This window comes from Bufo bufo, chromosome 1 (assembly GCF_905171765.1).
Source record: "Bufo bufo chromosome 1, aBufBuf1.1, whole genome shotgun sequence".
NCBI lineage: Eukaryota > Metazoa > Chordata > Amphibia > Anura > Bufonidae > Bufo > Bufo bufo.
Genome location: NC_053389.1, coordinates 652,614,958 through 652,903,315, shown reverse-complemented (window position 1 = coordinate 652,903,315; position 288,358 = coordinate 652,614,958). Strand labels below are relative to the sequence as shown.

At 43.6% G+C, this 288,358-nt stretch overlaps 2 protein-coding genes and 1 pseudogene across 4 annotated transcripts; all 3 read right to left on the bottom strand.

Annotated features, from left to right (window-relative positions):
* Positions 1-5,913: 5,913 nt before the first annotated feature.
* GNB5 (G protein subunit beta 5) lies at positions 5,914-50,409 on the bottom strand. Its single transcript, XM_040413961.1, has 11 exons — positions 50,234-50,409; positions 39,530-39,666; positions 38,070-38,111; positions 31,984-32,060; positions 31,661-31,793; positions 24,336-24,479; positions 22,104-22,195; positions 13,621-13,669; positions 11,809-11,905; positions 8,955-9,121; positions 5,914-7,131 (listed from the first exon to the last, which is right to left on the bottom strand). The coding sequence occupies exons 1-11, from the start codon at positions 50,343-50,345 to the stop codon at positions 7,120-7,122; spliced, it is 1,062 nt and encodes a 353-aa protein (XP_040269895.1). The 5' UTR covers positions 50,346-50,409; the 3' UTR covers positions 5,914-7,119.
* Positions 50,410-89,982: 39,573 nt separating this feature from the next.
* MYO5C (myosin VC) lies at positions 89,983-283,862 on the bottom strand. Of its 3 annotated transcripts, XM_040413958.1 has the most exons (41): positions 283,728-283,862; positions 233,838-233,948; positions 232,440-232,602; positions 224,723-224,867; positions 201,889-202,045; positions 199,768-199,911; positions 199,586-199,667; positions 199,388-199,495; positions 197,335-197,441; positions 196,182-196,447; positions 194,362-194,443; positions 190,192-190,332; positions 187,488-187,613; positions 185,366-185,449; positions 184,392-184,526; positions 177,517-177,614; positions 176,546-176,632; positions 176,269-176,380; positions 160,325-160,536; positions 154,819-154,984; positions 152,637-152,783; positions 151,559-151,723; positions 149,057-149,150; positions 148,869-148,932; positions 143,121-143,301; positions 119,980-120,073; positions 117,754-117,817; positions 117,476-117,556; positions 113,585-113,765; positions 112,451-112,544; positions 104,799-104,862; positions 102,966-103,059; positions 102,715-102,802; positions 102,524-102,622; positions 101,301-101,455; positions 99,900-99,989; positions 95,652-95,802; positions 95,290-95,572; positions 94,097-94,271; positions 92,157-92,237; positions 89,983-90,360 (listed from the first exon to the last, which is right to left on the bottom strand). In XM_040413958.1, the coding sequence occupies exons 1-41, from the start codon at positions 283,752-283,754 to the stop codon at positions 90,208-90,210; spliced, it is 5,151 nt and encodes a 1,716-aa protein (XP_040269892.1). In that variant the 5' UTR covers positions 283,755-283,862; the 3' UTR covers positions 89,983-90,207. The 3 variants fall into 3 exon arrangements, with proteins under 3 accessions (XP_040269892.1, XP_040269893.1, XP_040269894.1); XM_040413959.1 differs by lacking the exon at positions 283,728-283,862 and having other exon boundaries at positions 233,803-233,901; XM_040413960.1 differs by lacking the exons at positions 199,586-199,667; positions 199,768-199,911; positions 201,889-202,045; ... (2 more) ...; positions 233,838-233,948; positions 283,728-283,862 and having other exon boundaries at positions 197,335-197,421; positions 199,388-199,448.
* On the bottom strand, positions 275,593-275,692 carry LOC120987351 (annotated as a pseudogene).
* Positions 283,863-288,358: the final 4,496 nt, after the last annotated feature.

Sequence of the window (288,358 nt, the reverse complement as noted above, 5' to 3'; positions counted from 1 at the left end):
GAGTTGAACCCACAAATTTCAGTGGGACTTGCAGACCATCTTATGTGTTTTTTGGTCCTCCTTTGATAAAAATGACGTAGTAGTGAAAGCACAGAGGCTCCACTTCTGCCACTGGAGCAGGGACTGTGCACGAGCCACTGCACTTCTGGGCAGCAGGGCATGAACAGTCGCTGCTCCCATAGCAGAAGCAGAGCCACTGTGATGTCACTACTATTCAGATCAGGCGAGATGTCCAGCTCTATCAATCAAGCAGCAGGGGGAGCATCCTCAGCTTCGGGGACACCCCATCACAGGTGCAGAACCTGCCTGATGAGAGTCAAATCGATTTGCTCATCTCTAATTCTGATGTTAAAAAGCAACATAACTGTATGCCTGCTATTCTGCTGCAAGCGCCATATTAGATATCATGATTTTCGGGCCGATTATCAGGAAAAAGCATTAATTTGTTTGTATAATTGACCCGTATAATCAAGCAGCCTCTCAGCCAATGAATAAACAGATGTCCAATTTTCGACAGTACATTTTACTGTGTAATCAGGGATGTAGTTCGCATAAAGTGGTCATTGACCTGCAGCTCCTGATAGTAGTGGACATGTGTTAGACAACTGTTCACATGGTGCAGTACTGCATGGTAACCTTTGTTTTTGTGGCGCTGTTCTGGTGGGTTGGTGGGACCCAGTGCCATGGGTGGCATTGTCGGACAGCAGGGTTGCTGTTTGACTCCTGGGTCCCGCCGCCTACTAGGGCAGTGCCGCTTTGTCACTGCATTGTGCTGCACCTTTTTGTCAGAGTAGGTCCCACTCAAAGAGGCGACCTTGTCGTGGTGAGTGGGCTTATGCCTTTTGATCAAAATGTACACTAATGCCTCTGGTACAGCATGCAGTATAGGGGGTTGTACACTTTAAAATGGCGCTGAGAAGCGAGTTCAGATCAAAGCATAGCACTGTGGATGTGCGATACAGTTCTGTTTTTCTCCCCATGATAATAGTAATCAGGGATGTGCTGCCGATAATCAATAAAAGAGAACGGGGGTAGAATGACAGCAGTAGGAAAATCATTCCTTCCACATTCATTTTGCATCGGCCTATGTACAAGCAAGCACAGATATATGTGTTATCAGGCACCGGCACTCGCATTGCCTGAACATCAGGCACCGGCACTCGCATTGCCTGAACATCAGGCACCGGCACTCGCATTGCCTGAACATCAGGCACCGGCACTCGCATTGCCTGAACATCAGGCACCGGCACTCGCATTGCCTGAACATCAGGCACCGGCACTCGCATTGCCTGAACATCAGGCACCGGCACTCGCATTGCCTGAACATCAGGCACCGGCACTCGCATTGCCTGAACATTTGGCAGTGTAATAGGGTCCTAATTATACCTGTTTGAAAATGGGAGATAAACTTGAAAGGGTCTAAAGGCAGCTGATTAGCGATAATCTGCCGGTGTAAAGGTACTGCGGATAACCCGATGAAAGAGCAAAACGCTCGTTCATCGTAGTGTCTAAACAGTACTGTGCTGATTCTGTATGGGAATGAGAAATCGCATTAGTGATCACTGCTCCCCATTCTGTGAAAGAGACCACTGCATGATCAGCAGTCTCCTTCACTGACGACCAAGGAACGCTTCCTTCCTGACAATCATCTGCGCTATCTAGCAGTGTAAAGTGGCCTTAAAGAGGACCTTTTACATTACAATATTAGTACCTGGCACTGTAGGGCATTATCAGTAGATGTCATGGCTGTATATTTTTTTCAGATCGGCTGCTTTGTTGCCCCACTGTGACCCCCATTCTGGTTTCACACCATGTATGCTAACAGATAGCATTGGTACAGGAAGGAGGAGACGGACGGGTTTCTCAGGGGACATCTGTCCAATCACAGCGGAGAGCGTCACAGCCAGGGAGAAGGTGAGCTTTTTTCTCTCCTTGGCTGTGACGTTCTCCACTGTGATTAAACAGCTCACAGTCAGGGAGAAGGAGATGTCCCCTGAGAAAAGCAGGCATCTCCTCTTCCCTGTACTGATGCTATCTATTAGCATACTGGGCGTGAAACCAGAACGGGGGGCACAGCGGGGGGAGAGAGCAGCCGATCTGAAAAAAAAAATACAGCCATGACATCTACTAATAATGCCCTACAGTGCCAGGTACTAATATTGTAATGTCAGGACCGGTCAAAGGTCCTCGTTAAGCAAATGTGATTGTGTTAACCATAGTAGTGTTTTTTTTTAAGGAACCTGTTGTTTAGATGGGGTTGGCAGGTCTTCTGGAAAATGACTCAAACACTAGAAATTCAGATTCCATATTTTCTGCATTCCACAAATAGTCACATGTTGCTGGATAGGGTCAAGCTGCTGAATGAAAACGTCAAAACGTTATAGTAGGCATGCTATGATGAATTAAAGACAAATCCTGAAGAATTAATTTGTAAAATATTTATTTTGTACATCTCTACTGTAATCTTGTGTCACACACAATAAACACCAGACACAATATAGGAAAGTCAAAGATACGAGTTTTCAAATGTTATTTATACAGCAGTGCATCAGCTTAAAGTCACAAATAGTATCTACTCCTAGTGCAATACCGTTTTGGTGTTGTCTACAGTCTATAAAGGAACTATTATATTCAGGACATGGCTGTGTAATAATCTCACATCTGTGTGGTGACATACCGTATGTTTGATTATAGGCTATGCTATCATAGGAGGTTGTGTATGAGTCCTATTACACTAATAGAAAACAATAGCGACCAGACCTGAAATAATACATGAAATAATAGGATCAACAAATATTGCATAATATTGCATCAGATTTCAGGTTAAAAGATGTGATACCCAACGTATTTATCAGGTACAAACTTATTTTTTATGTTCTGCTAATAGCCTCGTTGATGAGAATAAAGGCCCATGAAAAAAAGGCATTGTCACAACGTCTACCCATAAAAAGATTTGACAGCTTAAAGGGCTACTTCCATCAGAAAGGGGTATAATTTTTAGTAGAAGGAAGTAGAATACATGGAGTGACTTCAAAAATTCTCTCCAGAAAAACAGCCACCCATTTTGTGTAAAAAAAGAAATAAAAATACATTTTATATATATATATATATATATTTATATATATATATATATATATATAAAAAAAAAAATATTTATTTATTTTTCACATATAAATTGTTAATATGGGATAAACACTGATAGAAGTGTCCCTTTAATCCAGTTTAGTGAAGTAAATGTCCTTCAAGAGAAATATGTCATCACTCTTTATGTCAATGTCCACAAGTTTCACCCCCTGTGAAGATTACTGCATTGTACTTTATATTTAGCAAGTGCAGATAATAGCGTTGTGAGATACCACACAGCACATTGTCCTTGTCATTCTGTTCCATACAGTACCTAATTTAAGCAGCAGATGCATATTTCAAGGGCAGTATACAGCTGATCTAGGATAACCTAACATTTCCACCATATGTATCATCCTGGAACACTGCACATCACATATTTCTATAGATCACCTATTATCAGAAATTGGTGCTTTACAAGTGACATGTATAACATACATAATATCCCACAAAAAAAGTGTTTTACAGTTTTTAGATGACACGGCCAGAGATGTGTAGAATCATCCTGGTATACACTCCGGGCAGGTAAGTAAGTGTTTGCTCAAGGTTGATCCATAAATACAGTAAATGGGTATTTTCAGTGCAAGGTTTGATCAATCCAGGGTTATCTGAAGGTGCATAATGGCATCTAGAAGGGTGGCTCATGTACTCATCATCTATGAGTAAAGAAGACTTTCTAATAGTGTCTTCACTAGTATTAGGAGTGTGTTTAATATTTTAATGCTATGTTATTTATTACTTATTATATTATTATACAGTGTTCACTTGGGGCATTTGGACTCCCTAAAAGAAGGAGAGGGTATTTCTCTCTCCAGGGAATAGCTCAGTGAAGGAATGTTTCCCCTTTGTGTACTAATCCAAGTATGCTTAGAAGACATAAGGGTGAGAATATGGCAGTAACATACACAAGATTGACAGACATGTAGAGTAAAGGTGCCCATACACCTTCAATATTTATTGGTTGATCTCTCATTGGCAATGATTAGTTGCTGCCAGACCCCTCTGGTGACGGCTTATCTCCCTGGAGAACACAAAGATCGCACCTTGATATTAAACGTGTCAGAGCCTTCTCTAACCTATCTATTGGGAGTGAGTCTGGAGGTCCACATAACCATTATATTATAGGCCAGTCTCATCGAAAATGGCAGATTCTACTGACAATAGTCTAATGTGTATGGAGGGCTTTAAGAGGAGAGCTGAGAAGAGTCTATGTATGTAGGCAGATGGGTAACTGGGTGACTAAAACACTTCTTAATGGCCTTCATAGACTTCCAATTGACTACAGTAGGAAAGTCAGCAGTAGGAAGGTTTAGTCTCATAAGGAAAAAGATTATAGTGCAGGACTTAAAGGGAACCTGTCACCATGAAAATGCAAAGTAATCTGCAGGCAGCATGTTATAGAGCAGGAGGAGCTCAACGGATTGAAATATAGTTTTATGGACAAAAATTCTGTAGAACCTGTATTTTATTCATTTAAATTCCCATTCATTCTGGGCTTTGAGGTCACAGAGGCGGTCCTATCAGTGACTGACAGCCTTCCCTCTATGACTGTGTATACAGAGAGAGCCGTCAGTCACTGATAGGACCGCCTCCTTGACTTCATAGCCCAGACTAATGGGATTTTAAATGAATAAATTCAACTTATACTGAATCTTTTCCCATAAAACTATATATCAATCTTCTCATCTCCTCCTGATCTATAACATGCTGCTGTCAGCTCAGACACCATATTCAACATGACAGATTCCCTTTAACTGTTTTTGTAAATCACTGTATTAGGGAATTTTACTGTTAACCTGCAGCAGGGTCTGGCCGAGGTCTGTGCCGCGGGTTGCTACAGTCTTCAGTGAGAGAGCCACCACCATAGGATCCTATAGAACTTGCTAAAGTGTGTGGCTTTAAGTGCAGACTTAGGTCCGACCGTGCTGCGCGTTAACAGCAACATTTCTAAAAGTCCTACTCTATACTCTTTATGAACTTGGAAGTACACTCTAAGAGAGCCTGAACAATCATGTACACACACATATGTTTTACAGTTTGGCTGAAGAGGCGCTGGTAGCCATGTTTGTACTGACCATTTGAGAATGAAGGCTACTTCTGCTTTCTGCCTGAGGATCTATAAGATATTGCTATTGGTTTCTGTATGGCAGGGATGCTCAAGCTGCGGCCCTCCAGCTGTTGTAAAACTACAACTCACAGCATGCCCTCCTGTAGGCTGATAGCTGTAGGCTGTCCGGGCATGCTGGGAGTTGTAGTTTTACAACAGCTGGAGGGCCGCAGGTTGGGCATCCCTGCTGTATGGGAACTAGTGAAGTGATGACACAGTTAACATACATACATCATGTAGTGCACTTGTCTTTTACTGTAGTCAGTTTTTCACAGGGCACCATACTCTTTATAGCAGTGAATGTATGTGGAACACAATATATATGTTATGCTAAGCTGTAATGGAAAGGGGTTCTGAGGCTTCAGCACTTCACTCAAATAAGGAATTAGAAGTTATAATGTACTGTATTTTATATACTACTTCTTTCATTTTTAGGTTCAGCGCTCAATGAACCTCTTAGTTGTATTATATATATGCATACAGGGTGTGATATTAACCAGTTGTGCTATCAATGAAATGTACTGCTCTTGCCATGAGTCCATGTGGCTAGGTGAAGCAGGATGATACCATGTCACGTATTCATGTATAGTCTCATTCATGCAGATATATGAATATAAGTAAATACAATAAAGGTTAGAAAATTCCAAGGTGTATATATATATATATATATATATATATATATATATCATGTTCATGTAATAGAAAAGAATATGCTACATAATGCTACATGCTTTCTAGGATAATTATTGTCACTCCGTTATATTGACTGGAACTGTGTGAAGAAGCAGAGAAGTGAATTTTCCAACGTATCAGCAAAAATTAAGGGCTTTGTCTTTCGTTTCCCACACACATTATGTAATTGGTGATCTATTTTAGTTTCTTTATATAAAATAAAAAGGGACAGAAAATCTATATTTGGACCATAGTGGTTCAGGAATTAGTCATTTCTGCCAGTAACTGAAAAGAGAACCAACTCCCTTCTAATTAGAGTACCCACAGTCTATTGAGTGACTGTCAAGGCAACTAACTAGATACAATGATATAATAGTTTATTCACTGCAAAAAAAGCAACACCCCTTAAAGGGGTTGTCCAGCATTCCCTGCAATTCTAAATTCCCCTCCTCTCCCTGCCATACCTGTGAAAGGAAGCATGCTTACCTGCTCCCTGCTGCTCGGTTCCAGCTCCCTGGATCAATGATGTCATCGCTGCACCCGTGTGTAAACAGTTTCCCAAGCGGCAGTCATTGGTTGTAGAGGCGCACATGACCCCATCCATTTAGGATAAAGTACAGTGAAGACAACTTGGACCCAGGGAACTGGAACCAAGTAGCAGGGAGCAGGTATGTATGCTTCCCTTCACAGGTCCAGCAGAGAGAGAGGGGAATTTAAAATGTAAGGGAATTCTGCACAACCCCTTTAAGGTAACAAACACAAACCATTTCATATAGGAAAACTGATCTAACATAGCCCAGTACTGACACAATGCAACCATCTGAGAAAGTAATGGAATAGGGTATCAAGTGGAGGATAGGAGCCCTCCATCAACAGCATCTCTTTGTGGTCTAAGGATGGGAAGAGTTCTCACAAACTGGTGTCTGTAAATGTCTTCAAGTGTAAATCTGGCTTTATACAGTGTCATTACCTAAATCAACTAATCCAGACAAGCCAAGAGAAATCACTGAGAAAGGTCTGACCTTTAAATACGTACATCGGATACCTTCACTTACTGCACAAGCGGCTGAAACTGGCCATTTTCGGTAGTACCTGTAAACTTTGAGGACAGTAATATGCTACAAAACAATGTGTACCCATAGCAGTGACCTGCATTATCTGTTCCAGTATAGTGAGACTGAAGAGTCTTTCAAGATTCGACCTTTTCATAGATTGGATTAAGCCCAGATCTGTGGGAAAGTGGAAAAATATGGAGAAATTATGAGAACAAGGCACAAGTAAAATATAATTAAATCCCCATCTCAATTTGTAAAAATTGACGGTTTCTTATAAGACGCTGTGATGCCCATTGCTGATAAACATGTACCACTACTCTACCAACACCTATAAATATATAGCTGAGAAGCTGCACAAACTAGTGAATAAATATTAAGGTTGACTAAAGTGTATTACCCATGGCTTCCAAACACCACCAAATCTGCAATCCCTGAATGCCGACACCATCCCGAAATGCCACACATCTGTCTTGTCAGGAATGATCCACCACAGATTACTTTTGCTAGGCAATGGAGGAAGAAGTTACCTGCAACCTGTCACTGTTTAGCCTCTGGAGGGTCATGTACTAATGTTCTATCCAAGTTTTTTGGCATAGAAAGATTGCAAGTTTTGTTGCAAGTGCTGTTTTGAGACAAAATATGCAGCTTTTTAGCTTTTGCTCACACCATCGACTCTTGTCCAAAAAGTAGAGTGTGGGCAGGAGGAGGCAGCCCACGGGCAGGATCTCTGCAGCCCAACTTAAAAACCTGTGTGCCATAAAACTAGTGCACATTACACCAGAAATCTACTCCAGTCCAGCAGAAGATGCAACTAATTTATTAAAAGGTGTGTGTCTCGTGTGGGTGCTGTGTGGTAGTGACTGTTGTGGACATACCGTATTTTTCGCCCCATAAGACGCACCATTTTACATCGCAGACTGCGATTTATCAGCGGGGAGGGAAAAGAGGCTGGATTTCGGGAACTTGCGGCAGGGCCCGGTGCAGTCACTGTACTCTTACACCGGGCCCCGCCGCTCACAGCAGTATTTCTAGTAATCACTACATCTTAATAAATTTAAGTAAAGTTGTGCTCTCCCCTGTATCAGCACCTCCTAACAAGCATCCGGAGCAGGCAGAGCGGCTGGCAGCGTTACGTCACTCACTGACGTTGCGCGCCTGCTCCTCCCACTTTATGAATGGAGCAGGCGCGCGACGTTAGTGAGTGACGTAACGCTGCCAGCCGCTCTGCCTGCTCCGGATGCTTGTTAGTAAGTGCTGATACAGGGGAGAGCGCAACTTTAGTTAAGTTTATTAAGAGGTTAAGGATTACTGTTACTAGAGTAGTGATTACTAGAAATACTGCTGTGAGCGGCGGGGGGACACTGTTATGGGGGATCTGTGGATGACACATATATAGCAGTGTCATCCACAGATCTCCCCCATAACAGTGTCAGTGTTATGGGGGGGATCTGTGGATGACACATATATAACAGTGTCATCCACAGATCCTCCACCCCATTATAGTGCCATCCACAGATCCCCCCCATAACAGCGCCATCCACAGATCCCCCCTATAACAGCGCCATCCACAGATCCCCTCCATAATCGTGCGTCATCCACAGATCCCCATAATAGTGTCATGCACAGTCCACCATTAGTTCAAAACCCACCAAAAGCACACCTTTTGTCCAAAAAATGTTTTTTTCTTATTTTCCTCCTCAAAAACTTAGGTGCGTCTTATGGGCCGGTGCGTCTTATAGGGCGAAAAATACGGTACTTAAGGCTGTTACTAATATGGGGACACTGTGGCAGTTTTATGAAGGACCTGTTGCTCTCTTTCATGGAGGCATTGTTCTTTTTTATATTAGGATACTGTGGCCATTATGTGATTGCTGTAGCTGTTAATGTTATGGGAGCACTGCGTCTGACAAAATGATGGGGGTTTTGTGGCATTTGAAAAATATTTATGCAAAGTGACTCCTAGCATATATTTTGTATGGACAGAAAAATGAACTTACTCTTAAAGTGTGATCCCATGATCCTGAGCTAAATGCTGTTCCATCTGGAGACACACGCAACGTGCTCACTCTGTTCTCATGACCAAATAAGATGGAGACTCTGCTTCCTTTTAGGACATCCCAAACATTGATTGTGTAGTCGTTATATCCAGCAAATAGCAGCCGACCTGAAACAAGCATATGAGTTATTAAAGGGGTTCTCCAAGAGTATAAAATGTCCACCCATGTGCCAGGCACCCCACATGGAATATACTTACCCTGGTCCCCGCTCTCGGCGCCCCTCCTGGTCCCCGCATCCGGTGTCGGGGGAGAGCAGCCAATGGCAGGCGGGGTAAGTATATTCCATGTGGGGTGCTCGGCACATGAGGGGACATTTTATACTCTTGGAGAACCCCTTTAAGTAGAAACCATTCTAATTATAAAGCCTTACCTACAAGTAGTCACACACTAATGAAAATTGCCCCATATGTGTTGCAATGAGGAACATACGAATGTAGACCTGGTGCTATAGACTATTACAATTACAATGGTTTCCGTCTACCTCACAGATATTAGGAATATCTTAACTACAGCCTAAGGCTACTTTCACAGCTCCCGGTCCAGAGAACAGCCTGCCGGAAATCTCTAGATCCAGCTTTGCTGGATGCGGACGGAATGTCCGCCAGCCCCATTAAGTATAATAGGGTCCGGCTGACATTTATACACATGCCCGCAGACAAGCGGTGACCCGGCCAGACACAAAGCGTTGCATGCTGTGGTTTGTGTCTGGCCGGAGTTTCACACCGGAGGTGTGAAAGTAGCCCTAAAAGAGTTGTCCAACTGGATACCATTTTTTAGATAATGGGGAGAGTAGGTTAAAAAAATATGCATCCCCTTACTGATCTAACACCACTGCTGAACTTACTGGGTCCCCTCTAGTCTGTACTTACTGGTCCCAGCTCAACATGCAGGAAATGCCTGGAGATGTCTGCTCAGCCAATCACTGGATGAGGCGGTTCACTTCTGCTGTCAAAGACTGGCTTAACAGGCCAATTTAACCCATTGTGCCCAAAATACAAAAATGTTATCTTACCAGACACCCTCTTTGAAGAGGTTGTGCCAATTTAGAAATGTATCCCCTATCTACAGAATAAGGGATAAGTATCTGATCGGTGGAGGAGTGGTTGCTGGGATTATGATTGTTAGGGGTCCCACAGTCCAACTGAACAGATACTTACCTATCACCTATCCTGTGGTGATAAGTATCTGATCTCCTATATGGTATCCTTACAGGTGCTGTACAACACAGACCCCTCTACAGAATACACAAATGAAGGATGCAGAGCAGATGCCATGAGAAGAGAGATTACCTGCCTGCAGCAGAGGAACCAGGAGGAACATTAAGATTAATGGCGTATAATGCATGTTACTTGATAAAGAGATGTCTGTCCAGTAACATACAGAGGAGCCCTCACAACAAAGATCAAAATGAGCCACCATAATAGTGCTAGTTTTTCCATCCAGAAAAGCATGGCTTGTTGTTTGATCCGCCTGCAAATTCTTTCCCTGACTCATGGGTCACTCCCTGAACCCCTATCTATATAGTTCCTCCGAAGAATGTGGTCCAGCACAGGTTCTTGACGCTCAATAGCAAAAGGGGTGAGACCAGCCAGGAATTACCTCTCCCCATACAAGAGCCTCATACCAGGCACGTGACCTGCTCCACAATACGTAAACTCCTGTAAACACCATCAATAGAAGGGACATCACATCTAGACATGACCAGACATAATTCTGAAGGCTACCGAGAGCCATTCATTTACATGCTGTGATTCATTATTACAGGAACGTGCTTATCCAAAGAGTCTTATTCCAGTAACTGAATGCTTTTCTCTTTACAAAGCATCGCACTGGAATTTTCCTGCCTTCCAGTTTAACTGTTGACAGCTGTTTTGGAGAGTGAAGGAGAAGTGCTGACTGGATGCAGTTGCTACTGAGCAATGAGCTCGCAGTACAAAAGCTGTATGTGAAATACCTAAAAAAAAACATGCATCCACACAGCAGTCTCTTGTCACAAAGGCAGTTTAATTGCTTCCAGCAAAATAAATGACATAATCTGCACATTCTAGGGGTATCCTTCTTGCTAACACCAATAAAAGCTTTTATATATGTTTGCTTTTACTGAATGGTATTATGTGCAGTGTCTGGAGGCTCAAGATACTAGAGTATAAATCAGAACAAACTACTAATGCCCCTAAAAGACCAATAATTATAAGCCCATAGGTAGTAGTAGTCTCTCAGCTTTCCCAGATTCCTGAATTGCAAATTTGCCTAGTTGTAAAGCGATACATCCAGGGCTAGATTAGGGTTGGTGTGGTCCTCATGCTACCTCTAAGCCTGACCTCCTATTATGTCGCATATAGCAGAGTTGGCCCTCGGAAGTCTATGCAAGTTGTGGAGGCATCAGAACCAGCAACTTCAAATGGGAGAGATAAGAGATGCCTGGCCAGCTCTCTGCCTCCTTGCCTAGATAGGATCATCGAATGGCCACTACGGAGAATGGGTGGTGGAGGCAAGTAGGTCACCAAGACTTATGTCTTTTGTGGCCTCCATATAACCAGCCCATACATCTCCCACGCTTGTAATTAGGCTGGATTACCAACCAAAGTCTGGTAAACTTAATTTCTTGTCATCCATGTTTCCTAGAAAGAGTCATAATTAAGAAATGGAGAGAACGGTGTGCTAATCGTTAATAATAAATAGTGTTTAATATGTAAGTAGGTAAGTGTTTAATATGTAGGTAGTGTTTAATATGTAAGTAGGTAATAATAAATAGTATGTAATATGTAAGTAGGTAAGAAAAAGGAGAACTTACCACTAAGGGAGAAGTCAACACTTGATGCTCCAAAAATGATGCTCTCTTTGGAATAGATGGCGACTTCTCTATCCGCTCGGAGATCAAACATACGACACTGTAGATAAAATACATATTGAGTCATTAGTTAATGTTAGCTCAACATTTTTTCAACCTTTAGCAATGTTAAAATGACTTAAAACTTGGGCTGGACTATGGTCAATCAAAAAGTAGCATATCCCCCTAAACAATCATCTGTAAATGCAGTAGGAAATTCACGAATATAATCTCTGGTCTACAGAACATTCCCGCTAATACTGAATACAGATATGTTTAGAGGTACTGAACTTTTATCATCCTAAAGGGATATACAGCTACACACTGTGAACAGGGGGCAGTTGGAAGAGCACTTTATTTGTGCTATACCAAGGGGGCAATTAATGAGTGGAAATAAGGACAAACTGTATTACAGCACCACAATAACCTTTTCATATCCCTGCCCCACTCTTATCAGCAGACATTCACTAGCTTCATGCCTCCTATGGGAACACTTTAATGCAATATGAAGTAAAAAACTATTTTCCTTATAGCATTTAATAAAATGACATTAGGAACTGAATAAGTCAAATACAGCACAAACCAGACAAGCAAAACAGTGTCCATCAATGCAATAAAATGTAAAATGTCTCCTTAATACCAGGTCTTCATTTTAAAATTGCTCCCTAAATATTTAGTTGTCTTTATTGCCATGTAAGCAGAAGGATCCAAAAACTATTTACTCTGCTTAACTGAGAATTATTTTACATAGGTGTGGTAATATGGCATAATGTCCCGCTAATTTGAGGGTCTAGCTAAGTCCCTATGGTCCTGACAAAGTCCTCTCGGCAAGTCAGATATACTGGATAGTCTCCTATTGTGGCATTAATCATTTTCATTACATTTGCAGTTCTTTGTAAAGCTGTAAGTAATTAGAAATTAGCAAGAGTATAGAAACTGGCAGTTGTTGCAATATAATATTTTTGATAGTTCATTATAGAGGTAATATACTGTACATGTTATGTGTCAAAGCATGAAGAGCTAGCCCTTTACTTAAATCAGATTTATAGGGAGTCTGTCACCAGAAACCTCCCTAGCCAACTATTTTCGTATAGCTGTGGTTCACCTGATTAAAACGCAGTTTTTCTTTTGCTGATCCGAGACTTACGGTAGTTCCCAAGTTATAATACTTTTTCCTAATATGTAAATTAGGCACCACCATTGTTCTCATTGAACCCAAGCTCCGCTTCTTTCTGTGGCCAGATCACAGGATCAAGGGAGGGGTTGGCCACAGAAAGGAGTGGAGATTGGGTGCAACAAGAGCAATGGTGATGCCTTCATTGCACCAAACACCCAATTTGCATATTAAGAAAAAGTATCATAACTCGGAACGAAGCCTCTGATCAACAAAAGAAAAGCAGCGTTTTAATCAGGTGAGCAGTGTTTCTATGCAAACAGTTTGGTAGGAAAGTCGCTGGTGACAGATTCCATCTAAAAGTATGTGTGTAGAAATTACAGGGTAGCTGCAAGCATAGGTGTCATATATGAGCGCATGCTCTGGAGGAGGGATCCGTGCAGTGATTTATAAAGCACTAGAAGGCCTGAAGTCATGTACAAACATAAGCAGACTTTAGAGCTCTGCATACATTAGCTTGCCTAAATATTTGTCTGAGGTTGCACACTAGCTGAGGCTGCCAATAAAGGCAGCAAATACACAAGCAATGTGCAAAAAAGTAGGAGCTGCACATCATATGGACCTGCGGTACCCACAGCATCCTATACAGTTATCACAGTTACCGTAGCATCATCTGAGCCAGAGGCAAACGCATCTCCGCTGGGATAATACCTAGAGAGAGAGAACGTGCCAGTGAGAACTTGTAAAAGTCAAGGTGGTTTTCATTAATTTATTAGCATACATCATGAGCACAATGCTACGATCATTATTCACATTGCATAAAAGCTCTGATGAAAGCACTGGATTAGGCCCCATGCACATAAATGTATTTTTGTTTTGCATTTTTTGAGAATCAGATGCGGAACCTTTCATTTACATGGGGCTTCAAAAAATGCAGACAACATACCATGTGCTGTCCGCGTCCGTATGTCCGCACCGTTGTCCTGCAAAAAAGATATACTTTTCTCCGTTTGCAGACAAGGATAGGACATTTCTATTGAAAGGAAAAAGAGAATGGCGGCATGCACACAGCCGGTATGCGTGTTTTGGGGATCCACAGTTTGTGGACCGCAAAACATATCTGGTCATGTGCATGAGGCTTAGCCTTAATGACCTAAGTAAGGGCAGTATGCATTTCCGACCAGCTGCTCCATCCATTTCAGGGGGGCTCCACGAGGTAATGGACCACCTCGACCTACTGCTGGGACCACCACCGATCTAATAGTTATCCCCCATCCTGTGGATAGGATAACTTTCTCTAACTGTAATACCCCTTTTAAACGAGATCACCCCTTTATATAAACATCTTCGTTACATTAGTATACTGTATATTTGTTGCACACACAGTGTATGGGTCCATTCACACGTCTGCAAAATGGGTCCGCATCCGTTCCGCAATTTTGCGGAACAGGTGCAGACCCATTCATTTTCAATGGGGCCAGAATGTGCTGTCTGCATTTGTGGATCCACACTTCTGTACCGCAAAAAAATAGAACATGTCCTATTCTTGACAAGAAAAGGCATTTTCTATGAGAGTGCCGGCGATGTGCGGTACTCAAAATGCGGAACGCACATTGCCGGTGTCCATGTTTTTAAAATCATGTTAAATAGCAGTCAGCATACACCTGCTATCATTTAAAGTGCCTCTGATTAACCCCAAATAAAGTTCAGCTGCTCTAGTTGGTCTTTCCTGAAATTTTCTTAGTCGCATCCCACAGCAAAAGCCATGGTCCACAGAGAGCTTCCAAAGCATCAGAGGGATTTCATTGTTAAAAGGTATCAGTCAGAAGAAGGGTACAAAAGAATGTATTAGATATACCATGAAACACAGTGAAGACAGTCATCATCAAGTGGAGAAAATATGGCACAACAGTGACATTACCAAGAACTGGATGTCCCTCCAAAATTGATGAAAAGATGAGAAGAAAACTGGTCTGGGAGGCTATCAAGAGGCCTACAGCAACATTAAAGGAACTGCAGAAATATCTGGCAAGTACTGGCTGTGTGGTACACGTGACAACAATCTCCCATATTCTTCATATGTCTGGGCTATGGGGTAGAGTGGCAAGACGAAAGCCTTTTCTTACGAAGAAAAACATCCGAGCCAGGCTACATTTTGCAAAAACACATCTGAAGTCTCCCAAAAGCATGTGGGAAAAGGTGTTATGGTCTGATGAAACCAAGGTTGAACTTTTTAGCCATAATTCCAAAAGATACGTTTGCCACAAAAACAACACTGCACATCACCAAAAGAACATCATACCCACAGTGAAGCATGGTGGTGGCAGCATCGTGCTTTGGGGCTGTTTTTCTTCAGCTGGAACTGGGGCCTTAGTTAAGCTAGAGGGAATTATGAACAGTTCCAAATACCAGTTAATATTGGCACAAAACCTTCAGGCTTCTGCTAGAAACTTCCTCTTTCAGCATGACAACGACCCAAAGCATACATTCAAATCAACAAAGGAATGGCTTCACCAGAAGAAGATTAAAGTTTTGGAATGGCCCAGCCAGAGCCCAGACCTGAATCCGATTGAATCTGTGGGGTGATCTGAAGAGGGCTGTGCACAGGAGATGCCCTCGCAATCTGACAGATTTGGAGTATTTTTGCAAAGAAGAGTGGGCAAATCTTGCCAAGTAAAAATGTGCCATGCTGATAGACTCATACCCAAAAAGACTGAGTGCTGTAATAAAATCAAAAGGTGCTTCAACAAAGTATTAGTTTAGGGGTGTGCACACTTATGCAACCATATTATTTTATTTTTATATTTTTTCTTCCCTCTACCTAAAAGATTTCAGTTTGTTTTTCAATTGAGTTGTACCGTTTATAGGTCACATTAAAGGTGGAAAAAGTTCTGAAATTAGTTATCTTTGTCAAATTTTTTTACATCACAGAAACCTGACATTTTAAGGCTACTTTCACACTAGCGTTCGGGGCTCCGCTTGTGAGCTCCATTTGAAGGGGCTCACAAGCGGCCCCGAACGCATCCGTACTGCCCTAATGCATTCTGAGTGGATGCGGATCCGCTCAGAATGCATCAGTCTGGCAGCGTTCAGCCTCCGCTCCGCTCAGCAAGCGGACACCCGAACGCTGCTTGCAGCGTTCGGGTGTCCCCCTGGCCGTGCGGAGGCAAACGGATCCGTCCAGACTTACAATGTAAGTCAATGGGGACGGATCCATTTGAATTTGACACAATATGGCTCAATCTTCAAACGGATCTGTCCCCCTATGACTTTCAATGTAAAGTCTGGACGGATCCGTCTGAACTACTTTCACACTTAGAATTTTTTCTAAACTATAATGCAGACGGATCCGTTCTGAACGGATCCAAACGTTTGCATTATAGGAGCGGATCCGTCTGTGCAGGGAGCAGATGGATCCGCTCTGAATGCAAGTGTGAAAGTAGCCTAACGGGTGTGTAGACTTTTTATTTCCACTGTATATACCATACTTCCATGAATTTATCAATAGGATCGAATTATTTAAAGGTGTTGAAACCTCTTTACCTGCTTCTCTATGAAATCGCTGCACCACCACTGAGGGGATGGCAGCAGAGAAGCTACTGAGCATGTTAGTCCACCTCGGAATGCAGGAGATGGTGGGCCAGAGGGACAAAAAGCAGCGGGGGCTTTGTGAGTATAATGATAAATGTAAGTGATTGCAATATTACAGCGATACGATAGGTTTATTGGGGAATTGTACAACTGAAAGGAAGCTCTAGTACCCTGCTGGGCCGCCTCCAGCTTGGATACAAGATGAGATACGGTTGGGTATGGAGGCATACAGGTTCTGTATCTTGCAGCACATTTGCCCACAGATGTTGCAGCTGGGCCTGTATATCCTAAACACTTGTAGGTTGCTGATGCTGGCATCCCATCTGGTCCCATAAATGCTCGATTGGTGATAGATCTGATGACCAGGCAGGCCAAGGAAGTGTTACAATCTGGGGGAGACATTCCTGGGAAACCGCTGCTGTGTGTGGGTGAGCAGTATCCGTCCGGAAATGCCATTTGGAAGCCCTGCCATGAGAGGAACACATGTGCCTGTAGCATGTCCTGCACGTATTGCAGAGCTGTTAGTGTCCCTTGTATCACTACTATGGGTGACCAACTGTCATATGAGATGACTCCCCAGATTATCACACCAGCAGTTGGGGCAATATGTCACTCCACAACTAAGGCAGCAATGAACCGCTCACCAGGAACCCTCCATACTCAAACTTGACCGACATCAAATTCCAAACAGAACCTGGATTCGTCACTAAAGATGATACTGTTACACTCCATTGTACTCCAGGTTTCTCATTCACAACACCACTGCAAACAAAGATGACAGTAGCTAGCTGTCAATGAGAGAACACATAATAGGCACTGTGACACCAAATTTTATTCACTAAGCACCTGTAATGGTCCGGGCAGAGATAGGGTTGTGTATTGAAGGTGCCACCTGTATTTGAATGGTGAATAATGAAACTGTGGAAGCTGCTTGTGTTTACTGACAGATCAAAAAAATCTACTGGTGCTATGTCTGGACTGACCGGAGCCTGTTCGTCATGTGTGTGTGCCTTCACATAACCACTGCTCCAAACACCTCTTAAAGAGGACCTTTCACCGATTCTTACCCTATGAACTAACTATACAGACATGTGGAGCGGCGCCCGGGGATCTCTCTGCACTTACTATTATCCCCGGGCGCCGCTCCGTTCTCCTACTATGTCCTCCGGTATCTCCGTTCCCTAAGTTATGGTAGGCGGAGTCTGCCCTAACGCTGGCCAATCGCATTGCAGAGCTCACAGCCTGGGAGAAAATAACCTCCCAGGCTGTGAGCTCTGCGCTGCGATTGGCCAGCGCTAGGGCAGACTCCGCCTACCATAACTTAGGGACTGGTATCTCCGCCTACTATAACTTAGTGAGCGGAGATACCGGAGGGCATAGCAGGAGAACGGAGCGGCGCCCGGGGATAATAGTAAGTGCAGTGAGATCCCCGGGCGCCGCTCTACATATCTGTATAGTTAGTTCATAGGATAAGAATCGGTGAAAGGTCCTCTTTAACAGCTAGGTCAGAACTGTCTAGCTAGTGGGAGATTCGTCAAAACAGCCATCCTCTCTCAAAGTCTGTCAACTGGGCCACATGTCTTCAAGTGTGTCATAGAGGCATGTCAAGCAGTCAACGATCTGTCAGAGGTACACTACCCAAAAGTAGCCTCTGAGGGACATTTTACAGGGAAGCAGGGGAACTAATTTTATGTTTGTGGCAAAACCAAGACATAACCCTGAGTTCTGCAGTAATCTGATGTTTGTATCTGGGTGTTTTTTTTTTTTTTGTCAATGAGTATACATAAAAACAACAATATTTTATTGCATACATATTGTTAATTTGAAATGCTTTATTCATTGCATAGTAATACTTTCAGAATTCTTTTAAAAGAGTTACAATTACTACGACTCATCATATTCTGGTTAGTGGAATAGCTATAGGGGTAACTATGGTAGCAGTTGAGACCAGGCTTCTAAGTCAGAGGACCTACAGGCCACCTCTGGATTAGGCAAAGTGTCCCTGAATCGTTTGGCACAATCATAGAGAGAACTGTGATTAGTACAGGGAGGAAACAGGAAACTACAGCCCAGATAAGGCTGGAGCCTGGAGAAGTGAATAACAATTGGACCCCAGGTATGCAGTATTAATCCTTTTAATGCCCCCCAACCAGAAATATTATCATTGGCCCTTGCCACCAGGGATCCTTATATTAAACTCTTCACTGTCCTGTTGGATGTTGTGTCGATAGACTGCTGGTGATCTATTTAGAAATTTAGGAAGGGTAGCAAGGGAGGGGACCCCAAGCTGAAGTTTTGCATAAGAGCCCGTGAGCCTTTAGCTATCCCTAATCCTGGGTAAAGCTACAATATAAATCTTATATATATATATACATAGTACATAAATACTATTATCATACCTTTACTTCAGAATTCTGACGTCAAAAAGTCGCAGTTTTGTAATGTGGGTGGAAAAGTGGGTGTGGTTAACTATGTAAAGGAGTTTCACTCCAGATTTATCATTGAGACTTTTAAAAAAAAAAAGTCACAAAAAAGTCAGACTCTCACTCCAGTAAGAGGATGGAGTAGGAAAACTGGAGTAGCTTCTCTAGACAAAAGTGTTAGGTCTAAGAATAAGACAAATTTATAAAGTAACATGAGACATTTGATAAATACGGCATAAAGTACTCCAATACAGACTCAAGCAAAACTGACTTTAAATTTTCTCCTCCTGAAAATACTGTATGTATTTCATCTAAAAGCCAGTATTTCCTGCATAGGAATGGGTCAGTCCCTGTTGATAGACACATTCCTCCACTGGGCCAGAAAATGAACGCATTGACCAGAAATGTGTCCCTGAATAAACTGGTCTGTAACAAGTAGTAGTAGTAGCGGGCAGGCACTCTATTTATGGGAGAAACAAATAGAAAGAGAGCTCATAGTACCAAAAATATATATAAATTTTATTGAAGCATGTTAAAAATGACAAAAAAGTAAATAGAAATAGTACATAAGATGCCATAAAACAAGGTGATGAGAGCGGAGAACAAAAAAGAGCGCCACCCTGGGGAGAAAAACACACGGATATGGAGATGGAAGGATATGGTAAAAATGATGTATAACATGGGAACAGAAAGTACTGGGTACAGTGCCCAACCCATGAAATAAATAAGAAGATAATCAAACCATAAGATGCCAGGTAGAGCAAGGTCATCTCATGCACCCCCAATGGCAGAATGCAAACACATGAAAGATGAAAGTATGTTGCATTAAGAAAAGCGAAGTGCAAGTGGACCGAAGAATCACACAGCCAGAGGGGGGCAGCAGGAGACCGGAGCTCACCTGAACAAACCGTGTGTAAAGAGACCCAGGGTGGCGCTACCCCAATGCGCGTTTCGGCGTGCCTTCGTCGTGCCTGCGTTTCGGCGTGCCTGACGAAGGCACGCCGAAACGCGCGTTGGGGTAGCGCCACCCTGGGTCTCTTTACACACGGTTTGTTCAGGTGAGCTCCGGTCTCCTGCTGCCCCCTTCTGGCTGTGTGATTCTTCGGTCCACTTGCACTTCGCTTTTCTTAATGCAACATACTTTCATCTTTCATGTGTTTGCATTCTGCCATTGGGGGTGCATGAGATGACCTTGCTCTACCTGGCATCTTATGGTTTGATTATCTTCTTATTTATTTCATGGGTTGGGCACTGTACCCAGTACTTTCTGTTCCCATGTTATACATCATTTTTACCATATCCTTCCATCTCCATATACGTGTGTTTTTCTCCCCAGGGTGGCGCTCTTTTTTGTTCTCCGCTCTCATCACCTTGTTTTATGGCATCTTATGTACTATTTCTATTTACTTTTTTGTCATTTTTAACATGCTTCAATAAAATTTATATATATTTTTGGTACTATGAGCTCTCTTTCTATTTGTTTCTGCTGTTTCACTCGGGAGCTTTTACCGAGTTATACTTTAGGTGTATCCCCTGTGGTTATACTGGGTGGGCACTGTTCCTTACCCGTTCTGGGGGATACCCTGGGTCATTTTTTGTTTATCTGACTCTATTTATGGGGTCATAGAAAAACCATTTAGTAAGGATATATTTCTTAAAAATATATATATTAATTCGATCAATATGCACAGACAGATAAAAATAACATATAAAATCCCACTAGCTAAATATCCTGCTAGTGAAAATTAATATAAGCAGTGCGGTGTTCTAGCAATACCTTGGCAGCAGTGTTTTAGCAACAAAGCAGCAATATTCTAGCAGTACATTAGCAACAGTGTCTTGGCAAAAGTAGCAGCAATATTTCAACAGTACATTAACAGCAGTGTCTAGGCAAAAATAGCAGCAATAATCCAGCAGTACTGTCTTGGCAAAAATGGCAGCAATATTTTGGCAATATTGGCAATAATAGCAGCAATAATGGTGAGAGGTGCAGTATAGTGCAGCACTAATCTAGCCGCAATGGGAATGGTAATAGGTGGCTGCGTTTCGAAACAGAGCCACAGCAGTTCCTCCGTGACTGCACTACTGCTGGGATATAGACAGTACTTGAATTGCGAGATGGTTCCTTTCTTACTTCACATACATATGAAAATTGGTTTACTCATAGTTTGTCTGTCTCCATGTGTGGCGTCCCACACAGTTTGAGAGAACAGACTTACCCGTATCCCGTTATGTTTAGAACCTCCGATCGCAGATGTCATCCACACTTGGCGTCCCACATGTTCTGGCAGCGTCTCCGTGTTTCTCCGGATTCCTCTGCTCACCCGCAGGTTGTTAATGGGTTCGCCTCCTCAGTGCGCTGCCGGCGTTCCACGTGTTGTAAACCGGGAATGGAGCCGGGTAGCTGTAAATATAACTATAATCTTCTTGGAGCGCTATCCCAGCAGTAGTGCAATCACCGAGGAACTGCTGTGGCTCTGTCTCGAAACGCCGCCACCTATTACCATTCCCATTGCGGCTAGATTAGTGCTGCACTATACTGCACCTCTCACCATTATTGCTGCTATTATTGCCAATATTGCCAAAATATTGCTGCCATTTTTGCCAAGACAGTACTGCTGGATTATTGCTGCTATTTTTGCCTAGACACTGCTGTTAATGTACTGTTGAAATATTGCTGCTACTTTTGCCAAGACACTGTTGCTAATGTACTGCTAGAATATTGCTGCTTTATTGCTAAAACACTGCTGCCAAGGTATTGCTAGAACACCGCACGCACTGCTTATATTAATTTTCACTAGCAGGATATTGAGCTAGTGGGATTTTATGTTATTTTTATCTGTCTGTGTATATTGATCGAATAAATATATTTTTTTAAGAAATATATCCTTACTAAATGGTTTTTCTATGACCCCATAAATAGAGTGCCTGCCCGCTACTACTACTACATACAAAATTTATTTGACAAGGGTGAGTCATTTCGGGCAAGAGCACCTGTTTCCAGTAGTATCAGGGGTGAGCCGCCTTCCATATTCATATATGGTCTGTAACAAGGCCTGAATATACAGTACATTGTATAACTTGTACATAGAGGGCATGCTGTGTACATTATAGATGCATTTTATACTGACCGGACACTGTTGATATCAGATTCATGAGTTTCAAATGACTGAATACACTGGCCAGTTCTCATGTCCCATACCATTGCTTTCTTGTCACAGCCCTAAACAGGAAGGGAAATCAAAGGATATACAGTATGTCAATTACCAGCTGAGGGACTATACTGTTCCCGTCACTATATGTTTTAGTTTTAGACTGGGTTCACAGACTGCCGGAGTTCACTGTATCTGTCATAGCCAAATACCACCATGCACTACTGCATCCCCATTCATTGTAATGGGATCTGGCCGCTTTCCGACATATATTCTGGCTTTTGGCCAGACAAAAAATGCTGCATGTAGTATTTCTGATTCGGCCAAAAGCTGGCATGTATGCAGGATAGAGTGAATTCCGGCAGTGTGTTCCTCCGCCAAAACAGACTGCTGGTGTTCAAAGTGCATATGTGAACCCAATAGATTCTAATCGTTCAGCTAACAAGAGTCCTAGATAAGCGGCTGCCAGACTCATCTGGTGTCACCTATGTTACAAACAGTAGGAACTGGACAGGCCATAATCCAGCCTTTCCCACCCTCCTTGGCCCTTATGCTGGGTTCACACTTGAGCGTTCTGAAAGGAGCGCTCTGTATGCACGATTGTACGGGCGTTTACAAGCGCGCATACAGAGACAAGTGAACACACATTGTCGCGCGTTCCCGAAAGTCTATGTACGGGAACGCGCGACAAACGCCCAAAAAAACGCTCATGTACTTGTTTGAGCGTCGGGCGTTTTACAGCGCGATCGTACGCGCTGTAAAACGCCCAGGTGAGAACCATTCCCATAGGGAAGCATTGGTTTCTCCTTGTTGAGCGTTTTACAGCGCGTAGGAACGCGCTGTAAAATGCTCAGGTCTGAACTGAGCCTTACAGCCTGAGATTGTTAGCATACAATATCAATGTGATCTGCCAAAAGAAATCTAACATCTATGGCTTCTCCAACACGACACCCATAGACATACAGTATAGTATTAAAAGTTTTACAGTATTGTGCATTTAATATCTTTGATCTGGTAGTTAATCCTAATCATAGCCTGATCTGTCTGGAAACATTAACCACTTATTTCAATGGCTCCGATAGATAATAATGCACACTCTACAGAATTAGGCTACATGCACACGGCAGTGTTTTTTTGCGACCTCCGTTCTGTTTTTTTTGCGGATCGGATGGTTTCCCATTCATTTCTATGGATCCGTTAAAAATGCATTTCTTGTCCGCGTCCGCTGTCCGTGTTTCACGAACGCAAATAAAATATGGCATGTCCTATTCTTGTCCGCAAAAAAACGGTTTGCGGACCCATAAAAGTCAATGGGTCCGCACAAAATGCGGATGACCAACGGAAGCCATCCGTATGTCATCCGCATCCATTTTTTTTTGCGGATGGTTGCTGGGAAACCTGTATATATAAAATTTCTAGAATTACAGCCTTCAGTTATTTTTTGCGGACCGCAAAAAAAACTGAAGACACACGGAAACACAATCTACAAAATTTGCGGACAAACAGAACGGATGTAAAAAATACAGGAACACGGATCCGCTATTTGCGGACCGCAAAAAACAACTGTCGTGTGCATGTAGCCTTAGAGAACTCTTATAAACTATTGATTTGCTAGCATTTTCAGGCAGAATTTAGGGCAGAGAGCGCAGGATTCCATATAGTCCATATAGTGCATTTTCACACAATAAGGCTACATGCACACAACCGTGCCGTTTTTTGAGGTCCACAAACCGCGGATCCGCAAAAAACGGAAGCTGCCTGTGTGCCTTCCGCAATTTGCGGAACAGAACAGACAGCCCATTGTAGACATGCCTATTCTTGTCTGCAAAACGGACAAGAATAGGACATGCTATATTTTTTTGGCGGGGCCTCGGAACAGAGCAATGGATGCGGACAGCACACGGAGTGCTGTCCGCATCTTTTGTGGCCCCATTGAAGTGAATGGGTCCGCACCCGAGCCGCAAAAACTGCAGCTCGGATGCGGACCCGGAAAACGGTCGTGTGCATAAGGCCTAAGGCCATCACCCTTATTAATTAGCAAAGCGTCTGCACATCTGCATTCCTCCCTCATTGACCACCATTTTTCACATATGTTCTAAGATGATGATGACTTTATTATAAGAAAATGTGCCTCCACATTCACTAGGAGGCTTATCTACTAAACCTGACAACACTGTGGTCTCATATTGTTTTTAATATTTCATTACTTACTCCAGACACAAAAGTATTTCCTGTCTCAGATGGTGCCAGATCCAGACACAAAACATCAGCACCATGTCCATGAAAACTCTGAAGCAGCTGACCACTCTCCACGTCCCAGAGGGCACATGTCCCATCTCCGCTGGCTGTCAGAATCTGAATATAGAGACAAGGAGGCCACAAGTCAGACAAGAATACACACACATTATCTGCACTTCATTTACCTTATGTATTAGGCCTCTTGCACACGACCGTTGTTGTGTTCCGTTCCGCAAAATGGGGTTCCGTGATCCGTTTCTGTTTTTGTTTCCGTGTGTCTTCCTTTATTTTTGGAGGACCACCAGACATGAAGGAATGTAAAAAAAAGTCTAAGACAGGTTTGCCATGCAAATGATCGGAAAAAAACGGACGCGGATGACAATCTTGTGTGCCTCTGCGTTTTTTAGCAGTCCCATTGACTTGAATGGGTCCGCAAACCGTTTTCCACGAAAATAATAGGACAGGTTATATTTTTTTGACGGACTGGAAACACAGATCACGGACGCGGATGGCAAACGGTGCATTAGCCGAGTTTTCAACGGACCAATGGGTTCACAGGAAATCACGAAAAATGGCGCAATGGACACGGAATAAAACAACGGTCGTGTGCATGAGGCCTTAGTATAATAGTAGCTGTGGAATTGGGATGACAGTATGACAGCTCTATTGTTCTCTTGATAGGCCTAGATAAAGATGCCCAGAAGAAACTAGCACGTCCCAGTGTAATACGTGATGCTCTAATTGAGTCACTACAGGGGGTACTTTCTGGTAGGAGTGATAGTCTGACTTAGAAAGTCAAGCCGTACTAAAAGTCCAAACATATATAAGTTAAAGAACCAAGACAGGAAGTAGAATCCATGGAGTGACTTCAAAAATTATTTCCAAAAAATGATATGCTCATTTTGTGTAAAAATAAATAAATAAATATATATATATATATATATATATATATATATATATATATATATATATTTCTACCTATGACACTGGCGGACCTGTTACATGTGCACTTGGCAGCTGAAGGTATCTGTGTTGGTCCCATGTTCATACTGTATGTGTCGCGGTGCTGAGAAAGATGAAGTTTTACCTGCACCTAGAGGCTCAGCTCTCTCTGCAAATGTAACGCCCTCTCCACCAGGCAGTATAAACATCATAACACCTGGCCCTGTCAATCATAGTGCAGAGGGTGCAGCAGTTGTAGAGAGAGGTAAACCTCTAGGTGTAACGGCAATGCCCCTAGCATCACGGGTGACGCTAGGGAGGCTCGTCCCCGCCTGGGGACCAGGAGTGGCTCAGGGAGCAGGGACCCAGTTAAGTATATTCCGTGTGAGGGGCCCGGCATATGGGGGAGCAGTTTATAGTTTTGGATAACCCCTTTAAAACTTTATTTTTCTCTGTAATGCGGCACATATGAACATGGGACCAACACAGATACCTTCAGCTGCCAAGTGCACATGTAACAGGTCAGCCAGTGTCATAGGTACAAATCTGCTGACAGATGCCTTTTAATATGTGATACAAAATTTTTATTTAGGTGTCCCTTTAAATGAGCCTCAGGACTATATGTAAGTGGGATGAATGTGCATTTCCTCACTTCAGGTAAAGAATCATATAAGCACAATAATTAGGAGGATTGTCTACATACTAGTTTAAAGGAAATGTGTCATTCTTCCATTTAAAACCAGATAGTGACATCTCCTTTTTTCTAATCTGTTTATATTTTCTGATTGTAAATTTATTTATTCTGTTTCCTGAACATGATTAAGGGTGACCATCTTGCCTGAGCCGTTCTTAACAGCCTTTAGAAAGCATTAAGAAAATTGCTTTATGGCAGCCCCTTCGCCATAGACACAATGGTCAGGAGGGGACCTCAGTGACTTCTATGGGAGAGTATTTTAGACATGCTCTGTGACCTGTGCAGAGGTCATTGTACACGGGAAGAATAGATAAGCGCTGACAATCACCTATTGTGAATAGTGGATCCTGTGTTATCTATACACAGAGGTGATATCATTACAGGCAGGGTTAGAATGACAGATAAGCAGGTAATTGCAGTAAACTGCAGGATTTTTATTTTTTATTTTTTTTCAAACATAGATATTGACATGGAAAATTAAATATAACAATTAAACATTCTTTAAAAATATGTTAAACATAAAAAACAACAGGGCATTTTCTAGGGGCCCTGTTAGTGTACTTTCACACTAGCGTTTTTCTTTTCCGGCACTGAGTTCCGTCCTAGGGGCTCTATACCAAAGAAGAACTGAACAGTTTTATCTCAATGTATTCTGAATGGAGAGAAATCCTTTCAGGATGCATCAGGATGTCTTCAGTTCAGTCTTTTTGACTTTTCAGGATGGAGATAATACTGCAGCATGCTGCGGTTTTATCTCCGTCCAAAATTCCGGAACACTTGCCGGAATGCCGGATCCGGCATTAATTTACATTAAAATATATTAGTGCCGGATCCGACATTAAAAATACCGCAATGCCGGATCCATCCTTCCGGTCTTCGCAGACCTTTAAAAATGTGAATTTTTTTAACTGATCCGTTTGTCCATATAACAAATGGACAGACGGATTCGTTCTTGCAATGCATTTGTGAGATGGATCTGAATCCGGATTTGTCTACAAATGTTGTCCGTTTGCATGCAGATTACAGGATCCGGCAGGCAGTCCGGCGATGGAACTGCTTGCCGGATCACTCTGCCGCAAGTGTGAAAGTAGCCTTACATGGGTCGACAGTTTCTTTGTTTATTGGCTGCACATCCCTGTTTACACGAAGGTGATTGGCTGCTGACAAACGACTTTATATGCGGTGCAAAAGATCCAGTCACCTGCCAAACGGGCATTGCGTTTATCAGTTGATCGGCTGCACCTTTATGTGGGCTAGCCACAGTGCGTTTGGAAAGCCTTCAGACCCTTTCAGCTTTTTCACATTTTGTCATGTTGTGCCCTTCTGCTAAAATAATAAAAGTGTTTTTTCCCATCAATCTGCACTCAATACCCGTAATGACAAACAGAATTTTAGAAACGTTTGCTAATTTATTAAAATGGAAAAACTTAAATTTCCTTTGGACATAAATACTGCAACCCTTTGCTATGATACTTGAAATGTAGCTCTGGGGGTCTCACACGCTTTCATATGAAACATTTATTCCTGAGAATAGACCCCCCAGCCGGTGTAAAATGGCCCTTAAAACTACAATTTCTTCATTCATATTCACTTAGTATTTTCTCCTGCTGTTTTGGGATGGTTGTTTTGCTTATTGCTTATTAAAGCATCACCCGTAGAGGGGTCTTTCTGCTGGGGGGGGGAAATGCTAACTGGTTCTCCATGCATTATGAGCTAATTTGTATTAATTTGTATTAATTGCTAATGTTATTAAGTGCATGGCATAGCTAGTAAAAAACAGCACAGACGTGTCAGCCTTCTTCTGCACAGTAACAAGAATGCACATGTTTCTATGACACATATCCATATCTCACTTCAATGCGGTGATGTCATCTCATATCTGCTGTCCTTTTACCACTCAAAGCTTTTCATATTTTCCAATAGAGAATTAGAGGATTTAATGTTCTTGTTCTACAAGTTCCTTAGATGCAATAGAAACCAGACACAAACATATATTTCTAATAACTAAGGTATAGCAGAAGAATTGTCCTGAGCTAGTATTTACTGAAACAGATGGTGCTGACAGGTCACCTTTAAAGAACATATGGGCAGCATGAACTACTGACAGATCCCCTTAGCAAAATGCTGGATCACTTTCTTAAATTGACCCAAGCCATTTTGATAAAATGTTATATTGAACAGCTCCAGTGGTGGATCTGCTCAATACACAATGCGAGCTGATGACTCCTAATGAGGTCCCGGCTCTCATTGCCTGCATGTATATGGGGGAGTCGGGAGGGAGTTGCAAATGATAGCCGTTGGCCAAATAATCTTTCAGCCGACAGCTACTGAATGTGTATGGTCAGCAGTTTAGTTGGAGCTGCAAAAAACTAGTGACAGACTCCCTTTTACTGATACAATTCTTGTTATCAGCATCTGCCTCTAGGGTATTCAGTGGGAACGGTATAAATCAGGGGTGCACGACCTGTGGCGTGTGGGCCGCTTGCAGCCCTCAGAGCCACATTTAGTTGCCCCCATTCTGTGATCAGCTATAATTCTGAGCTGACTGGCACTGGATTAAAGCTCCTGCACTCTACCCGCGCAGGTCTGGTCCCCCCTCTGTCAGTGATAGCCAGGCTCCCGAGGAGAAGATAGGTGCATGGTGCTCAGTGAGCGCTACGCAATGAACAGAACAGGCGGCTATACCGCTCCCTCTATTGGGCCCAGCGATCATGTGATCACTGGGTGACTCGGGGCAGGGCCTGATGAGCTCTGCCTTGTACAAAGTCCCCACAGTGGGCTGTTTTCCCCTGCAACTGGGGCACCTTTGTGTGTCAGTGTCCCCCAGAGGTCTTTCAATGCCCTCTTTTTTGGGGGACATGTTATGGGGCAAAAAAATATATATAAAAAAAATAAGTAAATACAATTGATAAAAAATAATAAAATTTAAATAAAATTTAAAAAAGTGCAAAAAGCATGTGTGTCCCCCAGAGGTCTTTAAATGACCTCTTGATAACATATTATGTGGAAAAAATATATAAAAAAATACGTTTAAAAGAATGCCAATTTTTTTTAAAATACAAATAAAAGAGCAAAACAACTCCAGTCAAAAACCGTCACCATTATCTCCCTGTCCATGTGAAACAATATATGGTATATACCTGTGATGGCTAACCTTCGGAAATCCAGCTGTGGTAAAACTACAACTCCCAAGATGCACACTTGCTTGGCTGTTCTCAGAACTCCATAGAAATGAATCGAGCATGCACAGCTGGAGAGCCGGCGGTATATTATCACTGGTATATTATACAAACCGGATTCCAAAAAAGTTGGGACACTAAACAAATTGTGAATAAAAACTGAATGCAATGATGTGGAGATGGCAAATGTCAATATTTTATTTGTAATAGAACGTAGATGACAGATCAAACGTTTAATCCGAGTAAATGTATCATTTTAAAGGAAAAATACGTTGATTCCAATTTTCACGATGTCAACAAATCCCCAAAAAGTTGGGACAAGTAGCAATAAGAGGCTGGAAAAAGTAAATTTGAGCATAACGAAGAGCTGGAAGACCAATTAACACTAATTAGGTCAATTGGCAACATGATTGGGTATAAAAAGAGCTTCTCAGAGTGGCAGTGTCTCTCAGAAGCCAAGATGGGTAGAAGATCACCAATTCCCACAATGTTGCGCAGAAAGATAGTGGAGCAATGTCAGAAAGGTGTTACCCAGCGAAAAATTGCAAAGACTTTGCATCTATCATCATCAACTGTGCATAACATCATCCGAAGATTCAGAGAATCTGGAACAATCTCTGTGTGTAAGGGTCAAGGCCGTAAAACCATACTGGATGCCCGTGATCTCCGGGCCCTTAAACGACACTGCACCACAAACAGGAATGCTACTGTAAAGGAAATCACAGAATGGGCTCAGGAATACTTCCAGAAACCATTGTCAGTGAACACAATCCACCATGCCATCCGCCGTTGCCAGCTGAAACTCTACAGTGCAAAGAAGAAGCCATTTCTAAGCAAGATCCACAAGCTCAGGCGTTTTCACTGGGCCAGGGATCATTTAAAATGGAGTGTGGCAAAATGGAAGACTGTTCTGTGGTCAGACGAGTCACGATTCGAAGTTCTTTTTGGAAATCTGGGACGCCATGTCATCCGGACCAAAGAGGACAAAAGGACAACCCAAGTTGTTATCAACGCTCAGTTCAGAAGCCTGCATCTCTGATGGTATGGGGTTGCATGAGTGCGTGTGGCATGGGCAGCTTCCATGTCTGGAAAGGCACCATCAATGCAGAAAAATATATTCAGGTTCTAGAACAACATATGCTCCCATCCAGACGTCATCTCTTTCAGGGAAGACCCTGCATTTTTCAACAAGATAATGCCAGACCACATTCTGCATCAATCACAACATCATGGCTGCGTAGGAGAAGGATCCGGGTACTGAAATGGCCAGTCTGCAGTCCAGATATTTCATCTATAGAGAACATTTGGCGCATCATAAAGAGGAAGGTGCAACAAAGAAGGCCCAAGACGATTGAACAGTTAGAGGCCTGTATTAGACAAGAATGGGAGAGCATTCCTATTTCTAAACTTGAGAAACTGGTCTCCTCGGTCCCCAGACGTCTGTTGAGTGTTGTAAGAAGAAGGGGAAATGCCACACAGTGGTGAAAATGGCCTTGTCCCAACTTTTTGGGGATTTGTTGACACCATGAAATTCTGATTCAACATATTTTTCCCTTAAAATGGTACATTTTCTCAGTTTAAACTTTTGTTCCGTGATTTATGTTCTATTCTGAATAAAATATTAGAAGTTGGCACCTCCACATCATTGCATTCAGTTTTTATTCACGATTTGTATAGTGTCCCAACTTTTTTGGAATCCGGTTTGTATATCAAAATGACTGACACAAAATAGGGCACTCATTTTATTTATTTAAAAAAATTACTTTTTGAAAATTTTTGCATTGTTTTTCCCAAATACAACTAAAACAGAAAAAAAAAAATCAAAATATATTAAAACGGCCTAGGTGTCACGTAACAGTTGTAAAAGTCACAAAAATTATTTTGGTAGTTCAACAAATAAAGTTACCACCATTAAACCACCATGTGCGCTAAATCAGAAAAAAAGTGTCTTGTCATTAAGGACTGGTCATTAAAGTGTTAACCAATGAGCGCTTTCCCCACTAGTAAAGGAAAGTGCTTATTGCGGCTGATATCTGGCTTGTATAATCGTGTCGCAGATCAGACGATAAACATGCAATCGCTTGTTTGTCAGCTGATTTTTATTTTTTATCAAAATGAAAGATGTATGATTATCATGTGTAATCAGGAATATGCTGCAGATAATAAGTAGAACGCAATGAGGGAGGAACGTGATAGTGATCATTCCTCCCCATTCACTTTGCATCAGCCTGTGGAATAGAGCGCCGAGTGGCATTTTTTATTTATTTTTTTGCAGCCCCTTGCAATAGTGCAATGTGACAATGCGGCTCCCAGACCAAAAAAGGTTGTGCACCCCTGGTATAAATACATTTGCAGTAAGCTCCCCCTAGTAGTGGCTGAAGACATCATTTTATCTCCCGTATAAATGGAAGTAAAGGATTTGGAATCAGAAAAAAAGAGCCCATTCTCTTGAATGAGTGTGCCCCCTATACAACATACTTTACCTGCATGTCTGAGTTAGTGAAGCTACAGGCGGACAAGTAGTTGGTGTGCATTGCCACTGACTTCTTCTTAGCAGCCATGTTTTCATTCTTATCAAATGTCAGGGGGTACACAGAGCATTTATTGTCCAATCCCCTGAAATCATGAAAATTCAGAATAAAGAAACAGTTGCAAGTTACAGAGGCTTTCCATACTGTATTTTAGAATCAACCCACATAAAAAAAATATATGTGAAATTACAGCAAAAGTGAAAATGTGTACAACTTTTATGTACAAATAGTCTGTAAATATAACTGTAAATATAGTCTAAATGTGCACAACTTACCCACAAGCAATGGCGCAACCAGAAGGAGCGTACGCACAGGCCATCACCCAGGTGCACGGCATAGTGACTGCGTGCTCCTAGAAAGTGGAAAAAAATATAACATAAAAGTTAAGTGAACGCATCTAAAAATATTTTTCTATAGGTCACAACAATAAAGAAATTCTAATCATAGAAAGTACATTGAAAATCATTAATGTTATGTGCTCTACATTGTAGAACCATAAACAGGAGTGTACTTATAGGGGTGCAAAGGTGGCAGATGGAGAAGGCCCTGGTGCCTGGCTCAAACGCCCTCCTGACAACAGTATTATAACTGGCATATGGTAGGTGGAGGGTCGGTTACACAGTCTGCATTGGGGTCCCGGAGTTATAACTCTGACTATGCTTAAAGGGGCTGGGATACTTATGACATATTTGCTACAGAACTGGCATATCAGCAAACCGAGAGCAAGCCATGCAAGTGCGGCCATCCCTCTATTCAGAATGGAACCAAGCCAGCACTTGGCTATTTTCAGAAGCCGCATTGCGGTGAATTGAGGGTAGCTGCGCATACAGTGGGGGAAATAATTATTTGACCCCTCACTGATTTTGTAAGTTTGTCCAATGACAAAGAAATGAAAAGTCTCAGAACAGTATCATTTCAATGGTAGGTTTATTGTAACAGTGGCAGATAGCACATCAAAAGGAAAATCGAAAAAATAACTTTAAATAAAAGATAGCAACTGATTTGCATTTCATTGAGTGAAATAAGTATTTGAACCCTCTAACAAAAAAAGACTTAATACTTGGTGGAAAAACCCTTGTTTGCAAGCACAGAGGTCAAACGTTTCTTGTAATTGATGACCAAGTTTGCGCACATTTTAGGAGGAATGTTGGTCCACTCCTCTTTGCAGATCATCTCTAAATCCCTAAGGTTTCGAGGCTGTCTCTGTGCAACTCTGAGCTTGAGCTCCCTCCATAGGTTTTCGATTGGATTAAGGTCCGGAGACTGACTAGGCCACTCCATGACCTTAATGTGCTTCTTCTTGAGCCACTCCTTTGTTGCCTTTGCTGTATGTTTTGGGTCATTGTCGTGCTGGAACACCCATCCACGACCCATTTTCAGTTTCCTGGCAGAGGGAAGGAGGTTGTCGCTCAGGATTTCACGATACATGGCTCCGTCCATTTTCCCGTTTATGCGAATAAGTTGTCCTGTGCCCTTAGCAGAAAAACACCCCCAAAGCAAAATGTTTCCACCCCCATGCTTGACGGTGGGGACGGTGTTTTGGGGGTCATAGGCAGCATTTTTCTTCCTCCAAACACAGCGAGTTGAGTTAATGCCAAAGAGCTCTATTTTGGTCTCATCAGACCACAGCACCTTCTCCCAGTCACTCTCTGAATCATTCAGGTGTTCATTGGCAAACTTCAGACGGGCCTGCACATGTGCCTTCCTGAGCAGGGGGACCTTGCGAGCCCTGCAGGATTTTAATCCATTGCGGTGTAATGTGTTTCCAATGGTTTTCTTGGTGACTGTGGTCCCTGCTAATTTGAGGTCATTAACTAACTCCTCCCGTGTAGTTCTAGGATGCTTTTTCACCTTTCTCAGAACCATTGACACCCCACGAGGTGAGATCTTGCGTGGAGCCCCAGAGCGAGGTCGATTGATGGTCATTTTGTGCTCCTTCCATTTTCGAACAATCGCACCAACAGTTGTCACCTTCTCTCCCAGCTTCTTGCTAATGGTTTTGTAGCCCATTCCAGCCTTGTGCAGGTCTACAATTTTGTCTCTGACATCCTTGGACAGCTCTTTGGTCTTTCCCATGTTGGAGAGTTTGGAGTCTGCTTGATTGATTGATTCTGTGGACAGGTGTCTTTTATACAGGTGACTAGTTAAGACAGGTGTCCTTAATGAGGGTGACTAATTGAGTAGAAGTGTCTAACCACTCTGTGGGAGCCAGAACTCTTAATGGTTGGTAGGGGTTCAAATACTTATTTCACTCAATGAAATGCAAATCAGTTGCTATCTTTTATTTAAAGTTTTTTTTTCGATTTTCCTTTTGATGTGCTATCTGCCACTGTTACAATAAACCTACCATTGAAATGATACTGTTCTGAGACTTTTCATTTCTTTGTCATTGGACAAACTTACAAAATCAGTGAGGGGTCAAATAATTATTTCCCCCACTGTATATGGCTTGCTCTCTGTTGATTTTGGGGCCGGATCCCAGAGGTGGGACCCATACCCACCTGACATTTATGGCATATACAATCCATGTGCCAGAAGTGTCTCAGATGCGAATTCCCTTTTAAAGGGGTATTCTGGTTGGTGTATTGTTATTACTTTGTAAGAGTTAGAAAAGTTCCCTATATAATTTTATTACAACTTTCACAGGTTGTCTTAAAACAGTGACCTTACCAATCCACCAAAATTATTGCTTTATTTCAGTCTCTACTGGTTAGGCCTTTTGCTCCTGTTGGGTTAGCATGCATGATACATTTCAAAGCGGCCCAATTCACTGTATGAGAAGCTTTGTGAACATACACTGACTGGTGCATGAGCAGTTATATATTGGTGCCCTACATTTCTATCCTGCTGAATGTGCACACACAGGTAATGCAGCCCAAGAAGAACATGCCATACAGTCTTGTATTGGGGAGAATCCATGCACAGGTCACTGCTGAAGCAAATCGCTGGTCTCAGCTATGTATGGGACGCCTCTGCTGCGGCCAGGGATTGGCTGCAGCGGTGACCTCTGTGTGCAGAATGTCACAGCTGAAGCCAAAAAAACAGAGCGCATCGGTGAGGACTGGAGCACATTGCAGGAAGTAGCAGAGGAGAAAACGAATGAGTATCCATTCATTTGAAATTTTAGGCCGTTTACAGGAGTTGCCTGAGTTTATATATAACTCGTACAACCCGCTCCAGAAAACTGCGCACATTACACCAGAAATCTAGTCTAGCTCATAGCTGGAGTAGATTTCATATCTTTGCATGCAGAGCAGAAAATGCAACACATCTATTTTATATTAAGAGATATGCTCCTCTTAAAGGGGTTGTGCATGAATGGGGGTGGGGGCATGTTAGGTAAACACCCAGCCCCACTTGGCCAAACCTGTAAAGGAAAGATGACTTACCTGTTTCCCGGCGCTGGCTCCCTGCTCCTACAATGCTCCGCTGGGCTCCCTTGATGTCAACATCCGGTTTGACATTGCCGCAGCCAATCACTGGCCGCGGCGGTGACCAGCTCCTCTTATATCATGACAAATGGCCACATAACACAAGGGAATCCGGTCTCTGCCACAGCCAGTGATTGGCTGCTGCAACCGGATGTTGACATCAAGGGAGCCCAGCGGAGCAGAAGGAGCGGAGAGCCAGTGCTGGGAAACAGGTAAGTCATCTTTCCTTTACAGGTCCAACCAAGTGGGGGGGTGGAGAGGTGTTTGCCAAACCGTCCCCCATTCTTGCACAACCCCTTTAATCAATTTGTTGGGTAAATTAAGGCCCGTGTACACAACATTAGCCTTAATAAATCTCCCCTTATCTGTGCAGGTTTTCACTGTGCATTTTGACTGCTAAGCCCATGTGAATATGCCTTAAGTCTGTCACTAAAGGAACCAGGATGAAGAGGTTAAATTCGGAGGTTACATTTACTATGTAATAGAATGGGATAAGCGTATACAGCTTTTGTGGCGAGACTATTATATGACTATTGAAATAAGACTTGTGAATGTGGAGTACACCATTGTTACATAACTTATATGCTTTTCATGTGGGTAATAAGATGTATATATGGATTATGTATACTTACATAGGCATTGTCCTGTGAGGTTTCCCAATGACATAATACACTGCATGTCCAAAAAAAAGTCACCACCTGGATTTAACTAAGCAAATAGTTATGACCCTCCTATTGGATAATTACTTCATGGGCGATTATCTTTCAGCTGGCAATAAGTTATTTAACCCCAACTGGTGCAATGAGTTGCTTCTCATTTCTTAAACAACCATGTCGAAAGACACATCTCGTGGTCGTGGAAAAGATGCTAGTCTGTTTGAGAAGGGTCAAATCATTGGCATGCATCAAGCAGAGAAAACATCTAAGGAGATTGCAGAAACTACTAAAATTGGGTTAAGATTAAGAACTGTCCAACGCATTATTAAAAACTGGAAGGATAGTGGGGACCCATCGTATTCGAGGAAGAAATGTGGTGGGAAAAAAATCCTGAATGATCGTGATCGGCGATCACTTAAACGTTTGGTGAAATCTAATCGAAGAAAACCAACAGTATAACTCGGGGCTATGTTTAATAGTGAAAGTAAGAGCATTTCCACACGCACAATGCGAAGTGAACTCAAGGGATTGGGACTGAACAGCTGTGTAGCTGTAATAAAACCACTAATCAGTGAGGCAAACCAGAAAAAAAGGCTTCAATTTGCTAGGGAGCATAATGATTGGACTCTGGAGCAATGGAAGAAGGTCATGTGGTCTGATGAGTCCAGATTTACCCTGTTCCAGAGTGATGGACACATCAGGGTAAGAAGAGAGGCAGATGAAGTGATGCACCCATCATGCCTAGTGCCTACTGTACAAGCCTGTGGGGGCAGTGCTATAATCTGGGGTTGCTGCAGTTGGTCAGGTCTAGGTTCAGCAACAGTATGTGCTCCAAGAATGAGGTCAGCTGACTACCTGAACATATTGAATGACCAGGTTATTCCATCAATGGATTTGTTCTTCCCTGATGGCACGGGCATATTCCAAGATGACAATGCCAGGATTCATCAGGCTCAAATTGTGAAAGAGTGGTTCAGGGAGCATGAGACATAATTTTCACACATGGATTGGCCACCACAGAGTCCAGACCTTAACTCCATTGAGAATCTTTTTTTTTTTTTGGTGCGACTTTTTTTTGGGACAGGCAGTGTAGATGGTGCCTTAAGTAATAGTCTGTTGTTTTTTTTTGGACCTTTACCAGCTCGTACTGTGCTTTAGATTGTATTCTACCAGCTCTCTATGTAGCTCTCACCCCCCTGAGTTTAATTGTGGTTATTAACTGTAGCTGAATACAGATCATTCCAGTGACCTCTCACAAAATGGCCATATATTAGAAAATAGAAAAGGAAAACCAGAAGTTGGACAAGCTTTCTTGGTGCCAGGTTCAGAATGACTCAATGTTCAGTCCATAAAATTTTGCATTTCAGCTGTATTGTTGACCTGTCCTCAGGGGTCTGACTCTTGGGACAACAACTGATCAGTGGTTTGAAGAGGGCAATTCTTTCTCGGCCAGTGACGCCATGCTCATTATCACATGGCTTATGTGCCGCTCCGTCCCACTGTAGTGAATTGACCTGGACTGCAATACCAAGCACAGCCACTATACAATGTACTTGGTATGCTGTATGGAAGCTGCAGCGCTCATCCAAGCACTATGACTCTTTGAAACATCTGATTGGCTGGAGAGCTGGATGTCGAAACCCCCAACAATCTGATATTGATCACCTATCCCAAGAATAGGTCATCAATAAAGATGAGTGAATCGATTTGTAAGAATTGATTTGTCTCATGAAGCTGAGTTTTGAACCTGACACGGCATGTCCCCAAAGCTGAGTATGCTTACCCTGCCGCTTGATTCATATGGTAGACATCCCGGCTGGCCCTGACAATCTCTCGCCTGCACTATTGCTCCAAGTAGTGGCACAAGCACAGAGGCTCTGCTTCCTAATACGGTTGAGCAGCAACTGCACATGCGCTGATACACTTCCAAATAGTGGCGCATGATTAGTCGCTGCACCAGACGCAAGGACTCTGTGCTTGCACTGCTACTCGGAGCAGCTAGTTTTCCTTTACACCAGTTTTGATAAATCTCCCCCATAGTGTCCAATTTAGATGTAATTGTAACTTATGTTAGTACTGCTATTTTTTTCTGTTCTGTTTTTTTCTGTTTTGGGGCAATAAAGCCATATTTGTTGTCACTTTAGAACTGGCTTCTAGGATATAATGGTAAAACCAGCACTTTGTTACATATAATGACAAGTAGACATGTTTTGCAATCAATTTATTTCAGCTTCCACTGCTTTACACAGGGTCATATGTGCAGATGTGACATACCTTGTTTGTAGTAAAAGCGTCCCACACAATCACTTTTCCATCCTATGTAAGAAAAAAGTAGATCAGCAAGTCTCATAAAGACCGGTAGATGTCTTATGGTCAGTGCAATAGAGGAAGCAGATTAACCAACATTACTAATATACAAGAGAATGAATGGTGATCTATCTACCTGCACCTCCCGAGGATACACACAGGTTCTGATTCTGGGAACTGACCTGATTGTCTGGAGTAGCACATTCCAGATAAGGCTACTTTCACATTAGCGTTTTTTGCGGATCCGTCATGGATCTGCAAAAACGCTTCCGTTACAATAATACAACCACATGCATCCGTCATGAACGGATCCAGTTGTATTATGTCTTATATAGCCATGACGGATCCGTCATGAACACCATTGAAAGTCAATGGGGGATCGATCTGTTTTCTATTGTCAGAGAAAACTGATCCGTCCCCATGGACTTACATTGCCATAACATTCTTAAAGGAAATGTGTCACCATCTCCATTTTTTTGTAAATGGTGGATCCTGTCTTATCCGTCATTCTAATCCTGTCCGTAATGATATCACCTCTGTGTATAGATAAGCAGGTAACTGCAGTAAAGTGATCTGTACAGACCAAGAAGTGGTGCCAATTATTGGGCTTAGTGACCAGTACGAAAACTGCAGGATTTTATCGTTTTTGAGTAAATATAGGTATTGACATAGAAAACTAAAAATAACATAATCAAAAATTCTTAATATGTATACATAAAAACTTAATTTGAACCATAGGTCATTTTCTGATGACACATTTCATTTAAGTACAATCTTTCTTCCTACATTGCTTCTTGACTTTCTATACATCTAATTCCTCTCACAAGAATCACAAAAGTAAAGCCTAAAACGTCTACTATTTTATAAATTTGACTTGGAGCTGCTTTATTTTTTGGCTCCTGAACTCTTCTCTTGAGTACATAGCTGAGATTCATAGAGGAAATTAGCTCGGGAGCTAGGTCCATGGTGATTGCCGCCGTGGCTACCATATTAAATAGGTTTTCTTTTATTACACTGAATTATCTATACAGTCTGGGAGTAAAAATCTAGAAAAATCCAGCACAGCATACAAGTCATACAAGACACTTGAATGACTGGAGATACGCCCTAAATACTTTACAATGTACAATGACACATTATTTAAACATGATAAAAAATATACTAATATAATGACTGTATGCTACAAGTCATAAAATACAATAGGTCTTTAATAAAATAGTATTATTGCTGTATTATGTTGTCTTGCAGTACCTGTTGCCCTGCTACATAATATAGGCGAGGACCCACATCTGTTAAAGTAGGGAAACCCACAGATGCGTCACACAAATGAATCATACTGTGGCTCCCTCAGATGGACAAACACAACATTTTGACAGTATTTTGAGTCAGGTTCACACCCTTCTTAAATACGATTTTGGGTGAGTTACCTGAGATGAGCTGACAATCCTCCTTTTGTCTTTACACCAGTCCATGCAGAGTACTTTGTTACCATGGCCTTTTAGTGTTCTCCTCGTTTTCATGACAAACTGGCCCAGAGAGTCTACACGTTCAGCCACTTGATGTACTACAGAGGAACAGTACAAGCCATTATTGAAAGGTGTAGGTGTAAGTACCAGTGTGGTACCACAGAGGTCTTCCATCAGTGATATTTTACTATGCGATCAACATCAACATTACACATGCAGAAGAAACAATCACCCATCTTTATGCGAGCATGAAAATATATATTGTAGCTGCTGCTTAATAAAAGTATATCAAAACAGTGTTTGCTAGGAAGAATCGATCCCATATTAGTGGCAAGCCTTGGTCCACCATTGACTTCCATAAAAAGAAGTAAAGCCCACAGATGTACAGTATGGAAGTACTACTCTGGTACAGCCATTGGCAGCATGAATTACATTCCCATTGCCAAAATGCAGCTCATTCTCATTGAAAGAACCAAATAACTCAGGTCACATATCCTATTTCACCCAAGCAGAGTCAAACTGGCCTTCTAGATTACCAGATGATCCTCTGGTGGGCCCAGTCTCTAAGTCATAGTAGGCCCTAAAGGTCCAGGAGAAAAATCCCATTTGGAGATGTCTTTGAAGCTAATCACTTTCCTCTTGGGTCTATTTCTTTGATTCTAAACCTGTTAGACTTTATTGATGATATGGGTGCTGGGCCCCAAGAATAATTTCTTCTGGTGGCCCCAAGGAACCCCAGTCGGACACTGCATCCAAAGAACACATAGGCAAGCAGTGCAAAACCAATATAAATGTCCTTTGCTCCTTAATAGCTCATTTTAGACCACTTCCCTCTCTAATTATGAGCCACTAAATGTATTAACTTTGTCTTTGCTTTTACAGTGGTAGAGGCCCCCCCTACCTGTAGGGCCACTGTGCCACCACAGAGGTAGCACATACTGAGGAACATTTACTAAAGTGTTTATGCCACTACTGTACCGTAAAAAAAAGTTGCAAATTAAGGTGCATGCTACTATTGCACAATAATTTGGACTTTTCACTGTCTATCCCTGCACCACTTTTATCATCCAGCCTGAGCGCCTTTGATAAATGACCCCCATTAAGGGAGATATTTAGTTGTTGGCATCGTCTATAAATTGGTGTGCGTGTTGACATGTAAAACATTTTCAAAACACTGAAGAAATCATAAATGGGAAGAAAGCCCATGATGTATGAGGTCAGTTACATGGAAAAATTTCACAAGATGTAAGAGTGTATCATGTGCTTTGATGGGGTAATATCAGCCAGTTATGTCTGGCACAAGGTCAACTAGATGACTTCAAGGTTCGTGACCAAATGAATGTATTATTTTGAATGTACAGGTCAAGAAGGATAATACAGCCTACCAATGCATATTGCAAATTTACGTCATGACATTGCCATCTCGGCTGCACTGAGGTCTGCTAAAGTGGAGTATACTGACATACTGTATTTGTGCACACATAGATTGATATATAATCTGCTATGTACCTGCAGGGCCGTCGCTACCATATAGGCAAGGGGGGCAATTGCCCCCGAGTCCTTAGGGGCCCCCAGTGCCGGGCCACAACTAACTATAACTTACAGCGCTGCGTTAAGCGGATGGTCCCGGAGTCCGGATTAATGGAAAGACTGAGGCGCCACCGGCGAGACACACTGCAGCGGTGCCCACGGCCGCTCTGGGTCCCTCTCTGCTGCCTGCCTCTTTAAGAGAGCAGTGGCTGCTGGAGCGTGCCGCCACTGCCGCACAGGCACGTCTTCACGTTTGTGACGTTGCCACTGCCAGCTCCGCCCCAGAGAAGAAGAAGGAGCGATCGAGCGTCAGCGACTGTCTGCCAGGGAAGCCTAGAGATGTGCTAGCCTGGAGAAATGTGCATTTGGGCAGGGGCAGGGGCATTTTGGGGGGATTAGGGGTTAGAATGATGTGGTGGAGAAATGTGCTATTGGGGAGGGGAGGGGGGGGGGGGATATGTGCTGCTGCCACTGGTCCATGGAAGGGGAGAAATGTGCCATGGGGGGGGGTTGGCACTTGTTACTGGCACATGGGGGGCATGGAGAGGCACTTGTTACTGGCACATGGGGGGCATGGAGAGGCACTTGATACTGGCACATGATTATGGGGCACTATGGGGGCTTCTACTGAGGCCACAAAGAAAAGGGTATTTTATATGGGGGGCTCTGTGTGGTACTAGTATTATCAGGGGTATTATCTGTTTCTGCAGTATAGTATTGGGAGCACAGTGGCACAGTATTGGGGGTAGTAGGATGATTTGTCCAGAAGATGAGAGGATGATGGAAAAGTAGTAAACTAAGATTTTTATTTTTTTGTCAAACTGCAGAGATGGAAAATGGCGACAAATTGGTGGTCTGGTCTGAAGGTCTGAAAGGAGAAGTTGAGGACAGAGAACATCTACATCAAAGGAGACGTCACTGGATGTAAGAGGTATGGGGCGCTGTATTTATGTAGTGATGGGGGGGACGTTAAAGTCAGCAAGTGTCGTGTGGGATTGGGCCCCTTATTGTTTTTCGCCCCAGGGCCACATTTCACCTGTGTACCTGTAATAATATCCCTAATGAAATGCAAAAAATATGACTTTGTTATAGTTAATGAAAACAAGGAAGCTAAACAACATAGTTCTGCGATGTGCTGAAAGGAAAGCAGTGTTTTGCTATGAGATAACACAAGGTGCCCTTTCCTCATTCCATACGAACGCTCTTCACACCCAGGTACAATAGTGTTCTGCTCATCCCTGTGTTACATAATTATGACATAAGCAATCTGTTCTAGCATGACATTGGATTTATCACTTAGTAACCCAACATTAGTCTCAAAATAGATGTGTGTTCAAAACACTGATTATTCTCAGGGAAGTGTTCGCTTTACTTCGGCACTGACAAGTCAAGTCATGCAGACTAGTAACCTACTGTACTACCAAGCTCTAGGTATGGATCTCATCTGCGGTGGTCTGGCTTTAACAGTCCCCTGATTCTCTCTGTATGCAGCTCTATGGTGTAACCATATCCTGTGGATACAGATGTAGCAGGGTTAACACACAAACTCTTAACTCAAATTTCTTAACTCATTGCGTTATCTTGAAACAAAAGCCATTGAAAAGCAATTGAAGGTGTTTGCTTAACGCATTTAGTTTAGATAACATGTCTCATAAAGCATGTGTGTTACCTATACTACATCTGTAGGTCATCAATATGCACTGGCTGCACAACCCCTTTAAATCATCATCTGCTAGCAGTGGATGGTCCTGTGTAGACAGAAATGATTCTTTATGGCGATGATTCTGTATGGAGATGATCGATCACAGTAACAATCCCTTATTCCCTACAGAAGGGATGACTGCTGAGTGTAACTGCATCTCTTAATGACAGGCAATTATCAAGAGCAATTGGTTCGTTCCCAATAATTGCCTGTTCAGTCTGGCCCATGTAAAAGTCCATATACAGACTGGCTAGAATCGACACTGGCAAATGGTGAGACTGATGACAGACATTTGGACACCATTCAGCTTTTTCGTTTATCTGCAAGGAACCAGACCAAACTTTGTAAGGGGAGACCTATGATAACAAAGACAGACAGTGGGTCTGGAGATCAAACTTCTCAAAACTGAAAATCTTAATGGGATTATTTCCTAATTTTTTAAGGATCTGTGAAATAAACCACGGTATCATCTTACATCCTTCCTGTGTTTCATCAGTAGATGTCTGAGAAATGACTCTGAAGTGTAGAGACAGATTGCAATATAAAAAAAAAAACAGCAATAAAAATCAGGGGACTAGAAAATGATATTTTTTTATACAACACATAATATTTCTGGCACATTGACATCATTTCTAGTGGAAAGTTGCAGATTAGCTGGCAGCTTCAACAGTATAATAGTTAAAGGGGTTCTGCACTTTGTTTAAACTGATGATCTATCCTCTGGATAGATCATCAGCATCTTACTGGCAGGGGTCCGACACCCGGGACCCCTGCTGATCAGCTGTTTGAGAAGGCAGCGGCACTCCAGCAGCGTTGCCGTCTTCTTACTGTTTACCGCTGGCCCAGTGACGTCACGACTAGTATTAACTGGCCTGGGCGCGGCTAAGCTCTGTTCACTTGAATGGAGCTTACCCCGCCCAGGCCAGTTGATGTTACAAGTCGTGACGTCACTCGGCCAGCGGTAAACAGTGAGAAGGCCGCAGTGCTGCCTTCTCAAACAGCTGCTCAGCGGGGGTCTCGGGTGTTGGACCCCCGCCGATCAGATGCAGAACCCCTTTAAGCTATGTGTAAACCTGGTCTCATAGTAAAGCTATACATCTGCTCACACAGTGGAAGGCAGCAACAAGACACTACACTACAAGATGATTGATTATGGGAGTGCCTGTGAGGAGTCCAAGAAAGCAGGTCCCTCATGAAAGAGGATACTGGCTGGCCTGCCTCTATACCTAGAAGTCATCTCAGACACCCGATGCATTGATAATATTAAACTTAGTAGTTTGTTAAATAATCGACCCACTTTTTTTATATGAACATAGGTTGGTTAAGATGTTGTATTCTGCCCATCTGTATGTAGCGCAGTCAGTCTACTGTACAATGTGCCACTTGTACATGGGGTGTAGGACAAGGGGCCCACCTTGCTCCAGCGCCCACCAAGGGATTCCCCTGTAGGCCAGTCCGAGCCTGGCTGGGTACATCCCCGTTCTCAGGATCATTCAAATGATGACACGTTTCCACTAGGTGGCCTTAGGGACCTATTACACCTGAAGATAATTGTGTTTGTATGAATGCTTGCTAGCGATGATCTGGCTCATTCATCAGGTAATTGGAATCTTTTATCAGGTTTAATCCTCGTTTGTTGGCGGCAGATCGTGCTGTGTAATCAAGATCTGCTGCCGGCAAACACTGATCCAGTATGGGGACGAATGATGGCATTAGCGATCACTCCATCCCATACTGAGGAGGAGATCGCTGCATGTAATAGCTAGCGAGCAGGCGATTTTCGTGAAGGAACGCTTCCTTCCCGACAATCGCCTGATTCATCTGCAGATGTAATAGTACATTTAGGGCTCATGCACACGACCATATGTATTTTGCGGTCCGCAAAACACGGATTCACAAAAAAAAAAGGATGACATCCGTGTGACGTCTGTGTTACATCCGTTTTTTTGCGGATCCATTGTAACAATGCCTATCCGTGACTGCAAAAGGGACAAGAATAGGACATGTTCTATTTTTTTGAGGAACGGACTTGCGGACATACGGATATGGAATGCACACGGATTTCTGCAACCCCATTGAAATGAATGTTTTCGCATACGGGCCGCAAAAACCCCAGAACGGACATGGACAAAAAGTGCGTTTGTGTGCATGAGCCATTATGCCGTGGTGTAACTAGAAGTGACTGTGCCCCAAATAAATTATCTTTCAGTCCTCCCGTTGGGCCCTTTCTGATTTCGGGCCCCGTAGCAGCCGCTTCCCCTGCTTCCACTATCGCTACGCCACTGGTCTTATGTATACAATTGTCTTCATGCACAGTTGGTTTATCATTGTTAAAAAAAAAGAACTCTAGCCAGAAGACAACATGCCCATTTCTGATATCTCCAGGACACATTAACCAGTAATAAACTACAAAAAAAATCCACAATTCACTACTGGAGACTTGTGCTGCATTAAAGGGGTTGTCTCACTTCAGCAAGTGGCATTTATCATGTAGAGAAAGTTAATACAAGTCACTTCCTAATGTACTTTTATTATCCATATTGCTTCCTTTGTTGACTGGATTTGTTTTTTCCATCACGTTATACACTGGTCGTTTCCATGGTTACGACCACCCTGCAATCCATCAGCGGTGGCCGTGCATGCACACTATAGGAAAAACTACAAGCCTATGTGCGCACCTACTGTGCCGGTTACCAGAGAGACCAGTGCTGTTTCCTATAGTGTGAAAGCACGGCCACCCCTGATAGATTGCAGGGTGGTTGTAACCATGGAAACGAGCATTGCATAATGTGATGGAAGGACGAATCCAGCCATCAAAGGGAAGCAATATGGACAATAACGATACTTTAGAAAGTGCTTCGTATTAACGTCCTCTACATAATAAATACTATTTGCTGAAGTATTTAACTTCCCTGGCAGTCAGGACTACTCTGTTAAAGGCAACATGGCATATTATGTCCACGACAGCCAGGAATACCTGGATGACACCTACTGACCATGACTCCTGCTGCACCAGGCACCAAGAAAATATCTTCTAGAGTCTGGTATTCATGGTATTCATTTCACATATGGATGTAAGATGAGGAAAGCAAGCATCAAATTTCATAGTTTTTTACTTGCATTATTTTTTTTTTATAATCTTAGCTGTGCACATGAACCTGCCGCTTGTGTGTGCTGCAGGGCATTGTATGTGAGCAAATCAGAGGCATTCTGTGATACCATGGGCCAGTCTGCCATTACATCGTCCCAGGGCAATCCTGATTCCTTATCTAACAGTTAGGTCGACTTGCTGGTAAAACATTCTGTGTAGAATTTATAAAGTTCAGATTGGTGGAGGTCGGACACTCGGGCACCCCTACCAATCAGCAGTGTTCTCGTCAGTGTTTACCTGCACGCCATCGGTGGTGTAGTGGCGGTGCAGTGTAATTACAAATGTTGGTCCCATTCAAGTTAATGGGAGAAGAAGGTGTAATTATACCGCTCCACAACTACAATACAGACAGCATGCAGGTAGCCACTGAAGAGAACAGAGCACCAGCCCCACAGCCCCTTCAAACAGCTGATCAATGGGGGTGCAGAGAGACAGTCCTGAGGACAGGTCATCAATATCACAAAACTGGAACATCCAGTTAAATCACTTATGGCTCCATAAAGTGGTTTTCCAGAACCAACAACTTGATGACCTACCATAAGTCATCATTATCAGATTGGTGAGGGGCCAACACATGACACACATACAGATCTGTAGCCTGCAAATGGTCACTACACAGTGTATGTGGCTGTGGTGTTTTGGCTCCATATGCTGGATACTTCTGGAACAGCGGCAGTCGCTAACACTTGATCTTCAGAGGTGTCTAATGATGGACCCCCACCAATATGATATTGATATTAATATGTTAGCCCCAAAAGACCTGTTTGAAAATGCCAAACAGTGTTTTTAGTGGCGTTTTTAGTTTTGTTTGTTTTTTTTGTTACATTTGAAGCTTGCATTTTTTCTGACCTTTTCCAAATACTATAGAGAGGCCTATGAAAAAAAAACAGAAAAAAAAACACAATTTCTAGACCATCCTGTGTTATGAAGAATTCAGCACAAGCCGCAAAAATCCAACAAATATGGCAAAACCAAACACTAGGTATATATGTTCTTTTCAGTAATTTGCTACAGACTAAAGTATTATCTGGCTGCAGCACAAAAACACTGCGTGTGAGCTCAGCCAAATGGTGTCCACAGCCGTTTTCACTTTTTAGCCGCTGGACCATTACCCAGAAGGACATATATGTGTATGCCAGCTACTTTTCCCATTGGATATTCTATACCCAGCTCTGATCCAGATTTAGGGCTTATGCATACGAATGTATTTTCTTTCCGTGTCCGTTCCGTTGTTTTTTTTTGCGCACCGTATGCGGAACCATTCATTTCAATGGGTCCGCAAAAAAAATGGAAGTTACTCCGTGTGCATTCCGTATGTCCGTATTTCCGTTCAGCAAAAAAATAGAACATGTCCTATTATTGTCCGCATTACTGTTCTATGAAGGGCCAGCTGTTCCGTTCCGCAAAATACGGAATGCACACGAATGTCATCTGTATTTTTTGCGGATCCATTTTTTGCGGACCGCATAATACATATGGTTGTGTGCATGAGCCCTTAGAGGGATATTTGGGGTGGAATAAATTTGGAGAATAAAATATATTTTATAGTTACTGTAATTCATGCAATTGTCCGTTTAGTATAGGACCTTGTCCAGTCTTGGTTTGGGAATTTCACATCACAAGTTACTCTTCCTCTATCTGGGTCATGCCGTTTTCTATCTCATATTTAGGCCCCTTGCAGACGAGTGAGACGGATTAGGTCCGGATGCGTTCAGTTAAGAATGCGCGATTTCACAAGCAAGTTCATTTAGTTTTGCCTGCGATTGCGTTCAGTTGTTCAGTTTTTATCGCGCGGGTGAAATTCGCATTGATGTGTTTTTCATGCGCGTGATAAAAAACGGAAGGTTTACAAACATCTCTTAGCAACCATCCGTGAAAAACGCATTGCATCTGCACTTGCTTGCGGATGCAATTTTTACGCAGCCCCATTCACTTCTATGGGGCCTGCGTTGCGTGAAAATCACAGAATATAGAGCATGCTGTGATTTTCACGCAACGCACAAGTGATGCGTGAAAAACAACGCTCATGTACACAGACCCATTACAATGAATGGGTCCGGATTCAGTGCGGATGCAGTGCGTTCGCATCACGCATTGCACCCGCGTGGAATACTCGCTCGTCTGAAAGGGTTTTTTTCTCAGACCTACGGCACTGTTATTGTCTGCATCGTGCTACATTTGTTATTGTTGCTGTGCACATGATATTCCTGACGTACATTTACATAGAGATGCTCACAGTGCCACAGTCAAAGCTTCTCCAAAAAGATAGGGTGAAAAGAACAGACTCGAGTTCTGAAGATAATATGAGTCACTATAATTAGCCCTAAGATATCCTATGTGTATGCTATTTTATAATTGAGGTGGTATCATTCCTGGCTTCATCTCACTGCTGGAGACAGCCCAGTAGTGCTCAGCTATTTCTGGTAGTCCAATAGAGAATGAATGGAGCGGCACAGTGCATGCTCAACCAGACACTCCATTCATTTCAAGGTACGGGCCCCTATTCTTGTGATTGATAGGGTTCGCCACAGTCAGACCCGTCTTTGGATAGGGGATAACTTGTTATAACCAGAATACCCCTTTAAAGTGAATCTGTCACAGATTTTTAGGCATCACTTATGGAACTGTGTGGGTGTTACTTAAAGTGGTTGTCTGGGTTCAGAGCTGAACCTGGACATACCCATAATTTCACCCAGGCAGCCCCCCTGATGTTAGCATCGGATCATTTCATGCTCCCATGCTCTCCCTTGCCCTGTGTTGGATCGCGCAGGGCACAGGCTCTTTTATTTACAATAACACACTGCCGGGCGGAGGCTTCCGCCCAGCAGTGTGTTCGGTGACGTCACCGGCTCTGATGGGCGGGCTTTAGCACTGCCCTAGACGTTTTACAGGCTAGAGCAGCGCTAAAGCCCGCCCATCAGTGCCAGTGACATCACCGGGCTCACTGCTGGGCAGAAGCCTCTGCCTGGCAGCCCTATGGAGAGCCCAGTTCGTCACCGGAACTCCAGAAAATGCCTTTGCCCTGCGCTATTTAGCGCAGGGCAAAAGAGAGCATCGGAGCATGAACTGCTCCGATGCTCAAGTCAGGGGGGCTGCCGGGGTGAAAATGGGGATATGTCCGGGTTCAGCTCTGAATCCGGACAACACCTCTCACACAGAACTGGTGCACATCTTTCCCTTATACCTCATGTCTGTGAAGGCTCCACTGCTGGTTTTGACTCCTAATTACTGATGGAAATCACTGACCAAACACTTGACGTGTGAATAAGGCCTAAGACTGGGTTCACACATAGGAGGAGATTTATCTACCCCATATGCCATGTAAAAAAGTTTCTACGCTGCCCAAGCTACTTTCAGAAAAAGGGGAATGGCATGCATGGGGCCATTGGCCCCTTCAGGTCCATCATAATTTACGCCAGTTTTCTGTTGTAAATGATAGCTGAAATCTATGCCTGTTATCAGCTGGTGTAGATTTCATTTTAGGTGCATGGACGGCTGGAAGATGCTCTTAATTTACTATGAGGTGTGTCCCTCGTCATAAGTTATGTGCATCCTTTAGTGGCACAGGCTGAAGCAGAAAACGCTGGTCTTGATAAATCTCCCCCAGGAATTTTTATGGTGTTTTTTTATGCATTTTTTCCTGAAAAAGACACCAGGTCCAAATATTAGATGAAAGGCTATGGGAATTATGAAACGCAGTACATACGTGCATTGTTTTTGTATTGCAGTGCGTTTTATGTTTCCATGCCATTGCTGTTTACATTGTAGCATGTTCTAACAATGTCCTTTTTTCAGGTGTTTTTCCCTCCACTTCTCTATAGAAAAAAAAAATGCATTTCACACACGTGTAAAGAAAAAAAAGCCATCAAAGACTCCTTTTTTAGGACATACGAGCAGTGCCCATCTCAGTGTAACCTAATATACAGTCCTAATTTATGATGTCATCACCTGGTGTGAATTACGTAGTGAAATCACATGTCCTGTATTGTAATTCTAAATATCCCCTGAGACATAGTAACGTCCGATTCATCAGCTCTGTACAGTACAGTGTGGACTGCATGACTAATGATTTGTATGAGAGCAATCCTGGGAAACATGTCAGACTGGGAATGATGCGATCCAGTGCATGGGATGACATGAATATAATACAAGGATCCGTTACAGGAAGCCTTAGTCTGCCTCTTAGTAAAGGGAGCCCTCCTCTGTCATGTCACCAGCCCTGATCACTTCCCAGCTGAGTCCCCGAGCAGATGTCACAATGGACAGACACAAACATACGTACGCTCTACATCATGCAGCTTGGCTCTCTCTTCCTCCAGCTTCCCTTTCAGGCTCTCTGCCTCGTTCTTCAGGGAGGCCAGGGTCTCGTTCTCTTGCAGTCCCTCGGTTGCCATCTTGAGATAAACAAGAGAGAGAAGGTTGCAGGAGAGGAGGGAGGTGGAAGTGGAGCAGTGTATAATGGGGATGGCTGCACTAGCAGGGATGCTGGAGACAAGACTTTTTTTTTGTAACAAGAATAGCTTTATTTGGTCGAATGCAAAAGGGCATTTTGTTATATTTTATTGCTATTTCTAGCTGAGGAAACAACGTCTCCATCAATATTAAATCACAATACACCATATATGATGAAGAATGCATTATTCCATGGGTACATACAAATATATTTCTGAAGGACAGTGTGATTGTGGATAATATATATATATATATATATATATATATATATACACAGTATACACATATACACAGTATCTTATACAGGTGAAACTCTAAAAATTTGAATATCGTGCAAAAGTCTATTTATTTCAGTAATGAAAATTAAAAGGAATTGCATTAATGCAGCTTAAAATTAGAATTTTGTGAAAAGGTTCAATATTCTAGGCTCAAAGTGTCACACTCTAGTCAGCTAATTAATCCATACCCCCTGAGCAAAGGGGACCTGAGATTGTGACTTTGGGGTTTAATAACCTATAAGCCATAATCATCCAAATTATACCAAATAAAGGCTTGAAATATCTCGCTTTGCATGTAATGAGTCTCATATGTTAGTTTCACCTTTTAAGTTGCATTACTGAAATAAATGAACTTTGCACGATATTCTAATTTTTTGAGTTTCACCTGTATATAATTATATATAAGTTATATATAAAATATTTTGGTTTTGTAATTTAAAAGGAATATACAGTGCCTTGCAAAAGTATTCACCCCCCTTGACTTTTTTTCGTGCTTTGGTGCCTCACAACCTGGAATTAACATGGATTGTTTGAGGATTTGCATCATTTCATTTACAGAACATGCCTGCAACTTTGAAGATGTTTTTTTATTTTAATTGTAAAGCAAACAACAAATAGGACAAAATAACAGAAAAAGTCAATGTGCATAACTATTCACCCCCTAAAGTCAGTACTTTGTAGAGCCACCTTTTGAGGCAATCACAGCTCCAAGTTGCTTTGGATAAGTCTCTATGAGCATGAGCAAGATGGAGGATGGCTCAAGCACAGTGGGTGAGAAACAATCATCTCCCATGCCTAAAGTATGCAAGACTGCAGCCAAAGACAAAAAGAATAAGGTGAGGACTAATAGTAAGCAGCTGTTGGTGGGCAATTCCATCATAAGAGGTGTGAAGTTTGAGGAGAATGGTGTTGTGAGATGTATCCCTGGTGCTACCGCTAGCAGGGATAGACGAAGGATCCTTAATATTGTTAGGCAAGCAAAGCAGGAAAGGGAAGTGGATGTTATTGTCCATCTTGGGACAAACGATCTGGCTTGCAATGAGGTTTCAAAGGTGAAAGAAGCTTTTCACACACTTGGAAAGGATATACGGGAGGTTGCATCAACTGTTTCATTCTCTGCAGTTTTGCCTGTGCATAACCTTCAGCATGACAGGAAGATGCGCATTAAGGAATTCAATGTATGGCTTGGTGAATGGTGTCTGAACCAAGGGTTTGGCTTTGTGTCTCATGTTAGCTCTTGTTGGAATGGAAAAGAACTGTACAAGAAAGATGGTTTGCATCTTTCTCTCAAGGGAACGAATGTCCTCGGTGAACAGTTCCAAGTATTTGCTAAGGAGCATTTAAACTAGGAAAGGGGGGCAAAAGAGTGATAATCCAGCAGTCCAACTGCCCCCAGGAACAATGCCAGAAGATGCCAGTAGCACAAAGGTTAAGAAATGAAAAGCTCAGATTCTTGTCTACAAATGCTCGCAGTTTAGGGAATAAGATCAATGAACTTGAGTCTATAATGGCATCTGAGAATTTACACTGCTCAAAAAAATAAAGGGAACACTTAAACAACACAATGTAACTCCAAGTCAATCACACTTCTGTGAAATCAAACTGTCCACTTAGGAAGCAACACTGAGTGACAATCAATTTCACATGCTGTTGTGCAAATGGGATAGACAACAGGTGGAAATTATAGGCAATTAGCAAGACACCCCCAATAAAGGAGTCGTTCTGCAGGTGGTGACCTGACCACTTCTCAGTTCCTATGCTTGCTGGCTGATGTTTTGGTCACTTTTGAATGCTGCCGGTGCTTTCACTCTAGTGGTAGCATGAGACGGAGTCTACAACCCACACAAGTAGCTCAGGTAGTGCAGCTTATCCAGGATGGCACATCAATGCGAGCTGTGGCAAGAAGGTTTGCTGTGTCTGTCAGCGTAGTGTCCAGAGCATGGAGGCGCTACCAGAAGACAGGCCAGTACATCAGGAGACGTGGAGGAGGCCGTAGGAGGGCAACAACCCAGCAGCAGGACCGCTACCTCCGCCTTTGTGCAAGGAGGAACAGGAGGAGCACTGCCAGAGCCCTGCAAAATGACCTCCAGCAGGCCACAAATGTGCATGTGTCTGCTCAAATGGTCAGAAACAGACTCCATGACGGTGATATGAGGGCCCGACGTCCACAGGTGGGGGTTGTGCTTACAGCCCAACACCGTGCAGGACGTTTGGCATTTGCCAGAAAACACCAAGATTGGCAAATTCGCCACTGGCGCCCTGTGCTCTTCACAGATGGAAGCAGGTTCACACTGAGCACATGTGACAGACGTGACAGAGTCTGGAGACGCCGTGGAGAACGTTCTGCTGCCTGCAACATCCTCCAGCATGACCGGTTTGGCATTGGGTCAGTAATGGTGTGGGGTGGCATTTCTTTGGAGGGCCGCACAGCCCTCCATGTGCTCGCCAGAGGTAGCCTGACTGCCATTAGGTACCGAGATGAGATCCTCAGACCCCTTCTGAGACCATATGCTGGTGCGGTTGGCCCTGGGTTCCTCCTAATGCAAGACAATGCTAGACCTCATGTGGCTGGAGTGTGTCAGCAGTTCTTGCAAGACGAAGGCATTGATGCTATGGACTGGCCCGCCCGTTCCCCAGACCTGAATCCAATTGAGCACATCTGGGACATCACGTCTCGCTCTATCCACCAACGTCACGTTGCACCACAGACTGTCCAGGAGTTGGCAGATGCTTTAGTCCAGGTCTGGGAGGAGATCCCTCAGGAGACTGTCCGCCACCTCATCATGAGCATGCACAGGCGTTGTAGGGAGGTCATACAGGCACGTGGAGGCCACACACACTACTGAGCCTCATTTTGACTTGTTTTAAGGACATTACATCAAAGTTGGATCAGCCTGTAGTGTGTTTTTCCACTTCAATTTTGAGGGTGACTCCAAATCCAGACCTCCATGGGTTACAAAATTTGATTTCCATATTTTTTTTTTTGTGTGAATTTGTTGTCAGCACATTCAACTATGTAAAGAACAAAGTATTTCAGAAGAATATTTAATTAATTCAGATCTAGGATGTGTTATTTTTGTGTTCCCTTTATTTTTTTGAGCAGTGTAGATTTAGTGGCTGTTACTGAGACATGATTCAATGGGAGTAATGACTGGGATATAACAATACCAGGGTTCTCTCTATACAGGAAAAACAGAGAAGGCAAGACGGGGGGAAGGGTGGCCCTGTATGTGAAAGATAGCATAAAATCTAATTTGATACAAGTTAGCGAGAACAATTTGAGTCAGTTTGGGTTACTTTGCAGCTTGACAATCATAAGGTAACTCGTGTAGGTGTGATATATAGACCACCTAGCCAAGTCAAAGAATTAGATGATCTACTAGTTGAGGAAATAGCTAAATTGACATTGAATGGGAAATTATCATTATGGGAGACTTCAATCTTCCTGATGTAAACTGGAAAACCAAAATAGCTAGTTCTGCCAGGAGTCCAGATATTCTAAATTCCCTACTGGGATTATCTCTACAGCAAGTAGTTGAGGAGCCAACCCGGAAGGAGGCCATTTTAGATTTAGTATTCACAAATGGGAATTTGGTATATGATATTACTGTAGGGTAAAGCTTGGGATCTAGTGATCACCAGTCAGTGTGGTTTACTATAAGTACAGTGACTGAGTCACACCACACAAAAACAAAAGTTTTAGATTTTAGAAAAACTGACTTTTCTAAAATTAGATTAGTGATATACGAGTCCCTATCAGATTGGAACAGTTTCATTGGAGTCCAGGAGAAATGGGACTACTTAAAAGTGGCACTATTGAAGGCAACAGAAAATTGCATTAGGCTTGTCAGTAAAAGCAAAAAAAGGAAGAGACCACTGTGGTACTCAGCAGAAGTGGCCAAAATCATTAAAAACAAAAAGATAGCATTTAGGAATTATAAAAAAAAAAAAAAAACGAGGATGACAGGCAAATTTATAAGATTAGACAGAGAGGCCAAACAAGTTATAAGAGCTTCTAAAGCACAGGCAGAGGAGAAATTAGCTCAGTCAGGGAAAAAAGGCGATAAGGCATTCTTCAGATACATAAATGAAAAAAGGAAACTAAAACAAGGAATTACCAAATTAAAAACAAAAGAAGTAAGGTATATGGAAGAAGATAAAGAACTACCTGACTGCCTCAATGAATACTTCTGTTCAGTTTTTACAAAGGAAAATGAAGGAAAAGGACCTCAGTTAGGAAAGAAGACTAATGAATCTTTTGATGCATGTGTCTTTACAGAGGAAGAGGTTCTAAGTCAGCTGTCTAAAATTAATACAAATAAGTCACAGGGGCCTGATGGGATACACCCAAAGCTATTAAAAGAGCTCAGCGGTGAACTAGCAAAACCATTAACAGATTTATTTAACCAATCACTGGCAACAGGAGTCGTCCTAGAAGATTGGAAATTAGCAAATGTTGTGCCCATTCACAAGAAAGGTAGTAGGGAGGAATCGGCCAACTATAGGCCATTAAGCCTGACATCAGTAGTGGGGAAATTAATGGAAACCATACTTAAGGAGAGGATTGTGGAACATCTAAAATCCCATGGATTGAAAGATAAAAAACAGCATGGGTTTACTTCAGGGAGATCATGTCAAACTAATCTTATTGATTTTTTTGATTGGGTGACTAAAATAATAGATGGAGGAGGTGCAGTAGACATCGCTTATCTAGACTTTAGTAAGGCTTTTGATACTGTCCCACATAGAAGGCTTATCAATAAATTGCAGTCTTTGGGCTTGGACTCCCATATTGTTGAATGGATTAGGCAGTGGCTGAGGGACAGGCAACAGAGGGTTGTAGTCAATGGAGTATATTCAGACCAAGGTCTTGTTACCAGTGGGGTACCTCAGGGATCTGTTCTGGGACCCGCATTGTTTAATATCTTTATCAGCGAAATTGCAGAAGGCCTCGATGGTAAGGCGTGTCTTTTTGCTGATGACACAAAGATTTGTAACAGGGTTGCTGTTCCTGGAGGGATACACCAAATGGAAAAGGATTTAGGAAAACTAGAGGAATGGTCAAAAATCTGGCAACTAAAATTTAATATTGATAAGTGCAAGATAATGCACCTGGGGCGTAAAAACCCAAGAGCAGAATATAAAAACAGTGATACAGTCCTAACCTCAGTATCTGAGGAAAGGGATTTAGGGGTCATTATTTCAGAAGACTTAAAGGTAGGCAGACAATGTCATAGAGCAGCAGGAAATGCTAGCAGAATGCTTGGGTGTATAGGGAGAGGCATTACCAGTAGAGAGGGAGGTGCTCATGCCGCTCTACAGAGGGATATTGATACTTTGGAGAGAGTTCAGAGAAGAGCTACTAAACTGGTACATGGATTGCAGGATAAAACTTACCAGGAAAGATTAAAGGACCTTAACATGTATAGCTTGGAAGAAAGATGAGACAGAGGGGATATGATAGAAACTTTTAAATACATAAAGGGAATCAACAAGGTAAAAGAGGAGAGAATATTTAAAAGAAGAAAAACTGCTACAAGAGGACATCGTTTTAAATTAGAGGGGCAAAGGTTTAAAAGTAATATCAGGAAGTATTACTTTACTGAGAGAGTAGTGGATGCATGGAATAGCCTTCCTGCAGAAGTGGTAGATGAAAATACAGTGAAGGAGTTTAAGCATGCATGGGATAGGCATAAGGCCATCCTTCATATAACATAGGGCCAAGGGCTATTCATAGTATTCAGTTTATTGGGCAGACTAGATGGGCCAAATGGTTCTTATCTGCCGACACATTCTATGTTTCTATGTTTCTATGAGCTTGCCACATCTTACCACTGGAATGTTTGCCCATTCCTCCTTGCAGAACTGCTCCAGCTCCTTCAAGTTGGATGGTTTGCACTTGTGAACAGCAATCTTTAAGTCTGACCACAGCTTTGCTATTGGATTGAGATCTGGGCTTTGACTAGGCCATTCCAACACATTTACATGTTTTCCCTTAAACCAGTCAAGTGTTGCTTTAGCAGTGTGTTTGGGGTCATTGTCCTGCTGGAAGGTGAAGCTCCGTCCTAGCCCCAAATCACGCACAGAGTGGTACAGGTTTTGCTCAATAATATCCCTGTATTTAGCACCATCCATCTTTCCCTCAACTCTGACCAGTTTCCCAGTCCCGGCTGCTGAAAAACAACCCCACAGCATGATGCTGCCACCACCATGTTTCACTGTGGGAATAGTGTTCCTTGGGTGATGTGATGTGTTGGGTTTGCACCAGACATAGCATTTTCTTTGATGGCCGAAAAGTTCAATTTTAGTCTCATCAGACCAGAGCACCTTCCTCCATACATTTTGGGAGTCTCCCACATGCCTTTCCGTAAACTCACAATGTGCCTTTTTGTTTTTAGCTGAAAGTAATGGCTTTCTTCGGGCCACTCTGCCATAAAGCCCAACTCTATGGAGCGTACGGCTTATTGTCAAACTTTGTACAGATACTCCAGTCTCTGCTGTGGAACTCTGCAGCTCCTCCAGGGTTACCTTAAGTCTCTGTCCTGCCTCTCTGATTAGTGCCCTCCTTGGGCGGCCGTCTCTTGGCAGGTTTGCTGTTGTACCATGTTCTTTCCATTTGGTTATGATAGATTTGATGGTGCTCCTGGAGATCATCAAAGATTTGGATATTTTTTTATAACCTAACCCTGACTTGTACTTCTCAACAACATTGTCCCTTACTTGTTTGGAGAGTTCCTTGGTCTTCATGGCAGTGTTTGGTTAGTGTTGCCTCTTGCTTAGGTGTTGCAGCCTCTAGGGCCTTTCAAAATAGTTGTGTATATGTAATGACAGATCATGTGACACTTAGATTGCACACAGGTGGACATCATTTCACTAATTATGTGACTTCTGAAGGTAATTGGTTGCACCAGAGCTTTTTATGGCCTTCCTAACAAAGGGGGTGAATACATACGCACATGCCAATTTTCTGTTTTCTATTTCTAAACAATATTTTTATTTATATATTTTTCTCATTTCACTTCACCAACTTAGACTATTGTGTTCTGATCCATCACATAAAATTCACATTAACAAAACATTGAACTTAAGGCTGTAATGTAACAAAACACGAAAAAAGGTCAAGGGGGGTGAATACTGTTGCAAGGCAATGTAAGTTATGATTTTATCACTAAATCATCCTTTGCGGCCTTACAATTTTCCAGAGCAGAGATCAGGAATTTATGGCACACATATGCTTTGAAAATGCAATAAATGTTTTAAGCGGACCTATCACCTCTCTTGACATGTCTGTTCCCCATGTAATAACAATTCTGGAGCAGATATTCTCATTATTCTCATGTGGCGTCATTCCTTTATTAGTCCTGCTAGAAGATGTGAATACTTTGTCAGCAGTCTGCAATAATGGTCCCTCTGGGTGTTACCAGTTGGGGGGGGGGGGGGGGGGGGGGGTCCCTGTGCAGTCTGATAATCGCAGCACTGATTGGATAATGTCAGATTCTGCCATGACACATAACTAACTGGTAACACCCATCTGGACCTTCACTGCAAACTTCACTGTAATTCACTCATACTTCTTAGCTGGAATAATAAAGGAAAGGCACATCACAGAGAAATAATAGACACTCCAGAATGATTATTATATGGAGAATGCAAGTAGTTACTAATACAGAAAATTCAGGAGAGGTCACAGATTCCCTTCAAGATGGGAATATGCCTTTAAGCAAAGTTCTTGTTTCAAGCAAATAAAAACGATATGAAAAAGTTGTCCAGTTGGATAGTAAAGGGAACCTGTCCCCATGAAAATGCAACGTAAGGTTCAGGCAGCGTGTTATAGAGCAAGAGGAGCTGAGCAGATTGGCATTTAGTTTTATGGGAAAAGATTCTGTAAAACTTGTATTTCATTCATTGGAATCCCTGCTCATTTTGGGCTGTGAAGTCACGGAGGCGGTCCTATCAGTGATTGACAGCCTTCCCTCTATGACTGTGTATACAGAGAGAGCTGTCAATCACTGATAGGACCGCCTCCTTGACGGCAAAGTCCAGACTAAATGGGAATTTAAATGAATGAAATACAAGTACAGAATCTTTTCCCATAAAACTATATACCAATCTGCTCAGCTCCTCCTGCTCTATAACCTGCTGCCTGCAGCTCAAACACTATGTTCAACATGCCCAGGTTCCCTTTGAAAAAAGTGTGATGGTATTGAACTCAAGGCTTAAAAAATATGAGACATATGACATATATGTGACAGGTGCTTTTTAAAGAACACTAAATGAGACTGTTCAATTGTGTTTGCAACATGGGAGGGGTTGTCTTTTCATGGGAGAGGGAGCAGTTGTCACATTTAGTATGTATATGGGTGTAATTGGTGTACAAGCATTGTCGCCATTACAAATACCTGATCAAAACTGAAAACAGCAGTGTAGGTGAGCCAAGGTGAATTGGGGAGTTGTGCATGTAAGTGCCTTTGGCAACTAATGGACGCACAATTTTGATTTGAACTTTACCTGCAAAATCATATGGCCATTAGCCACTGTGGGTGCGTGGGACACCAGCCATATTCGGCAGCCAAGGCAAGTTAACCCCAGCCTAATATTTTAAGGCGTAGCCTCGTGAAAAAGGTTAACTACACTGCTGCCGATTCTTCTTACCTTAAGGCCCCATTCAAACGACTGTATTTTTAGTCCACATTCGATCCGCATTCAATTTTTTGCGGATTGGATGCGGAGCCATTCATTTCAATGAGGCCGTTGACAAGAATAGGCATTGTTACAATGGGTCCACAAAAAAAAAAAAAAGGAGGCAACACGGACCCATTGCAAAATACATACGGTCGTGTGAAAGGTGACTACAGTGTAGGCAGAAGAAAACTCTGCCATACAAACAATGCCATTCGAAGTTTCAGCCAAGACGTCTGCTGAAAAACAAGGAGCTGACTGCAGAACATTGTATCTTGTTTTATTTGGTTGCATCAGATTCTTGGACATTAAAACAACACAATGTGTGACCTTTTCTTACAGACAAGCATCATACCAAGCTGCTCTTAATTTGAAATGTTGTAAGATTTTCTTATGTGTCTTTGAACCTCAACTAAAAAATTTGCATTGCACATAGATCCATGGATATGTACTTTTTTGCAACCATTTTCTTATTTCAATGCATTTAAAATACAAAACAGTGAAGCGATTTTGTAAAGTCTTGATTTAACGCTTCTGTATCATGTATCTCCAGGACAAAGCCGGTCTGTAGTCTCATCCTTGTCACGTGTTACCCCACCCTCTTTTCTTGATAACCCACTGACTGTAGCAAGGGCGGCTCCTTGCTTTCCAATAGCTCATCATGGATAACCCCATGGGAGTAACTATAGGGGAAGCAGGGGAAGCGGCTGCTTTGGGGCCCTGACCCAGAAGGGGCCTGTCCAGGAGGAGGAGGACTAAAAGATTTGTCAGGGCCCCCTCAACAGTATTACACCATGAAATTATATACAGTGACAGTATAGACAGTGTAGAAAAGGGATGGAACAGCTGCCGGGCCTGTTCTGAGAGAGTGATCTTTACTAGCCACAGGATTGGGGGCGGCATGAAAGGAAGGGGTTGCAAAAAAATTACAAAATTTGCTATGGGACCCAGTCATTTCTAACTACGCCACTGGATAACCCCCTTATGTTTCTGACAGCCCATTAGTAATTTTAAGCTATGATATTATAGATTGTACAGAGGGATAGAGACACCTCATCTCCATTGGAACTGTGAGGGTGATTTATCAAGCCTAATGTTTTCCTGATATCCCCTGTGCTGCCTATGACGAGGCGCAGGCCCCATCATAAATTAGACGCATTCTCCAACAGTCCATGTGCCTAAACTGGATCTCGGAGCTCCCATAGATTTCAGTCTTCATTTATGCCTCGTGTAATTAAAGATAAATGTGCCAGGCCTGCCGGCCCGCCGCACCCTCCTTTCAGAAAGTGGTGAGGGCAACATACAAATGCCACTTGCGACACAGGGTTTGTGACTTTTTTTTTGCTAGAAAACTTGCGAAGGGAGATTATAAATTTCCTCCAGTGCACAAAATGGTAGTATTTTTTAATCAAGACTATTAGGCTATTTTTACACTAGCGTTAGTGTGATCCGGCAGGCAGTTCCCTCGTCGGAGCTGCCTGCCGGATCCGCCGATCAGTGTGACAACTGACAGCACTTGTCATGCGGATGGACGGATCCGTCTTGCAGTCTTTTTCACAGTTTTCCCGGTCTGCGCATGCGCAAACCGGAAGGACGGATCCGTCCTTCAGTTGTTTTGAAATGCCGGATCTAATGCAAGTCAATGGGAATTAATGCTGGATCCGGCATTCCGGCGACTGATCAGGCATTTTCGACGGACAAAATACCGCAGCATGCTGCGGTATTATGTCTGGCCAAAACGCCTGACAGTGACTGAAGGCATACTGATGCAAACTGAACGGATTTCTATCCATTCAGAATGCATTGGTAAATGCCTGATCAGTTCTTTTCCGGCATAGAGCCCTTTTGACAGAACTCTATGCCGGAAAAGAATAACGCTAGTGTGAAAGTACCCTTAGTAAAGTTGTTTCAGTTTTTATTTCAGATGCATATGAGCAATAAAAAAAATAGTTTGCAACAATGTAGATAGCATTTAGGTACAGGCCTAGTACAAGTGTCATCAGATGTCACTTCACCGCCTCCATATGGCAGAAAGAAAGCAGAGGCTAGAAAATTAGATTTGGGATTCTGACCATAAAAAATGTATTAATAGGCAATGTTTTGAGAAACTACCTCTAATGCTCTCTTATATACGGTACATACAGTTTATGCATTCTGTAAAGTGATTGTAAAGATTGCTCCTATGTTAACATACCAACTCCACACATAGTGAACAGACGGTCAGAGGCGCAGCCTTTATGTAAATGGTCCGCAATGGTCTTTCCCTGTTGCATTTGGAACAGGGACCAATCAGTACAGTCTGGAAGGTTTGATCACACATCCTTCACGTTTCTGGTGAGCTAGGAGAAAGAGATACAGAGAGCATTAGACATGACTTCCTCCCTTCTATTTCCATAGCAGCTAATGGCTTGTAGACAATAGGACGCTGAGGCAAGATAAGCTGCTTGCACATAATCCCTGCTGATTTATCGGATAGATGCGCAGGGTAAGTGCACTGAATGTTTTCCCCCTGGGTGTACATGTGTAACATTTTACATAAGCAAATCTGCAAATGCATTATATGTATTCTTAAAAACTCAATGTAATAAATCCTTATTTTAACTGCTATGTACTGGACTGTGTCTTTAAGTACATTAAAGGTGTTATCCGGGAAATTATAATGTCATTATTATCACATCAGCGGGGAATCAGCGCACCCGCCAATAAGCTGTTTTAGGGAGTCGTCATTCTCACCGAAAATATGGTGAGCGATGCAGGCTCCCAGCAGGTTTCCAAGAACAGCGCTGTACATCGTATACTGGCAGTGCGTGGTATTGCAACTCAGTGTCATTGGTCTCTTCTTACAGCTGATCGCCGAGGGTCCTGGGTGTGGCACCCCTGTAAATCTAATATAGATGACCTATCCTGAGGATAAGTCATAAATATCTTTTCCTGGAAAACCTCTTTAATTTAGTCTCCATATTAATTGGGACCACCAAAATGAACAGAAAATACACCTAATAAACAATAGTAATATAGATATATCTTTACTGATATAATTTACTCATAACATGACTAGGAATTTATATTAAATGTAGCAGACATCCGTCCAGGACATAAGAGAGTGTCGCAGAACTGAGTGGTAGAGTAAGGCTACTTTCACATTTTTGCTGCATCCGACACTGATCAGCAAAAAATCTTCCGTTACTGATAATAAAACCATCTGCATCCGTTATGAACGGATCCGGTTGTATTATCTTTAACATAGCAAGGACAGATCCGTCATGAACTCCATTAAAAGTCAGTGGGGGACGGATCTGTTTTCTATTGTGTCAGAGAAAACGGATCCATCCCCATTAACCTGCATTGTGGGTCATGCCAGATCAGTTTTGCCCCGCATCCCATGATGGAAAGAAAAACACAACCAAACTGAATGAAATGCTTTTTGGAGCATTCCGTTCTGTTTAGTTACCTTTTGTCCCCATTGACAATGAATGGGGACAAAACGGAAGCGTTTTTTTCTCCGATATTGAGATCCTATGACGAATCTCGATACCGGAAAAGAGAAATGCTAGTGTGAAAATAGCCTAATGAGACAGTTCAGAACTGCATAACACATAGCACAAGCCTTAAAGTGTAACTGTCATTTTATTTTTGTAATGTGTAGGGGCAGTGATACTGACCATTTTTGTAATATACTTCAATTATTGAAATTGTAGGTATTAGAAAAATAGCTCTAAAGTGGCCCATTTTGAGCCTTAGCAATGCTTCTCATCTTCTGTTTACATAATACAGTCAATGTTAGCAAGTCTCCACAGTTATGTAAACTGAAGACAGAGCAGCGTTGCTAATGCTCAAAATGGGCCACTTTAGAGCTATTTTTCTAATAGAAATGTACAATTTCAATAATTAAAGTATATTACAAAAATGGCCACTATCACTGCCCCTACACATTACAAAAATAAAAAAAAGAATGACAGTTACACTTTAAGGATGGTCACAGTCAAAGTAGCAATGATGAAACTGAATGGAAAACCAAAACAGCAGTCATGAAGCTCAGTAGCAAATGGTAGCAATACCAACCCACTATGGAGCACCCTTAACCTGATGCCATTTTGTCCAGATGAGAATTACAACCAGCATACAGGAAAAGAGAAGTAGTACTGTGCAGTGTCCATACATGCAGAATAAGAGCAGATACTGAGAATTACATCCAGTATACAGGACACGAGAACTGGTACTGTGCGCTGTCCATATATACAGAATAAGAGCAGATACTGAGAATTATCTCCCAGTTTAGAGGAAAAGAGAAGTGGTACTGTGCAGTGGCCATATACATAATAAGAACAGATACTGAGAATTACACCCAATATACAGGACAATAGAAGTGGTACTGGGCAGTATTTATCTATAAGGGTGCTATGCAGTACCGGTGTATACAGAATAAATGCAGATACTGTGTATTACATCCAGTATATAGGGCATGAGGTACTGTGCCTATACATATAGATTTTTAAAATATATATATAGCAAAATATGGGTGCCAGCGTATACAACATTGACCTAGGAACCATAAGTAGCAGCATGGAATCCACGGCACTCCAGATAGTTTCAGTGAAAATCAGTGGTGTTTATTCACCCATGTCAATACAATGTTTTAATCCTCTCCAAGATCTTTCTCAAGTACAAATAATCTAAGTTAAGTGTGGCATTATAGAAATTGTGAAACACTAAAGAATGTCGCGTCCATCTATGCAAACATTTTTGTACAAAGCCTGGAGGAGCTGCACATCTATGTATCTCCCCACTTCCGGCATGTCTTGAGGTGGTGGAGATACATAGATGATGTGTTCTTGATATGGACAGACACAGTTGAAACACTGTTGGTGTTTCACAATTACCTAAACACAATTGATGAGGGCATAAAGTTCACGCTCACATATTCATAGACATCATTACATTAGTGATGATGCCCTGCATTCTAATCTGCATAGTAAACCTATGGATAAGAACACTTTGTTACGACATCGGAGCTGCCACCTGAGGAGGATGGTGAATTCATTGCTATTTAGATGAGGACAAGGAATCTGATGAGGCACTACTAGATAAGTGCAAATCTTTTATTGCTAGAAGATACCCGAGACATTTGGTAAAGATACATAGAGATCGGACAAAAAATATTAAAAGGGAAGATACATTATGCTCTAACAGATCTAGACAGGAGAATGTAAGTAGAATTCCCTTTGTGTCCACTTTAAATGAGTCCAGCCCTCAAATTGAGTCCATAATATGGAAACATTGGGGGTACTGAGAAGTGGACACCCAGAAATTACATCTTTTGAAAGGCCAACTACAAACCGGATTCCAAAAAAGTTGGGACACTAAACAAATTGTAAATAAAAACTGAATGCAATGATGTGGAGATGGCAAATGTCAATATTTTATTTGTAATAGAACGTAGATGACAGATCAAACGTTTAATCCGAGTAAATGTATCATTTTAAAGGAAAAATACGTTGATTCCAATTTTCACGGTGTCAACAAATCCCCAAAAAGTTGGGACAAGTAGCAATAAGAGGCTGGAAAAAGTAAATTTGAGCATAACGAAGAGCTGGAAGACCAATTAACACTAATTAGGTCAATTGGCAACATGATTGGGTATGAAAAGAGCTTCTCAGAGTGGCAGTGTCTCTTAGAAGCCAAGATGGGTAGAGGATCACCAATTCCCACAATGTTGCGCAGAAAGATAGTGGAGCAATATCAGAAAGGTGTTACCCAGCGAAAAATTGCAAAGACTTTGCATCTATCATCATCAACTGTGCATAACATCATCCGAAGATTCTGAGAATCTGGAACAATCTCTGTGCGTAAGGGTCAAGGCCGTAAAACCATACTGGATGCCCGTGATCTCCGGGCCCTTAAACGACACTGCACCACAAACAGGAATGCTACTGTAAAGGAAATCACAGAATGGGCTCAGGAATACTTCCAGAAACCATTGTCAGTGAACACAATCCACCGTGCCATCCGCCGTTGCCAGCTGAAACTCTACAGTGCAAAGAAGAAGCCATTTCTAAGCAAGATCCACAAGCTCAGGCGTTTTCACTGGGCCAGGGATCATTTAAAATGGAGTGTGGCAAAATGGAAGACTGTTCTGTGGTCAGACGAGTCACGATTCGAAGTTCTTTTTGGAAATCTGGGACGCCATGTCATCCGGACCAAAGAGGACAAGGACAACCCAAGTTGTTATCAACGCTCAGTTCAGAAGCCTGCATCTCTGATGGTATGGGGTTGCATGAGTGCGTGTGGCATGGGCAGCTTGCTGTCACGAGGGTGTCGAGGACCACGCCTGACTCCGTTATACCCGGGGTCAGGAAGTCGCAGCGGTTGGCTGCACGCTCTATTTAAGATAGGGCTGTTTTCCTTATGGTAGCTTTCTGGGTTTGCTTAGCAAACCCTTTTGGCTCACTCAGGGATCCGTAGCTCCTTCTCCTCAGCTGTTCCTTGTCCAGCACTCCCAGACCTCCTTATATTTCTCTCTCACACTTCTCTGGTTGCCAGAGATAGAGCTTCCTGCCTGGACATCTATTCTGACCTTCTGGAGCTGTGTTGCTGCGTTCGCTGGTAGTTGGTCCAGTACGCTACCCTCCAGATCCCTGTTGGACCTTTTTGGTTTATTGTGGTCGCCCACCTGGGTGTATGTGTTTGTATGTTTTGTCTGTCCTCTCCCTGGTGTTTCCCTCTTAGTGATAGTGGTGTGGACTAGCGATCCCACCGGCCTGTTCACTATCCAGGGCTCATATTAGGGAAAGCCAGGGTTTAGGCACGCGATCGCCGCACGGGTGTGGAACCCGTCTAGGGACGTCAGGGCAGTCAGGTGCCAGCCGCAAGGTGAGTTAGGGGTCACCACCTTTCCCTCTCCCTTGGGCAGGGCTTTCCCTGTTTTCCTCCCTGTGCGTGTCGTCGGTCATTACATTATCTCTGGCCATTATTTTGTGTAGGTAAAAAAAAAAAAAAAAAAAAAATTTTTTACCTACTTAGAATCCAGTATGGATCAAATTGCTGCTCTGTCCAAACAATTTCATGGCCTGTCTTTGGAGGTGGTAGGATTGAAGGCGTCGGTCCTCCAGCAACAGAAGCAATTACAACTGACTGCAAGCCCAGCGGTTGCTACTGGTAACCAGGTTGTTGCGGAACCCAAGGTCCCTCTCCCTGACAGATTTTCTGGGGGAAGGGACAAGTTTTTGACATTCCGTGAGGCCTGTAAGTTATATTTTAAACTGCGCCCTTACTCCTCTGGTAATGAAGATCAGCGGGTGGGGGTTGTTATTTCCCTGCTGCAGGGGGATCCGCAGTCCTGGGCGTTCTCTTTACCTACTGATTCCCAGGCTCTTCGGTCAGTGGATGAGTTTTTTGGGGCCTTGGGTCTCATATATGATGACCCTGACCGAGTCGCCCTGGCTGAATCAAGATTACGGAGACTCTTACAAGGAGAGCGGCCGGTAGAGGAGTATTGCTCTGAATTCCGTAGGTGGGCTACGGATACCCAATGGAACGACCCGGCTCTCAGGAGTCAGTTCTGCTCTGGGTTATCCGAAAGGGTTAAGGATGCGCTTGCATTATATGAGACCCCCTTTTCCCTTGATGCGGTTATGTCCCTTTCTATCCGAATAGATAGACGCCTTAGGGTCAGGTTGAAAAAACCGGAGCAATTGGTAACCCCTCCCAAGCAGCAGTTAGTCTGTACGGACTTAGACGAGCCTATGCAGCTAGGAGGAACTACTCGTCAGGTCCGTCCTCCTGAGGCTCGCCGTAGGCGTGGGGTTTGTTTTTTTTGTGGGGAGAGGGGTCATTTCATTAATGTCTGTCCTTCTTTCCTCAGAAACAAAAGACCGTCGGAAAAACTACTAACCCCAGGCTGTGTGGAGGATGTCAGCCGGGGGGTATACGTTTCCTCCATACGTACATCGCAATTTGTGTTGCCAGCGGTTATTATTTTTGGTGATAAGACGGAGACTATTTCTTTCTTTCTAGACAGTGGAGCAGGGGTAAATTTGATAGATGCCCATTTTGCCCGCACTTTGGGTTTGTCTCTCTGTACTTTACAGAGACCCATTCCCATATTCGCTATTGATTCTGCTCCCCTGTCTCAGAGAAACCTCACGCACATGGTTCATAATTTACACCTTCGGGTAGGGGACCACCATAACGAGATGCTTTCAGGTTATGTTCTGGAGGGGCTTCCCACTCCGGTAGTACTGGGTCTTCCCTGGTTGGTAGCGCACAATCCAGTGGTGGATTGGCAGGCCAGGGAGATATTGGAGTGGAGTGAGCAGTGCAGAGAAAATTGCTTAAATAGCAATTGCTTAGTCGCCTCCATAACTACCCTACCTACATTTATTTCGGACTTTGAGGATGTTTTTTCTGAAAAGGGTTGTCAGAAGTTACCACCTCATCGTCCTTATGATTGCCCGGTTAACCTTATTCCCGGCGCAAAATTACCCAAGACCAGGTTATATAATCTTTCGGGTCCAGAGAGACAAGCCATGAAAGATTATATCTCCGAGAGCTTGGCTAAGGGACACATCAGATCTCTTCTTCACCCGTGGCTGCAGGGTTTTTCTTCTTTAAAAAGAAAGATGGGGGCCTGCGTCCTTGCTTAGATTTTCGCGAATTAAATCAGATAACCATCCGAGACCCATACCCTCTTCCTCTCATTCCTGACCTGTTTAATCAGATTGCGGGTGCTAGGTGGTTCTCCAAACTTGATCTTAGGGGTGCCTACAATCTGATTCGTATTAAGGAGGGGGATGAGTGGAAGACAGCGTTTAACACCCCTGAGGGGCATTATGAAAATCTAGTTATGCCTTTCGGTCTGACCAATGCTCCTGCCGTCTTTCAACATTTCGTTAATGACATTTTTAGTCATCTAATCGGCAGGTTTGTGGTAATATACCTAGATGATATTTTAATTTATTCGTCCGATCTGAAAACACATGAGGTGCATGTCAGACAAGTACTGCAGGTCCTACGGACGAATGAATTATATGCTAAAATTGAAAAATGTGTCTTTGCCGTTCAGGAGATACAATTCCTGGGTTATTTTTTTATCTGCGTCAGGTTTCCGTATGGATCCTAGGAAGGTCCAGGCAATTTTAGATTGGGATCTTCCCGAGAACCTCAAAGCACTACAACGGTTCTTGGGCTTCGCGAATTTCTATACTGTAGGAAATTCATTAAAAATTATTCACTTATTGTAAAACCGCTTACTGACATGACTAGGAAGGGGACTGATTTTTCTAAATGGTCTGACGCCGCTAAAGTTGCTTTTTCCTCTCTAAAAGAGAGGTTTACCTCAGCACCTGTACTGGTCCAACCTGATGTCTCTCAGCCTTTTATTGTTGAAGTCGATGCGTCAGAGGTGGGAGTGGGGGCGGTGCTGTCTCAGGGTCCGTCTCCTGGCAAATGGCGTCCTTGTGCTTTCTTTTCTAAAAAACTATGTGCAGCAGAAAAGAACTACAATATTGGCAATAGGGAACTATTAGCTATTAAACTTGCGTTTGAGGAGTGGCGTCATTTCTTAGAGGGGGCAGTCCACCCCGTCACTGTAATTACGGACCACAAAAATCTTCTGTACCTCGAATCAGCTAAGCGTCTCACCCCTAGACAGGCTAGGTGGTCGCTATTTTTTACCAGGTTTAACTTTGTGATTACCTATCGTCCTGGGGCAAAGAACACCAAGGCTGATGCACTATCTCGTTGTTTCCCTGGAGGGGGTAATGTGAGTGATCCGGTACCCATTCTTCAAAGAGGAGTGGTTGTTTCTGCGGTACACTCTGTTTTGGAGGGGAAGATGTTAGAGGCCCAGGGGGACGCCCCAGTCTCTTGCCCCTCAGAGAAATTGTTTGTACCGTTGAACTTACGTTTCGAATTAATAAAGGAACATCATAATTCGGCACTTGCTGGGCACCCGGGTAGTAAAGCAACCTTGGAACTATTGTCTCGTCGTTTTTGGCGGCCAAGGTTGCGTCAGGATGTATTGGATTTTGTGTCTTCTTGTTCTACCTGTGCGCGCGCAAAAGTTTCACATACACGTCCTGCAGGGTCTCTATTACCACTCGTCATTCCCAATAGACCGTGGACACATCTGTCAATGGATTTTATCACTGACTTACCTTTGTCTGCGGGTAAAACAGTTATTTTGGTAGTAGTGGACAGGTTTAGCAAAATGGTACACTTCATTGCGTTACCCGCACTACCTAATGCTAAGACTCTTGCTCAGGTATTCGTCAGTGAAATCGTGAAGCTTCACGGGGTCCCCTCCGATGTTGTTTCGGATCGGGGTACCCAGTTTATTTCTAAATTTTGGAAAGCTTTTTGTTCTCGTTTGGGGGTACACTTGTCCTTTTCCTCTGCTTTCCATCCTCAGTCGAATGGACAGACTGAGCGTACCAACCAAAACCTTGAGACATATCTAAGATGTTTTGTGTCTGAAAACCAAGAGTTGTGGTCATCATATTTACCGTTAGCTGAGTTTGCCATAAATAATCGTCGTCAGGAATCCACTGGCAAGTCACCATTTCTTGGTGCATATGGTTTTCATCCCCAATTCTGTACTTTCAAAGAGGGGGGGTCTTCTGGGGTTCCCGAAGAGGAACGGTTTTCGTCATCTCTTTCATCGGTATGGCAGAAGGTGCAAGCTAACTTGAAAAATATGGGAGGTAAATACAAATGCATGGCTGATAAGAGACGGTCGCCAGGTCCGGACCTAGGAGTGAATGACTATGTGTGGTTGTCTACTAGGAATATTAAATTGAAGGTTCCCTCTTGGAAACTGGGTCCTAGGTTTATTGGCCCTTACAAAATTGTAGCCATCATCAACCCCGTGGCTTTTCGCCTGGAGTTACCTCAGACTTTTAAAATTCATAATGTTTTTCATAAGTCGTTACTCAAAAAATATGTTCCACCTCTAGAACCATCACCGCTGCCACCCCCTCCTGTTGTCGTGGATGGTAACCTAGAATTTCAGATATCCAAAATTGTTAATTCTCGTCGGGTCCGCCGCTCTCTTCAATATCTGGTGCATTGGAGAGGTTACGGTCCCGAGGAAAGAATGTGGGTTCCTGCGTCTGAGGTAAACGCCGACAGGTTAGTTCGGGTTTTTCATGCCTCTCATCCTGGGAGACCTGGTCCTGAGTGTCCGGAGGCCCCTCGTAGAGAGGGGGGTACTGTCACGAGGGTGTCGAGGACCACGCCTGACTCCGTTATACCCGGGGTCAGGAAGTCGCAGCGGTTGGCTGCACGCTCTATTTAAGATAGGGCTGTTTTCCTTATGGTAGCTTTCTGGGTTTGCTTAGCAAACCCTTTTGGCTCACTCAGGGATCCGTAGCTCCTTCTCCTCAGCTGTTCCTTGTCCAGCACTCCCAGACCTCCTTATATTTCTCTCTCACACTTCTCTGGTTGCCAGAGATAGAGCTTCCTGCCTGGACATCTATTCTGACCTTCTGGAGCTGTGTTGCTGCGTTCGCTGGTAGTTGGTCCAGTACGCTACCCTCCAGATCCCTGTTGGACCTTTTTGGTTTATTGTGGTCGCCCACCTGGGTGTATGTGTTTGTATGTTTTGTCTGTCCTCTCCCTGGTGTTTCCCTCTTAGTGATAGTGGTGTGGACTAGCGATCCCACCGGCCTGTTCACTATCCAGGTGTGGAACCCGTCTAGGGACGTCAGGGCAGTCAGGTGCCAGCCGCAAGGTGAGTTAGGGGTCACCACCTTTCCCTCTCCCTTGGGCAGGGCTTTCCCTGTTTTCTTCCCTGTGCGTGTCGTCGGTCATTACACTTGCATGTCTGGAAAGGCACCATCAATGTAGAAAAATATATTCAGGTTCTAGAACAACATATGCTCCCATCCAGACGTCATCTCTTTCAGGGAAGACCCTGCATTTTTCAACAAGATTATGCCAGACCACATTCTGCATCAATCACAACATCATGGCTGCGTAGGAGAAGGATCCGGGTACTGAAATGGCCAGTCTGCAGTCCAGATCTTTCACCTATAGAGAACATTTGGCGCATCATAAAGAGGAAGGTGCAACAAAGAAGGCCCAAGACGATTGAACAGTTAGAGGCCTGTATTAGACAAGAATAGGAGAGCATTCCTATTTCTAAACTTGAGAAACTGGTCTCCTCGGTCCCCAGACGTCTGTTCAGTGTTGTAAGAAGAAGGGAAGATGCCACACAGTGGTGAAAATGGCCTTGTCCCAACTTTTTGGGGATTTGTTGACACCATGAAATTCTGATTCAACATATTTTTCCCTTAAAATGGTACATTTTCTCAGTTTAAACTTTTGTTCCGTGATTTATGTTCTATTCTGAATAAAATATTAGAAGTTGGCACCTCCACATCATTGCATTCAGTTTTTATTCACGATTTGTATAGTGTCCCAACTTTTTTGGAATCCGGTTTGTATTATGTCCTATAGAAGATGCACTAGCATCAAGGATATATTGGTTATATCAAGTACAAACATTTTTGGGTCCACGTTACTTGTACTCATTTCCATGTCTCAGATGTGTGAATTGCAAACTGATGTAAAAAGGGTTACACTTCTTACATCCGACTACACGATAAACATTCCCTATTTGCCTTGGGTAGTATATTTGCCTTGGTGCCCATGCAGATATATTCATATGGGAGAGACTACATGTGATTTAAAGATGTAACTTAAAGGGTTTCTGTCACCACACTTTTCACTATTAAACAGGTTGACATTATACTGTACATGTGCAAATGTCACCTGAATTTAACTCTGCTATTCTTTTCTCTAATTGTGCCCCTGTCTTTGTGCAATTATAACTTTTATTATATGCTAATTAGCCTCTAGGAGCGGGGGGGGGGGGGGGGGTGTTGCACCTGCTTCTAGAGGCTCCGTTCGCTCACCTCTTTCCACTCCCTTCTACTCTTGATTGACAGTGCCAGGCCAGCGTTGGTCTCCTCCTGCCGGGCATGTCTGCCGAGGAGATCTCGCGCCTGCGCCGTCCCGTTCAGTATTCGGCCCAGGCACAGTCAGGGAAGGATGCTCGCCGGCTGCCAGCTTCCTCACTAAGATGTATTCAGCGCAGGCGCAGTGAGGAAGCTGGCGAGCATCCTTCCCTCACTGCGCCTGCACCGAATACTGAACGGGACGGCGCAGGCACGAGATTTCCCCGGCAGACAGGGCCGGCAGGAGGAGACCAACGCTGGCCTGGCCCTGTCAATCAAGAGTAGAAGGGAGTGGAAATGCAGTGACCAGGAACGGGTTCGCTGACGCCACTTTTAGTGCAGTGGCCGGGTCAGCTGGATAATATATCCTGTATTTGTCGTGATGCCAATTGCAGCGTGCACAGGGTACTATACCAAATTTGAGTGTAGTGATAGTAGGAGTAATAGAGGAATTTTGCAGAAGAAATGATGTCCAGACCTTTAGATTAAGTTCAAACGTTTCTTTACTTAAAATAACTTGCATCCAAGCATTATACAGCTTTGGTCTCTTGGTCCCAGCAGGTTTTGGCAATCATTGGCAGGAATGAGTACTTCTGCTTTAAATATGGAGCGTGCAGGATAAAACATCTGCTCGGTAGCTCTGTAACTGTGGCAGGATTAGCTTCTGCACTTATCTGCAACTTCTGCTGTGTGGGGACAGACTAGCTGAGGAGGAATAGGCTTATCCTAGGCACTAGACTTATCTCACAGATGGATTCTCAGGGGATGCTTTCTTCCTGGAACTCTGGAGTTTGCCTGTAGTTTCTGCTTTCCCCATCCAGCTGAGCTGAAGGTGCTCAGACTGGGTATATGGCCAAGTCTCAGCTGAGACTAGGTCCTTGCTGTCTTCCCTATGCAGGGGGTAACTAAATCTGGCTCTAACTGTTTTTTCCCTCCCTTTCTGCAGTAAGAGGAACTAGCCCACCTCTCCACATAGGGGGAACTAAGCTGGAATAATCCATTCCAGCCCAGATACATTAAACTGTAGCTTGTATCTGCCAATGGGTTGCTGCCACCTGCTGGAAGCCAGGCAAATTACATGAACAATTGCATTTAACATGGATTTATATGCACATTTGTGGAGGACATAATATAAATTATATCAGATGACAGTATAAAGGCTCTTAGAAGATAGCGGGGTAGAGGGGTGTAGTAACACAACTCTGGGGTGTTACAGAAAGAGGTGGGCGAACGGAGCCTCTAGTAGCAGAAGCAACGCCCCCCCCCCCCGCTCCTAGAGGCTAATTAGCATATAATAAAAGCTATAATTGCACAAAAACAGGGGCACACTGAAAAAAAAGAATAGTGGCGTTAAATTCAGGTTACATTTGCACATGTATAATGTCAGCCTGTTTAATAGTGAAAAGTGTGGTGACAGAAACCCTTTAATAACGATCGATCCTCTATTCATAGCAAATTTACAGATTTACCTGTTTCTAACCACTTAAGGGCAGTGGGACATTGAGACAGGACCTATTATTTATGGCCCTAGAATATGGACCAATACCAGAGGCGGTGACAAGGTATTATTGCTTAAAAAATGTGAGCTATTTTGGATATTTAAGTTGAATTCACTCAAACCAAATGGACTCAATGTTGATTTTAGAGTAACTATGGCCATGCGGCCGTCCCGATTCCATTATATGGCCCTGTTTACACAGCGCTGCGGATTATATGATCTGAGTAATATACCACTAATATTATATAATTTACTTATATGTTTCTTTCTCATTTTGTATTCTTCTAGTATTTGGGAGGAGGATTGAGGTCATCCACTTTATTAAACTTTTATACTACAATTCTAGGAATTGTGACGCGTCTGGACACCATAATCTTAATTGATGGATCGTACTGTATTCTGATACTACCTGAGAGAGGTGAATTGACTGGATTGCTATGTGAGCACCTCTGTATGAATCCTAACCCATAGGTTTACGCATGCACTGGGTCCCATGGGAGTGGGTACACAGAATGTGCGGGCCATACCTGTTGCTGACACTTCCCATTAATGGGGGTGACAAATTCAGGTTGGGGCGGACCCAGCGGAGAGAAACTAGCCAGACATATACAGATAACCATATGTGTACTGGTCTGTGATTTATAGTTTACATGGTCGCCAATGCTTTTGCTCTTTTTCAACATGGCGGCCGCCACTTCTGTTCAGCGGTGTGCACGTGCTTATTATCTAGAAGCTTCCAGTCTTCCATTCCCCAGCATAACGCATAATTTAGATTGGACATGACTAGTGGCGTTTGATACACAATGAGGCATTGGCGGGCTGATATGAATACATGTTATGATTCACATGTGGAATGGCGTCCTTTCTCTTCCCCTGGAGTGACTTTATTGAAGTATGTATTATGATTTTTCACCCTTTAGGACAGCACTAAGCATTTTATCGGACATTTTTACACATATGAATGGACAAGGAATGATGGACTTGATCATAGGATGAATCATGGACTTTGGAATTTGTTACAAATGCACTTTTTCACTCATCATGTAATTAATTGTTTGATGTTATAATTGATTTTTAGCTATATTATGCCACACAACTCAGATTCTTTGTACTTGAGAAGATTGAAATGTTGTACATGAATAAACACTACTGATTTTCGCTGAAACTGGAGTGCTGTGGATTCCCTGCTGCTATATACACTACTCACAAAAAGTTAGGGATATTTGGCTTTCAGGTGAAATTTATGGAAAACCTCAAAAGTTCACGCTACAGTGATATTATATAATGAAAGTAGGGTATTTAAGTAGAAGCAGCAATGGTGATTTCCTCATCTCAAACAATTTATTGAAACAAAAGCCAACAGTGGTGGGTATGCCTCCACAAAAATAACTTTTCATGTGGGCTTGAGCATCAATTACAGCTTGACAACGACGTCTCATGCTGTTCACAAGTCTACTAATTGTCTGCTGAGGCATGGCATCCTACACTTCTTGAAGGGCAGCCCTCAGGTCATTGAGGTTCTGGGTTACAGAGTTACTAGCCTCTACATGGCAACTCAGCTGATCCCATAGGTTTTCAATGAGATTCAGGTCTGGAGAAAGTGCAGGCCACTCCATTTGAGGTACCCCAATCTCCTGCAACCATTCACAAAGTTTAGGGCAATTCTGTCCACCTTCCCACACTGTAACACCACCACCACTAAAGGCTCGTCTGGTGACAACAGTGGCTGATGCATAGCGCTCTCCTTGATGTCTCCAACATCGTTGGCGGACATCATTTCTGCTCAGCGTGAATCGACTTTCATCAGTGAATAGCACTGAGGTCCACTGGTCGCTCGTCCAGTGTAGATGCTTCCTGGCCCATGCAAGACGATGATGCTTGTGGTCATGTACCCTTGCAGGTCGTCCTCCACGCAGACCACGCTGATGTAAATGGTTTCGAATGGTCTGACGTGACACTTTGGTGCCTCTCACCTCCCTTATATGTGCCTGGAGTTGTGTGGCATTTATCATCTGGTTCCGCAGGGTATTGTTCACATAAGTGTGCGATGTGGCCAAAGGATGTCCACTTCTCTGCCTTTCTGTGACTCTTCTAGTCTCTGTGTATCTCTGTTGCAACCTGCTGATGACACTCTAAGCTCAGAGGCCACTTCTGTCTGAGAACACCCTGCCTGAAGCCTCGCACTGACGAGGTACTGTTGATCAATTGTTAGGTGTTGTCTTGGTCTCATGATGTCAAAATGTGAACAGCATGATGAGGAGGACTGTTTAAATACCAATTATAATTGAACCAGGAAATTTATTGGGCAAATCATGGATCAAACATTAAGCTCCTTTTTAGAGAACAGCAAGTTGTGCAAAAGGTACTGAAACATTGAATAATGGTATATGTCCATTCAAACGTTTAGAGAAGATCACAGCACTGGCCAGTATACAGGACATGTGGTGCAGTGTTGATATATACAAAATAAGAGACAGGCAGACATGGTCAGGCACACAGAGACAGACAGACAGATACACGTTTATATACACACTGCTGCTTCTCCATGTACTCCTCTGTCAATCTGTGGAATTTTTTAGGTGGTTAAGGAACTTTTAGATGATCGATCATGTGACCTGCACAGGTGATCTCCAAAGGTCCTTTACCCTTCCTGCACACTTGTATGTGTAGGAATTATTGTACATTCTGGCTTTATGGCAGATTTTGCAGCAATTACAAAAAAAACTGTTATGTGCAATTATCTCCATGGACATACATGTGTGCAAGGCTGTAGGCTATAGTGCCACTCCCTGCAGTCCTAGCAGAGGCAAGAGGATCAGTTTGCCTCATGGGGTTTTCCCTATGGAGAAGGTGATAGAAAAAAAGCCTAAAAAAAAAAAGACATAGTTTTAACAAACAGTGGGAGATTTAACTAGTGTGAAGGAAAATTGGCTTAGTTGCCCATAGCAACCAATCAGATTCCACATTTTATTTTCTAAAAGAGCTCTGAAAAATGAAAGACAGAATCTCATTGGTTGCAATGAACAACTAAGCCATTTCCCTTTATACCAGTTTTGATAAATCTCCCCATTGAGTTTTAAAAAAAATTCAGACACCAAAAATTGAGCTATCACAGTATTACTGAATCTATATTAACTGATCACTCTGCTATCTCCAGCAGTAGCTGTGAGGCAACCTACCATTCCATTCATTCATGAGCATGGAAACCTGTTTTTAACATCAATGGGGGTCCTGTAGATAGGGGATAATTAGATCTTGGCACAACCCCTTTAACTGCGAATGCTCAAAAACAAAGCTGTATTAGACAGCCCGATTGTCAGTTTTAATTTTGCAAGGTGTGTCTAACTGTCCTCTGTGTCATTACACCGACTTCAGTGACAGCCATGCTGTCTAATAACATAGGCTTGACTTGACAGCTTATTCACATATTGCAGAGGAGCTATCTGTTAGGAGCAGCAATAATTCCTATGTAGGCACTTTGAATTTCTCATTAGATATTATTTAGGTTTTAAGTTGCCTGTAGGCAAATTGTAAATATTAGAACTACAATACCAGACAGAACCAATGAACTGGTGTGGTGCTGTTTCTGGAAGAAAGCAAATATTTTTTTTCTAATTTTGGATAACTGTTTCAACAATACATGCAAATGAAATATTGCATCAAGAACATCATGTCAACAGCCAAACATAGTGGTGGTATCACAGAGCTGCCTTTCAGCCTGGACAGCGTGTTCTTTTTACCCTCAGTTCACACCTGAGCGTTTTACAGCGCATTCCTACGCGCTGTAAAACGCTCAACAAGGAGAAACCAATGCTTCCCTATGGGAATGGTTCTCACCTGGGCGTTTTACAGCGCGTACGATCGCGCTGTAAAACGCCCGACGCTCAAACAAGTACATGAGCGTTTTTTCGGGCGTTTGTCGCGCGTTCCCGTACATAGACTTTAGGGAACGCGCGACAATGTGTGTTTGCTTGTCTCTGTATGCGCGATTGTAAACGCCCGTACAATCGCGCATACAGAGCGCTCCTTTCAGAACGCTCAGGTGTGAACCCAGCGTTAAGGAATGTATGGTCATGTGCTTGTCAATCACTAGCTGGAGCAATACTCACAGTTGAGCAAAATGTATTGTTCTGTTTTGTGGAGATGGCTAAAAATGACAACAGGAAGTGCTACAATATTGGTTGTCACTTTTGAATGAACTTACTTCTCAGAAACCGATTAAGACTGTTGCTTGAAATTGCTTCCACAATGATAGTTTGACTAAAAGGATCTAAATTAGATGTGTCACTTTTGCAAAAAATGGATGTAACAATAAAACATAATACCCCTGTAAGCAAACAAATCTATGCTTTTACTTCTGATTTACTACAACATGTTAAACTGATGACAGCGCTACCTAGGGGCTGGGGAGAGCAGCACAAACATACTTTTTGTGGAGCTTTTGTCACCAGGATGAGTGAGAATATGATATTTTATTCTGCCGGGCACTACCCTGCCATCCAAGTTTCACTGTGAAGTGATCTCTGCTTTGTACGGATCACAGCCCCTGCCCTCTACACTGAGTGACATCTGTAGCATCCAACCAGTCCACTATTCTCTTGGCGCAGGAGCAGAATAAAAGTTTGTATTTACACTACTCCTGATCATAAAAGCTCCACAAAAGGTATGTTTGTACTGCTCTCCTCAGCCTCTACCTAGTGCTGTCAGCAGTTTAGCATGGTCACACCTGCTGACAGACTCCCTTTAAGAAGAAAGTCCATATACAAAAGCTGAAGTACAGTATTCGGCAGAACAAGGATTCAAAAGAATTGAAAAGGAAATCTGCAATTAAATGTCTGAGGAGAAACTAAGCTTAAGTTCTAGATTGATTCAAGCTCAGCAGAGATGAAGCGATCCATCTTAAAATAAGAAGTTACTGCACGAAAACCTCCTGGTATAACAAACAACTCATTTTTCTTGCAAAACTGCTCTACAAAAATACATCATTAAATCTAACTTGTTGCTATTGACAACACTAAACTCTTTTAGCGTCAAATTTCAAAACTTTCTAGTAGAAAAATTGGTTTTGTTTCCCATAGCAATCAGTCAAAGATCACATTTTATATCTTACAAGGAATCTATCACCAGGAAATTCACTGTTAAACCAGGCACAATAGTCAGAAAAAGTACTTCATATGCTAATCCATATGCTACTAAGCAGTTAACTTCACCCTTGCTCCTCCTACAGAAGAAGCAGGAATGGCTTGGACCCATCCTTGGTGCACTTAACTACTCATTAGCATATGGATTAAAAGATCCTTTTCTGCAGAATGAAGCAATGGATCACTAAGTAAAAGGTATCATTACATTCAGTTGAGCTCACCCTACAAGGCATTGCGCCTGGTTTATCAGTGAATTTCCTGGTGACAGACACCCTTTAAACTACTCTGGAAATTAATCTCTGTGCTTTGATTGGGCACTTTCTATCTCATTCCAAAACCTTATACATATGGTTGTATTAGTCTTTTGTATCTTCACTGTACAGAAATTAAGATTATACAGTGCACACTCAGGATACAGTATTTTCTGACCCATTGTAAGTTGAAACTAGCTGTATTAGTTGCTAGTTGGCAGCCATTGCTGACTGTTATATGTAAGGACTTGTTTTAGGCCAGTTGCACACTAGCAGCGGCGATCCGGCAGGCTGTTCCAGCATTGCCGGAAGTTTGTTAAGCTCCGTCCGACACTAAGTTTAATGGGGACCGGAGGAGATCCGGCCGCATGCCGGCAAATACGTGGAGAAACGGCTAGAAGAAAAACCCTGTGTGCAGCGGTTTTCTTCGGGCCAATGCTCGGAACAACCTGATCGCCGCTGCTACTGTGCAACAAGCATTATCTGTCTTAGTTATCTGCTTATTATTCTTTCTTTCTTTATTCTATAAATCTTCATTTTCTGTCATCTTGGATGACATTTTAGGGCTTTGGAATCGATTACTCACGTTACAATGGTTTCAACATTGGTCGTCCTGGAACCAATTAATATTGTAACTTGAGGGACCACTGTACATGTCAAAGACAATCACAACTCTAGGTGGACTGTATGAGTAAATGGCAGTGTGCCATCTCTCACTTATGCCAGGTAGACCTTAAAAAAAAGGGCTGTGCCTGTTTTAGAGCTTAGGAAAATAACCATTCTTTATATGTAAGATGGGTTGAGAGAGATACTGTAGTAAATATTGGAACCCGAGGTTATGAAAATGAGCTACAATGGCAGCCAAGTCTCTCTCAAACTGGTCCAATTGTCTCACATACAAAAAACTGGTAACATTTAAGTGCCACATTACATCAGAGTTATTGTGCCTCCCTTCAGGTGTAGTAACTGGAAGCAACAGATCATTACATGGTCAGATTTACTGGACCTATGTATAAATGATTTACACCTTTTCTTAATCATTTTCTCAGAAGTTGCATTTTTAACTAACCTTACATAATGAACATTCCAGTGGTAGCATACTCGCTACAAGATGTGTAAAGAACAAGGAAAACTGGAAGCATTCCTAGTAATATAGCTATATTGTAATACTTACTGCGTTGAAGATCAGCTGTAGAAAAAAGCACTAGGAAGCTTACTGCAGATAGGAACAGGGTGACAGCCCTTACTGGTAATCTACTTAGCAAGGTATTAAAACTAGTGTCTTTGAGAATGATGGTTACTTGAAGACAATGTCAAATGCTTTATTCCTGTCTTCACAATCTGTAATTGTTAGACCAAGATAATGTAGAAGTGTGTTCAAAATGGCTTCCCACTAGAGAAGACAATCCATATATTTTATCAGTACATACACCATGTTTACAGCATGTACATGTGCCAGCCCTAGTAACTAAAGACTCATGTTCCAATAATCGCTTTAGCAAACTACTATGAACTAATCATTTACATTAAAAATCTATGATAAGTTTGTAGGTTTGAATAATAATACACAAATACCTTAAAAAGACATATTACTGCATAATAATCATACACACATGTAACCTCATTAACCTGTAATATGTGCAGTACCGCGTGGTTGCTGTTGTTTTACCTGTGTTGCGGTGGGACCCAGAGTGTAACAGCGGCTGCTGTGCGCTGCTGTTCCCCTGCTTACCGCCGCGGTCCTGGGCGCTGTGTTCAGCGGTGATCTGTTGCCAGTGCTTCCCCATTCATCTCTGCAGTCCTGGGCTCTGTCCTTGTAGGTACTGTTTGTTCTGGGATCCGCTTCAGTTTCCTTTAAGCCCTGGCCACAGCATGCTTGCTGTTTGTTCCCTGCAGTACTTCCTTAAGGGCCGATGCGCGTCACTTCCTATGCTTAATGGGTTAGATAATGTGACCTCGCTGACCAATCCTAGCCCTCCTGCACATATATAAGTGGCTCAGCCCTCTTCCCAGATGCCTGAGTATCAAGGTCCTTGTGTCCTTCTAAGGTTGCCGTTATCTCTGCTTGTTTTCCTGTATACCTGACCCGTGCTTGTGTTTCTGGACTCCGCTACCTGTTTAATCCCTGCCTGCTTGCCTTGACTCTCCTTTTGTCGATCCGGATTGCCTGACCTATACATGTGCCGCCTGCCCTGACCTACTGCTTGTTTGACTTCACCTCTGCCTCATCCTTCAGTCCTGCACTGTTGCTCCTGGTTATGACTCGGCCTGCTGACTATGTCTGTACCTCTGGTACCTTGCTCAGGTACCTCCTGGTCCGCCTGGACCAACTGCCTTGTGTGCCAACCCTCCTCAAGAGGTAGCGACCTGGTGTTGCCCTCGGGAAAGTCTATCCCCACTATCAGGGGAACTGTGAAGATCGAGGGGTTCACTTAGACAACGCCCTTAGAGGAGGTAGTACCACAAACAAGGGGACCCTGTCTGGGAAGGGTTTTCAATATATATAAACACACAGCCTAAATAGGCTTATAACCACTCTTGTCCCAGAAACTAAAACTTAACCTTTAATGCATTTGTTTAAAATACCGGTAGTTAGAAAATGTGAGCAAGCTTAAAGGGTTAAAACTATCTGATACTCTATGAGTGCTGTGATATAATAGGGTGCGTGCAAGAATACAGGCGGGGGTGTCTTCCTTAGGGGACACTCACTGTCCTGAATAGTGTATTAACAGTACATTGTTCCATATAGCCGCATGCTGCTATAGAGCGATTCTTGCGAGGCAACCACTGTCCTCACTTGGGTCATACACAACTAAGTACTATATTGCAGCTCATGCAATCGCTAGCACTAACAGCGGTATTCAGAAACTAAAACCTAGGGGGGCAGGTGTTAGGTTTTAGTTTCTGAATACCGCACGTCGCACTTGGAGAAATTTATGGGTGATCTTAACTCCAATGATCAGAACATTAAGCTGACGTGGCTCTATAGTGGCGAACGTGTCGACTTTTTGGATCTTGCGATTAGTGTGGAGAACGATGGCCTTCTGGGCTTTGATATACACCGAAAGCCCACGGCTACAAATTCACTATTGTTCTCCTCCTCCTCGCATTATCCACAGGTCGCTCGTGCCATACCCATTGGACAATTCTGCCGAGCGAGGAGAATTTGTTCCAGTGAAGTAAGTTTTGAGCGGGAGGCAGCAGATCTTTCTAGGAGACTCCGAGAGAGGGGCTATAGTCATAAAGTTATCAAAAAGGGCTATGATAGGGCCAAAACCTCCTCGCGGGATAGTCTGCTTAAACAATCCTCAGGCAAAAAAGCAAAAGAAAAAGACTTTGGCTTTCCCAGGTTTATTACCAACTTTAATGCCCAATGGAGACAAATACAGGATATTCTCCATAAACATTGGCAGGTCCTTCGCACAGATAAAGACCTGAAAAAGGTCATTTCTGATAGACCGCTGGTTACCTGGAAGAGAGCCAAAAACTTGAGAGACATAGTGACCAGGAGCCACTATGTAGCCCCTACAAAAGGGGGGATATTTGGAGATAAGGGTCCACAGTGGGGTTTTTTCCCCTGTGGTGACTGCACTGCATGTAAATATATGATTCGATCTGACAAATTTACTAACACTAACAGAGAGAGGGAGTACAAAATCGTGCATCACATCTCCTGTAAAACGGAGGCGGTGATCTATCGTGCCGAGTGCCCTTGTGGCCTGATTTATATTGGGATGACCACAAGGGCACTCAGGACAAGGGTTCTTGAACACATCCGTGATATCAAGGCGGCAGCCGAGATCACGGAGTATGATAAGCTCAGGAAGCTAAAACCAGTGGCAAAACATTTCAGGGAGGCACATGGCTGCAATCCTAGGGGCATTCTCTTTAAAGGGATAGATCGTGTACGTTTGGGGATAAGAGGGGGTAATAAAAAAAAAGCTTCCTCCTCCAAAAGGAGACAAAGTGGATGGTTCTGCTCAACACGGTGACCCCTCATGGATTAAATGAGGCTTTGAGTTTCAAATCCTTTATTTAGGGTAGCGCTGTTACTGAATTTTTTCAGTGATTTTAACTGTTTTTTATTCTATTTAGTTTTCGTGTGGTCATGGTATGAGGAGTGGAGGTGTGCGAGTAGAGGAGCAACTTCCATATAGGTCGGGGATTCTGGTGATGCAAAACTAAGAAGAAGATGTCAACATGAAGTGAATCATGATACACGCACTCGAAATGAGGGACACATGGGATTCTAAATATATATAGTCTGGGTATCTTTTCATCTATGTGGTTAGGGTTATGATTTTGATTATGTGTCATTTTGGATGATGATGTGCCTGACTGGGCTGGTATAACCACTATTGATGGTACCCGGCTGGACTTGGGCACATCTATTATCCCTGAGTATGAATTATTAGTTTTATATATATTTATTATTAGGGATTTTGGAGTTTTTACTCTGATAATATTGGTGCATAGGCTATGTCACTATAAGTTGTAATACAACTCGTATTGGAAGATTTGTCGATCACTATGATTTTTTGTATGAGTATAGATGTTTTTTTCACAATTATGGATTTGGAATAATTATATATATGTCCAGTGTTGCTGGGGTGTTACGGTGGGCCCGACTGCACTGGACCCACTATGTTTTGGTGGGCCCATTTGCACTTGGGTCCATCGATCATTCCCTGCGGTGCTTCACACTATTTATGAATTTATGAAAATGTCCCTTTTATGGGCTTGATAGGACACAATTTTTATCTAATGGAATCTACACCTCTATGGAATGAATTGTTGGATGGGTTACTTAAATCTGTCTTTGGTAATATTGGTATGAGAGCAACATCACTTTTGTTTTTGGAATATTATTGTTTTCCTCTACATATATATATGTACATAATTGATGTATATTTATCACGTCTTAGAGGAAATACATATTGTATCACATAATTATGCACATAATCTCTGTTGGTGATAGATTGTTGTAATCATGGTGTCATGGATATGTAAATTTATTGCTAAAAATCATGGGATTCAAATAGTGTGGAATCATGGTATTCTTCCTGTATACATCTATCATGTTAATTTGTTGTAATCTTGTATGAAATCATGGTACTGTGGAATTATAGTTTTTCTTGTTGGGAATCCGGGCACTTAATTGTCCATAGAATCATGTTATTGCTGATGTATTAATTTACTATTATACAGTACGACACCAAGGATCCCTTGTATAATTATGTGATCATGGATATGCGTATCCATGATCTAACTTTATAATATATGGTATGGAGTTTTTGTTCATTCCTCCTGATCCCTCCCGCTCTTCTCTTTTTTACCCCTCTTTTCTATCTTCTCTGCTATTAGTTCTGAATATTCAGCGGTCCTCTGTCATTTTTGAACCATATACACTCAATGTAGACTCTATTTAGGGCTAAAACCATTTCCCATATATTTGAAGAGGGTTTGACATTTCCAGAGTCCAATGGCATGTCTGCTGTATGAGCTGATGCAGCGCTTGGCCAGGATGCGCTGTGCGCCGGGTCACGTGGGGACGCCGCTGTGTTTCCTTGGGAGGCGGGCTGGAACGCATGTTTGCGTTCCACCCCTCCTCCTGATGAATGCGGCGCCTCCATGATGTCCACGGCGTGCATCATCGGGCACAAGCGCTCGGTTAACAGGTATCAGCCGAGTTATATCAATTACTTACATATGTGCAGCCACATGAGGGGTATAAAGGGGGAGCCATAGCCACACTCTCATTAACCTCCTGACGAAGCTGAGGCGAAACGCGCGTCGGGGTTCTTGCCTGCCCTGTGTTCGGTGTCTCAGCCCTTCATCATGTCTATGGGTATGTTCACGTTCCCAGTGGGTACTTCTGTGTAATAGCTTGTTATTTTGTAGTCTGCTATCCATGACCTGTTGTTTAGGGGTATATTCATTTGAAATTATTTAACGGATGGTATGTGATTATGTGCTCTAGAATACTACCATTTAGGGCCTCATCAGTACGCACTACTCTCTACTGGGCTGTGCAGTGAGGTGAATATCACAGTCACTTGTAGCAGGTATTTACCTGATATTTGCTGCTTGTGAATTACCTCACTGCATATTGCATGGACATGTATATCATCTATTTGGCGGGCTTTTGAGGCACCGACAGGGGGGACTACTGTATCCAGGTTGTTTTGCTGATTTTTCTCCATAGTAATTCTGTGAAAATGTCTTTAAATAATTTTTGATCAATTGATGATTTAATAAAATATTTATATTTTTATTGGGCATTCTATGGTTGTTTTTCTAGCAACATTTTTAGGTTTATATGATTGGTTCTGGTTGCCCTCATTTATGGTATCGTAGGGAGGCCTCTTCTTCTTTTTCGGTTCTATAAAACCTAGGGGGGCAGGTGTTAGGTTTTAGTTTCTGAATACCGCTGAACCCCCGCCTGTATTCTTGCAGGCACCCTTTTATATCGCAGCACAAAGCTTGCTCACATTTTCTAACTATTTTAAACAAATGCATTAAAGGTTACGTTTTAGTGTCTGGGACAAAAGTGGTTATAAGCCTATTTAGGCTGTGTGTTTATATACTTAGAGGAGGTAGGACATGTGCACTCCCGCTGGTTCGTGACACAGAGCCAAGTGGGCTTAGTCTGGCAGCAAGGGGGCTGTTGGACTTCTGTGTCACACCGCCTGTGGGCGGTGACCACCACATGAAGCTGCTCCAGATTAGAATAGGTACCCACTCAAAAGAGGCAACCTTAACGTGGTGAATGGGCTTATGCTTTTTTATCAAAATGTATACAAATGCCTTGTGTACAGTCAGAGATTATGGCATTGTATGAAATGAATTATGTGGAGAAGCAATATGAAGTGTGCTGAGAAGCAATAGATCAATGCATAGCATGTGGATGTGCAATTCTAACCCCTTTTTTGGAATTTTTAACCTCATTAACCTGTATGTTTTAGTCATAAGTGCAAAAGCATTACAAATAAGGCCTCATGCATATGACCGTGGTTTGGGTCTACATCTGAGCCGCATTTTTTGCAGGTTGGGTGCGGACCCATTCACTTCCATGGGCCGCAAAAGATGTGTTGTGTGGGACCACAAAAAAAAAAGAACATGTTCTATTCTTGTCCATATAACGGACAGGGATAGGACTGCTCTATTGTGGGCCAGACGTTCCGTTATGCAAAATGCAGAACGCACACGGCCGGTATCCGTGTTTTGTGGATCCGCAATTTGCAGACTGCAAAACGGACACGGTTGTGTGCATGAGGCCTAAGGCATGAAACATCAATTCTACAAGCATTTATGCAGGATAAACAATGACAATACAAGACATATAAAAACAGGTAATAAAACAATGTAAACAGGTACCAAACTGCTACTGAATACCATTTATTTATGTGAAATGATTTTCATTTGTAAACATTTGTCTTCACATTCATGATTTTCTTCATTTACACAATTTCATTTTCATGTGTAACAGAACCCAGTCTTCAAAGAGCTTCTCCGGTCAAATGCACATGGCTGGAGAACTATAGTATAACAGAAATAATGGTGCAGTTCCCTTTTAGTTGTTTATGCTCAAGCTAATGTCCATTAACTTCTTGTATATTGTCATGAACTGCCCAAGGAGACATCTACTTTGAGCTGTATGCCCCCTGCTGACTACAAAAGAAATTACATGCAACAGAGGCACAAAGAGTCCAAAGTAGATTGCACCATTCAGCAGCATAGGTATTATCTCTAAAATATAGCTCTACTGTCATATGCGTCCCACTTTCTTTACCTTAAGGGCATCTGTCAGCAGATTTGTATCTATGAAACTGGCGGACCTGTTACATGTGCACTTAGCAGCTAAAGGTATCTGTGTTGGTCCCCATGTTCATATGAACCCACATTTCTTAGAAAATTCTGTTTTAATAAATGCAAATGAGCCACTAGGAGCAACGGGAGCGTTGCCCTTACACCTAGAGGCTCAGCTCTCTCTGGAACTGCTGCGCCCTCTGCATTATGATTGACAGGACCAGACATGATGGGGTTTATAACGCCTGGCCCTGTCAAAGTGGAGAGGGCATTATTGTAGATGCAGAGAGCTGAGGCTCTAGGTGTAACAGCAACGCCCCAGTTGCTCCTAGAGGCTCATTTGCATATATTAAAACATAATTTTTCTCAGCAATGTGGACACATATGTACATGGGACCAACACAGATGCCTTCAGTTGCCAAATGCACATGCAACAGGTCCGCCAGTTTCATAGGTACAAATCTGACAGATGCCCTTCAAATGAGCTTTATATTGAGGCACATGTTAAAAGAGAGATAACAGATATAAAAACATTTGTGTCAAAATAAAATACCACTATAAAAATATGACAGTTTGTATACAATTGCTTTTCATTATCTATGAACAATATGAAGACAAAATCCATGAAAAATATACAAAGAAGGTAAAATAAGGCAGAGCTCTACATCCTACCTACATGATGGGAGTAAAATACTTTCTGTTCTTGTGTAGACATAGAAGCGGCCATAGACTTCCTCTTTTGCATTTTTAGACCTTGCTCACCCTATATACTAGCTGTGAATTACAGATTAAATAGATCAAATATATGGAGATCTTTAGGTCTTGTTTTGTCAGTAGGAAGAACAAAGGCCTCACAATGCCTACAACAGAACATGCAGTGTATTTTAACCTTTTCCTGAAAAGAGGATTTTCCATATTTGCGTTTTCTTTTTTCCTTCCTGCCCTTCCAGATTCATAACTTTTTAATTTTTCTGTTTACATAGTTGTATGAGGGTTTGTTTTTTTGCAGGACAAGTTGTACTTTCTAATGACTCAATTTAATATTGCATACAGTATAGTGGGAAGCTGAAAACAAATTCCAAATCTGTTTTAATACTGAAAAAAAAAAACTTTGGAAAATCATTTTTTGGGCATTTTTTTTTTTTCCATTACACTCCTGGGAAAAGCCGCCTCAGATGCCCCAATTTACCATGGCATGTGAGGGTTTAAATGTCTGTGATAGGCGTTATCACCAATCACAGACATTAGCTCCACTCCAGAAGCCCTCTTTAGACCTGACCAACGCTGGCCAGAAAGAGGTTAAAGGGAATATGTTGTCGGAAAATTACCTTTTAAACCAAGTATTTATTTTATTTTACACATTTTTTTCCCCCTATTATTTCTTTATTAAAAAGAGACTTCCTGTTCTGTAGAGATGACTTCTCTGCAGCGCTCTCATTATCATCACCCACAGGATTACAGTTAAAGATAACATATTTTTTTCTAGAAAACTCTCCTATGGAAGTTAATGAGTTGCCTCCAGTCTATTGTGTCTATGGTGGCTGCTGTAAAGCATATCTAATAACATAGCAAGATGGCTGCCCCCATAATCTTGCATAAAATAGAATAAACAATCAGAAAATAAAAATGTTCGAAAAAAAGAATGTGTCACTATCTCATTTTAATTGGCAGAAAAATTATAGGTGACACATTCCCTTTATGCACAAACATGAAAAATACACTTGTGTATTCCTCCATTGACAACCATTGATTCAAAGAACATTTAGAAACATACTGTACATAGCAAATATGTGAACAAAGTCATGCAATAAATAGCCATTAAAATTTTGTGACTAATTCCAAACATAAAACGCTAAAAATAAAATTCAACTTTTAGCTAAATAAACAGTGGCACAATACAAAACAATTCATAATTATGCTCAGTAATCAAAAACAAATCAGTTGTAAGCAAGAATTGCCTGGGGACTTTAATGATGGGATCTTCTTATCAATGTAAAATATAGACAGAAGAGAGTAAATATCACCTACTATAGCTACAGAGGCCCTAACATAAGTATTAAGCTAAATCATATTACTGGTTTCATTATAATCATATATTGTGCCTGTGAATAAAGCAGTAATATGTAGATTAGCTTTTTAAGCATAGAAATCCACCCTTCTCAATGTGGTAAGTGGTGTATATGATATGTACATGCTGGAACATAGCTCTAGGCCACAGCTCTGCCCTCAGCATGCTGATGTCTAGCTCTGTCAATCAAGGGGAGGGGGGAGTGTGCAGAGAACAGGGGTTTTACAAACGCAGTGCTCCAAGGACTTAGCCCTACCCCTGGTGCTCCAACCTGCTCATATGCATATAAATACAATGCAGATATCTTTGCATCTGTTTAGCATACAGACAAAAGAAAGGTATAGTTCTAATCAGTATAATGAGCCCTACCAGGCAGTATGCCTAGTTTAATAGGGTTGATCCTGGTGACAGAGCTTCTTTAAGAATATGCATGGCTCTAACATATATTGGCCACTCTATAGGCAAACAATGACATACGTTGCACATTCACTCCTACTGTAAAACAAGAGTATACCATGTTGTATACATTTTTTATGTTAGCCCTCTAAGATTATAAAAAAAGCATACCAGTCTGATAGAGGTCAAAATGACACTTTTTCAACACTGTCAAGTAAATGGAGCACTACAGGTACATTTGATGTATACGCAGTGTCGGACTGGAATACCTAGGGCCCACCAGTAAAATTTATTTTGGGGGCCCACTGTACAGATACATTCAAATATAATAAATAATCTAACAAGTTTTTTATATGAACATATGCTGGTTGAGGCGCTGTACATATATGTATGTAGTGCAGTAAATCTACTGTGTTATGTGCCACTTGTGCAGGGGGTAGGAGACTAGGGGCCCACCGGGGGATTCCCCTGTACCCCTGTGGGCCAGTCCGAGCCTGTGTATACACCAAGAGATTTCCTGGCATATACACCAAACGTAGGGCTTACCTGTAGGACACATGGAACCTATTGAAAACCTTTCACCTTTACTATTAAACCCTTGAAATGATGAGATAATTTTACAACTCCAACACTTCAAAATATCTAAGTTTAGAACAGTAGGCAGTTTAACTAGATATAGATTCCTGGGAGGGCCGTCCAAGTTCTGTACCTGCCCCTTATGCAGCCTTTTATATTCTCTTAAGAAAGCCAAGCTTGAGGCTGCTGGGAATCTGGATGGTTTCCAGTGCATGAGGAGATGGGCTGAATGGGAATGTCACTTGGAAGAGGTATTTACTATCCAACATTAGCTGTGGTCCACCTTCACGACTGCTTAGCATGGACTAGAAGAAAAAAGATAAAAAAAAAAAAAAAGTAATATAATAACAAGTTAAATCCTCTTATAAATAAATGAAATAGTTAAAGGCAACCTGTCAGCAGTTTTGACCCCCAAAGCACTATCACTGCTATACAGGGGTAGGAAGACCATATGTGCCATAAGTAATATAACACAGTCCTTACAAAAAGCACTTTGAACATCTCATGTGCAACATGCAAATTTATCTCCGAGTATCAGCTGGACATCTCTTCTGCAGGCAAGTGTCCTGCAATGTCAGTGGCAACCCCTCCTGTCTAGGCTTGATTAATGTTTCTGATGTCTACTGCATCATTCACTGTCCCCTGCAAAGAGATCTAAATGAGGTCTTATCTGCTGAAGAAAAGCCCAGTGGGTACTTGGAGATTAGACTGCATTCGGGGCAGGACTTCTTCAAAGTGCTCTTTTTAATGTATGCTTTTCTTCTGATGACACACATGGATATGGTCAGAAAGGTCTTCCATTAACCCATATAATGGTCCTAGTGGTTTGAGAGTCTAAACCCACCTAATCTACACAATCTGGACAGTGATACAGTTTCCCAAACATCGGATAGTACTGATGGGGTTTTAACCATTGGATTTTGTTTTATAATACATTTTTGGGGGGAAAAATGACAACCAATCAAGACGCCACTAAATTTAGACCTTCAATCTGTCACTTTTATAGCCACCTTTCTGTCATTCAGAGGATTGTATTTGCATAGACCTGACAAAAAGTTGTGACAAAATTTGGGGAATTGATAAGCTGTGTTCTTATGCCCGATATGGTCGCCTCAAAGGCTTGTAGTTGGCAAGTGCACCAGGCAAACTACAAACTGAAGGGTTTTCATGTGCCTAGTAAATTTATACACACTTTAGTTAAGTCATCAATAATTAAAAAGGATGATGGGAGACAACAGGCTTACTCTACTTTCCATGATGCAACACTTGGGTTGTCTCAATGTTTACTGCACCTGCACAACTGACCGCTCATGTGGAAGTCATAATACGTATGAAATACCCGTCATGTGTATGGCACTGCTGCTAAATGTTCATAAAAACCCTGTGAGGCCACAGGAGAGGAAAGATGCATTTAAAATATATTGGTGTGTAAAGTCAACAATCAAACGCTCTATTTGCCTTTGGGGGGTATATTTCTATTTGCTCCATCACTGACATCATGCAAGCAGAATAGCAGCGTCTCAAAGTGTTTAAACAATGCATTGCACACCTAATGTAAAGACCAGCTCTATCTCCATCCTGAAACCACTTTACACATGATATTAGGGTCTGGCATAATCATCTATTTCCTAATGATGTCATGTTACAATTGCTAAAAGATCGGGCATGTTGAAGTCCATGTCAAATCCTACCTTCCCTTACACATTTGCCACTGGGGAGGATAGTCTGGTGATCCTCCTACATACTAGATAGTTGGCCAGTTCGCCCAAAATTTAAACAGATTGCATATGGGGTCCACTGAGACAAGTCATTGGCTGCTGCAGAGCACACGCTACCATCCATGTGGGTGACCGGAAGTGGAATGCAGAAAGCCTGGGAGCCAGAACTGAGTGGCAGGCAGCAGGTAATGTGCTTCTCATTACAGGTTCCTTTAGGATGGAGGGGTTAAAAAAATCTAGAGCAACCCTTTTAACATTCTCATTCCATTTAAAGGTTAATGTTCAAATAGTCAAACATAGAAAAGGAGGTCCATGAGGTGAAAAAAGGAAACAATATACAATGCTAAACAACTTCTATGTCTACTGCTACTCGTATGACTTACCTGAACCCTACGAACAAATGAGGGTGTTACTCGCTTCTCAAAATCATCGATAGGAGTGTAGGAATTTAGTATCTTAACAATCTGAAATAAAAGAAGGAAGAAAACCATGAAATCAACAGCACCAAGAATGATAATAGTAATTAGCTATAGCACAAAAAATTGGGGTATGTATTATCCACTAATCACCAAACATTGGGGTCTGAAATTAAACACATAGGTGGTCATTTACTATCACATATACGCCAGTTATCTGGCGTATATCTGTCTCAGTGTCACGGTGCGGTTTACCGTGACGTGTATTGCCACGCAGGCTGGCTGCATGCCTTTTGCATACTGGCTGTGGATGATTCCCTGCAGGCTGGTTGCTTTTGGCTGCATGCTGGCTGCGGTATTAGTGTGAACCTGCCCGTGTGTCTATATTTCCGTTTCTGTGTCCTGTTTCGGTGTTCATGGTTGCCATGGGCAACGCCCGGTACTGCAGCCTTGTGCTGTGTTCTGGTTTCCTGACCTGTAAGGATTAATCCCCCTTAGTTGCTCTGTGGGTGTGTTCCTCACAGGTGCACTCGTTGGGCGGGTATTTCTCCCTGTGATCCGTGTGTTTCTGGGTCAGTCTTCCTGGTTCTGTTCTGTTCCTTGTTATGCTTTGTTTTGCCCCTTGCTGCTGATCCTTGGGGTTCTGTCTGCCATACTTTGGTGTGGTTCCACCTTGCTCTGCATTGTTGTTTTTCGTTTTGTTTGTAAGCCATGTTCTGTCCATAGCCTAGCAGAGTTAGTCTGCGTCTGTTTCTGTTATGCCTATTTCTGTTCTTGTTTGTGGCAGTTTACTCTGCTTCTGTTCATGTCTGTTTGTCTACCTACAGAAGTGGGTTCCTGGCTTCCTCGGAGGGGGAATCACCATCCGTGTGCAGCTCTGCCTGGGGCTGCTTAGCTTCCACTGCTTGCGGCGCAGGTAACTGCTTCTGGCTCTGTCCTGTCTATTCCTGGTTTCTGTCTTGCCCATATTTCTGTTTATGCCTGTATTACTGTAAATACCTTCGTAGGTATCTCTTGTTCCTCCTGACCAGTTGCTACTGTACGGGTGCGGCTCTGGAGTGGCACCTGGCAGCTACCCTAACGGCAAAGTCTATCCACACCATCAGGGGCTCTAGTGAAGTCCAGGTAGCTGCTTAGTCATGCCCCTTCAGGGTACATACCGTCAGTAGCACAGTGAGTTTTCACCCGCTGATCTGTAACAGTACTCTGCGGCACGTTTGTCATTGTCATGTGCTTCTGTTACCTTGCATTAAAGTTTCTGTGTTACGTAGCCTGTTTTGCCGTGTCCTGCCGTGCCTGACGTCTCGGGGGTTCCCTGCGGGATCCCCGACACATTACACGCAGACTGAGGCGCAAAGGTTATTTGTGCCGCAATCTGCTACTTTTCTCCGCTCCGGCCAGGTCTAAAAAAGGGGGCATGTCGTAGGAAAGGGGGCGGGCCAGGAGGCCTGTCTCATTTATCATTTTCTACGCCTCTTTTAGACGTAGAGAATGTTCTAAATCTACGCCAGCAGGGAAGCTCGAAGATTTAGACTGGCAGTGGATGTGACAAAGCCTCTACATATCTTTGGCGGAACCCACCTCCAGTGCAGGGGTTATTAAGACCGGTGTCTATAATGCTGGATCTGTATGCGTAGACCGGTAAAAATGTGAAAAAAATATCGAAACGGATCCATTTGTCCGTATGACAAATGGACAGACAGATCCGTACTTGCAATGCATTTGTAAGACGGATCAGGCTCCTGATCAGTCTTAAAATGCAATCAGTTGGCATACGTTTGGAACTTCCTGCCGTGTTCCTCTGCCGCAAGTGTGAAAGTAGCCTTGTCTTGGTATCAAATTTTTTGTACACAGGAGAATGGAAAAAAAAATCAATATAACTGTATATTAAATGACAGTAACATTACCTGGACTGTAGAAAGAGCGGTGCAGTGCTCATATATTTCTTTAGCGTCTTCATCTTTGATTTTCTTAACCTGTAATAACCATGCTGCTTGAGAAAGAGGTTCTAGGGTTTCCTTGGCTGCACTTCCCTGAAGATTCTTTCCTTGCAGCCATTCTTCCAGATAACTTATATTACATCTAGATAAATAAGAAAGGCATGGGTAATTGGGAAGTTTTGCAATAAAATGGGTTGCAATGGTGATGCAAATGCTGTGACCTAGCAGATCCAAAAGACTGCACTGTTAATGCACTCAAGATAAGACTATTGCAGCAAATCTCAAAAGCGCTGCACCTATGATGGTAATGCGAATGACAAATCAGAGTTATCATGATTTGTCCCTCTTGCATAGCAAAATATCAGCACTGCATAGTGTATGATAGTGTATTGCATGGTGCATGTACAATACAGACAACTTCTGTCATTGAAAGGCTACTTTCGCACTAGCGTTTTTTGCAGATCCGTTATGGATATGAACGGATCCTGTTTATTATGTCTTCTATAGCCATGACGGATCCGTCATGAACACCATTGAAAGTCAATGGGGGACGGATCCGTTTTCTATTGTGTCAGAGAAAACAAATCCGTCCCCATTGACTTACATTGTGTATCAGGACAGATCCGTCTTGCGCCGCACCAAATCGCAGACAGAAAAATGATGGATCTCAATAGCGGAATTGAAAATGCAGGTGTGAAAGTAGCCTTAGGTGGTCAATTAAAAATAGGGCTCCCAACCCAGACTGACCCCACTCCTACCCTAATGAGCAGCATAATGCATACACGGCTCTCCCTCTCTACAGGTGCTGAAATTGTTACCAAACCAGAGAAGAGGTTACCGGCACAAGAGCCTCGTTCTTTCTCACACTTTCCAAGGATCAGAAGGGAGAGGATAACTCAAAAATACAGTCACTGGTAAGAAGATTACATTCACTACAGATTACATCATGTACCTTTCTAACAGGTCAGAGAATAAAATTGTTTGGGGGAGTGCTACTTTAATTGGTATCTTAGTGGATATATTATCACTCTTTAAACCCTCTTTAAAATATATGTTATTCTGGATAACAAATCAAATTCAGCAAATCTTAAACCTGGGCTCATGTGATATGAGCTCATGTGCCTTTTGTTTATGGAATATACATTTGACATAACTCGTACCTTATCTGCATTCCTTTCCTACAAGAGCACATGTCCTTGCGCAGGAAAAGACTATTGAGGGTGACTGTGGAAATCAGGAAGAATAGTTGCTTTACTGTCTGTTTCTGAAGCTCAGGGTCCATGCCATGCTGACACATCGTGGTGTAAAAATAACTCAGCTGCTGCAGTATTGAAGTAATAGTATATGCATCTGTATCGTCTATACTGGACGACCGCTTGCGGAATCCTGTAGGCTTTGCCACTGATATCCCATGAAGACTTTCATATTCCAGCATTCCAGGTACTGGAACATAACATACCATAGTTTAGATACAGTACAATCTAACTATTTCTAGTACTAGTACATCTGCTTTTTTACTTACCAATCATTGGCTGGATATTATTCTCCATCACAGTAATAAACTGGTGGAAGATGCGAATAGCCAAGTCACTGATAATCTGCCTGTATTCTGATAAATCAAAGTTCTTCAGACAGTTCTTATTCTGAAGTGGCACATTATATTTCATGAACTCCTACAAGTAATACATGTTAAAAGGATAATTACTATATACATACATGTAAACATTATATTAATGCCTCATTATCACATAGTTAAAGGGGTCTTCCGGGATTTTAATATTGATGGTCCGACACCCAGCACCCCTGCCGATAAGCTGGATGAAGGGGAGGCTGCTCTCCGTGTGCTTGCAGCATTCCTTTCATTGTTTACCTGCTTGCCGTCGACAGTGCAGCAGTGAGCAGGTGTAATTACAAGCTTCTCTATTCACTTCAATGGGATGGCTCATTTTTTATTCAAGTGTAAAGGAACGAGCTGTCCCATAGAAATGAATGGGACGGCTTGTAGTTACATCTGCTCAACCTGCGCTGTTGACGGCGAGCAGGTGAACAAACAAGGGAAGGCTGAATTTGCACGAAGCGCAGCCCTCTCATTAACCAGCTGATCAGCGGGGTGCCGGGTGTTGGACACCTGCTGATCTGATATTAGTGACCTATCCTGAGGATAGGTCATAAATATTAAAATCCTGGTAAAACCCTTTAAACAGGACCTATCACTACAAAATCCAATGCACTCAGAAAAAAGCAGCATGTTACAGAGCAGGAAAAGCCGATCAGATTGATATATAGTTTTGGGAAAAGATTCAGTAAAACCTGTAATTTATACGAGAGGATGCTGAGAAGTTCCTGGCTTTGCCATTTTCCAGTTGGAATTGAAAGATGAATTTGGAGTCATATGAAAGCCTGATATCTTGTTATGTAAATGTGCAAATATCAGATGTCTACGATTGTTGTTATTAGTTTTTGTTTCTCCAGGGAAAGTCTGCAAAGGACATTCACACTGAGATGTCACAAACACTAGGGGAAAAGTGTCCTCAGTGTGAATGTCCTTTCCCTGGAGAAACAAAAACTTTATGACGGCCCGTAACGCCACAGACGTGAAACTTCCCTGTGCCTCTGCCATCTCAGGTTCTACCCGAAATAAAAAATAGTTACCGGTATAACAATTGTAGACATCTGATATTTGCACAGTTACATAGCAAGATATCAAGCTTTTATATGGCACCAAATTCATTTTTCAGTTCAATCCTGAAGGGGGCAAAGCCAGGAACTTCTCGGCATCCTCGTACATTTATATCTCTGCTCTCCTGTGACAGCTATCGCTCTATGCACACTTATACCCAATCACGGATAACCCCTTCTTCCTGTACAAATTGCAGGTTTTACAGAATCTTTTACCACAAGACTATATATCAATCCGCTCAGCCTCTCCTGCTCTGTAATATGGCGTTTCCAAATTGCATTGCATTTTGTGGTGACAGGTCCTCTTTAAGTTTACCTATGGAAGCTAAAAGAAAACACCATGGAAAAGCTACCCATTAAAATATTTAGTCTAGACAACCACAAGTAATTTCTAAATATGACCCCTAATGCGTTTCTTAGCAGCCCTCAGCTGTCATGTAGCTGCTGTGACGTCACAGCAGTCAAGGAACCATGCTGCTCGGACCGTAAGCGTAACGGAGCAGCGGTGTGGCTGCGGACACGTAAGTGGTGTTTTCATGTTCAGGAAGACAGGGGAGGATCCCAGGGGTTGTAGGCACAAAGTGGACATACCCTTTAGAACATATGTTTCAGGTGATTTTCGGCATAAGCTGTTGTGTGAATATTAGAGAGGCAGCACTATTTTGGACCATTATATGACTTAAAGCATGCATTTTTCATCAGGTTTCTCCTCTGCAAGCTCAATCTCTGATTAGAGAGTAGAGTGGAGAGACTAACTGCTATGTTTCCCTTAGACAGCACATGAAGAAGAGATGCTGTTCCACTATCTGTCTACAGCACACCCTCAGAAGCAGCATGAAGGACAGAGTAGGGATATAATTAGCAGTGTAAGGCCTCATGCACACGACCGTGGTGTGTTTTGCAGATCCGCAAAACACGGATGGCGTCCGTGCGCTTTCCGCAATTTGGGGAACGGCACGGGCAGCCTTCAATATAAATGCCTATTCTTGTCCGCAAAGCTCGGACCAGAATAGGACATGTTATATTCTTTTTAGCGGGGCCACGGAACGGAGCAACGGATGCGGACAGCATACTGAGTGCTGTCCGCATCTTTTGCGGCCCCATTGAAGTGAGCCGCCAAAACAACGGCCGTGTGCATGAGGCCTAACTATGAACCCAGCACTGGCGCTGCTTCAGCTGCTTCTGCCTACACCCTCCCCTCCCCAGAGACTTCAATGGACAGCAGCTGTAACCTGATTGCTTAGTGAGCTGCTAATACGTCTTGTTTTTCAAGACAGATTTTAGCAGTGAACTGAAAGTGACTTCTCAGCGCAGGAGGTTCCATTACTGATGTATGCAAAGTTTGTTGAAAGGACAGTACCTATTTAACGGAGTTGGAGAGGATTATATAAACAAAACTAATTCAACAGAGCAATTAATGGGCTGTTTCTAACATACATTATTTAGAGACATAAAAGCCTTCCCCTCCTAGTTGTATAAGCTGATAATGTGGAACATAAAGCAAAAAAAGGTTCTACATATCAAATTCAGGCTAAGTCATAGACTTGCTTGGAAATGTAAATATACAATAGTTTGAGTGGTTACGAGACACCACCAGGTTTAAATGGAACAAGGGAACCTGTCACCAGGTCTGCGGACAGTAAACTACTGCCATGCTGTTATGCAGCTGCGGTTTAGGGTCCCAAACTTGCCCATAGCAAACCCATCCATCCCCACAAAAGAAGGTAAATGAAATTCAAGGTTTCCCAGAGAAGTGTCTGGGACTCTTCGCTAGTGGCATCAAGTACATGCACACTACATCGTTTAAGCCAAGGATGGCTCACCTTACTTGACTGCTTGTTGTGTAGTGTATGCATCATCAGCACAGTGCACATGTGCCTAATGCTAATGTAGAAGAGTCCTGGACTCTTCCTGGTAAATTTGAATTCCATTTAATTTCTTGTGTGGGATGGATACTGGTAGTTTAGTGACCCCAAACAAGGCGATAGGTTCCCTTTAAGCATAAGAAGTATATTTGTCTTAAAGGGGTTGTCCGGGATCAGAGCTGAACCCAGACATATCCCCATTTTCACCCAGGCAGCCCCCCTGACTTGAGCTTTGGAGCAGCTCATGCGTTTTCTGGAGTTCCGCCCAGCAGTGTGCCCGTGACATCACCGGCACTGATGGGTGGGCTTTAGCGGTGCCCTAGCCTGTAAAATGGCTTCGGCAGCGCTAAAGCCAGCCCATCAGAGCTGGTGACGTCACCGAACACACTGCTGGGCAGAAGCCTCCGCCCGGCAGTGTCTTATTGGAAATAAAAGAGGCAACACACTGCAGGGCAAGGAAGCGCATCAGAGCATGGAATTCTCCGATGCTAATATCAGAGAGCTGCCTGGGTAAAATTATGGGTATGTCCGGGTTCAGAGCTGAACCCGGACAACCCCTTTAATTTATGCCTTTGATGGTTTAGAATGCACTCTTACAGTACAGTGCTAGCAAATTAGGTTCAACAAAACCCTTTCAGATTTTTCTACTGTGGATGCCAGTCTGTAGCATGCCAATAATATAACTTGTAAAATTATAAATATTCATTTTCGACAATTAATACTTTTATGAAGGAAAAAGAGATGGAGCAGCTTTATAGCAACATACTGGATCTGCATGCTCCTACCACAGTAATCAATAGCAGTCATGCAAATCTCAAAATTAGAGCAAGAATAGCCATCCTTTGGGTAAAATCAATACTGGGACCTGTTCGTTATGCTATGACTAATTAAGAATTCATTTCCAGAACTGGAAAATGTATTTTTTAATAAATACATTAAAATCTAGAGTGCACTTTCTTGATAGAAACCATAATGAAACAGTATTTTATTATGAACTCTCAAAAATCAGAAAAATAATTAGAAATTAACATTACAAACACCCTCAGTATAAAAAAGGAACAAGAAAACCCGTAAAACTGTTATGACGTCCCATGTGGCTCACACAGGTGTACACAAACCAACAGAAGGTTCAGTTGAGATGGGACCATTGAGCTGTACAATAAGACGAGTTCTTTTCTACCCACAAATACAGCATTTGCATAATTGAGGCATGAGGTGCAACTTACCTCTTCTCCACTGTACTGTTTCAAACAGTTGAGGAAATGATGGACATTCGACAACCAGAAAGACAACATTTCAAAATCATCTGCATGTTCCTAAACATAAGTATAAATGAGGAGGAAGGAAAAATATTAATCTATAAATTTCCACCTAGCAAATGCTGTTTGATAAAATAGTAGCAATAGAGGCATAGTGATAACACTGCTTTATCATTATGTTTTGTGTCATATCCTAAGGACCTCTGAAAGCACCATAGTTCTTGATAATACACATAAATTAGGTGGGACTTCATTGAGAGCTCCTTGTCCATATGCCCTCAGTTAGAGATGTTGTACATCAGGTTCCCACCTTTATTACTTGGTTAAGTAATATAGCAGACTACAATATACTGGTCAAAAGCACCATGGAACCTAAGTGAATAAAGTGTATTGACATCAGTGTGGACATTACCAAACAGGTCTTTCTATGTGATCATGATGGAACAGTATAGGCCATTAATATCTGATCAGCATGCCCACACCCCCACTGCTGTTCAGGAACAACACAGCTCTGCCCATTGTGTAATGGATGGAGTTAGTTACTGTAGCACTGCTCCGGTTCACTTCAATGGGAGCAGCACTGCAGTAACCAGCTCTGCTGCATAATGGATGGAGCTGGGTAGTTCTGGTGCTGAAGCTACTTTAGAACAACTGATCGGCAAGTGCGTGGGGTGTCGGACTCCCGCTAATCAGACACTGATGGTGTATCCCCAGGATAGATCATCCTAGGATAGACCATCAATATAAAAATGCTGGACAACACCTTTAAAAGGGTTTTCCAAGACTTTTATACTGATGACCTATCTTCTGGATAGGTCATCAGTATCTGATCAGTGGGGATCTGACGCCCAAGAACCAGGCCCATCAACTGTCTGAGAAAGCACCAATGCTAGCACTGCAGCCTTCTCTCTGCTCATCAAGCTCAGCACTGTCCATTTGATAAAGGCTGTGCTTGGTATCGCAGCTCAGCCCAATTCACTTCAATGGAGCTAAGCTAGGCCTAGGCCATATGACTAATGAACGTGATGTCACATGGCCTAGACTAAGCTGAGAGAAGACCTCTGTGCTGCAGTGAGCGCTGGTGCCTTGTCAAAGAGCTGATAAGTGGGGACCCTGGCAGTCCAACCCCCACCAATTAGAAAAGTCTCAGAAAATCCCTTTAAAGCTTATCTTGTCCATTCTCTTCCAGTCCCACATTGCTAAAAGACCCAGAAGAATCTTTAAGGTTCATATACAAGAAATATATATTTTTTTTTGTTAAACCCATATAAATCTTGTTTTATAAGTTAAAAAACCACAACAGCAAATTTACATTACCGGTAGAGACTTCTATACCATAACAACTTCAAGAAATGGTTCACATCTCACCTTTATAACCTGTTTAATGCCATTGATGGAGGCATTCATTAAAGACTTGATTCTGTCTGAGTCATTTATGTAATCGGTGTACCTAACACACATGAAGAGGATGTGAGCTGGGAGTCCTGGTATCATATTCACCACAACGCCTCTTGGCTTAATATCTGCCATATCAGAATACATAAATCCGTGAGTCTCAAGGAATACAAACACTGAAACATTCTACACTGATTTGCATCACCTTGACAAATACTGATAAATAACATTGTGTTCTTCTCAATTTATTATAGTAAAAGAGTGATCTCCAAAATTCCACCCAAAAAAATAAAAAAGGCATTACATGTGTCCACTCTCAGGCTGTATTAAGACGAGCAATTTAAAATTTATCCATATTCCACATGAGTTTTCAATATTGATAATAAAAAAATTTAAGGGAACCTTTTCTTTCACCCAAGGCAAAGGTTCAGTTGACTGACTCTGACCCTGTATCTAAATACCCTGGTCCAGATAGAAGTGGCACAGCAACCAGCATCGGGGGCAGATGAGCCAGTTGAGCTCCCTAGCTGTAGAACTTTGAAAAATTTAAGAGACCCAATGGCTGGGAATAGGAACAGGTAGAGAAATAATTGATTGCAACCTTCTCAACATGTCCTCTGCATCCTCGGAATGATTAGCTGCAGCTAGACAGCCTATTCATGATTTAAAGGGAGTCTGTCACCTAAATGCCATCAATATAACTAAGAGCACTGCCCCATAGAAGATTGCAGACACATCCCAAACATACCTGTGTGCACTTTGTGTCTGTATTCCATGTCCAGGAACAGCACTTTTATTCTGCTGGAAAACAGCTCCCAAGTGCCCAGCTGAAAGTGAAAGTAAAAACAGCTTTCACTCCTGACTCGATTTCAGCTATTTCTTCTGATATAGTGAATATAATGCTATGATTCTGGTATCGTTTGAAAGGTTGGAATGCCAGCTTTCACAAGGTCATATTTCTAGTGTCTACCAATCCCAAGATATGAGCAACTAAAGCAGCCCTCCCCTCTTCAGTCTGGTTTGCTTTGGGCACTTACACTTTCCAGCAGAACAAAAGTGCTTTTCCTGGACATGGAATACAGACACAAAGTGCACACAGGTATGTCTGGGATGTGTATGGGGCAGTGCTCTTAGTTATATTGGTGAAAAACATGTTTTCAGAAAAAAAATATTTCTGAAATAATAATCTTACATACCCAGAATTAGGTTGACAATAAGTTTAGATTCTTCTTCTGGAGAGAATTCCAGCATTCCCAAGTAATCCTTAAACACGCTGGGCACGTTAGTTTGGTTTTCTGTGAGATAATATATTTCTCATGTTAATATTAGCAATACAACCTTAGTATGATACACATATAAAACAGCTGGTGTTCTACAAAACATGTACCTGCGTCCATGGTTTTTGTGAGCGCTTTGATCTGATCTTGGAGTTTTTTAATAATTCTATCCTTTTTATCTACCTGTTCTTCGTAATCCTTGTGAAAAAAAAAAGAGAAGTGCACATGTACTGTAGTACTTTTAATACGATAGAGCAATTCTGCCTACAACAACGCACACAGCAGTCACTTCCACCCTAATGTGACAAATATAAACTGGCACATTTTTCATGTTAGAAATACAGAATTTATAGAAATATACCTCAATATACATTTCATTTTGATCTATCAAACTAATGTCGTCCTGGCCTTCCATCTCTTCGTTTTCCAGCTGTTCTGTATGTCTTTTTTTCAGTCTGAAAGTAACAGAAATATGCATAAATAACAGACACAATATATTAAGTTTATGGCAAAGACGGAAACAAGATGTCACTTTAAAGAAGGGTGAAACTACAGCCCCGAATAACAGAAACACTGAGATTTATTATAGACCTCAGCCAGGTATTTACAGCTATGAAGTCTGAGCCAAGGAGAAGTACAGGAAAATAAATCACTGGAAGCATTTATTACATCATGCACTTGGATTCAGCATTTCCCTAATTATGTCTGCCTGAAATCAGTACACAGAGCTGTAACTATATCAGAAGTATGAAAAGTCACCTTTGGCTTGATATATCACATCACTGAAGTGACAAGGTGACATCTGTCCAAAGCATTTTCTGTAAATAATTGTGATGCACTGTAGCTATAATATTGCGGACCAGAAAGCCTAAGGCCTCACGCACATGACTGTATTTTTGGTCAGCATCCGATATGCATTTTTTGCTAATTGGATGTGGACCCATTCATTTCTATGGGGGCCCAAAAGATGCGGAGAGCACATAGTCAGATGCACAATTTACACATACGGTAATGTACATAAAGCCTTACGCAATGGTGCCAGAAAAGTTATGACAATGTAGCTAGGACTAAACTTGGTAAGAAAATGGTAAGAGCTCAAAATTGCAGATGAACATTTTAATTTTATTTTACTCCATGTCACACATAACACCACTGTGATCACTTATAGCAGTGACGGCTAACCTCCGGCACTCCAGCTGTGGTGAAACTACGCCTCCCAGCCTCATTTCTATGCAGTTCTGAGAATAGCCAAGCAAGTGTGCATCTTGGGAGTTGTAGTTTTACCACAACTGGAGGGCCGGAGGTTAGCCATCACAGACTTATAACTTAGTACACTGGGAACAATTATCTCTGGCTCTCTGCTCTTGCGATGGATCACAGTGGTGTTATGTGTGACATGGAATTAAATATGCAAGACGTTCACCTTTAATTTGATGTGTAGACCCATATTTTCCTATGTGAATTGGATGTTTACCAACTGGATGCTAGCACCCAACCTAGTAGGAAAGTATATGAGATAGAAAGAGAGAAATACAAGAGAAGAACAAAGAGGCGCTCCAAAATAGGTGAAAGGATGGTGGACCCACTCTATTCACCCCGAAATGCAACATTTTACCCCAACACAATGAGGCCTGTCTCCAGCAGGGAGACATGTGCCAATGTCAGGTAGGCCACATTCACACGACCGTATCCTTTTTGCAGAACGGATGCAGAACAAAAATACGGTCGTGTGAATGGGGCTGTATATATAGAGAGACATGCAAATTACATGAAGTATTTGTATGTCTCTCTATATAGATCTCACATTGGCACATGTCTATTTGGAGTGCTGCCTTGTTCTTCTCTTGTATATTCATTGTCTCTTAACCCACGGGCTGGAGGGATTGCACCTACTGTACCACATAGGAATATTTGACCAGTGCTGCTGTTTTCTTTGTGATAGATAGACAGACAGACAGACAATCAGACAGAGATTGATCGATAGCAGACAGACTTGGTCAGAAATGCTTTATTCTGATTATGAAAGGGCACAGACATTAGCCAAAAAAACTGTAAATGCTTGCAAGTAATGAAATAAACAATGACAGCAAGATTTGTTATTTCATTACGGCAGAGTGATCATGAACAAGGAATGTGCCCAAGAAGAGTACAAGGTGTACACAGGAAAAGTACTGTGTTATTTCTATTGACTTACTTCGGAGGCATGTTTTCCTCATCCTGGTGATTATTTCTGTGGTTGAATATTTTTTCTCCGTTGTCTGCAGTGTTCAGTATAGTATGTCACATTATGTGGTATATGAGTAAAAGAATTAAAAAAAAAGCAATAAAACAGTTATGTAATAAAAGTAAAATCTTAGTTAACATGGCCTGTCATTATAATAACAGAAAATAACAATACTAAAACTAGTTATAATAATCTAATCCATAATGAAAATAATATACTACTTATATGAGATGCCTTTTTTCTTGGAAAAAAAAGTAGTTAAATGGGTTCTACAGGCCTGCACCTAAAAAACCTGTTTCAGCTAACCTATGGAAAGAAAACACTTTGAGCAGTACGTACATTTCCATTGCCCCACCGATTCTAAAGTCCCAGCTAGGATCACATGACCACCCAACTTGTTGCAGGCTCTTACTCTGACGTCGCAACCATATCTGTTCATTTTTCTTCCTGCATCTTGTAAATGAAACAGAACAGGAAGAAAGAGGAGCATATCCGGTCAGAACATTAGAGGAAGACAGTGGTGGATGGGAACTTAAAGTGGCCCTGGAAAAAATAAATAAAAGTGGCCTCATGTTGTAGACGGGTCCAAATTGACAGACGGCAGGACAACAGAAGTAGGTGGGACCAGCAATACCGTAGTGCCGGACAAAATACAGTCCTGATCAAAAGTTTAGGACCACTTGAAAAATGGCAAAAAATCATATTTAGCATGGCTGGATCTTAACAAGGTTCCAAGTAGAGCTTCAACATGCAACAAGAAGAAATGGGAGTGAGACAAAACATTTTTTGAGCATTCAATTTAATGAAAACAACGAATAAACTGAAACAGGCTGTTTTTCAGCTGATTAAAATTTTAGGACCACATGCCTTTAAAAGGCCAAATCTGTGCAAAGATATGGATTCATTGTCATTTTCTGTCAGATAGTCACACGTTGTGATGGCAAAGGCAAAAAAACTCTCCCTTTTTGAACGTGGTCAGGTTATTCGTTGTTTTCATTAAATTGAATGCTCAAAAAATGTTTTGTCTCACTCCCATTTCTTCTTGTTGCATGTTGAAGCTCTACTTGGAACCTTGTTAAGATCCAGCCATGCTAAATATGATTTTTTGCCATTTTTCAAGTGGTCTTAAACTTTTGATCAGGACTGTACTACCCCAGCAGAACCAGATATCACAATGTAGCACAAAATATTGCTGCCAGCCCCACAGTATGAATCTGTATCATTGTCCTGAGGATGGCAATATATATGAATTCAGGAGGGCACCTGTCACGGATATAGTAGGGGAGAACACCAAAAGACAATCAAGAAGGAAGGGGAAAGACACTAGGCCTCACCTCAGATGCCCTAAAGATAATGACAGGGCAGAGACCACCTGTTCCTTCCCTGGTGAAGGAACTAGCGTCTCACTGAGGCCTAGTAAACAACCGGGGGAGGGGGGGGGGGGGTAATACAAAACACGACAAGCGGAACACTTAACTTCAGAGGATGTAGGATGAACAGGAATTCAACACGAACCACACTCCAGCTCTTCCAAGACCAAATGAAGCTATCCCAAGCAAAGAGTGATGGGAAAAGTCAGACTAAATAGGGTGTGGTAGAGGTCACATGATCCACAGCTGAACAGGAGGTGTGGGCATACCAGCAACACACAGACAAAGTGAAACCAAAAGAGGCTGTCAGATGACTAATGCATAGATAATCTTTCAGACCTTCTGGGACCTGTCACAGATGTGACAGTACCCCCCCTTCTACGGGTGACCTCCGGGCACCCAGGACCGACCTTATCAGGATGAGCTCCGTGGAATGCTCTCACCAGACGACTAGCATTAACATCAGTCGCTGGAACCCACATCCTCTCCTCTGGTCTGTACCCTCTCCAATGAACGAGATACTGGAGGGATTACCGGAGAACTCGGGAGTCCACAATCCTGCTGATCTGAAATTCTAAATTGCTGTCCAACATGACAGGAGCGGGAGGCAAGGTGGACGGCTCAACAGGTTCGACACATTTCTTTAGCAACGATTTATGAAATACGTTATGGATTTTCAATGCCTGAGGAAGTTCAAGACGGAAGGCTACAGGGTTAACAATGGCAGTGATCTTATATGGACCAATAAATCTTGGGCCCAACTTCCAAGAAGGTACCTTAGGCTTAAAGTTTCTTGTAGACAACCACACAGAATCACCCACTGTCAGGTCCGGACCACTCATACGTCTCCTGTCAGCCACACGCTTATACCTGTTGCCCATCTTTTTCAGGTTATTTTGGATTTTCTGCCAAATAGAAGACAAAGAAGAGGACAATCGTTCCTCCTCAGGAATGCCGGAATTTTGAGCACCAGAAAATGTACCAAACTGTGGATGGAACCCATATGCCCCAAAAAACGGCGACTTATCAGTGGATTCCGGTCTACGGTTATTTATAGCAAACTCAGCCAACGACAAAAATGAAGACCACTCTTCCTGATTCTCTGAAACAAAACATCTCAAGTAAGTCTCCAGATTCTGAATAGTGCGCTCCGTCTGTCCGTTCAACTGAGGATAAAAAGCCGAAGAGAAGGACAATTGTACACCCAGACGAGTACAGAACGCTTTCCAGAATCTGGAAACAAACTGAGTCCCTCTATCGGACACCACATCAGAGGGAATGCCATGTAGTTTCACGATGTTGTCGACAAACACCTGTGCAAGAGTTTTAGCATTGGGTAGACTAGGTAATGCAATAAAGTGTGCCATTTTACTAAAACGATCTACAACCACCAGAATCACAGTTTTTCCCGAAGAATTCAGTAAATCCGTGATAAAATCCATGGACAAATGGGTCCAAGGTCTGGACGGGATGGGCAATGGAAGCAGAGATCCAGAAGGCAGAGTATGTGTCACCTTAGCACGTGCACAGGTACCACAGGCTGACACATAGTCCTCAACACACTTACGCAACCCCGGCCACCAAAATCTGCGAGAGATGAGATTGACAGTCGATCTGCTCCCAGGGTGCCCAGAAAGCACCGTACAGTGATGTTCCTCAAACACCTTGTGACGTAATTCGGAGGGAACAAACAACTTCCCCGGAGGACAAGAGTCCGGAGCATCCTCCTGTGCCTCCAACACCCTGGCCTCAAGATCAGGATAAAGAGCGGATATGACTACCCCTTCAGATAAAATGGGACTAGGGTCATTAGACTCACCCCCCCCCCCCCCCAGGAAAGCTATGCGACAAAGCATCCGCCTTGACATTCTTAACCCCAGGGCGGTAAGTGACGATGAAGTTAAATCTGGTGAAAAACAATGACCATCTGGCCTGCCTTGGGTTCAGTTGCTTAACCGACTCCAGGTAGGCCAGATTCTTGTGATCCGTGATTACTGTAATAGGGTGAATTGCTCCTTCCAACCAATGCCGCCATTCCTCGAACGCCAAGTTAATGGCCAGCAATTCCCTATTCCCCACATCATAATTCCTTTCAGCAGTAGAGAGTTTTTTAGAGAAAAATGCACATGGGCACCATTTACTAGGTGAAGGACCTTGCGACAAGATTGCTCCTACCCCTACCTCGGACGCGTCAAACTCAACAATAAATGGCTGAGTCACGTCCGGTTGCATCAGAATAGGGGCCGAAGCAAAACATTCTTTCACAGCAGAAAAGGCCTGTAATGCCGCATCAGACCAGACAGAAATATCCGCACCCTTCCTAGTCATGTCTGTTAAAGGTTTAACCACCGAAGAATAGTTCAAGATAAATTGACGGTAGTAGTTGGTAGACCCCAAAAACCGCATAAGCGCTTTCAGATTTTCGGGTCGATCCCAGTCCAACACGGCACGGACCTTCTCGGGATCCATACGATAACCTGAGGATGAGAGCAGGTAACCTAGAAATTGCACTTCCTGTACAGCAAATACACACTTTTCCATCTTAGCATACAACTTATTCTCTCTTAGGATCTGTAACACCTGTCTCACATGATCCTGATGAGTCTCTATATCAGGCGAATAAATTAGTATGTCATCAAGGTATACGACAAACCTCCCCACCAGATGATGAAAGATGTCATTGACAAAGTGTTGAAAAACCGCAAGAGCATTGGTTAACCCAAAGGGCATGACCAGGTTTTCAAAATGACCCTCAGGGGTATTAAATGCGGTCTTCCACTCATCCCCCTCCTTGATCCTTAGCAGATTATATGCCCCCCTCAGATCCAACTTAGAGAACACCTTGGCACCGACAATCTCACTGAACAAATACGGAATCAAAGGAAGGGGGTAAGGATCACGGACGGTAATACGATTGAGCTCACGGAAGTCCAGGCATGGTCTTAGGGTACCATCTTTTTTCTTTACAAAGAAAAACCCAGCAGCCACTGGGGACTTGGATGGTCTAATATGTCCCTTTGCCAAACTCTCGGTAATATACTCTCGCATGGCCTTTCTTTCGGGTTCCGAAAGATTATACAACCGAGATTTGGGCAATTTAGCTCCGGGAATAAGATTGACGGGACAGTCATACTCCCGATGCGGAGGCAACTCCTGATTACCACTCTCAGAGAAAACATCAGAAAATTCTGAAATGAACGAGGGTACAGTTTTAGTGGTCACCATAGAGAATCATACATTTGTCCATGCAAAAATCACTCCAATCGAGAATCTGTCTCGCTTGCCAGTCGATGTTAGGGTTATGTTTGCTTAACCATGGTAAGCCCAACACCAACGGAGCAGGCAGACCCTCCAATACATAACAGGAGATAGATTCCTGATGCAAATCACCCACTCTTAAATGAATGTCATTCACTACTTGCGACAGACATTTTTGGGTGAGAAGTGCTGAGTCAATTGCAAAGACAAATACTTTTCTCTAATGCATTAGTAGTCAACCCATGAATGCGTACAAACTCTCCATCAATCAAGTTAACTCCTGCCCCACTGTCGATAAATGCTTCGATTTTCACAGTTTTGGACTCTAGCGCCCCCTTGGCAGTCAGGAGAAAACGGGTACTACCAGTAAAAGACAAATGTAGGTTTTCTTGCTCCTCATCCACACCACCAATAGTAATTTGAGGATTAAAAGTTTTTTTTTTTTTGTTTACACCTTGATGCTGCAAGTACGGACAAATGTTCACAAAATGTCCCTTCTTGCCACAATAAAAGAAGACTCCTTTCACATGACCCAAGCTTTTGCCAGGAGTAGCTCCTCCTAACTGCATAGGCTCATCACAAGGCGCAATTACCAGTGTCTCTCCATCATAAGTGTCAAAGGAAGCAGTACCCTTATTGGACAGTACGTCCTGAAGATGAGGACCCCTAGATCTCTCCCTCAGGCGTCTATCTAGACGTACAGCAAGGGACATAGCTGCCTCCAATGACACAAGATTTTTATGAAAGGCCAACGCGTCCTGCAGTCTCTCAGAGAGACCCTGACAGAATTGGCTGCGGAGAGCAGGATCGTTCCACTCAGTATCGGTAGCCCATCTCCTAAATTCAGAGCAATAGGTCTCCGCGGAACGATCTCCCTTCCGCAAACTCCGTAACTTGGTCTCGGCCTGAGAGATCCGATCCGGGTCATTGTAGATGAGACCCAAGGCTCTGAAGAATTCATCTACCGACCAAGATTGGGCGTCCTCTTTAAGCAATTAAATAATCATACCCACATGTTGACACTCATCCCCAGAAGAGTATGGACGCAGCTTAAAGTATAATTTACATGACTCCCTGAACCGGATGAAATTGTCACTACCCCCAGAAAACCTGTCCGGGAGAGCCACCTTCGGTTCAGGACAGGCCTGGGACCCACCACCGGAACCATCAGCCTGTGGACTCTGAATCTGCAAGACAGTTGCGCGGAGGTCTGCTACCTCCAAAGTCAGATTCTGCATCTCTTTCGACCAGTGCAGACATAGTATCCATAGCTGCACAGATCAGAACAAAAATGGTGGTATGGGCTTGGGATAATGTCACGGATGTAGTAGGGGAGAACACCAAAAGACAATCAAGAAGGAAGGGGAAAGACACTAGGCCTCACCGCTAGGGAAGGAAAAGGGTCACCACCTATAAAACCCTGCTCCTGGCCCTAACTCCTATACGTATGGGCACCTCTCGATGGTAGAGATACCCATACAAGGGAACCTAGAAAACCCTGGTGACCCTCAGATGCCCTAAAGATAATGACAGGGCAGAGACCACCTGTTCCTTCCCTGGTGAAGGAACTAGCGTCTCACTGAGGCCTAGTAAACAACCGGGGGAAGGGCGGAACACTTCACTTCAGAGGATGAAGGATGAACAGGACTTCAACACGAACCACACTCCAGCTCTTCCAAGACCAAATGAAGCTATCCCAAGCAAGGAGTGATGGGAAAAGTCTGACTAAATAGGGTGTGGTAGAGGTCACATGATCCACACCTGAACAGGAGGTGTGGGCATACCAGCAACACACAGACAAAGTGAAACCAAAAGAGGCTGTCAGATCACTAATGCATAGATAATCTTTCAGACCTTCTGGGACCTGTCACAGACGTGACAGCACCTGCGGCCATTGGCCAGGTCCATAAGTGCATGATGCTCCTACATTAATTAATGCTGAGAGCATCAGATCTTTATGTACCTTGCTGACAGCCAAGAAGAGGGATTAAGTGCCCCCACTGGACATGGGCCCACTGGGAAATGTCCCTGTATGGACTATGGACAATCAACCCATGGAGGAAGATCCTGCAGCCAGCTAGATGGTTACACGATTCCAGCTGGGATTGCGTAATCGGCGGAGTAACTAAAGGGCAAGTAACTGCTCAAAGTGTCTTCTATTCACAGGTTAGCTGAAAGAGGCCTTTTAGTACAGGCACTGAGAACCCCTTTAACAATATACCTTATAGGGGTTATTCCCATCTTGGACACTGGGGGCATATCGCTAGGATACCTATATTTAGAATGGAACCTGCAAAGTGCTGGAGAGCACACAATGGATGTGCAGCCACCCTCCATTCATTTCTATGGGGTGCCGAAAATAGCCAAGCGCTGGCTTGGCTATTTCCATAAGCACTACATAATTGAATGGAGCTGTGGCCGCACTTGCGCAGTGCGGTTCCAAATAATTTCAATGGGTCTTTGAGCTCGCCTGGCAGCTATTTTTGGCAGTCCTATAGAAATGAATGGAGGGTGACAGCGCATGGGCAGGCTCAGTTCTAAGTATTGAGGTGGGACCTGCACCTATCAGACATTGGGGGCATGTCCTAGCGACATAACCCCGATGTCCAAGATGGGACAACTCCTTTAAGTATATTATCAAAATGTGATTTGAAGGGGGGTTTGTGAAACCCATATAAAGGCAGTATGCAGTCTGTTCCTGTGTGATTTCTTATTACTATATTATACTACTATATTATATTACACAATACGAACAATGCAAAATTCTGTCCTAAGGCTTGCTCATCTACTTTCCACATAACAGGAGTGTAGGAAGAGGTCCACTAGTGTAATAGACCTCTCACATACATCCCATTTCATTATAAGGTTAAAGTCAGTTAATACTTTGAACTTCCACATGCTTGCATCAGAATTTTGTAAAACATTTACTCTGGAAGACATGTAATAAAATGTAGCATGATTGATGTCATATTAGGAAAACCTTTTTTCCCATACCTGGCATTTTCATATTCTGTTCATAAAGGGAACCTTGAAGATCCATGTTTTGTTTCTCAAGATCAGAAATCTTAGCATTGAGCGATGTTATTATCTTGAAGGTAAAAAAAAAAAAAGGAAAGGTCATAAAAATCGTTTCATTAAATTTTGGTCTGTAAGTTCCACTGTTGGTTTTGGCGAAGGCAAAACACTGACAAACTAATGACCATGTAAAAACAGTGGCCATAGTCAGCATTTTATATCTGTATTCTATATGTAATAATAACTCTATGTTCACATAGTTTCTTTGCACTGATTTTAATGCGTTTTCCATGCCAAAATTCACAGCAAAAAAATGTGGCTGCTTTACAATTAGATAGAAATTATGTGATCTGTGCCTGCAATATGCCATCAGGCTGAGCAGTCTGACCGGAACAGAGAGACCTAGACATAAAGCAGGGCTCCAGGGAGCAGTGGTAGTAAAGCAAGGCCATGCTCCTTCACCTCCACAGCGGGACAAATCCCGTTCTGTTCATATTCTAGGACACGTTGCAGGCAGCAATTATAGCAAATTCCCAAAGAACCCATTAAGCACAGAAAGAACAGGGATTTTAAAGGGGTTTTCCAAGTTTTTAGGTCATCAATATCTGATCGGTGGGGGTCCAACACCTGGGACCACCGCCGATCAGCTGTTTGAGAAGGCAGCGGCACTTGCAGTAGTGCCGCAGCCTTCTCTCTGCTTACCAAGCACAGTGCTGCCTTCTCAAACGGCTGATCACTGGGTGTCCCACAGAACCATATAATACTCTGCTCAGCTCCTTCTAGTATATAGCATGATGCCCAATGATTGTACAGCATTTCCAAACTGACAGGTCCCCACTAAACCGCAGCTCTCCATAAAAGAATCTGCCTTTCCATATCTGGCAACTTCAGGAAGCATGAAATACAAGTAGTTAGATGGTGACAATTAGGGCTCGTTTCCTCCTTCCTGTAATATTTATAACTTCCCTAAATGAGCTCACTGAGTAATTTGTCAAAATTCAGACTTTCTTACCTCTATATACAGACATTACCTGTCTAACTGAAAGCCAACCACAGTTACATCATCAGACTACCACACAAAGAATTCTCATTATGTCATTATTGACTTCAAACCTTGTTCTCAGAAGTCAGCCTTGTAATCTCTTGTCTGAGGGCATCATTTCTTTCTCTCTCTTCCTTCAGTGATTTTTGGATATGTTTTATATCATCACTGAAATGATTCACTTTGAAATTCAGCAGCTCAATATCTTTTACATAAGCTTCCTTCTGGGTATGAAAGTGGTTTTCTAGTATTCTGTAAAATGAAAAAAAAAAGAATGCTATAAGTGGATAAAAAGGTCATACTTACTGCGCTAATCTCCGAGCACCCCCATTCACGTGTCTCAGCCTTCTGGTCCATAGGTAAAGACCAATCAGCCAACCACTGGCCACAGCAGTGACCCCACCTAAGCCAGTGATTGGCTAAGCCCTCATTTCCTGTTTGCTGAGAGGGATCGGTAAGCAGAGACTATTTGGGGATCCCATCATCTTCTGACTGGTAGTGGCGGAGGATCAGTAAGGTGAGTATGACATTCACTTTTATACATCATTCTGAACCTCTGTTAAAGAAACAATATCGGCCAGGCGACCCCTTTAACACCAATATTATATGATATAATTTATATAGCATATGTGAGTATTTGTGATGTGATTCATTAAAGAGATTTTACGGGTTTAAAATGTTCAGTTTATTGACTGAACATGTATGAGTTGTGAGGCAATTATATGGAAGACACTGGTCCACATTTATCATTACAATACGCCACTTTTTTTTGCAGTTTGTGACTTTTTCACCGGCACTTGTGCAAAGGGGGCATGGTGAGGGGGTAGAAGAACACTGAAATCTACACCGCAAGGGGCTGGCATAGATTTCAGTTCAGGCGCATGGACTGTCGGATGCTGTGCCTAATTATAAGGCGAGCACCTCGTTATAAATTAGGCGCAGCATCCTGCAGCTTACCAGGCTATAATAGCCCGCTGTATGCCGCCCGGCTATGATGGATCTTCTCCTGTGTATAGCAGACATGAGACTCCGTAGTAAATATTTTTTTTTTCTATTCGCTAAGCAGTTTGAATATGTTTTGGGCATTAGCAATAGATGCTGCATTAAATGAGCTCATCTTAGACCCTAGCCTTTGGCAAGGAAAGACTGCCGCAGGTCCCATGTGCTGTGGACATTTTCACTTCTAGAAGATGGTTATAAGGAGGAGCAGCAGGAATTGTATATGTATGGTTTTTGCTGCGTCAGATGCAGTGGGCATTATATGTTTGGCTGAATTAAAAAATAAGCTTCTAGCCACTTAGAAAGAAGAAATCAGCATGAATTTGTGACATGGCTCCTACAGTATAAGTTACACAAAATGTCCGAAGTTCTCACTAATTTGTGGACTGGAGCACAGCCCACCAACTACCAATTCATGTTAAAATGTACAAAGCAAGAAAGGAAAAAATGGCTGGCTCACAGTCAATTTGCATACACTTTATTAAATCAGTACATATATATATCATAAAAACAATATCCCCATTATAAAAATTATCAAAAACACATTCACGGTCCCTTTAAGTTTTTAAGATGCGGAGCTCTCGCATAAAACCTTTATAAATGATATATAAGATACGGCCTTGTGATTCTTATAATTCCTTGCATCGATATTTGTATCTTATTTATAAAATGACTTGATATTCACATAAGATGTATTTGATGTTCAATATCCTTGCGCTCCTGCGCTCAGGCTGGGACTTGTAGTACTAATAAACTATACATGGAATGTCCCGCTTTGTCCAATCAAATAACTTCAGTATAAGTAAACTTCATATATTAGCTCGTTATATTTATCTGTATTGGTGGTTGTTTTAGTGATCAGTTACACACGGAACCCACAGCACTGTGACCGTTTTGCTGGATCGCTGTCGGCCGTCCGCTCTGCTGTATGCCGGCTTGGATGATCTTCTCACTCATGTGCCCTTGTATTGCGGGGACGCTAAAACCCCCTTGAATATCCTCGTGTGGATTATTTTCAAATAATAGTTTGCGTCCTCAATTTCTCACAGGCCCTATCTACCAGACGTGTTTCGGAAAAAGATGTTCCTTCCTCAGTGGTAGCATGTAATATTTGCTTTTGGGACCTCTTTGCTTGATATTTATTTAAGCACATCAGTGCTGATGGTAATGATGGTAAAATCTGGATGTGTTTGTGTTTAGCAACAATGTTTCTGGTCTCTCAACAAGATCTACTTCGTACATTGTTGCATTTCGATCTGTATTATTACTATATATATATATATATATATATATATATATATACTACACATATCCGATAAACTTCATTACATCTCAAATAGAAAGCCATCTTAAATAGAAGACCATATTATCAATATAAATGGGGGGTCAGTTAACACAGAGTGTCGATGCCAGGCTGTTTACCAGCACATTGACACTCTTTACGTATTTCCCCTTACCCCCTAACATCTACCTTGATAAGGTTCAGCATAATTGAGATACTATTATGCTTATCTATTTTTATTAAATTTTTTTATGGCGGTAGTTTGATATTTTCATTTATATTGAGTTTTGTTATATGTGACGTAGTCATCCATTGGATATATACATTGCGCCTACATAGCATGGTATATGCTAAGATATAACAATGAATAATATGGTCTTCTATTTAAGATGGCTTTCCATTTGAGATGTAATGAAGTTTATCTGATATGTGTCGTATATATATATATATATATATATATATATATATATATATATAGTAATAATACAGATCGAAATGCAACAATGTACGATGTAGATCTTGTTGAGAGACCAGAAACATTGTTGCTAAACACAAACACATTCCGGTCCAGATTTTACCATCAGCACTGATGTGCTTAAATATCAAGCAAAGAGGTTCCTATAGCAAATATTACATGCTACCACTGAGGAAGGAACATCTTGTTCCGAAACACGTCTGGTAGATAGGGCCTGTGAGAAATTGAAGACGCAAACTATTATTTGAAAATAATCCACACAAGGATATTCAAGGTGGTTTTGGCGTTCCCGCGATAAAAGGGCACATGTGCGAGAAGATCATCCAAGCCGGCATACAGCAGAGCGGGCGGCCGACAACGATCCAGCAAAACGGTCACAGTGCTGTGAGTTCCGTGAGTAACTGATCACTAAAACCACCACCAATACAGATAAATATAACGAGCTAATATATAAAGTTTACTTATACTGAAGTTATTTGATTGGACATAACGGGACATTCCATGTATAGTTTATTAGTACTACAAGTCCCAGCCTGAGCGCAGGAGCGCAAGGATATTGAACATCAAATACATCTTATGTGAATATCAAGTCATTTTATAAATAAGATACAAATACCGATGCAAGGAATTATAAGAATCACAAGGCAGTATCTTATATATCATTTATAAAGGTTTTATGCGAGAGCTCCGCATCTTAAAAACTTAAAGGGACCGTGAATGTGTTTTTGATAATTTTTTATAATAGGGATATTGTTTTTATGATATATATATATATATATATATATATATGTGTGTACTGATTTAGTAAAGTGTATGCAAATTGACTGTGAGCCAGCCATTTTTTCCTTTCTTGCTACCTACAGTATAAGGCTGAGTTCACATCACCAATTAGCTTTCCGTCCTTCTGATCTGTCAGAAGAACAAAAAGAAAAAAGATCTGTTATCTTGAGCATCAGTTATGATCACTTCTGTCACAGATCAGTTATTTTAGAGGAGAGAAAAAAGTCCTGCATGCAGGACTTTTTTGTCCGTCTAAAATAATGGCTCTCAGGAGGGAAATGGCTAAAACAGATACCAAATGTGCATAACTGAGCATAATGGATGCTTAAAATACAGGATCCATTTTCTTCTTTGACTCATTGCCTGTGATGGAATACAATAAGTAAGGCCATAGTAATCAATGAGGACTTCTTCAAAATATCCTACCTAGTTGCTTTTTTCAAGCCTTCATATGCGAAATAAAGTTCTCCATCTTCATTTATATTGCCCAGATCTTCTTGAGCAAGTCTAAAAACAGCAAGCATGAACAGAAACACACATCATTATCTACACATTTAAAGAAAGCCCCAGCAGATCTTACCAGAAACTGTACTGGAATGTTAGTTCATGACAAGTAATATATTTCATCTATATGTAAGCTTCCAACGATAATAATATACATTTCTCCTAAAATGTTCGGCATCACATGGTACAGTTTTTGCTACCTGTTTTTAATATCTTCAATTTCAAAGCTGTCCAAAAGCTGTTTGGCCATTTCAGACATCTTCTCTGTAAAAATAACACACATTTAAAAGAGCACTTATTCAAATATGTTTGAAAACCGTGTAAAGAAATACATACGGTATACGAAGACCACTGCAGCGCTATAGTAAGATTAGTTACTGCTTCTTTTTCTATCTCTCACTGTATCAAATTGCTTCTGCAGATCTGCACTACATGGGCAGCAAAATCAAGCGGGGGGATGGGACTAGACATCTAATTTACAGGTTACATATCTGTACTCATATCGAGCACCTGCTCACCTATACTCAATCCAGACCATACAGTTTAAACCTGAACTTGCATCAAAAATGTTTCAATTAGATCAAGAAATGCATTAACTAGACAGAAAATGAGGATAGTAGGATGTTCTTCTCAACATGTTGGGAGGGTCTGTGCTAAGAGGTATAGTTCTGTAAGAACATTCACTGACCAAAAACTTCCCATTGGCCTACATTTATGTGAGTGGGCCTAGATTTAAAGTGCTGCAATTTGGAGCATCTAGGTTTAGAAAAAGTTTCTGTGCCTATTCAGAAAAGGGTGTGGCTCAAGGGAAAGGTGCTTTCTGCGGAAAGGTCGTGGTGAAAGATGCACCAAAATTGTGCATAATTTTGTCATAAACTTCTGTATCAAACTAAGCCAGCCAATAGCTGTTCTAGACAGCAGGTCTAAGTTTACGCTATCTACAGGGTTAGTAAATCTTTATTTTCCCACCAAAGACTTACTCTGTAAATTGAGCATTCGGTGGCAACTGAACAGACATAGATAGGGGCAACCAAAAAACGAGATGCATTTCAAAGGGTTATGTGCTTGAGCCGTACTACTGTATCTTCAAAATCCCAATAAGCAACAATAATATCTAAAAATGTATTTCAAATGGTTCTTAAAGGGAACCCTTCATCAACTTTAGGCCTCTTTCACACTACCGTTTTTTTTTTTCCGTTTTGCGGTCCGTATACGGAACCATTAATTTCAATGGGTCCGCAAAAAAAACGGAATGTGTTCCGTATGCATTCCGTTTCCGTATTTCCGTTCCGTGGAAAGATAGAACATGTCCTATGTTTGTCCGCAAATCACGGTCCGTGGCTCCATTCAAGTCAATGGGTCCGCAAAAAAAAACGGATTACATACGGAAATGCATCCGTATGTCTTCCGTTTCCGTTCCGTTTTTTCTGAACCATCTATTGAAAATGTTATGGCCAGCCCAATTTTTCCAATGTAATTACTGTATACTGTATATGCCATACGGAAAAACGGAATGGAACAACGGAACGGAAACACAACGGAACCAAAAAACGGAACAACGGATCAGTTAAAAACGGAACGCAAAACACTGAAATGGACATACTGTAGTGTGAAAGAGGCCTTATGCTGAACTCAGCCGCCCATGGTGATTTCAGTGGTCTGTCTGTCATGTGCCAATATTAGGTGGTTGCAGAGTACTTTGTACGATATAATCATTGCAGTCCATGCTGGAGAAGTGTCACGGACTGCCTGAGATGGGTCACGAGTATTCATGAGCTCATACTCTCCCCATCCATGATTGCTGGTTTTCTCTGAGGCAGAAAATGAAGGAGAAAACTGACGATCATCAGCAGGTGAGTGGAGATAGGGGAAATCATGAATAACCATGATTCTTCTCAGACATGGGCTGCGTTGATTATGCTGTAGGTTCTTGGCAACCACATTATGTTAGCACATGGGTGACAGACTGCTGAAAGGAACAGCTGTAAAAAAAAAGGCAGCGGCTTGTCTAACTTTCTAGGTTGTTTTCTAATGATGTGTATGGCAGTAATAACTGATCAGCTCCTGGATTAGTGTGAGGCTGGCCCGTTCATCATTCTGACAGTTATTTCCCACTACAAACACTTTTGGTAGCAGCTTCCTGATCCTCTTTCAACCAATTTTTGCAGTTGGGGGAGAGTCAGGATACCCAAATACATTAAATGGTCTGCTGGGCAAGTCAAAAGTCATCTAATGTGCATGGCCACCTAAATGTCTGAAATATTTTATCCATCCGTGCCTTTAGGGCACAATATATTTCTCAGTATAGTATTATAAGCAGTGCTTATAATAAACTGTAATGTGTACTGGTAATGTACTAGTTCTCCTCCAATTATAAAGTATATGTTTGACCATACATTTAAAACATAAGATTGGACACAACATACCTCGCATTTCATTCTTCTGCAACTGTGCCTGGTGGTTAGTCTCCTTTACCTGGGTTTCAAGAACTTCAATTTGAGTTTCAAATTCTGGGATTTTCTGTGCAAGAAATGGATAATATCATGTAATAATCATGTGCTAGTATGGCTTTGTCACATTTAACTATGCCAATCACATATCTGGACTCCTGAAATTCTGACTACAGACTAATTGTAGGGAACTGAAAAGTCGAAAAATGAAGGGGCCTAAAGGCAGATTCATACTGCTTGATAATCGGGCAGATTATCGGGGACGAACATTCCTGCGATCACTCATTCCCAACAATCTGCCCATCTAAATGTGCCGCCGATCAACAGATGAACGAGCAAAACGCTTGTTCGTCAGGTGATCCTGTCGTTCATGCAGGCACAGCAATTATCGTTTCTGGGCAGCAGATCGTGCTGTCTAAACAGCAATCTGTTGTCCAGAAATAATGATTCTGTACGGGGACGAGTGATCACAATAGCGATCCCTCGTCACCATACTGTGAAGGAGATCGCTGCATGTAAATACAGCAATCTCCTTCACTGAGCGAGCAGCCGACAGTCGGGAAGGAACATTTCCTTCCCGACAATCAGCTGTAACATTGTGCAGTGTAAACCCGCCTTCACACTCTTTATTCAATAGTTAGGGTACAGGGCGCAGACTCCCACTGATGACATCATTTGACAGGCCTTTATAAAACAAGATAAGAAGAAACTTCCCTTGAACTTGTCACAGTCCATGAACTCACATTAATAGAAGACTTTGTACAAAGACTATCAGGTTCAAAAATGCCAAACCCTTCTCCATTTTCTCTTTCATTCCTAAAACATTTAACTTCTCTCTATGCTGAAAGTTCCAAATGTTACCGTTCTCATGCAATAAGTGATTCCCCATTTTTCCTACAATACCAAAACTCCAGAAAACTCTTGTCAACATTGAAACTGCAACACCAAAAAGTACAAGCCATAAGAGTATGCAAATTGATTAAGTGGCAGGTGTCACTAAGATCTGCACCTAATCAAATCTTCAAGGGCCTAGCTCCAATCTGTGGCATCTGGGAGGGAAATGAAGGCTAGATTGAAGGCAAAGTATTTTAGCCACATGAAACCTCCAAAATTGGATCAAGTCGTGTGGGATGATTGTGCGATACCGCCTGTTCGTCGACGTGCCATTTACTGCCACTTGCAAACTGAGGGACAGAATCCTTGAACTGAGAGACCTTGGTTTATCGCTCCAGCAGATCACTATGTGCCTAGGCCAAGAAGTTAGCACTGTTCTGCGTTGTGTATCCCTGTGCTTGTGAGAACAAAAAAAAAACTGAATGACAGCAAAAGGAACACCAAGGCAAAATTCTGCATGGACGGATTGTCTGATTAAAAGAAAGTCGCATAGTGATCCATTCTGAACTGTAAGTGAAATTGTATGTCACATCCCAAGCCTAGGGTGGAAACAGTGTCTACACAAACCATCAGAAGGTATTTGCACAATATTGGGCTACAAGCCAGACATCAAGTTACAGTAGTTCCATTGACCTCACTCCATCACTCTCAAAGGCTATGATGGTGCACAGCAAGACAGCAATAGAGGCTGGAATGGAGGTCTATCCTCTTTAGCAATGCGTCCTGCTTTCGTCTCGGATGCAATAGCCATGGATTGACCTGTAGACCACGTGGGCAATGCCATGAAGAGGCCTTCACAAGGGAATTATGCTGTGGGGTGGCATAATTTATAACAGTTGGACCCCTCTAGTCTTCATTTCAGGTACAAACTACCAGCTTGGTGTTACAATGATTTGATCCTGGAACCAGTGGTACGGCCATTTCTCCAAAATGCCACAGGGGCTCTTTATCAACAGCAGGCTGCATGTTGCTCATGCTACTGTGAGCAGCCTGCATGGTCTAAATGTGCTACCATGGACTGCAGAGTCTCCATACTTGTCTCCCATCGAGCACATCTGGGACGTCATTAGTCAGGAATTGCAAAGGGAGCTGCAAGCAGCAGATCTTGATGTTCTGTATGCTCAAGTGCATTTAGCTTGGCAGGACATTCCTCAGACAACCATTAATAACCTCATTAATAGCATGCTAAGGCATGTAAGTGTATGTATTTCTCCACATGGTGCTCATACTCGATACTGAATAAGTCAAGATGTTTTGAATATTTTGTTTCTTTTTTTATCATTTGCATATCATTAGCTTATCTATTGATCCTGTGATTTCCATCACTCCATGGCTTTTTCTTCTTTGTGTTGCAATTTAAATGCTGATGAGTGTATTTTATCTTGTGGTTTTTTACCACAGAAATTTGAAAATGTGTTTTTTTCTCTTCCGAGCAAAGAATAAATAATAGGAAATAGTATTAATACAATGGAGAAAAATATTTCCACAGCCATGATTTCACATTCAAAATCCTGAATAAATAGGATAACATCAAACATCATAAAATCTATTTGTGATTTCACAAAGATTCAAGGGACGTGAAAGTATATATACATTATATGGACAGAAATATTGGGACACACATCCACTGAATTAAGCTGTTTCATTCAGTCCTACTTTCACAGGAATATAAAATCCAGCACCTAGCCGGTCTGTCTTTGCAAACATTTGTGGAAGAATGGGTTGTTCTAAAGAGCTCATTGAATTCTAATGTGGTCCTGTAAAAAGATGCCACGGCTGAAACAGGTCAGTTTTAGAGTTGAGCGGACACCTGGACGTTCGGGTTCGGCAGGTTCGGCCGAACTTGAAAAAAAAGTTCGGGTTCGGGACCCGAACTTGACCCCGAACCAGAACCCCATTGAAGTCAATGGGGACCCGAACTTTTAGGGACTAAAATGGCTCTAAAATAGTCCTAGAAAGGGCTAGAGGGCTGCAAAAGGCATCAAAATGTGCTTAAGAGCATGGCAACTGTTCTGCAAACAAATGTGGATAGGGAAATGACTTAAAATAACATAAAATACAGAAAAATTTTAAATAACAATCTGGATCTAGGAGTAGGAGGTTGAGGAGGCGGTGGATGGGTGGATGTGGCGGTGTAGGTTGACGTGACGGTGTAGGTGGAAGCGGCGGTGAAGGAGGAATAGGTAGCCAACACTGATTTGTGTTATTTTTTATTTTTAAATTGGGGTATCCCCCAAAATATTGGGACATATAACAAAATAAAACTAAGAATAAGTGCACTTGAGTACAAGAATGGATGGTTGAGGCTGCTATAAATGTCTATTCTGCACAAGATACGGACAAGTCCTGTGGGATCCATGCCTGGTTAATTTTAATAAACGTAAGCTTGTCCACATTGGCTGCGGCCTGTGATAATGCTCTCTGCCATGCTAAACACACGTTCACACTATACACTGGCTGCAGGGCAGGTCAGCACCTCCAAGGCTGACAAAGCTTTTCCACATTTTGGCCATGCTAACCCTGCCTTCTCAGGTGCTGGTGGTGCCCCAGCTGCGTTGGCGACCTCTTCGTCCTCCTCTGCCTTCGCCTTGTGCTTCCACTGTGCCCCCGCTGTCAGGTGGGAATGCTATCATCAGTGTGCGCTTGTAGTCGCGCATCTTCCGATCAGTAACAGATGTTTTCACAAAATTTAGTTCCCTGTCAGCAATGCAGAGCAGGGGTTCATTCACGGCAAAAGGGGGTTCATGTCACCCAGCAATACAACAGAGGATTTTGAGAGATTTAGGCCCCTGTCAGCAATGCAGAGCAGGGGTTCATTCACGGCAAAAGGGGGTTCATGTCACCCAGCAATAGAACAGAGGATTTTGAGAGATTTAGGCCCCTGTCAGCAATGCAGAGCAGGGGTTCATTCACGGCAAAAAGGGGTTCATGTCACCCAGCAATACAACAGAGGATTTTGAGAGATTTAGGCCCCTGTCACCCAGGCACAACAGGTGTTCATTCACGGCAAAAGGGGGATCATTTCACTCAGCAATACAACAGAGGATTTTGAGAGATTTAGGCCCCAGTCACCCAGGCACGGTAAAAGGGTGTTCATGTCACCCAGCAATACAACAGAGGATTTTGAGAGATTTAGACCCCTGTCACCCAGGCACAGCAGGGGTTCGTTCACGGCAAAAGGGGGTTCATGTCACCCAGCAATAGAACAGAGGATTTTGAGAGATTAAGGCCCCTGTCAGCAATGCAGAGCAGGAGTTCATTCACGGCAAAAGGGGGTTCATGTCACCCAGCAATACAAAAGAGGATTTTGAGAGATTTAGGCCCCTGTCAGCAATGCAGAGAAGGGGTTCATTCACGGCAAAAGGGGGATCATGTCACCCAGCAATACGACAGAGGATTTTGAGAGATTTAGGCCCCTGTCACCCAGGCACAACAGGGGTTCATTCACGGCAAAAGGGGGATCATTTCACTCAGCAATACAACAGAGGATTTTGAGAGATTTAGGCCCCAGTCACCCAGGCACGGCAAAAGGGGGTTCATGTCACCCAGCAATAGAACAGAGGATTTTGAGAAATTTAGGCCCCTGTCACCCAGGCACAGCAGGGGTTCATTCACGGCAAAAGGGGGTTCATGTCACCCAGCAATAGAACAGAGGATTTTGAGAGATTTAGGCCCCTGTCAGCAATGCAGAGCAAGGGTTCATTCACGGCAAAAGGGGGTTCATGTCACCCAGCAATACAACAGAGGATTTTGAGAGATTTAGGCCCCTGTCAGCAATCCAGAGCAGGGGTTCATTCACAGCAAAAGGGGGTTCATGTCACCCAGCGATACAACAGAGGATTTTGAGAGATTTAGGCCCCTGTCACCCAGGCACAGCAGGGGTTTGTATACGCCAAAAATTGTAAAATGTCACCCGACAATTGAAAATAAGATTTTTTTTCAATTTAGGGCACTAAAATTGGCTTTTTTTTTTTATTAAAATGGCTCTAAAATAGTCCTTGAAAAAGCTAGAGGGATGTAAAAGGCAGTAAAATGTGCTTAAGAGCATGGCAACTGCTCTGCAGACAAATGTGGATAGGGAAATAACTTAAAATGAAATAAAATAACAAAAAATTACAAATTAATAACCTGCAACTCAGAGAAGGAGGTGGATATGGAGTCGGAGGTTGAGGAGGCAGTGAATGTGGTGTTGTAGGTGGAGGCAGCAATGGAGGAGGAACAGGTAGCCAACAATGTTTTTTATTTATTTTTTATTGGGGTAGGTAGCCCCCAAAATATTGGGACAAATAAAAAAAAAGAAAACAAAGAATCATTGCACTTGACTTGAGTACAAGAATGTATGTTTGATGGTGGTATAAATATCTATTCTGCACAAGGTACAGACAAGTCTTGTGGGATCCAAGCCTGGTTCATTTTAATGAACGTGAGCTTGTCCATGAGATGACATGAGCATCACTCACAATTAAACGGATATTGTGAACTATGCCCTTTAATGATTTCTGAGAAAGTGGAGCGGAATCAATAGCAAAAACAGGAATATCCTTTCCCAAAGTGCATACCTGGAAACCATGAGTTATTGCAAATTGATTATCAATGAGATTGACAGCTGCTCCACTATCCACAAAAATCTCACAAAAAATGCTCTTGCTCTCTAGCGCCACCCTAGCAGGCAGGACAAAACGGGAACTACAAGCAAACGGAAAACCTTCAATTTCCGCCTCAACCCTGCCAATAGTAACAGACGGAACATTTTTAAAAGATTTTTTCCATTTTGTTTCTTTATTACTCCCAGAAAACTACCTGTATCTCCTAGAGTGACAAACATTTGCCAAATTATTTATACCTCCACAACAAAAACAAACCCTCCCATGCGAGCTGAATCTTCTATTGTCAGAGGCAATCAACCCCAGCTGCATGGGCTCCTGCTCAGAAGGGGCTGACAGCGACTGAGACCCCTGCGCACAGAATGAGACCGCTGCACTGTCCCGGGACTGAGTATGACAGGAAGGAGAGATCTCTCCTCTCTCTCTAAGACGCCTGTCAATACGAACGGCCTGAGACATAGCAGAGTCCAAGGAGATAGGCCTCTCATGAAAGGAAAATGCATCTTTCAATCCCTCTGAAAGACCATGGCAAAATTGACTTCGGAGTGCAGCATCATTCCAACCAGTATCAGCTGCCCATCTCCGAAATTCTGAGCAGTATATCTCTGCGGATTGTTTACCCTGGCATAACAGACGTAGTCTAGACTCACCCAGAGCAATACGATCCGGATCATCATATATCTGACCCAGGGCTAAAAAGAATTCATCCACTGAACGGAGGGGCCGTGCCCCCTCCGGCAGCGAAAAGGCCAAGGACTGAGCGTTACCCCTGAGCAGCGATATAATGATCCCCACCCTCTGTTCCTCATCACCAGAGGAATGGGGAAGAAGGCGAAAATGGAGTTTGCAAGCCTCTCTAAAACGCACAAAATTCTCACTACCCCCGGAGAACGTATCTGGGAGCGAGATCTTAGGCTCAGAACAAATTCCATGAACGCAAGCTGAACCGGTCACTTGAAACTGAGAAAAAGTCTTACGGAGATCAGCTACCTCCAATAAAAGACCCTGTAAGCGTTCAGCCAAAAGTGAAACCGGATCCATGCTTGAGACGGTTTTGGCGGCTTATAATGTCACGGATGGTGTACAGGAAACAAGACAATGCAATATAATCAATGACTCACTGGATCCACAACTAAGGAACAAAAGGGAGAGCCCTGCATGGACCTGGCAGACTCTCCCTGACTGCTCAGCCTATGCGAACACCCCAAAGGTGAATGGTCGCATATCCACGTACCTCGACTATCTAACACCTGAAGACCCTACAATAGTGAGGGGACACGACCACCGGCTCCCTACACAGACACGGAGGGAGTCATGGTCACCTGGATCCAGCAGACAGAAAATCACAAATACATATACAGCACTTATCTTGCAGACGACTGGGAACTAGGAACAGCATGCACACACAATCCAGGAAGTTGTATAAGCCGCACACTACTGCCTTATGGGGAGGAATTTAAAGGGAAGCAATCAGTCCAACTGCATGACAGCTGAGATAGGCTAACGAGATGAGGAACTGAAACCAAAACAAAGAAAACTCAAGGAGGAGGTTCTGAACGGTTTCTGTCAGAGCTTCTCAGCTGTCTGGTTGTGACACCTGGGCCACATCCTCTTCCATCATCGCCCTAAGTGTTTTCTCAAGGAGACATAGAAGTGGCGTCATCGCCACCTGCCATGTTGGTGGAGTACTCGAAACAGCGCAACAGGGCACACAGGTCTCGCATGGAGGCCCAGTCATTGGTGGTGAAGTGGTGCTGTTCCGCAGTGCGACTCACCCGTACGTGCTTCAGCTGAAACTCCACTATGGCCTGCTGCTGCTCGCACAGTCTCTCCAGCATGTGGAAGGTGGAGTTCCACCTGGTGGGCACGTCGCATATGAGGCGGTGAGCGGGAAGGCCGAAGTTACGCTGTAGAGCAGACAGCCAAGCGGCGGCAGGATGAGAACGCCGGAAGCGCGCACAGACGGCCCGCACTTTATGCAGCAGCTCTGACATGTCGGGGTAGTTGTGAATGAATTTCTGCACCACCAAATTAAGCACATGCGCCAGGCAAGGGATGTGCGTCAAACCGACTAGTCCCAGAGCTGCAACGAGATTTCGCCCATTATCGCACACCACCAGGCCGGGCTTGAGGCTCACTGGCAGCAACCACTCGTCGGTCTGTTGTTCTATACCCCGCCACAACTCATGCGCGGTGAGGGGCCCAAACACATAAGTTTCAGAACGGCCTGCTGACGTTTACCCCTGGCTGTGCTGAAGTTGGTGGTGAAGGTCTGTCGCTGACCAGATGAGGAGGTGGTAGAAGAGGAGGAGGAAGCCGAGTAGGAAGAGGAGGCAACAGGAAGGAAAGAATGATGCCCTGCGATCCATGGCGGCGGAAGGACGTGCGCCAAACAGCTCTCCGCCTGGGGCCCAGCCGCCACTACATTTACCCAGTGTGCAGTTAGGGAGATATAGCGTCCCTGGCCGTGCTTACTGGTCCACGTATCTGTGGTTAGGTGGACCTTGCCACAGATGGCATTGCGCAGTGCACACTTGATTTTATCCGATACTTGGTTGTGCAGGGAGGGCACGGCTCTCCTGGAGAAGTAGTGGCGGCTGGGAACGACGTACTGTGGGACAGCAAGCGACATGAGCTGTTTGAAGCTGTCTGTCTCCACCAGCCTGAATGACAGCATTTCAAAGGCCAGTAGTTTAGAAATGCTGGCATTCAGGGCCAGGGATCGAGGGTGGCTAGGTGAGAATTTACGCTTTCTCTCAAAGGTTTGTGAGATGGAGAGCTGAACGCTTCCGTGTGACATAGTGGAGATGCTTGGTGACGGAGGTGGTGTTGTTGGTGGCACATCCTCTGTTCGCTGGGCGGCAGGTGACAACATTCCTCCAGAGGCGGAGTAAGAGGTCGAGGCAGCAGCAGAAGAGGGAGCAGGAGGGGACTGAGGCCTTTCTTGGTTTTGAAGGTGCTTACTCCACTGCAGCCAGTGTCTCGCATGTAGATGCCTGGTCATGCAGGTTGTGCTAAGGTTCAGAACGTTAATGCCTCGCTTCAGGCTCTGATGGCACAGCGTGCAAACCACTCGGGTCTTGTCGTCAGCACATTGTGTGAAGTGCCATGCCAGGGAACTCCTTGATGCTGCCTTTGGTGTGCTCGGCCCCTGGTGGCAGTGTCACGGCCTATGGTCGTGACTCTTTGTGTCGCATGCAGTTGCCAGTGGTCTGCTTGTTGTCTATCGCAGGTGAGGACAGTTTGTATGTTTGTCTTACGTGTGGTTGCCGCTGGCAACATAATTAGGTTTGGCAGTGTAGCAGCCTGAGTTGGTTGCTAGGCGGCTCGCTGTCAAGGCATGCGGTTGCTTCTAGCAACATTTGTATGTATGTGTTCACTGTCTATGTTTGGTGAGCACGGGATTCATGTTATGTGTACATTTCCCCTTTAAGTGACACTTACCTTGTCTAGTGTTGGAAGGGTTAACTCCTTTCCTAGTTTGTGTGTGTGGGTGTGGCTACTTGGGCTATTTAGCCTCTGCTGGATTCCTGTAGCTGAGGGGTACTCCAGCCATGCCTTATGCTGGAGTCATCCTCCTGGTCGTATACCTTCTGTGCAGTGAGGGCCACACTTGTGGTCATAAAACTAATGTATTGATGTTATGCTTATGTTTGTGTGGAGTCTCACCTTATTGCAGTTATGGATCTGGTTTCCTGTGTGAGTTATGTTGTGTGCTGTGTCCTTTGTGTTTTGTGTGGATAACAGCTATTGTGCACGGGTTCCAGTCAGTGTGTCTGTGGCAGGTAGGTGTGGAAGTGGTTTCACTCGCCTGCCATATCCATATGCTGTTGATGTTCCCCTTTCTTTGCAGCTTGGCCAGGGAGACTCCTGTTCCTCCGTGACTAGGAGGAACAGGTCGTCTTACCCTGCTCCTAGTCCAGGGATGTCTTGAGGGCTAGTAGGGACTCAAGGTTCCTGAGTATGAGCCCTCCTACCATCTGGGTTGGCTCATACAGTTAGGAGTCAGGGTCAGAGTTAGGGACGCTTTAGGAGGTTACCTGCTCCCTGATTCTGTTGTCCAGGCCTAGCAGCTTCCTTATCCTTAACATCGCACGGATGAGGGTTTCCCCCACTCTGGTCCGTGACAGGCAGTGGCCAGTAGCAGGCGAACTGTTTCGGCAACGGCTGCTCTGCTTTTGCACCCTGCTCCCGCTTTTGCTACGCTATTGGCTCGGTCTCACCACTGCCTCTTCCTCCAAACTCTGAAAGCCAGTGGCACGACCTTCATTCCATGTGGCGTCTAGGACCTCATCGTCCCCTGCATCGTCTTCCACCCAGTCTTCCTCCCTGACCTCCTTTTCGGTCTGCACACTGCAGAAAGACGACGCAGTTGGCACCTGTGTTTCGTCATCATCAGAGACGTGCTGAGGTGGTATTCCCATGTCCTCATCAGGAAACATAAGTGGTTGTGCGTCAGTGCATTCTATTTCTTCCACCCCTGGGAAAGGGCTAGGTGGATGCCCTTGGGAAACCCTGCCAGCAGAGTCTTCAAACAGCATAAGAAACTGCTGCATGACTTGAGGCTCAGACAGTTTCCCCGATATGCACGGGGGTGATGTGACAGACTGATGGGCATGGGTTTCAGGCGCCACCTGTGTGCTTTCTGCAGAAGACTGGGTGGGAGATAATGTGAACGTGCTGGATCCACTGTCGGCCACCCAATTGACTAGCGCCTGTACTTGCTCAGGCCTTACCATCCTTAGAACGGCGGCATTAGGCCCGACCAAATATCGCTGTAGATTCTGGCGGCTACTGGGACCTGAGGTAGTAGGTTCAGTAGGACGTGTAGCTGTGGCAGAACGGCCACGTCCTCTCCCTGCACCAGAGGCTCCACCAACACCACCACCGCGTCCCTTATTAGATGTTTGCCTCATAGTTAGCTTTCACAAAGCAAAGTAAAAATTGGTTAAGTATGTTAAAAATAATTAACCGCCAATATAAACCCTGATGTAGGGTATTTTTTTTTTTTAACTCTATATGACAGTGGTATTTGTGGCCTAAATGTGACTGTATTCGATGTATGTTAAATCCAAAATGATCAGTATATGAACACACGGTTTATTTAAACCGCAGTAAACGAATGGCCGTATTAGTGGCCAAAATGTGACTGTATTCTATATACGTTAAATTCAAAATGAGCAGTATATGAACACATGGTAAAATTCAACCTCAGTAAACGAATGGCCGTATTTGTGGCCTAAATGTGACTGTATTTTATGTACGTTAAATTCAAAATGAGCAGTGCATGAACACACAGTTTATTTCAACCGCAGTAAATGAATGGCCGTATTTGTGGCCTAAATGTGACTGTCACCTATGCACGTGTAATCAAAAATTACCAGTATATGAACACATGGTTCATTTCAACCGCAGTAAACAAATGGCCGTATTTGTGGCCTAAATGTGACTGTATTCTATGTACGTTAAATTCAAAATGAGCAGTATATGAACACATGGTTTATTTCAACCTCAGTAAACGAATGGCCGTATTTGTGGCCTAAATGTGACTGTATTCTATGTACGTTAAATTCAAAATAAGCAGTATATGAACACACGGTTTATTTCAACCGCAGTAAACGAATGGCCGTATTTATGGCCTAAATGTGACTGTCACCTATGCACGTGTAATCAAAGATGACCAGTATATGAACACACAGTTTATTTCAACCGCAGTAAACGAATGGCCGTATTTGTGGCCTAAATGTGACTGTATTCTATGTACATTAAATTCAAAATGAGCAGTATATGAACACACGGTTTATTTCAACCGCAGTAAACGAATGGCCGTATTTGTGGCCTAAATGTGACTGTCACCTATGCAAGTGTAATCAAAAATGACCAGTATATGAACACACGATTTATTTCAACCGCAGTAAACGAATGGCCGTATTTGTGGCCTAAATGTGACTGTATTCTATGTACGTTAAATTCAAAACGAGTAGTATATGAACACACGGTTTATTTCAACCGCAGTAAATGAATGGCCGTATTTGTGGCCTAAATGTGACTGTCACCTATGCACGTGTAATCAGAGATGACCAGTATATGAACACACGGTTTATTTCAACAGCAGTAAACGAATGGCCGTATTTGTGGCCTAAATGTGACTGTATTCTATGTACGTTAAAGAGGACCTTTCACCGATCCTGACATTGTGAACTAAGTATACAGACATGGAGAGCGGCGCCCGGGGATCTCACTGCACTTACTATTATCCCTGGGCGCCGCTCCGTTCTCCCGCTATGCCCTCCGGTATCTTCGGTCACTAAGTTATGGTAGGCGGAGATTTCGGTCACTAAGTTATGGTAGGCGGAGTCTGCCCTTGTTCTGCTGTAGCGCTGGCCAATCGCAGCGCAGAGCTCACAGCCTGGGAGGTTATTTTCTCCCAGGCCGTGAGCTCTGCGCTGCGATTGGCCAGCGCTACAGCAGAACAAGGGCAGACTCCGCCTACCATAACTTAGTGACCGAAATCTCCGCCTACCATAACTTAGTGACCGAAGATACCGGAGGGCATAGCGGGAGAACGGAGCGGCGCCCAGGGATAATAGTAAGTGCAGTGAGATGCCCGGGCGCCGCTCTCCATGTCTGTATACTTAGTTCACAATGTCAGGATCGGTGAAAGGTCCTCTTTAAATTCAAAATGAGCAGTATATGAACACACGGTATATTTTTAACCGCAGTAAACGAATGGCCGTATTTGTGACCTAAATGTGACTGTCACCTATGCACGTGTAATCAAAGATGACCAGTATATGAAAAAAAATTAAAAAAATTAAGCACAGTCAGCAAAAAAGCTTTATTTCTAGACTAGCAGACATGCAGATAGATAGTGGTGCACTAGCATGTCTGCATAAAATGGCTGCCGATTAGGTATTCATAGTGACAAACTGAAGTAAAAATAAAATGTGTTTTCAACAGAAGTTGGCTCAGTGCAGGCTTAAAAAAACTGTGCACTGCACCCACAAAACACATTGGATTGAGATCGCTGAGTTATAAGGCAGTTCTTCTTAGTATTTATCCCTGACAGCAGCAGCATCCTCTCCCTACACTAAGAATAGCAGAGTGACGTGCAGCGCTACGTGACTCAGCCTTATATAGAGGCTGGGTCACATGCTGCAGTTGGCCAATAACAGCCATGCCAATAGTAGGCATGGCTGTGATGGCTTCTAAGGGCACACAGTTAAACGCTTGTTGATTGGCTGCTTTGCAGCCTTTCAAAAAGCGCCATAAAAATCACCGAACACGAACACAAACTTTTACGTAAATGTTCGGGTTCGGGTCCGGGTCCAAAAAAGCTAAAGTTCGGTACGAACCCGAATTTTACAGTTCGGGTTCGCTCAACTCTAGTCAGTTTGTGTACTCTCTTTTCTCCTAGAATTTCCAAGATCGACTGTGAATGGTATTATTGTAAAGTGGAAGTGTTCAGGAACCATAGCAACTCAGCCACAAAGTGGCAGACCATGTAATGAGTGCTGAGACATAGTACATAAAAGTCACTAACACTCTGCTGAATCAAAACCTTCCCTGGCAACATCAGCACAAAAACGGTGCGCCAGGAGCTTCATGGCATGGGTTTCCATGGCCGAATAACTGCATGAAAACCTACTGAACAACTTTGGGATGAACTAGAATGGGGACTGCGAGCCAGGACCTCTCGTGCAACATCAACGTCTGACCTCACAAATACTCTTCTGGATGAATAGGGAAAAAATTCCCACAGACATACTCCAAAATTTAGTACAAAGCCTTGCTGTTGTAGCTGCATTAATATAGACCAACTCCATATTAATGTCTATGGATTTAGAATAGGACGTCATAAAGGCTCCTGTGGGTGTAAACTGTAGGTGTCTCAATCTCACCTAATATGTATGAGAATGATCTGTCATTACCAGTAAGATAATATATCATAGCTGTCTATCAGCATACTGTACGCAATAAATAGGAAGAGGAATTTCTAGAATCTATTTATAATATCTGGAATGTACCTTGAATCCTGAGAGACTTTCCCTAAGATTAACAAGAGGAACTACTATGTGCAGTTCCTAGAATCATGGAAGACAATTTCTATGACTCCAGTGTATGTTTGAGCCTTTACTATAGTTCAGCTTTCGAATACAATGGAACTTAACAGCACTGTACAATATACAATTGGCTTCAATGGGCAACACTTCCCCATCACCCTTTATGTGACTCCCTAAAACTATACAAGGAGAAATCTGTTAGGGTATATTCACACAACAGTGAAAAAAGGATATTAAAACAGATAAACTGTAAGTTTTACATGGCTATTTTTTGTATCAGTGTGTGCATCCATTTTTTGTCCGTCTATCTGTTTTGAACGTTCGTTTTGCATCCATTAAAAATGGATGAATTTTACTGGATTTTGCTTAAAACCTCAATCTCTGCAGTGCCCTCTGTATATATTATGCTTCCCACAGTGCCCTCAGTATGTATAATGTCCCATATAATCAGGGGCAGATTGGCCATGGACCTTATAAGGAAATTTCCCGGTGGGCCGATGCCTCCTCACGGCCGGCCAGTGGAGGTTTTTGGGGATGTATTTTGTGCTGCTGGCAGCAGTATTTTGTTATGGACTGTGACATTTGGCTGTGTTAGGGTGGTATAATGTGCCACAATATGGTATTGCTGGCCCGTCTACTTGTGTTGGTCCTGCCTACCATCAAATTGGACCAGACTACAAAACAGGGCCACTTTTAGTATTTTTTCCAGGGCCATTTTAAGTTCCCAGTCCGCCCCTGCTTATAATGTGTGCCCCCAGTACTTATAATGGCCTCTATAGTGCCCCAGCATTTAAAATGCCCCTATTAGTGCCCCCCATATATATATTATGGCCCTCTTTGTTCCCCCATATATATGACCCAACAGCCCATCACTCATGATACCGCAGACAAAATAATATATACTCGGCTCACTGTAGGTGCACTCTACACTGGAGGCTGCAGGATCCGATGCTAGAAGCATGATTATTTAACGTCACGACGCTCATAGTGTCGGGTTCTGCTGCCTCCAGCGCACAGTGAGTGTACTCGTGAATGCCTGTGGAAAGGGGAGTATTTCTCCTTAATAGTGTTCGCCTTTTTTTTTCATAGCATATTGGTTTTTAGCGGATGTTAGATGGGTGCACTTCTGTCTAAATGGCCTTTTAAAATGGTCTCATTAATTTAAATGGTGTCTGTCTGGCTGTCAAAACAGCCAACAATAGGACATTCACTGGCCATTAAAAAACCCGATCTATGAAAAGCCCCATCGACTGCAATAGTTCTGGAAATGGCCTTTGCACAGAAATTTTTCACTGTCATATGAATGTACCCTAAATCACAGGGATGGGATGGGGAAGGTGGAAGGGAACCACACATCAGATACATCTCCCTAACCTTGGTATACTGCACTGGCCACAAGTCAGCGTATAATGAAAGAAATATGTTACATATGCCTCCATGCAACATATTTCTATGAGGAGCTCCTGCTCCCTGACTCCTGGACAGCAGGAAATAAATCACAGCATTAGTTCTGTATACTGCTGTATATGTGTGTGTGCATGTATGTACGTATGTATGTATGTGTGTTGGCTAGTCCATAGAAGAAGCATGTTATGTAGAAATCAAAGTGTGCAGCTCATCCATAAAGCAAGAAGTCTCCAAGTTGAATGGACAATGCAAACACTGCAGCGTTAGCAGACATTTGCCAACATACAGTGATAGTAACATAGTCATAGTAACCCAACATAAGAACTGGGCTTCATTTGGAGCTTAAACATACTCTGCGCTCACTACATTTGCTTGTATTAATCTACCATATGGTGACATAATGACTCTCTGTGTACAGACTGGATCAACAAGTCAAGTCAGGTTTCTTCTGATTTGTATAGTTCTGAAGTTATGCACTGGGGAGTTTCCTGACAGCAGAGCACAGCAGTTACATCATGTGTTTGTATATGCCAGGTTGAGCTGGTATCTACAGTATGTAACACAATGAGGTCTAGCTAGTTCCAGGGGCAGGACTGCACTGCAATACCAGGAAAACCACGAGGTGATCTCAATTCTAAAGGATTTAGCTGATGGGACATTTCAGAAAATCCACCCCATCAATATACCCAATGAATACTCATATCAGCAAATGTGTAAAAGCAGCAATGTCAGGAATAGGCCACAGAACTCTCAGTTGTAATAACTATAACTACTTAAAGCGTCTCTGTAACCAGGATCAACCCTATTAAACCAGACATACCAGATGGTAGGGCTCATCATGTTGATTAAAACACTACCTTTCTGTATGCTAAACAGCTTCAGAGAAATCAGTGTTTTCATTCACATGCAAATGAGAAGTGTGAGCACCAGGAGGCTGGGCTGAGTCCTTGAAGCACTGTTTTGTAACTCCCCCCTCCCCTTGATTGACAGGGCTAGACATCAGCATGCCAAGGACAGAGCTGTGTCCTAGCATCTACATGTCATTCACACTATGAGGGAGATTGATCAAACTGGTGTAAAGGAAAACTGGCTTAGTTGCCCATAGCAACCAATCAGATTTCACCTTTCATTTTCCAAAGGAGCTCTGAAGAATGAAAGGTGGAATCCTATTGGTTGCTATGGGCAACTAAGCCAGTTTTCCTTTACACCAGTTTTGATAAATCTCCCCCTATGCATTATAGCATCACCACTTTGAAAACTGCTCAGAAACTTAATATACATATTACTGCTTTTTTGACCAAAAAAAATATATGATTAGCTTATACTGCTGGTGTCTTTATAACCATATATTGTGCATGTGAATAATGTAGTAATATGTATATTAATTCTCTGAGCATATCTGTGTGGTGAAGCTATAGTACACAGAGTATATGATATGTGGATTCTAGGACACAGCTCTGCTTTCAATCAAGGGAAGGGGGAGTGTGCAGAGCACAGGGGGTGTTACAAAGCAGTGCTCAAAGGAATCAGCCCAGACTCCTGGTGCCCCAACTTCTCATTTGCATATGAATACAAAAGCAGATTTCTCTGCAGCTGCAGAGCCACTTTAATATAACTACCTTCACTTGAGTACCAAGAAAATGATGGATGTTACTGTAAGGCAGTGGAGGAGCACAGCAATCTTAAAGAGGACCTGCCACCTCTCCTAACATGTCAGTTCTAGTAACTACAGTACTTGCATTCCCTATGTAATACCAGTTCTGTTACATCTATTCTAAGTAAACAATTGCACTCGTGTGTAATAACAATTGTGGAGCTTCTTTTTATTTTAGTCTATCCTTTGCCGTTCCTCTATTCCTGCTAGATGTTTATGAATAAATGAACATCCAAGTGTCATAATCTGGGGGGTATACTTACACAGTCAATCACAGGCAGCACTGATTGGACAGTGTCAAGCTGTCTAGTTGTCCAAAATTAGAGCAAGAATAATGAAGGTATGGCGCTGCGGGAAGTGACTTGCCGCCCAGCGCCGTACAGTTACGGCTGTTCCTGTTAGCCGTCCCCCTGCTGTATGCACACCAATGCCGGCGCATTAACCCTAGCTGTGTCGTGGTCAGTGCTGACCACGACATGTGCGATGTGTGTGGAGGGTCCTGATGGTGACGGGGACACAATGGTTGGGAAGGCAGCACGATGCCTTCCATAGGCATCGTGCTGCCTTCCATGGAAGCCTGTGAGACCCAGCCCCCTGGGTCTCACAGGCAAGCAGGCTGTAAGTGTAATACACTTACAGCCAATGAATTACAATACAGATGTATTGTAAGGCATTGTACAGGGGATCAGACCCCCAAAAGTTGAAGGCCCAAAGTGGGACAAAAAAAAAGTAAAAAAGTGTTTTACATAATTAAAAAATAAAAGTTTCAAGTAAAAAAAACGCCCCTTTCCCATAATTAAGTTATAAAACATTGTAAAAAAAAAAAAGAAAACTAGACATATTAGGTATCGCCGCGTCCATATCGACTTGCTCTATAAAAATATCACATGATCCACCCAGTCAGGTGAACGACGTAAAAAAATAAAATAAAAAACATGCCAAAACAGCCATTTTCTGGTCAACTTGCCGCACAAAAAGCATAATACCAAGCGATCAAAAAGTCGTATGTTCTCCAAAATGGTACCAATGAAACAGTCATCTCATCCCACAAAAAATGAGATCCTACCTAAGACAATCACTCAAAAAGTAAAAAATATGGCTCTCAGAAAATGGCAATACAAAAACAAGATTTCATTCTGTTCAAAAATACTTTGTGTAAAACATTTTTTTTATCAAATAGTTCTTATTAATTTTTACAAATTATACATACCAGAAAAGTACTTACTGTGCAAAACTTAAAGGGAATCTGTCACCTGCTTTTACCATTTTTAAGCTGGCACCATCGCTATGTTGACTAAAGTACCTTATTTCCAGCAGTCTTCTTTTTCCTTGATTTCGTTTTGTAGTTTTGATATAAAAGCGCTTTTTATGTTATGCTAATTAGGGTCCAAGGAGCCCAGAGGGGTGTTTTTTTTCCCTCTCCGGAGCCCAGTGACGCCCCCCTGCAGTGCCCAGCCCGCCTTAATTTGAAAAGAAAACTAGACATATTAGGTATCGCCGCGTCCATATCGACTTGCTCTATAAAAATATCACATGATCCACCCAGTCAGGTGAACGACGTAAAAAAATAAAATAAAAAACATGCCAAAACAGCCATTTTCTGGTCAACTTGCCGCACAAAAAGCATAATACCAAGCGATCAAAAAGTCGTATGTTCTCCAAAATGGTACCAATGAAACAGTCATCTCATCCCACAAAAAATGAGATCCTACCTAAGACAATCACTCAAAAAGTAAAAAATATGGCTCTCAGAAAATGGCAATACAAAAACAAGATTTCATTCTGTTCAAAAATACTTTGTGTAAAACATTTTTTTTATCAAATAGTTCTTATTAATTTTTACAAATTATACATACCAGAAAAGTACTTACTGTGCAAAACTTAAAGGGAATCTGTCACCTGCTTTTACCATTTTTAAGCTGGCACCATCGCTATGTTGACTAAAGTACCTTATTTCCAGCAGTCTTCTTTTTCCTTGATTTCGTTTTGTAGTTTTGATATAAAAGCGCTTTTTATGTTATGCTAATTAGGGTCCAAGGAGCCCAGAGGGGTGTTTTTTTTCCCTCTCCGGAGCCCAGTGACGCCCCCCTGCAGTGCCCAGCCCGCCTTAATTTGAAAAGAAAACTAGACATATTAGGTATCGCCGCGTCCATATCGACTTGCTCTATAAAAATATCACATGATCCACCCAGTCAGGTGAACGACGTAAAAAAATAAAATAAAAAACATGCCAAAACAGCCATTTTCTGGTCAACTTGCCGCACAAAAAGCATAATACCAAGCGATCAAAAAGTCGTATGTTCTCCAAAATGGTACCAATGAAACAGTCATCTTATCCCACAAAAAATGAGATCCTACCTAAGACAATCACTCAAAAAGTAAAAAATATGGCTCTCAGAAAATGGCAATACAAAAACAAGATTTCATTCTGTTCAAAAATACTTTGTGTAAAACATTTTTTTTATCAAATAGTTCTTATTAATTTTTACAAATTATACATACCAGAAAAGTACTTACTGTGCAAAACTTAAAGGGAATCTGTCACCTGCTTTTACCATTTTTAAGCTGGCACCATCGCTATGTTGACTAAAGTACCTTATTTCCAGCAGTCTTCTTTTTACTTGATTTCGTTTTGTAGTTTTGATATAAAAGCGCTTTTTATGTTATGCTAATTAGGGTCCAAGGAGCCCAGAGGGGTGTTTTTTTTCCCTCTCCGGAGCCCAGTGACGCCCCCCTGCAGTGCCCAGCCCGCCTTAATTTGAATTCCAAGGACGCCTCCTGATCATCAAATAACCTCCCACAGCCTGGCAAACGGTTCCGCCCCCTCCCCACGTCATAGTCTACCTTATAGAAATGCCCCGTCCTTCTTCCTGTCTGCGGCCAGAAAACTTGCGCAGGCGCAGTACTGCCAGCGGCCTGCGCGATCATCAACGTCCTGAGGGCAACAGCGCTCAGGTCACATCACTGGGCTCGGCGCATGCCCAGTGAGACTTTTGAGGCTGTTGCCCTCAGGAGGTTGATGATCGCTCAGGCCGCTGGCAGTACTGCGCCTGCGCAAGTTTTCTGGCCGCATTTCTATAAGGTAGACTATGACGTGGGGAGGGGGCGGAACCGTTTGCCGGGCTGTGGGAGGTTATTTGATGATCAGGAGGCGTCCTTGGAATTCAAATTAAGGCGGGCTGGGCACTGCAGGGGGGCGTCACTGGGCTCCGGAGAGGGAAAAAAACACCCCTCCGGGCTCCTTGGACCCTAATTAGCATAACATAAAAAGCGCTTTTATATCAAAACTACAAAACGAAATCAAGTAAAAAGAAGACTGCTGGAAATAAGGTACTTTAGTCAACATAGCGATGGTGCCAGCTTAAAAATGGTAAAAGCAGGTGACAGATTCCCTTTAACAAAAATAAAAATAATAGACATATTAGGTATCACCATGTCCGTAATAACCTGCTCTATAACAATATCACATTTTCTGGTCACCTTGCCTTGTAATACCAAGCAATGAAAAAGTTTTATGTACCCCAAAATGATACTAATCAAACAGTCATCTCATCCCGTAAAAAATGAGACCATCTCTACGACAATCGCTCAAAAAATTAAAAAAATATGGCTCTCAGAAAATGGCAACACAAAAACAAAATAGTTTTCTTGTCAAAAATGCTTTTACTGTGTAAAACTTAAAATAATAGACATATTAGGTATCGCCGTGTCCATAACAACCTGCTCTATTAAAATATCACATAATATGCTCTGTCAGGTGAATGTTGTAAAAATAAATAAATAAAAACTGTGCCAGAACAGTATTTTTTTGTCATCTTGTCTTACAAAATGCGTACTATTGAGTGATCAAAAAGTCATATTTACCCCAAAATGGTACCAACTAAAAAGTCACTCCTTATCCCACAAAACATTAACCACCACATAAGACAGTTGCTCAAAAAATAAAAACCATTAGCGCTCGTAAACCAATCTTTCAAAATCTGTGCTGCAAAAGCCATATGGTGCTCCTTCTCTTCTGCCATGTGCCCCTACAGGAGTTAACCACCACATATGGGGTGTTGCAGTATGCAGGAGAAAATGGGTATCAAATTATAGGGTGCTTTTTCTCCTGTTGCACCTTGTGAAAATGAAAAATTTGGGGCTAAAGCAACATTTTATTGGAAGAAATGAAGCTTTTCATTTTCACAGCCAAGTGTTTCTAAATTCTGTAAAACGCTTACGGTGTCAAAGTGCTCAATACACCCCTTAATAAATTCTTTAAGGGGTGTAGTTTCCAAAATGGTCACTTTAAAGGGATTCTGTCACCTGTTTTTACCGTATAGAGATCGCCGGGCTAGATCGCCGCTAGCATGTCCGCAATATACCTGTCCCATATCTCTGAGTGGTTTTATTAAGTGTAAAAAAAGATTTTATATATATGTAAATCAGCCTGGTAAGGAGCCCAAGGGGCTGCACTAACCGTTCTGGAGCCCAGCCACGCCCCCCTGTGAAGAAGCCCAGCACCGCCTGTATCCAGGAATCTTCTCCTTGCTCACAAAGTCAGATCGTCGTATACTCACGATGCGCGAGCTCGCGCATGCGCAGTGCCGGCATAGTGTTCCTTCCCTGTGCTGGAATCAGCCTCAGGGAAGGAACTGCGCATGCGCGAGCTCGTGCACTGCGAGATTACGGCGATCTGACTTCGTGAGCAAGGAGGAGATTCCTGGATACAGGCGGTGCTGGGCTTCTTCACAGGGGGGCGTGGCTGGGCTCCAGAACGGTTATTACAGCCCCTTGGGCTCCTTACCAGGCTGATTTACATATATATAAAATCATTTTTTACACTTAATAAAACCACTCAGAGATATGGGACAGGTATATTGCGGACATGCTAGCGGCGATCTAGCCGTGCATGTCCGCATCTCCATAGGGTAAAAAGAGGTGACAGAATCCCTTTAAATACAAAATGGTGCCCAAAAACTATTCTAGCAAAATCTGCCTCCAAAAACCATATGTCGCTCCTTTCCTTCTGACCACTGCCATGTGCCCCGAGAGCAGTTTACTACTGCAGAATCAGAGTAATGCATATTGAGGTTTATTCTGCTGCTAACCCTTGCTGTGTTGCAAGAAAAAAATTATTAAAATAAAAAATCGGCAAAAAATAAATAATTTCTTTTTAAATTTCACCTCCATTTTCCTTTAATTCTTGTGGAACACCTAAAGGGTTAACAAAGTTCGTAACATCAGTTTTGAATAATTTGAGGGGTGTAGTTTCTAAAATGGGGTCATTTATGGGTGGTTTCCATTACGTAAGCCCCTAAAAATCACTTCATAAAGCCTCATTCACATATCAGTGTTCGGTCAGTGATTTCCATAATAAATTTTGAGCCAAATCCAGGTGCGGCTCTAAACACAGAACAGGTGTAGATCTTTGCCTTATACCTTATCTCTGTGGAGACTCCACTCCTGGTTTTGGCTCACAATCACTGATGGGAAAACATTGATGTGTGAATGAGGCTTAGGACCCTTGCACACGACCGTATGCCCTCTGAGACATACGGTCTGTGAGCTGGTCATATGTCCTGAAGAGGCATTGGTCGTATGTACAGGAGCACACAGCATCGTAGATTACAATGATGCTGTGCACGTCGGGCCGCCCACGGTGGTATCATCCTGCACTCCTAAGATCATATGAATGCGGGACAATAGTCCCGCAGATGGCCCGACGTGCACAGCATCATTGTAATCTATGATGCTGTGCGCACGACCAATGCCGCTCGCGGACCGTATGTCTTGGAGGGCATACGGTTGTGTGCAAGGGCCCTTAACTGACTTGGTGCTTGAAAAAAATGGTTTGGGATTTTTTTTTGAAAATGTGGAAAATTGCTTCTAAAATTCTAAGCCTTCTAACGTCCTAAAAAAATAAAATGACATTTACAAAATGATGCCAACATCAACTAGACATATGGGGAAAGATGACTGATAAATATTTTATGAGGCATTACTATCTGTCTTAAATTTAGAAAATTGTGCATTTTAAAAGTTTTTTGGTAAATTTAGGATTTCTTTTTATAATAAGGTGAAAAATATATTGACTCAAATTTACCACTGTCATGAAGTACAATGTGTCATGAGAAACAATTTCTGAATGGCTTGGATAAGTAAAAGAGTTCCAACGTTATTACCACATAAAGTGACATATGTCAGATTTGCACAAAATGGCCTGGGCAGGAGGGCAAAAACTGGCCCGGGGTAGAAGGGATTAAATCACGTTATTTTTAAAGGGGTTCTGCACTTTGGAGGGCCACTGCCTTCTCAAACAGCTGATCGGCGGGGGTCCCGGGTGTCGGACCCCTGCCGATCAGAAGCTGATGATCTATCCAGAGGATAGATCATCAGTTAAAACAAAGTGCAGAACCCCTTTAACAAACGCAAACCAATGTGCATACTGGAGATTTTCCCCCCCAGATTCTGTAATGTAGTAAAGGTAGGTAAATGTGGGTGATCATTCTTTACCTTTGCTTGGTCAGATAAAAGAGCCACTTCTAGTTTCAATCCATCGCTGAGTCTTGCTTGTTCTTCTATCTGCAGCGTCATCTGTTTATTTTTTTCTTTCAGAGACTTAATTTCTTCCCTCAGCTGCTTTATTTCTTTTTCATAGTCTCTTTTTTGCATTTCAAACTGTTTTTCAAGCTTCCTGTGTAAAATAAATGGTATTGGGTGGGTACTGAGAAGGAGGGGATTTTGACTTGCTGGCACTTGATCTACTAGTAGTAGGTATATATCTGGTGGACATTAAACAGCTTTAGCGACCAATATCCGGCAGCTGCTGTCAAGGAAAATAAAATAATGAGATGCTCATGACGAGAACATAGTTCTCTACAAATTAGTAATCAGACCAGACATGGAATATTGGGGATAGATTTATCAAGACTGGTGTAAAGAAAAATTGGTTTTAAGGAACCTTTGTATAAGGCCTCTTTCACACGAGTGTGTCCAGATAAGCATTTTGCGTTTTGCACGCGCGTAATAAAAAACTAAATGTGGTACCCAGACCCGAACTTCTTCACAGAAGTTCAGGTTTGGGTTTAAGGTTGTGTAGATTGTATTATTTCCCCTTATAACATGGTTATAAGAGAAAATAATAGCATTCTGAATACAGAATATATAGTACAATAGGGCTGGAGGGGTTAAAAAATAAAAATAAAATTTAACTCACCTTAATCCACTTGCTCGTGCAGCCGGCATCTCTTCTGTCTTCTTCTTTGAGGAATAGGACCTTTGATGACGTCACTGTGCTCATCACATGGTCCATCCCATGATCTTTTACCATGGTGATGGATCATATGACGGACCATGTGATGATCACAGTGACGTCATCAAAGGTCCTTTTGCTAACAAGTGGATTAAGGCGAGTTAAATTATTATTTTTTTAACCCCTCCAGCGCTATTGTACTATGCATTCTGTATTCAGAATGCTATTATTTTCCCTTATAACCATGTTATAAAGGAAAATAATTATGATCGGGTCCCCATCCCGATCGTCTCCTAGCAACCGTGCGTAAAAATCACACCGCATCCGCACTTGCTTGCGGATGCTTGCGATTTTAACGCAGCCCCATTCACTTCTATGGGGCCTGCGTTGCTTGAAAAACACATAAAATAGAGCTTGCTGCGATTTTCATGCAATGCTCAAGTGATGCGTGAAGATCACCGCTCATGTGCACAGCCCCATAGAAATTAATGGGTCCGGATTCAGTGCGGGTGCAATGAGTTCAACTCACGCATTGCACCCACGCGGAAAACTCGCCTGTGTGAAAGGGGCCTAAGACGGACATAGCCGAACTAGAGCAGGTGCAGAGGAGGGCGACCAAGATAATTAAGGAAATGGGTAGGCTCCAGTACCAAGACAGGTTATCAAATTTAGGCTTTAATCCGGAAAAGACAAAACTTAGTGTAGATTTAATTACAATGTAGAGTACAGAGATCTTGCAGATTATCTTTTTATAACTAGGTATATAATCATGGCAAGAGGGTATCCTCTATGTCTACAGGAAAGAAGGTTTTATCAACATACACAGGGATTCCTTACGGTAAGGGCAGCGATATCCACGGATCCGTTCAGATAATACAACCGCCTGCATCCGTTTAGAACGGATCCGTTTGTATTATCTTTAACATAGCCAAGACGGATCCATCTTGAACACCATTGAAAGTCAATAGAAACATAGAATGTGTCGGCAGATAAGAACCATTTGGCCCATCTAGTCTGCCCAATATATCTGAATCCTATGAATAGTCCCTGGCCCTATCTTATATGAAGGATAGCCTTATGCCTATCCCATGCATGCTTAAACTCCTTCACTGTATTTGCAGCTACCACTTCTGCAGGAAGGCTATTCCATGCATTATCTTGCACTTATCCACATTAAATTTCAGTTGCCAGAGTTCTGACCATTCTTCTAGTTTTCCTAAATCCTTTTCCATTTGGTGTTTCCCTCCAGGAACATCAACCCTGTTACATATCTTTGTGTCATCAGCAAAAAGACAAACCTTACCATTGAGGCCTTTTGCAATATCACTTATGAAGATATTAAACAAAATTGGTCCCAGTACAGATCCCTGTGGAACCCCACTGGTAACATGACCTTGTTTTGAATGTTCTCCATTGACTACAACCCTCTGTTGTCTGCCACTGCCTAATCCACTCAACAATATGGGAGTCCATGCTCAATGACTGCAGTTTATTGATAAGTCTTCTATGTGGGACAGTGTCAAAAGCCTTACTAAAATCTAGATATGCGATGTCTACTGCACCTCTTCCGTCTATTATTTTAGTCACCCAGTCAAAAAAATCTATAAGATTTGTTTGACATGATCTCCCTGAAGTAAACCCATGTTGTTTTTAATCTTGCAATCCATGGGATTTTAGATGTTCCACAATCCTATCCTTTAATAGGGTTTCCATTAATTTGCCTACTATTGATGTCAGACTCAGTGGTCTATAGTTGCTCGATTCCTCCATACTACCTTTCTTGTGAATGGGCACGACATTTGCCAATTTCCAATCTTCCGGGACGACTCCTGTTACTAATGATTGGTTAAATAAATCTGTTAATGGTTTTGCCAGCTCACCACTAAGCTCTTTTAATAATTTTGGGTGTATCTCATCAGGCCCCTGTGACTTATTTGTCTTCACTTTAGACAGCAAACTTAGAACATCTTCCTCTGTAAAGACACATGCATCAAACGATTTATTAGTCATCCTTTCTAGTGGAGGTCCTTCTCCTTCTTTTTCTTTTGTAAAAACTGAACAGAAGTATTCATTAAGGCAGTCGGCTAGCCCTTTATTCTCTTCTACATACCTTCCGTCTTTTGTTTTTAATTTAGTTATTCCTTGTTTTAATTTCCTTTTTTCATTTATATATCTGAAGAATGTCTTATCCCCTTTTTTCATAGACTGAGCTAGTTTTTCTTCTGCCTGCGCTTTAGAAGTTCTTATAACTTGCTTGGCCTCTTTCTGCCTAATCTTGTAGATTTCCTTATCTTCATTGCTCTGGGTTTTTTTATAATTACAAAATGCTAGCTTTTTATTTTTAATGATTTGGGCCACTTCTGCTGAGTACCACAGTGGTCTCTTCCTTTTTTTGCTTTTACTGACAAGTCTAATGCAATTTTCTGTTGCCTTCAATAATGCACCTTTTAAGTAGTCCCATTTCTCCTGGACTCCATGTAATCCGTTCCAGTCTGATAAGGACTCATTTATGACTAATTTCATTTTTGAAAAGTCTGTTTTTCTAAAATCTAAAACTTTTGTTTTTGTGTGGTGGGACTCTTTCACAGTTCTTATATTAAACCACACTGACTGGTGATCACTAGATCCCAAGGTTTCGCCTATAATGACATCATATACCGAATCCCCATTTGTGAATACCAAATCCAAAATGGCCTCCCTCCGGGTTGGCTCCTCAACCACTTGTTGTAGAGATAACCCCAGTAGGGAATTTAGAATATCTGTACTCCTGGTAGAACTTGCTATTTTGGTTTTCCAGTTTATATCTGGAAGATTGAAATCTCCCATAATGATAACTTCTCCTTTCATTGTCATTTTAGCTATTTCTTCAACTAGTAGATCATCTAGTTCTTTAACTTGACCAGGTGGTCTATATATCACACCTACACGAGTTACTGCATGATTAGCAAACTGCAACGTAACCCAAACTGACTCTATGTTGGCCTCACCAACTTGTATTAGGTTAGATTTAATGCTATCTTTCACATACAGGGCCACTCCTCCTCCTTTCTTGCCTTCTCTGTCTCTTCTGTATAAAGAGTACCCTGGTATGGTTATGTCCCAGTCATTTCTTTCATTAAACCATGGCTCCGTAACAGCCACTAAATCTACATTCTCAGATGCCATTATTGACCCAAGTTCATTGATTTTTTTTACCTAAACTGCGAGCATTTGTAGACAGGACTCTGAGCTTATCATTTCTTAACCTCTGTGCTTCTGACCTGTTCTGGCATTGTTTCGGGGGGCAATTGGACTCTTTTATTTTCACTCTTTTGCCCCCCCCCCTTCCTAGTTTAAATACTCTTTCGCAAATTCTTGGAGTTGTTCACTAAGTACATTTGTTCCTTTGAGAGAAAGATGCAAACCATCTTTTTTGTACAGTTCCTTTCTATTCCAAGTAGAGCTATCATGAGAAACAAAGCCAAATCCTTGCTATTGACACCATTTACCAAGCCATATGTTGAACTCCTTTATGCGCCTCTGCCTATCATTCTGAACATTATGCACAGGCAGAACTTCAGAAAATGAAATGGTGGATGCAAAATCCTGTACGTCATTACCAAGTGTGATAAAAGATTTTTTCACCTCTGACACTTCATTGCAAGCCAGGTCATTTGTCCCTAGATGGACAAGAACATCCACGTCCCTTTCCTGCTTTGCTTGCTTAACAATATTAATAATACGTCTTCTATCTCTTCTAGCAGTAGCCCCAGGGAGACATCTCACAAAACCATTTTCTTTAAGCTCCACACTTCTTATGATTGAATCACCCAGCAACAGCTGCTTCCTTTGAGACTTCACTTTATCTTTTTTGTCCTTGGCTGCAGTCTTGCATACATTAGACATAGGAGTCGATGGTTTCTCACCCTCTGTGCTTGAGTCCATATCCATGTTGTCCTTACATTCTGAGAGTGCTGCAAATGAATTATGGAGAACCACCGACTGTGGGACATGTCTTCTATCCACCACTCTAAGTCTTCCAGAACCTACAGTAACCCATCTGCCATTTCTGGGGGTCCTCTGTGGCAGTGGCATTGCAGCAGTCCTAGCTGGAGTTTGTTTAACAGATAATTTAAATATCTCAGATTTCAAAAATGCAATTTCCTGCTGCAGTAAGGAGAACTGTCTACAGATCTGACAGCATCCGAATCTCCAAAGAGTGGAACATGAAATAAATGCACAACAATTCCTGCACTGAACCAAGTCTGCCATTTTAAAGAGGAGAAAAAAAAAAATTGTAAATTTAAATCGAGGACGGATCCGTTTTCTATTGTGCCAGATTGTGTCATAGGAAACTGATCCGTCCCCATTGACTTACATTGTGTGTCAGGACGGATCAGTTTTCTATTGTGCCAGATTGTGTCATAGGAAACTGATCCGTCCCCATTGACTTACATTGTGTGCCAGGACGGATCCGTTTGGCTCAGTTTCATCAGACGGACACCAAACGGCTGCAAGCATCGGTTTGGTGTCCGTCTCCAAAGCGGAACGGAGACTGAATTGATGCAAACTAATGCATTCTGAGCGGATCCTTTTCCATTCAGAATGCATTAGAATGCAAACTGATCCGTTTTGGACCGCTTGTGAGAGCCCTGAACGGATCTCACAAACGGAAAGTCAAAACGTGAGTGTGAAAGTAGATTAACAAGTTCAAGAAGGATCTGAATGACCTTCTTGAATGTAATTATATTGCATGTTATGGGTGCTAGATGTCTGGTGATGGGACACAGATCCAAGGATTTATTCAGATTGCCAAATTTGGAGTAAGGAAGGATTTTCTCCTCTAATATGGGGCAATCATAGTTTTTTTTTGCCTTCCTCTGGATCAACACTATAGGATTATAGGTTGGACTTTAAAGACTTTTGTGTTTTTTCAACCTTATCAACAACAAAATCACTTAAAGAAATAGTCTAATGTACAAACTGGAGAGGGGTATCTATCCGTGTATACAATAACGTATTGTACATACACTCTTTGTTTTTCTTTTTTCTCCACATCAGAATACAGCTGATTTGCGAGTTCGTTCATTTTATCTGCAGGAATAGACAACACTTAGACATAAGCAACAAAGATATGTAATTGACTAGCTACTTCTATCTCTTACATCTACATACTGTATAAGAAACTAGGCAATGAAAAGGGGGATGAAACACTCACCCTTCATCTCTTGGGTCTTCTCCTCCAGTCTGACTTCCAACCGCTGTTTTTGCTCCAGAAGTTCAGTGTTTTGAGCTTGAATCTTTGTCATTTTCTAGTGGAACACAGTTTTACTAATTAGTTCTTTGCCTCTTTGAATAAGGCCAGTTTTTACACTAGCGTTGTTGGATTCCGCCAGGCAGTTCCGTTGCCGGAACTGCCTGCCGGATCCGGAAATCCGTATGCAAACAGATATCATTTGTTTCCGGATCTGTCTGACAAATGCATTGAAATACTAGATCCGTCTCTCCGGGTCTTATCCAGAAAAAAACGGATCCGGTATTTATTTTTTTCACATTTTTAAAGGTCTGCGGCAATTTCCTGAACACTTGGTACCGGATCCGGCATTAATATATTTCAATGGAAATTAATGCCGGATCCGGCAAGTGTTCCGGAATTTTGGCTGGAGAAAATACTGCAGCATGCTACGGAATTTTGGCTGGAGAAAATACAACAGCATGCTGCGGTATTTTCTCCGGCCAAATACTGTAAAAGGGACGGAACAGAAGACATCCTGATGCATACTGAATGTATTGCTTTCCATTCAGAATGCATTAGGCTAAAACTGATGCGTTTTTTTCCCAGTATTGAGCCCCTATGACGGAACTCAATACCGGAAAACTTTAACGCTAGTCTGAAAGTACCCTAAATTAGTTTAGTAAGAAATACATAATATAATAATCAATCGCATTCATTGATTATTTACCAACATCCAAAGAAGTAAGATGTGAGAGCTAACTGCACTAGTATTCCCCGAGTATTGGAGAGCAAATATATGTGAAAGCAATCATTAATATAACCCCCATTCATTTTACAGGACCAATTCCCCAATACTGTAAACATCAGTCCCTGTCCACAATGGGGCTTACAATTGCCTAGCTGAAATACACTGCCATACTATGGTCAATTTCACATGAATCATATGAAAAACATTAATTGGTATATTTTTACAATGTGAGAAACTGCAAAAGTCACAGGAAGCACGTACAAACACAGGGAAAACATACAAATGATGATCAGATGTTGCACTGGTTGGGCTCAAACCCAGGACCCCAGATAACGGAGCTCAATAGAGTCACTGTGCTGCCACACCATACTGCACTTCATGTGGTATTCAAACGGCTGACTGGTGGGGTTCCAGGAGTCGGACCCCTACTGATCCTGAGGATAGGCCATCAATATCTATATCTCAGAAAGCCCCTTGAAGGAGATTTTTACTGTAGGCTACTGTAGGCTTAGCATAGCTACTTGTCTGCTGCGTTAGGTGGATACTGTCTTCAAAATCGCAATCCCACAAAAAATGTTTATTCTCTGGCCAATTTTAAAGGAACATGATATAACCTGTAGTGAAATTAATCTTCTTACCGCTGGCTACATTTGTTACTTATCCACTCCCTTCTGTTCCTCAGCTGTGTCATGTGACTGAGAGTCCGACTCTCCAACTATTACAGCGTCTTGCATGTGGACAGGAAGTCTGTTTCTCTATTCATCCCTATGAAAAGAACATTGAGGTTCCCACAGGAATGGACAGAGAAACTGACTTCCTCCCCATACATAAGACACTGGGTCAGTTGGAAAGTCAGTGTGCTGGTCACATGACACAGCTGAAGAACAAAAGGGAGGTTATAATTCACAAATTTTATATAATTGTTATCATGTACCTTTCTAATGGGCCAGTGAATAAATTTTTTGTGGAAGTGCTCTTTTAATGACAGAGTTTACATAGCGGTAAAACCCATTAAAATCAGCCTCAGGCCTAGTTCACACGAACGTATGGCTTTTATAGTTTTTTGCGGTCCGTTTTTCACGGATCCGTTTTTGAGTTCCGTTGTGTTTCCGTTTTTCCGTATGCCATATACAGTATACAGTAATTACATAGAAAAAATTGGTCTGGGCATAACATTTTCAATAGATGGTTCAGCAAAAACTGAACGGATACGGAAGACATACGGATGCATTTCCGTATGTGTTCCGTTTTTTTTTTTTTGCAGACCCATTGACTTAAATGGAGCCACGGAACATGATTTGCGGGCAATAATAGGACATGTTCTATCTTTCAACGGAACGGAAAAACGGAAATACGGAAACGGAATGCTTACGGAACACAATCCGTTTTTAATGCGGAACCATTGAAATAAATATATCATGTGAACTAGGCCTCAGTGTCTTTATTTTATTATGCAGCCAACTTTAGGGTGGTTTCATAAATCCTCCCAGAACACCGATTACTGTACTTTTTTTATAAATAAAAAACACAGTGCCAACATACAGCATCACCGAATAAAGTAAATTAAAGAGAAAACATTTTTTGTACAACTTCCTTGGCATTTTTTAGGGGTTTTTTTCTCCTGCACTGCACCACTTTTTGGCAAAGTGTGACAGGAACCTCAGTATTACTTTCTCTTCTGTCCCAGTTAATATATAAATATATATATATAGGACAGTGACACCTGTGGCACACACCTGCTCAGTCTCATCCTTGTATTTCTTCCCTTTTTCCTCCTGCGACTTCTTTTGGGTGAGAGATTTTTCCAGTTCTGCTTCAAGTTTATGTAGTTTATCAGCATCATGTGAATGAGCTGATGCTAGACTAGTCAGTCTTTCCATAAGTCCATGGTTTTCCTTGTTCTAAAACAAAATATATACTATAACAATGAACTAAACTTGCCCAAAAGGGGCTCCAAAAGTGACAAGAGGCTAAACTTTCATGTGTGAGTATTCAAAAAAAAGTAGAATGCAGTTGCATACAAAATACACAACTCCAGTGGTGAATAATAATGTATCCTTTTCCTTATCGTTTAAGTGGCACATTTCGACCTTACAGCAATATATTATTCATATTGGCAATATATATTTTTTAGCTTATTTTCTGTTGATGTTTCTCTCTCGTATGCCTAAAGGGTTGTTCACCTTCGGGGGGCCTTTTGGCCAGACTTCCCTCATGTCGCCAGACCTGTAGAGTGAAACATATTTGAATATTAATTATGCTTCCCTCCACAGGACCAGCGATGTAAGGGGCGGGCAGTCTCGCCAAAAGGCCCGTATGAAGGTGGACTACCCGTTTAACTTTGATCAGCACAGAAGATCGTTCAAGAGAGAAGAAAAAGGGACTGGAGACAGAGCCATCAAGAAGCCAGTCTGAGGGATTTCCTAGTGAATGGCACTCTGCAGCCTGCTATGTATTGGAATACATGCAGGCTGCAGAAGTTGAATCATTTAAAATTTTTAACAAAAACGTGTTACAAAAACTATGTAAAAAATGTACATGTGCTCATAGTCTTTAAAGGTATACTTCCATCAAAAATGTTTTTATCACATATTAACAACCAATATGCCACTATTCTATGTATATTTTTTTTTATAAGAAAGGGGGTGGATAGTGTTCTGGATATCATTTTTTGGAAATCTGGGCCATCAACGTGGGAAACTGCTAAAATATACCCTAAATGTTATGCTGACTGATAAATAAAATAGCAGTTAAATGTAAATCAAATATGGTAGCATCAAGTAAAAACAATGTGGTCAAGTATAGCTCAATTACCTGATCTTCAAGTTTCTTTTGAAGCCGCTGCACCCTATAGGAAAGCTGAATGTTTACCACAAATCTTCGGATGTTCTGGAACCTGCGGCGGGCCAGCCATGCACGTGCATACTTCTGTAGTATTAAAGCCTTGTGCTCTTCTCGAATCTTCATATAAGTAATAATAAGGGAAATATATTTTTATCATAAGCCTATTTTTTTTTTACCAAGAATCAAAGTTATGGAGAAAGAGTATAGGGAAGATTTATGAAATCTGGTGTACAGTATAACTGGCTTAGTTGCCCATAGCAACCAATCAGATTTCACCTTTCATTTTCCAATGTAGCTCTGAAAAATGAAATGTGAAATCTGATTTTTTGCTATGGGCACCTAAGCCAATTCTACTTTACACCAGTTATGAGAAATCTGCCCCATATGTGTTGAAGAACAAAAGACAGCAAAAGCAACATACTGTGATGGCTATATGTGTCTACAAGACAGTGTTATAAGGACACTTACAGTTGCAGGAAAAAGTATGTGAACCCTTTGGAATGATATGGATTTCTTCACAAATTGGTCATAAAATGTGATCTGATCTTCATCTAAGTCACAACAATAGACAATCACAGTCTGCTTAAACTAATAACACACAAAGAACTAAATGTTACCATGTTTTTATTGAACACACCATGTAAACATTCACAGTGCAGGTAGAAAAAGTATGTGAACCCTTGGGTTTAATAACTGGTTGAACCTCCTTTGGCAGCAATAACTTCAACCAAACGTTTCCTGTAGTTGCAGATCAGACGTGCACAACGGTCAGGAATAATTCTTGACCATTCCTCTTTACAGAACTGTTTCGGTTCAGCAATATTCTTGGGGTGTCTGGTGTGAATCGCTTTCTTGAGGTCATGCCACAGCATCTCAATCGGGTTGAGGTCAGGACTCTGACTGGGCCACTCCAGAAGGTGTATTTTCTTCTGTTTAAGCCATTCTGTTGTTGATTTACTTCTATGCTTTGGGTCGTTGTCCTTTTGCAACACCCATCTTCTGTTGAGCTTTAGCTGGTGGACAGATGGCCTTAAGTTCTCCTGCAAAATGTCTTGATAAACTTTGGAATTAATTTTTCCGTCGATGATAGCAATCCGTCCAGGCCCTGACGCAGCAAAGCAGCCCCAAACCATGATGCCCCCACCACCATACTTCACAGTTGGGATGAGGTTTTGATGTTGGTGTGCTGTGCCTCTTTTTCTCCACACATAGTGTTGTGTGTTTCTTCCAAACAACTCAACTTTGGTTTCATCTGTCCACAGAAAATTTTGCCAATACAGCTGTGGAACATCCAGGTACTCTTGTGCAAACTGTAAACGTGCAGCAATGTTTTTTTTGGAGAGCAGTGGCTTCCTCTGTGGTATCCTCCCATGAAATCCATTCTTGTTTAGTGTTTTACGTATCGTAGATTCGCTAACAGGGATGTTAGCATATGCCATAGACTTTTGTAAGTCTTTAGCTGACACTCTAGGATTCTTCTTCACCTCATTGAGCAGTCTGCGCTGTGCTCTTGCAGTCATCTTTACAGGACAGCCACTGCTAGGGAGAGTAGCAGCAGTGCTGAACTTTCTCCATTTATAGACAATTTGTCTTACCGTGGACTGATGAACAGCAAGGCTTTTGGAGATACTTTTATAACCCTTTCCAGCTTTATGCAAGTCAACAATTCTTAATCGTAGATCTTCTGAGAACTCTTTTGTATGAGGCATCATTCACACCAGGCAATGCTTCTTGTGAAAAGCAAACCCAGAACTGGTGGGTGTTTTTTATAGGGCAGGGCATCTGTAACCAACACCTCCAATCTCATCTCATTGATTGGACTCCAGTTGGCTGACACCTCACTCCAATTAGCTCTTGGAGATGTCATTAGTCTAGGGGTTCACATACTTTTTCCACCTGCACTGTGAATGTTTACATGGTGTGTTCAATAAAAACATGGTAACATTTTAATTCTTTGTGTGTTATTAGTTTAGGCAGACTGTGATTGTCTATTGTGACTTAGATGAAGATCAGATCACATTTTATGACCAATTTGTGCAGAAATTCATATCATTCCAAAGGGTTCACATACTTTTTCTTGCAACTGTATCTTGCTCTGACACCATCATAATACTAATTTGATGGTGGCTAAGAGTGCTATAGACTAACATACCTTGCGGTATCTCTTTCTTGCCAGATAACCTCGTGTGAATGCTTGTATGGTGACTGTAGCTACTAAAATAAGCTGGTATATGCGACGCACTAAGAAGCCTCTGCAGTGTTTCTGGAGGATGATAGCAGCCCAAGTGTGTTTAATGGCAGTTGCACTTATTGTTTGTCTGGAGAGGAAACAAAAGGGAAAAGTCAAAAACTGTTCTGTGATGGAACCAGTAAGAATTCTTATTGGTGCTAATCACACCATGTTTGACCATAGACCTGATAGTACAAGTCCTGAAATAAAAGAAAAACAGACTTTACAGTATCAATTGGCGTTTATGGGGCAGACGGACGTCAAAAGAGGGCTTACATTATTAAAATCCAAGGGGGTTTCCGATAAAATACATTTATCACCTATGCACAGGTTAAAGGGGTAGTCCGAGTTCAGAGTGCATTTTCCCTTCTCCGTGACATTACTTTATGCATTATACCTCTGCTGTGACATCATTCTATCATCCCTTTAGTGTGACATCATGTGTACATTACTCCTGCATGTCAAATCATTTTCCAATGCTTTGAGGTCACAGGTACATTTGACTGTGTTTTCTATTGTCCTATGATACCATGGTGAGTACTGTGACATTTCTGCCTGCATAATTCTTAAGTAGATTATCCCTTTACAGTGACATCACTGTACACATTAATGGTGCTGTAACTTCACTGTGTCCCTAAGTTCAATATGTTGACATCACTGTATGCACTATTCCTGTACTGTGACATCAAAGTGCACATTATACCTATACTATGACAACACTGTGTGCATTATTGTGTACTGTGACTTCACTGTTTGCATTACTCATGCTCTGTGACATCACCGCATGCATTACTGTGCATGGTGACATCACTGTGTGCATTATTGTGTACTGTGATGTCACTGTGTGCATTATTAGTGTACTGTCATCACTGTGTGTATTATTAACCCCTTCAGGACCCTGACATTTTTCACCTTAAGGACCAGGCCGTTTTTTGGGAAATTTGACATGTGTCACTTTATGTGGTAATAACTTTGCAATGCTTTTACTTATCCAAGCCATTCTGAGAATGTTTGCTCGTGACACATTGTACTTCATAATAGTGGTAAATTTCAGTCAATATTTTTCATTTTTATTTAAAAAAAAATACAAAATTTTCAAACAAAATTGGAAAAATTTGCAACTTTCCAAATTTCAATTTCTCAGCTTTTAAAACAGATAGTGACACCTCATATAATAGTTATTACTGTACATTTACCATATGTCTACTTTATGTTTGGATCATGTTGTGAATGCCATTTTATTTTTTGAAGCAAATCTTGAAGTTTTTCAGAAAATTTCCAAAACCCACTTTTTAAGGAGCAGTTCAGGTCTGAAGTCACTTTGTGAGGCTTACATAATATAAACCACCCAAAAATGGCCCCATTTTAGAAACTACATCCCTCAAGGTATTCAAAACTGATTTTACTAACTTTGTCAACCCTTTAGGTGTTCCACAAGAATTAATGGAAAATGTATGTGTAATTCCAGAATTTCCCTTTTTTGGCAGATTTTTCATTTTAATCCACAGTAACAAAGCAAGGGTTAACAGCCGAACAAAACTCAATATTTATTACCCTGATTCTGTAGTTTACAGAAACACCCCATTTGTGATTGTAAACTGCTGTACGGGCACACGGCAGGGCACAGAAGGAAAGGAGCGCCATGTGGTTTTTGGAGGGCAGATTTCACTGGGATATTTTAAGTTGCCATGTCACATTTGAAGACCCCCTGATGCACCCCTAGAGTAGAAACTCCAAAAAAGTGACCCCATTTTGGAAACTACGGGATAAGGTGGAAATTTTGCTCTATATTATACTTTTTGTGTGGCAACAAAAAATAGCTGTTTTGGGACCTTTTTTATTTTTTGCTATTTACAATGTTCATCTGACAGGTTAGATCATGTGCTATTTTTATAAAACAGGTTGTAACGGACGCGACAATACCAAATATGCCAAATATTGTTTGTTTCAGTTTTACATAATAAAGCATTTTTGAAAAAAAAAGATTTTTTAGTGTCTCCCTATTCTGAAAGCCTTAGTTTTTTTTTTTTTTGGGATGACTGTCTTATGTAGGGGCTCATTTATTTTGGGATGAGATGACGGTTAGATTGGTACTATTTTAGGGTGTATATGACTTTTTTATTGCTTGGTATTACACTTTTTGTGATGTAAGGTGACAAAAGATGGCTTTTTTGACACAGGTTTTATTTTATGTTTTTTATGGTGTCCATCTTAGGGGTTAGATCATGTGATATTTTTATACAGCAGGTCGTTACGGACGCGGCAATACCTAATATGTATTTTTGAAACAAAAAAATCATGTTTTAGTGTCTCCATATTTAGTGTCTCCATCTTTTATGTTAGGATTTTTTTTTTTTACTTGAAACATTTTTTTATTATTATGAAAAACACATTTTTTCCCCTTTTTTTATTTTTGTCCCACTCTGGGACTTCAACTTCTGGGGTCTGATCTACACTGCAAAGCATTACAATACAACCTGTATTGTAATGCATTGGCTGTCAGCTTTTACGCTGACAGCCTGCCTGTGAGACCCAGCCTAAGGGCTGGATCTCACAGGCTTCCATAGAAGGCAAGCCCCAATGCCTAAGGTTCCCCATCACTGCAGCGCGGGGACCCGATGGAGATGCGGAGGGCACCCGTACTCTCCACAAACCCTCTGCCTACCGCGGTATACAAGAGGTTAATACACCGGCATCAGTGTTTTCACCGATGCCGGCGTATGCAGCAGGGGCCTGGCTGTCAGTGACTGCCGGGTCCGTGCCGCTGATCGGGTGGGTGCAGCTCCTGCACCTGCCTGATCAGTCCACTGTACATGTACGGTGCTCATCCTTAAGTCATATCCACCAGCGTAATACATGTATGGCGAGGGTCCTCTACGGGTTAATGTACGGTGTCATCACTGTGTGCATTATTCATGTACTGTGACATCACTGTGGACATTATTAAAGGGATTCTGTCAGCTAGTTTTAGCCTGTGTATATGTGCTGCTAGATCACCACTAGCACGTCCGCAATATACATTTTCCATAGCTGTGAGTGTTTTTATTCGGTCAAAAAAACTATTTTATATATATGCAAATGAGGTTAGTAAGGAGCCCAAGGGGCTGTTACCAACATTTCAGGAGCCCAGATGCACCCACTGTGAAGGAGCCAATCTCCGTCCTGCATCCTCCGAATCTCCTCCTTGCTCCCCCGACGTCACACAGTTGAAGCGCCGTAATCTCGCGAATGAGCAAGCATATCAGTGCCGGCATGGTGTTCCTTCTCTGTGCTGGCATCAGCCTCAGGGAACGAACTGCGCATACAATAGCTGGCATGCGCGAGATTACGCCACTTTAACTGTGTGACGTCTGGGGAGCAAGGAGGAGATTCGGAGGATGCAGGGCGGAGATGGGCTGCTTCACAGTGGGTGTAGCTGGGCTTCTGAAATGTTGGTAACAGCCTCTTGGGCTCCTTACTAGCCTTATTTGCATATATATCAAATTGTTTTTTGACTGAATAAAAGCACTCACAGCTATGGAAAATGTATATTGTGGACGTGCTAATGGCGATCTAGCAGTGCATGTACACAGCTCTATAGGCTAATACTAGGGACAGAAGATTCATACTTTCCTGCTCCCTGCCACTCCTGCTATCTCCATCTTCTTGTCCCGTCACGGTTTACTTCTGGCTGGCTGTGGGCACAGTCACTTGCACCACTCCAGCCAATGACTGGCTTCAGCGGTGATGTGGCCACAAGCAGCACATTACTGCTGAAGTCAGTCATTTGCTGGAGCGGTGCTCTGGAACTGGAAGATGGAGATAGTGAGAGCAGCATGGAGCAGGAATGTATGAATCTTTCAGGGACCATGCTACAGGAACTTGTTCTTTTATGCATTTAAGTATTTTATCTTTTTTTTTTCTTTTTTTTTAAATATATTTTAACTTCTTTTTAAAATATATTTCTGCTACAAAAAGACCTTTGGGGACACAGACTTTTTTTTATTTAGCACATTTTCCTTTTTTTGTACTTTATTTATTTTGTATTTTTGATATTTTTTATAATCACTTTATAACTTATTTTTAAAACAGATTTTTGTCACAGAATATGTCCCCCAAGAGGTCAATAAAAGACTGTTGACAGTGAACAATTTTATTTTGCACTTTTTCCTTTTTATTGTTGTCTTTTACTTGTATTTTGTGTATTTATTGTTTTAATTTTTTTTGTTAAAGAGGACCTTTCACTACAATAAAAAATCTAAACTAAGTATGCTGACATGGCTGACAAATCTAAACTAAGTATGCTGACACGCGGCGCCCAGGGATCTCCCTGCACTTACTATTATCCCTGGGTGCCGCTCCGTTCTCCCGGTATAGGCTCCGGTATCTTCAGATTTTTAGCTCAACTGGGAGGAGCCTGCCAGCGTCTCCTTCTCCCAGGCTGGAGTGCTGGCCAATCGCAGCGCTCAGCTCATAGCCTGAGAGAAGAAAAAACCTCTCAAGCTATGAGCTGAGCGCTGCGATTGGCCAGCGCTACAGCCTGGGAGAAGGAGACGCCGGCAGGCTCCTCCCAGTTGAGCCGAAAATCTGAAGATACCGGAGCCTATACAGAGAGAACGGAGTGGCGCCCAGGGATAATAGTAAGTGCAGGGAGATCCCTGGGCGCCGCTCTCCATGTCTGTATGCTTAGTTTAGATTTTTTATTGTAGGGAAAGATTCTCTTTAAAATGTTCTTTTTTTTTTTTTTTTTACTTTATATTGTTGCAACACTGTATGTCCCCAAAGAGGTCTTTAAAAGACCTCTGGGGGACACTGACTTGTTTTTTCTTTTGCACTTTTTCCTTTTTTTTTTTTATTGTATTTTATTTATGTTTTTAATTTTTTTTAAACTTTTTTTATATATATATATTTGGCACATAATTTGCCAAATATAGACTTTTTTTGCCCCATTTCCACTGTAACTGGAGCATCCAAAGGTTCCCCAGTTACAGGGAAAATTAGCCTCCTGTGGGGGCTTTGTACCAAAGCAGAGCTGATCAGGGTCTACTGACCATGTAGCTCTGTGCTCCTCTGCCCACGAGACACACGATGGCTGGGGTCTAAACTGCATAGCGCTCACTGAGGAGAAGGCAGAAGCGCTGATAAACTGCTTCTGCCTTCTCCTCGGGTTAAGTGCAGGAGCTGTACTTATGCATTGTGCTGAGATCCGGGCAGAAACACAGCTGATCGCAGGATCAGCTGTGTTTCTGTCTAGCAGGACGGGGGTCGCAAACCATGGCTCTGGGGGCCGCATGCAGGCCGCGGGTTGTGCACCCCTGCTTTAGACACTCTTTTCTTTTCTTTTGTCATAAATCAAACATACAGTATACTGTCCACTGTATAACTAAACATAGTGTGAACTCAGCCTTAGCTGTTTCCATACTTGAGTATAATATTAGTATCGGATTACCTCACAGCCCTTTGTCCCCTGAAGTACTGCTGTATGACAATGGCTGCATTTCGTGCATGCAGGAACTTCTTCCTCTGCACCCAACCCCGAATATTCTTCTGGATCATAACACAGGCATTTCTCAACTTGTCAGACCTTAATTTTTCCAAGTATGCCACTTGCCCAGCTCTAAAAAAGATCTTAGTCCTTCCAAACTGATATTGGTTGGAATCCTAGAAATAGTCATACAAAAAGGCAAATACATAAAAAAGGCACAGCAGAAAGATACACATAATATTGGTCTATTTTTCATCCTCTTCTAATCTATAAAACAAAGTAAAAGTAGCATATTAAATCAAGATATTTAGTCATGCAATGATATAGAACATAGGCCCATTATAAATTGCATCATATAAAAGGCATTTCACTATACAAGGTTCAGTTCAGTAACAAAGTAATAGATAATGCATATATGCAAGAGAAGAAAAATCTGAATATATGACCCATGAAATGGGTTTTCCAGTATTACTAAGGTTTTTATTAGATATGCTCATGTAGTTGCTTACCTCATGTACATCCTCCCCATCCTTTTTTAGTCAATTTGGACTCTCCTGACCTGTTTTCAGTATGTAATAGATGTAATAAATCACTCAGGTTTACATCCTGTATGTAGCACTTCCTGTTTCTGTATCCAACCAAACCCATGATGCACTTCTCCATTCTCGGCCACAGCTCCGCCCCTTACTACACCCAGTTAGTTTATAGCTCCTCCCACCCAGCTAGTTACATAGTCACTCCCCTATCACTGCCCCTGTTGCTGCTTTGACGCGCCCATGGACATAACATGTCAGCTGTATGGACATGGTCATGTGATCACTGCCCAGAAGAGAAGAGAGGAGCAATAAAGATAAGAGAAATACATTACAGCTACCATCATAAATTATTACTTTAAAGGATGCTAATGCAAACTGGAAAAACCCTTTAAACATACGGCCTCATTCTACCTTCAGTCTAGCAGAGTGGCCCAACTCACCCATTTAAGCTGAATGCCCAAAGCCTTCTGAGAATGCATACTGAGAGATTTTGATGACAACATGTCTTCTTTTTGTGTCTGTCAGGTGCAGTTTACCCAGAGAGACATTTAATGGCTTCAATTCTCCTAATATACCAATCTCTGCACACGGCATAAACTGAGACCATGGTAGAGATGGTGATCTGGACCTACACAAGGTCTCCATGACAACACTGCCTATGACAGACATCAGAAGCTCTTAGTAATGCAGCCCGAGGCTTGGATCTTATCATCTCATGTAATCAGTCTCAAAACTGCTGCATGATATACAACTGCACCTAAACTTACAAATAACCTTTATTAAAACCTGTTCCAAATGTCATTAAATCAAATTTTGTAATATACTTTTTTTCAATCAGATTCCAACTTTCATTTTTCAGAGCTCCTTTGGAAAATGAAAGGTGCAATCTGATTGGTTGCTATGGGCAACTAAGCCAGTTTTCCTTTGCAACAGTTTAGATAAATCTCCCACTATGTGTCTATTACGCTTTAGAATCTGTACCCTTATACACCGCTGTGAGCGCTCTACAGCCAGAAGCTTGCATAGCACAGCACCCGTCCTGTTTGCGCCAGCTCTTCTAAAGCTTGACATAGCCCATCTATGCCAGTGCTGGTATAGGAGCGATGTGCCATGCAAGCTCCTGCCCGTACAGCACTCAGTGCGGCCCCAGTGAAATCCATACTCCCATACACAACAGTGTACGAATTCTAAACCACAACAGGCACCTACACTTCAGGAATCTATGTGGCTAGAAAAAGTAAAAATAAATATTTACATGTTTTAATAAAGTTTATTTAGGTTTATTAAGGTTAGCTACACTTAAGTCTACAATAAAGACCTTTCTATGGAGCACTCCATTAAAATGTTCTTAAAATATATGAGTATGTACGTGAATGTGGTCACACATTCTCTCCGTGCTTACAGTCAATGTACACAACTATTGTACATGTGGACAGGATGAGGAGTGGCCAGATTTGCTCAATTTCTTAGGTTTTAAAGCCACCTTCTGGCCACCTGACTTATTGCAACCTTTTTAGGTCAAAGGCCACAATGCAGACCGGTGCTCAATACTGTTTATAAGTTATATATAATATATATATATTTGTGTAAGGGGCTTACGGTAGTACAGTGAAGAGCCCTGGGAAAGCAGGGAATGAGTGCAGTCGGTTGTGGTGTGCCGAAACCGAGGATGAGGTAGGCCTGAGAAAGAAGAGGGCCTACCCAAGGAAAAGATATGGAAGAAATGAGTTGTAAATGAGTGGAGTGGTGGGAGGGTCAAAGCTCAGACCTCAATGATGCAGGAGCCAGGTAAGGGGAGTGCCCTAAATAGGCTGGAGGCGGACCTCAGCCCCTCCCACAAATCCAGGCAATCTGCCTTAATACTTGTGTAAGGGGCTTACGGTAGTACAGTGAAGAGCCCTGGGAAAGCAGGGAATGAGTGCAGTCGGTTGTGGTGTGCCGAAACCGAGGATGAGGTAGGCCTGAGAAAGAAGAGGGCAAAAATGGAAATAACCAGTTTATTGTAGCCAATTGATGTATCAATAGCTTAACCCGACATGTTTTGGAAAGCCACTCTTAAACTCTTGTGTTGGATTGGGGAATGTATTGCGCGTAAGTGGATGACTCCCAGCGCCCCAATCCCCTGATGCCATGAGTGAGGATGTTGGCACTGGAGGCCGTGGACGTGGCTCCAATGCAAAAGGAGTGCCCTGAGTAGTTGGCTGCGTTGAGGCCTAGTTGTGTGAGGGATGACCCGACATGGGTCATGAAGGTGGTGGTGGTGAGTACCGAACCATGTAGTTGAAGTAGCGGTTGAGAGGGTAGAACTTGTGACGCTGATTGTGAGCATCCAGGACCCTGACTGGACACCATCTGTTGTGCGTGGGGTAATATGAAATGTTGACGGGTAAGTGCTGATTATTCTTGGAGTGAGGTAAGGACAGGATGCAGTGAACCATGTGTTTGACAAGTGGGAGACAAGAAGACAAGGTGAGGTTCGGGTCGTGGAGGCTGTAGTGAATTTCCCGGAACTCAGGAATCCGTAGAAGGTCAAGTAAATGCCGTATTGATGATGGAGTTGGTATCTGTTTCCAGAGGCGTGGCGTCCAGTAAGTCGGATAATGCTTTGAAGATATGATTGATTATGGGTAGCCTCTGGGCTGGACGTGCGGGTTCCGTTTCCTGAATATCTCTGAGTATGGATTTGATCTGGTGCGAGGACATGAAGCTGATGTTATTGGGGTGTATGATTAGCATATGATGTTGAAATGCCAGTGAGATATGGTTTGATGGTGTTGTATGACATGAGTTTGAGGTGGCAAAAAGAAGCCAACCCCGGAAGAGACGTCATGACAAAAAGGGTGCGTGATGTTGTGTTCCAACAGGACCTGTTGAATAGTGTGAACGCTCTGTCGTATGTTCTATGTGTATCGTCTGATAGTGCTAAGCGGGACAAAGACTGGCTATGCCGCATGATGCCTTCTAATCCAGAATGAGCTGTTTGAAATGATGGAGTGATGGAGGCCGTGGGTAACGCTGATGGGAGAGCTTGATGAAATGCCTGAAATTTGACGCGAGACAGACTGTCAGCTGCCGTATTGCCCACCCCCGGGACATGGAAACAATGCAAGAAGAAAATATTGCAAGCGGCCAACCAAGGAAGTCTCCGCAGAAACCTCACGATTGTGAGAGATTTGGAACAATCCTGTTGATGAACTGGCAGGTCGTATGGTTGTCTGAATAGCACCGGACCGACATGTTGCCCATGAATGACCCCACGCTACGGCCGCCGCCACGATGGGGTAGATCTTGAAAGCGCTGAGGCAGTGGAGAATCCTTCCAACCCCGGACCGCAGGAGGCCAGCTGCCCCACAGCCAATCGTTCCCAAAAATGGCCGCGAAGCCTGTGGTAGATGCCGCATCTGACCAGATAGAGGGGGAAGAGTCCGACGGCTGAGGGAGAAACAAGCTCCCGCCATTCCAGGTGGACAGAAATCTCCCCCACATGCCCAGACCTGCCTGCAGCGTGGGCATCCAGGGACAACCTGTGCGAGTCGTGTAGGAAAAGGGGAGAGGTGCAGGAGCCGTGATATAAATGAGCGACACTGAGGTGGATGCGCATGGCAAAGATCAGGGAGCCCAGCAGGGACTGCAGTTCTTTGCGGTTGCCGGTGCTGAGTTGAAGGTAGTTGCCTATGTGGGCGAGAATGTCCTGGATCTTCCCGGATGGCAAACTGGCTGAATCCAACTGGGTACCCAGGAAAGGTGATGACCGTGTGACCGTGTCTGGCCCTTCTGTCTTCTTGGTGGCGATGGGTACCCCCGGTTCCTCCTCCGGTATTATGTGCGTCGGGCTGACTTCTTGGTCCTCCAGGCTAACGGTCGACGTGATCACTGGCAATCCGGCCGGTGACGCTGCCGGTGGTGGCCCCGCCAAGGAGAGGGTCGCAGTGACCGATTCCAGCCTCTCCAACCTGGCGTTGACTTTAGACATGGATGACATTTAGGGAGGACAGCATGGTATGTATATCCCCTGTGCTGGACTGGCTAGGTCCTCCCCTGCCTCCCTGTTATCGATTGGCGTGCGCAGCAGCCGGAAAAGCTCTGCTTCCCTCGCCGTGGCGGGGAAGGGAACATGCCGTCACCTTGACTCCGTCGTTATGCGCGGGATTGCCCAGGATCTGATGGGTGCTGGACTGGCTAGACCGTCTCCCTGGGTAGCAGTGACGGATCTAGCAGGGGTGCCAGGTAGGGAGAAGTTCTCTTTCCCTTCCAGAGATATAGTAAAACAAAACAGTTGATTAGCTTGGGGAAACACAGGATCGTGCTGGCTAGCTAGGCCGGACGGCGAAAAAATTATACTTGCATGGTGACAGATGAGGCCCTGCTAATTGCCAAGCGGCTTGAGAGGCTCTACCTATGATTTGGCGCGAGGGGTTAATGAGGCCACTTGTGGTAGTGGCAGGAGCGTTGGCCTCTCGGTGACTGTAAGACAGGACTAGGGGAAGGGAGTGACAGGTGAGGCCCTCTCTATGCAACACGCGAGGCGGCTTACTAACGAGGTGGCGCGTTGGGCGGGTGCCTCTGTACGTTTGAGGCGGGGTGTCGGCCTCGCGGGACCACTAACTGCTGGCGAAGCCAAGAAGGGGGTAACCTAGTGGGATGATGGTGCCCCTAAAGCCAGCACGCTGACCCTAACGGGATTATTCGAAATGTAAGGAAGACTTTTGTTAATGAGCAGGTGAACGTACCTGGTGGTAAGAAAAATTCTCCGGATACATGGTAGTGCAAAATACAATATAGGTTGACCGCCTGAAAAAAGAAAGGGGGAGGGTAGACATAAAATAGTGTGATGAAATGTGCAAATGCATATGGTACATATACACGACCGGGCGGATCATGGCGGTTGTTCATGAAACGACAGCTTGCGCCTGGTGTGAAAAGAGACCAGTGCGTGCCGTGTGGCCATGCCCAGGCGGAAAGCGCGTGCCGGCAATTTAATGGAACATTTGGACCGTGTCCCTGCAATTCCCACCTATTTATTGATTATGATGAAACAATTAAAATATATATATATATATATATTTTTTTTTTTTTTTTTTTCCCGGATGACCAGACGATGACTCCTCCCCCCAGTGCTTCCATTTTTTTTTTTTTTTTTTTTTTTTTTATGCTGATGACCTATCCAAAGGGTAGATCATTGTTAGCAAAAAGGTGAAGAACCCTTTTGAGACAGTCTCTTTGCAGCTGAGTGTGTGTATGGGAAGTTATGCCCTTTCAGCCAGAAGAGCATTTATAAGATCATACATTGATTTTGGACAAGAGGGCCTGGCTTATAATCTTCATGTTTATTCCAAAAGGTGTTTGATGGCGTTTATTTATTTATTTATTTTTTTCTTTGTGTGGGCTGCTGGGGTGTTATATGACTGTAAGGGGCGTGCTGGAAGGCTCCCCTGCCGTCCGACGGCGCCCCCCCGCAACAGAAGCGGCGCGCACGGCCGCCGGGACACCGCGCACGCGCCGACGGAATCGCCGCGCATGCGCAGAACCCCGGCCGCGCATGCGCAGACCAGGCACCAGGACGCGGCCGGGCGCCATCGGCCGCGCGGCAGGAGGAGCGGTAACCAGGCAGGAGGTGGTGGGGAGGGGATGTCAGGGCAGCGGTAAGCCCAGTGGAGGTGAAATGAATGGAGGGGGGGGGGGTGCAGGTTGCACCGCCGCTGGCCCCCGTGACAGCGCACCTAAATGACCGGGGGGGGGGGGGGGCATGATTGTTGTTGGTGAAGTGAAAATTAATCATGTGGAACATGCTTGGAGGATTATGTGACTGTTTGTAAGGAGTGACATTTTGGAGCATAGGAAAAATGAAAGCCATTTATTTTTTGAACCCATTCGTCCGGAGTCCCCCCACGGCCGCCGGGACACCGCGCATGCGCCGATGAAATCGCCGCGCATGCGCAGAACCCCGGCCACGCATGCGCAGACCAGGCCCCAGGACGCGGCCGGGCGCCATCGGCCGCGCGGCAGGAGGAGTGGCAAACAGGCAGGAGGCGGTGGGGAGGGGATGTCCGCGCCGCGGCAAGCCCAGTGAAGTTTGAAATGAATGGGGGGGTGTGCCGGGTGTACCGCAGCTGGCCCCTGTGCTGTGTACCTGGAAAACGAGGAGGGGAGGGAGGGGAGGGGAGGGAGGGGAGGGAGGGGAGGGTAGGGGAGGGGAGGGGAGGGGGGGGGGGGGGGGGGAGGGCATGAATGTTGGATGTTTGAGGGGTGAAACCCAGAAATGGGGAATGGGGCTGGAACCATCAGGGGGCTGACCGGAGTGACGGTCCTGTGGGGAGACGCCAGAATAGGCATGAGCAATGAGCTGCCGGTGATTGCTGCGAGCAGCCATGACATGGATGCAGTGTGTGTGAAAAGAACCATGGAAAAAAAAGGGGGGGATTTAATCCACGAACCATTGGTCGCATGCTGCCAGAGCTGTTGACCGGAATGGTGGTGCGGTTTGTGAATGAATATGCATGAAACAGGTGTGACAGAAATGAATGCTGGTGACTTGCATGAAAACCGTGACATTGGTGCGCATTGATGAAGTGAGATGAACCGGTACAGGGGCAACCGTGAGGCCCTGCTGTACCGTATGAAATAACTCATACGCATTTGTGCTCCTGCAGCCGTGCACATGAACATGAGGAGGGAGGGGGGGGCATGAATGTGGATGATTGTGGGGTGATATGGACTGAAAAAGAAATGGGGAACGAGCCTGGACCCCAGGGGTGCTGACCGCAGTGTTGTGCCTGTGGGAAGATTGCTGAACGAGACATGACAAAAAGAGATGCTGGTGACTGTGAGAAAGCCGTGACATTAGCGCAGCGTCTATGAAATGAAACAGAAATGGGGGATTAGGCCAGAAACCATGCCGCATGCTGCAGAGGTGTTGACCGGAATGGTAGTACGGTGTGGACAAATTGCGCATGAACAAGGCGTGACAGAAATGAATACTGGTGACTTGTATAAGAAAACCGTGACATTGGTGCAGCGTATGATGAAAAAGAAATGAACCGGTACAGGGGCAACCGTGAGGCCCCGGCTGTACCGTGTGGATGACTCAGAAACCACTGCCTGCATGCCGCAGGGGTGTTGACCGGAGTGGTGATACGGTGTAGATAAATTTACGCATGAACAAGACATGACAGAAATGAAATGCTGGTGACCTGGGCGAGAAAGCTGTGACATTTGCAGCGTTCGGTGAAACGAAATGAACAGAAATGGGGGATTGCCCAGGAACCGACTGCATGCTTGCCGTAGGGGTGCTGACCGGAATGGTGGTACCATGTAGACAAATTGTGCCTGAACAAGGCGTGACAGAAATGAAATACTGGTGACTTGTATGAGAAAACAGTGACATTGGTGCAGCGTTTGGTGAAATTAATTGAACCGGTACAGGGGGCAACCGTGAGGCCCCGGCTGTACCGTATAGATGACTCGCAGTTTAACGGGCAAACGTGACCCACAGTGAACCTGAGTAAAGCCGGAAAAATAGAACCGAAATGCTCCAAATCCAGAACTGATGGCAACGAAAAAAACTCCCAGGAATTCAGCGACTCGCAGGCAACTCTCCCGACACTCCACAAGCGACCTCCTCTCTCCAAAGCTCAGACCTCAATGATGCAGGAGCCAGGTAAGGGGAGTGCCCTAAATAGGCTGGAGGCGGACCTCAGCCCCTCCCACAAATCCAGGCAATCTGCCTTAATACATATATATATATATATATATATATTATACTCACTCACTCCGTCACGCGCCTGCTCCGCCTGCTTCATTAATAAAGTGGGCGGAGCAGGCGCATGACGGAGTGAGTGACGTTACTCTGCCGGCCAGCCTGCCTGCTAGCTACGGTAGTTTGATAGTGAGTACTACAGAGGATTGCGCTGCTGCAGAGGATTGCGATACTTTAACAAAGCTCCCATGACTACACTTTACATATAAAGACTGCTGTGAGCGGGGCCTTGTGTAATAGAGTACAGTGACTGCATCGTGCCACGCAGAGATTCCAACAGCAGTTGCTGACCTCCACCCCCTGTATTGGGGGTCACTATTTACACAGGGACACTGTTATGGGGGGAATCTGTGGATGACACATATATAGTACAAGATGCTATATATGTGTCATCCACAGATCCCCCCATAACAGTGTCATCCACAGATCCCCCCATAACAGTGTCATCCACAGATCCCCCATAACAGTGCATCATCCACAGATGCCCCCATAACAATGCGTCATCTACAGATCCCCATATTATTGTCATCCACAGATCTCCATAAGTGTCATCCACAGATCCCCATAACAGTGTCATCCACAGATCCTCCATAACAGTGTCATCCACAGATCCTCCATAACAGTGTCATCCACAGATCCCCCATAACAGTGCGTCATCCACAGATCCCCCATAACAGTGCATCATCCACAGATCCCCCATAACAGTGCGTCATCCACAGATCCCCCATAACAGTGTCATCCACAGATCCCCCATAACAGTGTCATCCACAGATCCCCATAACAGTGCATCATCCACAGATGCCCCCATAACAGTGCGTCATCCACAGATCCCCCATAACAGTGTCATCCACAGATCCCCCATAACAGTGTCATCCACAGATCCCCCATAACAGTGCATCATCCACAGATGCCCCCATAACAGTGCGTCATCCACAGATCCCCATAACAGTGCGTCATCCACAGATCCCCCATAATAGTGTCATCCACAGATCCCCCATAATAGTGTCATCCACAGACCACCATTAGTTCAAAACCCATCAAAAGCACACCTTTTGGTTCAAAATATTATTTTTCTTATTTTCCTCCTCAAAAACCTAGGTGCGTCTTATGATCAGATGCGTCTTATAAAGCGAAAAATACAGTGTATATATACCGTATAATATATAAATATATATATTTTATACATATGAATATTTTTTTTATATAAAATCAATTTGTTCATTCTGAAGCTACTATACCTAGCAATATCCAAACATCCAATATTGCCCTAGCTTGCAATGTGTGCATTATGCATTATGGCTGCCTATGCTTGTTTAGGACCATCTACAGTGCCTGTGAATGCACTGTAATTCAGGTAACCGGCTCTAAGGCTACTTTCACACTTGCGGCAGAGTGATCCGGCAAGCAGTTCTGTCACCGGAACTGCCTGCCGGATCAGGCAATCTGCATGCAACCGGACAGCATTTGTAGACGGATCCAGATGCGGATCCATCTCACAAGTGAATTGCAAGAACGGATCCGTCTGTCCGTTTGTCATACGGACAAACAGATCAGTTTCTATTTTTCTTCACATTTTTACCGGTCTGCGCATGCGCAGACCGGAAGGACGGATCCGGCATTGCAGTATTTTGCACTAATACATTCCTATGGAAAAAAATGCCAGATCCGGCATTCAGGCAAGTGTTCAGTTTTTTTGGCCGGAGATAAAACCGTAGCATGCTGCGGTATTATCTCCGTCCTGAACAGACAAAAAGACTGAATTGAAGACATCCTGAACGGATTGCTCTCCATTCAGAATGCATGGGGATAAAACTGATCAGTTCTTTTCCGGTACTGAGCCCCTAGGACAGAACTCTATGCCGGAAAAGAAAAACGCTAGTGTGAAAGTACCCTAATCATGGTAATTCTACAAAAACAGATGCTCAGATGCTTAGCAATAGAAACAGAAATACCATCTGTTCAACTACAGATAGCCATAGACATGAGGTATTTATCTGCAGATTATTGGCAAATTCAGCTTTTTTAGTAGCTTCTCGCCAAGTTTAGCTGGCTCTACCAATTGTCAGCAGATAACTACAGTCAGGTCCATAAATATTGGGACATCGACACAATTCTAACATTTTTGGATCTATACACCACCACAATGGATTTGAAATGAAACAAACAAGATGTGCTTTCACTTTTTAATATTATTATTTTTTTAAATATTTTTTAACAAACACTTACAAAATTAAGAAAAACTAAATACATACATTCCCAACCACCCACTTCCCTCCCCCCAAAGTGCCGCCGTATCCGGGAGAAGAAGAAAAAAAAAATTAATATTTGGTTGCAAATCCTTTGCAGTCAATTACAGCCTGAAGTCTGGAACGCATAGACATCACCAGACGCTTGGTTTCATCCCTGGTGATGCTCTGCCAGGCCTCTACTGCAACTGTCTTCAGTTCCTGCTTGTTCTTGGGGCATTTTCCCTTCAGTTTTGTCTTCAGCAAGTGAAATGCATGCTCAATCGGATTCAGGTCAAGTGATTGACTTGGCCATTGCATAACATTCCACTTCTTTCCCTTAAAAAACTCTTTGGTTGCTTTTGCAGTATGCTTTGGGTCATTGTCCATCTGCACTGTGAACACTGTCAAATGAGTTCTGAAGCATTTGGCTGAATATAAGCAAATAATATTGCCTGAAACACGTCAGAATTTATCCTGCTGCTTTTGTCAGCAGTCACATCATCAATAAATACAAGAGAAGCAGTTCCATTGGCAGCCATACATGCCCACGCCATGACACTACCGCCACCATCCATAGGATGTTGTTCCAGAACTGTGAAGGCTTTTTTAGATGTAGTTTGGCAAACTCTAATCTGGCCTCCTGTTTTTGAGGCTCACCAATAGTTTACATCTTGTGGTGAACCCTCTGTATTCACTCTGGTGAAGTCTTCTCTTGATTGTTGACTTTGACACACATACACCTACTTCCTGGAGAGTGTTCTTGATCTGGCCAACTGTTGTGAAGAGTGTTTTCTTCAGCAGGGAAAGAATTCTTCGGTCATCCACCACAGTTGTTTTCCGTGGTCTTCTGGGTCTTTTGGTGTGGCTGAGCTCAATGATGCGTTTCTTCTTTTTAATAATGTTCAAAACAGTTGTTTTGGCCACGCCTAATGTTTTTGCTATCTCTCTGATGTGTTTTTTTTGTTTTTTTCAGCCCAATGATGGCTTGCTTCACTGATAGTGACAGCTCTTCGGATCTCATCTTGAGAGTAGACAGCAACAGATTCCAAATGCAAATAGCACACTTGAAATTAACTCTGGACCTTTTATCTGCTCATTGTAATTGGGATAATGAGGGAATAACACACACCTGGCCATGGAACAGCTGAGAAGCCAATTGTCCCATTACTTTTGGTCCCTTAACAAGTGGGAGGCACATATGCAAACTGTTGTAATTCCTACACCGTTCACCTGATTTGGATGTAAATTAAAGCTGACAGTCTGCAGTTAAAGCACATCTTGTTCGTTTCATTTCAAATCCATTGTGGTGGTGTATAGAGCTAAAAATGTTAGAATTGTGTCGATGTCCCAATATTTATGGACCTGACTGTATATCATGTCTATGGCCACTTTATGTTAGTGTAGGGGGTTGGAGCTCTGTATCCGGAAAAAAGCAGAGCTGCCAAGTACGGATGCTTATTTAGCTAAAAAACAGCTATTACTAACCTGTCAGTCAAACAAATAAGGTGCCCAAGGGGATGTGAATCGATGCCAGGTGCCGGCCGCACCCACCGCCGTTTGTGCCCAGCGCCGCCTTTCCGGACTTCTGCGCCGCCTCCTAATCCTCTGTGCCGCCTCTAGCTTTCCCTCCCTCCCCCCTCCTTCTGCTGTAAGATCTCGCGCTTGCGCACAGGGCTCTGCCTGATGCGCCCGTGCGGACTTCTCCATTTGGCTTCTTACAGCGAAGTGCGCATGCGCCGGCACTTCGCTCAACCCCTGTATGCGCGAGATCTTACAGCAGGAGGAGGGGGGAGGGAGGGAGAGCGAGAGGCGGCACAGAGGATTAGGAGGCGGCGCAGAAGTCCGGAAAGTCTGCGCTGGGCACGAACGGCGGTGGGTGCGGCGGGCATCTTGCACCCATTAACATCCCCTTGGGCACCTTATTTGTTTGACTGACAGGTTAGTAATAGCTGTTTTTTAGCTAAATAAGCCCACAGATGACATTTATAAGCCCACATTAGGAATCGTGAAGACGCCCTGAACATCAGCATATGTTTAGCTGACAGGGGTAAAACCTGGTGACAGAATCCCTTTAAGAAACCACATACCAAGAAGAGGGGGGACCACAAAAGAGGGAAAAACATAGAAAGAAAGGGAGATCCCTGGAGAAGGATTTGGATTATCAGAAAAACTCTTGAGAGCTGACTTCCCCAAGACTCTGCACATCACTTGACCCTTGGGTAACGTATATTTTTGTTTTATGTAGTATTGATATAAATTAATTGGCTTGATACTTAGCCAAACCCTGCTTTTTGCGGACATATAGTGTTAGTACTACATCAGTGCGGGCGGCATTCATTGAAAATGCATATCACTGAATACAAGATCTGATATTGATAACAAGAGAGCTTCTCTGTTGGGAATCTTTATATTCCCTAGTTTGATATCCAGCCGATAATTTATAAGTTTTATTGCAATACTACTTATATAATCCAAGATTGGTCATCGTTTTGGGCAGAGCAAGAGCTCATACCTGTCATTTTCTTGGTTGAGATTCTGTGTATAATCAATTGATTTTATATCTCTCATAATTTTAAGCAGTATTGCATGATATTTTTGTGTTGGTTAAATTTGTGTTCTGTTGGCACCATCTAGTGGCGAATTGTGGGTACTGCATATGATTGTGTATTATTAGCTTTACATTGATTAATCTTTGATTGTATTTTAAAGGGAATCTGTCACCAGCATATTATCAATTTTTTTTTTTCATGAATCCATGTGTAATAAACTACCTTATATCCAGATGTCTTGTTCTTTTTATTGCGAGTCTTGTCATTTCTTCATAAAAAGGCTTTTTGTGATATGCAAATCAAGCTGTAAGGAGCCCAGAGGGGCGTTCTTCTTTCTCCACGGTGCCCAGGAACGCCCCTCTGAAGTGCCGTGCCCGCCGAAATTTGAAAACGAATACCTCCTACAAGTTCAGCTAAATCGCCTCCCAGAGGCGCGGCTGAGTGCTCAAACCCCCTCCCCCCCAGCGCCGCGCCTCTGGGAGGCGATTTAGCTGAACTTGTAGGAGGTATTCGTTTTCAAATTTCGGCGGGCACGGCACTTCAGAGGGGCGTTCCTGGGCACCGTGGAGAAAGAAGAACGCCCCTCTGGGCTCCTTACAGCTTGATTTGCATATCACAAAAAGCCTTTTTATGAAGAAATAACAAGACTCGCAATAAAAAGAACAAGACATCTGGATATAAGGTAGTTTATTACACATGGATTCATGAAAAAAAAATTTTGATAATATGCTGGTGACAGATTCCCTTTAAATTATTGTATAATAAATCATTTATAATTTTGCATAGACGCTTGTACCCTGTTCTTACTGATTGCACAAAATAATTAGGTTCTCGATCGAACTCTTTGGAGGTGTTTATATGTGTCCACCTCGTGGATCAGTATCATTTGAATAATTTTTCTTTTGATCCATTATTTTTATATAAAGCATTTGCTTTATATCCCCGATAACACTGACAGTTATAATACAGAAGCATTACAGTGTATTATATGAGCAATCAGAGGCTCACATGTTAAATTCCCTCAATAGGATATACAAGGAAAGTGTTACAAAGTGTTTTGGAAAATACAAAAATTTAATAAAAACAGCCTTTTCACATAAAAATTGTTTTAAAAAAAATGTTAAAAATAATACACAAAATTGTTATTGACAGATCCATAATGACCCATACAATAACATTATCATAATCTTTTTTTCCGAACAGGTGAGCACAGTAAAGAAAATGAAAAAAAAAATGAAAAAATTGCTGTTTCTTTGCTCATTACGCCTGCCAAAAATAAAAATAAAGTGATAAAAAAAACTAAACACCAATGAAAACTACAACTCCTCCCACAAAAAAGCCACCTGTGGAAAAATAAAAAATGTATAGGTCTTTGAATGTAGCAACATAAAAACAAGCTATTACAAAAAAAAATGTAATCTGCAAAAACAGAAAAACTTTTGAAAAAAATAAATAAAAATTTGGTATTGCCATAATCATTTTTTTTTTACCCCGGCATTCTCTCCACCCCTAGACAAACGGGGGGTTTGTCTAGGGGTGGAGAGAATGCCGGGGTAAAAAAAAAATGATTCCCCACAAAATGATAAAAGTTACAAACTCATCCCTCAAAAAAATATGGATCTCTCAAAAAATACAAAAAAAGTTATGGCTTTTGAAATGAGATGAAAAAACAAACAGCTGTGTGTCATTAAAGGCTATGAGGGCATTTTATTATTATTGCGTTCTACTTACTTTGGGCGAAAACCACTTCTTCAGTTCAATTGGACTTTATTAAACATTTTAAACAGTTGTCTTCTACAGTCCTCAGCTTTTGCTGCTTCTACAGACTGTTCTTCCTGCTTTTGACTGAACCACCAGAGAGCTGCTCTGATGGCTCAATCTGGAGCTCTTATATCTAGCTCATTGACAGCTCATAAACACTTATTTATGATAAATTTGTAGCAGTTTGATAATAATTTAGCATAAATTGCTGTTTATAAGCATTTAGGAAAGTAAAGATAACTGCTTTAGATCAATTGATTAGAGAAGATCTGACTGATTTTCACTGAGATGCAAAAGAAACAGGTCTGCAGATGCAATGTAAATTAAGGCTGTAAAAGACAAACTATTTCAAATTGTTAATAAAATCAACTGAAAAAAATTACTTTTAGCCTAAAATAAGTAGAATGCTGCATTCAGAGGCTGACAAGCTGTCCTTATGCAGTACTCCTTTCATATGTTTCCAATGTTTTGTATTGTGCGTTCCACATTGTCTGTGTATAAAAGGGTTGTTTGTACCCCAGTTCCCAGCCTGAAGAAGATCCTGGTCTGGGACAGAAATGTGTCACCATGGATTTTTATGCTGTAGTGCGAATACATCATTCTGTACTTGGTGTATGTACATTCCAGGTGGTCCCTTACATTACATGAGATGGCCCCTGACGCAGAAGTTGTTGCTCCTTATTCCATAAAATGTTTCGGTGATGGAGAAGGGCTATCCACCTGAAATCCATAGCAGGAGAGAAATTTGTGGACTACAGCTACATTTAGTGAAGGATTGGCCCTAGACTGGACACATTGTAAAACTCTTTAACTTGCAGTCAAATTAGGTCAGGACAGACATATTTTCATTTGTTACCAGCAGATATCTTAATAATGGCTCAGTACAAAGGGGCAGATTCACATTTTATACAGCTGAGATGCCTACTGTAGCAACAGTAGACTTTGAGATGCTACCTACCATTAAGTGCATCCTGTTAACCCTGAGAATTAGGGTCCCACACACTCACCCCCAAGCCAATATATTCAAGCACCGAACCTACTAAATATACCACCACAATGAACACAATATTCACCATACCTGGATTAGTCTCTGAAGTACAACTTTGCAAATCTGTTTCTTATCATTCATGGACAACTCCTGCTGTGTCATCAGGATGCTGTAACGTCCAAAAAATTCTATGTATGTCCACCTACAAAGAAATGACATATGTGGTCAAATGGTTCTTCATAGGCAGGCATTTGTTAATAAAACCCATAATTAATAGAACTTGGCAGCAGTTTTGTGTCTGGATAAGTCACAGACAATCTGCTCTAGATGGGGCTATATCTTGAACCGTCAATGTATGGAGATATACCTGGAGGGGTAACTTTGAGCACTTATTCGGATGGTTTCCAACACACCACAAGCTCTTAATTGCTGCACAACTCTTATAGGGTCAAATCTGCAACACAATACATAAAAAAGGTTAATATTAAAAAACAAAAGTGTAGCAATAAAACCCTGAAAGATATACATGTGTATATGAAACGTATAAAAAAAAAACCTTAATAATAAATAGTGAAAAATAAGGAAGAGAAAAGCGGCAAATATATTTTATGATATGACTGCAACTATAATTATGTCTTATAGAACTAAAATCATAGGCACTGGACAATGGAAATCAGAACTGGAAAGCTGTATGTCCCTTTAAAAAAAAAAAAAACAACTCTTATCAAGGAGAAAGATTTCATCTAGCTGATGGTAGACTTTGTTAATTGACCTAAACTGACGAAACAGATGATCAGTTTATAATTTATGCACAATACTGTCCTTTTTGTTTGATTTTTTGATCATCTATAATACAGATAATGGAAAAACATATTACAACTATGGATACAAACTGTACTCAGTACTATATCAGTACACAGAAGCCAAGCAATTCATGGCTGAAACTTTATTGACATGGATGGATGTAAACGCAAAGTTTACAACAATGAAGGCCGCATCTCTAAGCAATAAAATATTTTTTGTTTCACCTATATGGGCAACGTTTTGACTTACAAATCTGTAGCAATACAATCCTACAAGCGCCGAGATGTATATGCATTTTTGAAATATTTATAAGATCTTAGATTACATGGCTGCGATTTTTATTTTAATAAGTGATAAAGGATTTCTGTAGTGTGCATACTAAATGTTCTTATTCATATGGGTCCCAACATTAATCTGGGACCAAAAGGTCCCTGGAAACATATACACATGGAACGTAGAGGGCCCTGTTTTATTGCACTTGTTATCTATCTACCTAATCTGTGTAGTTTGCTCCTGTCTGAACTCCACACTTACTCGAATGGGAGCTTTTCATCATTGGGTTTTATGCACCGGACATAATGAGGAGTGGTGGCGTTAAGCGTCTCCATAAGTAAACACAGAGAGTTGCGGAACTGAAAATACAGAGAAAAATAGTGAAATATAGGTAATATGAAACACAGAACATAAAACAAGCCATTACAGGCCATATGAGCAAGCAAATGCTTTCAAGCAGGCAAATCTTCTTTTAACTCTTCATTATCTCTATTTCTGATACATGCCTGTCGCACATTCCCAGTTTATTAATATAAAGCCTTCAGAAGGGAAGGACAAGAAGCGGAAAAAAATCTGTACATAAGACAAATTTGGGAAACATTAGTAATACGCAATGCATATTATAATCATGTGAATAAGCAACTCACACATATTTCCTGTACAATCCTGACACTGACAGGAGATATAGCTGTCCTCACTGCTTGTCCTCTGCAGCGTTTCCTGTACAATCCTGACACTGACAGGAGATATAGCTGTCCTCACTGCTTGTCCTCTGCAGCGTTTCCTGTACAATCCTGACACTGACAGGAGATATAGCTGTCCTCACTGCTTGTCCTCTGCAGCGTTTCCTGTACAATCCTGACACTGACAGGAGATATAGCTGTCCTCACTGCTTGTCCTCTGCAGCGTTTCCTGTACAATCCTGACACTGACAGGAGATATAGCTGTCCTCACTGCTTGTCAGTCTGCAGCATTCCTGTACAATCCTGACACTGACAGGAGATATAGCTGTCCTCACTGCTTGTCCGTCTGCAGCATTTCCTGTACAATCCTGACACTGACAGGAGATATAGCTGTCCTCACTGCTTGTCCATCTGCAGCATTTCCTGTACAATCCTGACACTGACAGGAGATATAGCTGTCCTCACTGCTTGTCAGTCTGCAGCGTTTCCTGTACAATCCTGACACTGACAGGCGATATAGCTGTCCTTACTGCTTGTCCATCTGCAGCATTTCCTGTACAATCCTGACACTGACAGGAGATATAGCTGTCCTCACTGCTTGTCCATCTGCAGCGTTTCCTGTACAATCCTGACACTGACAGGAGATATAGCTGTCCTCACTGCTTGTCCGTCTGCAGCGTTTCCTGTACAATCCTGACACTGACAGGAGATATAGCTGTCCTCACTGCTTGTCAGTCTGCAGCGTTTCCTGTACAATCCTGACACTGACAGGAGATATAGCTGTCCTCACTGCTTATCAGTCTGCAGCGTTTCCTGTACAATCCTGACACTGACAGGAGATATAGCTGTCCTTACTGCTTGTCCGTCTGCAGCGTTTCCTGTACAATCCTGACACTGACAGGAGATATAGCTGTCCTCACTGCTTGTCAGTCTGCAGCGTTTCCTGTACAATCCTGACACTGACAGGAGATATAGCTGTCCTCACTGCTTGTCCATCTGCAGCGTTTCCTGTACAATCCTGACACTGACAGGAGATATAGCTGTCCTCACTGCTTGTCCTCTGCAGCGTTTCCTGTACAATCCTGACACTGACAGGAGATATAGCTGTCCTCACTGCTTGTCCTCTGCAGCGTTTCCTGTACAATCCTGACACTGACAGGAGATATAGCTGTCCTCACTGCTTGTCAGTCTGCAGCGTTTCCTGTACAATCCTGACACTGACAGGAGATATAGCTGTCCTCACTGCTTGTCCTCTGCAGCGTTTCCTGTACAATCCTGACACTGACCGGAGATATAGCTGTCCTCACTGCTTGTCCTCTGCAGCGTTTCCTGTACAATCCTGACACTGACAGGAGATATAGCTGTCCTTACTGCTTGTCCGTCTGCAGCGTTTCCTGTACAATCCTGACACTGACAGGAGATATAGCTGTCCTCACTGCTTGTCAGTCTGCAGCGTTTCCTGTACAATCCTGACACTGACAGGAGATATAGCTGTCCTCACTGCTTATCAGTCTGCAGCGTTTCCTGTACAATCCTGACACTGACAGGAGATATAGCTGTCCTTACTGCTTGTCCGTCTGCAGCGTTTCCTGTACAATCCTGACACTGACAGGAGATATAGCTGTCCTCACTGCTTGTCCTCTGCAGCGTTTCCTGTACAATCCTGACACTGACAGGAGATATAGCTGTCCTCACTGCTTGTCAGTCTGCAGCGTTTCCTGTACAATCCTGACACTGACAGGAGATATAGCTGTCCTCACTGCTTGTCCTCTGCAGCGTTTCCTGTACAATCCTGACACTGACAGGAGATATAGCTGTCCTCACTGCTTGTCCTCTGCAGCGTTTCCTGTACAATCCTGACACTGACAGGAGATATAGCTGTCCTCACTGCTTGTCAGTCTGCAGCGTTTCCTGTACAATCCTGACACTGACAGGAGGTATAGCTGTCCTTACTGCTTATCAGTCTGTAGCATTTCCTGTACAATCCTGACACTGACAGGAGATATAGCTGTCCTCACTGCTTGTCCATCTGCAGCGTTTCCTGTACAATCCTGACACTGACAGGAGATATAGCTGTCCTTACTGCTTGTCCGTCTGCAGCGTTTCCTGTACAATCCTGACACTGACAGGAGATATAGCTGTCCTCACTGCTTGTCAGTCTGCAGCGTTTCCTGTACAATCCTGACACTGACAGGAGATATAGCTGTCCTTACTGCTTGTCCGTCTGCAGCGTTTCCTGTACAATCCTGACACTGACAGGAGATATAGCTGTCCTCACTGCTTGTCCGTCTGCAGCGTTTCCTGTACAATCCTGACACTGACAGGAGATATAGCTGTCCTCACTGCTTGTCAGTCTGCAGCGTTTCCTGTACAATCCTGACACTGACAGGAGGTATAGCTGTCCTCACTGCTTGTCCGTCTGCAGCATTTCCTGTACAATCCTGACACTGACAGGAGATATAGCTGTCCTCACTGCTTGTCAGTCTGCAGCGTTTCCTGTACAATCCTGACACTGACAGGAGATATAGCTGTCCTCACTGCTTGTCAGTCTGCAGCGTTTCCTGTACAATCCTGACACTGACAGGAGATATAGCTGTCCTCACTGCTTGTCCGTCTGCAGCGTTTCCTGTACAATCCTGACACTGACAGGAGATATAGCTGTCCTCACTGCTTGTCAGTCTGCAGCGTTTCCTGTACAATCCTGACACTGACAGGAGATATAGCTGTCCTCACTGCTTGTCCGTCTGCAGCGTTTCCTGTACAATCCTGACACTGACTGGAGATATAGCTGTCCTCACTGCTTGTCAGTCTGCAGCATTTCCTGTACAATCCTGACACTGACAGGAGGTATAGCTGTCCTCACTGCTTGTCCGTCTGCAGCGTTTCCTGTACAATCCTGACACTGACAGGAGATATAGCTGTCCTCACTGCTTGTCAGTCTGCAGCATTTCCTGTACAATCCTGACACTGACAGGAGGTATAGCTGTCCTCACTGCTTGTCCGTCTGCAGCGTTTCCTGTACAATCCTGACACTGACAGGAGATATAGCTGTCCTCACTGCTTGTCCGTCTGCAGCATTTTCCTGTACAATCCTGACACTAACATTCTTGTAGAAATCCTGCAGAGGACGATGGAGTTAGGCTACTTTCACACTCGCGTTTGGTGCGGATCCGTCATGGATCTGCACAGACGGATCCGTTCCGATAATACAACGGATCCGTTTGTATTATCTTTAACATAGCCAAGACAGATCCGTCTTGAACACCATTAAAAGTCAATGGAGGACGGACCAGTTTTCTATTGTGCCAGATTGTGTCATAGAAAACGGATCCATCCCCATTGACTTACATTGTGTGTCAGGACGGATCTGTTTAGCTCACTTTCGTCAGACGGACACCAAAACGTTGCAAGCAGCACACAGAATTGTAAGGGGAAAGAGGAGGGAAATGCCTGGTACATATATAAAATATTTAATTATATACATAGTGATCCCTCATGATACAATAGTCTCAGGATACTAGAGTTGTTGTGATACCAAATTTTTGATTCGGTTTCGATACCATAAAAAAGAATTGCGATACTCGATACCACGCAAAAAAATAAACCAAAAAAGCCACGTGCATTCCGCGTTTTAAAAAATGGCGAATTGCGCAGTTTTTATTTATTTTTTCTGTTCCGGCGCATAGATTTTTTAAATATTTTAATAGTTTGGACTTTTCTGACGTGGCGATATGTGATATGTTTATTTATTGTTTATACATTTTATAGGTGAAATTGGGAAAGGGGGTGATTACTACTTAATATTTTTTTTTTTTTTTTAACTTTTTTTTTTTTTTTTTTTACACTTTTTATTTAATAACTATTTCCCCCCTTAGGGGCCAGAAGCTGGGATTTTTTTCAGCCCTTGTCCTATTCACCCTGATAGAGCTCTATCAGGGTGAATAGGACTTCACACTCTCCCTGCTTCCCTGTGCATAGTGCATACAGCATCAGGGATGTTACCATGGCAGCCAGGGCTTCAGTAGCGTCCTGGCTGCCATGGTAACCGATCGGAGCCCCAGGCTTACACTGCTGGGGCTCCAATCAGAAGCTGCCACTGCACCACCAATAAGGCCTAGTTCACACGCAATACACTGCCACAGTTCCGTGTGCATTCCGCATCACGGATGCGGACCCATTCACTTCAATGGGTCCGCAAATCCCGAATTGCGGAACGGGCGCACGGAACGGGACCCCTCGGAAGCACTACGGAGTGCTTCCGTGGGGTTGCGTCCCGTACTTCCGTTCCGCAAAAAGATAGAACATGTCCTATCTTTTTGCGGAACGGGCGGATCGCGGACCCATTAAAGTGAATGGGTCCGCGATCCAATGTGGCTGACCTACGGCCGGTGATCGTGCATTGCGGCCCGCAATTTGCGGGCCGCAGCATGGGCACGGGTCACACACGTTTGTGTGAACTCGGCCTAAGGGGGAGGGGAGAGGACCCTGTGGCCACTGCCACCAATGATTTTAATACTGGGGGGTGGGGGGAAGGGGCACTGTGCCACCAATGATTTTAATGGGGGGGGGCGCACTAATACAGAAGGCGGATACTGGCAGATCAGCGTCAGTTAACCCCTCAGGTGCCGCACCTGAGGGGTTAACTGCCGCTGATCGCAGCTCCCTGTCAGGGGCAGGGTGCTGGCAATGCGATTCTGCTGCCGCCTCCTGTATTATGTGTTAAAGTCTGAACCCATATAAAGTAGTCTTTAAGTATTAGGCTACACAGAGCAGTGCCCAGAGATGTCCCAGCACTTACTATTATTCCTGAACGCCACTCCGTTCGCCCACTGTGCCCCATTACTGTCTCCTCTCCTTCTCCATATGCCAATTACTATCGGAGTAATGGGGAGGAGACATCAGCTTCTCTAGTGGGCGTTCCTTCTCCCTGGCTGTAGCGCTGTCCAATCGCAGCGCAGGGAGAAGGAACGCCCACTAGAGAAGCTGATGTCTCCTCCCCATTGCTCAGATAGTAATTGGCATATGGAGCAGGAGAGGAGACAGTAATGGGGCACAGCGGGCGAACGGAGCAGCGCCCAGGAATAATAGTAAGTGCTGGGACATCTCTGGGCACCACTCTGTGTAGGAAAAGTCCTATCATTGGTGGCGCAGTGCGCCCGCCCCTACTCCGCCCCTCTCTCCCCATTGGTGGCAGCGGCAGCAGCGGCACAGGGGCAGGGAGAGACTGCTTCCTTCTCCCTTGTGCTGATGAGTGAACATGTTAAGAGCGCTTATGTTAAGAGATACTAGACTGCGCAGCAATGCAGCCTAGTATCGAAAAAATGGAAATCCCGGTATCGTACCGATACCGGGACAAAAGTGTCGATTGGGTATCGAAATTTCGATACCCGCAACAACCCTACAGGATACAATATTTTAATCTTACAATGGTCTTTTCTGACCCATCGTAAATTGAAACCAGACACAACATACGATGCCTCAGACTCAGATCCAACCAATCAACATGTCCCTTTCTCTGGTAAAACTCCTGTATTGGTTGTCTAGTAGATAATGTTTACAGTACAATGAGGTACTAAATGTACTCTACTGTCTCCTCTGTGCCAGGATGAGCCGTTCCTTTGGATGTCAGGTGAGCGCAGCTCCATTTTATTTTTCTGGTACACTGTATAGGATCCCAAAGAAGCTCCAGTCTTAACCACAGAAAGTGATTTTTAGATTCCAGCATCTATTGCTGACTATTATATGTAAGGATAGGTTTTATGGGGCACATTTATTAAGACCAGCATTTTAGATGCTGGTCTTAATAAAGGCCCATAGCTGGCGGTGGATCCACCAAAGTTATGAAGAGGCTATCTTACATTTAGACCATTTTCTACAATGATGAATGAGAGGGGCCTGTCAGCCGGTCCCCTTCCCTGTTCACGCCACGTCCACAATTTTAGACCTGGCGGGAGCGGGGCGAAGTCGTACATAAGTTAGGCGTATTTCAGTATAGTAAATGTCTTAGTCATCTGCTTATTTTTCTTCAACCTTCATCTTCTCTTATTTTTGAATTACATTTTGGGGATCTGGAACCAATGACTAGTTTTCCATAGAGTTATGGACTCAAGTTATAATGGCTTCCACATACAATGGTTGTCCTCTGTAACTAATTAATATTGTGACCAGAGGGACCACTGTATGTGTGTGTGTGTGTGTGTGTGTATATATATATATATATATATATATATACATACATACATATACACTGTATATACACACAGATATACAGTTAGTTGCAACGAAAGACAAAGATTATGAGATTATGTTTTTTATAATATCTGTGAACGTTCTATATTTGTGGTCTTTTAGAAGAAAACAAAGATAATCTCCTATAGGGTGAAAAAGGATAGAGGACAGAGAATAAATCATTTACATGGTTACATAATATATATTTCACAAAATTCTCAGTACCTTGCTGCCCACAGTCATTCTTAACTCTTTGTTTGCTGACTTGATGGCAGGCCTTGCAGATTTCACCTTTATAGCTGCACTGTAATGTGTTGTGGGTGCCGTGTTATCTTTAAAAAAATTTGCGCAAAGCTGGAACTAATGAAAAGAGAGAAATGGTGTCCTAGTTCAGAACACAAGGTAATATGACGTATATGCATACACGTGCAGTACATTAAAACATTGTGTTAAGCATATGTAGGACAGTTCTTATACATATGTATGTGGTGCAGGGTTCTAATCGTCTTGACAGTCCTCTCCATACACTTTATGTTCAGCTCAGCCGCCAGTTACCTCTGGCAGTAGCTCAACTCCCCTGAGAACAAAAGGATAGAGCATGTTGAAATCCAACTGCAAGATCCTTCTTTTTCCCAATCACTGTCATAGGGGAAAGTCGAACCAGCCCATACATATCAGATCGTCGGCCTTGCTGAAATCGAGTTTGGCCAACATTAATCAAATGTGCATGTCCAGATTTAATGTCTACAGATCCACTTGGATGTACTTGTGTGGTCACTGATGGATCTATGATTTCAATACAGGGAGTTCTCTGAGACAAAACTGACAGACAAACAGGCAGAGTAATCTGGAGAGGGCATATAATATCAATGTACCTCTTTAGCTAGGTTAGAATTAAGTTTTCCCCCGATTCAAATGTTATTATTTTATTTAGAAACTTTGATAAGTTGAAAAAGTATAGCATTAGTTTACAATCGCCTGATACACAGTGGGCCAAAGCCTGGTGTGAACCTTTTCTGCAAAGTATACCTTCTTATGGTGTGAACAGCTCCATTGTAGAGCGCCTCCAAGTCGTAAACATAGCATAGAAATCAGATACAATGACTGTATAACACATAACCACTGACTCCTCCCTTTAAGGGCTATAACAGGGTAAAAAAATATCCAAATAAGATCATGACAATGCTAAACATACAAACCTTACTAGCTTTTAGCAGGTCAATCAATGAGTCATAAACTGTATCCCGATTTTTCTCCAAAAATCCTTCACATTTATATTCTACCTGTGAATTCAACGAGAAGCCTGTTTAATTCCTATATTTCTTCATTATTCCTACATCATTTTCAGCTTGAAACACGGCAGCTTGCATGAATCAGGTAAATAGTTGATAGCACACAATTTCCATTGCAGTTTTTGATGCAGTGTTTTCAGCCAAACCCAGTAGTGGATCCAAAAGAGAAGAGACATGTACGAAAAAAGGTATGCTCTCACCACTTTCAAGAGGACCTGTTATCACAAAATGCATTGCAATCTGATAGCACCATGTTATAGAGCGGGAGGAGCTGAGCAGATGGATATAGTTCTGTTGGAAAAGATTCAGTAAAACTTGTATTTCATTCATTGATATCTTAGCTTTTTCCACTTCCTGTGAACAGCTATTGGTACAGATGGGAGGTGTCATCAGTAATTAATAGCATTGTGTATAAGTGTGTATACAGAGACAGCTGTCATTTACTGATAACACCTCCTCTCTGTACAGATAGCTGTTCACAGGAACTGAAAAAAAGCAAAGATATAAATGAATAAAATACAAGTTATACTGAATCTTTTCCCACAAAACTATATATCAGTCGGCTCAGCTTCTCCTGCTCTAGAACATATTGTTTTCAGATTGTATTGCATTTTGTGGTCAAAGGTCCTCTTTAAATAGACTCTGTCCGCAGGTTTGGCTATGGTGAACTGCTGACAGCAGTAGGTAGGGGCTGGAGAGAGCAGGAAAAACATACCTTTTGTGGAGTTTTTATCAGGAGCAGTGTGAATATGAACTTTTATTCTGACAAATTCTTCCCCTAAAGCAGTTGTCTCACTTCAGCAAAGGGCATTTATCATACAGAGAAAGTTAATACAAGGCATTTGCTAATGGATTGTTATTATCAATATTGCCCCCCTTTGCTGGTTTGATTCATTGTTCCATCACATTATACACTGCTCGTTTCCAGGGATTATGACAACCCTACAATCCAGCAGCGGTGGTGGTGCTTGCACACTATAGGAAAAAGTGCTGGACTATGTACAGTCCTGCGGTCCTGGCCAGTGCCTTTTCCTATAGTGTGCAAACGCGGCCAGCACTGCTGATTGCAGGGTGGTCATAACCATGGAAACTAACTGTATAATGTGATCGAAAAATGCATCCAGCCAGTAAATGAAGCAATATGGACAATCAAAATACATTAGTAAGTGCCTTTAACTTTATCTACATGATAAATGCCATTTCCTGAAGTGAGACAACCTCTTTAAGTGAACTGGAGACGATGTTTTACTGTGAAGTGCTCCTTGCCTTTGCATAGGACTGATTCACACTCCCTCCCGTCTGCTCTGAGCAACAGTTGTAGCATCCAATCAAGAAACCACTACAGTTGTCACACAAGTGGAGACGGAACTTGAAGCAGCTCAATGCAGAGAGCACTTTACAATGGAGCTCCACATTCAGTGCCCTTGCAGAAGCAGAACCTGGCAGAATAAAAGTTCATATTCCTACTACTCCTGGTAACAAAAGCTCCAGAAAAGGTATATTTATAATGCGCCGGGCCTTCTTGTAGGTTCTTATAGGGAAGATCCTCTAACATTTTTTTCATTATCTCATTATCTGGTGTTTGTATGTTTTTCAATATGTATTTGTACATTGTTATTATTTCTTGAAGGAAAATCTTCAAAGTGTGACAGATGTTTGGCCCCCCAAATGTAAGATATAGTTCATTGCTAAAGACTAATGTGAAATGTAAGCATGAGAAGTAATAACCTGGCTGTGAGGTTTCGATTCTGTACTTCAGTTGCATAATATTCATAGAACAGAATACTGTGTATTTCTATATACATTATATGAACAAAAGTATCAGGACAGCTACACATTACATCTACAGGAGCACTTCACATCCCATTCTAAATCCATAGACATTAATATGGAGGTGGTCTACCTTTTGCAGCTAAAACATCCTCCAGTCTTCCGGGAAAGCTATCTACATGATTTCTAATGACTGAAGAGTAATGAATGCATATAGTTACACATTAGATGCTGAGCCTTTATTCTTAGGTCAGTTTACCTTATCGGCAAAGTGCTGGATAGTAAATGATCTGTTGGACATTCTTGGTTTTTCAAACAAGGGGTTCTTGTTGATGTAGTTGTTGTAGAGCTTTTGAAGCCAATTTTCATCTGTTCCCTGTGGTAGCTGGGAAGTACAATAACATGGGTTAACCATATCCAGTAGAGGGAGCCATGTAGTCATCTCAGGCAGAAAGCATAATGAATTCCCCTGGTCACACTTGTGCTTCCATAAACCACAGGCACAATAATCCACCATTACTAACCAGAAACTAGTGAAAAGTAGCAAGTTAGCTAAATCTACATTGTTAATAAAACCCGCATATTGACACTCAACTCACTTGCCTACCAAGATATACTTATGTCAAGAAAAATCTCTGTTAGTCTCTTCTAACAGCAAATAAGCCAGATATGCAAACAACTTCTACATAGCACAACTTTTAATTCATTTTAATTCGTTTTTTTTCCTAGTGCTGTCAGCAGTTTAGCACTGTCAAACCCACAGATTAGGCTACTTTCACACTTGCGTTCAGAGCAGATCCGTCTGGTGTCTGCACAGACGGATCCGCTCCTATAATGCAAATGTTGGGATCCGTTCAGAACGGATCTGTCTGCATTATAGTTCAGAAAAAATTCTAAGTGTGAAAGTTAGTCAGACGGATCCGTCTAGACTTTACATTGAAAGTCAATGGGGGACGGATCCGTTTGAAGATTGAGCCATATGGTGTCAAACGGATCCGCCCCCATTGACTTACATTGTAAGTCTGGACGGATCCGCTTGCCTCCGCACGGCCAGGCGGACACCCGAATGCTGCAAGCAGCGTTCAGGTGTCCGCTCGCTGAACGCTGGCAGACTGATGCATTCTCAGCGGATCCGCGTCCACTGAGAATGCATTAGGGCTGGACGGTTGCGTTCGGGGCCGCTTGTGAGCCCCTTCAAACGGAGCTCACGAGCGGACACCTGAACGCAGGTGTGAAAGTAGCCTTACTTTGTAAGTCTGGACGGATCCGTTTGCCTCCGCACGGCCAGGCGGACACCCGAACGCTGCAAGCTGCGTTCGGGTGTCCGCCTGCTGAGCGGAACGGAGACCAAGCGGAGCCATCCTGATGCATTCTGAGCGGATCCGCATCCACTCAGAATGCATTGGGGCTCTACGGATCCGTTCGGGGCCGCTTGTGAGAGCCTTCAAATGGAGCTCACAAGCGGAACCCCGAACACTAGTGTGAAAGTAGCCTAAAACTGTGTAAAAATAAGACTAGGTCTGTGCAGGTCTGACTGTAAACAAGAAATAATTCCATTCACTGACAGGAAGCACACATCTTCCCTATTGGTGCTGAATTGAAACAAGGTAAGGTACATAATGAAGCTTTAAAATGAGATAACCCTTGTAATACTAAGGATCATTATAGCTATCATACACAGGCAGTCTGTGTGATGCCTACTTCCATAAAAATACAACCTGCCTTCTACACAGGCTCCAAAGCTGATTAATTTTTGCACCTTAAATTTTCCATTCACATAGCCGTATGAGGGCTTGTTTTTTGCGAGACATGTTACACTTTCTAATGGGTTTGTTATGGGTTTTGTTTTTATGGCGTTCCATATGCAGTAAAACTGACCTGTTTCCTTCATTATATGGATCAGTACGATTACAACAATACCATAGAGTTTTTCTTGTGTTTTAATACTCAAAGAAAAACCTTTGGAAAAAAGCAATTTTTTTTCCCCATCACCGCTTTCTGACCTCCATAACTTATTTTATAGTTACGTCTACTGAACAGTGTGATCACTTTTGTGGGGCGATCTGTAGGTTTTAATGATACCATTTTGGAGTGTGTATGACTTTTTGATCACTTTTCAAATCAGCCATTTGGATTTTTTTCCCATTACAACATTCTTCGTACAGGATAAATTCATTTCAATAGTTTGAACATTTTGGGATATGGCGTTGTCTATGATCCTGTGATCTTTCATTTTTTTTCTTTATCTATTTTTATTATGGGTGAAAAGGGGTGATTTGAATGTGTGTGTGTGTGTGTATATACTGTATATATAATTAGCACATAAACAGGCAGCACTCTAAAAAAAAAAAAGAAAAAAATATCCTTTATTCACCCATGTGGTTTTGCTCATAACAAAAAAGTTTCATAAAAATTATCTGATTTATAAAAGGTGAGAACATGTGTCCACAAAACTGTGGCATTCCAGCGCAGTCACTTCTGTCCGTGGTGCGTGTCACTATAAAGCCGCTCATACTTATGCTGAAAGCTGGCAGTATAAAATAAACAGAAAGTCAAGTAAATTTATGGAAACATCCAGAAGGGTCATATACCGTATGCTGTGGAGAATCCACAGAATATCTGCAGGGATTCTGCAGCAGCGATATCCTCACCAAATAGTGCAGATTTTGTTGTGGAATACATAGCATAAATGCTATGACTTTGTTGCCGATATCAGTCTCTGCATGCAAATATTGGAAATCTGCATTAAAAACCCACAACTTGAACTGACATGCGGTGAATTTAAAGTTCACACTGCACGTAAGTTTATGTGCGGATTCCATTGCAGAAATTTTCAGCTTTGCTGCTAGTGTAATGTGCTGCAGATTTTCCAAACACAATTCCACTGCGGAACATCCACAGCATATCTGTCCTGTGTGGACATACCCTAAAAGTGGACTAACCATAGGGAAATAGGTACTTACCAAGCATTCTTCATCAAGAAGTTCCAAAATGCCCATCTTTGCCTCAATAAGGTCTATAACTGGTTGATTGTCGTAGAAATCTATGAGAGTCCATGGGATATCTTCCTTCATGTATTCTTCTTGTTCAAGCTTGAAGACATGCTAAAGCAGATTGTAAAGACAAGATCCTACTTATTTCATAAACATATGGCAGGAAATACACAACAGGTTTACACATGGCTTTAATATGTAGAACAGTGATTTAGTACAGCATGTATACAGTACCATAGATAACCCAACAAAGCAATAAAAGAAACACAGTGAATCTGACCTTTGGACTTAGTACTTGGCAATTAAACCAGTATCCTGTAGTTCTCCTATCATACATTCGTTTCTAGACACATTAAAATGACATATCTACTCACTGCTAGGTGACAATAATAGAGGATGGGCAGATTCTGCATCTCCCTACTACTACTCCCATCATTCTCCTGGTATGCCAAAAGTGTCAGGATTTATTTTAACAAAAAGAAAAGTGACTAAATGCTCAAATAATATTACAGTCAATATACATAAAAAGAACTTTTCATATCCAGTCAATTAAACATAACCAGAAGACATCACCCAAGCCTAGAGGAAAGACGTTTTCATCATCTTCTTAGGACTTATTCACACATCAGTGTTTGATCAGTGATTGTGAGCCAAAACCAGAAGCAGAGCCTCCACACAGATAAGGTATATTGGAAAAATTTGCTCCTGTTCTTGCTTTTGACCTGTGTCTGGCTTTGGCTCAAAATCACTGCTAGAAATCACTGTGTGTGAATGAGACCTTAAGCCTCATGCACATGATCGTGTCCGTATTGAGATCCACAAAATACAGATACCTTCCGTCTGCAATCTACATTTCTCTCACTCCCATCACTAGAAATGACTAGGACATGTTCTATGATCTGCGGAACGGACATATGGATGACAACTGTGTGCTGTCCGATTCTTTTTTTATCAGACCCATAAAAATGAATCCATGTGCAATCCCCAAAAAATTGTGGACTTGACATGGATGCAAATTATGGTTGTATGCATGAGGCCTTACTCTGGCAAAGAAGCAGTAAAGTCAACCACAGCAAAATTTCCTACTATCTACTCACCAAAAATATAAGAATTGTTTCATCACAACAACCCTTTTGTATATTTAAGGGAATTCTGTGGTAAGAATATTGATGATCTATTCTCAGGATTGGCCATTAATATCAAATCAGTGGGGGTCCAACTCTCAGAATCCCCACCGATGAGCTGCCAGCAGCCGAACTACCACTGAGAAAGGAGCCGGAAGCTCAGCTCCAAGTCAATGCCCTGTCACAGCTCTACATTGAGCGGATATGCAGGAAAGAGCTCCTGGCATTTTCCCTAAATAAATCCAAAGAGCTCTATTATCTGATGGAGGCCAACAGAGTGTGCTTTTGGTGAGTTCTAAATGTCATCATACCTTTTTGTAGTTTTTTTTTGCTTTTCTCCTTCTTTTTGTATGGGTGTCTGTGAGCTGGGATCCATACAGAAGTACAGAATGAAATGCTCCTGCCTCCCTTTTCAATAGGAAAACTGATATGATTTTCATAACTTTGTAAAATGATGTTGTAGAATAATCAATAACCTAAACTAAATTGTCTCTTTATTCTCTTTGTGTAATGGATTACAGATATTACAGGTCTAGTAATCCTGATCTTTTAGCACGAGTAATTGTGAAACCTGTTAAACCAGTTCACCAACTTTGCCAAGGCATCTGTAGTATGCACTATCCCTATTCTGTCCACAATTATCACCTAGAGGCATTTCCTAAAGCAAACAGTACACGTAATGAGAATTAGAGGGTATTCTAAAGCGTTCTGCCTGGTCTTAAAGAAACACTAACGCAGCACGGCTACAGCTCAAGTCAGCTTATGTGCTCCACCTGTCACTAACTACAAACTTGTAACTGCAGCAGGTACTTATTTATAATAATGTAAAAGAGATGTCAAATGAAATGTGCTGTATCTTCAAACACAAATAAGAACCACAGGTATAGTATAACATTTTCAGAAGCAGTAAGGCTGCGTCCATATCTTCGTTAGAGATGATCTGGCCACTTTCCAGCATGAATGCCGACTGTCGGCCAACAAAAAACGATGCATGCAGTGGTATTTGCAGGTCCAAAGCCCGGCATTTATGCTGGAAAGAGGCCGGATCCCATTACAGTCAATAGGGATCCGGCAGTGATCTGTTGAATCCAGCAATGCCGGATCCAGTGAACACCGGCATGCTGCTCTCTGTTGGAACAGCCTGCTGGAGACGTTCAGCAGAGATGTGAACCTAGCCTAAGGCAAAGGAAGGAAAAGAGACGGAAAAACTAAAACATCTTCCCAAAATTGGCTTGGTCTTTAAAGCGTCCCTGTCAACATAGGGTTGATCATGCTGATTAAAACAATATTTATTTAGTCTGCCCCTGCAAAGCCTGTATTACACTGCCCGATTTTTCGGCAGATTATCGCTAACAAGCGTTCGCATGAATTGTCATTAGTGATCATCTTGCAGTGTAATACTGACGCCGATTGCCCGATGAACGAGCAATCCAAATCTTTTGACATGTTAAAAAAAGTATCATTTGTAGGCAGTAGATTGTGGCGTCTAATAATGATATACTGCCGTTAAACCACTATACATCATGGGGACGGGCAATGGCATAGCGATCGCTCATTCCCATGCTGAGGAGGAGATCGCTGCATGTAATAATAGCGGTCTCCTCCGCTAGAGAGCAGGCGATTGCCTGGAGGGAACGCTTCTCTCCCGACATTCGTCTGCCACATCGGGCTGTGTAATTCAGCCTTTAGCGTTGGTGAGATAAATGGACTTTTATCCATATGCAAACTAGCATTTGAAGCACCGAGATGTGGGCTGTAGTTCATCGAGCACCGCTACAGCGACACGCCAGTGCTCAGAACACCCCCCCCCCCGACCGTTGACTGAAAAGGCAAGACATCTCGTCATGTTCTGTCTTCTGTGCCTGTGCTATGGGCTCACCAACTCAGCACCTGCACTATAGATCTGCTGCTTCTTACCGAGCAGTGCAGATCCATGACGTCATGATGACGTCATTGAACCCGGAAGTGTAGGCTACAGCCTGCCCCAGTGCATACGTCTCTCACTAATGCTAACATATATAGATTTAAAAAAATATATCATTTTAATCAGCCTGAGTAACCCTATTAGGCAGTATGCCAGTAAGGCCTGGGCTACACTGCGACTTTTTGTAGCGCGACTGATTGATTTTAACTATTTATTAAGACAGCTGCAGTCCACAAGATTGCATTCGACTGAGTGCATTCATTTGGATTGCAGCTGTAGTTCAATAGTTGAAATCAATCAGTCACGCTACAAAAGTCACAGTGTAGCCCTAGCCTAAAGGGGCCGTCCAGGATTTTACTACTGATCTATCCTTCGCTTCAATGGAACAACGCTGCAGTAACCAGCACCCTCTAATACAGCAGATGGAGCTGTGTAGCCCAAGTCAGTGCTGGAGCTACTGCACAAGGCCTCTTTCACACTACCGTTTTTTTTTTTTCCGTTTTGCGGGCCGTTTTTTTACGGTCCGTATACGGAACCATTCATTTCAATGGTTCCGCAAAAAAAACTGAATGTACTGAGTATGCATTCCGTTTCCGTATTTCCGTTCCGTTGAAAGATAGAACATGTCCTATTATTGCCCGCAACCGTTCCGTGGCTCCATTAAAGTCAATGGGTCTGCGAAAAAAACTGAACACATACGGAAATGCATCCGTATGTCTTCCATATCCGTTCCGTTTTTGCGGAACCATCTATTGAAAATGTTATGCCCAGCCCAATTTTTTCTTTGTAATTACTGTATACTGTATATGCCATACGGAAAAACAGAACGGAAACGGAAACACAACGGAAACAAAAAAACAGAACAACGGATCCGTGAAAAACGGACTGCAAAACACTGAAATAGCCATACGGTAGTGTGAAAGAGGCCCAACAGTTAATCGGCATAGGCGCAGAGTGTCAGACCCTACCGATCAAATATTGATGGCCTATCTTGAGGATAAGCCATCAATACTAAAATCCTGGAATACCCCTTTCAGGGGGTTAATAAATATTATATTAATGTAAGTGCCAATTACAGTGACTTTTACATACCAAGTTAAATTGCTGTTGTAGTTTCTCATTTGCATAATTTATGCAGAACTGTTCAAAACTATTGATATCAAAGGTCTCAAACCTGAAATGAAAAATCTTGTTTTTAATACTATTATCATAAGATACAGACAGATATCAGAATGTGACATGCTTCATATCAGGAAATGGTATTTGCTTCTTCAGTCCATACCCTTCAGATGGCTCCAAGACAAGTGAATAGGAGCTGAGCTGCAGGACCCGAGAATGGCTTTTAAGATGCATTCACACAACTGTATTTTTGGTCCGTATCCAATAGATATTTTTTGCGGATAGGATGCGGACTCATTTATTTCAATGGGTCCGCAAACAATGCAGACAGCACAGCCCTTCAAAAGATATAACATGCCCTATTTTTGTCAGTTTTGCAGACAAGGATAGGCATTGTTACAATGGATCCACAAAAAAAACAGATGCAACACGGAGGTCACACGGACATCATCTGTATTTTTTTGCGGGTCCGTATTTTGTGGACCGCAAAATATATATGGTCGTGTGAATGCACCCTTACACAGTGTACAGAGCTGTGTTGTTATGGCTCTATATACTGTTTATTTCCTGGAAAAGTGGCTGCAAGTAACGGCTGACCAGTGGAGGTGAATCCACTAGACCTCCACCGATCTAATTTTGATGACCTATTATCTATAGCCGGGATACCCCTTTAAGTATTTGTAATCCTGATCTACATTTAAGGCTAAGGCTACACAGTGAGATTTAGCCACCAGACATAAGAATGCAATATCTATCACACTACTGTGTTGCCCTTACTGTTAGTAAATGAGGTTGTGTAGCCAAAAGTTGCCATGTAGTCCTAGCCTAACAGATCAGGTGATTACTAGACGTATTCATTCCCAAGAGCCAACAATGGTATTCCATTGAATTAAGTTTTTAGTTTGGCAACAAGTTAAAGAAAACTTTCTAATGTTACTACTGAGTAGTTTTCAGCGTGTACATGTATACGCTGCACATTAAACCTACCAGTGAAAACCACACTCCTTCACTGTACTGTCACATTTAACCAGGAACAGGGCACATTCGGTATAATTACTGAGCCTAACTTGCCATGCACATTCAGAATTAGTGCATGCAAAATATGTGATTTTTGTGTAGTGCGTTATAACTATGCGCATTATTGTAATTCATCCTATAGAAATCCTGCTATAGCTAGTTCATTTTCAGATCATTATCTTACATATCATTATGTATTATGCAGCATAATATCAATAAATACATCAAATATGATAACAGTTGGGAGGGTTTGTTCACCCCTGGGGACTTTTTCTATAGACCCCCTCGCCCCAGTTTGGGCAGACCGGCAGTGGTAATCATACTTACCTGATCCTCGTGGCTGTGTTCTGGCTCCGCAGGTCTCACCACATCAGCATCAAACAGGATGTTGGTCACGTGACTGCTGCAGCCAACAACTGGACGTAGCGGTCAAGTATCACCATGCGTTACGTGTTCCAGTCACCTGAGGCATGGGTGACATGTGACCACTGCAACCAGTCACCTGGACCTATACAACTGGCGGGGCAGCAATAGAGCTGGAACCTAGCGACAGATATCAGGTAATTATGATTACCATAGCAGGTCCAGCCACACTGGAGGGGTCTGTAGAAAACTTCACCAGGGGTGAACAACTCCTTTAATAGCATATTATGGCATCTAGATAGAATCATAACTGTTGTGTTACATCAGTAACTGATAGAGATATTTATTTGGCTTATAAATGTATTGTGTGTAAACCAGTGTAGCTCTATTTTATGATAAATGCAGTTGCTTACCCATAGATATCAAGTACCCCGATGAATGTATGCATCTTCCCAGGGAACTGCAATGCTTTATTTATCTTCTCAATCACATAGTCAAATAGATGGGAGTATATCTTTTTAGCCAGGGCATCTCGTCCATTTTCAGATTGATACTTTGTCATGGGTTTGATGACAGTGTCGGCAGTAGTGACGATTTTCCTATTGCACAGCCATTGTGCCACCTTTTCTGTGTCCAGGTTTAAGAGTTCACAGAATATCTGAAGGTGCAGGTTATTTCTCTGCCGAGATAAATGTACAATACTTAACCTACAATTTTGATGCCAAGCAAATGTCAAGCAATACGCCTATAGCCACTGATCCGATTTTATATCATTTTGCAAAATTATATCAATTTGAAAAATTAACCTAACACAGTATTGATTCAAGCTGTTACTTATTCACTTCTTGTGCTGTTTACCCAATTATAAAGATGTCTAAATCTATAGACTAACATACTTCAGATAGCTAACTTCATTAAAGCAATACTGGGCAAATGGTTACAAAAAATGATCTATATGAACATTATCTATATTCTCATCCTGGTGAACATAACTAGGTACATGTTGCAAAATAGACAAATAAAAGGCCCTCATATATATGTTACAGTATCATTGACCAAACATGCCATTTTCAGCCAGATTCGGAGACAATCTAATGTGTACAAGAAGCTCCCGACCACTGATGTTTAAGGATCTGGCACATTGAATTCCGATACCTGATCCTTTTGTTCTCCAAGAAGATTAGCCACTGCCATAGGTGTCTGGCAGCAGCTTTGTTCTCATGGAGAACACAGCTAAGATGATCATGTATGTATATGGAGGAGGTGGGAGAGAGGGCCAACAGCTACTGATGGTGACCTGAGGGGCACTACAGATCTATTATACCTGAAGGCTCAGACTAAATGATGTAGTAACGTGATTTTACAATTTTACCAGTGCCTTCCAAATGTTTAACACTTCTTTACATTAACACCTATATAGACACAGGTAACATACTACATAATAAACCATGTTTCCAGGAATGAAAAGTTATTCATACTAAGACCACTCCATAGCCCTGATTTGCAGTACTGTATTCCAGGTGCCTCTTAAGCTAATGTTTACTCATCAACATTTCCAGTTCTTACAGCAACTGAAGACCTGTCATCACTAACACGCTTGATCTCTACATTTCCCAAATGCAGGATTGCCGCCAGAACTTTGAAGATATCCATCTGAAAGTCAATATTGAAACCTAAACATTGTGCCATTTGCCACAAGAAAAGAAAAAAATCTAGGTTAATCTAGGAAAACAGAGCACATTATTTGAGTTTATTGCCATCCACAAACATCAGTAACACCGAAGAGCAACACAGATTAGGGGCTCATTCACACAGCCGTAGATGTGGCGTTCCATGCATTGGGGACCGCAATTTGGGGGGCCGTCGGGATGAATCCAGACCCATTCAACTTGAATGGGTCTGCATTCATCCGTTCCGCAAAAATATAGAGCAAGTTCTATCTTTTTGCGGAACGGAAGTACGGAACAGAACCCCACGGAAGCACTCTGTAGTGCGTCCGTAGTGTTCTGTTCCGCACCACTCTGCATCTCCCGATTTGCGGACCCACTGAAGTGAATAGGTCCGCATCCGTGATGCGGAATGCACATGGAACGGTGCCTGTGTATTGCGGATCCGCGAATGCGGTCGGCAATACGGCAACGGGCAGCACACGTTCGTGTGCTTGAGCCCTAAGAATGCTAGAAACTACCTGTAAGGGTCCATTCACATGTCCGTATGTGTTTTGCGGATCAGCAAAACATAGACACCGGCAATGTGCGGTCCGCATTTTGCGGACCGCACAACGCCGGCACTCTCATAGAAAATGTCTTTTCTTGTCCGCAATAGCGGACAAGAATAGGACATGTTCTATTTTTTTGCGGAACGGACGTGCGGATCCGCAAACACAGATGCGGACAGCACATTTCGGCCCCAATGAAAATGAATGGGTCCGCACCTGTTCCGCAAAATTGCGGAACGGATGTGGACCCATTTTGCTGACGTGTGAATGGACCCTAAAGGTGGCCATACAGATTAGTCTACAGATGATCAAAATGGATGATTTCAACTAAAACAAACATTCGTCGCGTGAAATTTAACAACAAAAGACCATTTAAACCGACCACTGCACAGCGCCGTACATTAGACAGCAGCGATGCTTGGTATTGCAGCTCATCTCCTTTCACTTGAATGGGACTGAACTGCAACTAGGCCATGTGACTGATATACAGTGACATCACTGGCCTCCCAACAGTTGATCGGCAGGTGCCCAGGAGAAGGATGCCAGACAATCTGATATTGATGACCTATCCTAAAGATAATCTTATACACCTTGCTGGTACTGTATTACACTGCAGTTTCACTGCACGAGAATCTGCGTGGAAAACCCATGTGTAATCCGCAATCGGTGCATGCAGGCTATGTGTGAATGTATTGTTTGTGCAATATTTATTTTGGGGCCCCACTTAAAATTTTGCCCAGGGCCACACTTTGTCTAAAACCGGCCCTGGATGGAGGGATATTATATGATAATTCTGATCTACTACAACAGTTATCTTTCACTGATTTTGGCAGTGCCAATCAACTATCTAATATTTATAGGGGCCTTCTGGCGCTCCCCCCACAGATAAGGTAAGAGAATTAAATACATTTCAAATGCCCAATCGTTTTCTTCTGGCATGATATCTGAAAGTGGCTTTCTCAGCCTTCGCCACTGAAAACACATGTATGCCCTGCCTTACCAACCATGCATGTATGTATGGGGTAGAGGGGAAGAAAAGTGACCGATGTACGTCTTTAAGGCCTCATGCACACGACCGTTGTTTTGGCTCGGATGCGGACCCATTCACTTCAATGGGGCCGCAAAAGATGCGGACTGCACTTCGTGTGCTGTCCGCATCCGTTGCTCCGTTCTGTGGCCCCGCTAAAAAAATATAACATGCCAAGAATAGGCATTTATATTGAAGGCTGTCTGTGCTGTTCCACAAATTGCGAAACGCGTACGGACGCCATCCATGTTTTGTGGATCCGCGATTTGTGGACCTCAAAACACACCACGGTCGTGTGCATGAGGCCTAACCTTTATTTTATTAGCACATTTGAAATAGTCCTATGTGAACGAACCATAATAACATACACTCACCTAGAAGTTTAAATGTTTTTTGAGTGTCTATCATATCTCTTCTGTCATCAACTCCTTCAATCACTGTGCAACTGCCCATATTTGTGTAGTTGAAATTCTCTGCACTCACTAAGAATAATAAAAAATAAACATGAAACACATCTCTCTCTATGGATATACAGTACATACATAGTAAATCAACAATGCTGTTGGACATACTTAGGTGAAAGTTCTTGAACTCAGGCTGGGAAGCAGATGCACAGAGTTGATAAAATATGTGATAATTTCTCTCATTTTCAGACTACAAAAATAAGAACATAGATTGAATATTAAAAAATAGCAAGGGTAAAAACTATATCAGAATTTCTAGATTATTATTCAGATTGATTTGTTTAACTCACCTGAAATACAACCCTAGATTTTTCAAGGAGGTAAGTTCTCAGGTTTGCACCAATTATCTGGTACCTTCTGTCAAAACTGATTTCTGTATATTTTCCAAAGCGACTGCTGTTATCATTTCTGGTGGTTTTTGCATTTCCTATTGCCTTTGAAAAATAGAACAAGAATATTTTATATTATTATTGATAAAAAAAAAATGTAATACACTGGTTACATATCCAGATACAGTGCTAAATTTGGAATTATCACATTGGATGACATGATATGCTACTGTATCTATAAGTATAGGGCCATGTATACAGTGCATGTTTATGGTCTGTGTAGTGCAGCGGGTGTAGACCCACTGTGCCTACTAAACAGATTTAGCTTGGAGTTGTAGACAGTTGTCAAGATGGACCCCTGGTATTCATCATTTTACCATTAGAGGGATCTGGATCCATTCAGGGGCTGCTGACCCAGGAGGGTCAAGAGATGGTGGTGCATGGAACCGAGGGGACAGGCAAGTATCTGCTCAGTAGACAAGCTGAGCTCTGGACAGGCAGAGTTCTTGAAGTACAGTAGTCGGGCAATATGTCATGCCAGGCACCACAGAGTCAATCTGGTAGGCAGGCAGAGGTTGGGCACGAGAGGTCAGAGCAATACAATAGCATATCTTCACAGGAATAGACAAGCTAGGAACCTATAGCTCAGACACCTTCCCACAGGTATAAGTGCCCTATATACCCCAAGAACGCTGCCATTGGATGGGGACAGATTAGCCAGTGCACTGGCGCTTTAACAACGGGTGAAAGTGTACATGCCCTAATGTAGTGAGCAGCAAGAAGCAAGCTGGGGAGGCCTGTGACAGTGTGGAGCAGTGGGAAAGGTAGGTACTCTAGCGGCTGTGCCTGCTGGAAGGGAGGAGATGCCAGCAGGCAAGAGCTGCCAATATCACAGTGAAGCCTCATGCACACAGCCGTTCCGTGCACTGGAGACCGCAATTCGCGGGCCCCAATGGACGGTCATCACTCGTGCGGCTGTCGCAGACGGATCCAGACCCATTCAACTTGAATGCGTCCATGATCCGTACACATCGCGAAATTAGAACATGTTCTATTTTTTTGCAGTGCGGAGGCACGGAGAAAAACCCCACGGAAGCACTCCGTAGTGTTTCCGTGCCTCCGTTCCTCACTGCACCTTCTGGATTGTGGTGAATGGGTCAGCATTCGCGATGCGGTGGACAAATGGCCGGTGCCCGTGTATTGCGGACCCGCTTTTTGCGGGCCGCAATAAGGGCACGACCGGGCAACGGCCATGTGCATGAGGCCAAAACAGGTTAAACAAAGCGAGCATTATATAGCTTTATGTCCCACTAAAGCAAATTTACACTCAAGATCAAGAAAACCCATGTAAACATAACAGGGCTGACACATCGTAACAAAATGAACCTTTGTATGAATCATGTTTTTACATTAAACATATTTTTTAAAATTTTTGGTAATTTTTATATTTTTCATGTCACTATATATATTTTTTTTTTATTCCCCAAATTGCGCAGTTTTCACACTGGCCACTAGGCCTAATAATATGTTGAGTTATCTTTGTTATGTTTGTTCTATATAGGAAACTTTTCAGCAGCCAACACATTATCATCACAGGCAGGATTACAATAACAGATAACACTTCTGGATAGAGAACACAGGATCCACCATTAACAATAGGTGATATCACAGCTTATCTTCTCCCTGCTGACCTCTGCAAAGGACACAAACCATGCCTAGAAAAAAACTCCCAACAAAAACTTGATTGAACAATAGTTAATTTCCTGATCACAAATTCCCTTTAAAATGTTTAATGTTTTTTTTTTCCCAAGAATGACTAGCACTAATGGTCGTCATAGCTCCAGTAGGGTACCTGACTATTATTATTGAGACAAAAAATGGATCACAGCTTAAACTATTAGGATTTGCCAACCATGAGTCTGTGAAATGCAGAAAATAACAAACCATATGAGACAATTACACTACAAATAAAAAATGTTATTAAAAAAACATTACAGAAACATAATTTGAGTTGAGAAATTAGATTTCAAGAGACGATTATTTTTCTAAGGTGAAGGTGGATGCCTAATCTATCATGTTTACCTCAGTTATTGGATTGGACGCCAGCACCCTATCTTCCATATTGGCTTTGCTGCTTGATTTACTGACGGTGGCAAAGTAACGCATGGCATACCTCGCAGACACTGTCTTCCCAGCTCCAGACTCTCCGCTCACAATGATCGACTGGTTCCTATTGTTCCTGGTATTGGAGGAAATCCATTAACAACAAAAACCTGCATGATGAACAGTCTTCTCCAAAAGCTAAGACACCTAAATTGTGCTATATTTCAGCCTCTTTAGCAGAGATGACTGATTTTACGCAGAAATACAGAATGATAAATGTTTTATAATTTCCTGTAAAAAAAAAAAGCCAGGGTTTGAAAACATAAAAGATTTACATTCTCTGGACAGGGACAAAAACCCTATGGTTTATACTATATGCAACCAGTGACAGACTAACATGGAGGGACTGCTGGAAAATTCACCATGCCCCAATATATACAGTGCCTTGAAAAAGTATTCATACCCCTTAAACTTTTCCACATTTTCTTCACGTTACACCCACAAACTTAAACGTATTTTATTGGGATTTTATGTGATAGACAAACACAAAGTAGCAAGTATATGTGAAAAGAAAATGATACATGGTTTTCAAAATTTTTAATAAGTAAAAATCTGGAAAGTGTGACGTGCATTTGTATTCAGCCCCTCTGAGTTAATACATTGTAGGACCACCTTTCGCTGTAATTACAGCTGCAAGTCCTTTGAGGTAGGTCTCTACCAGCTGAAGTTTTTGCCCATTGTTCTTGGCAAAATAGCTCAAGCTTAGTCATATTGGATAGAGAGCGTCTGTGAACAGGAATTTTCAAGTCTTGCCACAGATTCTCAATGGAATTTAGGTATGGGCTTTGACTGGGACATTCTAACACATGAATATGCTTTGATCTAAACCAATTCATTGTCCTGCGTGAAGGTGAACCTCTGCTCCAGTCACAAGCCTTTTGCAGCCTTTACAAGGTTTTCCTCCAGGATTGCCCTGTATTTAGCTCCATCCATCTTCCCATTAACTCTGACCTGCTTCCCTGTCCCTGCTGAAGAAAAGCATCTCCCCAACCGGATGCTGCCACCACCATGTTTCATGGTAGGGATGGTGTTGTTCAGGGAGATGTGCAGTGTTAGTTTTCTGCCACACATAGCGTTTTGCATTTAGGCCAAAAAGTTCAACTCTGGTTTCATCTGACCAGAGCACCTTCTTCCACATGTTTGCTGTGTCCCCTACATGGCTTGTGGCAAACTGCAAACAGGACTTCTTATGGCTTGCTTATGGCTCCCACCTGAGCTGTGGATCTCTGCAGCTCCTCCAGAGTGACCATGGGCCGATTGGCTACTTCTCTAATTAGTGCTCTCCTTGCCTGGGCTGTCAGTTTAGGTGGATGGTCATGTCGTTGTAGATTTGCGGTTGTGCCATATGCATATATATATTTTTTTAAATCCAAGCCAGCTTTACACGTCTCCACAACTTTAGCCCTGACCTGTCTAGTGTGTTCCTTAGTTTTAATTTTAACTGAATATGTTGACTAGCTGGCTAACTAAATATGTTGATTTTTTTCCTGCAAATATATGTGCGCAAAATCCCTTCTTACCTTAAAGATACAGGAGATGTGTTAAAACTTATAAAGGGTTTGGGCCAATATACAGAAGATATGATACTGGCCACTGTAGATGTTGCATCTATGTATACTGTTATCCCTAAAGACAAGGGTATGAATGCTATTAAAGACTGTCTTGATAAAGATCAAGAAATGACAATTGAACAGGGGGCATTTATATTAGAATGTTTAGAATTTTGTTTATGTCACAATTTTTTTTTGTTGTTGATTGTTGCTGGTACTTGCAGTGCACCGGGACGGCGATGGGAAGAGGAATTTATAAAACCAAGGTTGGGTAAGAAAGATAGAAAAGGAGAATTGATTATGTGGAAAATATATATTGATGATTGCCTGCTGATTTGGAAAGGAGATTGTGAGGGACTAGAAGAATTTTTGCCTTATATCAATACAAACTAATGGAACTTGCGGTTTATAGGAAATGTGAGCCGCAAGTGTGTTGATTTTTTGGACCTTACCATTTTTGTTGATGAAGGAAGATTAAAAACAAACATATTTTAAACCTACAGACACAAATGCATATATTTCCATGACCAGTTATCATTACAAACCCTAGATTAAGAATATCCTTAAGGGACAGTTTAACCCTTTAAGGACCCTGCCATATTTCCCCTTAAGGACCAGGCCATTTTTTGCAAATCTGACATATGTCACATTATGTGGTGATAACTTTAAAACACTTTTACTTATCCAGGCAATTCTGAGATTGTTTTCTCGTCACATATTGTATTTATAAAAAAAAATACCAAATTTACAAAAAATTAGAAAAATTTGCAAATTTCCAAACTTCAATTTCTCTAATTTTATAATAGTAATACCTCCAAAAATAGTTATTACTTTACATTCCCCATATGTCTACTACATCACTTGTGCGTTGCGTGAAAATCGCAGCATGTTCTATATTCTGCGTTTTTCACGCAATGCAGGCCCCATAGAAGTGAATGGGGCTGCGTGAAAATCGCAAGCATCCGCAAGCAAGTGCGGATGCAGTGCGATTTTCACGCACGGTTGCTAGGAGGCGATCGGGATGGAGACCCGATCATTATTATTTTCCCTTATAACATGGTTATAAGGGAAAATAATAGCATTCTGAATACAGAATGCGTAGTAAAATAGGGTTGGAGGGGTTAAAAAAAAATAAAAAAATAATTAAACTCACCTTAATCCACTTGCTCGCACAGCCGGCATCTCTTCTGTCTTCATCTGTGAGCAATAGGACCTTTGATGACGTCACTGCGTTCATTACATGGTCCATCACATGATCCATCACCATGGTGATGGATCATGTGATGAGCGTAGTGACGTCATCAAAGGTCCTATTGCTCACAGCACAGATGAAGACAGAAGAGATGCTGGGCTGCGCGAGCAAGTGGATTAAGGTGAGTTTAATTATTTTATTTATTTTTTTAACCCCTCCAGCGCTATTTTACTTTGCATTCTGTATTCAGAATGCTATTATTTTCCCTTATAACCATGTTATAAGGGAAAATAATACAATCTACAGAACACCGATCCCAAGCCCGAACTTCTGTGAAGAAGTTTGGGTTTGGGTACCAAACATGCGGAATTTTTCTCACGCGAGTGCAAAACGCATTACAATGTTTTGCACTCGCGTGGAAAAATCGTGCATGTTCCCGCAATGCACCCGCACCTTTTCCCGCAACGCCCGTGTGAAACCAGCCTTAGGCCTCTTTCACACAAGTGTGACGGATTAGGTCCGAATACGTTCAGGGTGCGTTCAGTAAAACTCGCACCATTTTGCAAGCAAATTCAGTCAGTTCTGTCTGCAATTGCGTTCTGTTGTTCAGTTTTTTCCGCGCGGGTGTAATGTGTTTTGATGCATTTTTCACGCGCGTGATAAAAAACTGAAGGTTTACAAACAACATCAGTGAAAAACGCATCGCACCCGCACTTGTTTGCGGATGCAATGCATTTTTCACGCATCCCCATTCACTTCTATGGGGCCAGGGCTGTGTGAAAAACGCAGAATATAGAACATGCTGCTATTTTCACACAACACAGAAGTGATGCGTGAAAAACTACGCTCATGTACACAGACCCATTGAAATGAATGGGTCAGGATTCAGTGCGGGTGCAATGCGTTCACGTCACGCATTGCACCCGTGCGGAAAACTCGCTCGTGTGAAAGGGACCTTAGAATTTTAGAAGCAAATCTTGAAATTTTTTAGAAAATTTCCAAAACCCACTTTCTAAGGACCAGTTCAGGTCTGAAGTCACTTTGTGAGGCTTAAATAATAGAAACCACCCAAAAATGACCCAATTTTAGAAACTACACCGCTCAAGGTATACAAAACTGATTTTACAAACTTTTTTAACCCTTTAGGTGTTCCACAAGAATATATGGAAAATGGAGATGAAATTTCAGAATTTCACTTTTTTGGCAGATTTTTCCATTTTAATAATTTTTTTCCAATAACAAAGCAAGGGTTAACAGGCAAACAAAACTCAATATTTATTGTCCTGATTCTATAGTTTACAGAAACACCCCATATGTGGTTGTAAACTGCTGTACGGGCACATGGCATTGCGCAGAAGGAAAGGAACACCATATGGTTTTTGGAAGGCAGATTTTGTGGGACTGGTTTTTTGATACCATGTCCTATTTGAAGCCCCCCTGATGCACCCCTAGAATAGAAACTCCAAAAAAGTGACCCCATTTTGGAAACTAGGGATAAGGTGGCAGTTTTGTTGGTACTATTTTAGGGTACATATGATTTTTGGTTGCTCTATATTACACTTTTTATGAGGCAAGGTAACAAAAAATAGCTGTTTTGGTACCGTTTTTATTTTTTGTCATTTACAACATTTATCTGACAGGTTAGATCATGTGGTATTTTTATAGAGCAGGCTGTTACGGACGCGACAATACCAATTTTTTTTGGTTGTTTGTTTCAGTTTTACATAACAAAGCATTTTTGACACATTCTGAAAGCCGTAGTTTTTATTTATTTTTTTGGGCGACGGTCTTGTGTAGGGGCTCATTTTTTTCGGGATGAGATAATGATTTGATTGGTACTATTATAGGGTGTATATAACTTTTTGATCGCTTGCTATTACACTTTTTGTGATGTAAGGTGACAAAAAATTGCTTTTTTGACACCGTTTTTATTTTAAAAAGATTTACGCTGTTCACCTGAGGGGTTAGGTCATGTGATATTTTTATAGAGCAGGTTATTACGGAAGCGGCGATACCAAAAATGTCAACTTTTTTTTATTTATGTAAGTTTTACACAATGATATCATTTTTTAAACAAAAAAAAAAATCATGTTTTGGTGTCTCAATAGCCTGAGAGCCATAGTTTTTTCAGTTTTTGGGCGATTGTCTTAGGTAGGGTATCATTTTTGCGGGATAAGATGACGGACTGATTGGCACTATTTTGGGGTGCATATGAATTTTTAAATGCTTGCTATTACACTTTTTGTGATGTAAGGTGATAAAAAAATTGCTTTTTTGACACTGTTTTTATTTAATTTTTTTTAGGGGTGAGGTCATGTGATATTTTTATAGAGCAGGTTCTTACGGACGCAGCGATACCTAATATGTCTACTTATTTTTATTTATGTAAGTTTTACACAATGATATTTTTTAAACAAAAAAAATCATGTTTTAGTGTTTCTATAGTCGGAAAGCCATATTTTTTTTATTTTTGGGGCGATTGTCTTAGGTAGGGCTTATTTATTGCGGAATGAGGTGACGGTTAGATTGGTACTATTTTAGGGGGCATATGCCTTTTTGATCGCTTGGTGTTGCACTTTTAGTGATTTAAGGAGACAGAAAAAAATTGTTTTTTTTAGCACAGTTTTTATTACAATTTTGAAGGTGTTCACCTGAGGGGTTAGTTCATGTGATAATTTTATAGAGTCGGTCGTTCCGGACATGGCAATACCTAATATGTATACTTTTATTTATTTTTACACAATGATATCATTTTTGAAACAAAAAAAAAATATATCATGTTTTTGTGTCTCCATATTCTGAGAGCCATAGTTTTTTCAGTTTTTGGGCAATTGTCTTAGGTAGGGTATAATTTTTGCGGGATGAGGTGACGGTTAGCTTGGTACTATTTTGGGGGGCATATGCCTTTTTGATCGCTTAGTGTTGAACTTTTAGTGATGTAAGGAGACAAAAAAATTGTTTTTTTAGCACAGTTTTTATTTTAATTTTTTGAAGGTGTTCACCTGAGGGGTTAGTTCATGTGATATTTTTATAGAGCCGGTCGTTCTGGACATGGCAATAACTAACGTATACATTTATTTATTTAAGTTTTACACAATGAAATCATTTTTGAAACAAAAAGAAAATAATCATGTCTTGGTGTCTCCATATTCTGAGAGCCATAGTTTTTTCAGTTTTTGGGCAATTGTCTTAGGTAGGGTATAATTTTTGCGGGATGAGATGCCGGTTAGATTGGCACTATTTTGGGGTGAATATGACTTTTTGATCGCTTGGTGTTGCACTTTTAGTGATGTAAGGTGACAAAAAATGGTTTATTTAGCACAGTTTTTATTTAATTTTTTCGACAGTGTTCACCTGAGGGGTTAGGTCATGTGATATTTTCATAAAGCCGGTCGATACAGATGCGGCGATACCTAAGTGTACTTTCACACTGGCGTTTCTGGGTCCGCTTGTGAGATCCGTTTCAGGGCTCTCACAAGCGGCCCAAAACGGATCAGTTTAGCCCCAATGCATTCTGAATGGATAAGGATCCGTTCAGAATGCATCAGTTTGCCTCCGTTCAGCCTCCATTCCGCTCTGGAGGCGGACACCAAAACGCTGCTTGCAGCGTTTTGATGTCCGCCTGACGATGCGGAGCAAAACAGATCCGTCCTGACTTACAATGTAAGTCAATGGGGACGGATCCGTTTTCACGGACACAATATGGTGCAATTGAAAACGATTCCGCCTCCCATTGACTTTCAGTGTAAGTCAAAATGGATCCGTTTGCATTATCATAAACTGAGAGCCATAGTTTTTTCAGTTTTTGGGCAATTGTCTTAGGTAGGGTATAATTTTTGCGGGATGAGATGCCGGTTTGATTGGCACTATTTTGGGGTGCATATGACTTTTTGATCGCTTGGTGTTGCACTTTTAGTGATGTAAGGTGACAAAAAATGGTTTATTTAGCACAGTTTTTATTTAATTTTTTGACAGTGTTCACCTGAGGGGTTAGGTCATGTGATATTTTCATAAAGCCGGTCGATACAGATGCGGCGATACCTAAGTGTACTTTCACACTGGCGTTTCTGGGTCCGCTTGTGAGATCCGTTTCAGGGCTCTCACAAGCGGCCCAAAACGGATCAGTTTAGCCCCAATGCATTCTGAATGGATAAGGATCCGTTCAGAATGCATCAGTTTGCCTCCGTTCAGCCTCCATTCCGCTCTGGAGGCGGACACCAAAACGCTGCTTGCAGCGTTTTGATGTCCGCCTGACGATGCGGAGCAAAACAGATCCGTCCTGACTTACAATGTAAGTCAATGGGGACGGATCCGTTTTCACGGACACAATATGGTGCAATTGAAAACGATTCCGCCTCCCATTGACTTTCAATGTAAGTCAAAATGGATCCGTTTGCATTATCATAAACAAAAAATAAAAAAAATTTATTTTTTTTTGTTCATGGTAAAACGGATCTGTTCTGAACGAATACAAGCAGATACCAGACGGATCCGCACCTAACGCAGGTGTGAAAGTAGCCTAAAATGTATACTTTTATTTATTTTTTCAATTTTTTGCCTTTATTTTGGCAAAAGGATTTTTATTTTTATTTTTAACTTCAAACCATTTTTTTGGAAAACTTTATTTTTTTAACTTTTGTTTTCACTTTATTTTTTGTCCCACTCTTGGACTTCAACTTTTGGGGGTCTGATCCCCTTTACAATGCATGACAATACCTCTGTATTGTCATGCATTGGCTGTAAGTGTATTACACACTGTAAGGCCTCTTTCACACGGGCGTTGCGGGTAAATGTGCGGGTGCGTTGCGGGAACACCCACGATTTTTCCGCGCGAGTGCAAAACATTGTAATGCGTTTTGCACTCGCGTGAGAAAAATCACGCATGTTTGGTACCCAAACCTGAACTTCTTCACAGAAGTTCGGGCTTAGGTTAGGTGTTGTGTAGATTTTATTATTTTCCCTTATAACATGGTTATAAGGGAAAATAATAGCATTCTGAATACAGAATGCTTAGCAGGGTGATCAATTGAGGGTTAAAAAAATAAATAAAAATTAACTCACCTTCTCCTCTTGTTCGCGTAGTTCCCGGTCTCTTCTTTACTTCTTTAATGATGAGCTGTGGGCTAAAGGACCTTTGGTGACGTCAGATCACATGCTCCAATCACATGGTACATCACCGTGGTGATTGACCATGTGATTGGAGCATGTGATCTGACGTCACCACAGGTCCTAGCCGATAGTTCATCTTTTGAGAAGTAAAGAAGAGACCGGGAACTACGCGAACAAGAGGAGAAGGTGAGTTAATTTTTTTATTTTATTTTTAACCCTCAATTGATCACCTACTAAGCATTCTGTATTCAGAATGCTATTATTTTCCCTTATAACCATGTTATAAGGGAAAATAATACAGTGAATAGACTGTCACCTAGCAACCATGCGTGAAAATCGCACTGCATCCGCACTTGCTTGCGGATGCTTGCGATTTTCACGCAACCCCATTCACTTCTATGGGGCCTGCGTTGCGTAAAAAACGCAGAATATAGAGCATGCTGCGATTTTCACACAGCGCATAAGTGATGCGTGAAAATCACCGCTCATCTGAACAGCCCCATAGAAATGAATGGGTCGGTATTCAGTGCGGGTGCAATGCGCTCAACTCACGCATCGCATCCGCGCGGAATACTCGCCCGTGTGAAAGGGGCCTTAATACACTTACAGTCTTTCTGCCTGTGAGATCCAGGGGGCTGGATCTCACAGGCTCGCCCGGAAGGCAGCCACAATGCCTAAGAAAGGCATCAGGCTGCCTTCCATGCCATCGGGTCCTCGTCACAGCAGCGCGGGGACCCGATGGATAATTCCTCCCTGCACAGACATTGCACGTGCTATGGTTAGCGCTGAGCGCGGCTGTGCAGGGGTTAATGCGCCGGCATCAATGATTTCACCGATGCCGGCGCATGCAGCAGGGGTCCGGCTATCAGTCACTGATAGCCGGACCCCTGCCGCTGATTGGACGGGCGCAGCTCCTGCACCCGCCTGATCACCATGACGTACATATACTTCTCTGGTCCTTAAGTCACGGCCAGAGGTGAAGTACATGTATGTCATGGGTCCTTAACGGGTTAAGAGAGTATATAGAAACTGCACTAATTTGCATGACTATGAGGAGCAGGGTAGCATGATGAAAAACAGGTTTTTGGAGTTTTACAGAAGGTGGTTGAGGAAAGTGTTAATTTGGAACAGGTTAAGATGCAGAAAATGAATAGAAGGAAGAAGGAAGAAAAAGACTTCCGCTTGAGTTTTATTACACAATTCAACAATAATGCATGGCAAATAAAGGAAGTTGTGAGAAAGTGTTAGATTTTCCCTATGCAAAGTTAAAACTTCTTACTTTATTTCACCTAAAAGGGTTATCTTATACTGTTTAATACTGTGTACCTGCATTTTATATGCTGTGATTTATATCCTGTTCATTATCACTGTATTTACATGGCTCTATGGAAAGGGTTAATGAATACTGAGAGTGTCACGGTCCCTCAGGTGACTGATGTCAGGAAATCAAGGAGATTGGCTGAGCGTGGAGGAATCTAACAGCCTCCTTGATTTCTTTTGATTCAGTGTTGATAGGGTTAATGACCACTTCCTTTTTCTCAGCTGTTGCTCAGTGGTCATCACCTTTACCCTTTATAGTCTCACCCCACCCTTCAGACTATGCAGTTGATAGCTTCATTTGGGTTTGGCTGAGCTGGTGTGAGATCCTCTCGGGTGTTCCTGTTCTTCCATCTCTACAGAAGTTAAAGGGAGTCTGTCATCAAAGTTTCACCTTTTTAACCCTTCCCATAGCTTACTAGCAGCCTTACAGTTAATAAAAACGTTACATTTATGAGCAATCCTGGACTTCTAAAACCGGCAAAAAACATCTTAGTAGCATATGCCAATGAGGGCTCGCAAGTGCCCAGGGGCGGCGTTACCCTCGTAGGTGCCTAGCTAGCTCAGCCTTATCGTCGCTTCCCCCCGCCCATTCATTCCCACTGCCCACCCATCCTTTCCCTCTGACCGCCCATCTACTTACTTCTTGTTTCGCCTAGATCCCGCACCTGCGCACTCAGTTCGTCGGCCGGCGCATGCGCACTGCGATGCCCATTCCTTGTACGGCATCACAGTAATTAATGCGCATGCGCCGATGGAACGCCTCCTTTCTGGTGTTTTCGCGCCGTTAGCCGACACATGCGCATTAATTACTGTGATGCCGTACGACGGACTGAGTGCGCAGGCGCAGGATCTCGGCGAAACAAGAAGTAAGTAGATGGGCGGTCAGAGGGAAAGGATGGGCGGGCAGAGGGAAAGAATAGGCGAGGGAAGCAACGATAAGGCTGAGCTAGCTGGGCACCTACGAGGCTAACGCCGCCCCTGGGCACTTGCGAGCCCTCATTTGCATATGCTACTAAGATGTTTTTTGCCAGTTTTATAAGTCCAGGATTGCTCATAAAGGTAACGTTTTTATTAACTGTAAGGCCTAGTTCACACGAACGTATGGCTTTTATAGTTTTTTGAGGTCCGTTTTTCACGGATACGTTGTTCCGTTTTTTGTTTCCATTGTGTTTCCGTTTCTGTTCCGTTTTTCCGTTCCGTTTTTCCGTATGGCATATACATATATCTATTTTCAATAGATGGTTCAGCAAAAACGGATACGGAAGACATACGGATGCATTTCCGTATGTGTTCCGTTTTTTTTGCGGACCCATTGACTTGAATGGAGCCACGGAACGTTATTTGCGGGCAATAATAGGACATGTTCTATCTTTTAACGGAAAGGAAAAACGGAAATACGGAAACGGAATGCATACGGAGTACATTCCGTTTTTTTTGCGGAACCATCGAAATAAATGGTTCCGTATACGGACCGTATATGGAACACGAAAAAACGGCCCGTACACTCGCAAAAAAAAACGTTCGTGTGAACTAGGCCCAAGGCTGCTAGAAAGCTATGGGAAGGGTTAAAAAGGTGAAACTTTGATGACAGACTCCCTTTAAGTGTCGCATTTGTTTGTATTTGTTATATTCCCTGTTGTTGTATCTGGGTCTGAGACTGTCACCACCAGACATCTGAGAAGCTCTGACAGACGTCCTTCAGAACCTCTTTCTTGAGGTTCCTTTTGTTTTGCTTTCATTTTCTCATCTCGTTAGTCTCTCTCAGCTGTCATATAGTTGCACTGATTGCATCCCTTTAAATCCCTTCCCATACTGCATCACTTTGCGGTTTATACAACTTCCTGGAGTATATGCATGCTGGATGCTACTGCTGAGTCTTCTACAGATAAGTTTTGTTCATTCATTTGTATTTTCCTGTTTGCTGGATCCCAGGAGACCCTGACTCCCTCCGTATCAAGTGTAGGGAGCCGGTGGTAGTGTCCCCTCACTATTATAGGGTGTTCAGGGGTTAATCAGTCGAGGTACGAGGATATGCGATCTTCTACCATTGAGAATTTCGCATAGGCTGAGTAGTTAGGGAGAGAGCCAGGTCTGGTGCAGGGCTATCCCTTTTGGTTCCTTAGTTTTGGATCCAGTCAGCCGGATCTTCCTTTTGTGTCTTCTAGTTTGCTGTACACCTTCCGTGACAGAGACAGAGACTACCTTTTGTCCATCTGGGGAGGAATGGGTTGTCTCTGGTCCTATACTTATTCCAGGGCCTTATAGGGAAATCAGGGCCTAGGTATCCTGCTTATGAATATTCCTTGCTTCAAGGTCTATTCATATTGATAGGTAGTCAGGGCCCGGATTAGGGTTGTCTAGGAGGTGACCTGTTTCTTCCCTAGTTTCCATGCCCAGTTACTGTTCCCCTTCCCTCCTGTGTTCAGTGTGGAGTTCCCCCCCCCCCCCCCCCACACTGATCGTGACAGAGAGACTGTTAGGGCTTTGACTGAGAAGCTGGTAATTTTCCACAGCTGCCATAGAGTTTAAAGAAGACCATGTTTTGGAGGGAAAAACGCAGACGTTGTTTACCACCAAAAAGCAGACACCGTGACCTTTTAAATATCTGGTTTTAACTCTGTTATGTCTGGAAGCTTGTTTTTGTCTGGAAAACCTGCTGTGTCATTGCCATTGAGTATAATTAAAGCTCTAATGTAAGTCTATACTAGACGGGAGCTGAAACAATGTATATGTTTGTGCTGAGTTTCTCCACTCCACCCCTCCCACTAGAAGGTTCTAGTTTAGCAAAAACTGTATAAAAGGAGAGCAGTCAGAGCCCCTAGTATGCTGCAGTTAGGCCTCTTTCACACAGGCGTTGCGGGAAAATGTGCGGGTGCGTTGCAGGAACACGCACGATTTTCTGCGCGAGTGCAAAACATTGTAATGCGTTTTGCACTCGCGTGAGAAAAATCGCGCGTGTTTGGTACCCAAACCCGAACTTCTTCACAGAAGAACAAAGAGGGGCATGCTGTGATTTTCACGCAACGCATAAGTGATGCGTGAAAATCACTGCTCATGTGAACAGCCCCATAGAAATGAATGGGTCGGGATTCAGTGCGGGTGCAATGCGTTCAACTCACGCATCGCATCCGCGCGGAATACTCGCCCGTGTGAAAGGGGCCTTAGGGAACAGTGCTTGGAAGAGGAGACTCTGCCATACTACTGAGTGACCAGAAGAAGACACTGAGACGGGGATGCAACGCCACAGAACCTGGATCACCAGCCTTGGACCAGGGTACCAGCGTTCTGAAGAGAAAGAGGGACAGCTAGCTCAGGCCTTTCCTCAGCATCAAACCCTTCTTCTGCCAGGGAGGAGAGTGGAGAAGCCAGCCCAATGCTTCACCTGTATTGTTTTGTACCTGAATTCCTCCAGTAAAGAAGCACCCTGGTTTACTTCAGACCCTGATTCTCTGGACTTATTTCCCATTGGGGTGCACCACGTCTTACCAGCCCTTCCGGAAAGCAGCAACGCGTGGTGACACCTCGACGGTGTCCGGGGGACCCAGCGTAGCGTTGGGGCCACCCAAAACCCGGCCTCTGCACATGCCACACTTTTCAGATTTTTATCATGTATCATTTTCTTTTCACTTCACACAAACTTACTACTTTGTGTTGGTCTGCCACATAAAATCTCAATAAAATACATTTAGTTTTGTGGGTGTGAACGTGGCGAAATGTGGAAAAGTTCAAGGGGTATGAATACTTTTTCAAGGCACTGTAGTTATAACTATTTTATATTGTGTGTGAGGAGGTGGCAGCACTCACCTTACAATTTTATGTGTCTGACCAATGGTTAGAAATGGTAGGATATGATGGGAATGGTTTATTATGACCCCATATGTCAGAAACTGGTGTAAAAATGTTGCATGCCTGCATTTTCTGACTTTCTGAACGCCCATGTTACAAAATGTAGGCACATGTGGTGTTTCTACTCCATCCTTACCAATGTGGTCGGGTGGGGATGTGGTATTTGCAGGGCCATCATCCTCAGCACTTTCACAGTTATTTACGCTAGTTTATTTGTGACAACTGAAATCTACACCAGCTACAGGCTGGAGTAGATTTCAGTCTAGCCGCTAGACTACTGGAGGATGCGCCTACTTTATGACTAAGCCTGCGCCTCGTCATACATTAGGTACATCCTCCAGAAGAGCAGGGGATATCAATGACTGGTAATAAAGGACTCCCTTTTGTATTTGTCTGTATTTTCCCCCTACAGGATGGACTGTCTGGGTTGGGAAGGGCCTGACTATTTGTAAAATGTTCCTTAAAGGGATTGTCCCACGAAAAATATTCTACATTCAGCACCTGGATCTGAATACTTTTGCAATTGCATGTAATAAAAAAATTTGTATAGCCATTGAGTTATTCACTGAAATCTATCTGCTGTTTGACCTTTTTCTAAATTCTCTGTCCAGCTTACTGAGGTTGACATACAGTTGTGTTCAAAATAATAGCAGTCAGACATCACTAACCTATCAATCACTGTTTTTGGTAGAAAAGGAGACTTTTGTATTACTTACCAGTAAAGTCTCTTTCTCGCTCTTCCTTGGGGGACACAGGAAACCATGGGTATAGCTCTGCTCCCTAGGAGGCGTGACACTAAGTGAAAGCTGTAAGCCCCTCCTCCATCAGCTATACCCTTCAGCCTGGAGAAGAGACTGCCAGTTGCGTGTCCAAGTAGTGAAAGATAACCACCAACCGGAAAAAAGAACTGTCGAGCCCCAACGGGGGCAACCAAGCCGGAACCACAACTGTAAACCCAAATGAAGGGCGGGTGCTGTGTCCCCCAAGGAAGAGCGAGAAAGAGACTTTACTGGTAAGTAATACAAAAGTCTCCTTTTCTCGCCCATATTCCTTGGGGGACACAGGAAACCATGGGACGTTCTAGAGCAGTCCCAGAAGGGAGGGACCAGAACAACTAGACCAACACCAGAGGCATCAATCAACTGCCGCCTGCAACACCAGACGGCCTAAAGCAGCGTCAGCCGACGCATGAGTATGCACCCTGTAGAACTTGGTGAAAGTGTGCAAGGAGGACCACGTGGCCGCCTTGCAAATCTGCTCCGTAGAAGCCCGATTCCTCTGAGCCCAGGAAGCCCCGACCGCTCTAGTGGAGTGAGCGGTAACACCAAGGGGCGGAACCTTGCCCTTGGCGAGATAAGCCTCAGTAACAGCCATCTTGACCAAACGGGCGATAGTAACTTTGGACGCCGCCATCCCTCTGTGCGACCCCTCCGGAACCACAAAGAGCGAGTCAGTACGCCTGAAAGAGCTGGTTACCTCCAGGTAAACCTTGAGCGCCCTGACAACGTCCAGGCGATGAAGCTCCCTCTCCCGGGGGTGGGAAGGGGAAGGACACAAAGAGGGGAGAACGATGTCCTCGTTCAGATGAAAGGCGGAGACCACCTTAGGAAGGAAGGAAGGGACCGGACGAAGGACCACCTTGTCCTGGTGGAACACTAGGAAAGGTTCCAGACAGGAGAGTGCAGCCAATTCGGACACCCTCCGAAGAGAGGTGACGGCCACAAGGAAAATAACCTTGCAGGACAGAAGTCGCAAGGAAACCGTCCGCAGAGGCTCGAAAGGAGAAGCCTGGAGCGCTGAGAGAACCAGGTTCAGGTCCCAGGGCGGTACCGGAGGGCGGTACGGGGGAACCGCGTGAGCCACGCCCTGAAGGAAGGTCTTGACAGGACCAAGGGGGGCCAGTGGGCGCTGAAACAAAATGGACAGCGCAGACACCTGACCCTTCAAAGAACTAAGACCCAGACCTTGGGCAAGTCCGCTCTGCAGGAAGGACAAAACAGTGGGGAGAAAAAAGCGGAGCGGAGGAATCCCCAGATCGGCACAGAACCCCAAATAGGTCCTCCAGGTCCTATAATAGATCCTAGAAGAGGACGGCTTGCGGGCACGGATCATGGTGCGGACGACGTCCGCAGAAAAACCCCTACGTGTCAAGACGGTGGTCTCAACAACCACGCCGTCAAACGTAGGGACCTTAAACGCGGGTGGAAGATCGGTCCCTGAGAGAGAAGATCTTCCCTGGCGGGCAGCGGCCAGGGCGCGTCTGCCAGGAGCAGCATGAGGTCGGCATACCAAGACCGGCGGGGCCAGTCCGGAGCGACCAGAATCACCGAGACGCCCTCCGCCGCGATCTTCCGAAGGACTTTGGGCAGGAGTGGGATGGGAGGGAATATGTACGGACGCGCGAAGCCTCGCCAAGGACGAACGAGGGCGTCGGCTCCGCAAGCTCCCGGATCCCTGGCCCTGGACAGATAGGCGGGGACCTTGTGATTGAACTTGGAGGCCATGAGGTCCACGTCCGGCATGCCCCAACGAAGGCAAATGGCCTTGAATACCTCCGGGTGAAGAGACCACTCGCCGGGGTCGACAGTGGTGCGACTGAGGAAGTCCGCCGCCCAATTGTCCACCCCTGGAATAAAAATTGCCGATAGAGCCGGGACGTGGGCTTCCGCCCAACGGAGAATGCTGGTGACCTCCCGCATCGCTGCGAGTGCCCCCCTGGTGGTTTATGTATGCCACAGCTGTGGCGTTGTCCGATTGCACACGAACTGAAAGACCCTTCAGCAGATGAGTCCAGTGTCGCAGAGACAGAAGGGCCGCTCTCAGCTCCAGGACATTGATCGAGAGTTTGGACTCCGATGGAGACCAAATGCCCTGGACGGATCGGGGAGGAAACACGCCTCCCCAGCCCAAGAGACTGGCATCGGTTGTAACCACCAACCAGTTGAGCGGCAGAAAGGACCTGCCCAGAAGAGGGGACTGTAACCACCAGCGGAGAGATGACCGCACCGGAGGCGATAGATGGAAGGGATGATCCAGAGACTGCGGCGATTTGTCCCAGGAGGAGAGGATCGCCCGTTGGAGAGGGCGGGAGTGAAACTGCGCAAATGGGATCGCCTCGAAGCAGGCAACCATCTGCCCCAAGACCCGCATGCAGAAGCGGAAGGACGGTCGACGGTGGAGAAGGAGACCCCGAATCGCCCGGCGGAGGGTCAATCGTTTTTCCGAGGGAAGACGTACCTCCGCCGCTCCCGTGTCTAAAAGCATTCCCAGGAAGACCAGTTGTCTGGAGGGGGGAAGGGAGGACTTGGGGAAGTTGATGACCCAACCGAACCTCGCCAGAGTCTCTAGAGTGAGATCCACGCTGGCAACCGCTTGAGAAAGGGACGGAGCCTTGATGAGGATATCGTCCAAGTACGGTAGCAGAAAAACACCCCTGGAACGGAGTAAGGCCAAAACCGGGGCCAGGACCTTGGTGAACACCCGGGGGGCTGTTGCCAGCCCAAAGGGAAGGGCGACAAATTGGAAGTGGAGGTCCCCCACGGCGAATCGGAGGAAGCGATGGTGACACCGGGCTACCGGAACATGGAGGTAGGCATCCTGTATATCGATGGAAGACATGAAGTCTCCCCGCTCCAGGGAAGCCACCGCGGAACGGAGGGACTCCATCCGAAACCGTCGAAGGAGGAGAAAACGGTTGAGCTTTTTGAGGTCCAAAATGGGCCGCACCGAACCTCCCTTCTTGGGAACTACAAAGAGGTTCGAATAGAACCCTTGGAACCTTTTCTCTAGAGGAACGGGGGTAATCACCCCTCTGTCCAGTAAGGCTTGAACAGCCGCGGAGAACGCAGCCGCGCTTTTCGGGTCCCGCGGCGGGCGGGAGCGAAAGAACCGATCTGGAGGGAAGGACGCGAATTCGATTTTGTATCCGGAGGACACAATTTCGAGAGCCCAGGCGTCGGAGACGTGAGCCATCCAGACGTCCCTGAAAAGGAGGAGCCGGCCCCCCACCCGGGTGGGTGGGGGCGCGCCTTCAGGCAGAGGACTGTTTTGCTGCGGGTGTGCGGGCAGCCTGCGGCCTGCGCCAGGAGGGCTGCGCCCGAAAAAACGGCTTCCTACGCTTATCCTGGGGAGGGACTGAAGCGGCAGCTGTGGGGGGAGCCCCAGAGGTCCTGCGGGAGGACCGAAAACGAGATGCACTAGGTCGTCCGCGGGGGGCGCCCCTGGCTTGGGGTTGAGGAAGATGGGTGCTTTTACCACCCGTGGCCTCCGAAATAAGCTCGTCTAGGCGGACCCCGAAAAGGCGGGAACCCGCAAACGGTAGCCCCGCCAAGGAACGTTTGGAGGCAGCGTCCGCTTTCCAAACCTTCAGCCAGAGTTCCCTCCTGACAGAAACTGCCAGGGCGGAGGAGCGTGCTATAAGGGCTCCCGCATCAAGGGAGGCCTCACAAACAAAATTCCCGGCCCGAATAATAAGCTGGGCCAAGGAACGTAGGTCCTGGATGGGGACGTCCGAGTCCAACTCCTGCTCCAGCTGCGCACCCCAAGCAGAAATTGCTTTACCTGCCCAAGCAGAGGCAAAAACCGGTCTGAGGGCAGAACCGGAGGCAGCAAAAATGCCCTTGGAAAGGGTCTCCATGCGACGGTCCTCCGCTGACTGAAGAGAGGACCCGTCGGGAACAGGGATGGCCGTGTTCTTTGACAAACGGGCCACAGGGGGGTCCACCTTGGGTGGGGACGACCAGGTGGCCACGACATCGGCTGGAAAAGGATAGCAAATGTCCAGCTTCTTGGGGTTGACAAAACGGGCGTCCGGGCGAGCCCAAGCCTTAGACACCACGGAGGAGAAATCAGAGTGGATTGGAAAAACTTTTGAGGCCTGCCTGGGTCTGATAAAGGAGACGCTAGCTGCGTCAGAGCTAGGGGGGTCATCTTGCACCTTAAAGGTGTCACGAATATCAGAGATGAGTTGACCCATCGCTGAGGCTAGCTTGGACGGCAGGGCCGAGTCCATTTCCAAATCTGAAACCGCCAATTCACCTTCAGAGAGCGAATCCTTTGGAGAGGAGAGGCCCGTCTGAGTGCGCACGCGTGGCGGGGAGAGGGAGGCCTCCGAGGAGGAGGATCGCTCTACTCTAAAACGCTTCTGAGAGTGCCTAGCTTGGGAAGGGTCACTAAGAGAGGGTGAACCCGCCGCAGCGGCAGAAGCAATGGACCCGGAGGGCGCGACAGTAAGAGTGGCGTCCTGCGGGGTAGGCGGCCTGTCTATTAGGCGGCCCACGACATGAGTGAGGCTTTCCACGGCCTGGGACAGGGATCTAGCCCAGTCAGGCGGGTCAGAGGAAGCAGGGAGCGACACAGCGGGCGACTGAGGCTGCGGTGGAGCTCGGCATGCAGGACAGTGCGGATCAGACTGCCCCCGGGGAAAGGCTTCCCTACAAGCGGTACAGGCATGGTACCAAGGCTTGGCAGCTGCAGAAGGGTCTGACATGGTGGAAAAAAAAGTTGCACTTAAAGTGGGAGACCCCAGGTGAAAAACGGGGATCACACCCAAGCAACAGTACTGGTGGCACGGAGGGGGTTAACAGTCCTACCAGACCCAGATGATGCAAGCGGCAGACAGCAAGGGCAGCAGACTGAAGGGAGGCTGTGGAGGAGAGGCGGCAGGCAGCAGGCACGGAGATGAATAGCTTCAGGATCGGACGGCAGAGAGGGTTCCACGCAGCACCTGAGATGTGGAGCCCGACGAAACCGGAAGTAGCGGAGCGCATGTAGGAAGCTCCGCCCCCCCCCCCTTGCCGCGCTGAAGGAGAAGCAGAGCCGCGCGCGCGGCAAAATGATTTAACCCCCTAGGTAGATGAAGTGCCGGCCAAAATGAAAAAGGTGCCGTTCGCGCCAAGTAAGCGGCCCCCGCCGCGCCTGAATGTGACGACTCCTGCATACAGCCGTCCCCCTGACTGCCCTGCCGTTAAAGAGGTAATCACCCCCGTAAGAACCACCTTGTCCTGGGTCTGCAACACCAGAACGAAGTCCCCCCCAAATGATGGCCGGTAAAGTTGCCGGCCCCGATATGCCCATGGAGTAGGGGGGGGGGGTTGATGGACACCACGGAGAGGTGTAGCAGCGGTGGGAGGGAGGGAAGGGGAGGCTGGAGCAGCCACTCTCACCATACGCTGTCTTCGCCCTCAATCCATCCAGCAGGGTCGCCCCTTCAGCCACTGGCACCGCAGTGGCAGGAAGCCGGGGGAGGGACTTGGCGTGCGGGCGACCCTTGAGCTGGCGGGACGCAGGGGAGCGAGGCTGCCCTGGTCCACCTTGTCTTCTGTGGGGGAGGCGGCAGTGCGGTATTACCGGCACTGGCGCGACTCAACCCCGGGAGAAAACAGAGGGGTCTAGTGCGCCTCTGTTGTCCCTGTAAGTAGAAAAAATCCGAATTAAAAACAACAAATAACGCAAAAAATAAAAAATTATAGGAAAACAACCCTGCCTAAGCAGGGAGTGTCTTGCCTTCTTGGACACTAAGCAAAAACTGGCAGTCTCTTCTCCAGGCTGAAGGGTATAGCTGATGGAGGAGGGGCTTACAGCTTTCACTTAGTGTCACGCCTCCTAGGGAGCAGAGCTATACCCATGGTTTCCTGTGTCCCCCAAGGAATATGGGCGAGAAATTATATTTCTACTTAGCAAATAATTTACTAGCTGCTGATTCTCTGTAATTGAATCACTAATTTAAAGGGGCATGTTCAAAATAATAGCAGTGTGGAGTTCAATAAGTGAGGCCATTTGAAAAACAGGTGGCAATTATTGCCCTTATTTAAGGAAGGCAGGCAGCAAATGGTGTACATGCTGGTTACAGTGCATTTCTCTCTGAAATTCTGAGTAAAATGGGTTGTTCCAGAAATTGTTCAGAAGAACAGCGTACCTTGATTAAAAAGTTGATTGGAGAGGGGAAAACATATAATGAAGTGCAGAAAATGATAGGCTGCTCAGCTAAAATCATTGCAAATGCTTTAAAATGGCAACCAAAACCTGAAAGACGTGGAAGAAAGCTAAAAACTACCATTCGAATGGATAGAAGAATAGCCAAAATGGCAAGGACTCGGCCAACAAACAGCTTCAGGAAGATCAAAGAAGGTCTAAAGTTACCTGTGAGTACTGTTACAATTAGAAGACGCCTATGTGAAGCCAAAGCTATCTGCAAGAATCCCCCGCAAAGTCCCATTGTTGAAAAAAAGACATATGCTGAAGAGGCTATTTGCCAAAGAGCACATTGACTGGCCTAAAGAGACATTTTGTGGAAAGTAAGATTGTTCTTTTTGGGTCTAGTGGCCGGAGACAGTTTGTCAGATGACCCCCAAACACTGAATTCAAGCCACAGTACACTGTGAAGACAGTGATGCATGGTGGCACAAGCATCATGATATGGGGATGTTTCTCATACTAAGGTGTTGGGCCTATTTATCGCGTACCAGGGATCATGGATCAGTTTGAATACATCAGAATACTTGAATAGGTTATGCTGAAGAGGAAATGCCCTTGAAATGGGTGTTCCAACAAGACAACTACCCCAAACGCACCAGTAAATGTGCCACATCTTTGTTCCAGACCAACAAGATTGACGTTATGGAGTGGCCAGCCCAATCCCCGGATCTTAACCCCTTAAGGACTCAGCCCTATTTCAGCTTAAGGACCAGGCCATTTTTTGCAAATCTGAGCAGTGTCGCTTTAAGTGCTGATAACTTTATAACGCTTTGACTTATCCAGGCCATTCTGAGATAGTTTTTTCGTCACATATTGTACTTAATGACACTGGTAAAATGAAGTCAATTTCTCTACTTCTATAATATATAGTAATACCTCCAAAAATAGTTATTACTTTACATTCCCCATATGTCTACTTCATGTTTGGATCATTTTGGGAATGATATTTTATTTTTTGGGGATGTTACAAGGCTTAGAAGTTTAGAAGCAAATCTTTAAATGTTTCAGAAATTTCAAAAACCCAATTTTTAGGGACCAGTTCAGGTCTGAAGTCATTTTGCGAGGCTTACATAATAGAAACCACCCAAAAATGACCCCATTCTATAAACTACACCCCTCAAGGTATTCAAAACTGATTTTACAAACTTTGTTAACCCTTTAGGTGTTCCACAAGAATTAATGGAAAATAGAGATACAATTTCAAAATTTCACTTTTTTGGCAGATTTTCCATTTTAATCATTTTTTTCCAGTTACAAAGCAAGGGTTAACAGCCAAACCAAACAATATTTATGGCCCTGATTCTGTAGATTACTGTGTGTATTACTCATACAATCTTCAAACTTTCAGTTTATATAGTGAATGTTTGAGTTTGTAAAGAAGAATACAAACACTGCTTTTTTTTTTGAACAGTCTAATATTCACTTTTCTTATTTTTTTTTAGAGGAACAACACAAATATGATATTTTTTTTCTTCATGTTTTGATTTGGAATAGAATGTGTAGTGTTCCCAATGCATTTGTGTGTATGGAAATAACAGCTATTAGAAGGATTTTGAGCTTTATTCACTTTTTTAAACACACTGCTATTATTTTGAACACAACTGTATATGCTTAATTCCATCTTTTAACTACCACCAGATGCAGCGGAAAGGACAAGCTCCCTGAGCTGCCAGCTTGATAAAAATCTAGTGCAATTGCAGCAATGAATGGGGAGATCACTGGATCCATGTGACGTACAGGCCTGATTCTATGTTTGCTAGAAAAAGATTGTCATGTACTATATGATGTCTGATTTTCATTTTTGTATTACTCATGGGATAACCCCTTTAAAAAAATGTTATAAAACGTGATGGTGGTCATTCTCGAATTCCATGTTGGTGTCTATGGAAGGAGAGACACCTAGAGGCTCTAACAGTGAAGTCACAAGAAGGAGCCGTAGGAGGTTGCCACAAAGGGTTGTCTTCCTGCCCAAAGATGTTGTTGTGCTTGGTAATGCCCTGAGAGTAGAAGGAAGAGACTGAGACATAGCTCCAGATGAGGGGTCTTGTGACAGAGAGAGAGTCGCCATTAAATCCTAGTTGCTGAGCAGAACTAAACCCTAGAATTGACTGGAATTAACTGGAAGAGTGAGTTGTGCCACCACGGTAGATACAGTTTTACTTTGAAAGTTGTGACCCAAGAGGATTAAATTGACTAGTTCTTGTTGAACACTCTCAGTCTATTGCCTCCGTTGCACTGAGCCAGGGGGCAGACATAAGTGAGGACCCTACATTTACAGGCAGAGTAATTTATTATGTGAATGTAAAATTATGTCACTAGTCCCATAAAGGACCTTATATATAAAAAAAATATTCTAGTTAGTTGCCTAAAATAACACTGTGAGCAGAACTGATATACTGTCATGTCATGTGCACTGCTTAGGTAGGACACAGGCATTCTCTTTTTGGCATTTTTTTAATCCCTGCATTACACTTCAACCTCTCAGGTCCTTTACTAGGTATAATACAGTGTGGCAATATTGCATTGAGTGTTGCTTGGTGCCATTAAGTTCAGTAGAGTACAGTCTGAACCCAACGCCACCAGTACAGCATACCCATTTTATAAACATAAAGGCAAACCATTTGCCCACATAAAATATATAAGCCCGGCAATCTATCTAGTATTAAAACATTATAATGCATCTGGGTTCATGTGACAATGCAATGAATACATTACAAGCAAAAAAAATCATCAAGGACCCTGAATGGGACCGTGAAATTACCTGGCCATTTGTTTGTATGCTTCTTCTGCCACAGCAAATATATGGGGATCCATGTCACCCATATTCTGCCCACTGTATGCATGGATGATTGCATCTCCATAAATGGGCAGTTCTTTATAGGGATTTATTGCAACTAGAATAATACCTGCAGAAAAAAACAGGCCCATGTATTCAGATATTTCCACAAACATAAAATACACACATGAAATATAAGTAGATTATGTTAGATATACCAGTATTCCCTAACCACAATTAGCGGTCTGTGGTATCCCGGCCTGGCATCCTGCTGACAGCAGGAGCGCACGGCGTCATTGGTTTCTATGACGCCGTGCGCTTCATGCCGCCGCTGCACTACAGTAATACACTCGTATGATCTATATGAGTGTATTACTGTAGTGCAGCGGCAGCATGAAGCGCACGGCGTCATAGCAACCAATGACGGCGTGCGCTCCTGCTGTCAGCAGGATGCCAGGCTGGGATACCACGGACCGCGCATGTCCGTGTTCCACGGCCGTGTGCATTCGGCCTTAAATAGTCACTAACTTTTCACACAACTTTGCATAAATCAATACTACAAGTGAAAACAAGAAACTTTGTAATATGTTTTATCAGGAAGAAATTCCTAGTTTATCAGTAAGAAATGTCTAGTCCTTCCCCTGCAGAGCTACATAGGAAAGTGTAGCTCAGCACAAATGTTTCATTCACAAAAATACATGTCAGTACTTCTCTTTAATGTCCTCAATTATCCTGGGGCTGCTTCTGAGTGACTGTGAGACAGTTAGGAAGGAGATTTCCCTCCACTTTCTGTGTGCAGTGGATGGCAGCTAGTCTCCACCCATCATGTCTGAGACAACTGCAAACTAGATATTGAACAAGCACATAGGAAAACTACTAAAAATGCCAGATACAAGTGATACAACGGCCAAAAATAGTGTTATTCCTCATGTACACACATTGTTTGTTGAAAGCTCAGTGCCGCTTTAAGTGTAATGCATATTCACACCTTAACGGGGTTGTCTTAGTTCAGCAAAAGGCATTTATTATGCAGACAAAGTTAATACAAGGCACTTATTTATTTTTCCATCCCATTATACACTTCTAGTATCCAGGGTTTATGACCATCCTGCAATCCATCAGAGGTGGCCATACTTGCACACCATAGAAAAAGGCCCTCTGGTCGCTGGGATCGGAGGAGTGCGCATAGGCTGGCGCCTTTTCCTATAGTGTGCAAGCACGGGCACCTCTGATTGCAGGGTAGGAGTAACCATGGAAATAAGCAGTGTATAACGCAATAGATATATGAATCAAGCCAGCAAAGGAGGACAATCACAATACATTAGTAAGTGCCTTCTATTAACTTTCTCTACATGATAAATGCCATTTGCTGAATTGAGACAACCCCTTTACGGATATGCAGCAGATTTCGCACCACAAAATCGACAGTAATTTACAGTACAATACAAGTAAATGCAGTTATTAAAACCCCACCCAAATCCCAGTTTCTGCATGAAAATCAGAGCATGTTCATCCTGTTGCATAGATTTTCAGTGCATATTTCACACTTTGCAATGCAAATTTTGCAGTTAATTATGCCACAGAATGTCAATAATACTAAATAAAATAAATCCTCTCTTGAATGATATATAGTTCATCTAGTGCATGGACGATATGTTTACTATACATGGCAAAGTAAAACTGTCTTTTTTGCCCATGGCAACCAATCAGGCCTCCACTTTTATTTCTTAAGGCAATGCCCCCTTTCTCCTAGAGCAGGGGCACCTAACTGGCGGACCACGGTCCGAGTCCAGACCGTGGGGGCCAGCTGTCCGGACCCCTCCACTCAACTGTATCTGTGTCCTTGGGGAACAGATACAGTTGAATAAACTGGTGAAGCAGGAAGATGTCGGCTATCTGATTCATTGCCGGCAAGCGCAATGTGATGATGTCATCAGGCCTGCTGCACTAAATCACAAGCAACACAGCACAGATCGAGGGTCTGCTCCGCACTGTGTTGTCTGTGGCTCAGTGCGGCAGGCATGATAATATAATCGCATTGCGCGTATCATTCTATGGGGGGGGGTCAGAAAAGGATCATACTGCATTGGGACATTAAGCACAGCATTATATTGTGAGAGGAGGCACTAAGGGAGCATCATATTATGAAGGGAGTCACTAAGGGGGCAACATACTGTGAGGGGAGGTACTAAAAGAGGCATTATACGATAAGGGGAGGTACTAATGGGGTATCATATTGTGAGAGTAGGCACTAAAGGGGGCATCATACTGTGAAGGGAGTGTGGCGAAACCAACCTCGCCACTGGGTTTTGGAGAGGACTGGCTGCTGGCCTCTTGCCCCAGGATTATGGGCCATATACTAACTTTTAAACCCCTGAACCGATTCAAGTGAATTTTGGATAGGTTTGTCCCCACGTTATACTGTTTGAATTAATGTAAGTTATATGTATGGCCAATGTAAACTCACAAAGTTGTAACAATCTATAATAATTGTAACTTGTCAGCTTGGGAGGAAAATGCTGGGTGTGTTTCTATTGTGCCATTGTCCCATTGTGTGTTTAAATGGTGATGTCTGTCCTGTTGTATCTACATGTGTATTGGCGATCTCCCTTTGTTCTGAGAGATAATTGGATTGCTCCTCAGGTTGTCTCCAGACAGAGGGGAGGAGACCATGATGCATTGTGGGGATATGTTGTCCTATGTCCCAGTCTTCATTCTGGTCCTCTGGGGGCGTGAACGATTGGTTGCTGTAGTTGCATTGTATGTGTTGTTAATTACTGATTGGTTGTATTTCAAACCCCTGTGGGCAGTACTATGTTTTTGGTTTGTGAATAAAAGAGGCTGTACGTGAAGTACAGTCAGTTCCTGTTTCACCTTCAACATAGAGCCTCGTCTCATGTGTGTGGGGATTGCTATACGTGTATACTCCCCTGGCTATAACTACTAGCTCTTTTAAGGGCTGTTCCTGATCTCTGGTTTTAGGAGAGGTCCACCCACTGGAGCCTGGAGCCTTGTCGTAGGTCCAGGGTGGGTAGGAGACGGTGAGACCTCAACCAAGCTTCGGCGGTTCGTGGGGTCTGCAGTGCGTACGGCGTCAAGTGGAGTGCTTGGAGTCCTCGGAAAGCACTAGGAGCATTCATTCAACGGAGGTACCCGGTCGGTGTACCAGGTGATCCGTTACATTGGTGGCAAGCAGTGGGATGGCGTCCTAGTGTGAGGAGAAGCAGCTCGGAGACACCGTTCGTGGAGTTACAAATTGAGGGCAACGCTAGTATCCGTACAGCGCCCCTGGGAGCAGAGGTATCCAGCGACTTGGAGCAGACAAGTATGGAAGGCTCTGAAGATGACTGGCTGGCCGAGGTGAGGCAGCGAGTGGCCCAGTATGGAGGTAATGTGTCCATGGATATATACCAGGCCATCTGGAACCAGGTCACAGCCAAGCGACATGCAAGGATGGAACGAGAATTCCGACTGGCGAAAGAGAGCGAAATTGCCCAGCGGAAGGAGTGTTACAGCAGCCGAGCAGAGGCTGCATCCGAGGAGGTTAGCAGTCTCCCCCTGAGGCGGCCAGAGGAACCCGAAGTAGGGGTCCTCATAGACTGGTCCTGTGAGGAACCACAACAGGCAGGTGGAGACGGGACCGAGGTCTCTCCACCGGGATGCTGGGCAGCTGGCCCAGACGCTCAACAGCAGCCGGAGTTGCCAGGTGTGGACGCAGGTGGTTCTTACTCGCAACTGTTGAGGGACCTCACAGACTGGTCCTGGGAGGACCCACAGATGGCAGGTGGAGATGGGACCGAGGTCTCTCTACCAGTCCTACAGGGATGCTGGACGGTTGGTCCAGATCTCCAGCCATCTCCGCAGGGATACCAGGAGGAGGAGGTAAGCGAGCCCTCCCCTTCCCAGGTACTTCCCAACCGAGTTCTGGGGGCAGGGGATGAGCCTGCGATATCCACTGATCTCTCTCCCCAACCACAGGGGGACAGCACCCCTAACTCCGATGGTGCAGATGGGACCACGGTCTCTGCACCAGACCTACCGAGATACTGGACGGCCGGTTCAGATCCCCCACCAACCCTGCAGGAATGCCAGGAGGAGGAGGTAAGCGATTCCTCCTCTCCACAGCCGATCTGCAACAAGGTCCTGGGGATAGGATTCCCTGACCACATCCCAGCGGAAGAGCTGGCATCTGGGCAGAGCGCAGTCGGCCTCTGCCCTCCCCTATCCTCTTCTCCAGAGCCGGACTTCCCACAGGCTACCCCAGCAGAAGAGCTGGCATCTGGGCAGAGCGCAGTCGGCCTCTGCCCACCAAGTACCTACAGCTCCAAGCTGGAGAACCACAAGGAAGCGAGGAGTAGCAGATGCCCACTCAACAGCTGGGGACATACAGAACAGAGCCAGGCCCCAAGATTCAACAGGTCCAGTATTGGGTTGTGGTTGGACTGCCAGACTAACTCCGGTACTGACCGTGAGGTCAGGTATCTGGTTAGTCTTCCCTGGGAGGGGGAGATGTGTGGCGAAACCAACCTCGCCACTGGGTTTTGGAGAGGACTGGCTGCTGGCCTCTTGCCCCAGGATTATGGGCCATATACTAACTTTTAAACCCCTGAACCGATTCAAGTGAATTTTGGATAGGTTTGTCCCCACGTTATACTGTTTGAATTAATGTAAGTTATATGTATGGCCAATGTAAACTCACAAAGTTGTAACAATCTATAATAATTGTAACTTGTCAGCTTGGGAGGAAAATGCTGGGTGTGTTTCTATTGTGCCATTGTCCCATTGTGTGTTTAAATGGTGATGTCTGTCCTGTTGTATCTACATGTGTATTGGCGATCTCCCTTTGTTCTGAGAGATAATTGGATTGCTCCTCAGGTTGTCTCCAGACAGAGGGGAGGAGACCATGATGCATTGTGGGGATATGTTGTCCTATGTCCCAGTCTTCATTCTGGTCCTCTGGGGGCGTGAACGATTGGTTGCTGTAGTTGCATTGTATGTGTTGTTAATTACTGATTGGTTGTATTTCAAACCCCTGTGGGCAGTACTATGTTTTTGGTTTGTGAATAAAAGAGGCTGTACGTGAAGTACAGTCAGTTCCTGTTTCACCTTCAACATAGAGCCTCGTCTCATGTGTGTGGGGATTGCTATACGTGTATACTCCCCTGGCTATAACTACTAGCTCTTTTAAGGGCTGTTCCTGATCTCTGGTTTTAGGAGAGGTCCACCCACTGGAGCCTGGAGCCTTGTCGTAGGTCCAGGGTGGGTAGGAGACGGTGAGACCTCAACCAAGCTTCGGCGGTTCGTGGGGTCTGCAGTGCGTACGGCGTCAAGTGGAGTGCTTGGAGTCCTCGGAAAGCACTAGGAGCATTCATTCAACGGAGGTACCCGGTCGGTGTACCAGGTGATCCGTTACAGGGAGGTACTAAGAGGACATCAAATTCTGCAAGGAGGCATCATATTGTGAGATGGGGGCATTGTACTCTGCGGGGGAGACTAAAAGGGCATCATATTGTCTGAGGGGCACTAAGTGGGCATCATTATTGGCACTAAGGGAACATTCTTATTGGGGCCCTAAGGGGATTGGGTGGGATTAAAGGTATTGCTATTTTTCAGAAAATAGCCACAGAGCAGTACACACCACTGTTGTCCCTCCTTAAAAAAAATGTTTGCGCCTCGGACCTTCACCCACTGGCTTAAATGATGTTAAATGTGCCCATGCCTTCGCCACACACCTTTTTTGGAAAGTGGGGAGCATGGCTTATGAGGGTCAATTACGACTAAGTTTAGTTATAATGGCATTTAAAACGCCGCAAACCTGCAACTTCGCAAACTTTTCTGGTGTAGGGGCCTTCGTAAATGACCACTGATATATCTATTCTAGAATATGGTATCTGGAAAAATACTAAGACAATTCTCATAATTAGGGCTCATGCACACGACAGTATTTTGCGTTCAGTATACTGGCCATTTTTGTAGTTCAGTATGCGGTACATATACTGAACCATTCATTTCAATGGTTCAGCAAAAAAAACTGAAGTGTCTCCGTGTGCATTCCGTTTCAGTATTTCCGTATTTCCGTACCGTGAAAAGATAGAACATGTCCTATTCTTGTCCGCAAATCACGGTGCTTGGCTCCATTCAAGTCAATGGGTCCGCAAAAAAAACGGAACACATACGGAAATGCATCCGTATGTCTTCCGTTTCCGTTCCGTTTTTTGCTGAACCATCTATTGAAAATGTTATGCCCAGCCCAATTTTATCTATGTAATTACTGTATACTGTATATGCCATACGGAAAAACGGAACAAAAACGGAAACACAACGGAAACAAAAAACGGAACAACGGTTCCGTGAAAAACGGACCGCAAAACACTGAAAAAGCCATACGGTCGTGTGCATGAGGCCTTAGGGTAACAGTGAGAGCAGTGTGGATGTGAACGTGATGATATTTGTACAGGTGTGTTTGTCTAAGGAACCTGCGGCTATGTATTTCACTTTTTTGTACATGACTTTACTGGTCATAGGAACAAAAATGTGTACACGGTGCTGGGCAACTCCTAGGTAGCCAAAATACATTAACATTTGTGACTACAGCCTAGCCATAAGGCCAGATTCACACTTGCTGTTTTTATTTGAGGTTTTAGTGCAGTTTATGATGGTTTTTACACATAACTATTCATATGTTACTCAAGCATGTTAGGAGAGTTTGTTAACAATTTATATAACAGATACAAAGACTAATTATTGTACTTCAAACAATGAACTTACTAACATATGTTATCAAAACTGCATTGATCATCCGATTTCAAATTCCCCTCTCATCGCCTGGCGGCTCTACTTCCTCCTTTAGCCTCATGCACACAAACATATTTTCATTCTGTGTCCATTAATTTTATTTTAGGGCTGTATACGGAACCATTCATTTCAATGGGTCCGCAAAAAAACAGAAGGTACTCCGTGTGCGTTCCGTTTCCGTATTTCCATTCCGCAAAAAAATAGAACATGTCCTATTATGGTCCGCATTACGGACAAGGATAGTACTGTTCTATTAGGGTCCATTCAGACGTCCGTAGTGTATTGCCACAAATCGCCGGCACTTAATAGATAATTCCTATTCTTGTCCGCAGCAGAATAGGACATGCTCTATTTTTTTCTGGAGCCACGGACCGGAAATGCGGACAGCACACTGTGTGCTGTCCACATCTTTTCCGGCCGCATTGAAAATGAATGGGTCCGTACCCGTCCCGCATAATTGCGGAAGGCATCCGGACCCATTCAACGGACGTCTGATTGGACCCTTAGGGCCAGCTGTTCCATTCTGAAAAATACGGAATGCACACGGATGTCATCCGTTTTTTTTTGCGCACCGCAAAACACATACGGTCATGTGCATGAGGCCTTATTCTGACACAGTCTGGAAGCTAATCATCGACGGGGAGGGGGGAGGGGAGCTCCCTGCCTGTGTCAGAGTGAATGGGTCTTATATAGGATGATCAATGCAGTTATGATAAATACTGTATATTAGTAAGCTAATTAATAATGCATAGATCATTCTGATGATAAAAAAATAAAGAAAATCTAATATGAAAATATGAAAAGAATGAGGTAACGATAGTTCATTCTGCAGAAAGACCTCAGATGTATGACACATATAGTACTGCACACACATCTCCCATGCAGCTGTGGTGCGGTATTTACTTACCACTGTATGTGTAGATAAGTTTAGACTCCATAAATCGCACTTTAAGGTTGTGCAGGACAGCAGGCTCGTGCAAATAACTGAGAGCGGTGAGGTCATTTTCTCCTACAAGAATGTCTGGATTTCTAAGAGGAGGTAGACCTTTCTCGATCAAATATTTCAAGTTCTACAAGAAAACGATATAGCAAGTCTACGATTACATACAAATAAACTTTTCTCTTATCTGGGACAGAAACCCTAACAAATCCATTTTATGATGACAGGTACTAGCTGTCTTGGCATGATCATGTCCCCATCCCATGGTCTGGCACTACTGTGTAATACTTTCTTAGTTTTAAATGTTGTAGCAGATATATCGTTTTAGCTTTGCTCTACTTTAAGACTGGTTTGGGGAGCAGCGCAGCAATCTTACTACCTTGTGTATTACTTTTGGGGTTCGGTTTGGCTTATCCAAAAGTAATCTGCTGCTAAATAAAAATATGGGATTTTTCATGCCTGGTGGCAGTTTCTGAAACCCCTGTGGAAAAAGGTGCACCAAAATCTCTGTAACACTATAGGAACCCCCAATGCTGAGGTTATCTGACAGCAGTGGTACACGGTCTGTGTGTAGCAGGAGCAGTCTGTGATAGATGAACATGTTCAGCGCCATACAATCGCAACTGGGTTAAAAGAAAGGACTGGGAGGTCGTTACTACAGTATGGTGGTGTTTTGGTTTTTTGCTTCGTGTCTTCCTTGTCACTAATCTGACTAGTATAGTTTGGCTTCATGGGCAGTTACAGATGTGCATGTTCAGTTTTCCCTAAACTGGGTTCCCTGGTTTAAACAGTTAGGCCTCTTGCACACGACTGTATGCCCTCCGAGATATACGGTCTGTGAGCGGGCCATATGTCCTGGAGCGGCATTAATCGTGTGCACAGGAGCACACAGCATCATACATTACAATGATGCTGTGCACGTCGGGCCGTCCGCGGGACTATTGTCCTGCACTCATATTATCTTATAAGTGCTGCATGTGTATATACCATTAGGCCGGACATACACGTGAGATAAATGTCGGCCACACCTGCCGATTTCAGTTGGACCAGCCGACCATGTGTAGGAGGCATGCCTGCTTATCCCCAATGGCAGATGTCAGGGAAAATATGGATCAGTCCATTGGATTTCAACTGCCCAAATCTTTTGTTCTCCGGTATATAAACTGCTGCCAGAGGGTTCTGGCAGCACGTCTCCCCTACCCCTTTCTGGACACATGCATGCTTGATCGAGGGGGAGCTGGGAAAGATAGCTGTCAACTGAACTAGCGCTCAGCGAACATCTATGTAACGTGTATGGCCAACCATAAACTTCACTGGACTGTACACTTACACAGGCAGAAATTACATTATAACTTTAAGCCTTACAGATCCATCTTCCAAGCGCAAATGAAGCACATTGTCCCCTATCTTCAAGTCCTTTGTGATCTCAGCAGATTTCCAGACTTCATCTGTATCAGGGATCCACACCCGGTTATACTGCAACAGAAAGGCAATGTTACTGGTCAGACCGGGACTCTATAATGGGACAAGACCGCATTCACATGATTCTGCTTATACAAAAAGTATGACCGCAGCGCAGCACAAAGTCAGCAGACGCACAAGTTCTACATTACCCGTCTTCTCTAGTTCATCCAAGAGAACTCTGCAATCTGATCTAACTAAACGTGGACGTTACCTAATCTAAGGGTATATTCACACGCTGCAGATTGTCTGCCACTGTCCCATTCATCTTGATGGGGCTTGAAGAAATCCATCTGTTTGCTATTAAAACAACTCCACTCTGACAAACAGAAGTGATTTTCAGTCGCAGAAGTTTTTGCAACCATCTTTTGTGTGTGAATATCCCCTAAAAGTGCGTCATTCAAGGATGCAGCAATAGATTCCATACACTTACTGTATATTCCTATTTTACTACACTAATGTGTTGCCTAGCACTAATTTGTTTTAGCACGTGACTTTCTTTTTTTGCATGCATCTGTAGCTCTGTATGGGAATAAAAAACATTGGTAAAACAACACTATGGATAAACACAAATGCACAGCATATGCGCTGAAAAAAGATGCAGCATTTTTTAAAGTAGTTTTATTTATTTTTTGCTGCTTTTTTAAAAAAAACACCACAGTAAGAAGTTTACTTAAAGGGACACTGTCACCTGGATTTCACTTACTGAGCTGTTAACATCACCACATCAGTCTCCACGATTTATATTAAAATATACTAGTATTACTGCCCTGTGTCTTGTAATTTGTCTATAAAATCGTCTTTATTAATATGCTAATTACCTCAATAAGGAGCCCAAGAGGCTGTCCCTCCGGCCGTTGGAGCCCAGCTGCGCCCATTATCTTGGAGCCCAGCACCGCCCCACTGTTAATTTATTCACTGCCCATCGCCGACGTAATGTGTTTGTTGTGCCCGAAATCTCGCGCACTTCCAGGTTGAGCGAAGCTGGCTCATGCGCACTTCGTTCTGTGAGGCCGATGCCAGGAAACCGCGCGGGCGCTGACATGAGTATCCACAGCGCATGCGTGAGATTTCGGGCGCAACAAACACATTAGGTCGGCGATGAGCAGTGAATAAATTAGCAGTGGGGAGGTGCTGGGCTCCAACGGCCGGAGGGACAGCCCCTTAGGCCCCTTTCACACGGGCGAGTATTCCGTGCGGATACGATGCGTGAGTTGAACGCATTGCACCCGCACTGAATCCTGACCCATTCATTTCTATAGGGCTGTGCACACGAGCGGTGATTTTCACGCATCACTTGTGCGTTGCGTGAAAATCGCAGCATGCTCCTCTTTGTGCATTTTTCACGTAACGCAAGCCCCATAGAAATGAATGGGGTTGCGTGAAAATCGCAAGCATCCGCAAGCAAGTGCGGATGCGGTGCGATTTTCATGCCCGGTTGCTAGGTGACGATCGGGATGGGGACCCGATCATTATTATTTTCCCTTATAACATGGTTATAAGGGAAAATAATAGCATTCTGAATACAGAATGCATAGTACAATAGGGCTGGAGGGGTTAAAAAAAATAAAAAATAAAAATTAACTCACCTTAATCCACTTGTTCGCGCAGCCGGCATCTCTTCTGTCTTTATCTGTGAGCAATAGGACCTTTGATGACGTCACTACGGTGATGGATCATGCAATGGACCATGTGATGAACGCAGTGACATCATCAAAGGTCCTATTGCTCACAGATGAAGACAGAAGAGAAGCCGGCTGCGCGAACAAGTGGATTAAGGTGAGTTTAATTATTTTTTATTTTTTTTTAACCCCTCCAGCCCTATTTTACTATGCATTCTGTATTCAGAATGCTATTATTTTCCCTTATAACCATGTTATAAGAGGAAATAATACAATCTACACTACAACTAACCCAAACCTGAACTTCTGTAAAGAAGTTCGGGTCTGGGTACCACAGTCGGTTTTTTATCATGCGCGTGCAAAACACATTGCACCTGCGCGATAAAAACTGACTGTAATTGCGTTCCTACTCTCGCGGGTTTGACGCAATGCATCGGGACGCATCCGGACCTAATCCGGACACGCCCGTGTGAAAGAGGCCTTGGGCTCCATATTGAGGTAATTAGCATATTAATAAAAGCTATTTTATAGACAAATTACAAGTCACAGGGCAGTAATACTAGTATATTTTAGTGTAAATCGTGGAGACTGATGTGGTCATGTTAACAGCTCAGTAAATGAAATCCAGGTGACAGTGTCCCTTTAAAATCAATAGGGAAATATGAGAAGCAATTCAAACATTTTTGTGGCATTTTTTTCTCCCTTTTTTGGGTACATGCAGTTTCGTAAAGAGGCAGGGAAACAGCTCTAGACACTCCCTATGGCAACAGATTAACATGGCTGCACATCCTGTGCAGCCTTGACAATCTCCTGCATGCGCCAATACTGCGAGGATGATATGCCTACAAATCCACATCAAAAAAATGAATTATCCATTTCTTTATGCATACCATTTGCACATGTGCCAATATTTTTAGTAATGGCACGAGCGCAAGATTATCGCGGTCTCACGAGATGTGCGTCCATGTTAATCTGCCAGCACAGTGGGGATTCGCCTGTACAGGGACAGTCCCTCAAAGGCAGAGAATTCATTCAGATGAACGAATCAACTTGTACAAATCCATTCGCTCACCCAGCTAGTTACATAGACACTCCCTGTTACTCCTTTGACACGCCCATGGACATAAAATCACAGGAAATATGGGCTGCATGGACATGGTCATTTGACCACAACCCAAAACAGAAAAGTAAAATAAATACATTACACAATTACAGCTACCTTCATAAATGACTATTTTTAAATATGTTCTCCACCCAACATAAACATTTAACTCTATTCATAGCATAAATGATAACTGTTTCACTGCTAGGGGCCTCTAGGACCCCCACTAATTGCAAGAAGCTGGACCTGGATCATGTGGGTGATGAAGAGTCTGTATCAAATTGCAAGGAAGCCCCAAACCTTTAGCTCATGGTGGTGAGTAATGATTATGATCCTTTATAGGGTTAAAGAGCTGTGAAATGATTATTTTCCAATCACAACTGACAACCAAAGCCACCTTCTCGCTGGTGATCATTCGGTCACAGCTCTTCTACACACCATCACCATGCAGTACATGTACAACGTTATGCAGGAACTATCTTTCCTTACTTTAGGTACAAATACCCTAATCTCATCAGCTACTTTTTATTTCTACTTGCTTTTTCGAAACCAGTTTTAAAAATAAAGTGCACAGAAATTATATATTTCAAGCGCAATACATTGAGGCCATTTCACATGCCAGTCTTATTAAAAACCTGGCTTGCGGAAGATCAGACTAATTTAGGCACACAATAATCTGTCACATCTGCCAGAAGCTGGGGTAGCTTTCAGGTGTAATGTGTGGCAGTTTTATGGCGAACATGATGGTAATAGAGTCAGGCCGTGGAGCTTCTGCCTCCTCCCACCTATACCCGGCCTACTTTCTGGAAAAGAGGGATGCGTGTAGAAAATAGATAAAAAGTCACAGATCTTGTCGCAAAAAGCAATTGTGACAAAATCAACTTTTCGACACCAAAAACTGTTATAGAATGTTAGTACATGACCCCCAAAATGACTACCCACAGCTTTGCAATTACAGTGTCCGTAAGCCTGTAGTCATTAGTCAATACCCCTAGAGATCCAGACACCTCCATTAGTAAATGGAACAGTTCATGCGAATATCAATTCTTGAAAAGCCCAGCCTAACAAGTCAACACTAGGCTGTGTACACAATCAGACATATTACGGTACACCCTCCCCTTAGACAAAGGAAAATATGTTTATCACACTTTACAATGTGATGCACTGAGGAGTATGAAATCATACTCTCCATTGTCTCTAGATTAGCCATGATCCAAATCCTATATCATATTCCATACCTCTTGTTTATCCACCAAAGCTCGACCACCTTCTCGCTAGCGTGCAAGGAATGGTTTGGCCTTGGATAACCTGACATGTATTTCTATGTTCTCTATGTTTTCGCACAACACGGTAACATCATTAATAAGAATATTAATATGCATTGGGACTGTAGAGACTGCATATAATGTTATATAACATAGGGAGAGAATGAGCTGCAGTACCCCAGAATGGCCACTGCACACAGATTGGAGCTTGCTTCTGGCTCTGCTCTCATAGTGATGAACTATCCTGGCTCATAAATATTTAAAATGCACAACACCGCATTAAGGGTTATCCTTCACAATTGGTGGCCATTAGAGATGAGTGAATAAAATAAAAAAATCGATTCGGCCGGTTTGCCGAATTTTTTGAAAAAATTCTGTTTGATCTGAATTTATTTGCGGCGAATCGCATAAAAAAACTGCTATTTCTTGGCTGCTGAGAGCCTTTATAGGGGTGTAGAACACTGTGCCTTGCAGTGACACGCATAGGGAGTCTGCTTTGTTAGTGAAATAATAATGTGAGTCAGTATGACATGCAGATGACAGGCGTCACTCTTAGAATCACTGCACACTTCACTTATTTAGGCAGTCACGGGGCCAAAACTAACCAAATAACTCAAGTATGAACTCAGCCTTACAGGTCGATGTTAGCGCCAAGAAAAAGCGCACTCCTTTTACATCGTCGGCAGCTGATTCCACCTAGATGTCTACAGAACCTGTTCTATTAAACGCTTATACAAGTAGAGCCCCCCGGACAGAGTAGAGAGAGTGTCAGCAGAAACTTTGTGTTGACATCACTGATTATTTTGCCCTTCCTCTGATCCGTCAGAACAATAACTCACAAAAAACGGATCCTGTCTGTGGAGCATCCGCCTTCACTCGGTCAGCATTTGGTCAGGAATCCATCAGTATTGCTAATGCCTAAAAAAATCTAATAAATAAAAAGGAAATAAAACACCCCCAAAAAGTCTGTAATTTTCTCACTTCACCACACAACGACAAATTCTTTTTTTTGTGCCCCTAATACATGCAAAAAGGGACTTTAGAACAGGGAGGCTCAACTTGCGGCCCTACAGCTGTTGTAAAACTACAACTCCCACCATGCACTGCTGTAGGCTAATAGCTGTAGGCTGCCCAGGCATGATGGGAGTTGTAGTTTTACAACAGCTGGAGGGCCGTAGGTTGAGCATAACTGCTTTAGAACATATAACTGCACCGCTGAACGTCAAATATATTTTTCTTTTGCCACTAATACACGCCACAAAAGGCTTTAGAACAGGGCCCGACAAATCCCAGGCGCCAGGTCGCCATGGCGATCAGGAATTTTGTCCTGGCGCCTGGCTATTTGCCCTCACATGGCTGCCCCCCAGTAATCCGGGGCGCTCCCGGCACTCCGCCGCCTCTATGTGGACTTCTCGGACAGTCTGGCAGGGAAGGAGTTACCCGGGGGCGGAGAGCGGGGTGGACAGGGTGGCATCGGGGGAGCGGAGGAAGTAGGTAGAACGCAGTGGGTCTGCATCATGTGGGCGTTCCTTCTCCCTGGCTGTAGCGCGGTCCAATCGCAGCGCAGGGAGAAGGAACGCCAAGGAGAGAAGCTGATGTATCCTGCCCATTGCTCCATAGTAATTAGTATATGGAGCAGGAGACAGTAATGGGGCACAGCGGGCGAACGGAGCGGCGCCCAGGAATAATAGTGAGTGCTGGGACATCTCTGGGCACCGCTCTGTGTAGCCTGCTATTAAAGTCCGGACCCATATAACACATAATACAGAAGGCAGGTGCCGGCAGCAGAATCGCATAGCCGTCACCCTGCTTCTGATAGGAAGCTGCGATCAGCGGCAGTTAACCCCTCAGGTGCGGCACCTGAGGGGTTAACTGCCGCTGATCTGCTACCAGTACCCGCCTCCTGTATTAAGGGTTAATTATCATTGGTGGCGCAGTGCGCCCCCCCCCCCCCATTAAAATTATTGGTCACAGTGTGCCCGCCCCTCTCAACCCCCCAGTATTAAAATCATTGGTGGCAGTGGCCACAGGGTCCCCTCCCCTTCTCATTGGTGGCAGTGGCCACAGGGTCCCCTCAGCTCCTCTTCATTGGTGGCAGTGGCAGCTTCTGATCGGAGCCCCAGCTGTGTAATCCTGGGTCTCCGATCAGTTACCATGGCAGCCAGAACGCTGCCACTGTATATGTGTGTGCGATTCTGTACACTGCCGCTGTATATGTGTGTGCGGTACTGTACACTGCCGCTGTATATGTGTGTGCCATTCTGTACACTGCCACTGTATATGTGTGCGGTACTGTACACTGCCACTGTATATGTGTGTGCGATTCTGTACACTGCCACTGTATATGTGTGTGCGATTCTGTACACTGCAACTGTATATGTGTGTGCGGTACTGTACACTGCCGCTGTATGTGTGTGCGGTACTGTACACTGCCGCTGTATGTGTGTGCGGTACTGTACACTGCCGCTGTATGTGTGTGCGGTACTGTACACTGCCACTGTATATCTATGTGCGGTACTGTACACTGCCACTGTATATGTGTGTGCGGTACTGAACAGTCGTGGCCAAAAGTTTTGAGAATTAGATAAATATTGGAAATTGGAAAAGTTGCTGCTTAAGGCCTCTTTCACACTTGCGTTGTCCGGATCCGGCGTGTACTCCACTTGCCGGAATTACACGCCGGATCCGGAAAAACGCAAGTGTACTGAAAGCATTTGAAGACGGAACCGTCTTCCAAATGCGTTCAGTGTTACTATGGCACCCAGGACGCTATTAAAGTCCTGGTTGCCATAGTAGGAGCGGGGAGCGGGGGAGCAGCATACTTACCGTCCGTGCGGCTCCCCGGGCGCTCCAGAGTGACGTCAGAGCGCCCCATGCGCATGGATGACGTGATCCATGTGATCACATGATCCATGCACTTGGGGCGCCCTGACGTCACTCTGGAGCGCCCGGGGAGCCGCACGGACGGTAAGTATGCTGCTCCCCCGCTCCCCGCTACACTTTACCATGGCTGCCAGGACTTTAGCGTCCCGGCAGCCATGGTAACCACTCAGAAAAAGCGAAATGTCGGCTCCGGCAATGCGCCGAAACGACGTTTAGCTTAAGGCCGGATCCGGATCAATGCCTTTCAATAGGCATTAATTCCGGATCCGGCGTTGCGGCAAGTGTTCCGGATTTTTGGCCGGAGCAAAAAGCGCAGCATGCTGCGGTATTTTCTCCGGCCAAAAAAAGTTCCGTTCCGGAACTGAAGACATCCTGATGCATCCTGAACGGATTTCTCTCCATTCAGAATGCATTAGGATAATCCTGATCAGGATTCTTCCGGCATAGAGCCCCGACGACGGAACTCTATGCCGGAAGACAAGAACGCAAGTGTGAAAGAGCCCTAAGTTTTTATAATAGCAATTTGCATTTACTCCAGAATGTTATGAAGAGTGATCAGATGAATTGCATAGTCCTTCTTTGCCATGAAAATTAACTTAATCCCAAAAAAAACTTTCCACTGCATTTCATTGCTGTCATTAAATGACCTGCTGAGATCATTTCAGTAATCGTCTTGTTAACTCAGGTGAGAATGTTGACGAGCACAAGGCTGGAGATCATTATGTCAGGCTGATTGGGTTAAAATGGCAGACTTGACATGTTAAAAGGAGGGTGATGCTTGAAATCATTGTTCTTCCATTGTTAACCATGGTAACCTGCAAAGAAATGCGTGCAGCCATCATTGCGTTGCATAAAAATGGCTTCACAGGCAAAGATATTGTGGCTACTAAGATTGCACCTCAATCAACAATTTATAGGATCATCAAGAACTTCAAGGAAAGAGGTTCAATTCTTGTTAAGAAGGCTTCAGGGCGTCCAAGAAAGTCCAGCTGTCACGGCTGTATGTGGGCAACAATAGTTATACACAGTACAGAGCTACTGACTGGACCCAGAACTAGGGAGGATAACGGGTGACCCCTGTCCGACCCTCAACGCTCTCCCTATTCTGCTAAAGCACATGCCCGGATCCAAATGGCGGAAAGAGGCATGCCCACGTGCCTAAGACTAATGACCACTGTAACCCCTACAATAGTGGAAGGGGCACGGCCACCAGTGCCCTACTCAGTATATGGAGGGAACCGTGGCCACCTCAGATCCAGTCAGAAAATAAACAGGAACACAACAATGTCTGCACACTTAGCTGACGGTGTTGCAGCCGCAGAGAAGACGGATCCAAGGACAGGCTGGCAATATCCAGAGTGCTAGCTGCAGCAGAACACAGGTCCAGTGAACTGATAGCTACAAGTGAAGAAACTAAAGCCAGAGCTACAACTGAAGTGAGAACTATAATCCACATCCTATCATAGGAGGAGGGGTGATATAAAGAGAGGAAAATCAAACACATGAAGGACAGCTGTGGTGAAAGAAACCAAAAGTAAACAGAGTAGTGAGAACTCCTCCCAGCTCTAGTAGTGACATCATCACAGGGGTGGAGAAACAGAGCTGTGAGAACGTCCCAAAGCTCTGGTAGTGACAGTACCCCCCCCTCTACGGGTGGACTCCGGACACCCAGGACCCACCTTCTCAGGATGAGCCCTATGAAATGCCCTGATGAGGCGAGTGGCTTTAATGTCCGACACCGGAACCCACATCCTCTCCTCAGGACCATAACCCTTCCAATGAACGAGGTACTGAAGAGAACCGCGGACCATGCGAGAGTCCACAATTCTGGAAACCTCAAACTCCAGATTGCCATCAACCAAAATCGGAGGAGGAGGCAAAGAGGAGGGTACCGTGGGCTGGACATATGGTTTTAAGAGAGATCTGTGAAATACATTATGTATCTTCCAAACCCGTGGAAGATCAAGACGGAAGGCAACAGGATTGATGACTGACAAGATTTTATAAGGCCCAATAAACTTGGGACCCAATTTCCAGGAGGGAACCTTCAACTTAATGTTTCTAGTAGACAACCACACCAGATCACCCACATTCAGGTCCGGACCAGGCACACGTCTCTTATCAGCCACACGCTTATACCTCTCACTCATCTTTTTAAGATTACCCTGAATCTTTTGCCAAATGGTAGACAAAGACGAGGAAAATCTCTCCTCCTCAGGTAAACCAGAAAGAGCCCCTCCCGAGAATGTCCCAAACTGTGGATGGAACCCATATGCACCAAAGAATGGTGACTTATCAGAAGATTCCTGACGACGGTTGTTCAGAGCAAACTCAGCAAGAGGGAGAAATGAACACCAATCCTCCTGGTTCTCTGAAACAAAACAGCGCAAATATGTCTCCAGATTCTGATTGAGGCGCTCAGTCTGACCATTCGACTGCGGATGAAAAGCAGAAGAGAAGGACAGCCGAACCCCCAGGCGAGAACAGAAAGCCTTCCAGAACCTGGACACAAACTGCGTGCCTCTATCGGAAACAATATCAGAGGGAATGCCGTGCAATTTAACAATATGGTCGACAAAAGCTTGCGCCAACGTTTTAGCATTAGGTAAACCAGGGAAAGGTACGAAATGAGCCATCTTGCTAAAACGGTCCACCACCACCAGGATCACCGACTTCCCCGAGGAACGAGGAAGATCCGTGATAAAGTCCATGGACAGGTGTGTCCAAGGACGGGAAGGAATGGGTAACGGGAGAAGGGAACCTGAAGGCCGTGAACGAGGGACCTTAGCGCGAGCGCACGTCTCACAAGCAGCCACAAAACCCTCCACCGACTTACGAAGAGCCGGCCACCAAAATCTCCGAGCAATGAGATCCACCGTGGCTCTACTCCCGGGGTGACCAGCAAGAACCGTATCATGATGCTCCTTAAAGAGTTTGTGACGTAGCTCAGGAGGCACGAACAACTTCCCAGAAGGACAACGGGCAGGTGTCTCAGTCTGGGCAGCCTGGACCTCGGCCTCCAAATCGGAATATAGAGCAGAAACAACTACCCCCTCCGCCAAAATGGGACCCGGGTCCTCGGAGTTTCCTCCTCCCGGAAAACAGCGAGAGAGAGCATCAGCCTTCACATTTTTTATCCCAGGTCGGAATGTAACAACAAAATTGAATCTGGAGAAGAACAGAGACCATCTGGCCTGTCTCGGATTCATACGCCTGGCCGACTCCAAGTATGCCAGATTCTTATGGTCGGTAAAAACGGTGATAGGGTGCCTGGCCCCCTCCAACCAATGGCGCCATTCCTCGAAAGCCAACTTGATGGCCAACAACTCCCTATCGCCCACATCATAGTTTCTCTCTGCCGGGGAGAGTTTTTTAGAGAAAAAGGCACAGGGTCGCCACTTGGCAGGGGAAGGGCCCTGGGACAAAACCGCACCCACACCCACCTCGGAAGCATCCACCTCAACAATAAAAGGTAAGGAAACATCGGGATGCACCAAGACGGGAGCAGACGCAAAATTCTCTTTAATCTTAGAAAAGGCTGCAAGCGCCTCCTCCGACCAAGAGGAAAAATCCGCCCCCTTTTTTGTCATGTCAGTGAGGGGTTTGACAACAGAGGAATAATTCAAAATGAACTTTCTGTAATAGTTCGCAAAACCCAGAAAGCGCATCAATGCCTTCTGATTTTCAGGAAGCTCCCACTCAAGTACAGCACGGACCTTCTCGGGATCCATGCGAAAACCAGAAGCAGAGAGGAGAAAACCCAGAAATTGAATCTCCGATACCATAAAAAGACATTTCTCCAGCTTGGCGTACAATTTATTTTCCCGCAGAATCTGCAGAACCTGAAAAAGATGATCCTGATGGGTTTGAACATCAGGGGAAAAAATCAAAATATCATCAAGATACACCAATACAAATTTCCCCATTAAATGATAGAAAATACTATTAACGAAATGCTGAAAGACGGCCGGAGCATTCATCAGGCCGAAAGGCATAACGAGATTCTCGAAATGCCCGTCAGGGGTATTAAAGGCCGTTTTCCATTCATCCCCCTCTCTGACCCTGACCAGGTTGTACGCGCCTCTCAAATCCAATTTGGAAAACACCTTGGCCCCAACAATTTGATTGAAGAGGTCCGGGATCAGAGGAAGGGGATAGGGATCGCGAATCGTGATACGGTTCAGCTCCCTAAAATCTAGGCAAGGTCTCAGAGAGCCATCTTTCTTTTTAACAAAAAAAAAACCCGCGGCCACAGGTGACTTTGAGGGACGAATATGCCCCTTTTCGAGACTCTCGGAGATGTAAGTTCGCATAGCGATTCTTTCCGGTTGTGAGAGATTGTAGAGGCGTGCTTTTGGCAGCTTGGCGCCGGGAATGAGGTTAATGGGACAGTCAAACTCCCGGTGAGGAGGTAGCTCCTGAACACCGCTCTCGGAAAACACGTCCGAGAAATCAGAGAGAAATGATGGCACCGTTTTAGTAGACACCTCTGCAAAAGTCGCTGTGAGACAATTCTCTCTACAAAAGTCACTCCACTCATTTATTTGCCTTCCTTGCCAATCAATAGTGGGGTTATGTCTAGTGAGCCAGGGTAACCCCAAAACTAGAGGAGACGGCAATCCGTTAAGGACAAAACAAGATATATCCTCCACATGAGTGTCACCTACAGCTAGCCGGATATTGTGAACAATGCCTTTCAGAGATCTCTGTGAGAGTGGAGCAGAGTCAATAGCAAAAACAGGTATATCTTTATCTAATGTGCAAACCTGAAAACCATGCATGGCTACAAATTGAGTGTCAATAAGATTGACGGCCGCTCCACTATCGACAAAAATCTCACAAGAAATGACTTTGCTCTCTAGCGCCACCCTGGCAGACAGGAGAAAACGGGAACTGCAGGTCAGAGGAAAAGCATCAAATCCTACATCAACTTTGCCCAAAGTAGCAGATGAAGCAGAACTTGATGATTTACCTTTTGAGATTTTTCTCTTATTATCGCTCTTAGTACGGTTCAAGAATCTCCTAGATGGACAAACATTTGCCAAATGACCTATGCCCCCACAACAAAAACAGACCATACTCTGAGGACTAAATCCTCTTTTATCAGGGGCAAGTCGAGCCAGCTGCATGGGCTCCTCCTCAGAGGGGAGCGAGACAGGATGAGGCCCCTGCACACTGAATGAGTCCGCACCACTTCCCCTAGACTGACAATGGCTGGACAGAGAGGTCTCGTTTCTTTCTCTTAGACGCCTGTCAAGGCGTACCGCCAATGACATGGCAGACTCTAAGGACGTTGGTCTCTCATGGAAAGCAAACGCATCTTTTAATCTCTCCGAGAGACCATGACAGAACTGACTCCGGAGTGCAGCATCATTCCAACCCGAATCAGCTGCCCATCTCCGAAATTCAGAACAATAAAGCTCCGCAGACCGTTTGTTCTGGCATAAAACACGTAGGTTAGATTCGGCCAGAGCAACACGATCCGGGTCATCATAAATCTGCCCCAGGGCCACAAAAAATCCCTCCACGGATCGAAGGGAGGGATCCCCTGATGGCAGCGAAAAAGCCCAAGTCTGAGCATTACCCCTGAGCAGGGAGATGACAATCCTCACCCTCTGCTCTTGATTACCAGAAGAGTGAGGACACAAGCAAAAATGGAGTTTGCATGCCTCTCTGAAACGAACAAAACTCTCACTGCCCCCGGAGAACGTCTCCGGAAGTGAGACCTTTGGCTCGCAACAGACTCCATGAGCCGGAGCAGGGCCCAATGCTTGAAGCTGAGTCATAGATTGACGGAGATCCGCTACTTCCAAAGAAAGACCCTGCATGCGGTCAACCAGGCCAGAAAGCGGATCCATGTCAAAAAAGGACGGTTTTGGTGGATTATAATGTCACGGCTGTATGTGGGCAACAATAGTTATACACAGTACAGAGCTACTGACTGGACCCAGAACTAGGGAGGATAACGGGTGACCCCTGTCCGACCCTCAACGCTCTCCCTATTCTGCTAAAGCACATGCCCGGATCCAAATGGCGGAAAGAGGCATGCCCACGTGCCTAAGACTAATGACCACTGTAACCCCTACAATAGTGGAAGGGGCACGGCCACCAGTGCCCTACTCAGTATATGGAGGGAACCGTGGCCACCTCAGATCCAGTCAGAAAATAAACAGGAACACAACAATGTCTGCACACTTAGCTGACGGTGTTGCAGCCGCAGAGAAGACGGATCCAAGGACAGGCTGGCAATATCCAGAGTGCTAGCTGCAGCAGAACACAGGTCCAGTGAACTGATAGCTACAAGTGAAGAAACTAAAGCCAGAGCTACAACTGAAGTGAGAACTATAATCCACATCCTATCATAGGAGGAGGGGTGATATAAAGAGAGGAAAATCAAACACATGAAGGACAGCTGTGGTGAAAGAAACCAAAAGTAAACAGAGTAGTGAGAACTCCTCCCAGCTCTAGTAGTGACATCATCACAGGGGTGGAGAAACAGAGCTGTGAGAACGTCCCAAAGCTCTGGTAGTGACACCAGCAAGCGCCAGGATCGTGTCCTAAAGAGGATTCAGCTGCGGGATCGGAGTGCCACCAGTGCAGAGCTTGCTCAGGAATGGCAGCAGGCAGGTGTGAGCGCATCTGCACGCACAGTGAGGCGAAGACAAGATGGCCTGGTGTTAAGAAGGCCAGCAAAGAAGCCACTTCTCTCCAAAAAAAACATCAGGGACAGATTGATCTTCTGCAGAAAGTATGGTGAATGGACTGCTGAGGACTGGGGCAAAGTCATATTCTCAGATGAAGCCTCTTTCCGATTGTTTGGGGTGTCTAGAAAAAGTCTTGTCCGGAGAAGAAAAGGTGAGCGCTACCATCAGTCCTGTGTCATGCCAACAGTAAAGCATTCTGAGACCATTCATGTGTGGGGTTGCTTCTCATCCAAGGGAGTGGGCTCACTTACAATTTTGCCCAAAAACACAGCCATGAATAAAGAATGGTACCAAAACACCCTCCAACAGCAACTTCTTCCAACAATCCAACAACAGTTTGGTGAAGAACAATGCATTTTCCAGCATGATGGAGCACCGTTCCATAAGGCAAAAGTGATAACTAAGTGGCTCAGGGACCAAAACTTTGACATTTTGAATCCATGGCCTGGAAACTCCCCAGATCTTTATCCCATTGAGAACTTGTGGTCAATCCTCAAGAGGCGGGTGGACAAACAAAAACCCACTAATTCTGACAAACTCCAAGAAGTGATTATGAAAGAATGGGTTGCTATCAGTCAGGAATTTGCCCAGAAGTTGATTGAGAGCATGCCCAGTTGAATTTCAGAGGTCCTGAAAACGAAGGGCCAAAAATGCAAATACTGACTCTTTGCATAAATGTCATGTAATTGTCGATAAAAGCCTTTGAAACGTATGAAGTGCGTGTAATTTTATAACAAGACACGGAGGCTTCATATTGCTTTCTCTTCCTTTACTAAAATCCATAGCAGCAAGAAGAGTAACCATGGTAACAAAAAAGAAACACCCCTAAGGGTAACCCCTCCCTCCATAAGTAGCCCTTCCTCAGGGAACACTTCCTCTTTCTTTGCTGCTCCATAGCAGATAAGTAGTGATATTTTTTGGTCATATTTGGTATTTAATATAACTCTCATTTACTGTTATTGCTTTAGTTTTTTCATCCCTCTGTGGGGGGGGGGGGGGGGTGTCTTTTTCCAGCCCCCTTTTTGTCAGTTTACCCTCGTATTTGTCTTATTCTAGTTTAGAGTTTTACTTTTATGTTAATATATATTTGTCCCTGTTGTCGCCGCGGTTACGTCCCGCTTTCGGGGGGGGGGGGGGGGTTGTTGCTCCCTCACTAACTCCTCCTTCCCCTCCGTTCACCTCCACTGTGGGGAAATCAGTGTCGGCTTACCGGTTACCCTTCTTACCGGTCTTCCCTTGGGGCCTGTTAGCTCGCGCATACGGTGCCATCCCCCGTCCTTCTTCTGCGCCGTCTTTCTTCTTGCGCCCGAACTCTCGCGAGATACGGGAGTTCGGGCGCCATCTTGCAGGTACTTGGGACTAGTCACGGGCGCCATCTTGGTGTCCCTCGCCGTTCTGACACGCCTCCCTGGGCGGTCTTTTTCTTTTCTGTGGGCGGCAATTAGTTTCTCCTCCGCTCCGATTGGCTTCTGGGAGCGGAGGGGGTGTTCCTTTTTCTATCTGGCGGCCGTGCTCCTGCTTACCCGGCGCCATTTTACATCTGCAGTACAGGTTAGGTAGATCTATCTCTGTGCTTACGGTTTCTCTGGAGTGACTAACTCCCTATAATTATGTCGGCTCACGATTCGGCTACCCCTGCCCCCAGCTCTCTGGTCCCCATACCCCAGGGTCCCTCTCCTTGCCTTGGGTCATTGTCCATCTCCCCTGCTGAAGCCCAGGCTCTGGCCCTACAGCAATCCATATCCCATGAGATTGCTTCTGCCATGGGGTCTATGTCTTCTGTGATCACACAGTCCATTACTCAGGCCCTTATCCCTATGGCTTCTCCCAGCATCCCACCACCTGCTGCTACTGCCTCCAGAAACCCTGTAACTGATAGCACTGTTCTATCACATGAGAGCGTGCCTAGCACACGCAAACGAGCCTGTCCGCGCCAGGCAGAAAAGTCGCGTCGGTGGAAATCTGCTCGCAATCAGCACGAGCCTAGTGATCACTCTGATAATGAGTCTGATGAGGAGGCTTTGAGTTTCCATCCGGATGGTTCGGATGATGAAATTGCAGGTGCTATGGTGGATCCTGATGTGGACGATTACGTCCCAGTTTCCCGGCCATCCACTAGTGGGGCCTCAGGTGCTGTCGCATCTAATGACAACACTCTTACTGACCCAGCTGGGGAGCCCTTGTTTGACCCCGATAGCCTCCACCATCCCAGGTCGGCTGAGTGGGTTCCTACCTCCCATGTGGCTCAGTACTTGGAAGCCAGAATTAGAACTCCGCTTTGCAAGGAGACCCGCAAGAAACTAAGGGCGGAATGCCCACGCCCCATTATCCCCAATAAAGTCGGGGAAACGCCTAACGTAGACCCTAAAATGGTCCAATTTCTGGCCAAAACGGGCTTTCACCCTCGCAGAGGCCTTGACTCAGCCCTGCGGGCTTGCCAAGATAAGCTCTTGGATATCTTAGGGCCCCTCACAAAAATTTTTGAGTTGGCGGAATCTGCCAAGGCGGATGGGTCTCAGATTGACCCAGATGAGCTCAGAGGCTGGGTGCAACGTGCCATTTGCTTCACGGGAAATGTCAACACTTCCCTGGCAATTGAGAGGAGGAAGGCAATCCTCATGAAAATCGAGCCTAAGTTAACCAACATGGCTTTGTCTGAATCTGGCAAAGATGCGCAGGGGCTCCTTTTTGGCGACCCCTTTATTAAGGAGTTAGGCAAATTTGTCGGGGCCTTTACGGCTTTGGATAAAGCGCAATCTAGTATGTGCAGGGTCTTTCAGAATAGGGTCTCTACCAGGGCCGGCAGCTCAAGGGGCCGCCTGTCCGGCCGTACGCATTTTCAGACCCGTAATACCGGTCGAGGCTCCTTTCAACAACGCCAGACGTTTCAAGATCAACGTCAAACTCCATTCTTCCCGTCCAGAGGTACCTTCGGAAGGTCCAGAGGCTTCAGAGGAGCTCCAGGTTCCCGGCGTTCGTTTGGTAAGTCCTCAAGTTTGTCCTATGTCTTCTTCCCCATGCATAGGGGGCAGACTCCTACATTTTTCGCATGCCTGGGATCACATCACCTCCGACCCATGGGTGCTGTCCACAATCAGGGGGTTTCAGATCGAACTGATAGACACCCCAATTCATCTACCCCCGTTCAGACCGCGAGAGTTTTCCCTAGAGTCTCGCACTCTCATAGACACGGAACTCTTGTCCCTTCTGGAAAAGGGTGCCATAGAAAGGGCTCCAAACCCCTACGGGGGAGTGATCAGCGATATTTTCCTTGTGGAAAAGAAGGGGGGACAATTTCGTCCAGTGATAAACCTGAAGAATCTGAACTTTTATGTGCGATACCGCCATTTCAAAATGGAGGGCATTCATCTGCTCAGAGACCTTCTCCTTCCCGACGAGTGGATGGTGAAACTCGATTTAAAGGATGCATATCTCACAGTTCCTGTTGCCCATCAGTCCAGAGATCTTCTGCGTTTCCTGTTGGGGGATCAGGTATGGCGGTTCACATGTCTCCCGTTTGGCCTCTCGTCAGCCCCTTGGTGTTTCACCAAGCTCATGAAGCCGGTGGTTTCATGGCTTCGGGGTCAGGGTGTCCGTCTGATAATTTATCTGAACGACATGCTCCTGATTGCCCGGGATCCTCCCACTCTCCTGGCACATCTGCGTCTCTCCGTCTGCCTGCTCACCGGTCTGGGATTTGTTATCAATCAAGAGAAGTCTTGTCTTCAACCATCCAGATCCATGGAGTTCCTGGGGTTCCGTGTGGATTCTGCCACCCGCACGCTTTGTCTTCCGATGTCCAAAGTTCGGGCCATCCGCAGGGAGTTACGTCACACTCTCCGGTTGCCTCGCGTTTCTCTACGTCACTTGGCCCGGGTTTTGGGACTGCTGTCTTCCTCAATTCAGGCGGTCTTTCCGGCCCCACTTCACTACCGGGCGCTTCAGCGACTCAAGATTGCCCATCTTCAGGCTGGGGCCTCCTACGGGGAGTCGGTGGTGCTGGATCAAGAGACCAGGGACGAACTGACGTGGTGGATCCACAATCTCGAAGAGTGGAATGGCAAGGCTATCGTGGGTCCTCAACCGGATGTGGTGATAGAATCGGACGCCAGCCTGCAGGGGTGGGGTGCTTGCTGCAATGGCGTGTCCACCGGAGGTCCATGGTCCACGTCAGAGACTTTTCTGCACATCAACGCATTGGAGCTACTGGCGGGATCCTTTGCGATTCAGAGCTTCGTCGACGGCAAGGTCAGTGCTTGTATTCGACTCAGGATGGACAATGTGTCGGCCGTACATTATGTGAACGCCATGGGCGGCACTCGGTCAGCAATGCTAACTCATCTAGCGAAGGAGTTCTGGTCCTACTGTCTGGACAGGGGAATCACAGTCGTGGCGGAATATATTCCAGGTCTTCTCAACGTCCACGCGGATTGGAGTTCACGCTACATCTCGGACTTCAGCGACTGGATGTTGGATTCTACGGTGTTCTCCTCCATCGAATCCCCTTGGGGCCCGTTCTCCTTGGACCTGTTTGCATCTCGTTGGAACGCCCAGCTACCCAGGTATTACAGTTGGAGGCCGGACCCTCGATCGGAGGCGGTGGACGCGTTGCTCCAGGATTGGTCAGGCGCCCTCTCGTACGCTTTTCCACCTTTCGCCTTGATACCTCGGGTACTTTCTCAGGTACGTCGTCAGCAGGCGGAATTAGTCCTAGTGGTCCCGTTTTGGCGTCCGCAGACTTGGTTTCCTCAGTTGATGGAGTTGTTGATTGCGGACCCGTTTCTCCTTCCGACCCGACGGAATCTTCTTCAGGGCCCGGTGGGTCAGCACCATCCCCTCCTGTTGGACAACGCTCTTCGTCTCCTGGCGTGCAGGATCTCAGGGGTCGCTGGGACATCGCTGGAATATCGGAGACAACTAGATTCCTCTTGGAAAGTGCGTGGGCCCCCGGTACCATTCGGGCTTATCGGGCAGCCTGGGGAGTGTGGTCTTGTTGGTGCTTGGGACGGAACCTGGATCCCGTTTCGTCTCCTGTAGAGGATATTTTACGGTTTCTATCTTCCCTTTTTGAAGATGGCAAGGCCTATCGTACGATTAATTTGTACAAATCGGCCATTTCTTCCCGTCATCAAGGTTTTTCGGGCCTTCCGGCAGGTCAACACCCTCTGGTTCGCCGGTTGCTCAAAGGTTCTCGTCTCTCTAGGCCTCCTAGACCTCGGTTCTCCTCTTTGTGGGATGTGTCCTTGGTCATTGACTTCTTGACGCGTTGGCCGTCGAATCCGGATCTTTCCTTACGTCAGCTTTCAGCAAAGCTGGTTACGTTATTCTGCCTCGTTTCATGTAAGCGCGTTTCGGATGTCCGGGCCTTGGACTTTGACGCGGTCTCGTTCACTCCCGAGGGGATTTCTTTTAATGTTTCTCGTCGTACCAAGATGAGCATTTCTACAGTGGCTTACCCGGCTTTTTCGGATTTTCCCGCGGTTTGCCCGGTTTCCTGTTTTAGGGAATACTTCTCACGGACGGCGCCCCTTAGGTCTAGGGACTCGCCACAGCTTTTTGTGTCCTTTCGCAGACCGTTTGCCCCGGTTACTAGTGTTACCCTTTCTCGCTGGGTCAAGTGGATTTTGTCCCTTGCGGGGATCGATACTTCCGTCTTTACGGCACATTCGGTGCGTGGGGCTTCCGCTACGTCCATGGCGGTTTCGGGAGCCCGTTTGGAAGATATTTTGAAACTAACGGACTGGTCCAGGGCTTCTACGTTTAGGGATTTTTATTTTAGGCCTGGTCCTCATGCGTTTTCTTCAGTTATTTCTTAGCTTTAAACTAGCAATATGAAGCCTCCGTGTCTTGTTATAAAATTTAATGATTTTCCTAGTTTATGACGTAAAGTCATGATTTTATTAAAGACACGGAGGCGAATATTGCCCTCCCTTTCCCTCCCTTATATATTTTTTTTCTGTTTAGATATATATATTTGATAAGCAGTATATGCCATTTTTATCTGTTATATTGCATTTTCGTTATGTCATTTTATCTATATGCTTACAGTTATTCTGGCTATGGTGCTGTTGATATTTTACAGTATTCTTTACTCTGAGATTACAATACTATTTGTGTTCCGTTTTCCCTAGGTTGAAGCTCCTGTTCTGGGCGCAGGTCTATGCAGATCGTTACAACTCTGGTTCGCATGATAGTCATAAATTTGAGTCAATATATTTCACCTTTATTTATGAAAAAAATCGCAAATTTACCAAAAATTTGGAAATATTCGCAATTTTCTAAATTTCAATTTCTCTGCTTTTAAAACAGAAAGTGATACCTCATAAAATATTTATTACTTAACATTCCCCATATGTCTACTTTCTGTTGGCATCATTTTGGAAATGTCATTTTATTTTTTTAGAACGTTAGAAGGCTTAGAAGTTTAGAAGCAATTCTTCAAATTTTTTTGAAAATTGCCAAAACCCACTTTTTAGTCAAGTTTTATGCAAAAACTTTTAGTCAAGTGACATTTTTATAGAGCAGATTGTTACGGACGTGGCGATACCTAATATGTATACTTTTTCTTATTTATTAAAGTTTTACACAATAATAGCATTTTTGAAACAAAAAAATTATGTTTTAATTAGGGGTGCACCGAAATTTCGGCAGCCGAAAATATCGGCCGAAAATGCACCTAATCCACTTCGGCCGATATTGTTACATATCGGCCGAAAATATGGGGTGTGGGATTTGTCACCCACCATCTGCGGGCGGGCGCCGGGCGGGCGGTTTACTTTGTCACTGCATCTTTATTTTACCTTACAATCGTGAGGCTCCAGTAACTAACAACTCTGCAGGCAGAGCGGAGGCCGGCGTAACGTCACTTACTCACGTGACGCGCCTGCTCCGCCTCCTTCATTCATAAAGTGGGCGGAGCAGGTGCGTCACGTGAGTAAGTGACGTTACGCCGCCCTCCGCTCTGCCTGCAGAGTTGTTACTGGAGCGTCACGATTGTAAGGTAAAATAAAGATGCAGTGAGTGATTAGTCTGCTGTGAGCAGCAGGGCCGGGGCTGTTATGGGTAGGGGGATCGGTCTATGGCACTGCTATGGGGAGGGGGGATCTGTGCACTGTTATGGGGAAAGGGATCTGTGCACTGTTATGGGGAAAGGGATCTGTGCACTGTTATGGGGAAAGGGATCTGTGCACTGTTATGCCCATAACAGTGCACATATCCCCTTTCCATAACAGCGCCAGCCACAGATCCCCCTCTCCATAACAGCGCCACCCACAGATCCCCCTCTCCATAACAGCGCCACCCACAGATCCCCCTCTCCATAACAGCGCCACCCACAGATCCCCCTCTCCATAACAGCGCCACCCACAGATCCCCCTCTCCATAACAGCGCCACCCACAGATCCCCCTCTCCATAACAGCGCCACCCACAGATCCCCCTCTCCATAACAGCGCCACCCACAGATCCCCCTCTCCATAACAGCGCCACCCACAGATCCCCCTCTCCATAACAGCGCCACCCACAGATCCCCCTCTCCATAACAGCGCCACCCACAAATCCCCCTCTCCATAACAGCGCCACCCACAGATCCCCCTCTCCATAACAGCGCCACCCACAGATCCCCCTCTCCATAACAGCGCCACCCACAGATCCCCCTCTCCATAACAGCGCCACCCACAGATCCCCCTCTCCATAACAGCGCCACCCACAGATCCCCCTCTCCATAACAGCGCCACCCACAGATTACCCTCTCCATAACAGCGCCACCCACAGATCCCCCTCTCCATAACAGAGCCACCCACAGATCCCCCTCTCCATAACAGAGCCACCCACAGATCCCCCCTCTCCATAACAGCGCCACCCACAGATTACCCTCTCCATAACAGCGCCACCCACAGATCCCCCTCTCCATAACAGAGCCACCCACAGATCCCCCTCTCCATAACAGCACCACCCACAGATCCCCCTCTCCATAACAGCGCCACCCACAGATCCCCCTCTCCATAACAGCGCCACCCACAGATCCCCCTCTCCATAACAGCGCCACCCACAGATGAATTTCATTCATGAAAAAGAATTATTAATAAAATCATTAAAAAAAAAGTATTTTAAAAGTATTTGGGCAAAAAGGCAGTTTCGGTTTCGGTTTTCGGTCAAGGGCATCCTGAATTTTCGGTTTCGGTTTCGGACCAGAATTTTCATTTCGGTGCACCCCTAGTTTTAATGTGTCCATGTTCTGAGAGCTATAGTTTTTTTATTTTTTGAGAGATTTTCTTATGTAGGGGCTCATTTTTTGCGGGATGAGGTGACGGTTTTATTGGTGCCATTTTGTGGGACATATGCCTTTTTGATCACTTGGTGTTGCACTTTTTGTGATGTAAGGTGACAAAAATTGCTTGTTTTGACACCGTTTTTTTATTAATTTTTTTACGGTGTTCACCCGAGGGGTTAGGTCATGTGATATTTTTATAGAGCTGGTTTTTACGGACGCGGCAATACCTAATATGTATACTTTTTTTTATTTATTTCACTTTAACACAATAATAGCATTTTTGAAACAAAAAAAATGATGTTTTAGTGTCTCCATGTTCTAAGAGCTATAGTTTTTTTTATTTTTTGAGAGATTTTCTTATGTAGGGGCTCATTTTTTGCGGGATGAGGTGACTGTTTTATTGGTACCATTTTGTGGGACATACGCCTTTTTGATCACTTGGTGTTGCACTTTTTGTGATGTAAGGTGACAACAATGGCTTTTTTTGACAGTTATTTATTTATTTTTTATGGTGTTTATTGGACTGGGTCGATTATGTGATAAATTTATAGAGCACGGATGCGGCAATACCAAATATGTCTATTTTATTTGATTTTTTCTATTTTTCAAAAAAAAAAATATTCCTTACTTGGGGAATTTTTTTTTTTTTACATGTGAAAACTTTATTTTTATTTTTTTTAACATTTTTTTACATTTTTTTTATTTTACACTTTGCGTCCCCCATAAGGGGGACATTTAACTTCACTTTTTTTTTTTCTTTTCACTGTTGATTTCTCCTGTAACTGGGGCTAACATAGTAGCCCCAGTTACAGGAGAAATGCACCCCCCAGAGAGGCTGTACAGCAGTATACTTTGCTGTACAGCCTCAGTGCAGGGCTGATCGAGGTCTGTGAAAGACCTCACAGCTCCTGCACTCACCCGACTCAGACAGTCACATGTCCTGGAGATCATGCTGATTGGTCCCCAGTGAAAACAGCTGCTGGGGGATCGTGCTGGAGTGTAAATGTACCGATCTCCCTCTCCTGCCAGCACTAATGAGAGGGAGACGGTACAAGCCTTTCTGAGCGCTGTAACTGGAAATTACAGCGCTCACTTGCCCCGGAGACCATACTGATCGGTCTCCAGGGCTTACAGTTTAACATTCAGATCGCGATGCCTAGTTTAAATACCGATTTCCCTCTCTGACTGGCAGTAATAAGAGGGAGATGGTAGATGCATTTATGATCGCTGTGACTGCTTGTCAGAGCGATCAAAAGCCCGGAGACCAGCAAAAAAGGTCTCAGGGTAAAGCTCCATGTTCTTGGCTGTCAGGAGGCAGCTGAGTCACAGAGTTTCTATGTACAGGGGCGGAGCACAGGGGGGAAAGCTGCAGGACGTTTTAGAACGTGCTTTCAGAAATAGAGATCCACCTCCCGGACGTTTATAGTCAATGGGCAGACGGGAGGTGGTTAAAGGTTTTCAATATGACATTCCTTATACTCTCTCAGTTTACCAGAAAGTTGAAAAACCTTAAGAACCTGGATCCAGGAGGTCAGACCACCATCGATCATACAGTGATAGCAAATCCTCATCGAAATAGGAACAATTAAGATCCACCAGAACAGCCATGACTTGAGACATGTCTGGCTACTGGTAAGAAAGGTGAGGAAGTAAGGCTACATGCACACGAACGTTGTTTGTTTCCGTGTCCGTTCCGTTTTTTTGGCGGATAGGATGCGGACCCATTCATTTCAATGGGTCTGCAAAAAACGTGGACAGCACACTGTGTGCTGTCCGCATCAGTATGTCCGTTCCGTTGCCCCGCAAAAAAAATAGTGCATGTCCTATTTTTTTCTAGTTTGCGGACAAGGATAAGCATTATAACAATAATCCGCAAAAAAAAAAGGGATGCCATACAGAACATCATCCTTTTTTTTTTTGCGGATCCGCAATTTGCCGACCGCAAAACACATACGGTCGTGTGCATGTAGCCTAACTCATGCACTCCAGTACATGGCACTTCACAGCACGAGTCTAAGTGTTTTATCGCAAAGAATTTCCTTGCTATGGGTAACACCTTGTGACAATACAGGACGTTCCAGAGATGAATAATCAGACCATTGGTTCATGTTTTCAAAAAGATAACACGATCAACTTCAAGTGAATTCATGACACAGAATGGGTGACATATGTCACACTACTACCTGTGTTATATAAAGTGAAATTCTAAAAATAAACCATAAGGCCCTAGCTGAATGTCATAACATATTTCTAGGTTTATCAGAAAATGATGTTACCTTATAGATCTGTTGCAGAGGATTAGTATGCAGCATTAAGTATCCTAAATCAGCTCTCGCCTGGCAGGAACATGGAGCGGTGTGAGCTTGGCATATCCTGGGCAACAGTTTATATGTTGCAGCCGTGTGAACACCTGTGCCGTCTGCTCGCTTTATTAGCTAACTAAATATTATAATCCCTTCAGCTTTTTTATAGCCTCAGCGTAACATCCTCTATATCACTGATTAGCTGCTGGTTATGTTACTGTTTAGTTAAGAAGCTAGAAAAAGGTCAAGCCTAGAAGATCCTACAGCTCAAAACAATAATACATGGCTCATATCTGTGGAAAGTTCAATGAATGAATGTTCCACCATTTTTAGCGATAGGATATTTCAAATGTAGTATTATTGATATTGTGGGGTTTCGCTCTGGTAGATAGGGTAAGTGGGCGCAGTACAGAGGCAAAATACAAGTTCTTAACTCAAAACGTCAGTGTTTATTCACACTTGAGGCAAATGCACAAAACAGCACGTAACTTTGTCTTGGTGTTAATTCACACACAATGGAAAGTTCACAGAACACAAGTCACCTTGTTGGCAGTTCTGCCTCCAGTAGTCCACAGTAGGCTTTAGGGGGCCTGTTTCCCCAGCGTGCGGCTCTCAGCCCTCCAGCACAGCAGAAAGCCTCAGATCCCAAAAACACAGACCTCTCTGCTGAGCCCAGCTGCCTATTTAAGGACAGCCAGGTGCTGCCAAAACCCAGACCGGCACTTAAACTCCAGTCCGGTATTTGACCTCACCTGGCTGGAAACCAGCCCAGCCACACATGCTGGGAAGAAAATACCTGCCGTGCCAGACACAACCCCTCACTGTGTCACAATATATACATGCAATAAAAATATTGTAAGCTTTTTTTTTAAAGTATATAACATTTTCCTCTGATAGCTCCCCCTACTGTTTCTCTGGTGGCCAGAATTGTGGTCCACCTTCTCCTGCATTCAGTTGTCAACTAACATACTCTGTAGCTTCCCTCCCTACTCTTGGTGCCGGCAAAATGATCCCATAGTTAATCAGCCCAGACATCTTTCAATAATTTGTCCCAACGTGACTTTGCCTTATGTAACACGCTATGTCACCCCTCTTGCCAGGCAGTGGAGTTTGCGACTCCACAAATGCTCTCATCACCCTAATCCTCTAAAGTTTTTACGTAATTTTACCATCCAGCTGAGTACAGATCATCTGTGACTACATATGGTTAAACATATGGTTAAAAATCTTTGTGGTTGGAAATTATGTTCTTTAGTGCCCCCGAAAGAAGCAATGGCGAAAGGCACATTGAGTTCACAATCGCCAATATGGTGCGTATATATATTATTATTCTATTACTGATCCACCATACCAGTCAAGTTTGGACACAACTTTTCATTCCATGGTTTTCTTATTATTTTCTACATTGTAGATTCACGTTGAAAAAAATTAAAACAATGAAGCAACACATATGAAATGTTTCATATTTTACAGTATTCGAAGTGGGCTGCTGTTGCTTTCATGACAGCTTTACACAATCTTGACATTCTCTCAATCAGCATCATGAGGTAGTACCTAGAATGGTCTTCAGTTAACAAGTATGCCTTGTCAAGAGTTCCTTTTTGGAATTTCTTGCCTTCATAACACATTTGAGACCATCACTTGTGTTGTACAAAGGTAGAATTGGTACATACCATACTTCCATACAGTTTTTAGCCTTATTCTGTTGTAACCCACATTATGACAAGAGCCACTCAACTAAGGGCTTATTCACACAGTTAGTGCTCGGTCAGTGATTTCCATCAGTGATTGTGAGCCAAAACCAGATGCAGGTATAAGCACAGAACAGGTGCCGCTCTTTCCCTTATACCTCTTTGTAGCCTCCACTCCTGGTTTTGGCTCACATTCACTGAGGGAAATCAAAACACTGAAGTGTGACTAATGCCTAAAGAGAACTAACAGTCCATCATTACTTTAAGACACGAAGGTTAGTCACACCAGAACATTTTCAGAAGTGTCAAGGTATCCTCAGTTGCAGTCATGAAAACCATCAAAAGCTATATTCAAACTGGCTCTCAGGAAGATTTCACAGGGAAATGAAGACCAAGAGTTTCATCTGCTCAAGAGGATAAGTTCATTACAGTTAGCAGCCTCAGACACAAATTACCAGAACCTCAAGTTAGAGCCTACATAAATGCGTTACAGAGATCAAGTACCAGATCTCAACATCAACTGTTCAGAGGAGACTGTGAGAATCAGGCCTTTATGGTCGAATTGCTGCAAAGAAGCAACTACTGCTTGGGCCAAGAAAAACAAGGAATTGACATTAGACCAGCAGCAATCTGTATTTTGGTCTGATGAGTCAAAATGTTAGATTTTTGCTTCCAACAGCCATGTCTTTGTGAGATGCAGAAAAGGTGACCAGTTGGTTTCTATATGTGTGGTTTCCAACATGAATCATGGAGGAGGAGGTGTGATGGTGTGTGGGTGCTTAGCAGGAGGCACTATTGGTGTTTTATTCTAAATTCAAGGCACACTTGACTAGCATGGCTACCACAACATTCTGCAGCAACATGCCATCCTATCTGGTCTGTGCTTAGTGGGACCATTTTTTTGTTTTTCAACTAGACAATGACCCCAAACACACCTCCAGAATATGTAAGAGCTATCTGACCAAGAAAGTGAGTGATGGTGTGCTGCATCACATGACATTGCTTCCACAATCACCTGACCTTAACCCAATTGAGATGGTGTGGGATGAGTTGGAGAACAGAGTGAAGGAAAAGCAACAAACAAGGGCTCGTCAACTCTGGGAACTTCTTCAAGACTGTTGGAAGACCATTCCAGACGACTACTCCATGAAGCTGGTTGAGAGAATGTCAAGAGTGTGCCAAGTTGTCATCAAAACAAAAGAGCATCACTTTGAAGAAGTTAAAAAATACAAAACATATTCTGGTTTGTTTAACACATTTTTATTTACCGCTACTACTTAATTCCATACGTGTTCCTTCGTTTTCATGTGTTCAATACGAAAAACCATGGAGAGATGTGTCTAAACTTTTGTCTGATACTGTATATTGGGCTCTGCATGTGAGCTCTCATTTAGCATCTTCATTTGTTGCAGTTACTACTGCATCTGCATTAAGTGTTTGGCTGACTCTAGGCACATATCCATTATGGAAGCACTCATTAGTACTGGAGGAGTGGGAAGCAGTGAATGCAGAGGTGAATGCAGCTGTAACGGTCACGTCCACACACACACAGGGGGAAGGATAGTGACCACTGCGCTCCACCCTCACCCCTGGCCCTGCCTACTTGCCTCACGAGTCCTGATGACAGGGGACAACTGGACGACAGTCCCTAACTTAGGATACGTGCAGGGAAGACAGACAAGACAAAATACGGAACATGAACGGACCGGGTGAGAACCAAGAGAGCTCGGCGCTCAAGGCAGACTTAGGAGCAGGGAGCCACCCAGCAGTAAGCCGCCCTGGGAATGAGGTCAAACACAGATCCTCATTCCCAAAGCTAAGCAACAGTTCTGCGGGCAATGGGGGACCGAGTGCACCTTCGGAACCCCGTTACAGTACCCCCCTTTTTACGAGGGGCCACCGGACCCAAGACTTTAGGCGATGGCTTTTCAGGGTGTTCTAAATGAAATTTACGAACCAGTCTAGGAGCATGAACCTCCCTGGCAGGTACCCAAGATCTCTCTTCAAGTCCATACCCCTTCCAGTGAATCAGGTACTGCAAGGAGTTACGCACCTTCCTGACATCCACTATTTTAGACACAACATACTCGACAGCATCATTAACAAGAAACGGCGGAGGCGAGGCTTTCGATGGTACTACTGGTTCAAAATATTTTTTAAGTAGAGATTTATGGAACACATTATGAATGTGGAATGACTCCAACCTAAATGATACCGGGTTAATCACCTCCGTGATCTTATATGGTCCAATAAAACGAGGAGCAAATTTTCTAGAAGCTACCTTGAGAGATAGATTCTTGGAGGACAACCATACTTTATCCCCAACCTGAAAGTTCACCCCCCTTGAACGTCTCCTATCGGCCTTGAGTTTTTGAGAACTTTGAGCCTTTTCTAGGTTCGATTGAACCCGGGCCCAAACTGTGCACAGTTCGGAGGAGAGTTTATCAGCTTCAGGGTTAGAGGAGGAGACAGACGACCCAGAATTAAAACGGGGATGAAAACCATGGTTACAAAAGAAAGGGGAGACCCCAGCAGAAGAATTTACACGGTTATTCAAAGCAAATTCAGCCAACGGAAGGAATTTTACCCATAATTGCTGGTCATCAGCAACATACAACCTCAGGAATTGTTCCACAGACTGATTAAGGCGTTCAGTCTGCCCATTACTCTCAGGATGGTAGGCAGAAGAAAAAAACAACGAAATTTTACATCTTTGACAGAAGGCCCTCCAGAATTTGGACACAAACTGCACACCCCTGTCCGAAACAATATTTTCCGGGATGCCATGTAAACGAACAATCTCCGGGTTTTAGCATTCGGAAGTTTAGACAGGGGAATGAAATGAACCATCTTGCTAAACCTATCGACCACTACCCAAACCACAGTCTTACCCTCCGCCAACGGTAGGTCAGTTATAAAGTCCATCGAGATATGGGACCAGGGTCTACTGGGAATGGGTAGGGGTCGTAGGTTACCAGCAGGGCGAGTCCTAGGTGTCTTAGACTTGGCACAAACCTCACAGGCTGACACGTAGGACTTGACATCCCTGGTCAGAGTGGGCCACCAATAAGATCTAGAAACCAGATCCTTAGTGCCCTCAACACCCGGATGTCCACAAAAGGCAGAATCGTGACACTCACCCAACAGCTGGAGACGAAATTGTACGGGAACAAACAACTTATCTGTTGGAGTGGATGACGGTGCCAGATGTTGTTCAGCCTTAATGCGAGCCGAGATATCCTGGGTTAGAGCCGCTAAGAAGATGTTTGCTGGTAGGATGGATTCAGGCGGCGTCTCAGTGGGTTGAAAAGCATGGAAGCTCCGAGATAATGCGTCTGCCTTCACATTTTTACTTCCCGGCCTTAACGTAATGGAGAAATCAAAACGGGTAAAAAACAGAGCCCATCGGGCTTGTCGGGAATTCAACCTCTTAGCGGACATAAGGTTTTTATGGTCAGTGACAACAGTCACTCGATGCCTTGCCCCCTCCAAAAAATGTCTCCACTCCTCAAATGCCCATTTAATAGCCAGAAGCTCCCTATTCCCTATGTCGTAGTTTCTCTCCGTGGGAGAGAATTTCCTAGAGAAGAAGGCACACGGTCTCAGGTTAGTGAGGCTAGCAGGACCTTGTTAAAAGAACTGCTACTGCGCCGTCCTCAGACGCATCCACCTCCACAATAAAGGGTCTCTCCTGATCAGGCTGGATCAGAATGGGAGCGCTACTAAATGCCTTTTTTAATGTTTCAAATGAAGAAATGGCCTTGGTAGACCAATTCTCCAAATTTTTTGGTACTCCTGAAGAGGCTACTGAATGGATTGAGAGAAATCTAAATGCAAGGCCTCACCGCTGATGGTTTATACTATAGTGTTGGCAGCTGAAGCATATAATACTTGATTAAATGTTAAATTGTTTTGCTGGCAAGATGGTTGGGGGAGGGGGGAGTATCTGGTTTAAATGCACCATTATTACTCCTGTTAGATTCCCTGTTCTTTGACTTTGTCTATTGATCAGATGTTTAACCCCATATTGGTATGCTGGGTGGCAACACCCTGTATGACTATGCACTGTTGTGGGTAGACGTATATACTTGCTTCCTATCACCAACGTACCTATATGGTATATATGTTCTAATGAGTTAGGGTAGGTTATCGTACCCAGGAGTTACTAGTTTGGGGTGTCAGGCTCAACCATGTTAGGAAGGTTTGGGCAGGGTGGGTTAGGGAGGTTGGGAATGGGTGGGTTGAAGAGTTTCTCTGTTGAGGGGTTCTTTGATGTGGATTGTGTGTGTGCGTGAATGTGCCTTCATTGGTCGGAAACTATGGAGATGTTATCTTTGGAAGAATAAATGGCGGTAATTAAGCTACTTTCGTGGAATGTTCGGGGTCTGAATGATAAGATTAAACGGTCTTTAGTGTTCAATTATCTGAAGAGGTATAACCCTGACATAATGTTATTGCAAGAAACACACCTGCAGGGCCAGAAAGTACTAGCTTTGCGGCGCCCATGGATAGGCCCCACATATCATGCGGTTTACTCAAACCACGCTAGAGGCGTGTCTATTTTAATTGCTAAAAGTCTTCCATTTCAAATACTGTCTGTACAGCTGGACCCTTATGGTAGGTATGTGATTTTACATGCTTGTGTCAGAGGCCTGCAGTACCTATTTGTGGGACTATATATTCCTCCGCCATTCCGCAGAGAGGTCCTAGACTTAATTACAGCTAAAATAGCAGGATTTCCAGCAATACCTTATATTATTATGGGTGACTATAATGCCACTTTAGATCCTATACGGGACAGAAGGGTTCCCCAGGCCTCACACAACAATGTCCTATCACATTGGGCTAATACTTATGATTTAGTAGAGACGTGGCGCTATTTCCACCCCACGGATGCGCAATTCTCTTGCTATTCAGCTTCTACTGGCTCACTCTCTCGTATAGATCTGGCCTTTGTCAGCAGAAACTTATCCCCCTATATCAAGTCTAGTGATTATCTACCGAGAGGAGTTTCAGACCATGCCCCCCTCCTTCTGATACTCTCACAGCCGCTGGCTTCGACTGATAAGCAGTGGCGGTTAAACCCTATGTGGCTCGAGGTATTACCTGTGGTGAGCGAGAGTCTAGATGCAATGGGGAACTACTGGGCAGAAAATGAAGGGTCTACGAATCCTCTGGTAGAATGGGATGCTTTCAAATCAGTAATGAGAGGGGCATTGATTGCTGCTATTGCAACTCATAGAAAGGAACTGAATATCAAACGGATAAAACTAGAGACGGAACTAGCTGATAAGGAGAGGTTATATATACTAGATCCGTGCCCTGAGAAGCAGACTTTGTGGCTTGAGGCGCAGCGTAGGTTTACTTTGCATTTAACTGAATATACTGAGAAGAAACTTTTAAATCAGAGGCAAACTATTTTTTCAGATGGTGATAAGTGTGGCAGGGCCTTGGCGTACTTGACTAGATCTGAGACACAGCAAACGGTGGTGGCGGGAGTTCTGAATGACCAAGGGATCTTATTGAGGGAGCCTAGAGATGTCTGCCGACAGTTTGCCTCCTATTATGAGACATTGTATGCCCCCAAGATCACGTGTACTTCGGAGGAAATTGTCAATTTCTTAGCAGGTATTAATATTCCTTCTTTGGACAGAGATGACAGGGGAGCCCTGGCGGCAAACATATCTGACCTGGAGATTGAAACGGCCATTAGTTCCTTAGCAACCAAGAAAACCCCGGGACCCGATGGATTTCCTGCTGAATGGTATAAGCGATTTTCTAAAGACCTGGTTAGTAGATTTGGGAAGCTGTTGAGGTATGCACTGGAAAGTGGTTCGTTGCCACCGTCCTTTCTGGAGGCAACGATAGTAGTGATTCACAACTCGGGGAAACCATTTGACCAGTGTAGCTCTTATCGACCTATCTCACTTCTGAATCTTGACGTCAAAATCTTTGCGAAGGTACTGGCGTTAAGATTGCGGGGGGTAATTCTCTCCTTTGTTGGGGTAGATCAATCGGGTTTTATGCCAGGGAAAACCACAGATATTAATTTAAGGCGATTGTTCACCAATCTTCAGGTCAAACATGATAACAGAGGTATGAGGGCTCTTGCGTCCTTAGACAATGAAAAAGCATTTGATTCAGTAGAATGGGAATTTATGTGGGCAGTGCTGACTCAAATGGGCTTTCCGGAGAAATTTTTGTGCTGGTTACAAATGCTTTATAGATCCCCTTCGGCGAGAGTCAGGGTGAATGGGTACACATCGGACTCCTTCCCCTTGGGTAGAGGCACTAGACAGGGCTGCCCTCTCTCCCCCCTGTTATTTGCATTAATTATGGAACCTTTGTCGATACTCATATCCTCTAATTCAGGTATAGAAGGCTGGGAAATAGCTGGAATATCAGAAAAGCTTTCATTATATGCTAATGACATGCCGGTTTACCTAGCAGATTCAGGGAAATCCTTGGATACCCTTTTAGGTGTTGTTGATCAATTTGGGGGTTTCTCGGGTCTCCGTGTGAACTGGGCTAAGTCTAGTCTATGTCTGGTTGATGATGTTGACCCAGCTCGCATTTCGATGAACAATAAGCTTCAGATTGTGGAGCAATTTACATATTTGGGGATTATTGTTCATAAAGAAGTGGCAAAATTTTATGATTTGAATGTTGCTCCTACAATGCAATCCATTACTCGAAAGCTAGAGGCTTGGGAAAACCTTCCTTTAACTCTGGTTGGGCGTATCAATGTGGTAAAAATGATTCTTCTCCCAAAATTGCTATACTTATATAGGGCTGCCCCAGTGTTACTCCCCAAGAGACATTTTGCTACTTTGGATAGAATAATCGCTCCCTTTCTATGGAATAAGTTTTCTCCCAGAATAGCGAGATCCACCCTCCAGGCGTCTTACCTGCGGGGGGGTCTTGCCTTGCCAAACCTGTACATGTACTATGTAGCGGTGCAGCTGAGCTATGTGGCGTGGTGGGTACGGGCTGACTCAGGTAACCCGGCGGTAGTGTTGGAGGCAGCTTTATTGGGGTCCTATAAGGCACTTACGAACTTGGCGTATAGGAGGGGGTCTAGGTCTACAATACACTACACCCAATCGATGGCTGCTGCAGTACAGATGTGGGTCAAATGGGGTCAGAAATGTAACCCTGATGAGAATGATATTACTTGGTCGCCATATTTGCCTTTGTGGAGAAACAGAGTGCTTCCGGAGCTGTTCTCATTACTGGAGTTTGAATTTTGGCCTCAGAGGGGGGTGCGCTATCTTACCCAACTATATGATAAGGGCCTATTTAGAACCTTTAATAGTTTGAAACAGGAGTTTAATTTGCCCCAGCGTTGTTTGTATAGATATCTTCAACTCAGGCATGCCTGTCAGGCTCAGTTTGGTAGAGAACCTTTAAAGCTGGAGTGTGGTACAGTTGAGGCAGCGATTAGGAGGGTTCCGTTGGTCAAACCAGTGTCGACCCTGTATGCGTCGTTGATGGCGTTGCAGGACTCCCCCCTAGACAGGGCATTTGTTAGGTGGAAAAGGGACATTGAAGGTTTGGAAGATGTTCATGTTAAAGAATCTAGCTGTACATGGAGATCTACAGTGGTAAGTGCTAGGGATCAGTTGATTCAAGTTAAATGGCTTCATAGGATTTATTATACTCCTGTGAGACTATTTAAAATGGGTAAATTGCCGAACCCTCATTGTACAAGATGTGGACATGAAAACGGTTGTCTTATACACATGGTTTGGCAGTGTCCGATTATTCATGGCTTCTGGGAAGAGATCCATAAATATTTTAATGACAAACTAGGCTTTCCTAACGTCTGTACTGAACTCACTAGTCTGTTGGGAGTAGCCAACGAGATTGTTCCCACCAAATTTGGCAGGAAGCTGTATAGAATACTCTTATATTATGCTAGGAAAACTATCCTTCTCAACTGGAAACCTCCTAAGAATCCTACTGTGCAACAATGGCTACATCTAGTTAATGCTGATCTTGAATTATACAAGTTTGTGTTTGAGAGAAGAGGGACCCCTGATCGCTTCATGAAGATATGGGACCCCTGGATTGGAGCCCAGACTCTAGTACCATAGATGACTGAAAGACTGTTCTGACCAATGAAGGTGTGTGTGAATGTGTGTGTGTGTGCAGTGCTTTTAATCTTCCTTAGGATTGATATGTTGGGTACTGTTCATCCTGAAAGTGATATCTTTTTCTTCTGTCCCAAACTTGGGTCATGAGGAACTGTTATGATTGATCCCATGTATTTGATTTGTACTGGACTCAATTGATGATTGTCTGTATTTGATGTGTTTGTTATGCTTTTTGCTAAATTAATAAATAAAAAGATACTATTAAAAAAAAAAATAATCTCCAAATCCGCCCCTTTTTTAGTAAGGTCGGTCAATGGCTTAGCAATTACAGAAAAATTTATGATAAATTTACGGTAGTAATTAGCGAAACCCAAAAACCGTTGTAAAGCCTTTAAGGATGAAGGCCTTACCCATTCCTTAATTGCTAAAACCTTACCAGGATCCATCTTAAAGGCGTGAGGAGTCAAAACATGCCCTAGAAACAGTATCTCCTGTACACCAAAGACACATTTCTCTTGCTTAGCGGATAGCTGGTTATCCCTCAACACCTCTAATACTTGTTTGACATGGGACACATGAGATTCGAAATCAGGAGAGAATATCAAAATGTCGTCAAGATAGACAATAATAAATTTACCTAAGAACTCCCTAAGAATATCGTTCATTAAGTTTTGGAACACAGCTGGGGCATTGCTGAGTCCAAAAGGCATCACCTGATATTCAAAGTGTCCTATCGGAGTATTGAACGCTGTCTTCCATTCGTCTCCCTCCTTGATTCGGATTAGATTGTATGCCCCTTTCAGGTCAATCTTGGAAAACCAGGTTGCCCCCAAAACCTGGTTAAATAAATCCGGAATCAATGGGAGAGAGTATCTATTTTGGACAGTGATTTTATTTAATCTCCGGTAATCAATACAAAGCCTAAGACCACCATCCTTCTTTTTAACAAAGAAAAACCCTGCTCCCATAGGAGAGACTGAAGGTCTAATATGCCCTTTAGCAAGGCTCTCCTTAATATAATCTTCCATAGCCTTGCGTTCGGGCCCTGAAAGATTATAAATTCGACCTTTAGGAAATTCGGCACCCTCAATTAGCTCTATGGTGCAATCATAAGGTCTATGGGGGGGTAGAACCTCTGGAGTAAGGGACGAGAACACATCAGAATATTCCTTAATAACAGAGGGTAATGTATTAGACCTTACTGAAACCCCAGCCTGGACCACGGACAAGCATGAGTCACACTTAGGTCCCCATTTCACCAACTCTCCTTTGGACCAATCAATTGTGGGGTTATGTAAACGGAGCCAAGGCAACCCTAGTACCACCTCAACCGGTAGGTTCTCCAGGACTAGAAGAGAACATCTCTCAGAGTGGCACACACCCACGGACAGAGAAATTTCAGAGGTACATGACCTCATCGTACCACCAATCAGGGGAGTAGCATCAATAGCCATGACATGGATAGGTGTAGGTAAAGCAAACATTGGAATACCCAATTTACAAGCAAACTCAAAGTCAATAAAGCTGGCCGTTGAACCAGAGTCAATAAAGGCCTTACCCGGCCACTTATTAACCCCCAGAGAAATTGTTATGGGTACCAAAAGCTTACCTTTAGAAAAATCAGGGTGTACCTGGTCTTTAGGTTGTCTTGCCTTAGGAGACTTGTCAGAGAGGACCCTCTTAGGACACTTGTTGATCCAATGGCCAGGATCTCCACAGTAGAAGCACTCTCTGCGACGAAGATTACCCCGGGTCATGCCAACCTGCATGGGTTCCTCGGTGGAGACCTCAGTGTTGTCCCTGGAAAAGGCCTCTGGCTGGACCACCATCTGAGAACAGAACTGTCGTTCTTGTCGTCTCTCTCTCTAACTCGTCGGTCAAGTCGGACAACTAGGGTCATCATCTCCTCTAAGGTCTCAGGAATTTGGTAATTGACCAAAAGGTCTTTTAAATTATCAGATAGACCAGACCTAAACTGACTCTTCAGGGCTGGTTCATTCCATCCTGAGGGGACACACCACCGTCTGAATTAGGTGCAATACTCCTCCGCAGGGAGATAGCCCTGAACCAGTGCCCTAAGAGCCGTCTCGGCTACCAGGGCCCTGTCTGGTTCGTCATAGAGGGTACCCAGGGCCTGAAAAAAAACCTCCACAGAAGTTAGACAACTGGCCCCAGGAGGTAACGAAAATGCCCAGTCCTGGGGATCACCCTGTAGTAGAGAAATGATAATCCCCACACGTTGGCTCTCGGGACCGGAGGACACGGGGCGCAAACTGAAGTAGAGTTTGCAATTCTCCTTAAAGGAGAGAAACCTCTTCCGGTCTCCAGAAAAGGGTTCTGGGAGCTTGATCTGGGGTTCAAAATGTGGACTGGAGGACAGAGGAGTGGAAGAACCTTGCCCTAACTCACAAGAACGGAGTTTCTCTCCTAGCTCCTGCACCCTCTGTGTCAAGTTAGAGACAGGTAGTAAGAGGATTCATGATACAGTGGTTATTGGGCCTGTTAATCTGTAACGGTCACGTCCACACACACACAGGGGGAAGGATAGTGACCACTGCGCTCCACCCTCACCCCTGGCCCTGCCTACTTGCCTCACGAGTCCTGATGACAGGGGACAACTGGACGACGGTCCCTAACTTAGGATACGTGCAGGAAAGACAGACAAGACAAAATACGGAACATGAACGGACCGGGTCAGAACCAAGAGAGCTACGCAGTACAAAGGGTTAAGCAAAGAATGGTCAGGAGAAACCGGGGTCAAATACCAGGAGAGTAGAGAAGTACAAGAGGAGTCCTAAGAGAGTAGTCAGGTGGGAGCCGAGGTCACAATACCAGGACGGATGCGCAGTACAGGAGGAGCAGGCAAAAGGATCGTCAGGGAACGGAATCAGGTGAGTATTCAGTAGTCCATCAAATAGCCAGGAACCTAGAAATTAACAGGCAACCTGTGGCTAGCAGGCTGCCTGTATTTACAGTGGGGAGTGAGGGTCATGTGATGTGGCCAGCGTCACATGACCGACAGACCAACCAGTTGAGCACCGAGTGATCAGCTCGGCGCTCAAGGCAGACTTAGGAGCAGGGAGCCACCCAGCAGTAAGCCGCCCTGGGAATGAGGTCAAACACAGATCCTCATTCCCAAAGCTAAGCAACAGTTCTGCGGGCAATGGGGGACCGAGTGCACCTTCGGAACCCTGTTACAGCAGCGCTCCCTGGGCTCTGTACTCACAGCTTTCTTGTCCTCTGCCGTCGGCACAGAGCGGCAAGAAGAGAAGAGATCTGGATCCAAGAAGCGGCCGCGTCAGGAGCAGGAGAGGTAAGTTGATTTTTTATTTTTTTTCTCTCTGCGGTATGGGGGTCTCATTTGAGGCATGGGGGTCTCATCTGAGGCATGGGGGGTCTTATTTATATTGGGGCTCTTATCTGAAGTCTGATTGGGGGTCATTCACATTGAGGTCTGAGCTGAGGTCTAATTGTGGGTCTGATCTGAGGTCTTATTAACATTGGGGGTCTTATCTGTGGTCTGATTATGGTCTTATTAAAATTGGGGTTCTGATTGGTAGTCTCATCTGAGGTCTAATGAATTTTTTGTTTTTACCTAGGTGTGTCTTATGGGCAGGTGCATCTTACAAGGCCAAAAATATGGTATTTACTTCGTTTAAAAAAATATATAAAAATTGTTGTAGAATAAAAAATCAAAAACAATTCAAATAAAATAAAAATCTATATTCAACATTTTAAAATATTAAATATGTATAAAAAATGAAATAGTTAAAAGGGTTATCCGAGATCAGAAAATGCCCCCTATATGCCCGGGACCCTCACAATGAAGCATCACCCGCGATGCTACGGAGGGTCATCCCCGTCACCGCCAGCCATTGGCTGCTCCCCCCCGACACTGGATATTTTTATGCACGCACAGGGAGAAGCAGCTGCAGCGGTGTGGGGACCAGGAGCAACACAGGGAGCGGGGAGCCAGGTAAGTAAAATCAGTGCGAGGGGCCCAGGCATATGGGTGGCATTTTTTTGTCTCGGATAACCCCTTTAAGAAGGAGTCGAGCACTGATAGATTAGGCAGGCATTGTATGCTGGTAAAACCTTCTGACCAGGGGCATAATGTGAAGTTTCTGGATCCCAAAACTGTTTATGTGCTACTAGTTTAGTTAGATTGTGTTTGCCTATAATTCTGACTGACTTTATTAGTGATCAATGCAGTAATCCAGGTAATTCCAAAAGGGTCAACTTACTTTTTCTTGCAATTGCAATAATGGTGTTTTCCTGTATGGTCCATCTCCTACCACCGCACGCCCTATAAGTACACTGTTGTTTCTGATGTACCATTGTATACATGCCACATAGGCTCAAAGTATGTAAAACAGAGACTGAACATTATACTTATTTGTAGGATCCCGCTGCACTGAAAAGTGTAGTTGACTGCACTTTAGAAAACAGCTACTAACAGCCCAATTTTTTCTATGAAATTACTGTATACTGTATATGCCATACGGAAAAACGGAACGGAAAAACGGAACGGAAAAACGGAACCGAAACGGAAACACAACGGAAACAAAAAACGGAAAAACGGAACGCAAAACACTGAAATGGACATACTGTAGTGTGAAAGAGGCCTAACAGAGGAACTTACGATTATCCCCTCCCTTTAGAGCGCGGTATCATTTGAATTACATTTAATACACTTATTTAGTGCAGCAATAATTGCGGTTCTGCTGCGGTACCGCAGCCAAACCAGGTACAGCAAACAAAATAGCGCTATTGAAGCAATTGAGCACTGTACATTATTGCCACGTAATACCGCAAGCTTCTAGTAAGCCGCCGGTTAGTTTGCTATTACCTATTCCCATATTTACAAAAAATGTCCGAGCTGTGGTGGGATAGAAAGGAAAGAATCCAAAGAGTTCAAACTATTTTTAGAATACAAGCGTCAAATCAAATAGGGAATAACATAAGCCATGACACACACTTCCCGTTCATTAGAGACACATTGCAACAACTAGAAACTCTATTAACCGTGGAAATGAAAGACCTATGGGAAATAACATTAGAGAAATATATAGAGTGGATTACAATACCGAAGGGGTGAAAGGTGGAAAAAACGTTGTCAGGAGATATGGGGGACAAAGACATCATTAGAGAATGGGAACAAATGTTCCACGATTTCTGAAGGAGAGCCATCATTTCCATTATTCATAAAAGAAGGCAAAGACTAATGATTATAAGCAAGGAAATACGAGAACTATTTCAGAAACTAAGGCCCTGGAAAGACGACCCAATTATACAACCCCTAGTGAATAGTATAAAAAGAAGACTCCATATAAAAGAGGAAGAAATAAAAGAAAAAAAGATGCGGAAATTTAATAGACTCATTACCGATAAAAATCATTGAACATTACACAGAGGAAAACTTTAACTCTTTAGAAACAATAGACGAATATCTGTCAGAAATACAGAGCAATCACGGATCAATATTTACGACACATAATGACTCCGATGTATCAGAAGATCTGAACACCAGTGTCCCCTTATAACCAATAATAATAATGCATAATACAGACATCCCCATACAGAACAGTTTTAGGCTACTTTCACACTCGCGTTTGGTGCGGAAAGTCAATGGAGGACGGATCCGTTTTCTATTGTGCCAGATTGTGTCATAGAAAACGGATGCATCCCAATTGACTTACATTGTGTGTCAGGATGGATCCGTTTGGCGCAGTTTCGTCAGACAGACACCAAAACGCTGCAAGCAGCGTTTTGGTGTCCGCCTCCAAAGAGGAATGGAGACGGAACGGAGGAAAACTGAGGCAAACTGATGCATTCTGAGCGGATCCTTATTTATTCAGAATGCATTAAGGGTAAAACTGATGCGTTTTGGACCGCTTGTGAGAGCTCTAAACGGATCTCACAAACGGAAAGCCAAAACGCCAGTGTGAAAGTAGCCTTAGCCCCTTCAACCAGACCATAGACGAAGAAGAGAAAAGAGAAGCAGAAACAACAAAAGATGAAAGAAAAAATGAGAAAACGAGAAAGCTGATCCTAAAAGAAATTCACCAGGTACAACATACAGTGCAGTGTGTAAAACGGGAAAGGTTAATGAAAAAAAGGAAGAGCGGAAAGTAGTACAAGAAAATCAGGAAGGAGAAATAATCAGTGAAACAAGAAACCAAGAAGAAAATAAAGAAGAAAGTAGTAGGAAAAAGGCCACCATCAAAAAGACAATAAAACAGGATTTTTTTAGGTTCGAAAAAATGCAAACAAAAGAGGGGATGTAGAGGGGGGCAATTCACCAAAAAGAAAAAACTATTAATAGAAAATGGGAATAAAGATGACACTCTCGGGCAAAAAGTATATAATCTGAGGAGCCATGAACTAACTAAAGGAGAAGAAGCAATCCTGAAAAAGGGATTCAGATTTGCCCCCACTACATTTTTTTATAAATTCGAAGCATTTATAGGAGTGAAAAAATTATGAGGAGACTAGCTCTGAAAACATACTTCATAAAAAAAAACTGTAAAAAAAAAGGGGCATCTAAGAAAGGCTATAAAAAAAAGGACAAACAGTAGCAGTAGAAAATGAATAAGATAATTTTAAACATACGGATTTAAAACCAAAATCGAAATACCATCTATTACAAGAATATTCCCCCGCCCTAAATAGTTGTATGAACCAAGTAACAAAAGAAATAAGAAAAATTTGCAAACCTAAAAATCCCCAGTACATGAGTAACATTACTAGAGAAGAGAAAAAAGCGATTATCACTATGCAGGACAATAATGAAGTCATCATTCGCCCCGCAAAGGAGGTGGCATAGTCATAGTGGATAAGGAAAACTATCACAGGGAGGCAGAGAACATACTCGGGGACAGTAGAACATACAAAATGTTAAAAAATGATCCAACAGAGCATAAAAAAAAGAAAAGCTGAAAACTCTGGTCCAAAGAGGTAGAGACCAAGGAATTCTGCACAAAAAAGAAGCAACATTCATAAGTATAGAACACCCTATGATCGCTGTATTTTACCATAGCCCCAAAACCCACCGGGGAGACCTATCGTGTCAGGTATAGACAGCCTAACCAGTTCCCTGTCCAGATATATCGACCAACAGTTACAGCCATATGCACAGACACTCCCCACATATCTGAAGGATGCAAAACATACATTACAAACATTGAATAAAGTTAAATGGAAAGAGGACGACATAATTGGCACTTTGGATGTCAAGGCAAGTCAGTGGCGTGAGGATGAGGGATTGCAGCAGTGATCACTCATCCTCATACACAGGAGATGACCGCTACATGTCAATGCAGCTTTCATTTCCGGTAATGAACGGGTAATTATCGGGAACATCCAGATAACAAGTAACATGTCACATTCTCAATACTTACTTTCAGTAACTGACTGTAATTTCTGTTATTGGTCACCTAAGTGAATGTGTGCTGATAAGACATCTGGCCAAAATGATAAAAACTCTTACTTACACCAGGCCGGGCAAAGAATAGAGGTGAGTGCACTCAAAATGTGCAAAAGTGAAGTACGTGCAAATGTACCATCACTCAGTGGGCTCCCGCCTACAGTAAGTTCAGGCACCCCAGGGTCACCACTCCTGGGGCAATTCTGCACCTTTAAAACACATCTTAGCCCCTGGCTTCGATCCGGCAGAGCCCTTGGTCACCTAGCACTGGGTGCATTGGTCCCAGGCCGCACACCCTAGGGATGCTGTGTGGTTCTCTGTTCTACATCCTGGTACCACCAGGACCTGATAAGAACAGATACTACACTTGATCTTAGCCAAAAGGTCGAGAAGAAAATGTAAAAAAAATAAAATAAATAAAGTGCAAAATAAAATTGTTCACTGTCCCCCAACAGTTTTCTTATGACCTCTTGGGGGACATATTATGTGGCAAAAATATATTTAAAAGTAATAAAGTGATTATATAAAAAAAATATATATATAAAAGAAAAAAATCTCACACCAACCACATCACTATTATCACCCCATTCACGTGAAACTATACATATTATATAATAAAACAATCCAACCAAAAATAGGGAACTAATTATGATAATTTGCACATTTAAAGAAGATTCATACATTCCTGCTCCATGCTGCTCTCACATCTCCATCTTCTGATTCCGGAGCACCTCCCGCAAATGACTGACGTCAGCGGTAACGTGCTGCTTGTGGCCACATCACCACTGAAGCCAGTCATTGGCTTGAGTGGTGCAAGTGACTGTGCCCACAGCCAGCCAGAAGTAAACAGTGCCGGAGCCGGAAGATGGAGGCAGCACGGAGGAACGGAGCACCAGGGAGCATGTCATTATGAATCTTCTGTTTCAGGGATATGCTGCAGGAACGTGTTAAAAATCATTTTTACTGGGAAATCCCTTTAATCCCCTGTTAGTCATCATGCACACGGCCGTTGGGCGGCCGTGGCCGTATTGCGGCCTGCAAACGGCGGGTCGGCAATCCACAGCCGCCAGCCGTGTGCACCCCGCATCATGAATGCGGACCCATTCACTTGAATGGGTCCGCAATTCCGGAGATGCGGAACGGAGTCACGGAACGGAACACCGGAAGCACTACAGAGTGCTTCAGTGGTGTTTCTTTCCGTTGTGCCGCACTGCAAATAAATATGTCATGTCATATTTTTTTGCGGTGCGGACAGACCACGGCCCCATTCAAGTTGAATGGGTCCGGCCCGCTGCACGGATGTTGCCCGTGCATTGGGGACCGCAATTGCGGTCCCCAATGCACGGAACGGCCGCACAACGGCCGTGTGCATGCGGCCTTACACTGCACAATATTAGGGACAATTACTGGGAACAAGTGTTCATAGGAGGGCTCATTCCTTATATCTGGCTGGTATAATCATGCTACCGATAAACAAGGAATCACTCGTTTATCGGCTGATTTGAATATGTTATCAGGATGAAAGATGTAAGATAATTGGCAGCACATCTCCCTGTGTAATCAGGATGTGCTACCGATCATCAATAGAACTGAATGAGGGAGGAATGACCGTGATAGTGATCATTCCTCCCCATTCACTTTGCATGGGCCTGTGTAATAGGCTGATGCAAACGAGCGCTGATTAGCTGATTTTCTTTTTTTGTAGTCCCTTGAAATAGTGCAACGTGACAATGCGGCCCTTTGTGCACCCCTGCTATTAGATGTCTATTTTCTACAGTTTTTTTGTGGCCACAGTAGTGCAGTCGACCACACTACAAAGACATACACAGATGGAAAGCAGGCCAACAGAGTGCAAAGTCACTACAACCACTACAACGGGGGACCGTGTTCCCCCATTTGAATGGCACAAGTGAGTGCTGCTCCATTCAGCTCTAGGGGTCTGCCGGAGATAGTCGAGTGCTTGCTTGCTATTTCTGGCAGTCCCATACAGTTGAATGAAGCGGCAGCACTCATGCATGTCCACCATTTCACTAAAATGGGGGAACACAGTCCCTCTTACTAGTGATCGGTGGGACCACATTGGTCAGACGCTCGTCGGTTACACATTTATCTCTTATTCTGTGGATAAGGGACAAGCTGTTGTAATGAGACTGTCCCTAGAAGGTGTTAAACGGCTGGGATCGGCGGTATTGGCACTTGTGTGCCCACACAATCATCTGGAGGAACTATGACGTCTTACTGAGGTCCTACTGACGTGCTGGTTTTGCAATCTCCAACAATAAATATGGCGAAAACAGGAGGTGAACTCGTCATTTCATGAACTCTAACTGATATAAGGCTCAAGAATATGTAACTGGAAGCGGGTAACAACGGCAGATCACCCACCAGTCAGCAGACTGGCTTCTGCGCTGTGAATCTCTCATTGAAACGCCTGGACTACAGAGCAAAGGAAATACAATGCAGGGGCAGCGGGGCTACTATAGAGAGTACAGTGACAGGGGACGGCCACGTGTGACATAAATGCTAAAGATTCTGGAAATGTGCTGTTCCGGAGAAGTGGATACGATACCACAAATCTCAAGCACACACTGTCAGCGTAAACCGACTTGCACTGTAGGTTTTCAATCCACAGCATGTCAAATTATCTGCCTGCGGCTTCCAGCCTCAACGGTACCTGCGCACGAGTCTGGGTTTAGAAACAAAATATTTGAACATATTTTTGTGTGGATTTCTCTGCATTTGCACACCGAATCAAAATCTGCATGAGTTATGCCTTAGGCCTCATGCGCACGACTGTTGTTTTTGTCCCCATCCGAGCCGCTCGGATGCGGTCCCATTCACTTTAATGGGGCCGCAAAAGATGCAGACAGCACTCCGTGTGCTGTCCGCATTCGTTGCACCGTTCCGTGGCCCCGCAAAGAAAATATAACATGTCCTATTCTTGTCCATTTTGCCCATTTCTACAATGGGCCGCCCGTTCTGTTCCGCAAATTGCGGAAGGCACACGGGCGGCTTCCGCTTTTTTGCGGATCCGCTGTTTGCGGACCGCAAAAAATGGAACGGTCGTGTGGATGAGGCCTTATTCCCACATCAGTGTTCGGTCAGTGATTTCCATCAGTGATTTTGAGCCAAAACCAGGTGCGGCTCTAAACACAGAACAGGAGTAGATCTTTCCCTTATACCTTATGTCTGTGGAGGCTCCACTTCCGTTTTTGGCTCACAATCACTGATCAAAACACTGACGTGTGAATGAGGCATTATTCACATTTCCGTGCCAGTATTACGTATGTGAAACAAGCGTCCTTATTCAATCCGTGAAGAATCCGTGGATGGTCCTTGCGTTTTTTCCTTCTATGTGTCATTTGTAATCCACAGACATAGCTCAGCTGAAAATTTATTTCAAGAGCATTTCCTAGCTATCTTCCGTGAAAAACGGATCCACCACGGATTCATAAACTTCAATGGGCGTGTTTGATTCGCATCACGGACCAAAGTGAAGGATGTATTCATTATTTTTTTACTGCTGACCCACGGTCAGAAAAAAATATATTGATGTGTGAACGTAGACACATTTAAAGCAAGGGGTATTTCACGTCAGTGAAAAACGAAAATGTGAACGATGCCTAAGGGCTCATGCACAGTGGGTCCGCAATATACGGGTACCGGTTGTGTGCACACCGTATCATGGACGCAGACCCATTCACTTGAATGGGTCTACAATCCGGGAGATACGGTGCGGAACTGAGGCACTGATCGGACTGTTTCCGTGGGTTTTCTGTCTGCGCCTCTGCACCGCAAAAAAATAGTGCATGCAAACAATTTTTGTGGTGCGAACTGTCAAGTGAATGTGTCCACAAGGTCGATGTCCGTGCATCACGGACCAGAATTTGAGGTCCGCTACATGGGCAAGGCCAGCACACGATTATGTGCATGAGCCTTAATGCATTACTTGTGTTTTTTGTTGCAGATTTCTCTAAATCCGCATGGGAGGTCAATTTCTGCATGGAAGGAAAAAAGCAAAGCCTACATGCGATTTGTCTGACCTCATACACTTGGCAGGTCTGAGTGTACTACACTGCGTTTTTTCTGCACAGAAATCAGCAGGGAAAAACGCACGTAACCCGCAACGTGTGCAGGTAGCCTTGCAATGCAAAGCTTGACAGCAGAAGAAGCAGTTTTTGCGGAGGTGGATTTCAGTCAGATTTTCCACAGCGCCCGCAGCAGACCCGACACGTGGGGCCCATACTGTGGCCACAGAGGTCTTCCACGTATTAGAACTGCTGGTGACCTGCTAGTAACACCTTGTATTCAGAGGTTGTGTTGGCGACATGAATAATGTAGTAACAAGCTTCCTTGCTCTAGTGGACCTTAGGAGAAGTCATACAGAAAAAAACTATTTCAGGCCACTTTTTATGCATTGTTTGTGCCATGTTTGTCTTAAAATCGGGTGATAAAAAAAAAAATCTGAAAATGTATGGCACAATGATATCAGACTGTAGTGGTGTATTCAAAGGTCACAATCATTTCAAGGTATTATTGTATACTGATACGGAGAAAAAACTACCCCTACCAAAAAAATACTATTGCAAAGTAAATAGATCCCTCCTGGTAAGGCCTCTTTCACACTACAGTTTTTTTTTTTCCGTTTTGCGGGCCGTTTTTTGCGTTCCGTATACGGTCCGTATACTGAGCCATTCATTTCAATGGTTCCGCAAAAAAACAGAATGTACTCCGTATGCATTCCGTTTCCGTATTTCAGTTTTTCCGTTCCGTTGAAAGATAGAACATGTCCTATTATTGCCCGCAAATCACGTTCCGTGGCTCCATTCAAGTCAATGGGTTCACCAAAAAAACGGAACACATACGGAAATGCATCTGTATGTCTTCCGTGTCCGTTCTGTTTTTGCGGAACCATCTATTGAAAATGTTATGCCCAGCTCAATTTTTTTCTATGTAATTACTGTATACTGTATATGCCATACGGAAAAACGGACCGGAAATGGAAACACAATGGAAACAAAAAAACTGATCCATGAAAAACGGACCGCAAAACACTGAAATAGCCTTACGGTCGTGTGAAAGAGGCCTAAGTTCCTAGAAGTTTCCATTGTTTTTACAAAAAAAAAGCTCAAAATGCCACATGATAATCCAAACGGATCCAAACGGATCCGTTTTGACTTTACATTGAAAGTCAATGGGGGACGGATCCGTTTGAAAATTGAGCCATATTGTGTCAACTTCAAACGGATCCGTCCCCATTGACTTACATTGTAAGTCTGGATGGATCCGTTTGCCTCCGCACAGCCAGGCGGACACCCGAACGATGCAAGCAGCGTTCAGGTGTCCGCTTGCTGAGCGGAGCGGAGGACAAACTGTGCCAAACTGATGCATTCTGAGCGGATCCGCATCCACTCAGAATGCATTAGGGCTGGACGGATCCGTTCGGGGCCGCTTGTGAGACCCTTCAAACGGAACTCACAAGCGGAGCCCCGAACGCTAGTGTGAAAGTAGCCTAATGCCACTAAGAAACAAAACAGGTGCTAAAACACACTATGTGGGCAAACACGCTAGGACCAAAACTGTGGAAAGGAGCCCTAACGGCACCTGCACATGTTGCGGATTAAGCGCGTTTTTTATGTGCGGATTTTCATGAGGAAAACCTATGCGTAAGGCCCCTTGCAGACGAGCGTGAGTGGATTAGGTGCGGATGCGTTCAGTGAAAAATGCGCGATTTCGCAAGCAAGTACATTCAGTTTTGTTTGCCATTGTGTTCAGTTGTTATCGCGCGGGTGCAATGCGATTTATTGCATTTTTCACACACGTGATAAAAAACTGAATGTAAACAAACAATATCTCTTAGCAACCATCCATGAAAAACGCATCGCATCCGCACTTGCTTGCGGATGCGATTTTCACGCAGCCCCATTCACTTCTATGGGGCCTGCGTTGCGTGAAAATCTCTGAATATAGAACATGCTGTGATTTTCACGCAACGCACAAGTGATGCGTGAAAACCAATGCACGTGTACACAGCCCCATTGAAATGAATGGGTCCGGATTCAGTGCAGGCGCAATGCGTTTGCATCATGCATTGCACCCGCGCGGAATACTCGCCCGTGTGAAAGGGGCCTAATACAGCAAAGTGTATGAGATTAGACAAATCCCATGCATTCGTTGCTTCTTTCTTCCATGCTGAAATTGACCTGCTCTGTGCATTTAGAAATCTGCAGCATGTCAACTGCTTGTGCAATTTATGGTGCAGATTTCACCCTTTTCAATGGAAGGATGAGATGCGGATCTGGTGGGAAATGCACAGAAATTCACCCAAAAAAAGTGTTGATTTTCTGTTTTGAAATCTACACTCGTGTGCAGGTACCCTAACGGTGGTCTAGTCTCCTGGAGACCACGGGCAGAACACATCTGTCATTCACTGACGTGTGAAAGAGGACTTTAACAGGGGGGGGGGGGGTTCAGGAATCTGAAAAAAGAACTTGGGCTCATGCACATGACCGTATGTATTTTGCGGTCCGCAAAAAACGGATCCGCAAAAAATACGGATGATGTCCGTGTGCATTCCGTATTTTGCGGAACTGAACAGCTGGCCCCTAATAGAACAGTCATATCCTTGTCCGTAATGCGGACAATAATAGGACATGTTCTATTTTTTTTTTTGCGGAACAGAAATACAGACATACGGAAACGGAATGCACATGGAGTAACTTCAGGTTTTTTTTTGCGGACCCATTGAAATGAATGGTTCCGCATACGGTCCACAAAAAAAACTAAACTGACATGGAAAGAAAATACATTTGTGTGCATGAGCCCTTAAAGGGGTTCTTGCACTTTGTTTTAATAGATGATCTATCCTCTGGATAGATCATCAGCATCTGACTGGCGGGAGTCCGGCACCCGGGACCCCCGCCGATCAGCTGTTTGAGGAAGGCAGCGGCGCTCCGCAAAAAGATAGGACATGTTCTATCTTTTTGCGGAACGGAAGTACGGGACAAAACCCTTCCGTTCCGCACTATTCCGCATCTCCGGACCCATTGAAGTGAATGGGTCTGCATCTGTGATGCGGAATGCACAGGGAACGGTGTCCTTATCCTGACGGAATGTGGCTTAAGGAGCTGTGCTATACTGTTCCCGCAGATCCTACACATATGAAGGGGAGTTAGAGAAACAGTGTAGTATTATTTATTTATTGGCTCAGTAATCTAATAGGAGGTATACATACATAATATAAAACACCAGTACAATAAGCATGAAACTGGTACAGAGGGGCCGAGGACCCTGCATATCACACTACGCACAGAAATTCGTGGGGGTCTTATGTACGTTCACCCGCCGCCGTGTGCAGGTGGCCTTAGGGTGGATTCACACTTAGGTTTTTTTCTGCTGTTTCTAGCTTTTGTGGATTTTGGTGCGTTTATTTTTGGCTGTCATTTTTAGCACCATTTTTTTTCTAGGCAAAAACACCAGCTCCAACTGTTGCATGAAGTTTATTGGAAATTATTATTGAAGGATAACTTTTTTTAGGTGTTTTTTTTTTTTGCCCAAAAACCACCGGAACCAAAACTGTGTGTGAAGGAACCAATATTCCTTTCTTGGACATTGATGCCATATCGCTAGGAAATGGCATCGGTGTCAGAGGGGTGCAGGACCCACCTACTCCCTTCTCCGGAATAGTGCGCCAAGCATGCGCGGCCACCCTTTGATGGTGTATCCTAGTGATATGCCATCTATGTCCCAGATGGGAATATCCCAGGATGAAACTGGATTAATTTGCAATAAAGAATAAGTACTTTCCTGCCCATGGACAACGCTGCAGCCAGTCACTGGCATCTGTGGGTGCACTGCCAAGGCTAGCGTCTACGGAGAGGGTTGTGGGAAGGATCCAGAGGGAACGTCATATCCACTATTATGGATGGCCACGGCCACTCTTGACATATCGGCCGATCCCGCATGATCCGCATGTGGTAGTGACAAGCAATGAGTCTGTGGTGACATACATGGTGACACTGGTCGTGGCCATGATCGCAGTGGCGGTAATCTCAGAAATGAATGGGATTGCAGCACAAGTGTTACATTTTTTGCGACTAGCGCTATGATCCCATTCATTTCTATGGGATGACCCCTACTCTGCGATCCCGGCCACGACCAGCGCTGCCACATAGCTCTAGTCCTCAGTGAATGTGATACTGATTCCTCACCCAGTCTATAGCACTAATAATAGGAGGCAAAAAAGTTCCCTTCTATTGCGCCAACAACTTCCATGGCGATGTACAGAGCCTGTCCTCTCTCACACCAAGCCTGTGAGTGCAGTCTATGGGGACGCTGGGTTCAGCACTGCACACAGGCCACTGCCCCTTCAAGGAAACTTCAGAGCTGCAGTCACCAGCTGGAAGAAAGTCACCACAAGCTGCGGACGTTACCTGTGTGTAGAGCTCCGCCAGCGCCATGGCGACCGCTGGGACTCGGGGGGCTCCGTCCGCTTTCCGCCCTTCACTGCCACTTAGCCGCCGCGGTGGTGCCGTACTGCCGAGGGGCTGCCCAGTGCGCGTCCACGACCCCGCTACCTGCAGAGGCGGGAGCGCGCCTGTCCCGACACCTGAGCGGGTGTGGCGGCCCCGGCTGGGATGACTGTACAGTCAGTGCTCGGGCTGTCACCCGGGAACCCGCACCTGTCGGACGGGCATATAGAAGTGATCAGGAGCTGCATGTTCACCGGTCTGAGAGCTGACAGCCTGGAGTCATCTGCGGGGCAGTTGTGGGACTGGAGAATTTATTGGGGGTCATTTACCAAGACCGGCTTTTTCTGCTGCTCTTTTACTTTTGTGCTGGCTTTGCTGGCGGAAGATGTGCCTAGAGCCTCATTCACACATCCGTGTCCGTGCTTAAATCCGTGAAAAGGTGGTCAGTGATGCCTCCGTGAAGATCGCCATGGCTCCGTTTTTTACTGCCACTGAACAGCTGAAAAATAATTTTCAAAGCATCTCTTCTTAATGATCTGTGAAACTTGGATGGCATCCGTGGTTTTCACGTACCTATAGATTATAATGGGCGTGATGGATCCGTGAACACGGACAAAATAGAGCATGCATCCGTGCTAAAAACACTGACCCACTGACCGTGCTAAAATACTATTTTAAATACACATATTACCACGACCTTATGTGTTTTGCGGTCCGCAAAAAATAAAAATGGATGACATCCACATGCCATCCGTTTTTTTTTTTTGCGGATCCATTGTAGCAATGCCTAAAACGGACAAGAATAGGACATGTTCTATTTTTTTTGCGGGGCTACGGAACGGACATACTGATGCGGACAGTACACTGTGTGCTGTCCGCATTTTTTGCGGACCCATTGAAATGAATGGATCTGCATCCTAACCGCAAAAAAAACTGAACGGACACGGAAACAAACAACGTTCGTGTGCATGTAGCCTAAAATGAATGGCTAGGTGTGATGTTCGTGGGACACTGGCATGTGAATGAGGCTTAATTTATGAGGAGACATCTGCCTTGTCATAAGGCTAGGGATACACGGCGACATAGGTCGCACAACATTTTTTTTTATGATGTCACACTGGCATGATTTTTCATCGACTGTCGCAGTCACAGCATGTCGCAATGTAGTTGTGCCCTTATTGTTACACAACTTATTGTCACGTGACACATGTGTAGCCCTACCCTTCAGCGTGGCTGGCGGAAAAACTAGATCTGCCCCTGGCTGGAGCAGTTTTTCACCAACTTTTACCCTTGTCCCCTCTCCTGCCACCACACGGCGCAAAGGGTGGGTTCACATCACGTCTTATGCCTCCATTTGAAGAATATGTTAGAAAAAAGGATACAAAAACACAGCGCACCTAGTTTTTGTATCCTGTACAGTCCGGTAGAAAAAAAGTATACTTTTTTTTTTACAATGGAACTCTATGGTGAACGGATGCCACTGTATGGCATCAGTCTGAGGCATCCGTTTAACGTATACGTTTTTTTGTATATGTTAAACTGATAGGAAAAACGTTATGTGAATCCAGCCAAAAACACCAGCGAAAGAAAATATTGTCACATAGGCGTTCAAAAAGGGGTCGTGTGAAGATAAAGGCACAGTGCCATAAATTCATAAAAAATCATATCTTTATTCAAGTACCTATATATATAAAGAAGGACGTACCGTATATGTCTTTCTCTTCATATCCCAACTGCCATACACACAGTCACATGTCCCTTATCAGCCAATAGAAGCTCGCAGGCCCTTAGGCCTCTTTCACACGAGAGTGACGGATTGGCCCTGGATGCGTTCAGTGAAACTTGCACCATTTTGCAAGCAAGTTCAGTCAGTTTTGTCTGCGATTGCATTCAGTTGTTCAGTTTTTTCCATGCGGGTGCAATGTGTTTTGATGCGTTTTTCACGCACGTGATAAAAAACTGAAGGTTTACAAACATCTCTTAGCAACCATCAGTGAAAAACGCATCGCACCCGCACTTGCTTTCGGATGCAATGCATTTTTCACTGAAGCCCCATTCACTTCTATGGGGCCAGGGCTGCGTGAAAAACGCAGAATATAGAACATGCTGCGATTTTCACTCAATGCAGAACTGTTGTGTGAAAAACAACACTCATGTACACAGACCCATTGAAATGAATGGGTCCGGATTCAGTGCGGGTGCTATGTGTTCACGTCACGCATTGCACCCGCGTGGAAAACTCGCTCATGTAAAAGGGGCCTTAGGCCCCTTGCAGACGAGCGTGTCCGGATGCGTCCCGGTGCATTGCGGCAAACCCGCGCGAGTAGGAACGCAATTGCAGTCAGTTTTGACTGCAATTGTGTTCTAATGTTCAGTTTTTATCGCGCGGGTGCAAGGTGTTTTGCACGCGCGTGATAAAAAACCGACTGTGGTACCCAGACTCAAACTTCTTTACAGAAGTTCAGGTTTGGGTTAGTTGTAGTGTAGATTGTATTATCTCCCCTTATAACATGGTTATAAGGGGAAATAATAGCATTCTGAATACAGAATGCATAGTACGATAGGGCTGGAGGGGTTAAAATAAATACAGGGAGTGCAGAATTATTAGGCAAGTTGTATTTTTGAGGATTAATTTTATTATTGAACAACAACCATGTTCTCAATGAACCCAAAAAACTCATTAATATCAAAGCTGAATATTTTTGGAAGTAGTTTTTAGTTTGTTTTTAGTTTTAGCTATTTTAGGGGGATATCTGTGTGTGCAGGTGACTATTACTGTGCATAATTATTAGGCAACTTAACAAAATACAAATATATACCCATTTCAATTATTTATTTTTACCAGTGAAACCAATATAACATCTCAACATTCACAAATATACATTTCTGACATTCAAAAACAAAACAAAAACAAATCAGTGACCAATATAGCCACCTTTCTTTGCAAGGACACTCAAAAGCCTGCCATCCATGGATTCTGTCAGTGTTTTGATCTGTTCACCATCAACATTGCGTGCAGCAGCAACCACAGCCTCCCAGACACTGTTCAGAGAGGTGTACTGTTTTCCCTCCTTGTAAATCTCACATTTGATGATGGACCACAGGTTCTCAATGGGGTTCAGATCAGGTGAACAAGGAGGCCATGTCATTAGATTTTCTTCTTTTATACCCTTTCTTGCCAGCCACGCTGTGGAGTACTTGGACGCGTGTGATGGAGCATTGTCTTGCATGAAAATCATGTTTTTCTTGAAGGATGCAGACTTCTTCCTGTACCACTGCTTGAAGAAGGTGTCTTCCAGAAACTGGCAGTAGGACTGGGAGTTGAGCTTGACTCCATCCTCAACCCGAAAAGGCCCCACAAGCTCATCTTTGATGATACCAGCCCAAACCAGTACTCCACCTCCACCTTGCTGGCATCTGAGTCGGACTGGAGCTCTCTGCCCTTTACCAATCCAGCCACGTGCCCATCCATCTGGCCCATCAAGACTCACTCTCATTTCATCAGTCCATAAAACCTTAGAAAAATCAGTCTTGAGATATTTCTTGACACAGTCTTGACGTTTCAGCTTGTGTGTCTTGTTCAGTGGTGGTCATCTTTCAGCCTTTCTTACCTTGGCCATGTCTCTGAGTATTGCACACCTTGTGCTTTTGGGCACTCCAGTGATGTTGCAGCTCTGAAATATGGCCAAACTGGTGGCAAGTGGCATCTTGGCAGCTGCACGCTTGACTTTTCTCAGTTCATGGGCAGTTATTTTGCGCCTTGGTTTTCCACACGCTTCTTGCGACCCTGTTGACTATTTTAAATGAAACGCTTGATTGTTCGATGATCACGCTTCAGAAGCTTTGCAATTTTAAGAGTGCTGCATCCCTCTGCAAGATATCTCACTATTTTTGACTTTTCTGAGCCTGTCAAGTCCTTCTTTTGACCCATTTTGCCAAAGGAAAGGAAGTTGCCTAATAATTATGCACACCTAATATAGGGTGTTGATGTCATTAGACCACACCCCTTCTCATTACAGAGATGCACATCACCTAATATGCTTAATTGGTAGTAGGCTTTCGAGCCTATACAGCTTGGAGTAAGACAACATGCATAAAGAGGATGATGTGGTCAAAATACTCATTTGCCTAATAATTCTGCACGCAGTGTAAATAAATAGTTTAACTCACCTTAATCCACTTGTTCGCGCAGCCGGCATCTCTTCTGTCTCCATCTGTGAGCAATAGGACCTTTGATGACATCACTACGTTCATCACATGGTCCGTCACATGATCCATCACCATATGATGGATCATGTGACGGACCATGTGATGAGCGTAGTGACGTCATCAAAGGTCCTATTGCTCACAGATGGAGACAGAAGAGATGCCGGATGCGCGAACAAGTGGATTAAGGTGAGTTAAATTATTTTGTATTTATTTTTAACCCCTCCAGCCCTATTGTACTATGCATTCTGTATTCAGAATGCTATTATTTTCCCTTATAACCATGTTATAAGGGGAAATAATAATGATTGGGTCCCCATCCTGATCGTCTCCTAGCAACCGTGCGCGAAAATCGCACCGCATCCGCACTTGCTTACGGATGCTTG

Coding starts and splice junctions, on each gene's coding strand:
- GNB5 (XM_040413961.1), bottom strand. CDS start 50,345: ATGGCAACCGAGGGACTGCAAGAGAACGAGACCCTGGCCTCCCTGAAG. Junction 22,196..24,335: donor GAAATACTTTTGTGTCTGGA/GTAAGTAATGAA, acceptor CTTCCTGTTTAG/GGCTGTGACAAGAAAGCAAT. Junction 13,670..22,103: donor TCTGATATCAACAGTGTCCG/GTCAGTATAAAA, acceptor CTCTCTCTCTAG/GTATTATCCCAGCGGAGATG.
- MYO5C (XM_040413958.1), bottom strand. CDS start 283,754: ATGGCGCTGGCGGAGCTCTACACACAG. Junction 143,302..148,868: donor AAAAAAGAAAAACAAAGAGT/GTATGTACAATA, acceptor TATTTTACACAG/GAAGCTTGAAAAACAGTTTG. Junction 90,361..92,156: donor CATTTGTTCGTAGGGTTCAG/GTAAGTCATACG, acceptor TTTTTCTTCTAG/TCCATGCTAAGCAGTCGTGA.